The sequence below is a fragment of the Thermothielavioides terrestris genome, chromosome 4, assembly GCF_000226115.1.
Source record: "Thermothielavioides terrestris NRRL 8126 chromosome 4, complete sequence".
Lineage (NCBI taxonomy): Eukaryota > Fungi > Ascomycota > Sordariomycetes > Sordariales > Chaetomiaceae > Thermothielavioides > Thermothielavioides terrestris.
This window is the reverse complement of record NC_016460.1, coordinates 1-255,902: the sequence shown is the minus strand read 5'-3', so window position 1 is coordinate 255,902 and position 255,902 is coordinate 1. Positions and strand designations below refer to the sequence as shown.

General features: G+C 57.2%; 72 protein-coding genes and 3 non-coding genes across 75 annotated transcripts; 39 read left to right on the top strand and 36 right to left on the bottom strand.

Annotated features, from left to right (window-relative positions):
• Nucleotides 1-9,368: 9,368 nt before the first annotated feature.
• On the bottom strand, nt 9,369-9,608 carry THITE_2030099 (uncharacterized protein; the record flags this gene model as incomplete). The annotated part of the gene is made up of 2 exons (XM_003654938.1): nt 9,369-9,417; nt 9,454-9,608. Coding segments are annotated over 2 exons (204 nt in total), but the record flags the coding sequence as incomplete, so codon positions are not given.
• Nucleotides 9,609-20,788: 11,180 nt separating this feature from the next.
• THITE_2118240 (uncharacterized protein) lies at nt 20,789-21,756 on the top strand. Its single transcript, XM_003654937.1, has 2 exons — nt 20,789-21,287; nt 21,334-21,756. The coding sequence occupies exon 2, from the start codon at nt 21,334-21,336 to the stop codon at nt 21,568-21,570; it is 237 nt and encodes a 78-aa protein (XP_003654985.1). The 5' UTR covers nt 20,789-21,287; the 3' UTR covers nt 21,571-21,756.
• A 5,829-nt stretch (nt 21,757-27,585) lies between these two features.
• THITE_2053533 (uncharacterized protein) lies at nt 27,586-27,837 on the top strand (the record flags this gene model as incomplete). Its single annotated transcript, XM_003654936.1, has 1 exon — nt 27,586-27,837. A coding segment is annotated over one exon (252 nt), but the record flags the coding sequence as incomplete, so codon positions are not given.
• A 24,888-nt stretch (nt 27,838-52,725) lies between these two features.
• Nucleotides 52,726-54,641, bottom strand: THITE_2118237 (uncharacterized protein). The gene has a single exon (XM_003654935.1). It carries the CDS (start codon nt 54,558-54,560, stop codon nt 52,959-52,961), a length of 1,602 nt encoding a protein of 533 aa, XP_003654983.1. The 5' UTR covers nt 54,561-54,641; the 3' UTR covers nt 52,726-52,958.
• Nucleotides 54,642-55,615: 974 nt separating this feature from the next.
• THITE_2118236 (uncharacterized protein) lies at nt 55,616-57,535 on the top strand. Its single transcript, XM_003654934.1, has 2 exons — nt 55,616-56,351; nt 56,417-57,535. Exons 1-2 carry the CDS (start codon nt 55,830-55,832, stop codon nt 57,392-57,394), a joined length of 1,500 nt encoding a protein of 499 aa, XP_003654982.1. The 5' UTR covers nt 55,616-55,829; the 3' UTR covers nt 57,395-57,535.
• A 695-nt stretch (nt 57,536-58,230) lies between these two features.
• On the top strand, nt 58,231-59,256 carry THITE_2118234 (uncharacterized protein). The gene is made up of 3 exons (XM_003654933.1): nt 58,231-58,574; nt 58,637-58,996; nt 59,065-59,256. The coding sequence occupies exons 1-3, from the start codon at nt 58,428-58,430 to the stop codon at nt 59,122-59,124; spliced, it is 567 nt and encodes a 188-aa protein (XP_003654981.1). The 5' UTR covers nt 58,231-58,427; the 3' UTR covers nt 59,125-59,256.
• Nucleotides 59,257-60,412: 1,156 nt separating this feature from the next.
• On the bottom strand, nt 60,413-63,288 carry THITE_2118232 (carbohydrate-binding module family 21 protein). Its single transcript, XM_003654932.1, has 2 exons — nt 61,257-63,288; nt 60,413-61,140 (listed from the first exon to the last, which is right to left on the bottom strand). The coding sequence occupies exons 1-2, from the start codon at nt 63,141-63,143 to the stop codon at nt 60,676-60,678; spliced, it is 2,352 nt and encodes a 783-aa protein (XP_003654980.1). The 5' UTR covers nt 63,144-63,288; the 3' UTR covers nt 60,413-60,675.
• Nucleotides 63,289-77,145: 13,857 nt separating this feature from the next.
• On the bottom strand, nt 77,146-77,662 carry THITE_2170804 (uncharacterized protein). Its single transcript, XM_003654931.1, has one exon. The coding sequence runs from the start codon at nt 77,626-77,628 to the stop codon at nt 77,293-77,295; it is 336 nt and encodes a 111-aa protein (XP_003654979.1). The 5' UTR covers nt 77,629-77,662; the 3' UTR covers nt 77,146-77,292.
• A 290-nt stretch (nt 77,663-77,952) lies between these two features.
• Nucleotides 77,953-80,922, bottom strand: THITE_2118226 (uncharacterized protein). Its single transcript, XM_003654930.1, has 4 exons — nt 80,636-80,922; nt 80,338-80,549; nt 79,964-80,256; nt 77,953-79,899 (listed from the first exon to the last, which is right to left on the bottom strand). Exons 1-4 carry the CDS (start codon nt 80,690-80,692, stop codon nt 77,993-77,995), a joined length of 2,469 nt encoding a protein of 822 aa, XP_003654978.1. The 5' UTR covers nt 80,693-80,922; the 3' UTR covers nt 77,953-77,992.
• A 1,821-nt stretch (nt 80,923-82,743) lies between these two features.
• Nucleotides 82,744-83,373, top strand: THITE_113395 (uncharacterized protein; the record flags this gene model as incomplete). The annotated part of the gene is made up of 1 exon (XM_003654929.1): nt 82,744-83,373. One exon carries the CDS (start codon nt 82,744-82,746, stop codon nt 83,371-83,373), a length of 630 nt encoding a protein of 209 aa, XP_003654977.1.
• A 459-nt stretch (nt 83,374-83,832) lies between these two features.
• Nucleotides 83,833-85,660, bottom strand: THITE_2053903 (uncharacterized protein; the record flags this gene model as incomplete). The annotated part of the gene is made up of 4 exons (XM_003654928.1): nt 83,833-84,397; nt 84,452-84,876; nt 84,942-85,272; nt 85,377-85,660. The coding sequence occupies 4 exons, from the start codon at nt 85,658-85,660 to the stop codon at nt 83,833-83,835; spliced, it is 1,605 nt and encodes a 534-aa protein (XP_003654976.1).
• A 1,309-nt stretch (nt 85,661-86,969) lies between these two features.
• Nucleotides 86,970-88,811, bottom strand: THITE_2067856 (glycosyltransferase family 1 protein). The gene is made up of 3 exons (XM_003654927.1): nt 88,213-88,811; nt 87,416-88,117; nt 86,970-87,362 (listed from the first exon to the last, which is right to left on the bottom strand). The coding sequence occupies exons 1-3, from the start codon at nt 88,758-88,760 to the stop codon at nt 87,083-87,085; spliced, it is 1,530 nt and encodes a 509-aa protein (XP_003654975.1). The 5' UTR covers nt 88,761-88,811; the 3' UTR covers nt 86,970-87,082.
• Nucleotides 88,812-91,348: 2,537 nt separating this feature from the next.
• On the top strand, nt 91,349-92,566 carry THITE_2130362 (uncharacterized protein; the record flags this gene model as incomplete). Its single annotated transcript, XM_003654926.1, has 1 exon — nt 91,349-92,566. The coding sequence occupies one exon, from the start codon at nt 91,349-91,351 to the stop codon at nt 92,564-92,566; it is 1,218 nt and encodes a 405-aa protein (XP_003654974.1).
• A 1,124-nt stretch (nt 92,567-93,690) lies between these two features.
• THITE_2118224 (uncharacterized protein) lies at nt 93,691-97,926 on the top strand. Its single transcript, XM_003654925.1, has one exon. The coding sequence runs from the start codon at nt 93,968-93,970 to the stop codon at nt 97,766-97,768; it is 3,801 nt and encodes a 1,266-aa protein (XP_003654973.1). The 5' UTR covers nt 93,691-93,967; the 3' UTR covers nt 97,769-97,926.
• Nucleotides 97,926-101,438, bottom strand: THITE_2118223 (uncharacterized protein). Its single transcript, XM_003654924.1, has 2 exons — nt 101,119-101,438; nt 97,926-101,057 (listed from the first exon to the last, which is right to left on the bottom strand). The coding sequence occupies exons 1-2, from the start codon at nt 101,301-101,303 to the stop codon at nt 98,084-98,086; spliced, it is 3,159 nt and encodes a 1,052-aa protein (XP_003654972.1). The 5' UTR covers nt 101,304-101,438; the 3' UTR covers nt 97,926-98,083.
• A 1,429-nt stretch (nt 101,439-102,867) lies between these two features.
• On the top strand, nt 102,868-107,868 carry THITE_2028472 (uncharacterized protein; the record flags this gene model as incomplete). The annotated part of the gene is made up of 2 exons (XM_003654923.1): nt 102,868-103,959; nt 104,020-107,868. Coding segments are annotated over 2 exons (4,941 nt in total), but the record flags the coding sequence as incomplete, so codon positions are not given.
• A 1,002-nt stretch (nt 107,869-108,870) lies between these two features.
• THITE_2026979 (uncharacterized protein) lies at nt 108,871-109,623 on the top strand (the record flags this gene model as incomplete). The annotated part of the gene is made up of 1 exon (XM_003654922.1): nt 108,871-109,623. A coding segment is annotated over one exon (753 nt), but the record flags the coding sequence as incomplete, so codon positions are not given.
• A 678-nt stretch (nt 109,624-110,301) lies between these two features.
• On the bottom strand, nt 110,302-112,229 carry THITE_43045 (uncharacterized protein; the record flags this gene model as incomplete). Its single annotated transcript, XM_003654921.1, has 4 exons — nt 110,302-110,965; nt 111,019-111,100; nt 111,166-111,885; nt 111,938-112,229. 4 exons carry the CDS (start codon nt 112,227-112,229, stop codon nt 110,302-110,304), a joined length of 1,758 nt encoding a protein of 585 aa, XP_003654969.1.
• Nucleotides 112,230-113,125: 896 nt separating this feature from the next.
• On the bottom strand, nt 113,126-115,685 carry THITE_2118216 (uncharacterized protein). The gene is made up of 3 exons (XM_003654920.1): nt 115,047-115,685; nt 113,360-114,981; nt 113,126-113,303 (listed from the first exon to the last, which is right to left on the bottom strand). The coding sequence occupies exons 1-3, from the start codon at nt 115,329-115,331 to the stop codon at nt 113,297-113,299; spliced, it is 1,914 nt and encodes a 637-aa protein (XP_003654968.1). The 5' UTR covers nt 115,332-115,685; the 3' UTR covers nt 113,126-113,296.
• Nucleotides 115,686-115,844: 159 nt separating this feature from the next.
• On the bottom strand, nt 115,845-118,091 carry THITE_2118215 (uncharacterized protein). The gene is made up of 2 exons (XM_003654919.1): nt 117,737-118,091; nt 115,845-117,683 (listed from the first exon to the last, which is right to left on the bottom strand). The coding sequence occupies exons 1-2, from the start codon at nt 117,880-117,882 to the stop codon at nt 115,910-115,912; spliced, it is 1,920 nt and encodes a 639-aa protein (XP_003654967.1). The 5' UTR covers nt 117,883-118,091; the 3' UTR covers nt 115,845-115,909.
• Nucleotides 118,092-118,833: 742 nt separating this feature from the next.
• Nucleotides 118,834-120,335, top strand: THITE_2118210 (uncharacterized protein). Its single transcript, XM_003654918.1, has 4 exons — nt 118,834-118,899; nt 119,072-119,776; nt 119,839-120,119; nt 120,208-120,335. The coding sequence occupies exons 2-4, from the start codon at nt 119,366-119,368 to the stop codon at nt 120,209-120,211; spliced, it is 696 nt and encodes a 231-aa protein (XP_003654966.1). The 5' UTR covers nt 118,834-118,899; nt 119,072-119,365; the 3' UTR covers nt 120,212-120,335.
• Nucleotides 120,336-121,237: 902 nt separating this feature from the next.
• THITE_2090138 (uncharacterized protein) lies at nt 121,238-121,567 on the top strand (the record flags this gene model as incomplete). The annotated part of the gene is made up of 2 exons (XM_003654917.1): nt 121,238-121,393; nt 121,469-121,567. 2 exons carry the CDS (start codon nt 121,238-121,240, stop codon nt 121,565-121,567), a joined length of 255 nt encoding a protein of 84 aa, XP_003654965.1.
• Nucleotides 121,568-122,444: 877 nt separating this feature from the next.
• Nucleotides 122,445-123,779, bottom strand: THITE_2118209 (uncharacterized protein). Its single transcript, XM_003654916.1, has 3 exons — nt 123,127-123,779; nt 122,830-123,066; nt 122,445-122,763 (listed from the first exon to the last, which is right to left on the bottom strand). Exons 1-3 carry the CDS (start codon nt 123,446-123,448, stop codon nt 122,540-122,542), a joined length of 783 nt encoding a protein of 260 aa, XP_003654964.1. The 5' UTR covers nt 123,449-123,779; the 3' UTR covers nt 122,445-122,539.
• Nucleotides 123,780-124,953: 1,174 nt separating this feature from the next.
• THITE_2118206 (uncharacterized protein) lies at nt 124,954-128,095 on the bottom strand. Its single transcript, XM_003654915.1, has 3 exons — nt 127,878-128,095; nt 127,473-127,823; nt 124,954-127,388 (listed from the first exon to the last, which is right to left on the bottom strand). Exons 1-3 carry the CDS (start codon nt 127,995-127,997, stop codon nt 125,160-125,162), a joined length of 2,700 nt encoding a protein of 899 aa, XP_003654963.1. The 5' UTR covers nt 127,998-128,095; the 3' UTR covers nt 124,954-125,159.
• Nucleotides 128,096-130,015: 1,920 nt separating this feature from the next.
• THITE_2118204 (uncharacterized protein) lies at nt 130,016-130,880 on the top strand. The gene is made up of 2 exons (XM_003654914.1): nt 130,016-130,117; nt 130,188-130,880. The coding sequence occupies exon 2, from the start codon at nt 130,203-130,205 to the stop codon at nt 130,716-130,718; it is 516 nt and encodes a 171-aa protein (XP_003654962.1). The 5' UTR covers nt 130,016-130,117; nt 130,188-130,202; the 3' UTR covers nt 130,719-130,880.
• Nucleotides 130,881-131,618: 738 nt separating this feature from the next.
• On the top strand, nt 131,619-132,816 carry THITE_2118203 (uncharacterized protein). Its single transcript, XM_003654913.1, has 3 exons — nt 131,619-132,402; nt 132,473-132,554; nt 132,618-132,816. The coding sequence occupies exons 1-3, from the start codon at nt 131,880-131,882 to the stop codon at nt 132,718-132,720; spliced, it is 708 nt and encodes a 235-aa protein (XP_003654961.1). The 5' UTR covers nt 131,619-131,879; the 3' UTR covers nt 132,721-132,816.
• On the top strand, nt 132,796-133,585 carry THITE_2118202 (uncharacterized protein). Its single transcript, XM_003654912.1, has one exon. It carries the CDS (start codon nt 132,840-132,842, stop codon nt 133,350-133,352), a length of 513 nt encoding a protein of 170 aa, XP_003654960.1. The 5' UTR covers nt 132,796-132,839; the 3' UTR covers nt 133,353-133,585.
• A 280-nt stretch (nt 133,586-133,865) lies between these two features.
• THITE_2090132 (uncharacterized protein) lies at nt 133,866-135,781 on the top strand (the record flags this gene model as incomplete). The annotated part of the gene is made up of 2 exons (XM_003654911.1): nt 133,866-134,182; nt 134,254-135,781. 2 exons carry the CDS (start codon nt 133,866-133,868, stop codon nt 135,779-135,781), a joined length of 1,845 nt encoding a protein of 614 aa, XP_003654959.1.
• Nucleotides 135,782-135,912: 131 nt separating this feature from the next.
• On the bottom strand, nt 135,913-137,274 carry THITE_2118200 (uncharacterized protein). Its single transcript, XM_003654910.1, has 3 exons — nt 136,975-137,274; nt 136,678-136,906; nt 135,913-136,609 (listed from the first exon to the last, which is right to left on the bottom strand). Exons 1-3 carry the CDS (start codon nt 137,177-137,179, stop codon nt 135,961-135,963), a joined length of 1,083 nt encoding a protein of 360 aa, XP_003654958.1. The 5' UTR covers nt 137,180-137,274; the 3' UTR covers nt 135,913-135,960.
• Nucleotides 137,275-137,779: 505 nt separating this feature from the next.
• Nucleotides 137,780-138,706, bottom strand: THITE_2118199 (uncharacterized protein). The gene has a single exon (XM_003654909.1). The coding sequence runs from the start codon at nt 138,605-138,607 to the stop codon at nt 138,086-138,088; it is 522 nt and encodes a 173-aa protein (XP_003654957.1). The 5' UTR covers nt 138,608-138,706; the 3' UTR covers nt 137,780-138,085.
• A 1-nt stretch (nt 138,707) lies between these two features.
• Nucleotides 138,708-139,623, top strand: THITE_2118198 (uncharacterized protein). Its single transcript, XM_003654908.1, has one exon. The coding sequence runs from the start codon at nt 138,973-138,975 to the stop codon at nt 139,510-139,512; it is 540 nt and encodes a 179-aa protein (XP_003654956.1). The 5' UTR covers nt 138,708-138,972; the 3' UTR covers nt 139,513-139,623.
• A 110-nt stretch (nt 139,624-139,733) lies between these two features.
• Nucleotides 139,734-140,106, bottom strand: THITE_155268 (uncharacterized protein; the record flags this gene model as incomplete). Its single annotated transcript, XM_003654907.1, has 2 exons — nt 139,734-139,889; nt 139,978-140,106. The coding sequence occupies 2 exons, from the start codon at nt 140,104-140,106 to the stop codon at nt 139,734-139,736; spliced, it is 285 nt and encodes a 94-aa protein (XP_003654955.1).
• A 349-nt stretch (nt 140,107-140,455) lies between these two features.
• THITE_2118196 (40S ribosomal protein S7) lies at nt 140,456-141,819 on the top strand. The gene is made up of 3 exons (XM_003654906.1): nt 140,456-140,731; nt 141,003-141,085; nt 141,154-141,819. Exons 1-3 carry the CDS (start codon nt 140,570-140,572, stop codon nt 141,518-141,520), a joined length of 612 nt encoding a protein of 203 aa, XP_003654954.1. The 5' UTR covers nt 140,456-140,569; the 3' UTR covers nt 141,521-141,819.
• Nucleotides 141,820-143,145: 1,326 nt separating this feature from the next.
• THITE_2145727 (uncharacterized protein) lies at nt 143,146-144,893 on the top strand (the record flags this gene model as incomplete). The annotated part of the gene is made up of 4 exons (XM_003654905.1): nt 143,146-143,657; nt 143,855-143,981; nt 144,038-144,577; nt 144,642-144,893. The coding sequence occupies 4 exons, from the start codon at nt 143,146-143,148 to the stop codon at nt 144,891-144,893; spliced, it is 1,431 nt and encodes a 476-aa protein (XP_003654953.1).
• Nucleotides 144,894-147,251: 2,358 nt separating this feature from the next.
• Nucleotides 147,252-150,775, top strand: THITE_43019 (uncharacterized protein; the record flags this gene model as incomplete). The annotated part of the gene is made up of 5 exons (XM_003654904.1): nt 147,252-147,611; nt 147,677-149,341; nt 149,540-149,740; nt 149,873-150,505; nt 150,623-150,775. The coding sequence occupies 5 exons, from the start codon at nt 147,252-147,254 to the stop codon at nt 150,773-150,775; spliced, it is 3,012 nt and encodes a 1,003-aa protein (XP_003654952.1).
• Nucleotides 150,776-150,995: 220 nt separating this feature from the next.
• On the bottom strand, nt 150,996-151,719 carry THITE_2118193 (uncharacterized protein). The gene has a single exon (XM_003654903.1). It carries the CDS (start codon nt 151,650-151,652, stop codon nt 151,344-151,346), a length of 309 nt encoding a protein of 102 aa, XP_003654951.1. The 5' UTR covers nt 151,653-151,719; the 3' UTR covers nt 150,996-151,343.
• A 417-nt stretch (nt 151,720-152,136) lies between these two features.
• On the bottom strand, nt 152,137-154,707 carry THITE_2118191 (uncharacterized protein). The gene has a single exon (XM_003654902.1). The coding sequence runs from the start codon at nt 154,349-154,351 to the stop codon at nt 152,198-152,200; it is 2,154 nt and encodes a 717-aa protein (XP_003654950.1). The 5' UTR covers nt 154,352-154,707; the 3' UTR covers nt 152,137-152,197.
• Nucleotides 154,708-155,506: 799 nt separating this feature from the next.
• Nucleotides 155,507-157,704, bottom strand: THITE_2118189 (uncharacterized protein). The gene is made up of 3 exons (XM_003654901.1): nt 157,203-157,704; nt 156,923-157,130; nt 155,507-156,869 (listed from the first exon to the last, which is right to left on the bottom strand). The coding sequence occupies exons 2-3, from the start codon at nt 157,115-157,117 to the stop codon at nt 155,622-155,624; spliced, it is 1,443 nt and encodes a 480-aa protein (XP_003654949.1). The 5' UTR covers nt 157,118-157,130; nt 157,203-157,704; the 3' UTR covers nt 155,507-155,621.
• A 1,410-nt stretch (nt 157,705-159,114) lies between these two features.
• On the top strand, nt 159,115-160,815 carry THITE_2079469 (uncharacterized protein; the record flags this gene model as incomplete). Its single annotated transcript, XM_003654900.1, has 6 exons — nt 159,115-159,291; nt 159,358-159,592; nt 159,646-159,798; nt 159,862-159,979; nt 160,052-160,147; nt 160,203-160,815. The coding sequence occupies 6 exons, from the start codon at nt 159,115-159,117 to the stop codon at nt 160,621-160,623; spliced, it is 1,200 nt and encodes a 399-aa protein (XP_003654948.1). The 3' UTR covers nt 160,624-160,815.
• Nucleotides 160,816-161,227: 412 nt separating this feature from the next.
• THITE_2151119 (uncharacterized protein) lies at nt 161,228-162,506 on the top strand (the record flags this gene model as incomplete). Its single annotated transcript, XM_003654899.1, has 3 exons — nt 161,228-161,246; nt 161,324-161,916; nt 161,992-162,506. 3 exons carry the CDS (start codon nt 161,228-161,230, stop codon nt 162,385-162,387), a joined length of 1,008 nt encoding a protein of 335 aa, XP_003654947.1. The 3' UTR covers nt 162,388-162,506.
• A 378-nt stretch (nt 162,507-162,884) lies between these two features.
• THITE_155259 (uncharacterized protein) lies at nt 162,885-164,222 on the top strand (the record flags this gene model as incomplete). Its single annotated transcript, XM_003654898.1, has 1 exon — nt 162,885-164,222. One exon carries the CDS (start codon nt 162,885-162,887, stop codon nt 164,220-164,222), a length of 1,338 nt encoding a protein of 445 aa, XP_003654946.1.
• Nucleotides 164,223-165,175: 953 nt separating this feature from the next.
• Nucleotides 165,176-168,796, bottom strand: THITE_2170790 (uncharacterized protein). Its single transcript, XM_003654897.1, has 5 exons — nt 168,086-168,796; nt 167,945-168,022; nt 167,350-167,847; nt 166,977-167,283; nt 165,176-165,202 (listed from the first exon to the last, which is right to left on the bottom strand). Exons 1-4 carry the CDS (start codon nt 168,622-168,624, stop codon nt 167,247-167,249), a joined length of 1,152 nt encoding a protein of 383 aa, XP_003654945.1. The 5' UTR covers nt 168,625-168,796; the 3' UTR covers nt 165,176-165,202; nt 166,977-167,246.
• Nucleotides 166,661-166,740, bottom strand: THITE_t108. The gene has a single exon. It is a non-coding gene; the product is annotated as a tRNA-Asp (tRNA).
• Nucleotides 168,797-169,035: 239 nt separating the features above from the next.
• Nucleotides 169,036-169,114, bottom strand: THITE_t107. The gene has a single exon. It is a non-coding gene; the product is annotated as a tRNA-Asp (tRNA).
• A 507-nt stretch (nt 169,115-169,621) lies between these two features.
• THITE_2118175 (uncharacterized protein) lies at nt 169,622-171,025 on the bottom strand. Its single transcript, XM_003654896.1, has 4 exons — nt 170,824-171,025; nt 170,424-170,768; nt 170,082-170,369; nt 169,622-170,007 (listed from the first exon to the last, which is right to left on the bottom strand). The coding sequence occupies exons 1-4, from the start codon at nt 170,924-170,926 to the stop codon at nt 169,685-169,687; spliced, it is 1,059 nt and encodes a 352-aa protein (XP_003654944.1). The 5' UTR covers nt 170,927-171,025; the 3' UTR covers nt 169,622-169,684.
• THITE_2118168 (uncharacterized protein) lies at nt 171,026-174,277 on the bottom strand. The gene is made up of 9 exons (XM_003654895.1): nt 173,902-174,277; nt 173,517-173,762; nt 173,203-173,434; nt 172,849-173,136; nt 172,597-172,794; nt 172,494-172,541; nt 171,526-172,437; nt 171,348-171,463; nt 171,026-171,286 (listed from the first exon to the last, which is right to left on the bottom strand). The coding sequence occupies exons 1-9, from the start codon at nt 173,990-173,992 to the stop codon at nt 171,186-171,188; spliced, it is 2,232 nt and encodes a 743-aa protein (XP_003654943.1). The 5' UTR covers nt 173,993-174,277; the 3' UTR covers nt 171,026-171,185.
• A 754-nt stretch (nt 174,278-175,031) lies between these two features.
• On the top strand, nt 175,032-179,647 carry THITE_2079458 (uncharacterized protein). Its single transcript, XM_003654894.1, has 2 exons — nt 175,032-176,381; nt 176,440-179,647. Exons 1-2 carry the CDS (start codon nt 175,262-175,264, stop codon nt 179,439-179,441), a joined length of 4,122 nt encoding a protein of 1,373 aa, XP_003654942.1. The 5' UTR covers nt 175,032-175,261; the 3' UTR covers nt 179,442-179,647.
• A 698-nt stretch (nt 179,648-180,345) lies between these two features.
• THITE_2118157 (uncharacterized protein) lies at nt 180,346-182,058 on the top strand. The gene is made up of 4 exons (XM_003654893.1): nt 180,346-180,772; nt 180,945-181,012; nt 181,068-181,444; nt 181,535-182,058. Exons 2-4 carry the CDS (start codon nt 181,007-181,009, stop codon nt 181,776-181,778), a joined length of 627 nt encoding a protein of 208 aa, XP_003654941.1. The 5' UTR covers nt 180,346-180,772; nt 180,945-181,006; the 3' UTR covers nt 181,779-182,058.
• Nucleotides 182,059-182,167: 109 nt separating this feature from the next.
• THITE_t126 lies at nt 182,168-182,248 on the top strand. Its single transcript has one exon. It is a non-coding gene; the product is annotated as a tRNA-Pro (tRNA).
• A 484-nt stretch (nt 182,249-182,732) lies between these two features.
• Nucleotides 182,733-183,554, top strand: THITE_2130334 (uncharacterized protein; the record flags this gene model as incomplete). Its single annotated transcript, XM_003654892.1, has 1 exon — nt 182,733-183,554. The coding sequence occupies one exon, from the start codon at nt 182,733-182,735 to the stop codon at nt 183,552-183,554; it is 822 nt and encodes a 273-aa protein (XP_003654940.1).
• Nucleotides 183,555-183,768: 214 nt separating this feature from the next.
• THITE_2118155 (uncharacterized protein) lies at nt 183,769-184,804 on the bottom strand. The gene is made up of 2 exons (XM_003654891.1): nt 183,958-184,804; nt 183,769-183,885 (listed from the first exon to the last, which is right to left on the bottom strand). The coding sequence occupies exon 1, from the start codon at nt 184,704-184,706 to the stop codon at nt 184,014-184,016; it is 693 nt and encodes a 230-aa protein (XP_003654939.1). The 5' UTR covers nt 184,707-184,804; the 3' UTR covers nt 183,769-183,885; nt 183,958-184,013.
• Nucleotides 184,805-185,033: 229 nt separating this feature from the next.
• On the top strand, nt 185,034-185,378 carry THITE_113363 (uncharacterized protein; the record flags this gene model as incomplete). The annotated part of the gene is made up of 2 exons (XM_003654890.1): nt 185,034-185,161; nt 185,198-185,378. The coding sequence occupies 2 exons, from the start codon at nt 185,034-185,036 to the stop codon at nt 185,376-185,378; spliced, it is 309 nt and encodes a 102-aa protein (XP_003654938.1).
• Nucleotides 185,379-187,130: 1,752 nt separating this feature from the next.
• On the top strand, nt 187,131-188,666 carry THITE_2054408 (uncharacterized protein; the record flags this gene model as incomplete). Its single annotated transcript, XM_003654889.1, has 3 exons — nt 187,131-187,665; nt 187,744-188,315; nt 188,361-188,666. The coding sequence occupies 3 exons, from the start codon at nt 187,131-187,133 to the stop codon at nt 188,664-188,666; spliced, it is 1,413 nt and encodes a 470-aa protein (XP_003654937.1).
• Nucleotides 188,667-189,026: 360 nt separating this feature from the next.
• THITE_2145717 (uncharacterized protein) lies at nt 189,027-190,577 on the bottom strand (the record flags this gene model as incomplete). The annotated part of the gene is made up of 1 exon (XM_003654888.1): nt 189,027-190,577. The coding sequence occupies one exon, from the start codon at nt 190,575-190,577 to the stop codon at nt 189,027-189,029; it is 1,551 nt and encodes a 516-aa protein (XP_003654936.1).
• A 612-nt stretch (nt 190,578-191,189) lies between these two features.
• On the top strand, nt 191,190-192,743 carry THITE_2145716 (uncharacterized protein; the record flags this gene model as incomplete). Its single annotated transcript, XM_003654887.1, has 2 exons — nt 191,190-192,050; nt 192,117-192,743. The coding sequence occupies 2 exons, from the start codon at nt 191,190-191,192 to the stop codon at nt 192,741-192,743; spliced, it is 1,488 nt and encodes a 495-aa protein (XP_003654935.1).
• Nucleotides 192,744-193,466: 723 nt separating this feature from the next.
• Nucleotides 193,467-194,270, top strand: THITE_2029426 (uncharacterized protein; the record flags this gene model as incomplete). The annotated part of the gene is made up of 2 exons (XM_003654886.1): nt 193,467-193,880; nt 193,971-194,270. Coding segments are annotated over 2 exons (714 nt in total), but the record flags the coding sequence as incomplete, so codon positions are not given.
• Nucleotides 194,271-195,099: 829 nt separating this feature from the next.
• On the bottom strand, nt 195,100-203,191 carry THITE_2079455 (uncharacterized protein; the record flags this gene model as incomplete). Its single annotated transcript, XM_003654885.1, has 2 exons — nt 195,100-202,425; nt 202,505-203,191. 2 exons carry the CDS (start codon nt 203,189-203,191, stop codon nt 195,100-195,102), a joined length of 8,013 nt encoding a protein of 2,670 aa, XP_003654933.1.
• A 2,206-nt stretch (nt 203,192-205,397) lies between these two features.
• Nucleotides 205,398-207,376, bottom strand: THITE_23050 (uncharacterized protein; the record flags this gene model as incomplete). Its single annotated transcript, XM_003654884.1, has 3 exons — nt 205,398-205,781; nt 205,895-206,571; nt 207,163-207,376. Coding segments are annotated over 3 exons (1,275 nt in total), but the record flags the coding sequence as incomplete, so codon positions are not given.
• A 2,483-nt stretch (nt 207,377-209,859) lies between these two features.
• On the bottom strand, nt 209,860-211,500 carry THITE_2055098 (uncharacterized protein; the record flags this gene model as incomplete). The annotated part of the gene is made up of 4 exons (XM_003654883.1): nt 209,860-210,103; nt 210,182-210,932; nt 211,003-211,219; nt 211,297-211,500. The coding sequence occupies 4 exons, from the start codon at nt 211,498-211,500 to the stop codon at nt 209,860-209,862; spliced, it is 1,416 nt and encodes a 471-aa protein (XP_003654931.1).
• A 708-nt stretch (nt 211,501-212,208) lies between these two features.
• Nucleotides 212,209-213,657, bottom strand: THITE_2054210 (uncharacterized protein; the record flags this gene model as incomplete). The annotated part of the gene is made up of 1 exon (XM_003654882.1): nt 212,209-213,657. The coding sequence occupies one exon, from the start codon at nt 213,655-213,657 to the stop codon at nt 212,209-212,211; it is 1,449 nt and encodes a 482-aa protein (XP_003654930.1).
• Nucleotides 213,658-214,178: 521 nt separating this feature from the next.
• Nucleotides 214,179-216,048, bottom strand: THITE_113354 (uncharacterized protein; the record flags this gene model as incomplete). Its single annotated transcript, XM_003654881.1, has 5 exons — nt 214,179-214,360; nt 214,451-214,527; nt 214,624-215,668; nt 215,710-215,851; nt 215,941-216,048. 5 exons carry the CDS (start codon nt 216,046-216,048, stop codon nt 214,179-214,181), a joined length of 1,554 nt encoding a protein of 517 aa, XP_003654929.1.
• A 976-nt stretch (nt 216,049-217,024) lies between these two features.
• Nucleotides 217,025-218,006, bottom strand: THITE_2030466 (uncharacterized protein; the record flags this gene model as incomplete). The annotated part of the gene is made up of 2 exons (XM_003654880.1): nt 217,025-217,383; nt 217,556-218,006. Coding segments are annotated over 2 exons (810 nt in total), but the record flags the coding sequence as incomplete, so codon positions are not given.
• A 1,190-nt stretch (nt 218,007-219,196) lies between these two features.
• THITE_2053474 (uncharacterized protein) lies at nt 219,197-221,585 on the top strand (the record flags this gene model as incomplete). The annotated part of the gene is made up of 7 exons (XM_003654879.1): nt 219,197-219,421; nt 219,524-219,652; nt 219,839-220,013; nt 220,191-220,262; nt 220,327-220,830; nt 220,927-221,087; nt 221,154-221,585. 7 exons carry the CDS (start codon nt 219,197-219,199, stop codon nt 221,583-221,585), a joined length of 1,698 nt encoding a protein of 565 aa, XP_003654927.1.
• Nucleotides 221,586-222,362: 777 nt separating this feature from the next.
• Nucleotides 222,363-224,051, bottom strand: THITE_2090100 (uncharacterized protein; the record flags this gene model as incomplete). The annotated part of the gene is made up of 3 exons (XM_003654878.1): nt 222,363-222,654; nt 222,721-223,486; nt 223,589-224,051. The coding sequence occupies 3 exons, from the start codon at nt 224,049-224,051 to the stop codon at nt 222,363-222,365; spliced, it is 1,521 nt and encodes a 506-aa protein (XP_003654926.1).
• Nucleotides 224,052-224,603: 552 nt separating this feature from the next.
• THITE_2090099 (uncharacterized protein) lies at nt 224,604-225,617 on the top strand (the record flags this gene model as incomplete). Its single annotated transcript, XM_003654877.1, has 1 exon — nt 224,604-225,617. The coding sequence occupies one exon, from the start codon at nt 224,604-224,606 to the stop codon at nt 225,615-225,617; it is 1,014 nt and encodes a 337-aa protein (XP_003654925.1).
• A 940-nt stretch (nt 225,618-226,557) lies between these two features.
• On the top strand, nt 226,558-228,178 carry THITE_43393 (uncharacterized protein; the record flags this gene model as incomplete). Its single annotated transcript, XM_003654876.1, has 3 exons — nt 226,558-226,730; nt 226,772-227,255; nt 227,339-228,178. 3 exons carry the CDS (start codon nt 226,558-226,560, stop codon nt 228,176-228,178), a joined length of 1,497 nt encoding a protein of 498 aa, XP_003654924.1.
• Nucleotides 228,179-229,660: 1,482 nt separating this feature from the next.
• THITE_121411 (uncharacterized protein) lies at nt 229,661-230,866 on the bottom strand (the record flags this gene model as incomplete). The annotated part of the gene is made up of 3 exons (XM_003654875.1): nt 229,661-230,344; nt 230,403-230,790; nt 230,823-230,866. 3 exons carry the CDS (start codon nt 230,864-230,866, stop codon nt 229,661-229,663), a joined length of 1,116 nt encoding a protein of 371 aa, XP_003654923.1.
• Nucleotides 230,867-232,209: 1,343 nt separating this feature from the next.
• THITE_2118148 (glycoside hydrolase family 10 protein) lies at nt 232,210-234,290 on the bottom strand. The gene is made up of 3 exons (XM_003654874.1): nt 233,548-234,290; nt 232,850-233,485; nt 232,210-232,792 (listed from the first exon to the last, which is right to left on the bottom strand). The coding sequence occupies exons 1-3, from the start codon at nt 233,797-233,799 to the stop codon at nt 232,571-232,573; spliced, it is 1,110 nt and encodes a 369-aa protein (XP_003654922.1). The 5' UTR covers nt 233,800-234,290; the 3' UTR covers nt 232,210-232,570.
• An 892-nt stretch (nt 234,291-235,182) lies between these two features.
• THITE_2118147 (uncharacterized protein) lies at nt 235,183-236,462 on the top strand. Its single transcript, XM_003654873.1, has one exon. The coding sequence runs from the start codon at nt 235,518-235,520 to the stop codon at nt 236,445-236,447; it is 930 nt and encodes a 309-aa protein (XP_003654921.1). The 5' UTR covers nt 235,183-235,517; the 3' UTR covers nt 236,448-236,462.
• Nucleotides 236,463-237,787: 1,325 nt separating this feature from the next.
• On the top strand, nt 237,788-238,579 carry THITE_2118145 (uncharacterized protein). Its single transcript, XM_003654872.1, has 2 exons — nt 237,788-238,169; nt 238,226-238,579. Exons 1-2 carry the CDS (start codon nt 238,088-238,090, stop codon nt 238,570-238,572), a joined length of 429 nt encoding a protein of 142 aa, XP_003654920.1. The 5' UTR covers nt 237,788-238,087; the 3' UTR covers nt 238,573-238,579.
• Nucleotides 238,580-239,205: 626 nt separating this feature from the next.
• Nucleotides 239,206-241,065, top strand: THITE_2145703 (uncharacterized protein; the record flags this gene model as incomplete). Its single annotated transcript, XM_003654871.1, has 2 exons — nt 239,206-240,441; nt 241,036-241,065. The coding sequence occupies 2 exons, from the start codon at nt 239,206-239,208 to the stop codon at nt 241,063-241,065; spliced, it is 1,266 nt and encodes a 421-aa protein (XP_003654919.1).
• Nucleotides 241,066-241,129: 64 nt separating this feature from the next.
• Nucleotides 241,130-243,320, bottom strand: THITE_43844 (uncharacterized protein; the record flags this gene model as incomplete). Its single annotated transcript, XM_003654870.1, has 5 exons — nt 241,130-242,365; nt 242,427-242,891; nt 242,958-242,988; nt 243,064-243,221; nt 243,285-243,320. 5 exons carry the CDS (start codon nt 243,318-243,320, stop codon nt 241,130-241,132), a joined length of 1,926 nt encoding a protein of 641 aa, XP_003654918.1.
• A 788-nt stretch (nt 243,321-244,108) lies between these two features.
• Nucleotides 244,109-245,779, top strand: THITE_2090091 (uncharacterized protein; the record flags this gene model as incomplete). Its single annotated transcript, XM_003654869.1, has 1 exon — nt 244,109-245,779. The coding sequence occupies one exon, from the start codon at nt 244,109-244,111 to the stop codon at nt 245,777-245,779; it is 1,671 nt and encodes a 556-aa protein (XP_003654917.1).
• Nucleotides 245,780-246,788: 1,009 nt separating this feature from the next.
• Nucleotides 246,789-247,727, top strand: THITE_13940 (uncharacterized protein; the record flags this gene model as incomplete). The annotated part of the gene is made up of 3 exons (XM_003654868.1): nt 246,789-247,212; nt 247,296-247,526; nt 247,594-247,727. Coding segments are annotated over 3 exons (789 nt in total), but the record flags the coding sequence as incomplete, so codon positions are not given.
• A 2,045-nt stretch (nt 247,728-249,772) lies between these two features.
• Nucleotides 249,773-251,498, top strand: THITE_2145700 (uncharacterized protein; the record flags this gene model as incomplete). The annotated part of the gene is made up of 4 exons (XM_003654867.1): nt 249,773-250,000; nt 250,074-250,568; nt 250,644-251,320; nt 251,375-251,498. The coding sequence occupies 4 exons, from the start codon at nt 249,773-249,775 to the stop codon at nt 251,496-251,498; spliced, it is 1,524 nt and encodes a 507-aa protein (XP_003654915.1).
• Nucleotides 251,499-255,902: the final 4,404 nt, after the last annotated feature.

The window sequence follows — 255,902 nt, the reverse complement described above, 5'->3', positions numbered from 1 at the left end:
AGAAGCAGTTTATATTTGCCTACTGCTTGTTACGGACTGGGCTGTACCCGGGCTGGGTATATGGGGCTGCGCCTAGGATCCGCGGCGGCCCCGGGACGGATCCACGGCGGCCCTAGGACGGACCTGTGGCGGGCCCGCCTTGCGCCTAGAATAACGTTGGTCCGAACCCACTTCGCGAGCCCCTGAAAAAAACTCTACGCGTAGAGACCGTAGCCTATACTTCTCCTTTTTCCTTCCTTAAGGTAGTTGAATAGAACATTGTACGCTTGTCTATAAAATATTATAAGGCTAGTACGTTACAGTTCAACTACCTTCGTATCGATAGAGCATTCGCTACTTCTAGGCGTAGACGAGATAAGTACGCCCAACGTCTCGACGCTAGCACCGAGCGGACTAGATACTACTATAAACCACCCTGGCATCTTGTAGACTCTAGACCTAGATTAGGTTCGCAAGCACTTTCAGCACTTGTAGAAGACGATCGCTCGTTAGAATACAACTATCGAGGAACTTTATATAGCCTAGATTACTATAGTTTAGACTATAAACGCCCCTACGATAGTAAATGCCTAGGCTCTAACGACTAATACTGCGGCTCTGGCAACTCCCTAGACGTAGTGGAAGCGCCTCCCTATAGGACAACCTTTCGATAGTAAAAAGGAGCTCTTTACCACTTAGAGGGCTACGATAGTGTACATCTTAGTAGCGGACTAGGACTTTATCGAGGGTCCCTACGACTAGTAGGTATTTATTTAGGGGAACCTTAGCTAGGGGGTCTAGGCTAAGGTCGTAGCCTTCTATAAGTCGGGAGGACCTAGCTACAACTACGACCTAGGAGCGTTTCTTAAATATCTCGCAACAGTCTACGTAGACTTCTACGAACAGGTTATAGCCTTGACGGAGCTAGATATATTCCGCTAAAGAGACAATGAGCCGTTCTCCTCCTTCATTGTTCATTTCGAGGTAAAGCTATCGAAGGCTAGAGGGCTCAATTAGAGCAATAAAGTACGACTTATTAGACTATAACGATACTTCTCTCCGAAGTTGAAGTATATTACAATGGGATAGGGGGTTCTATAGAACGACTACGTTGTAGCCATTATAAGGTACTACGAGATTGCTACTAACCTAGAGGCCCTCTATCTAGAGGAACGACACTAGCGGTCTTAGGGTAAGCGACCTAGGCTTAACGTAGACGCGGAGAAGGATATAAATAGAGATATATCGATAACTAGGATCAATACAACCTACATTGTCCTAGCCTAGGGGGGAGCTAATAGAGGTCGTAGAGGAAAGTAGTAGCGGAATAGAGGAAAACGAGGTATAAACGTACTATAGGCGAAGTGGGTGAGCGACAAGGTATATATAGCGCGCTAATAGGCTAGAGCCTATATCCGTTGTAGACGCTAGGGCCACTTTATAGCCGTTTATCCCTTCGCTCTGGCCAAGAGACTAGCTCCTTAGGTCGACATTAATAAGTTGGAGGCCGAGGAATAGATAGAGGAGAATTCTCCCTCTAAAGAAGAGGAGGGAAAAGAGTAGCCCCTATACAAAGTCTTATACAAGGGCCAAAAGGACCTAGCCGCTTATAGAATAAGTTCATAGAGATTAGAGAGAAAATGGATAAGCCCTCCTTTCTTATCCCTATTTTTCTAAACTCCTCTAGTTTTATAAACGTGTAAGTAGATAGTGGGTACTAGAGCTATAGAGCTATTAGCGAGAAAGTATATTAGAGGTTAAAGATCGAGTAGATAAGCTTATCGACTCTCTATACCCTAGGTATTATAGTCAAGGGGGTGTAAATCACAAAGAAAATTATATATATCGCCTATGTTACAATAGACATTGATAGGTGGATCAGTGCCACTATATTCTATATAGTATTGGGGCTAGTCTACAACGTTATATTGGGGCTCCTCTAGATAAACTACTATAGGATCGTACTAGACCTAGCTAACGAGGTCCTTACTATCAATTCGTAAAGCGGCCTATAGGTATATAAATGCTCCTCGTAGTAGAAGGAAGCTAACGCCACCCTAATCATAGGCGCAATATTCGTAGGCTTGGCCTATAGGGTATAAAGGAAGAAGTCTAAAGGGGTATAAGACACGTTCCTCGTTATTAATATCTATAAGATAACTACTATACTAGGAGTGGCCGTCTTTTAGCCCAATGTCGACCTAGACCTAAAAGTCGCTCTGCCAAAGGAGCTATATAACTTCGTCAACCTCTTCGATAAAGAGAAGGCGAACGACCTTCCCCCCTATCGGAGGGAGGCCAACTATTATATCTGTCTTAAGACGAGCTTAGACAGAAAACCTCCTAAGCTCCTATAGGGACCTTTATATAATATGCTAAGGGACTATCTCCTAGAGATTCGGAAGTAGGTCGTAGACCTGTTAGATAAAGGATAGATCTAGGTAAGCTCCTTATTGGTAGTCGCCCTAGTCCTCTTTGCAAAGAAGCTAGGAGGAGGATAGAGGTTCTATATAGACTACCGAGCCTTAAACAAGATCACTAAGCAGGACTAGTACCTATTCCCCCTAATTAAGGAGACTCTTCGGTCCTTAGCTAGGGCCAAATAGCTTATAAAGCTAGATGTTAGAGCTATGTTCTATTATATTTGGATAGCTAAAGGGGATAAGCACCTTATAGCGTTTTGTATAAGGTTTAGACTATTCGAGTAGCTAATCTACCTCTTTAGGCTTATAGGTGCTTCTACAATGTTCTAGAGATATATTAACAACGCCCTTGGTCCAATGCTAGGAGACTATATAATAGTATACCTTGACGACGTCTTAGTATACTCGAGTAGGAGCCGAAAGGACTATATAAAGAAGGTATACGAGGTCCTCTGAAGACTAAGGGACACGAGCCTCAACCTAGACCTTAAGAAATATATATTCGTAGTGAAGGAAGTTAAGTACCTAGGGTATATTGTAGAGGCTAGGGTCTATGTCCGCCTTAACCCTAAGAAGATTAAAGCTATCTACGAGTAGGAGGTACCCTATAAAGTCCAAAGAGTATAGAGCTTCCTAGGATTCGCTAATTTCTATTGTAATTTTATCCTCAACTTCTTTGAGAAGGTAGCCCTATTAATACGCCTTACCTATAAGAACGTCCTTTTCCGTTAGGGCAAAGAGGAGTAGGACGCCTTCGATACACTTAAAGCTACGTTTATATCGGAGTCGATCTTCGCCTAATAGGATTCTAAGAGAGAGACGATCGTAGAAGTGGACTATTCTAGTATAGCACTTAGTAGATATTTGTCTTAGTAGGGAGAGAACAGGGTTCTTTACCCTATAGCCTACTACTCTACGAAGCTAAGCTCTATTAAGTACAACTATACTATCTATAACAAAGAGCTATTAGCTATTATCTTATATCTCAAGGCCTAGTTGGTGGAGCTTCGGAGTATAGTGGCCCCCTTCACTATCCTAACCGACTATAAGAACCTTAAGTACTTTACCTAGCTACGTCCAATTAGTGAACAGTAGGCCTAATAGGCGGAGACGCTCTCTTTGTTTAACTTTGAGCTAAAGTACTAGCTAGGATCCTAGACCTCGCGCCCTAATACACTCTCTTAGTACAAATAAGATAAGCCTGAAGATAGCTAGTATATCGCCTAGCTACTCCCTCCGATCAAAGTATACTAGACTAGCATATAGGAGGAGGCTAGGTTGCCTATAGGAGAGACGCTCTTTGAGGATAAGCAGCTTATAGCCCTATAGGACAAGGGTGTTATTAAAGATAAGTACTACGTTCACCGGCTCTAGGCTATTTACAACGGAGCTTGGAAGTTTCTAAAGGAGGCGAACGTAATATAAACCTAGATCGTAGACTACTCCCTCAACGTATAAGGCGCGCTCTAGTTCTATAGCCGTCTCTAGCTCCCTATATAGGAGCCCTTGACTACTATAATCATCTAATGGATCTATAACTCGGCTATATCGGGATACCTAGAGTATAATAGGCTATTCAAAATGCTTTAGAGAGATTACTACTAGGACTTTATATCGTCCAACGTAAAGCGGTTCATTAGGAACTACAACTAGTACTATCGGAGCAAGATCTCCTAATAGCTACGTCAAGGGCTTTTATAACCTCTACCTATCCTTAATCGCTTCTAGAAGCAGATCTCCATTGACTTTATAACCAACCTCCCTATAAGAGACGAGGGGGCGCCTAGTTACCTTATAGTGATTATCGACCGCTTCTCTAAATATATACAACTCGAGGCAATATACTCGATAAAAGCGGAAGAGTATACCTTTTAGTTCTATAACATATAGTAGCGCTTCTATAGGTTCCTAACTCAAATTATAACCGACTGTAGGTCGGATTGGTTAAATAGGTTCTAGACTATACTATATAAGGCGGTAGAGGTAGAGCAGCTCCTATCAACTTCTTACTACCCCTAGATAGATAGGGGAATAGAGTAGGTCAACTAAGAGGTATAGGCTATCCTCTAAATCTTCGTCTCCTTTACGTAATACGATTGGCCTAAACACCTCCTAGCCTACTAGTTTACACTCAACAACAAGGACTCGTCTATAACTAGGGTAAGCTCGAACTACCTCCTCTATAGGTTCGATATAAGCTCTATACAACTTATTACAATCTCAACGACGTCTATAGCGACCCTAGAGGGCTACGCTACTAGGTTCCTCCGCTATTTGAAGGAGGGAATAGAGTAGACCTAAGCAACTATCGTATATACGTAGTAGCGGTAGTAAACGAATATGAACCGCTTCTACCGCCTAGCTAAGAGGTTTAAGGTAGAGGACGAGGTATAGCTCTCTCTACGTAATATAAAGACGAACCGCCTTAATAAGAAACTCGATTAGCTAAATACCAAATACAAGGTAGTTGTAGTACCTATCCCTTTAACAGTAATACTCGATATACTAAGTGGTCTATACCTAACCTTCTATATCGATCTAGTTAAGCGAGTAGCCTCTGATCTGCTCCCTTTATAGAAAGTTATAGATAAGTGGCCAGACCCTATATAGGTTACGTCGGAGGAGGGTGTTCTTTAGTAGGAATATAGGGTAGAGGCGATCTTTAAAGCTTAGAACACTAGGGGGAGGGGAAACAACTACGATATATACGTCAAGTAGATAGATTACAATAAACCAATATAGGAGCCCCTAGAGAACTTCTTAGATACTACTATACTCGATAAGTTCGAATAGAAATAGGGAGACGCGTAATATAACGACGAGCTAGTGTCGAACCGGAGGAGGAAGGGAAAACGTAATATTCGTATATAGACTACCCTATAAGAAACGACAATGATAAAACGAATATAGCTCAGTAGCACTACTAGGTATATAGTCACCCTAATATATCTAGCTATAGCCTTATTACAAAAGAACAATAAGAAAAATACGAATATAGGGAGGCCCCGATATACCAACTAGGTCTCCTTCCTCAGATACAGATAGTCCTCCGGCCTTACCCTAGCGTTAATCCTATAGTACTATAGGATACCTAGGCACGAACTAAGGGGAGGCGGGGTCGGCGGCCAATGTATTACCTGCTCTAGGATCTCTGAGGTAGGGCGAGGGCGGATATCAAAGTTACTATAACTACTCTAGTCGATAGATTAGTTCAATAATAGGTCGAGGTATAGGATAAAGCGGGAGTAGGGCTATAGTAGGGGACGGAGCCGTCTCTAGCCCTACTCTATAGCCTCTTTGTCTTTAGATAGTACTATATCGCTAGCGGGTAGGTACTCGACACCCTTGTTAAACAACGAGAGTACCTCTATAATCGGCTATCTATTAGACCTATTGAGGGTCTAGGGTAGGGGATTAGTACGTTCCTAAGGGACGTGGACGAGGTTCTCGAGAGGAGAGGATAAACGGCGCTAGGGATATAGGACGAAGGGAATCAAGGCAATGTTACGCCTAGTGAAAGTCGTACCGTAGCTACCTCGTAGAGAGGGGCTAGACTATGGTAAGCTCAAAATATAGTCGACGAGACGGTTGTTAATGTTAACAACTATCGTAATAACGTTGATTAAATAGCGTATATTGCGCTAATAGGCTTCCTCATTGCTTATTAAGCAATAAGTTAGGTAGACGGCTAGCTAGGTAGAGCGGTCTAGGGAGGAGGTAGGCGGATTGTAGGGTACTAAAGCCCTATAGCGGCTTAGTATAGTAGGGGAGACGACTAGGGTCTAGGGGACAATGTAAGTCGAGGTCCGCTCAATGGTAAACGGAGGGAGCAATACCGGCTAAGCGGGAATACAATATATCTGTACATTATTAAAAACAGTCTAGAAAGACTATATCAACTTCTAGAATTTATATTTAAGAACCGTATAACGAGTAGGCTATAAGCTTATCTTCTTCTAGGCTAGGGTCTCGATAGCCTAGCCTATATCGTACACCTTAAGGATTTTCTTTAGACTAGACTAAAGGCGGGGGTTTATTACCTATAATACGAAGTCCTACTCGTATATAGTATAGGCCCTTCAACATTCCTTATAGGATTTACTACGACTAGGGGTATATTTGACCTTAGTGCTATTAAAAAGATGAGCAATATATTATATATAAAACTCTCCTTTGTCGAAGAGTAGTTCATTTTCTTTGTCGTCGAAGTCTCTTTCGATAATAAACCCGCTAATCGATAGCTTATCATTCTTCTAGCGATTATTTCAATTCTATAACGTTACGGTTAATAAGCAACTTAGGTCTATAGCGGAGTTGTCCTAGAAGCACTTACATTACAGTCTTCGTTATTATCGCCACTAGGACAATAGCCTATACTACCACCTCTAAGAGTAGCGGCAACGACTAACATTTTAGCGTTCTCGTATATAAACGTAGTAGACGAGTTTCAGAACTGTATCGCTATCGAAAGGAGGGACGAAGAGACTTTTACAAGAGCTAAGACGGTAATAAGCAGTGTGCTCGAAGGTATAGGCAAACGCAAGGTAGGAGCGTGAAAGAAAAGAAACGTATATAAGGCGGAACGGGGAGAACGATATCACTGTGCGAAAAGGGGGAAGAATGGATCGTAGAAGAGGAAGGGGAGGCGTACATTGGATATAGGAAGAAAATATAAGAAAGTTAAGTTGTATAGAAGGAGGGGTTTAAACGACAGTGGGCGAGGTTAGATCGTGTATAATTAGTAGGTATACCTAGTGTAACGTAGTTGCGATATACAAATATACGAAGCGAGGAAGGGCCAATTAGCGGCTTGCTAAGCGATATAAACAAACAACTCGAGCCTAGGCAATAAGACGGCTATAAGTAGCAAGGCCTTAATAGGCAACTATGCTGGACTACCCTAATGGCGAGGCAGGCATCGTGCAACTGGATAGCAGGTGCTAGCGTCTATTACGACTAGCGCTACGCTGGACCCGAACTACGCTCGATACGACGTTATATATACTCCAATTTAGCTACCCAACGGGGTGGGGGGGGTATATTATGGACTGGGCTATACCCGGGCTAGGTATATAGGGCTACGCCTAGGATCTGTGGCGGCCCTAGGACGGATCTGCGGCGGCCCTAGGACGGACCTATGGCGGGCCCGCCTCGCGCCTAGAATAACGTCGGTCCGAACCTACTTCGCGAGCCCCTGAAAAAAACTCTATGTATAGGGACTGTAGCCTGTACTTCTCCTTTTTCCTTCCTTAAGGTAGTTGAATAGAATATCGTGCGCTTGTCTATAGAACGCTACAAGGCTAGCACGTTACACTGCTATTGCTATATATATATAATAGCTATTTAGGTCTACTCTATTCCCTTCTTTAGATAGTGGAGGAACTTAGTAGCGTAGCCCTCTAAGGTCGCTATAGGCGTCGTTAGGATTGTAATAAGTTGTATAGGGCTTATATCAAACCTATAGAGGAGGTAGTTTAGGCTTACCTTAGTTATAGACAAGTCCCTATTATTAAGTGTAAACTAGTAGGCTAGAAGGTATTTAGGCTAGTTATACTATATAAAGGAGACGAAGATCTAGAGGATAGCCTATACCTTTTAGTTGACCTACTCTATTCTCCTATTCGTCTAAGGATAGTGAAAAGTCAATAGGAGCTACTCTACTCCTACCGCCTTATATAGTATAGTCTAGAACCTATTTAACTAGTCTAACCTATAGTCGGTTATAATTTGAGTTAGGAACCTATAGAAGCGCTACTATACGTTATAGAACTGAAGGATATACTCTTCCGCCCCTATCGAATATATCGCCTCGAGCTATATATACTTAGAGAGGCAGTTAGTAATTACTATAAAGTAGCTAGATGCCCCCTTGTCTCTAGTAGGGAAGTTGGTTATAAAATCAATAGAGATTTGCTTCTAAAAGCGATTAAAGATAGATAGAAGTTATAAAAGCCTTTGATATAGCTATTAGGAGATCTTACTCTAGCGGTACTGATTATAGTTCCTAATAAACTACTTTACATTAGACGATATAAGGTCCTAGTAGTAATCTCTCTAAAGTATTTTAAATAGTTTATTATACCCTAGGTATCCTAATATAGCTAAGTTATAGATTTACTAGATAATTATAGTAGTTAAGGGCTTCTATATAAAGAGCTAGAGATAGCTATAGAACTAGAGTACGCCTTATATATTAAAGGAGTAGTCTACAATCTAGGTCTATACTACGTTTACCTCCTTTAGAAACTTCTAAGCTCTGTTGTAAATAGCCTATAGCCAGTAAGCGTAGTGCTTATCTCCGATAATACCTTCGTCCTATAAAGCTATAAGCTGCTTATTCTTGAAGAGCGTCTCTTCTATAGGCAACTTAGTCTCCTTCTATATACTAGTCTAGTATACCTTGATTAGAGGGAATAGCTAGGTAATACGTTGGCTATCTTTAGGCTTATCCTATTTATACTAAGAGAGCGTATTAGGACGTAAGGCCTAGGATCCTAGTTGGTACTTTAGCTCGAAGTTGAATAGGGAGAGTATCTTTATCTATTAGGCCTATCGTTCATTGATTAGACGTAGTTAGGTAAAGTACTTAAGGTTCTTATAGTTGGTTAGGATAGTAAAGGGGGCTACTATACTCTAGAGCTCTATTAACTAGGCTTTAAGTTAAGAGATAATAGCTAGTAGCTCCTTATTATAGATAGTGTAGTTACATTTAATAGGACTTAGTTTTATAAAGTAGTAGACTATAGGGTAGAGAACCTTGTCCTCCTCCCGCTAAGATAAGTATTTGCTAAGCGCTATACTAGAATAGTTCGCTTCTACAACTATCTCTCTTTTAAGATCCTATTAAGCGAGGATCAGCTCCGATATAAACGTAGCCTTAAGTGTATCAAAGGCTTTCTATTCCTCTTTACCCTATTAGAATAGGACATTTTTATAGGTAAAGTATATTAGTAGGGCTATCTTCTTAGAGAAGTTAGGGATAAAGTTACAATAGAAATTAGTAAATCCTAGGAAGCTCTATACTCTTTGGACCTTACAGAGTACCTCCTACTTATAGATAGCCTTAATCTTCTTAGGGTTAAGGTGAATATAGACCTCTACTTCTACAATATACTCTAGATACTTAACTTCCTTTACTATAAATATATATTTCTTAAGGTCTAGGTTGAGGCCTATATCTCTTAGTCTTCGGAGGACTTTATATACCTTCCTTATATAGTCCTTTTAGCTCCTGCTCGAATATACTAAGACGTTATTAAAATATACTATTATATAGTCTCTTAGCGTTAGACTAAGGGCGTTGTTAATATATCTCTAGAACGTTATAGGAGTATTTATAAGCCTAAAGGGGTAGACTAGCTATTTAAATAGTCTAAACCTTATATAAAACGCTATAAGGTACTTGTCCTCTTTAGCTATCTAGATATAGTGAAACGTAGCCCTAACGTCTAGCTTTATAAGCTATTTAGCCCTAGCTAGGGACTAAAGAGTCTCTTTAATTAGGGGGAGTAGGTACTAGTCCTACTTAGTAATCTTATTTAGGGCTTAATAGTCTATATAGAACCTCTATCCTTCTTCTAGCTTCTTTGTAAAGAGGACTAGGGCGGCTACTAATAAAGAGTTTACCTAGATCTACCCTTTATCCAATAGGTCTATAATCTACTTCCGAATCTCTAGGAGGTAGTCCTTTAGTATATTATACAAAGGTCCCTATAGGAGCTTAGGAGGTTTCCTATCTAGGCCTATCTTAAGACGAATATAATAGTTGGCCTCCCTTTGATAAAGGGGTAGGCTATTCGTCTTCTCTTTATCAAAGAGGTCGGCGAAATTATATAGCTCCTCTAGCAAAGCGACCTTCGGGTCTAGGTTAGTATTAGGCTAGGAGATAGCCGCTCCTAGTATAGTAGTCATTTTGCGAATACTAGTGACAAGGAATATATCTTATACCCCTTTAAACTTCTTCCTTTATACTTTGTAGGCTAAGCCTACGAATACTATACTTATAACTAGGGTAGTATTAGTTTCCTTCTACTATAAGGAGTACTTGTATACTAGATTAGAGTGATAGACTACCTAGACATAGGGGGACCTAGTTTTTCTGCTTTTCTATTTGTCTTAGAGCGTTGTATTCATTGTTAGAGGGTCTAGCCCTCTGATCATATATATTTAAGTGGGCTAAGCCCATCTTCTTTATTATCAAGTAAGACATTAAGCAGTTGTCAATATACGTTCGTTGACACTATGTTGGTGGTCCTCCTTCTTCTAGGAAGGCTGTTAAGCCTCTCCTTTCGTTGTTCTACCTCTATCTAGACGGTAGGCATTCGAGCTGTTGAGCTTTGACCGTATTTTTATTGTCTTTTGTCTTTCTACTATATTCTACTAGACGTACCTAAGCTATGTGTCTTCCTCTTAGGAGATATCCTTCCTACTACTCGATATACACTATCTTCATCTATCTAGAGGTATACTACATTCCTTTAGGAACTATCTTATACGCCTAATCCTAGGTGTAGTAGGGTAGGTTGGTATAGAGGTTTTATACTATTTTAAATAGGGGTTTAATCGGGGAGGAGCTTAGCTCTATATCTAAATGGGATAGTATAGACTACGAAGTCTTCTAAGATCGTAGAACTATACGATACTATATTAATAGCTATATAACGACGATATAGCTAACTTGTTGAAGCTTCGGTATACCGATACCGATATCTCTAAGAGGTATAGAAACTTGTTGAGGCGTATACGTTCTAGGGGTCTATTGAGACTATATCCTAGGAGACCTTCCTTTGCCTAGATAGCATAAAGTATCAAAAAGATATCTTGTTATTTCTAATACTTCGAAGACCTATTGAGGCTTCGTTATCATTGACGTAGCGGTTGTAAAACGTTAACCTAATCGAAAGACGATAGTTCTATCCTTCTAAATAGAGATAGAGGTAGAATTTTTATCGATTATCATTTTCTTCTTTGGTCTAGCTGAACTAGTTATAAAAGCGGTTAAACGTAGTAGCTATTTACAAGCTTCTAAGCTTAGGACTATATCTTTATAACACTTAGCTCCTTCTAATAGTATATCTAGCACTGTTTTATATCGGATATAAGGTCTTAGTATAGACTTTTGCTTTTTTTCTTAAGAGCTATACTCTTACTACTATTATACTAGTTAGGTCTAGTATATTGGTTGCTAAAGGTATCTAGGTGATTTATAAAGAACCTATAGTTATCCTTTAGGGCGTTTAGACTATATATTTTAAAGGAACCTAGCTTCTTAAAAGGTTTTCTTCCTCTAGATAGACGTTAAAGGAGTTGATATTCCTATAAAAGTATATACATTAGTCTTTTTATAGTCTATCGATATAGTCGTTGCCTTTCTCGAAGACAATAGCTAAGCGACTAATGACTAGACTCTAGCGATATATATATACATTGTCTATAGAAGCTCTAGGAATTCTATCGACCTTTGTAATACTATTAATCTTGATATCAACCTTCGAAGGAGAGTCTAAAGACGTATCTGTCTTATAGCCTTTCTAAGGTATACTAAGCGAAGAAGACCTAGCTAAAGTGGTATAGATACCCTTTCTATCTTCGCTAGATACCTCTACTCCACCTATCTATATAGAGGCACTTATAATAATACCTTCTAGTCTCTTCGAAGTCAAAGCTTTAAAGAAGATAACTAAGTATATTTTTACTACTATATTTAGCGCGACCTTTCTAACCTTGGCGAAGGTCGGCCTTTAGGGCCGCTTCTCTAGTTAGAATGCTACACGTTGGATCAAGACCTTCGAAAAGATGTATAAAGCTTATTAGGTTACTAATGACAAGACTTGTATATACCTATTTGAGCTTTAGTATAATACTACAATCTAGCCTATTATTTGTTACTAGGAGAAAAAGGACTAAGAGACCTAGGTAGCTTTTAAAGCTAAGTTCCTAAAGCGTTAGAAGGGCAACGATTCTAAGTAGTATAGAGATAGAGGTTACTTTTATAATCTAATCAAAAAGAGATACTAGTTAGTCGGTAAAGTTATCTATAACTACTTCGAGTTAATCGACTATATATACGTTGTCGCCTTTACTAAAGTTCGTAAAGAGCTATAGTATATAATTGTTCTAACTATATAGTGTACACTTGATTAGCGGATCTAAGTAGCTCTTAAAGACCGTTGATATACTCTAAAGAAAGACAACAAAGACTCTATCTATATTGTAAAGTAGGTAGACTTCCTTAAGTTCGTTTAGAATGCTCTTTAGAAGAGTTTTAATATAGGAGACCTCTTTCTTAAGATCTATAAACGTAAGATCGATCTATAGAAGTACTATTCGCCTTTAGCTACGTCTATTGTCAAGACGACCCCTAAGTTATAGGAGTAGGAAGAGGAGGAGCTAAAGAAAGCTCTTATACCTATGTCCAACGATATTGACGATCTAGCTAATTAGCTCTAGCGTCTATATATCTAGAAGTAGAAGATCGCTAAGTAGTTCGAATAGAAGATCGAGGCTCTTCGTTTATATAGAATTGATCCTACTCCTAATAAGATTAAGGTTCTCTAAATATATTTCTAGTAGCGGAGCCGCTTATAGGAGAGACGTATTAGCTTCGTTGTTAGCCTATATATTGATAGTCGTCCTTTTGGCTATAGTAGACCTATAAGCTTTAGCTATTGCTACTATTGTAGTGACTCTAACTATATAGTCCTTGAGTATATAGAAGCTATAAAAGCTATAGCTATAGGTCTAATATATTATAAAGGTATAGACTACTGCCTTGGTAATAGGAGTAAGAAGGGCTATATATTAGCTAAGACGATTACCTTTACAAAGATAGATGTTGACAATGTATAAGAGGTTAGTAAAATCGGCTAGCTTATCTTTGTATATATAGCCTATTGCCTATAGTATAATAGCTATCCTATATACTAGGTATACTGTTGTAAGTACAAATGCCTAAATAGTTGCCTATTTAAATTAGATATATCCCTAGTACTAAACAAGTATTATCTTTAATAGCTTAAACTATATTAGGAGCCTACGACCGTCTAGACGACGATCAATTGTCTTATATACAAAGGGGAGCCTGAGCTTACCTCCGCCTTTTATTATATAGCATTTGATCAGTTGTTGTTTTATATAGTTCTGTTAGAGGGAGGTCGTATCTTAATTTAGAAGATTGTCCTATAGCCTACACTAAAGGCTAACGAATTTCGTCGATTGCCTCTTCCTCTCTCTGACTAGACTAAGGGGGAAGCTAAGGAGGAAGTGGACAAGGAAGTAGAGACTATACTTTAAGGTATATCGCCTACTAAACGTCGGTTCGCTAAAGATAAAAGGGAAGATAACTTCTAGATAGGCGGCACTCCTATACCTCTAGCGGAGCCTCCTTATATAACTATCTTTAAGAACCTAGCTATAGCGAATTATATAAAGAAAAAGGAGCTATAGTCTAAGCCGCCTATACCGAAGGTTGCTATATTGCCTCTATATATAAAGGATACGATCTATACTACAATAAAGGCGAAGACTAGTTTGACCTTTAATAACTTAGTCTATATCTCGCCTAAGTATAAGGACGCTTTGATCGTATATCTATAGAGCATTTCCATCAACGTCGAGGTTATTGACTATAAGGGGTCTAGTATTCCTAAGCCTAATAGATCGACTATTATATTAAAAGATATAGAGGTCTATATATAGGCTCTATATACTAATATAAATATATTTGACAACTCTTTCTCTAGTTAGACTAAGACGGTTCTAGTAATCTTTAGAGTTACTAAGGACGGTATATAGGGAATCTATATAGGAAGCCTCTAAGAGCATTAGATTTATAAGGGTCTATTTAGAGACGTTGACGATTATATCTGTACTTTGCTCTAGAAGTCTATCTCGACGCTTTTAGTCTTATAGTATATAGAACTCAGTATAATGATAAGAGTATAGTCTCTTCCTACTCTATATATCTAGTTTGAGAAGGGCTATTATAATAAGTATCTTGCTTTGATCGACTTTAGTTTAGAGTGCAACTATATTTTAATAAGTATTGTTGAGAAGTATATAATACTATATTAGCCTACTAAGGTTATTTCGAAGGGTCTTTATAGCTTAGTACCATTTATTAGGAAGACTTAGGTTACTCTATACCTAGGAGGAGTCGGTATTAACCTTCACTTCTTTATAACTAAGGACATTGCTAGTAGCTATAAAGTAATCTTTAGTATATTATTTATTAAAGATATCGCTCTAACCTTCGATTACTATAATAGTAACCTAATTACTACTAATCTAATTATAGAGGGGAAGATAGTCTAGGTATATATCGTCTCTAAGAAGATTGTCTAGTAGAATCGTTTATTATCTCTAATGTAACTATCTGTTTAAAAGCAATTTTAAAGATTGACGAAGAGTCTTAAAAGAATCTTTAACTAGATAGAGATAGAGGAGGGCGAGACTACTCTTAGTTTCCTCGACAATTGTATAGGTAAAACGGTTTTTTATTTTGTTTTATAGAAGTCCTATATATTACTTTTTAGCACTCTTTTTCACATTGTATATTCTTATTCGTTGTCTTCTCCGTCTAGATAGAGGAAGAAGGGTAAGATCAAATTGTTGCCCTATTTAAAAGGGAAGAGGGGGACCCTAATTGGAAACCCCTTTTCCAATAGAAGACTAAGGCGAGCGTTCTACTATAAGTTTAAGGAGGCTCTAAGGACGTTTATACTCTAGAAGAATGTCGTAAATAAGGTTTAGCCTATCGACTTAGTACCGTTGGATAGCTCTACGTTGAAGGGAGACCCGTTATAGCGAGAAAAGTGGCTTACGAAGGCCGAAGCTAAGATATAGTTCGAGAAGGACTAGGAAGACCTTATAGTCCTTTATTTCTTAGATCTTAAGCTAGGCTTAAGACTTATCGAGGAGCGCCTTTAAGAAATGCTTGCTACTATAGACGGTTTTCTTATTGAGCTAGAGAGAGAGATGTTTACTAAGATCTTATAGAACTAGGAGGCTACGCTTATATAGGATTTTACTAAGTATAGACGTATCTATAAAGACGTTGTTCTACCCTAGTATATTAGGACTATTTTATATAAGGCCTAGCAAAGTAAGTCGATCCTAATCCTAAAACTACTAATATAGAAGGTCGTTGATCTACTTAGAGAGAGGTAGATATAAGGAATTATTGAGTATAGCTATATAAGCTACTATAATAACTAGTTCCTAGTTTTAAAAAAGGACAATGGTTTATAGCTTATTAATAATATTTAAAAGGCTAATATTATAACGATCTACGATACTTTCGTTCTACTCCCTATAGAGGAATTTAGTAAAGACTTTAGGGGCTATAGACTAATATCCTTCCTAGATCTCTTCTTTAGATACAACTAGGTCAACCTCTATAAGTGTAGCTAGGATTTAACGACTTTTATAACGTTAATTAGGCTCTTCTATATATATATACTACTGATAGGAGGTATAAATTCTATTGCCTAGTTCTAGCGAGCTATAACAATGATCTTCGATAACCTTATCCCTAATATCTATTGTATCTACTTAGAAGATATCGCTATAAAAGGTCCTTAATCTAATTATATTAGCTATCTAGATAAAGGGGGACGTTGAGAATTTATTATTAAGTATCTTAAGAATATCGATATAGTGTTACTAAATGTAGAGCTAGTAGATACGACTATCGCTACTAAGAAATCGAAGTAGATATAACTAAAAGCAATCCTACTTAGTTATCTCTATATATTAAAGGGGTACCTTCCTAAGGAAGCGAAGGTAATTAAGATAAGGGAGTGGAAGACCTATTCTAACGTTAAGGAGGTATATACCTTCGTTGAAATAGTCGGATATTACCGGATTTAGATTAAAGGTTTTACAATTATTACGATTCCTTTGTATACTCTAATAAAGAAAGATATTAAATAGAATTAGAGGCCTTCTAAACAAAAGGCGATAGACGAGCTAAAGGAGAAAATTATTACTACTCTAGTTTTAGCGACACTTGTCTATAGTGATCTTTAGTTTAGTATAATCTTTTTAGTCTACGACGTTAGTATCCTTAGATAGGGTAGGGTACTCAAGTAGGTTAGCCCTAATAGCAAAAGACACTTATATTAGTTCAAAAGTAGTATCTAGTTAGAGGTAGAGAAGTAGTACAATGTTACAAAGAAGGAGTTAAAGGGGCTACTCTTCCTTCTAAAGCGTTTTCGTCGCTACCTCTTTAATATATATTTTATCGTAGAGACTGATACTCTAGTTCTAGTCTATTAGCTCAATGGTACTATAAGCGATGTCCTAGGTACTTTAATAATATACTAGATCACCTAGATCTATCTATTTAACTTCGAAGTTAAGTATATCCTAGGTCCTAAGAACGTTGTAGCTAACGTGTTGTCCTATAAACCTCCTAGGCCTTCTAACTATATAGAGAAGGAAGTAGAGGAGGACATCGACGATTAGGTCGACGCCTAGATCTTTGTTAACTATATAGACGAAGAGGTATCGTATTTAGAAGGGAAGCTAAAGCCTATTCGCCTTTAAGACAGTTATTCCTAGCGTTCCTAGGACATTGCTTACTTCTTATCGACAATAGAGACCTCGCTAGGCTATAGGCTATATTAGAAGCGACGTTAGCTTAAAAGGAAAGTAGTAAAGTACTTCGTTGAAGATCGTCACCTTTTCCTCTAGAGTATAAACCATTTATAGTGTTATAGGCGTATTGTTGACACCTCTAAAGAGAGATATTTAATCTTCGACCAGTGCTATAGCGAAGTTAGCTATTGTAGGAGAGAGGCGATATACCAATGAGTAACGAACTACTACTATTAGCGTAGTATATATAAAGATATAGTAGAGTGGATCTAAGCTTATACGCTATATTAGGCGTATAATGCCTAGAGGTTTAAGGAAGTGGTAAACTAGACTACGCCTTTGCCTTTCTCTTTTACCAAATAGCACCTCGATATCCAATATATACTATTTAGCTATAAGGAGAAGAAGTGTTTCTTCGTCGAGGTATACAACGATTTTATAGGATACGTCGAGGCTAAGATCTTATTGAACAAGTCCTCCAAGGCTATTAAGTCCTTTATTATATAGTATATCCTTTGTCGCTAGGGCTACCTCGTTATTGTAGTCGTCGATAGAGGCTCTAAGGTCAAAGGCGAAGTTAAGGAGATCCTCTATAAGCTATAGATTAGGAGAGTCATTATCTCGCTATACAATTTATATACGAATAGAGTAAATGAGGCTAGCTATATCCCAATTGCTACTTTACTTATAAAGATGACTGATAGTATAGGAAAAAGGTAGAGGGAGCTCCTTCTATATATCTTATATATAGATTATATAATCGTTAGGGGCTCTTATAGAATATCTCCCTTCTTTCTTATCTACAACTATAAGCCTATTAGTCTAGTTGAGTTTAATATTTCTATTTAGCGAATTCTTACCTAGGACTCTATCTATATCTAGATAGAGGGAGAAGATCCTATAAGACTTTATATAAAGCTTATTACCCTCTATACTTATATCCTTTAGGAAGCTAAGTATAACTATAAGATTACTATTAAATAGGTTGCTATAGCTTATAAAAAGCTAGCTAAACGCTATAATAAGGCCTATAAATATAAATTTTGTTTAGAAAACGTAGTAATATCTGTTAGCGACCTTATCTTCGTTTATAATAACGTTCAATAGCTAGATATAAGCTTAGTCTAGAAGCTAGAGTACCGTTGGTTTAGCCTATTCTATATTTAGATAATTAAAGACTAAGATATTTACTTCCTAGAGACTTTAGACAATATACTTATCTAGACGCTATATCCTCTAAATTATATAAAGAAGTTCTTTAAGCTAGATAACGTTTAGCTAAAAGTAGATAGTACGAACCTGTTCCTCTACTTAGAGGGGTATAGCGACGATAAACGTTGCTACAATGGTCATTACAATAATAGTCGCCTCGATAGAGGCTATCGCCTCAACAGTCGCTATAACGAAGTATAGAACAATAGGGGAGTTGATCCTAGCCCTAGCGCTAGCTAAGACTTAGCTACCTTAGCGCTTCGCGATAGGGAGATATATACTAGACACTTCTAAAGAGAACGTTGCCGCCTCGATAGTCGTTTAAGGCTCTACAAAGATAGCGAAGAGAGGTCTAGTACTGTTAAAGACAACTAGAATATTAGCGACTAGACTATAGGTTGTTAACCTTATCAACTAGCCGAGATTTCCGACAATAGTTAACTAGTTGGGCTTCCTTATAGTAGCGAACTATATAGCGCCTTAACTAGTTAATAGTACTGCCTTAGCGATCCTTATTACGTTTATAGCGATAGCCTATCGAGGGAGGAAATTGTACAAATAGTCGCTAAGGACATTGCAACTATAGTAGAGGAGGAGGTCCTCGAGAAGGAAACCCCTAGTCGTATCGTAGCGCCTTAGGTAGGCTAAACTCGTACTACTATGAAGGGGGTAAAGAAAAAGCAACCTCGTTAAAAGCTTATTATAGAAATCCTATATAGAAAACTACCTAGTTTTTAACATTAGCCCTCTAGATATATAAAGATATACGATTTAAGAAGGGGGGAGGTCTTAGAAGCTACTACCTTCGATAGTTTCGCTAGCGTTTTATTATATTTTCTTCCTAATACCCGTTGTTATATTAGCCTTCTACTTGTTAATAATGTCTCTATTAGCTATATCTTACTTAGTCTTCGTCTATCTATTGTTGTTCGTTTATTTTTATCCTTTAGGCCTTTATTCTTTTTTGCTAGTACCTAAGTTTTCTTTCTAAGGGGTAGCTTTACTCTTAGGGGCTTTATAGTCGTTTTTGCCTTTTCTTTTTCACTTTTGCCCTTTAGATAGATAGTTTCTATTGTATAGGACTAAGTTTCTTAGAGCTAAAGTCAAGGCTAAGAAAAATCTACAATTAGGATATATAGTCTCTTGATTTGCTATCTATAGGCTAAGCTCCTAGACTATGTCCTACCCTTTGCCTATCCCTATCCGTTTTCTCTATCCTTTAGTGATATAAGCTTTTACGATTAGCTTAGTACTATACTATTTGTTCCTTAATAGTAACCTCTAGTAGGATAAACTACTTTTAGCCTACCTTTTCTAGGCGTAGCTTTAGCCTAGGATTATTCTTTGGATTATATAGAAGATAGTTCTATAAGATTAAGTCCTAAGCTAGGTACTTCTGATTATTCCTATAGACGTAAGTCTAAGTATACTCCTTCTTTAACTAGATATAGTTGGTATATTTATTGTTAAAGAGAGGAGTAAAAGAAGTATAGCTATTAAAGGGCTAAGTTATATAGACGTCTCTATCTTTATTGAAAGAAGTTGTTGAACGTTAGTACGATAGTTCGTAGCTATAGCAAAGTACCTTATTGCTATAGGAGTATTAGTCTTCCTTTGCTTAGAGGGCGAATATGAAAGGGAAGTATAGCGTTTATTTACGACCTTATACTTAGATTAAAAGCGTTGACGCTTAGTTTAAACGTATAGTAAGATGATATATCTAACGTCTAAATAGTCTACTATTGTAATACTCTATAAACATTGGACAAAGGATTTAGGTATTATAGTACTACTCGACTATATCAACTAACTTATTGTCGATATAAACTAATCGCTATATCCTACGTTGATCTTATTAATTATTTAGTAGGACCTACTAGATATATAGCAATCTAATGTTCAATTAATAGATCTTAATTATACTATAGATAGCCTTATATTCAACTAAGATCGTAGTATACTCGTTAATATAGCTCTTATCTTTTAGTATTAGCAAATCCCTTATCTTACTTTAGACTACCTAGACGTACTTCTAAGCTACAAAGATCATTGTTTTCGATATTAGTAAGAGATCGATCTAGTAGTTTATAATCTTATATAGTAGTAGCCTCTAGTCGCTTACTTTATTAGTGATTTCCTATAATATATCGTAGGTACACTAGTTGCTTAGCATTATAGTTTCTAGGTTACAAATTTATATATAGAAGCTATATATAAATTTGAAAGGGAAGTAGAAGACCTAGCTAAGAACCCGATCCAACTAGAGAGAGGAGGGCATTAGAATGAAGTAGTAAGAAGGTTAGAAGAAGAAAATAATTCTAGGATAGTAAGGAGGAGAGAAAGGCCTTAAGAGTTTAGAGGGCGAATGCTCATTTCTAGTTAATTAGTAGACGCTACGAGCTTTATTTGTTTTTCTTTCGCCTAATTTAGGAAAGAGCTAAGTAGCCCTTTTGCCTTTAAAGGCTTACCTACCCCTTTTTTTTAATCCTTCTACTAGTTCGCTTACAATTAACTATTTCTTCTATTTCGCCTATTGTACCTTGATTTTTTCTTATAATCGTTTCAATTAGTCTAGATGTTACACGCAGTTGTGGGTCACCTGTGGCCACCTGTGGCCAACTGCGCAAGTGTGGGCCCACTGGGCCCACTGGGCTCCACAACAGCACTGGGCCCCGCAACAGTGCACAGGCCACTTTCTGCACAGGCCACCATACTCCTGTATTTAGGAGGGCACTTGCCCGCATCTCACACTCTTGCAATACATCGATCTTGCACTCCTCCAAAGCTCCGACTTGGTTTGAGTGCTCCGCTGCTTTAGCTGACGAGGCTAAGTAGCACACCACTTTGTTCGTGTAACAAGTGGTGCCCACTACTGGACTTGAACCTGTGGTGAACTATAAGACTCCTTTGTGAGGGAGCCAGTGTTTATCAACAGTGTGCCCGAGCAGTACCGCGTCATATGGCTTAGGCAACCACATGCGGGCGTAGGTGCCCCGAGTGCCCTGCCAGGAAGCACTTGTGGTTTTGCTTACTTAGGTGGTCTCCAAGTATTGCGAAGCCCTTGAGCTCCTGAGGGTAGCTGCCCAAAGAGCGTGACCTAACCTGGAGGTCGGTATCCAGGATGGCAATTGCGACCTTCAACACCTCGTCGCAACGGCTCGGCTCCCGAAGACCAACCGTCAATCGCGACCACTTTTTTCCAAAGACCTCGTCGCCCCGGCCCGGCTCCCATCCTTCCGACCGCTCTAACCTCCGACCGATCGATCGCTCCAATCAATCGCCCCGACCAGTCGCCCCAATCAAAGAACTCGACCGGCCAGTCGCCCCGATCAAGGCACCCGACAGGTGGATTGAATAGATTGAATGGTTGGATGGTTGAGGTGCAAGATACAATGGACTTGCAAGCTGAGGACAGCTTTTCTGTTTGTTTGTGGGGGGGGCAATTGTTATACGCAGTTGTGGGTCACCTGTGGCCACCTGTGGCCAACTGCGCAAGTGTGGGCCCACTGGGCCCACTGGGCTCCACAACAGCACTGGGCCCCGCAACAGTGCACAGGCCACTTTCTGCACAAGCCACCACACTCCTGTATTTAGGAGGGCACTTGCCCGCATCTCACACTCTTGCAATACATCGATCTTGCACTCCTCCAAAGCTCCGACTTGGTTTGAGTGCTCCGCTGCTTTAGCTGACGAGGCTAAGTAGCACACCACTTTGTTCGTGTAACACTAGATCTTTCTATCTAGAGAGCAACTTTTTTTATAAGCCAATTTTTCATATACTATTATAAGTATCGCTATAGGCCATTGTAGGATTCCTAATTTCGTAGAGCCTATATAGCCCTAGGCCAATATAACTACTAACCTAGGATAGAAATAGCCGTTTAGAGAGCTTAAGTTTTATATATCGTAAGGTTCGTAGAAGCTTGTTGGCAATAGCGATTAGGTGTAGTATTACGTCTCCCTTATATAGCAAAAGCTAGGCTTAAAGATGCTAAGCCACCTAGGTAAGACTAGCCCTAAACTTTTCCTATTTTCATAGACTCTAAAGAAGTATCTATAAGATATAATTAACCGACGACCCAACTAGATCCTAAGCCCTTAGCTTAGTATAAACCCTAAGATTATAAAGTACTTATTCTTAGACTAGCTAGAGGGAAAGTCCTTGATAAATCGGTTTTTCGATATCTATTTTGTAGATATAGGTATTTCGCTCTTCGATATAGAAAGTATATTACTCAATAAGGAATAGCTAGATTATAGGACGATCTTAGATATTATATAGTTTTTCTTTCACCTTTATAAAGATTGTCTTTAGATCTACCTATAGCCGGTCTTGGACTATGGTCCTACGCTAAAGGAGTTCCACCAGTCTGACTAGAGGGTTATTGCTAACAATTGCCGTTTCTAGGTTTTCCTTTGCTTCGTTAATAGAAGGCATTGGGTAGTTACAATCTTCGATTAAGTCGAAAGTCGGCTCTACTACTTCGACTCCTTGTTTAAGAGCTTAGAGATATACGTCAATATTTTATTAAAGGTCTAGATCGCCTTTCAGTCTATTTATAGGTTCCCTTAGACGTAGTTGTATAAGGAGGTCATTGTTCACTACCTTTAGCAAAGTTTAGAATAGGAGTATAGATAGTTCGCCCTTAAGTTTATATAGGCCTTTTTTTAAGAACTCTAGCCTCGCCTTCTAGATAGATAGACGTAGTTTAGGCTACCCTAGCTTCGGCTATATTAGGGAGATAGCGAGATAGTTATATAGTAGTATATATTGCACTTATAGTTAGGAACTTTGTTATATGCAACTATAGCAAGGGCACCTATAACCGTATCGTGGTTAGGGGTAACAAGCGTTCCCTTAAAAAAGGGAACCTCGCCTACAACCCCTTCGTAGAATAGTAGACTATATCAATATACTTTTGTAACATATACTAGTGTTCAAGAGTGCCACCTTATTAGCTAACGAGGCTAAGAGGCATTGATCTTTCTTACCCTTATACGTTTACCGCTAGATGGTTACCGAGCATTATCTGTGTATAATAAGTGGTGCCTATTAACGATTCGAACCTATTCGCTTCCTATTGAGGGGAGCTAAGTTCAGATCGGGAAATATTATAAGTTATACCTAGTAAATTGTATAGAGCAACGCCTAAGGCAGATAATACTCCTTTATAAAGGAGTAAGCTTCGGAGTATATAATCTATAACGAACTAGTTTACGACCTAGCTATCGTCATTCTAGTACTAAGCACTTATAAAAAGTCAAAAGCTAGACGGATTTAAGCTTTATAAACGCCAACGTCTATAAAGACGTATAGTAGACACTTAAGTTTATTAAAGACTTTGAGGTTACCTACAACGTCCAATAGGTAACTACTATCAATCCTTGAGAACTCTAATACCTAAAAGCTACAATATTACTCAAAGAGGCACTAGAAGAAGATGTCTATACCCAACGGTATACCGAAACATTGTATATCGTAGAGTATCCTCCCTCTTAGATACTCGACAATTATATTCTTTGTACCTACCTTATAACTATTAAGTGTAAAGTCTAAGTAGCTATTAACAAGAATCTTATCTTAGACCCTAGGATCAAAGATATTGCTTTAGAGACTAACGACTTAACCTAAGAAACGCTAAAGACTTTAGTATTAGAGGGTTAGGGATCGTTAGAGACCCCGAAGCCTTAGAGGACCAACGATTAGTAACTAGGACTAGCTATATCGTTAAAAACATCGGTAAGAACCGAATATAATTCGACTAAGAACTAGCTAACAACTTTACTAAGCCTAACCTTCTAAGAGCAACTAGAAACCTAGGATACACCAACTATTCCTTAATAGGGATATAAAACCTATACTATTAATAGCTATAATTTTAGTAGACGCTACTAAGGACTGCGAAGAGGATCGTAGAATCTACTACCTTAGAACTAACAACCTAAAGAGGAAGACTTATCATTTTCGATAGCTTAGCTGATTAGCGTTTTTAACTAGGTTCCCTAGCTACCGCTATAGATGCCTAGCTAACTATCCTAATACCTATTTAAGCTTCCTAGACTAGGTATAGTCATTTAGAACCTTGGAATAGAATATATAGACAGTTTGGTCGATTCTAGTATCTTCTTACTATTCTAAGAGATGCTAAGCCTACTATATAGACAAGTAGCTAAACCCTTTAGACAAGGAGCTAGACCCTTTAAACAAGTAGCTAGAGCTATAGATATCTAAGCTACTTTCGCTATATAGGACTTTCTTACCTAGATAGCTAGAATAATAGAGAACTTAAACGTTATAATCGAAAAGGCGAACAAGGCTATAGGTATAGAAGACTATTAGCCTAAAACCGAGGACGGAAGTACTACGTCTTTATAACCGTCTATATCTACATTGAAATAGAAGATTTAGGACATTAGTCTCTTCTAGCTAGATATAAAGAACGAAGCTAAGGAACTCTAGGACCTATAGTACAATAAATAGCAGCTGTACTATAGGGACGTTAACCTTTAGGTTAAATAGGTAAATTAGGTCATTAGATACTACCTAGTAAGAGAAGAGACCCTATATATAGAGATATAGACCCTACTTTGAAGATTAGTACTACAATAGTATAAGTAGTAGCTCTCTACTATAGAAAAGGCAGTACTGACTATATCTATAAAAGTATAGACTAAACGTTTAAAAAAGGAGTTTAGTATTAAGAGATACGAAGTAGAGAAATAGCTAAACGAAAACTAGTATACTATAAAGGACAACTATAAAGATAAGCTAGTCTAGAAATTCGCTATAGAATACTTCAAATATATATATATTTAGGAAGATACTACTAAAGAGCAATATCTAATACGCCTATATAACTACCTCTATCTAGAACTTTACTAGCTATACCTTGAACTAGATGTAACTATAGAGATAGGTACGTTCCTTAGTATTCTTAATACTAAAGTATATATCGTTAGAGACAAGCTTCGCTAAGACGTTGCCGAAGGCTATATCATTGGCTATAGTCCTATTGCCAACAACGTAGATATAGAGTATAACGATAAAAGACGAGGAAACGACTAGGAGGATAGTAGAACCTTCTAGATAAAAAGAGATAGAAAAGGACATTATAATCCTTAGAGAAGAGATAAGGATAAACCCTAGCGACTTAGAAACAATTAGTATAGAGATAGTAACTAAGTACAACTATTTAGTAACCGAAACTTCTATAGTACAACTAGATATAGAAGAGGATATCGACCGTTCAACGATTATAGAGGAGGACTTAGACTGTTCAACGGTTAGAGAAGAGGCGACAATAGCAACTAGGGAAGACCGCCTCGACCTCGACGACTCTAATAGATTTGGATATATATATATAAAAAGTAGTTCGAAGACGGTACCTTCTTATACTATAGCGAGATCATAGTGATAGGAGACGATAAAGACGCTAACCTTTATTGCGAAATGCTAGAGAAGACTAGCTATATTCTTATCGACGAATACGATACTAAAGCTAAGGATAAGGAATCGGAAGATAAAGAAGCCAATAGTTCTTATTACTTGTATTATACCTTTCGCTAGCCTAGACTAAGCTAGAACAAACTACTACGACAACTCCTATAGATTTAGCAATGTATTGCCTATAGCAAAGTCTTTACAATATATTATAAGCTTTTTAAATATATAGTCGACGATAACGACGAAGATAAGTATAAACCTATATAACCCTAAACAGATCACTAATATAACCTTAGTAACAACGAAGATAAGCTTAATAGTAAAGATATAAACTTTATATTGATCGAAGGACAGATCGTAGAAATATAGCTATATATACTGCTACTAAAAGCATTAGACAAGTAAGCTATATACCTTATAATCAATATTAGCGTAAACCTAGGTGAGCTAGGTACTAAGGTTTACTTTGATATAGGTAGCAATACCAACCTTGTCGATAAGGAGTTTATCTCCAAGTAGGCTAAGAACTTACGTTGGATTAATGTAAAGCTATACTTTGTCAAAGGCGTTGGAGCCTATACTAAAGTCAAGAAGTAAGTCGAGTTTAACTTCTATATCCGAGGAATCGTCTATAATACTAACGTAGACGGTTACTTTATTATAATAGCTAATGTCATTGAAGGTTTAGAAACGAAACTGTTGATTAGAACTAACTTTATACTCTATAATAGAGTAAAGATTAACCTTAATATATCTATCTATTACTTCTAGTCTATCTATAATATAAAGGTAAGGATATATATAGAACGGAAAAGAACAATCTAGAAGGTGAAAGCCGTAAACACTGTAATAGTTGTACCTATAGCGAAACACCTAATCAAGACTACGTTCAAGTATATAGATATCGATAACAATAATCTAAATAGCTAGAAACGTAAGCTCTACTTCGCTTTATACGTCGAAGGTATACTAGACACTGTCGTAGATATAAAAAATGTATACTAGGCCGTTATAAGGAATAATACCGCTCGCCCAATTACTATTGTCGAAGGATAGCGCATTAGATACCTTCTTTAATATAGCCTAGAGGAGGATATCTAAGCGATAATATAAAACCTTATATAATAGACCTAGGATAACGTTATAGACGATAAATATATATAGATAACGACGACTATATAACAAGAGCCTAGTAGTAAAGAACTGATAACGGAGACACTAACAGAAGATAAGTATAAGCCACCTACTAAGTAGAAGTTCTATATACCATCCTATAGTATCGAGAAACTAGACGACATCCTATATATTAAGTCAATAGCAAAGGTAAACGTCTATAGTAGGGATAAACGGTATACAAAAGAGATAAAGGCATTGCTAGACAAGTATAACGTCTTCTATAACCGTAGCATTATCCCTATACTAAAGGATTAGAAGATAAGAATTCTACTTATCAATAGATAGTAGAATCAGCTTAAGCTTATTTGAGTTTATCCGCTAAGTGCTAAAGACCAAGCGATCGTCGACGAAGAATACAACAAACTATATACATAAGGAAAGATGGACTTTATAGACTAGCCAACCCTTGTCGCTTACCTAGTCTTCGTAGTCTACTATACAGTTGCTAGAAAAACGAAAGGCAGAGCCGTAGTAGACCTCTAGCCCCTAAATACGTTGATAGTACTAGATATATACCTATTGTTCGACTAAGACGATATTATAAATATAATGATAGGCAATACGATCTTTATAGTATTCGATACCTCTAGATTCTTCTTCTAGCTTCTAGTCGTAGAAGAACACTATAACTGTATAGTGATTATCAGTCCTAAAGGTTTAGAATACTCGAACATTATACTAATAGGATTTAAAAACTCACTAGCTTTCATATAGCGCTTTATAGATTGTTTATTTTATAAGTATAAGCACTTTATATATATCTATATCGACAACATCATTATCGCTAGTAAGAATATAGAAAAGTACCTTAAGTACATTAAGACGGTTCTCGATATCCTCGACAAAGTATATATTTACATTTTAATAGAAAAATCCTTTGTAGCCTACTTGTCAATGAGACTACTTAGCTATATAGTCAATAGCGAAGGAGTAGCTAAGATAGACGATAGGATCGCCGTATTTAAGAAACTTAAGTTCCCTAACACCCTTAAGACCTTAGAGTAGTACTTTAGTATAGCTAGATAGTTATATAAGGGTATCCTATAGTATATAGCGAAAGCGTAGCCTTTATAGGACTATAAAACTAAGCTCTTTACCTAAGGGAAAGTGAGTGGAGACCTTCCTATCGCCAAATTGAAGAATACTAAGAAAGCATTTACTTTGAACACTAAATTCGAGTCTACACTAGCGGAACTAGAGTCCTTTAAATTGCTATAGGAACATCTATATAAATAGTACTTCCTATATTATTATTGTCTTAATAAACTACTATTTATTAAGCTCGATGTAAATGGCAAGGGATATAGAGTAATTGTCTTTCAACTCTATAGCGAATAGGATAGTACTAGTATCCTTGGCTAAGATATCCTAAGTAGCGAGATCTAGCCTATTATATTCTTATCCCACTTAACTTCCAACGTAGAAAGGAAGTATAGAAGTATAGAAGTAGAAGTCGCTACTATTATATAGGCAGTTAGGAAGCTTTGAAAAATAGTATAGTTAAACCAATACCCTATAAACATCTTAATAAACTATATAGCAACCAGAGGCATTGTAAAGTATACGTCTCTCACTACTATAGACCTTATAAAGGCCAACCTAAAGCTCGCCAACATTATAAACTAGCTATCCTAGTTCGACCTCAACATTTTCTATATACTAAAAAAGCTTAACGTTGTACTAGACGCCCTATTACGCTTACCGACCTTCGAAGAGGACGCCTCTAACGAAACCTAAGACGCTACTAACGAACTAAAGGACATTTAGTCTACTACCTAGATCAATACCGAAGAATACTATACTATAGACACTAGTACCTTCGAACTAGTTATTAATAACGAGTTTAAAGCTAAGCTAACTATAGCTTATCTTAACGACTGCTAGTACAATAAGATTATTAGAAGTCTCTACGATATAGAAGAACGAGCTAAGAAGATTGCTAAGTAGAGAGAATACGAAGAACGAGAAGAAGAGCTATAAAGAAAGTAGTACTGAAAGCTATAGCTTAGACCCTATAAACTAAAGGACAATCTCCTCTACTACGTCGACTATAAAGGAGCGAGGAAGCTTTATATCCCTAGTAGCTATATCAAGGACATTCTTACCGTTATATACGACAACATTTACTACTTTGGTATAGACAATATAATAATAAACCTCTCGGTATTTACATTTAACTAAAAACGCTAGATAGTATATAAATATATTTAGTACTACCCTATATATAGAGAGAACTAGACCTTGAGAGAACCAAAGCCTAGAGACCTTCAACTAATTTAGATATCGCTATAGCCTTTCTATACTATTACTATAGATTTTATCGTTAGTTTGCCCGCTATACCCTCCAAAGGGATATCGTAGTCAATGAAAAAGTACCTAATCCTCAACGCTATATATACTATTACCTATAAATTCAATAAGAAGAAGCTTCTTATAGCTAGAAACGACAAAATGTTAGTAGAGGAATAGGCCATTATAATCTTTAGAGCGTTGATATATATAGATTAGGGACTCCTAGTGTAAATCATTAGCGACTAAGACACTAAGTTTACCTCTAACCTATAGAAGGAAATCTTTTGTATCCTAGGCGTTAGCCTCCTTTTCTCAATAGCCTATTATCCCTAGATAGATAGTCAGTTAGAGAGGATAAACTAGACAATAGAAATCGCTATCTATATAGAAGCTATAGAAAAACTAAGAACGCTATAGCCTCTACTTCTCTCTACGTTATAGTACAACCTTAATAATATACTTATAGTCACTATTAGAAGATCGTTGAACGAGTTAGTATATAGCTTTAAACTATACTCTATCCTAGATATACTTTACTATAAGAAGGGTACTATTGCCTTCGCTAAAGCTATTAGTATCCTTAGACAATAGTATTAAGAGGAAGTAGTAGAACGGATTAATTATATAGGCACTATCACAAAGATACGTTATAACGATAAATATATACCTACTAAGTTCGAAGTAGAAAACACCGTTTACCTACGACTATATAATAGATACTATCTCCTAGGAAAGTCTAAACGAAAGTAGTCACTATAGTAGGTAGGACCATTTAAGATTATCTATAAAATCGATAGGAACGCCTATAAGTTTAACTTCCTAGCTAGTTAGAAAGTCTATCTTATAGTTTTAGTTTCCTAGTTATAGAAACTAGGTTAGGGGAAAGACCCCTTTGGCTATAACGTAGAGCCCCCTAGCCCTATAATCGTTAACGGAGACGAGTATTAGGAAATCGAAAGAATTGTACAACGACGTATTATCTAGAGGAACCGAAGACCTAAGGTCAAGTATCTAGTACAATAGAAAGGATTTACTGCTAAGGACGACTAGTGGATTCTATATATTTAGCTTATTAACGGTACTAAGGAACTTGTCGAGGAGTACGAAAAGGCGTACCCTATCGACTAGGAGAAGGAACACTATAATAAGGGTATCGCTACTAAGGAATAGGAGGAAGTGAAGGAGATTCCTCAATCCTAGAACCGAGTTGTCGTCGAGCTACTATAGAGGAAGGGCAACGACTATTGATAGCTATACTGTTATTGACTTTCCCTTTCCTTCTTTCTTGTTTCCCTCTCTTCCTTTCGTTCGCTTATACTTTCTTTATTAGAATACGTTTACTTTAGTATATCTATTACCGCTATACCGCTACTAGACGTATAAGCGCTATCCTCTATCTTATAGATCTCCTAGTTTTTCCTCTCCTTACCCTTTACTTAGATATTATCAACGCTTTTAGTTATAAAACCATAGTCATTCAGTTTATTAAGCACTTTGCTTATCCTAGTTTTCCTATATATAGATTTACTACTAACCTTGATCTATAAATAGTTAGGGAAAGCTATCCTATTGCTATAAAGGTATAGGGCTTCGAGCCTTAAGGGTATAATGTTCTATTCTTTAGCTATCGCTAAATAGCAACACTGTTCATTGGCTATAGGTACTATACTATTGTTTTTGTTTACTTCTAGAATAGCCCAACGTAGGCTACTACAATTTCCTTTCTCTTTATATATCAACCTCAACGTATCTATCTTCTTTAACAATTCCTTATCATAGTTATTTGTATTCGCTATATAATCGATCGTTAGACCTTCTTATTACTAAGCTATATATATTTATACGAGCTACTATTAGTTGGTATACACTTATACTATATTCGTAAATTAAGATAATCCGCTATATATTCTTGTAGTGCCTACGTCAACGATAGAGGCGACTATATAGTCGATTCTCTTAGCTCGCTAACATTATCGAGTAGTAAAGCACTTAAGTACAATTGTATCGACATTATAGAGGAAGACACCTAACTAGCCTTTGTTGCTTATAAGATGCCTCCCTATTGAATTGGGGTGATGGACTACCTGGACATGGGGGACCCAGTTTTTCTGTTTTTCTGTTTGTCTCAGAGCGTTGTATTCGTTGCTAAGGGAGGTCTAACCCTCTGGTTATATATATTTAAGTGGGCTAAGCCTATCTTCTTCATTATAAAGCAAGACATTAAGCAGTTGTCAATACACGTTCGTTGATACTACGCTAGTGGTCCCTCTTCTTTCAGGAAGGCTGTTGAGCCTCTCCTTCTATTGTTCTACCTCTGTCTAGACAATAGGCATTTGAGCTATTGAGCTCTAACTACATTCTTATTGTCCTTTCTTATATTTCCGCTATATTCCACTAGACGTATCTGAGCTACGTGTCTTCCTCTCGGAAGATAGCTTTCCTACTACTCGATATATACTATCTTCATCTGTCTAGAGGGACACTACATTCCTTTGGAAGCTGTTTTATACGCCTAGTTCTAGGTGTAGTAGGGCAGGTTGGTATAGAGGTTTTGTACTACTTTAAATAGGGGCTCAATTAGGGAGGAGCTTAGCTCTATATCTAAACGGGATAGTATAGACTACGAAGTTTTCTAAGATCGTAGAACTATACAATACTATATTGATAGCTATACAACGACGATATAGCCGACCTATTAAGGCTTTGGTATACTAATACTAGTATCTCTAGGAGGCGTAGAGGCCTGTTGAAGTGTATACGTTCTAGGGGTCTATTGAGACCTTGTCCTAGAAGACCTTCCTTTGCCTAGATGGTATAGGGTATCGAAAAGATATCTCGTTATCCTTAACACTTCGAAGACCTATTAAGGCTTCGTTATTATCGACGTAGCGGTCGTAAAACGCTAACCTAATCGAAAGACGATAGTCCTATCCTCTTAAATAGAGACAAGGGTAGAATTTTCATCGATCGTCATTTTCTTCTCTAGTCTAGCCGAACTAGTTATAAAAGCGGTTAAGCGTAGTAGCTACTTACGAGCTTCTAAGCTTAGGACTACACCTTTACGATACTTAGCTCCTTTTAATAGTATATCTAGCACTGTTTTATATCGGATATAAGGTCTTAGCGTAGACGTTTACTTTTCTTTTTAAAAGCTATACTCTTATTGCTATTACGCTAGTTGGGTTTAGTATATTAGTTGCTAGGGATGTCTAGGTGATCTACAAAGAACCTATAGTCATCCTTCGGGGCCTTTAGACTATATATTCCAAAGGAACCTAGCTACTTAAAAGGTTTTCTTCCTCTAGATAGACGTCGAAGGAGTCGACATTCCTATAGAAATATATATATCAATCTTTTTACAATCTATCGATATAGTCGTTGCCTTTCTCAAAGACGATAGCTAAACGCCTAATGACTAGACTCCAATGATATATACGTATACTATCTATAGAAGCTCTAGGAATTCTATCGACCTTTACAATACTATTAATCCTAACGCCAATCTCCGAAGGAGAGTCTAAGGACATATCTATCTTATAGCCTTTCTAAGGTATACTAAGCAAAGAAGACTTAGCCAAAGCGGTATAGACACCTCTTCCGTCTTCGCTAGATACTTCTACTTCGTCTATCTATACGGAGATACCTATAGTAACACCTTCTAGTTAATCCGAAGCCGAAGTTCTAAAGAAGATAGCTAAGTACATTCTTACTACTACGCTTAGTACGACTTTTCCAACTCTAGTAAAGGCTAGCCTTTAGGGCCGCTTCTCTAGTCAAAATGCTATACAATGGATCAAGACCTTTAAGGAGATATACAAGGCTTATTAGGTTACTAATGATAAGACCTATATATATCTGTTCGAGCTTTAGTACAATATTATAATCTAGCCTATTATCTATCACTAGGAGAAAAAGGACTAAGACACTTAGGCTACTTTCAAAGCTAAGTTCCTAAAGCGCTAGAAGGGCGACGATCCTAAATAGTATAGTGACGGAGGTTACCTTTATAATCTAATCGAAGGGAGATACTAGCTAGTCGGTAAGGTTATCTACAACTACTTCGAGTTAATTAACTATATATACACTGTCGCCCCTACCAAAGTTTGTAAAGAGCTATAGTATATAATTGTTCCAACGATATAGTATACACTTGATTAGTAGATCTAGGTAGCTCTTAAGGACCGTTGACGTACCCTAAAGAAGGACGATAAGGACTCTATCTATACTATAAAGTAGATAGACTTCCTTAAGTTCGTTTAGAATACTCTTTAGAAGGGTCTTAATGTAGGAGACCTCTTCCTTAAGACCTATAAACGTAAAATCGATCTATAAAAGTACTACTCGCCTCTAGCTATACCTACTATTAAGACGACTCCTAAGCTATAGAAGTAGGAAGAAGAGGAGCTAAAAAAAGCTCTTATACCTACGCCTAACGATATCGACGATCTAGCTAATTAGCTCTAGCGTCTACATATCTAGAAGTAGAAGATCGTTAAATAGTTCGAGTAGAAGATCGAGGCCCTCTATTTATATAGAATCGATCCTACTTTTAACGAGATTAAGGTTCTCTAGATATATTTCTAGTAATAGCAGAGTCGCTTATAGGAGAGATGTATTAACTTCGTTATTAGTCTATATATTAATAGTCGTCCCCCTAGCTATAGTAGACCTATAAGTTCTAGCTATTGCTACTACTATAGTGACTTTGACTATATAGTTCTCAAGTATATAGAGGCTATAAAAGCTATAGCTATAGGTCTAATATATCGCAAGGGTATAGATTACTACCTTGGTGATAGAAGTAAGAAGGGCTATATACTAGCTAAGACGATTACCTTTACAAAGGCGGATATTGATAGTATATAAGAGGTCGGCAAGATTGGCTAGCTTATTCTTATATATATAGCCTATTGCCTATAATATAATAGCTACCCTACGTACTAAGCGTACTATCGTAAATATAAGCACCTAAATAGTCGCCTATTCAAGCTAGACATATCCCTAGTACTAAATAAGTACTACCTCTAGTAGCCTAAGCTATATTAGAAGCCTACGACCGTCTAGACAACGATCAATCGTCTTATATACAAAGAGGAGCCTAAGCTCATCTCCGCCTTCTATTATATAGCGTCTAATTAGTTGTCGTTTTATATAGTCCTATTAGAGGGAGGTCGTATCTTAACTTAGAAGGTTGTTTTATAACCTACGCTAAAGGCTAACGAATTCCACCAACTACCTCTTCCTCTCTCTAGCTAGATCGAGGGGGAAGCCAAGGGGGAAGTCAAAGGGGAAGTGGACAAGGAAGCGAAGACTATACTTCAGGGTATACCGTCTACTAAGTGTTAGTTCGCTAAGGACGAAAGGGAAGACGATATTTAGATAGGCAATACTTCTTTACCTCTAGCGGAGCCTCCTTATATAACTATCCTCAAGAACCTAGCTATAGCGAATTATACGAAGAAAGAGGAGCTATAGTCTAAGCCGCCTATGCCGAAGGTTACTACATTGCCTCTATATATAAAGGATATAATCTATACTATAATAAAAGCGAAGACTAGTCTAACCTTTGACGACTTAGTCTATATCTTACCTAAGTATAAGGATACTCTAATCGTATACCTATAGAGCATTTCTACTAATGTCGAAGTCATCGACTATAAAGGGTCTAGTGTCCCTAAGCTTAACGGGCTAGCTACTATATTAAAAGATATAGGGGTCTACGTATAGGCTCTATATACTAATATAAATATACTTAGTGGCCTTTGCTCTAGCTAGACTAAGACAGTTCTAGTAATCTTTGAAGTTACTAAAGACAGTATATAGGGCATTTATATAGGAAGCCTCTAGGAGCACTAGATTCGTAAAGGTCCGCCTAAAGACGTTGACGATTATATCTATACCCTACTTTAGAAATCTGTCTTAATGCTTTTGGTCTTAGAGTATATAGAACTTAGTACAATAACAAAAGTATAGTCGTTGCCTACTCTATATATCTAGTTTAAGAAAGGTTATTATAATAAGTATCTCGCCTTAATCGACTCTAGTTTAAAGTGCAACTATATCTCAATGAATGTCGTTGAGAAATATATACTACTATACTAGCCTACTAAGGTCGTTTCGAAGGGTCTTTATAGCTCGGTACTATTCTTCGAGGAGACCTAGGTTGCTCTTTACCTAGGTGGAGTCGGTATCAACCTTCACTTCTTTATAACTAAGGACACCGCTAATAGATATAAAGCAATCCTTAGTATACTGTTTATTAAGGATATCGCTCTAACCTTCGATTACTACGATAGTAATCTAATTATTGCTAATTTGCTTATAGAAGGAAAGATAGTCCAAGTATATATCGTCTCTAAGAAGATTGTCTAGCGGAGTCGCCTACTATCTCTAATGTAACTAGCCGTTTAAGAACAATTCTAAGGATTGACAAAGAGTCCTAAAAGAATCTTTGACTAAGTAGAGATAGAGGAAGGCGAGACTGCCTTTAGTTTCTTCGACGATAATGTAGGTAAAGCGGTTTTTTATCTCGTTTTATAGAAGTCCTATATACTACTCTTTAGTACTCTTTTTTACATTGTATATTCTTATTCTTTATCTTCTTTATCTAGATAGACGGAGATCGAATTGTTGTCTTATTTAAAAGGGAAGAGAGGGACCCCCGTTGGAAGCCCCTTTTCTAACCGGAGGCTAAGGTAGGGATTCGAGTGCAAGGTCAGACGTACTTTAAAGACGTTTATACTCTAGAAGAATATCGTAAATAAGGTTCAACTAGTCGATTCGATGTTATTAGATAGCTCTACGCTAAAGGGAGACCTATTATAGTAAGAAAAGTAGTTTATAAAGGCTAAGGTAAAGATATAGTTTAAGAAGGAATAGGATAATCTCGTGGTCCCTCGTTTCTTAGATCTTAAGCTAGGCTCAAGGCTTACTAAGGAGCACTTTTAAACGATATTCGCTACTATAGACGGGTTCCTTAATAAGCTAGAAAAGGAGATATTCGCTAAGATCTTATAAAACTAAGAAGCTACGCTTATATAGGATTTTACTGAGTATAAGTATATCTATAAGGATATTATCTTGCCCTAATATATTAAGACTATCCTATATAAGGCCTAGTAGAGCAAGTCTATTCTAATTTTGAAACTACTAATATAGAAGGTCATTGATCTACTTAGAGAGAGGTAGATATATAGGATTATCGAGTATAGCTATACGAGCTATTGTAATAACTGGTTCCTCGTTCTTAAGAAGGACGGTGGATTATAGTTTATCAATGATGTTTAAAAGGCTAATGCTATAACGATCTACGACGCTTTCGTCCTACTTATTGTAGAGGAATTTAGTAAAGACTTTGGTAGCTATAAGCTAATGTCTCTCCTAGATCTCTTCTCTAGTTACAACTAGGTTAATTTCGATAAGCGGAGCTATAATTTAACGACCTTTTCGACGCTGATTAGTCTCTTCTATATATATATATTGCTAATAGGGGGTATAAATTCTATTGCCTAATTCTAGTAGGCTATAACAACGATCTTTAGTAACTTTATCCTAGATATTTATCGAGTCTACCTAGACGATATTGTAGTAAAAGGCCCTTAATCTGATTATAATGGCCATCTAGATAGAGGGGGATATTGTAAATTTGTTGTTAAATATCTTAAGAATATCGATATAGTATTACTAAATGTAGAGCTAGTAGGTACAACTATCGCTATAGTGAAGTCGAAGTAGGTATAGCCGAAAGCGGTCTTACTTAGTTATCTTTATATATTTAATAGGCGTCTTCCTAAAGAAGTAAAGGTGATTAAAATAAGGGAGTAGAAGACCTGTTCTAACGTTAAAGAGGTATATACCTTCGTTAGAATAGTCGGATACTACTAGATCTAGATCAAAGGCTTTACGATTATCGCAATTCCTCTTTATACTTTAATGAAGAAGGATACTAAGTAGACTTAGGGGCCTACTAAGTAGAAGGCAATAGACGAGCTAAAGAAGAAAATCACTACTACTCTAGTCTTTACGACGTTTATCTATAATGATCTATAGTATAGTATAATCTTCTTAGTTTACGACGCTAGTATCCTTGGCTAAGGAGGTATACTCAAGTAGGTCGGTCCTAATAGTAAGAGATATCTATATAGGTTTAAGAGTAGCATTTGGTCAAAGGTAGAGAAGCGGTATAATACTACGAAGAAGGAGCTAAGGGGGCTGCTCTTCCTTCTAAAGCGTTTTCACTACTACCTTTTTAATATATATTTCACTATAGAGACCGATACTCTTATTCTAGTCTATTAGCTCAATAGTGCTACGAGCGATATTCTAGGTACTCTTATAATACGTTAGATTACTTGGATCTACCTATTCGACTTCGAGGTCAAGTATATCCTAGGCCCTAAGAACGTTGTAGCTAATACGTTGTTCTATAAGCCGCCTAGGCCCTCTGACCATATAGAAAAGGAGTTGGAGGAGGATATCGACGACTAGGTCGATACCTAAATCTTTGTCAACTATATAGGCGAAGAGACTTCGTATCTAAAGGGGAGACTAGAACCTATCTACCTTTAGGATAGTTACTCCTAGCGCTCCTAGGACATTACCTACTTCCTATCGACAATAGAAGCTCCGTCTAGCTACAGTCTATACTAGAAGCGACGTCAACTTAAAAGGGAAGCGTTGAAATACTTTGTCGAAGATCGTTACCTTTTCCTCTAAAGTACGAATTATATATAGTGCTATAGGTACATTGTTGATACCCCTAAAGAGAGGCGTCTAATCTTCGACTAGTGCTATAGCGAGGTTAGCTATTATAGGAGAGAGGCGATATACTAATGAGTAATAAACTACTACTATTAGTGTAGAATATACAAAGATGTTGTAGAGTGGATTTAGGCTTATATACTATATCAAGTGTATAATGCCTAGAGGTTTAAGGAAGTAGTAAGTTAGATAGTGCTTCTGCCTTTTCCTTTTGCTAAATGGCACCTCGACATCCAATATATATCGTCTAGCTATAGGGAGAAGAAGTGTTTCCTTGTCGAGGCTTACAACGATCTTATAGGATACGTCGAGGCTAAGATCCTACTAAACAAGTCCTCTGAGGCTATTAAGTCCTTTATTATATAGTATATCCTTTGTCGCTAGGGCTACCCTATTATTATAGTTGTCGATAAAGGCTCTGAGTTCAAGGACGAAGTTAAAGAGATCCTCTATAAACTATAGATTAAGAGAGTCATTATCTCGCTATACAATTTATATATAAACGGAATAAATAAGGCTAGCTATATCCTAATTACTACCTTACTTACGAAGATGACTAATAGTATAGGAAAGAGGTAGAGAGAGCTCCTTCTATATATTTTATATATAGATCGTACAACTGTTAGAGGCTCTTATAGAATATCTCCCTTCTTTCTTACTTACAACTATAAGCCTATTAGTCTAGTCGAGTTTAATGTTCCTACTTAGCAAATTCTTACCTAGGACTCTGTCTATACCTAAATAGAGGGAAAGGATCCTACTAGACATTGTACGAAGCTTATTACCCTTTGTACTTATATCCTCTAGGAAGCTAAGTATAACTATAAGATTATTGTCGAACAGGTTACTATAGCTTATAAAAAGCTAGCTAAACACTATAATAAGGCCTATAAATGTAAATTTCGTCTAAAAAATATAGAGATATTTGTCGACGATCTCGTCCTTATCTATAATAATATTTGGTAACTAGATATAAGCTTAGTCTAGAAGCTAGAGTATCGTTAGTTCGGCCTATTCTATATTCGGATAATCAAAGACTAGGACACTTACTTCCTAGAGACTTTGGACGATATACCTATTTAGACACTATATCCTCTAAACTATATAAAGAAGTTCTTTAAGCTAGATAACGTCTAGCTAAAAGTAGACGATATAAACCTATTCCTTTGCTCAAAGGGGTATAGCGACAATGAGCACTGCTATAATAGTTACTATAGTGAAGTGTAGGATAGTAGGGGAGCTAATCCTAACCCTAGTGCTAGCTAAGGCTTAGCTATTTTAGCGTACTACGACGGCGAGATATACCAACTTGATAGTCGCTCAAGCTCTCGCTATAATAGGGAGACATATACTAGACACTTCTAAGGAGAATACTACTACCTCGATAGTCGTTTAAGGCTCTATAAAGATAGCAAAGGGGGGTCTAGCGCTATCGAAGATAACTAGAATATTAGCGACTAGACTATAGGTTGTTACCCCTATCAACCGGCTAAGAATTCCAATAGTAGCTAACTAGTTAGGCTTCCTCGTAGTAGCGAACTATATAACGCCTTAACTAGTCGACAGTATTGCTTTAGCAATCCTCATTGCGCTTATAGCGACGGCCTACCGAAGGAGGAAACTATATAAATAGTTGTAGAGGACACTACAATTATAGTAGAGGAAGAGGTCCTCGAGGAAGAAACCCCTAGTTGTACTACAACGCCTTAGGCTAGCTAGACTCGCTCGACTATAAAGGGGGTAAGGAAGGAGCAACCTCGTTAGGAGCTTATCGTCGAAATCCCCTATAAAAAGCTACTCGGTTTTTAATACTAGCCCTCTAGACGTACAAGGATATACGTTCTAGAAGGGGGGGAAGGCGTGGAAGCTACCGCCTCTAATAGTTTCATTGGCGTTTAGCTATGTTTCCTTCCTAATATCTATTGTTACATTGGCCTCCTACTCGCTAATAATATCTCTGTTAACTATATCTTACTTAGTCTTCGTCTATCTACTATCCTTCGTTTGTTTTTAGCTTTCGAGGCCTTATTCTTTTTCGCTAGTACCTAAGTTTTCCTCCTAGGGGGTGACTCTACTCTTAGGAGCTTTATAGTTATTTGTACCTTTTTCTTTTCACTTTTGCCCTCTAGATAGATAGTTTCTATTGTATAGGACTAAGTTTCTTAGAGCTAAAGCCAAGGCTAAGAAAAATCTACGATTAAGGTATATAGTCTCTTAATCTACTATCTATAGGCTAAGCTCCTAGACTATATCCCACCCTCTACCTATCCTTGTCCGTTGTCTCCGTCCTTTAGCGATATAAGCTCTTATAGTTAGCCTAGTACTACGCTATTTGCTCTCTAATAGCATCCTCTAGTGGGATAAACCACTTTTGGCCCACCTCTTCTAGGTATAGCTTTAGCCTAGGATCGTTCTTCGGATCGTATAGAAGGTAGCCCTATAAGATCAAGTCCTAAGCTAGGTACTTCTAATCGTTCCTATAGATGTAAGTCTAGGTACATTCCTTCTCCAACTAGATATAGTTAATATACTTGTTGGTAAAGAGAAGAGTAAAAGAAGTATAGCTGTTAAAGGGCTAAGTTACATAGACATCTTCGTCTTCGCTAAAAAGAGTTGTCGAACGTCGGTATAAAAGTTTGTAGCTTTAGTAAAGAACTTTGTTGCTATAGGAGTATCAGTTTTCCTCTGCCTAGAGGGTAAGTATAAAAGGGAAGTATAGTATTTACTTACAACCCTATACTTAGATCAAGAGAGCTGAAGCTCAGTTTAAACGTATAGTAAGATAATATATCCAACGTCTAAGTAGTCTACCATTATAATACTCTATAAACATTAGACGAAGAACCAAGGTATTACAGTGCCGTTCGATTACGTCAATTAGCCTATTATCGATATAAACCGATTACTATATCCTATACTGATTTTACTAATTGCTTAGTAAGACCTACTAGACGTATAGCAATCTAATGTTTAGTCGGAAGATCTTAATTATACTATAGATAGCCTTATATTCGACCAAGATTATAGTATATTCGTCAGTATAGCGCTTATCTTTTAGTATTAGCAGATCTCTTATCTTGCTTCGAACTACCTAGATATACTTCTAGGCTACGAAGATTGTTGTTTTTAGCACTAGCGAGAGATTAATCTAGCGGTTTATAATCCTATATAATAATAGCCTCTAGTTACTTACTTTATTGGTGATTTCCTATAATATATCGTAGATATACTAGCTACTTAGTATTATAGTTTCTAGGTTATAAATTCGTATATAGGAGCTATATATAAATTCGAAAAGGAAGTAGAAGACCCAACTACTAAGAACCTAATCTGCCTAGAGAGACAAGAGTACTAGAATAAAGTAGCGAAAAAGTTAGAAGAAGAAAATGCTTCTAGGATAGTAAGGAAGAGAGGAAGGCCTTAAGAAATTAGGGGGCGAACGCTTATTTCTAGCCAATTAGTAGGCGCTATAAGCCTTATCTATTTTCTTTTACCTAGTTTAGGAAAGAGCTAAGTAGCCCTCTTGCCTTCGAAGGCTTGCCTACCCCTTTTTCTTAATCCTCTCGCTAGCTCTCTTACGATTAACTATTTCTTTTGCCTCGCCTACTACGCCTTAGATTTTCTTGTAATTGCTTCAATTGGTCTAGATCTTTCTACCTAGAGAGCGACTTTTCTATTAAGCTAAATTTTTATATACTATCGCGAACATTGCTATAGGTCGTCGTAGGATTCCTAATTTCGTAGGGCCTATATAACCTCGGGCCGATGTGACTACCGCTCTAAGATGGAAGTAGCTGCTTAGAGAGCTTAAGTTTTATATACCACTAGGTTTGTAGAGGCTTATAGGAGATAGCGATTAAACGAGGCATTACACCTCCCTTATAGGGCAAGAGCTAGACTCAAAGATACTAAGTTACCCTAGGGAGACTAGTCCTAAGCTTTTTCTATTTCTATAGACTTCGAAGAAGTATTTATAAGATATAATCAACTAGCGGCCCAACTGGATTCAGAGCCCTCGGCTTAGTGTAAACCCTAAGATTATAAGCTACCTATTCCTAGGCTAGCTAGAAGGAAAGTATATAATAGATCGGTTTTTTAAAGTTAGTTTTATAGATATAGGTATTTCGCTCTTCGATATAGAAGGTATACTACTCGCTAAGGAATAGCTAAAGGGCTAGATAATCCTAGACGTTATATAGTTTTTCTTTCGTCTTTATAAGGACTGTCTCTAGTTCTACCTATAGCTCGTCTTAGATACTAGTCCTATACCAAAGGAGTTCTACCGGTCTAGCTAGAAGGTCATTGCTAACCGTTGTCGCTTCTAGGTCTTCCTTTACTTTGTTGATAAAAGGCATTAGGCTATTACGATCTTCGACCAAGTTATAGGCCAGCTTTACTACTTCGACTCTATACTTAAGAGTATAGAGATGTATATTGACATTTTATTAAAGGTCTAGATTGCTTTCTAGTCTGTCTATAGGTTCTTTTAGTTGTAGCTATATAAGGAGGTCATTATCTACTACCTTTAGTAAAGTTTAGAATAGAAGTGTAGATAGTTCGCCTTTGAGTTTATATAGGCCTTTCTTTAAGAGCTCTAGCCCCGCCTTCTAGACGGATAGATGTAGTTTAGGCTGCCCTAGCTTTAGCTATACTAGGGAGATAGCGAGATAGTTATATAGTAGTGTATATTGCACTTATAGTTAGGAGTTTATAGGAATGCTTTTAGTACTTTTAAGGATTGCCTACTCTACGCTAAAGGAATCCCTTCGTTATAATAGAACGAAAGAAAGATATATAAGCTCCCTCTAGACCTGTTATCTTTAACCTAAGAACCTATATAGCCTACGCTCTTAGAGTATAACGAAGATAAGGTGATCGAAGTCCTCTAAGCCGACGATATATTTACGCCTAATGCCTCTAAATTCGATAACTTGCCTATATGTCTCTACGACTACTTTAGTGATATAGAACTTAGGATCCTAGCTATATACTTAGTAGCGTTTAAAGAAGCCTAGCTCCCTAGCTAGAGCAAGGAAGGAGTAATTGCTACTATCTAAATTATTCTTATACCCTAGTTAAAGAAGGATATAGCGTACTAGATATACTATTGTAGGGTTGTAGGACTTTTATTAGATAGACAGTTTAGCGGTGTACTACCTTTACAAGACCCTATAGGCGACCTTAGATAATAGCTATAAGGTACATTTTTAGTACTTAGCGTTGTTCTACCCCTTTGACTAGAGGACTAGCCAGTTGCTTTAGGTCCATTAATAGTACTTATAGAGGATCTTAACAATATATCGACCTAGCGGGATATCGAAGCTAAGATTATAGAGATTACTATATTGTAAGCAACTACGATACAAAGGTTTATCGATGCCCCTATAGATAAAATAGACTATAAGCACCTTCTCGGCAATAACCTAGTTAAGAACCTTGGGGTATCGGTATAAGTAGCCCTTAAAAAAATAGTACTTAATCTCTACCTTTAAGAAGAGGAGACGCTCGTCTATACGTTTATAAGGAGGCTAGACTATCTTGAGATGCCTTATACTCTAGTATAGAAGTATCTTTAAGCGTAAGGATTATTTGTATTATCTAGCTAAATATCACCCTTAGTGTAGTATCGTAGTAAGCGCCTTCGCAAAGAGCTAGCAAAGCCTAGACGTCTACTTCGCCTACTATTATATAACCTATACGACTATGCCTTTGCCTATAAGTATAAGTATCTAGTATAGTAGTAAGGCTAGGATATATATATCAAGGAGATAGAGGAGTACAAAAGATAGTATAATCAACTACTATAGCTAGCTGGACCTTTGTAAGCCGAGAGAGCTATATATAGAGAGTAGCTTAAGGAGTAGCGACGATAAGAGGTATATATTAGAGAGCTTTTAAGGTACAAGCTTGCCTATAGGAGCGTATAGCAAGCTCGAAAGGGAAGTGTAAATTAGGGTGATAGACTACCTAGATATAGGGGACCTAGTTTTTCTGTTTTTCTATTTATCTTAGAGCATTGTATTCGTTGCTAAGGGAGGTCTAACCCTTTGGTTATATATATTTAAGTGGGCTAAGCCTATCTTCTTCATTATAAAGTAAGACATTAAACAGTTGTTAATATACGTTCGTTGATACTACGTTGGTAGTCCCTCTTCTTCTAGGAAGGCTATTAAGCCTCTCCTTCTATTGTTCTACCTCTATCTAGACGATAGGCATTTAAGCTGTTGAGCTCTGACTACATTCTTGTTGTCCTTTCTTGTGTTTCCGCTATATCCTACTAGACGTATCTGAGCTATGTATCTTCCTCTCGGAAGACAGCCTTCCCACTACTCGATACGCACTATCTTCATCTGTCCAGAGGGACACTGCATTCCTTTGGAAGCTGTCTTGCACGCCTGGTTCTAGGTGTGGTGGGGCAGGTTGGTGTAGAGGTTTTGCACTACTTCACTATATAAGAAAGACGCCTACTAAAGGCTACGCTACTAACACTTAGAAGAGGGAGAGCGCCTAACTTATAGCTAAATAAATAGGAGGAGCAAAGAAAATCGACAATACGCCCAACGTTCCTTTGTATACCCTAGGAGCTTCTACGTCCTACTAGGCTATTATTAAAGACGTTGATACTAGAACTACTTACAACAACGAAATAATAGCTATTAAAGAAGCTGATATAGCCAAAGTAATCTAAAATAGTTTAGAGACTACTTATAAAGAGCAATAGTAGAATATTACTATAGACCCTATTATAGTATCCAACAACGAATAGAAAGTCTATAAAGACTATAATAAAGCATTAGATAGCGATACTATATAAAAGCGCTTAGAAACTCTCTTGACTTATAAGTATATAGAAGAGGAGTAGCCGATATAATATATACTAGGGATCAAGTATCTAAAAACTAGCAACGTCTCCTCCGCTAATGTATAGCGTTAGGAAGTCTAGCAAGCTCTATATATCGCGTTAAAGGACAAGGCCGCTACAACTAACGACGACCTAGACATCTCCGACGACGATAGTGCCGATTATACTAGTAATAAGGAGGATATAGCGACCGAGCTATACTGTATCCCAAAGCTTTAGGAAACCTATATATTACATAGATACTCTTAGCGCTTAACTAGAGCTATAAACAAGTATATCGCTACTATAAGCGAAGCACTTGCTTATATATATATAGATTTTAGTTATAATAACGAATATATAGCTAAGCTAGCGATGTAATTTACTAGGTTCTACTATATAGTCCTAAAGAAGGATTTCGGTGACAAGCCTACTAGCTTTGTATATAACCTACGCGTTCGGAGGATTAAGGGTACGATCAAGAGAGCCCTTAAAGAGTTCTAAGAGATAGGTATAGTTATAGTAAGCTATATACCGACTACAATAGAAATCCTTACGTTGTATTATATCTCGCCTAAGGGCGAAGGTAACCTTTCTATAAATACGATATTAGTAGAGCTCGGACTAGCCTATTACAACAACGCCTAAGCTATAGACGTAGCGAACGGTGCTAGCTATATAGTCACTGTAAACGATAATACTATCAAATCTCTATAAATGGATATAAAAGCGGTATAAACGTTGACTAAGGATCTACTCTAATTCGCCTAGAAGTACCGAGTCTATATCAAAGAAGTCGAAAAAACTATAGTAGAATCAGCAAAGTTTATTAGTATATTAAAAGTAAATAGTAAAGCTAGTAACTTAGATCTTAGTAGTCTTACCTTCTAAGGCGACTTTAATAATATATACTATCATTAGATAGTAAAGATTAGCAACCTATAGCTAGTGTATAATAAGACTATAATAGATCTCTATGATAAGAATAACGCTTTTCTAGAGAAGATCGACCTCGCTACTCGAACAATAGTGAACTTATACAATAGCATTTATATAGGACCAGCATAGCGTATATAGGACGTTGAGCGCTACCTAGCGGCTATCGAGACCTAAGCCACTACGATAGACTTATCTACTATAAAGATAGCTATTACGAAATAAGCTAGAATATCTATTTAGACCGCTAACTACTATAAAGCGGTACCTAAGATCGCTTACACTATAACTACGACTATAGTATATACTATTAAAGCTATATAGTTGCCTATATAGAAGACGCTAAGCAAGATACCTATAGCCAAAGCTATACTATCGGTCGTACTAGCAATGCTAGCTAAAACGCTATAGAGTTAGTATAACGATAATACCTAATCGACGTTAGGAGCTAAAACTGTCGAGGTTATAGGCAATAAGCACTAAAGAAAAGTAATAATCGACGACAAGGCGTAGGAGACGCTAACACGTCCTCCTAAGAAAGTTAAGAAGATACTTGTATCCGTTAAATATAGAGTAGCTACGAAGACGTCGAAGGTAGCTAGGGACGACCTATACGCTAGCGATAGTACCGTCGACCTAGACAAGTAGAACAAATGAATAGGCAAATCGCAATAGAGGACCTTGCTATAGACTAGGATAACGGATATAGAAATCCTATATAGGGTATAATATAGATTAGTTTTCTTCCTTTCTATATACTCCTTTATCCTATATTGAGTTCTATAATAATAGCGAGGACACTATCTTTTTCTTCTTATCCTTAGGCACTTATTATATATAACTATAGCAAGGGCACCTATGACCGTACTACGGTCAAGGGTAACGAGCGTTCTCTTAAAAAAGGGAACCTCGCCTATAACCCCTTCGTAGAACAGCAGACTACATCAATATACTTTTATAATATATACTAGTGTTCAGGAGTGCCGCCTCATCAGCTAACGAGGCTAAGAGGCATTGATCTTTCTCACCCTCACACGTTTACTGCTAGATGGTCACCGAGTACCATCTACGTGTAACAAACTTATAGGCTAGCTCTTAGTACCTTCAAGGATTGCCTACTTCGCGCTAAGGTAGTCCCCTTACTGTTATAGGACAATAGCAAGATGTATAAGCTCCCTTTAGACCTACTATCTTCGACTAAAGAGCCTATATAGCCTATAGTCTCGGAGTACAATAAAGATAAGGTGATCGAAGTCCTCTAGGCCAACGACGTATTTACGTCCGATATTCCTAGACTCAATGATCTATCTATATATCTCTGTAACCACTTTAGCGATATAGAACTTAGGATCCTAGCTATATACTTAGTAGCATTTAGGGAAGCCTAGTTCCTTGACTAGAGTGAGAAAGGAGTAATCGCTGTCGTCTAAATTATCTTCGTGCCCTAGTCAAAGAAGGATATAGCCTACTAGGTATACTACTATAGGGTTATAGGACTCCTACTAGATGGATAGCTAAGCGGTGTACTACCTTTATAAAACCCTATAGACGACCTTGGACGATAGCTATAGAGTATATTTCTAGCACCTAGTACCGTTCCGCCCCTTTGACCAAAGGACTAGTAAGCTGCTTTAGGTCCACTAGTGGCATTTATAGAAGATCTTAATAATATATCAACTTAGCGAGATATTGAAGCTAAGATTATAGAGATTACTACGTTGTAAGCGACTATAATATAAAGGTTTATTAATACCTCTGTAGACAAGATGAACTAGGAGCGCCTCCTTAGTAGCGACCTAGTTAAGGACCTTAGGGCACTAGTATAGGCAGCCTTTAAGAAGATAGTACTCGATCCCTACCTTTAGGAAGAGGAGACGTTCATCTATATACTTATAAGGAGGCTAGACTACCTTAAGATGCCTTATACGTTGGTATAGAAGCATCTTTAGGTATATAGATCACCTACGTCATTTGGCTAGACATCACTTTCAGTATAGTACTATAGTAAGTGCCTTCGTAAGGAGCCTACGAAGCTTAGACGTCTACTTTGCCTACTACTATACAACCTACACGACTATACCTTCGTTTATAGGTATAAGTATCTGGTATAGTAGCAAGGCTAGGACGTATATATCAAGGAGATAGAGGAGTATGAAAGACAGTGGGATTAGCTACTATAGCCAACCGGACCTTTGTAAGCTAAGCGAACTATACGTAGGGAGTAGCTTAAGGAGTAGCGACGATAAGAAGTGCCTATTAAGAGAGCTTTTAAGGTACAAGCTTGCCTATAGGAGCGTATAGTAAGCTCGAAAGGGAAGTGTAGATTGGGGTAATAGACTACCTAGATATAGGGAGACCTAGTTTTTCTACTTTTCTATTTGTCTTAGAACGTTGTATTCATTGTTAAGGGGTCTAGCCCTCTAATTATATATATTTAAGTAGGCTAAGCCTATCTTCTTTATTATCAAATAAGATATTAAGCAGTTGTCAATATACGTTCGTTGATACTACGTTGGTGGTCCTCCTTCTTCTAGGAAGGCTATTGAGCCTCTTCTTTCGTTGTTCTACCTCTATCTAGACGATAGGTATTCGAACTGTTGAGCTCTGACTATATTCTTATTGTCTTTTGTCTTTCTACTATATTCTACTAGACGTACCTAAGCTACGTATCTTCCTTTTAGGAGACATCCTTCCTACTACTTGATACGTACTATCTTTATTCGTCTAGAGGTACACTGCATTCCTTTAGGAACTATCTTACGCGCCTAATCCTGGGTGTGGTGGGGTAGGTTGGTGTAGAGGTTTTACACTATTTCAATACCTATAGGCTACTTTATAAATTGATAGTAAAGACTTTGTTAGCTAGGTCTAGTATAATCCTATAGTAGTTTATCTAGAGGAGCCCTAATATAACGTTGTAGGCTAGTCCTAGGACTATATAGAATATAGCTATACTGATCTACCTATTAATGTCCATTGTAATATAGGCGATATATATAATTTTCTTTATAATTTATACCCCTTTAACTACAATACCTAGGGTATAGGGAGTCGATAGGCTTATCTACTCGATCTCTAACCTCTAATATACTCTCTCGCTAATAGCTTTATAGCTTTAGTATCTACTATCTACTTATATATTTATAAAACTAAAGGAGTTTAGGAAAATAGGGATAAGAAAGGAGGGCTTATCTATTCTCTCTCTAATCTCTATAAACTTGTTCTATAAGTAGCTAGGTCCTTTTAGCCCTTATATAAGACTTTATATAGGGGCTACTCTTTTCCCTCCTTCTCTTTAGAGGGGGAGTCCTCCTCTACCTATTCTTTAGCCTCCAACTTGTTGATATCGACTTAAGGAGCTAGTCTCTTAGCTAGGGCGAAGGGATAGGTAGCTACAAAGTAGCTTTAACGTCTATAACGGATATAGGCTCTAGCCTATTAGTACGCTATATATATTTCGTTGCTTATCTACTTTGCCTATAGTATATTTATACTTTGTTTTCCTCTATTCTACTATTACTTTCCTCTACAATCTCTATTAGCTCCCCCCTAGGCTAGGGCAATATAGGTCGTATTGATCTTAGTTATTAGTATATCTCTATCTATATCCTTCTCTATATCTACGTTAGGCCTAGGTCGCTTACCCTAGGACCATTAGTGTTGTTCCTCTAGGCGAAGGGCCTCTAGGTCGGTAGCGATCTTATACTATTTTATAATAGCTATAGTATAATCGTTCTATAGGACCCTCTATCCTACTATAATATACTTTAACTTTAGGGAGAGGTATCGTTGTAGTCTAATGAGTTGTACTTTATTGTTCTAATTAAGTTCTTTAGCCTTTAATAGCTTTACTTTAAAGCGAACAATGAAAGAGGAGAATAGCTTATTATCTCTTTAACGGAGTATATCTAGCTCTATTAAGGCTATAACTTACTTATAGAGGTCTATATAAACTATTGTAAAATACTTAAGAAACGCTTTTAGGTCGTAGTTGTAGCTAGGTCCTCCTAACTTATAGAAGGCTACGACCTTGGCCTAGACCCCCTAGCTAAGGTTCCTTTAAATAAACATCTATTGGTTGTAGAGACCTCTAATAAAGTCTTAGTCTACTACTAGGATATATACTATTATAGCCTTCTAGGCAGTAAAGAGCTCCTTTTTATCGTCGAAGGGTTGTCCTATAGGGAGGCGCTTCTACTATATCTAGGGAGCTACTAGAGCTATAGCGCTAGTCGTTGGAGCTAGGGCGTTAGCTACTATAGAGGCGTTTATAGTCTAAGCTATAGCAATCTAGGTTGTATAAAGTTCTTTAATAGTTATATTCTAATATATAATCGTCTCCTATAAAAGTTGGAAATATTTATAGACCTAATCTAGGTCTAGGATTTGTAGGACACCTAAGTTGTTTATAGTAGCGTCTAGTCCACTTAGTACTAGTGTCGAAACGCTTAGTGTACTACTCTTGTCTATGTCTAGAAGTAATAGCTACTCTATCTATATAAAGGTAGTTGAACTGTAATATACTAGCCTTATAGCGTTTATAGATAAGTGTACAATATTCTATTTAACTATCTTAATGAAGGAAAAAGGAGAAGTATAGGCTACGGTCCTTGTATATAGAGTTTTTTAGGGGCTCGCGAAGTAGGTTTGGACTAACGTTGTTCTAGGCGTAAGGCGGGCCCGCTATAGGTCCGTCCTAGGGCCACTATAGATCCTAGGCGTAGCCCTATATACCTAGCCTGGGTATAGCCCAGTCCGTAACATAGTGCTAGCGATGCTCGCGGTGCTAGCGATATAGCCACAATGCTATAGTGCTAGCGATGCCTGTAGTGCTAGCGATATAGCTATAATGCTACAGTGCTAGCGATATAGCTACAATGCTACGGTGCTAGCGATGCCTATAGTGCTAGCGATATAGCTATAATGCTGTAGTGCTAGCGATGCCTGCGGTGCTAGCGATATAGCTACAATGCTACGGTGCTAGCGATGCCTACGGTGCTAGCGATATAGCTACAATGCTGCGGTGCTAGCGATGCCCACGGTGCTAGCGATATAGCTACAATGCTACGGTGCTAGCGATGCCCACGGTGCTAGCGATATAGCTATGATGCCACAGTGCTAGCGATGCTCGCGGTGCTAGCGATATAGCTACAATGCTGTGGTGCTAGCGATGCCTACAGTGCTAGCGATATAGTTATGTTGCCTACGGTGCTAGCGATGCCCGCGGTGCTAGCGATATAGCTACAATGCTGTAGTGCTAGCGATGCCCGCAGTGCTAGCGATATAGCTACAATGCCACGGTGCTAGCGATGCTCGCAGTGCTAGCGATATAGCTATAATGCTATGGTGCTAGCGATGCCTACGTTGCTAGCGATATAGCTATAATGCTACAGTGCTAGCAATACAGTTATGATGCCTACAGTGCTAGCGATACAGTTATGTTGCCTACAGTGCTAGCGATATAGCTATGATGCCGCGGTGCTAGCGATGCCTGCGGTGCTAGCGATATAGCTACAATGCTATAGTGCTAGCGATGCCCACAGTGCTAGCGATACAGCTATAATGCTACGGTGCTAGCGATGTCTGCGGTGCTAGCGATACAGCTATGATGCTGCGGTGCTAGCGATATAGTTATAATGCCTACAGTGCTAGCGATACAGTTATGTTGCCTACGGTGCTAGCGATATAGCTACAATGCTATAGTGCTAGCGATGCCCACAGTGCTAGCGATATAGTTATAATGCCTGCGATGCCTACGATGCTTGCGATGCCCGCGATGCCCGCGATGCCTGCGATGCCCACGATGCCTACGATACCTACGGTGGCCGTAACACAGCTTCGATGCCGCAATGCCCACGATGCCCACAGTGCTAGCGATATAGCCACAATACTACGGTGCTAGCGATACCTACAGTGCTAGCGATATAGCTATGATGCCGCAGTGCTAGCGATACAGTTATAATGCCCACAGTGCTAGCGATATAGCCACAATGCTACAGTGCTAGCGATGCCCACGGTGCTAGCGATATAGCTATAATGCCGTAGTGCTAGCGATATAGTCATGATGCCCACAGTGCTAGCGATGCCCACGGTGCTAGCGATATAGTTATAATGCCTGCGATGCCCACGATGCCCGCGATGCCTACGATACCTACGGTGGCCGCAACATAGCTTCGATGCTGCAATGCCTACGATGCCCGCAGTGCTAGCGATATAGCCACAATACTGCGGTGCTAGCGATACTCGCAGTGCCAGCGATATAGCTATAATGCCACGGTGCTAGTGATGCCCACGATATAGGAAGAAAATGCTAAAAAAAGGAAGTATCCAAACAATACGCTATCATTAGGATATTGCCAAATACATCAAGAGCTTCGAATTTATGCCCAATACAGTAATTCAAGCGGTTCTATACCTATGTTGTAGTGGGCGTTGCTGTGGGCGTTGCTGTAGGCGTTGTTGTAGGCGTTGTTGTGGGCGTTGCTCGCCCGCGCAGTACGTGTAGCGCCTCCGACGTATACAACAGAGGAGATGCCTAAAAAGGAAGTATCAAAACATCAATAGGCACTCGAAAACACTAGAAAATGGCCATTTAGGCCGTTTTTTGCAGTATCTACAGCTTCAAATTCGAGGGCGATGGTTGCCCACTGTTGCCCACTGTTGGCTACTGTTGTTCAAATTAGGGTGTGTTGCAGGCACCTGGACCCACTTTCGCCTGGTGTTTGGAAGCGACAATGGGCCTTCGGCCCATCAAGCAGTAAACGCTGAGGTTGAAGCTGAGCTCCTCAAGTCCAGTGGGAACTTATCAGAGATGGAAGCTGTCGAATCATGATCCGAGGCCAGATGTCAAGGCAGCCCGGAGGGGAATCCAGGGAGAAAAGAGGCCATTGCGCGTGGTTGTTTTTCGTACTCTATCTGCAAGCCGCTGGAAGCACGCTGGTCTTACGCTGCAACTAGAATTCCCTCACGCTGTGACGCGGCAGCCATCTACCCAAGGTCCAGACGTCCCGCGGTACGCGGCCGACATGGGCGACCTGCGCGCACACAGCTCGACAGCACGCAGCCCGTCAGTGCTCTCTTTGGTCGTCACAGCAAGCCTGCCAGCCCGCTCCGACCTGCTCCTTGGAACGGCCACGGCCCGGGGTTCAGCCTTCGCACATGGCAGGCAAAACACGCCGCCAGCCGCGAACAATTCCGAGCAGTGTTCAGCTCTCATCATCCGGCGCTGCGCTGCCGTCGCTCCCATGCATGTAATGAAGAAAAGACAGTCCCGCATCCGTGCTGCTGGGGGGGCAGCTTATTTCTTCTTCCTAGCCGTCACCGCCACCAGCCGCTTCTTGACGGCCTTGGGCATCTTCTCCTTCCGCCGCTCCCGCTTCGCCTCCTTGACCGCCTGCTTGTGCAGCCGCTTCTCCTCCTTGTCCTCGTGCTTCTTGCCCCGCGGCCGGCCCTTCTTAAACCGGCTCTCGTCGGCCTCGCTGCTGTGTCCGCTGCTCAGCACGGCGCCGCCGTCTGAGCCGTCCTCGTCGGAGCTCTCGGCCTCCTCCTCCGCCTCCTCGCCGGCCGTCTTCCTGGTCACGGCCTGCGTCGCCAGCATGTGCTTGTACACCAGCTCGTCGACCGGCTTGTCGGCCTCCTTCTCAATGTCGTACACCTCGTCCAGCGTCTGCGGGATGAACTGGTTGCGGAAAACCTCGTTGTCCACCTCCAGCGCGGCCGCGGCCTCGTCTGTGTCCGCGACTGCCGGGCGGATCTCGTACAGGTGCTCGATAGCCTGCGACAGCGCCGGCTCGTCGGTGGGGCCCTCGGGCGCCGTGATGAAGTTGAAGATGGCCCGGTCCTGCAGCGTGTCAACGCCCTGCCGGCGGAAGAAGTCGCCCACGTTCTTGATGTCCATGCGCAGGAACTCGAGGGCGCGTGGGTGGTCGTGCTCAACCGACTGGGACACGTCGATGATGTACAGGCGCCCGTCGTGGTACAGGATGTTGTACTCGCTCAGGTCGGCGTGCACCAGGCTGCAGACCTGGTAGAGGCGGCGCATGATGCCGAGCAACTGGATGTAGAGACGCCGCCACTGGTCGTCGACGTCGTCGCCCTCGAGCCTCGCGTCCCGCAGGCGCGGATAGGCGTACCCCCGCTTGTCGCCCAGGAAGCCCATGACAAGCACGTTCAGCTTGAGCACCAGCGGGTCCGGGCAGGGGATGCCGGCGGCGTGCAGGCGGCGCAGGTTGCGGAACTCCTTCTCGGCCCAGATCTTGACCATCTTGCGGTTGTTGCCCTTGTCGATGCCCGCCTTGAAGCGGTGCTCTCCCGTGATGTACCGCTCGCGGTCCTTGAAGACGAGGATGGACGTCTTGTAGATCTTAATGGCGCGCTGCACCGGCGGGCCGCCGTCCTCGGGGTACAGGACGGCGTTGTACACGTTGGCCTCCTTGCCGGTGCTGACGGCGCCGTGGACCTCGCTGACGACACCGCGGTTGATCATCTGCAGCAGGATCATGCGGGTGCGCTGGTCGAGCACCAGCTCGGCCGTCGCGCGGTCGGCCTTGTCCTTCTCGCGGTCCTGGTCCTGCTTCACCGAGTCGAGGCGGATCTTGGCGGCGTGCTTGGACAGCTCGGCGATCTGGTCGTCGATGCTGGCGAACGTGTTCGCCGTGGGCTTCTGCCGGTTGGACCGCGGCGCACTGGCGGCGGCCGAGCCCTGGGCGCCGCCGCTGAGGCCGTGGAGCTGGCGCTGGCGGTTGTACGACTTGGTCAGATCGGCCGACGGGTTGTCCAGCAAGTCGTCGTCGAGCTCGTCGGCCGAGTTGAAGACCGACTCGAGGTCGCTGTCGTCGCCGTCGTCAAAGACAGGGTCCGACGGCCCCGGGCTCACGTCGGTTGGTTGAGTGGCGGCCATAATTGTGTGTGTTTCGTTGTGTGGCAGAAGCAAACGCTGTCGTCGTGTGTGAATGGCTTCTCGTTCTGCGAGTCTGCACAGCAGCTAGCGGCGAACGGACCGGTCGCAGTGTGAGGGCGTTGAAGCAGTCATCTTGTGAATTTTTGGTGGGGTCGTCTGTTTTTATCTTATCTGTCGCGGGGTAATTCCCAAGGCTGTGGTTTGGGAATTCAGGTTCTGGCAAGGCCAGAAGCACGTGTATTCCACTATACCGTGTAGATGAATATGACAATACCGAGCGTAAGGAGGTAACCGGTCGTGTTCGCGGAGCTCGCGTGATGGCAGGATTGGAAGTGAGCTTCGAAGGCATGCGGCGGACCGTGACTGCGTGGAACCCAAGGATCGGGGGCCGGACGGGCTGTCGGAGAAGCCTTGGCCACAGGGGTGCGGGTTGATATGATGCAGATGCAAGTCGACTGGTATATGCATTAGATGGTTGTTGATGCTTTATTTCCAGGAGTGTCCGGCGGGCTAGAACTAGTATCCGTCTGGCGACGATGGCTCTTCCCTAGGTCAAGCACTGCCGTCAAAACACAGACGGCGCAGGGGAGGTGAAGCAGGAAATGGTGGGAACCCAGAAGGCGCATGAAGGCGCGAAGGCATGAGGGAAACAACCTTGAGGGTCCATGACTCCAGTGTGCCTGCATCGTCAAGCACAGAACCGGGTTCACGGTTACCTTCAACAGCCTACCAACAGCATGGAGGCTACATTTTTGACGCCGACAGGGAGTTGGAGGTTCGAATTGGATTCTATATCGCCGGTGGCTGCTACTCCAAGGCTTCGAGTTGAAGGCGTCCTTGCTGTACGGGAAGTTGGACAAAGCTGCAAATGAAGCCGAAGATTGGCAGCCGACTCGCGATCGGCAGCCTGGCCAAGAGTGGTTAGCCTGGTGCACGCTGCAGGTACTCCGTACAGTGCGGTAACTATGACACCACGCACGGGCACTGTACATGGCTCCCGTCAACTGCCTTATCCATTCCCTCCACGCATTTGAATCCTCCCTTTCTGCACTTCCATCGTGCACTTCCATCCTGCACCTCCACTCCCCGGCATCTCAACTTGCCAACCTCATCAGTCGCAATGCCGTAAAGCGCCGGTTCAACGCCATCTACATCCCATCCCAACCTTTTTCAGCCATCCCGATGTCGACGGTGCACTGCGTGCAGCATCGTTAGTGCAGACACCGCACACCTCTCCCATCGCCGTCTTGTCTCGACCGTTCCCTAGCGATGGCCGCGCCTAGGTCAGGCCCGTCGTCCGGGCCGCGCTCCCGCCCAACCTCGTACCACGACCCGCCCGCTCCCGAGTTCGACGCCGACGATGTGCCCGTCGAGGTGCTGGTGCGGCACCTCCTCGCCGCCAAGCAGTCGCTCTCCTCGATGGCGCTCGTGCTGCGCGCCCACGACCTCGCCACCAACGCCCGCCAGATGCACGAGGAGTCGGTCATCCTGAGCGCCCAGACGGGTGCGCTGCGCCAGCTGATCGAGTACCAGGTGCGCCTACTGCGCAGGGTCCGCCGCGTCATGGGCCGCGCCTACGACTTCGGTCGCCGCGATTTCAAGCAGCTCATCCGCGCCCTGGACGCCGCGAACGGGAAGCTGGAGAAGACGATGCAAATGTTGCGGGACACCCATGTGGAGCGCATATTCCGTCCGCCTGGGGAAGAGGACAAGTCCCTGATGGACTTCGTCGACGAGAACAGCGTCGAGGCAATGCGCGACGCCCTGAAGGCCAGCATCGCCGAGCTGCAGGTGAGCCAACGGCCGGTGCTTTGTCGGGTCTGTGACTTCTTTTTTCGCTCACCGACGATGTGCAGGCTGCGCAGACATCCTTCGACGGCGACCTCCTCCGCTTCGACTACGATCTCCGCCTGCTCAACAAGACCATAGCCGCCGCGCCCGCGCCCGAGTCGCCGTCGTCCTCGGCCCCCTACCAGCCGATCCCGCACCTGCTCGCCTCCCTCGGCGACCACTCGCAGGCCATGGCGCAGCACCTGACCTCGCTCAACAACCACTTCGACATGTGCGTCAAAGCCGTCCGCGCGACCGAAGGCGGCGCCGCGCTCGCCCGCCGCCGCGCAGCCGAGTCGACCGACGACGGCGAGCCCGTGTCCATCTCGGGCGTCATCACCGAGCAGGAGTCGCACGTCGCCGGCCTCGAGCCGATGGACCCGCAGGAGCGGGCCGAGATCGTGCAGGTCGTGATGCAGGACGCGCTCGAGGTGGACGAGGTCGTGGCCGAGATCCAAGCGGTGCTGCAGCAGATGGAGCAGGAGTTCGGCCTGCTGAAAGAGCAGGCCGACCGGATCCGCGGCGCGTACCTGGCGACCGTCGCGGCCTTCCAGGTGCTGGAGGAGATCGGGTCCCGGCTGCACAGCTACGTCGCCGGCCAGCACGAGTTCGAGCAGCGCTGGGCGGACGAGAAGGAGGCCATTCTCCGGAAGCTCGGGGAGATGGACGAGATGAAGCGCTTCTACGAAGGGTACGCCAGCGCGTACGACAGCCTGCTGCTCGAGGCCGAGCGCCGCCGGGCGGTCGAGGACAAGATCTACAACACGCTGCGCAAGGCCAAGGAGAACGTGGACAACCTGGTGGAGGCCGACCGCAAGCAGCGCGAGCACTTCCGGCAGGAGGTGGGCGAGTTCCTGCCGACCGACCTGTGGGTGGGCATGGACGATCCGCCGAAGCGGTGGGAGCTGGTGCCGGTCAAGGAGGGGGCCGCGGAGGCGCAAGAGGAGCTGAGCACGCCGAAGGTGGCGACGCCAGCGGGCAAGGGTAAGGCACCGGTGCGGTAGGCACGGGGATGGGTGAGCAGCTCTCAGTATCGCTGGCGTTCTTGGAACGGGCTTTGGTGGCTTTGGTTTTGGCTTTGGCGTTGGCTTTGGTTTTGGTTTGGATTTCTGGGCATACCCCTGGGCTGGGCGGATGGTGCTGGGGACCTGTACTGTATTGCCTTGTATTCTGAAGATGTGTTACCTCGCGCTGCCCCATCTTGCCTGAAGTTTCGGGATCGTCCAAACGCCCGCGGTTCGTTCTGGAATGTGGGGCCGTCGGGTACCTCAACCGTGCCGCTGTGGATGAAACTGGATCCCTGCCAGCGTTTCACGCAACCTCAACTCATCAAGCAACCCGCAAGCTCCGCAGCACCCCATCGTCATTCCCCTCCCAAGCCAGTCCACTTCCAGCAGCATACCTATCTCACACGACCCCACCCTCTCCAGCTTTCTATCCTTCCACCCATCAGCAAAGACAACACCCTTTCCCCCCGCTCAAGGAAAGAAATAAAAAAAAAGGTAGAAAAAAAAAATGAAGTCCTGGACCGCAACCGCCCGCGGCCCCCCCACCCCGCAATCCCTCACCCTCGCCGCCTCCCTCCCGCTCCCGACCCTCCCGCCCAACTCCACCGCCCTCCTCCTGAAGATAACCCACGTGGCGCTCAACCCAGCCGACCTGGTCCTCCTGCGCGCCCTGCCGCCCTGGCTGCCCTTCCGCCGCGCCCCGCCCGTCCCGGGTATGGACTTCGCCGGCGTGGTCGTTGCCGTGGGCGATGGGGTCGGGGTCGGGGCTGGGGCTGGGGCTGCGCCGGGGCGGGGTGTGTCGTCGTCGTCGTCGTCGTTCGCGGTCGGCGATCGCGTCTGCGGCGCGCTCGGGCTGGCGGCTGTGTTGCGCGGGGAGGGCACGCTGGCGGAGTATGTGCTTGTTGAGAGCGCGTCGGTCGCGAAGATGCCCCTCAGGGAGGGGTGGGGGCTGAGGGAGGCGGTGGGCGTCTTGGGCGTTGCGGGGCAGACTGCGCTGTGTATGGTCCGGAGGGCGGGAGGCTGGGAGGGGATGGCTGGGTGGAGGGTGCTGGTTAATGGGGCCAGTGGCGGGGTGGGTTCGCTGGTGGTGCAGGCTTGCAAGGGGCTTGGGGCGGAGGTGTACGGGGTGTGCTCCGGGGGGAATTCGGAGTTGGTGATGGGTTTGGGGGCGGATGGGGTGAGTCTCGGCTGTGGTGAGGGAGGGGGGTCAGGGATGGATGCGGAGGCTGACGGAGGCAGGTCATTGACTACCGGATCCATGATCCGCTAGAGGAGCATCTGGCGCAGAAGTTCGGCGAGCAGCAGTTCGACGCGATCTTGGACTGCGCCGGCAGCCAAGCGCTCTTCTCGCACTCGCCGCGGTACCTCAAGCCGGAGGGCAAGTTCGTCTCCATCGTCGGCGGCTGGTCGCAGGGCGTGGTGCCCTTCGTCCGGAACAAGCTGCGTCCCCGCTTCCTCGGCGGCACGCCGCGCAGATACGACCTGTTCCTGCTGAGCTCGTCGGGCAGCATTGCGAAGGAGGTCGCGGGGTGGGTTGAGCAGGGGGTGATAAAGCAGGCTGTCATCGATTCGGAGTATCCCATGGAGCAAGCGGTTGAGGTATGCAATAACTCGCCCTGGGGCTTGTGCTTCGTGGAGAGCTAATAGTCATTTCCCAGGCATTTCAGAAGCTGGCGACCGGCAGGGCAAGGGGCAAGATCGTCATCAAGGTCGCCAGCACCGAGTAGGCGTCCAGGGCGAGCCAAGCGCGACAGGCATGCGTAGCCGGTCGAGGGTGTCTTCATTATCCAGGTCTTGAACATGTGGCTCTCACATATTCCGCCTTCCTGCGCACCAACCTCTGCATCTGAGATTGATCTAGACAGCAGACATCCTTGATCAGGGAACAGACGATGCCGTTGGGAAAAGGGCCGGCCGAGGGCATACCGGGCCAGCTTGTTGTTTCATTCGACGTTCTTTTTGGGGGTTGTGTTGCGCTCTGTTTCCATGTTTACCCACTCATGGCTGTGAGTGTGGCTTCGCTGGACTTAAGGTCTCGGCCGGGTTCCTCGGAGGGAAACGAGTTCATACGGACGGTTGCGTACGATTTCCTGATTTCACTGCCATACCGTGCATACGACGCTCGCAGGCGAATCTCGTCGACAGCTGTCGTGCCGGCTAAGACAACAACGGCGATGTCTCGCCCCAGTCGAGCCGGGGGATGGTCTGAGATGAGGCTCGAGAGATCGGCGTCACGCGCTGGTGAACAGATCGGCAGATGCGGGCTTGCGGCTCGGGAAATGCTGAATCGGGGCGGATGCAGATGACGGCCCTGCTGTCCAGCAACGCGGCCTTGCCATCCTCTGGCGCACCGGCGAGGAGTATGGGGTATATACCTGGGAGACAAGGTCTGCTTCCGATGACGAGCAGAACGCGGTTCACATTTTACATACGTTGATAAACGCTTTGGGCTCGAACGTGACCAGCACATACGATAACGACAGACACCAAGGATCTCGCACCTGCCCATAACCATGCTTGTATTGCTGTTCCCGAACGTATCATAGCATGCTGCTGCTAACACGATGTCCCAAGCTTTCCCGCCCACCACGGGGGTGCATCGCCCCGGCCCAATCCATGCCCGCCGAGCACCCGCTGACCACCATGTCATGTCGTCATGCTGCCACTCAACGCAGACTTCGTCCCGTAAGGTCCCAGTACAAAACGTCACATTGCAGAACCACCATACCGTCTCTGATGGCGCTTTCCTCATCCAGCCACGATGCGCGGTAAGAGACGTGATGACGTGCCAAAGCCGAGCAGAAAGACCGAGGAAAAAGAGAAATGAGAAACCGGAACGGAAGCCCTGATAATGCGCAGCCGGGAACCAGAACGCCTTTTGCCCATGAGACAAGCCAAGCCTGCATGCGAAACCAGGCCACAGAGCGAGGCCGGAGAAGAGAGAAAACGGTCAAACACTGCGACAGAAGAACCATAGCGCCGGAAGAAAACCCCAAGCAGAATGCTATACACCACCGTTTTCATGCTGTCGTACCGAAAATAGAAATTTCTCCCTTCCCCAAACGCCGAGCGTCACAGTGACCCTATGATCCGCAAACATGGCAGCAACGCCAAACTTAGAGGAGAGAGAAGATATTAGGCCGCCGCGGCTCGGTCCAGGACGGCATGAGACTGAGCCGAGAGCTGGTAAGAAAAGAGAATGGGGGCCGGGGCGCGCCACCGCGTCGGCGCGCGAGCCACTCCCCACTGGGCCGGGTCACTGCGCATGCGCCTCTGTCTTAACCCCTAATCGGCGCCGGAGCAAAAGTCTCGGGATTGTGAAACGGAAAACGGTCTTGCGCGCGCTGGTAGAGATACTCGCTCGGCGACGCGGACGTACCGACCACAGGGGCGAATCCCCCTGCTAGCGTGTGCGGCGGGCTAGCGGCGGAATGTGTGCGGGATGTGCCGGCCGGAGGACCGCCGCCCTGTTGCGGCGAGATGCTGTCGGCGGGCGACTTGGCGGGCGACTCCGCGGGCGAGCCGCCGATGGCCCTGGGGGTCGGCACGTGGGCGAAGTACGGGTTCAGATCCTGCGGATGCAGCGAGTGGTGCTGAGCGCCGCTCGACGAATGGTAGTAGTTGCCCATCTGAACCGGGCTGCCCTCGTGACTGGTCATGGTGCTGCTATCGTCGGCGCCATCAGACGGCCCCGCTTTCGACGATGCTCCCTTGGCTTGGGAGCCCTTTGACTTGGTGCTGAACTGCAATGGGTGTGTTAGCGAACCAGCGTCTGGGGCGGACCAGAGTGAAGCTTGCCTCCCATATGTTCCTGGGCGGCCACGGTGCGCTGCGCAAGTTGTGATCGGGGGGTACCTACAAAGCACCACTTGCTGATGATCTCGTCGTACGAGGCAGTGGCAATGCCCGTCCGTGGCGAGTCCGCCGGGGATTCGGCTGCCGGCCCGGCACCCGCAGATGCCGGCTTGACGGCAGGAAGCTGCTCGGTCTGAGCCTCTGGGCCTGCCTTGGCAGGAGTTGGAGAGTCCGCCTTCTTCCTCGACTTCATGTATAGGCCATCCGACTTCCCAGCCATCTCGTTCTTGGCGTTTTGGATGGCCCTACTCAACGAGTCCCCGAAGTCGTACCGCAGAGCAAACTGCCCGCTGGGGCCGGACAGCCCCTTCGCGAGGTTGTCGCTGGGGAGGTCCCCGGCGCTTCTCACGCCTTTCAGCCTGAGACCGGGGGCGCCCGACTCCTCCCCGAGATATTCGTGGATCGACCGGTTGAACGTCGGCCGCGGGCTGTCACCGAACTCATCGGCCGTGCTCGACACCTGCCTCGACTTCTGGCTCGTCGGAAGGCCCGGGCGGCGACTGCTCTTGGGCAGCCCAGTCAGCGGGCGGGAAGATGCGCCGACAACACCCATCTTGCCGTTCTGGGGGAGCATCTTCTTGCGGAAGTCAACCTGGAAGTTAGTGCCGTTGTTGTTGTCCCAGTACTCCTGCCCGTTCACGTTATACCGGATGCAGAAGAACAGCGTCTTGGACTCCAAGTTGGCCAGGTCCGATAGCTGGATGCTGAAGTTGAACCTGTCCTGGCCGTGGGGCGTGTCGACGGGGCGGATCTCGCAGACGTACTCGGCCGCCACTTCAGATGTTGTCTTCCAGTAATCTAGGGTGAACCGGCACACGACGTGTTTCTGGAACGCGAAATTGGCCACGGCGACAGACCCGACGAGCGACTTCTGGTCGCTCGAGAGCCAAACCCGCTCCAGGCGCACCGGCTGCGCCTTGCGCACTGGTGTCTCCAGGGGGAAGTTGCTCATGATGATCTCCCACTCGAACGGAGGAGTGCGCGCGGAGGGCCGCTCGTCGGCGGGGAACGGGTACTCGGCGTCGCTGTCGTAGTTGTCGACAGGCGACGACCCGGCGCTGACGGCGAGGGGCCTGTCCACCTGGAGGAAGTGCCGCACATGCTCGAGGTGCGAATCGAAGTGCACCGCCTTGGAGAAGGTGGGCGTCCCGGGCATACTAGACGGCCGCCGGCGGGATGCCGGGCGCAGCGCCGGCCGGACAAGCTCGCCGGACTTCTTCCGCACCATCTGCGGCTTCCGCAGCCTCTCCTCATCCGAGTCCTCCTCGGATCCCGTCGTGGAGCTGCTGGCGGATTTAGCGAGCGGGATGTGCGGCTCCGTCGCCGACCTCATGTGGGTGAATCGGCGGTGCCCGCCGGATGCGAGCTCGCCCAGCGAGCCCGTGCTGAAGCTGTGATGCATGCCGTCGTTGCCAGCGCCGGCTTGCGCCGGGTCGGCAGCCTCCTCAGGCCCTGCGGCGCCGCTGGAGGATTGACGCGACCGCGGCTGCGGGATCTGACTAATCGCACGTTGCAGCTCCTCGAGGTTCTCGATCTGCCGGCTGTGCGCCTCGGGCGGGTCGTCATCGTCACTAGCTGAGTCGGGCGGAGACATGATCGCCCCGTTCGGCATCCTGCGGTCGCCGGTGATTGGGGGTGGCGACTGCCGCACACTGCTGGCCGTCGCCATGCTCTTCAGGTCCTCCGACGTCGCCTCGGGCGACGGCTGGCTTGCGCGGGGTTGCGTGACCGACGGCGTTCGCCGGTGCCTCGTCAGGTACGAAGTCGACCGCGGCAGAGCAGGTCGCGAGCTGGTGTTGTGTGCTTGGTGGAACGATGGCCTCCGACTCTCGTCGGGCGATGGGGGACCCGACGAAGCCGGGGACCGGTTGGACGGGGGCGTGTACGGCATTTTGCACGCACTGACCTTTGCCCGAGCAGAGCTGGCTCCACAGACAGGACGATCGGGGAAGTGGGGTCTCGATGGAGAACGGGGACGGTTCTCTCAGAGACGGGTCATGGATGGCGGCACCAATGTCCCCAGGGCGATACTAGAAAGCGCTGCGGGGCGCAGACAAAGTCAAGCGTCAGCTTGGTGCCAGGTTTGGAGGGCCAGGCGGAGAAAGGACGGAAGCGGTGGAATCAAAGAAACCCAGCAGCACAGAACGGAAGGGGGGTTGGCGTGGGAAATTCCGGCATTGATTGTGTGGCCAACAATGCAAGCCGGAGCGTGTTATTACTCAGAACTGTGACCAACACCTACCTGCTGAATTGGATTGCTGAGTCGGACCGCGGATGCGACGAGAACCAACTGGGCAATATTCCAGCAACAAGTTTGGCTCTCGCAGATCCGGGACAGCACGCCAAAGGGCGCAGGCGCGGAGAATCTTAGGACTTTCCGTCGCTAGGACGAAGCGATGCACGGAAAGCCCGGCAGCCTGTCTTTCGGCTGCGCTCGTTGGCCGATCCGCTCGATCCGGCAGTCGGTCGCCGTCCCGGCGGCCGACGGTGTCGTCGTCGAGGGAGAGTTATCCGGGCGAGGCGTGAGGTCGACGGCAGCGACTCTCGCGAAGCTGTCCTGGGCTTGGCTGCCTTCTGTCAGCAGCCGCGTCCGGGACGAAGCTTGGACCTCGATAGGCTTGTCGGAAACACAACACGGCGTGCTTAACGGCGAGAGAAGGATGGGGCGGTTGCTCGACCGGAGAGCGGGACCGAGCCTGTTTTGAAGCGAGACGGACTCGCAAAAGGACCGGGGGGAGGGGTGTTCGTGGGTGGGGTGATGGCGACCTGGGCGCACCTTGCGTGTGCTGGTGGCGGCGAAGAGGCAATCTGCAATCCTGGTGGTGGTGGGGCAGCATGAAGGTAGGGGATGGGGAATGGAGATACAGACGTCGTGTACGGAATAGTGTAGTGTACGGATAGTGAGTGGAAGAGGCAAGCGTCGAAACGCCCGCTCCGGCGCAGGCAGGCAAAGATGCTGGATGAGGAGAGGCGTGAACCGATCGGAGTGTGGGTTCTGGATGAGCTGCATCCTGCATGCCGCACCATGCAAGGTTGGTGGGTCGTTTCTTGGCTGCTCCACCCTCGCTTTTTTTTTTCCCTGGCGGAGTGGGTCCGATGGCGAGGTGAGCCTTCGTCCTGCCTGCCACTGCTGAAGTTTGTGTATTCGCTACGCCCGCGCACTGTGCGAGCGACTCGCCGTGTCCGATAACCCCCAACTTCTTCAATTCGTCAATTCCAGAGCAGGCCGATGCCGGCAACTTTATACGCTATATACACTGACTACAGTATGCTTGGATTGAACGCTCAGATATTGTCGTCCTTCACGGGAAGATTCCCCGCTGCGATGGCAGCGCCGTGGTCGGCGTTAGTATTACGGAAACACTTCCAGTCGTCATCCCAACAACAAGAGCGCCCGAGCGTAACGTTCCGCTGTGAGCGCAGGAGACAGAGAGCTGCCACGGAAATATCTCTGCTTATCCGGACTGTTCACATCTGGTCTAACTAACATAGTATTTGCACAGCTGCGTCGAGCCACGTCTTCTGTCCTGCTGCTGCAGTCGGGATGCTCGTCTCCTCCTTGGCCTGCTGGCTGAGCAAGCAGCAATGACGTCGGTGGAATGACCGGTGTCGCAAGCCTTGATTGAAGCACTGACAAATTGACCGCCGCGAAACTAGCATACCACAGTCGCTTGCACCAGAGCTCCGGTCCCGGAAAGGGCAATTGGCCCAACGGCCTTGTGTTGACATTGATCCTGGAGAGAATTTGTCGCAAACGTCTCACCGTCTTGGTCCTTATTCAGCGTACCCAGGGCGCTAACGTTACCTCGTACATGCTGCGTAACCGCTGGCACTGGGAGTTTAAACTACCTCCTGGATCGCAGACAGCGCGGCGAGTGTGGGAAATACACTACGCTCTCGCCGCTATTTGTCATTCACCAATCCCTTATTACACCACAATATTATGCCACTGCATCAAATACTGCGTCGAACCTCTCTCGAAATGAACCCCATTCAAGCTGGGAGTGATCGCTGAGGTGATGCTGGGTGACATGGTTTGACAGATACCTATATTTTTAGCGGCTCTGCCAGTGCCGAAGTCCAATGTTGCCATTGGCCATTCAGCGGCGCGCCAGAAACACCAAACCATGCGCCGCCCCCTCGAGGTCTCGACCGCCGAGGCTTCCATGGACGACGAGGAGAACAATCCACGATAACGATTGTCTGTTTCGAGTCGCAAAGTATCCCAGGCACCTGCATCCATCTTGAAGCTTGCAAGACTCCATCGTCACAGAACTCCGGATTGCACAGACTGCTGAGAAGAGCACTGGATTTCGACTTCCAGCCCCTCACTGAACTACCAAAGGTCCTCCCTTGCACCATCTCTCCCCACGCTTTGACCTTTTTCGTGGGCTGCGCACACAGGAAGCCCCTCGCGCAGGGGGGCGCCCAAAAGAGGCCAGAACTTGCTGCTATCTCAGCGAACAATGATCGGACGCTGGGGCGAATCGCACTCCCTGCCGAATCTCGTTTGGCCAGTGCGCCTGGTCCGGTCGTCGTGCCATGCGTCTGGGTCGTTCCCCCAGGCCAGCTTCATCCATCCATTCCATTCCGCGAGACGCGCTCGAGTCCTGGAGTGGGCGGCGCCGACGAGCAGTCGCCGGATCCGACGAAACCTCTTCCTCAAGCAGTGTCCTTCCCTGGCTGGTATCACGAACTTAATCTTTCGTGGACGGATTAGTTGCACAGTAACGGATTCGTGAACGCAAGAATCTTAAGGTGCCGTGTTATCTTCTCAATCGCGCGCTTTGATTCGCCGGCCGCCCCCAGCAGTCTGCTCCTGGGTCGTTTCGGTTCCACAAGTGCCGCAAGTGGAGCTAGCGCCTCGCTCCGGCCAGGGGTGGGCTGCTGATTGGCATGGGACGGATCCCGGCTCCTTGGACCGCGCCCATGCCAAGCACAACGCCATCGCACGAGCCCGTCAGCACAAGTGAAAACCCAGGAAAGCGCCCACGAGTGTACTGCGTACTCTGTAAACGTGCAGTGCAGTGTCTGTCTTTCGACCGATGCCAGTTTGGTCGAAGGCGCGGGTGTCTCTTATTTCCGCGGGACCATTGACCGGAGCTGGCGAAGAGAAAGCCTTTCTCTTTTCGCTCGACGAAGCCAGCTCTTCACTGTTTGCTTTGTTGCTCTCGCCAGCCTACACTAGCGGAACCCAGGGCGGCAAACGCGAACAGTTTCTGAATCCGGTCTATAACGTGAACGAGTCACGTTAGTTGCGGGGACTTTGGGCTCACCCCCAATTTTGCGCCTTCTGGACGGACCCTCCGGAGGGACGATCGATCAGCAGGCTTTGCTTCCTCGTTGCGTTGCCTGTTCGGTTTCCCCAGTGCGGGGAAGCTGTCATGCAGAGAATGCAAGAGTCAAGGGAACATCCCCAGATTCGAGATCATGCTTGACACGCCGGGGTTTTGCGATGTCTCCATTCATCGCATGGAGTGGTCTCCAGCATCTGATGCATGGACCATCCACCGCTGTTCCTCGCACTGTGGCGGGGGACGCAACTTCGCGATCGCAAACCTTGCTGGGCTCTCTGTTCCTGTTTGATGTGTTTGCTGGATGGCACTCTCTGACCGTTTCCGCATCCAGATCCAAGAGCATTGGCGCCGCATTTCCAGGAATGCGGCACCGCGACACATGACCAGACTGCCGGCGGCGCAGGCTTGTTGGCTCTTCGCTTTTTGCGGATGGATCGTTTCAGCCTCCGAGGTGCCAGCCCACGGCAACTGCCTCAAGACCTCAATTCTGACGCCGCGGGCAGTGCGACGACGGTGGCGTAGTTATGTGCAATGGCCTCCTGTGGTAATGTCAACCCCCACGATGCTTGACAGCGGTGTGTCGGCGCTTTCCACACTGTTGCTCGCTTCTGCGATTGCAAAGCCATGGCGTCCCTCAGCCGCGAACTTACAATGGGGTGCCCAGCCTCAACTAAGTCATCGCGTGTGCATCCTCCATGCCTCACGTCGCTATCTCCGGGTTTGATGAGGGCTCGGTCTCTGGCTGGGCAAAAGCGAGACAAGCTTCCCCTGGGCGCGTGGGGCTTTGTCATGACTCGGCTCTGTCGCGGAGCACAAAATCCCCGGTGGCGCCGCCGACTATGGCTATCTTGTATCCGCACACTAGTGTACACTAGTGTCCGCATTCGCACTTCCGTAAAGTGCCCGGTTGAGATGTCAACTTATCACGGCGAGCATCAGCCCTCCGAAAATTGCCACAGATTGCACTCTCTGCGCGCAGCGATCGGCGCTCTTGTCCGCTCGTCGCCATTGGCCAATCAGTAGGCTTATCTCCGGCTCCTCTGCACGTGGGAGTTGGCGTGCTTGCCAACGGTCCCAACGCTCCGCAGTTCACCGATCGGCGTGCAGCCAGGCCGTTCTCCAGGCAGCCACCGCTCATTGCCGGGAGCCGTTCGTCCAATGCTGGACGCCCGCCCAGGACGGAACCTGCCACTCTCAACGACGAGTGGGTGTGCCCTTAAAAGCCACACACAGCGGACTCGACTCCTCACCGGTTTAGACAATTGCAACTTGTCGATGAAGGCTTGCATCATCCCCGTATCGATGACAAAGAGCCCCATGACCGGTGCAAGTCCAGGGACAAGGAATATTTCCTGCTTACGGTCGCGTCGTGCTGACCCCGGCAGCCGACGAAATAACACTAGCGTTCGGTGTGTACGCGACGCCGTTCTCCGCGGGGCGGCATCGTTCGGTGCTGCTGGCTGCTCGCTGTTTCTGCTCGATTGATCGAGTGCAGGATTGCGATTGCAGTCCAGCCAATCCGCGCCTGGCAGTCGGATGCGGCACCCAGGGGGACCCGACGTCGGAAGACGTCCGCGCCAGTGGAGCCTGTGCACCAGGGTTCACCGCAGGGCGGGTCCGTCGGTGGGAAGGTAGCACTGGGAAGGCTGGGCGCGCACGACCGCGCGCCCCAAGGCCAGGCACCTTGATCTTCGAAGCTCCTGAGTGGACTGCTGTGGTACGCGCCCATACAGCCGCAGAGCCCGGGGCTCGCCATCACCACGAGATCGGGTTTCTGTTCCTCGGAATCAGAGCTCTGATCGCGCGGAGTTGACGACTTGCTACATTGTCAAGACGGGAAGCGTCCCAGCGGGGGATGATCAGGGTTCTCGCCAACCCAAGGACGGTCGGCGATTGACATCGCAAGCCTCCCTCCCGCCCATGGAGCCTTCGACATAGGCAGATGGGTAGAAACAAGAACATGGGATTCTCCATCTTGGGGTGGGGAATCTCGCGATACCCATCGGGATGGTGGATGGTGAAACAATGCCCCGGCCGTCCGCTCCACTCCCTTTGCATCTACTAGTACGGATTATATAGATGCAACAATCTCCCATTCCACTAAGGTCGATGCAATGCATTGTCCCCTCTCTGCCCGCCAATTGTCGGCAGCGCTCCTGCCCTACAGCCCTGCGGCAACGCCTTGGTCGGGGTGCCACTCCACACGCGCTCTGGCCAGAACGGTACGAAGGTGCATGCGATGCAGCAGTTCTCTGCTCCGACTCCCCGCTAACTGGGGCGGCGATTCGCTAAGCCTGGCCAGGGCTCTACCAAGGTTTTGATGAAGGAGCACCCATTGAAATCCACGCTAGTGCACACCACGGCACTGAGGATGATGGGGGGATTCACCGGCTGCATCTCCAGAGGGAGCGGAGCTCTGGCAGCTCGACAGGTCTCGGCGCAGCCCCGACTGAGGAACGTCGCGACCTCACAGGTTCTCGTCTGGCTAGCTTTCACCATGAGCCAGCGCAAGCTCAGCAACTCACCAGCAAGCGGTAGCTGCCATCGCCGTCGCAGTGTCTCGGAGATACGACTGGTCTCGGAACCAGCGGAGCGCTCGAGTCGATGTCGCCCATCGTCGCAGGTCCGGCCCTCCCCTCCGGCGATCTCTCCTGCACTCCTGTGTATGGGGCGGCGTCTCGTGATGCCAAGCTGCCTTGATTCCGTGTTCCGGAACCTCCGGACCCAAATTCGTCCTGTATGTAGCGTACTGTGGTATGCATTGTACATAAGGTAGGTTGCTGAGCCAGGCTGAAAGCTTGGGACGGTGTGTGAGCAGGCGCGGGGTGAGGGTGGATGGTGTCCATCTCGAATCCGGTCTGGACCTGGTAATATCGTCCGGCTCACCTGCGTTATGACGTCACTGCTTGCGTCCTCCGCTCAGCGCAGCATCGCGTTCACTCACGTTCCTCATCAAAGGCATCGTTTTTCTAGGCAGTGCTCCCTCTGGAGTTTACAAAAGCTGCAATTTCACATACCTGAGTTGCCTTTGGCTTTATTGAGCCTGTACACTAGCGTAATGCGGTCAAGTTTTTGAGCTACTTTAGTTGTTGTTGAAGCTCCCCTCATTTAGTCTTGCTGGTCGTGGGGTTCGCCCAAGCCTCGATCCTGCGCACTGTGCTTGCTGCATAGGCCGTCCAAACTAGTATAACGTGAGTTATGGTGTTCATTGCCCTGACAGCAGCAGGCTAGATCAGATATTTCAACAAAGCCGACTCGGAAAAGCCTGCGCGGAAAAGCCTGCCGAAATCGCACAAGCAGCAATTGATGACCAACATCAGGCGAGCCGTCAAGGTGTGAGCTTGCGTAGCGTAAGTACACAGTATGACCCATCTGGCTCACATCAAACACCTCCGTGGGTGATCTCTCGCTTGCGATCGCCACCAATTCAGAGTTTGTCAGACGTGATGAGTCAAAGAATGATCTCTGCGCCCATCTCAGACAGAGAAAATTCTCTTCCTTCGCTTGGTTGCCGACTCTCACTTGGCATCCGCTCCTTGGTTCAGCTGCGATCCGACTGGGTGGCGCAACCGTTCGCAGCAGTCACAACCCTGTCACGCCACGGCAGGCGCTGGCTTGCAGGCGCCACGGAGCAGGTGATCTGCCGCCAATCACGTCGGTTGTAGGGTTCTGTCAAAATCGAGTTTGCTCGGGAGACCCGGGGTTCAGGGAAGGATGCAAACTTAGGTGATTCCCCTCAACTGTCTTGTAAGATAGTGTAGTGTCGCGTATGCATACTATACTACAGTTTTGGAGGAGAAATCGGCCAATGAGGCGCAGAGACCGCGAGATTTGCAACTGCAATGAGTTCCTAGTGCAGTCGTGTAAGTCGACCCAGAAACAGCGGTAAAGGTAACTGTTCCCAACGAAGCTCGTTCTGAGATCTCACTTCCCCTCTTCCCCTGTCCATGATGTGGGGCATGCCGGTGATTGACATGGGGCCAGACCATTCGAGTCCTCCGTCCTTTCTGAAACTTCGCCCACACCAACAAGCCAGTGCGCGCTCCGACACTCGCACACAGTCCGCTGCACGACAATCCCGCACCACGGGGAGGATGCCTGCCGATATCGTCCGCCGGTCATCAGCAACTCTGGGGTTTTTTTGGCACCCGCGGCGACAAGGCTCGACGCGAGCGGGACCTCATTGGGCCGGGCCGATCGTAGCACGGAGGCCCACGGTCCACGGCATCGGGTGCGGATCTGCGGGTGCCCGGCCGCGTTGCGGTTTGACATACACTACGGATCCGTACACCAAACAGCCCCTGGTTACGAAGTCGTACCCGGATCCGAAATCCGCAGGGACAGGTGTTGAGGGTTCCTGACGTGCCGAGATGGTGGTTCGGCGCCAGCTGAGGTCTACAGTCTGCGCACAGCTTTTGCAGTGTCACCTAGAGACGTGCCCCTCCGGCCGACTGTCAGGGCCGTGTCACCGCGGCGGGGCGTGATGAAGTGCACATTTGCGGCCGACGCGCTTAAGAGGGTCGACCAGCAACCACCACGGACACCCGGGTCCGAGCGACTCCCAGGTATGACTGCAGCCTCCGCTTGCACACCAGTTCCGCCCACGACCAGAAGGGCATGGAGGCAGAGAGAGACCCGGCGCATCTCTGCAGCCCAGGACACGTCATCGCACCTTGTTTACGATGCGTCCGCCGGGCGGGCAAATCGAGCGCTTTGAGTTCCGAGGTCCGTCATGGGATGACTCGAAGCTACGATGCTCTCCATCTTGACTCTCGTTCAGGAGGGGAATTGGCGGAAGATGCTGGACGAGTCTGACCACCTACTCTGGCCGGAAGCTTGGAGTGGTGTCGTTGCTGCCGTGTCTGCAGCACCGGTGAAGCTTCCAGGGCAGCAGGTGGTGGTGTTGTTATCGAGCTCTGAGGCGGACCCCGCAAAGTGGCTGCTGCTGAGGCACGTTGCACAACCGTTTGCGAGGCGCATTCTCCTCCTCCCTTGGCGGTTGCCGAGGTTTGGCACCAGCGTCTGGCGACCACCCGTCGAAAGCCGTGTGCTGCCGCTGTGTGGTGGCGGCAGGCAACAGGCAAATAAGCACGGTTCTTTTGGCAGAATGAGTGTTGAGTGTCTCCCCACCTCGAGTAGTTATTTCGCCCTGCATCGCGATGTCAACAATGGGCTGTGTCCGTACATGCGTAGTGTGCGCCAAGCGTTCGACATCGGGCCCAGTGGCCCACCGGGTTGCCCTGCCTCCCATGAAACAGCACCGCCCTACGGAAGGACAGGACGCTGCATTAGCTGCAGCATTCTCCTCCCCACCTCGTCGTCGTTGGTCGTGGGAAGGGAATTCCGCGGAACTCGGGGGGCAGCCTGCTAAACTTCGCAGCTTTTGGCAGCTTCCCTCGATCTCGATCATGGGAGCCTCACCCCTGTCGAGTCTCGCTCACTCACTACTGTGTAAATGCAGTGTCTGAACCAGAACCATGATACTGTGGAGGACGCCAAGTGCTGAACCACGGGGACGTCTGGGGCTAGACTGGGATGTGCATGCTGGAACCCAGACGCATGCATAGGCACTTGTGCCTCTGGAGCTCTGATTTGTCGAGCCCCCTCTCCTCTCCTGCGTGTCGGCACACCGAAAAAAATCGCCAATGCGGCAGCAGACGCATGCGGCAAGTCCAAGAGAACGGTTGAGCCTGGACGCCACCAGCAGCTAGGTGTTAACTCATGTTACCCAGCTGCCCACGAGAGGGGCTGGCGCCTCCTGGCAAATTTCGCACGCTTGCCGGTGGGCGATTCGGGTAAGGGGGCCCCCGAGCCAATGCCCAGCCGGCGTCGTCGGCAGCTAGTGGCGATATGGCGGCTGGTGGCGATTTGGTCAACAGAAAAAAATTTGAGCACCTTCACGGGCTACTGCGGCAATACGAGATGCATTCTGAACCACCAGAATTAGCAACTTCTTGGACCGTTGAAACCCGCCTGCTACCTTGGGGCCGCGCGGATGGCCGCCGGCAACCGAATTGTCGCAACCGGCGTGATGACTGCAGGTAATTCATAACTCGCTAAAAGTTCGCGATTCTCGGGCCCGCAAGCGGTTGTTGATCCCCGCCGATGTGCGGCGCCGAATCGGTTCTGGGCGGCGTCCAGCCCTAGGCTCACCCCAGTGGGTTGCGCCGAGGAGCCGGGTACGCTAGCGTTATCGCAGTCAGACAGGGGGGATGCCAGTCGAGTCATTAGGTAATCCAGCCCACCGAGCCCAGCAACCGCAGCCAGTGGAGTCTGTCCAGGGCGCACGGGGCGATGGCGAGACCATTGGTCATGGAATTTGACGTTTTATCGTGCCTGCATGATGATATTGTTCTTATTTCGTGCGGAGTACACTTAACATTTAGTGTACGCGCATGATCTGATCTGCATATTTGGCTCGTCCTCGAACCCCACCTCGTGAATGTATGTAAGTTCAAGGAGGGGCTCCACGGAGACGGACAGCATCAACAATCAGGGGTCGAGGGGCTGACTAAAGATTGGATTGATATAGGGGTGTAGCTAACCAATCTCGAAGCTGAAGCTGAGCTCGCCACTATTCGCCAATGGATCACATCACATCGCCCAATCTCCATTGACAGCGAGCTCGGCTTAAGCAAGCTTGGACTGCGAGGACCTTATCGGGTCGGATAGCGCTGAGCAACGCCGAGGGGCAGCGCCCCTATCAGCTCATTACCTATCAAAACCTCCGATTTAGGTCCCGCAGCGCTGCCCCCTTTATCTGCAGCCGGATCTGCCTGCCCCTCCCGACTCCGTCTTACGCCGCAATCTCGCTGTGGAGGGGGAGTGCAGCACTCAAGCAAGGTGCCGCTCCGTTCAATGGCTTTCGGGATTGCACTTTCACATGGCGTGATGCGCGCACGCCTCGGACGACGCGTCCTTCTCGAGTCACACTGAATGTATGCACGATTCCAGGATGCGACAACCTACCTGACCTACATACACTAAGGTATATTAGCTGAGCCAGCGAACGCAACGCAGCTCCCACCATCCCGTCTGCATGGTAAGAAAACCACCTACCGACTCAGGCAGCCCAGTCCCGACCAGGCACTGGTCTCGACTTCTACATACACGAGAGCGTGCAGTAGTGGACGAGCATGCACCGCCCCGGATGGAATTGCTCGTTTTCACTCCGCAAACCTCCGTAGGGAAGGGAGAAAATTACCTTGCCTAATTGGAGGGCGTCCTCGTCTGGTGCAGATGCAGATGCAGACAAATGCAGAATGCAGAGGCAGATGCAGATTGGCCTGCCTGCCTGTCTGCCTGTCTGCACGGCGTTGGCGCGGCGCGTCTGGCCAGTCGATGAGACGGCGTGGATGGTGTAGGCGATCTTCGTCTTCCGTCCGTCCGCTTACATACTGCATACTACTACGGCAGAAGGGCATTGCTGTGCTCCTACTGTTCATCAAGTTGACTCTGCCCTGTATCCGGGATGCGGCCCCCCCCCCCCGTATCGCTGGCCGTTGTCAGGTGTCTTCTGTACCACATCCGTCGTGCTACCCCGCCGTCCTCAGCCACTCTGTTGCAGCCACCCGGGCTGCGGCTCACCTCACCGGTGCCGTTGCCAAGGTATCATGGGCGGCATGCCGTGCGTTGCGTGCTGCAGCCGGTGAGGCGCGGTGGGATCTGCCGGCCACCTCTGATCTGCCCTTCTTCTTGGGCTTGCCTGCCAGGAATGTGCGCCAGCAGAGGTTGCTGGTGCCGTCGCCGCCATTCAATCCACCATCGTTCATGCCGGTGCCCGGCGTGCCACAGGCGGCAGCGGACCACGTGTTTCCGCTGCGTTCTCGGCCTGCCGGTGTCCTCGATCTGTGCTCCTGAGAATTGCCATCTCGCTTCCGATTGCCATCCGCTGGACACCAGGGGCTCCCTAAGGCTCGTGCCGGCGCCGGCGTGTGTCAAAGGGGTTCGTTCCGGCTGTGTTTCGGGCGGCCGCCGGCAGGCAGACCGCGAGCCATGTGGTGGTTTGTTCTCCAATGGAGACGCAATTCCAACTTTCTCCTTAGTGTTGTGGCACCCCACCTCCTGTCGCAGCCGCTCTCACCCCCCCTCCACGCCAGTGCCGTTAAACGGTCTCCCTGTCAATAGCGCGGCTAGTGCTGGCCACTAGCCGGCCATAGCTCTGAAATCGAGATGGACAGCTTCCCTCCACTCCTCTTCTAGTATGTAGTAGTCTCCACACCCCTTTATGGAGCCTCTCAGAAATCGACTCCTCATTTTCACCGGATGTGCCCCGAGACATGCGACGGCGGCATGTTGACCACGCTAGGAAGCCATCCCCGGCTCGGGGAGGAGGCCATCTGTATCCGTGGCTCTAGCCCCTCCCGGGACCAAGATGCGCATGCAAAGCATCAAAAGGGGTAAAGGGCATCGATGTTAGCTCCTGCTACCACCCGATCGACCAAGATCCAGAATCCAAGGGTCGGCGCGAGGCAGGGTTAACTAGCCAACGCCCAGACTGCCGGGATAAACATAGGATCTAGGCCTAAAGCCTGCAGTCCGATGCCCACCTGACCAGAAGCGCGCGCTTCATCTAATGATCGCTGAGCTACCTGAGCTACCATCCATCCAGTTTGCGGCAGCTCCCCTTACGAGACATGGCCGACGGATTTTTATCCTCTTTTCAACCACAGGCGCATGGAAATGAAACCGCCGCGAACACTCTCTCCGCCGCTGCTTTCAGCACACCAAGCCGGCCTGGCCAGTGGAGGAGGTCGAGGAACCTCTTCTCGGATTGCTGGTGTAACGGGGAGGTGGTTTGCAGAAGGGGGACCGGAGTCATGAAACGATCCAGCCAGCTAACGCCCGGGCGGGGCTCTTGTTGAAGGTGGGAAGCACAAGCCTTGACCGGTGGGTTTAGTCCCGACGCACATCATCACGGGCCGCCTGGCTTGTTTCGGGTATGGAGAGCGGGGCCGGCAGCATCAGACCACCTGCCTGGCCCGCCTCGGCGGATGGCGGCCGGCCGCTGGGGGCGTTGAGACGAAGGGAGTCGAGTCTGCCAAGTAAAAAGCCGGCCTTCTCTCGGCGTCTTGGACGTTGCAGAGCGAATCGCTCCGTGCACGAGACTCGGTCGATCTCAGCCAACAGCTCTCAGACGCTGCCCTCCCTTACCCACACCGGTCCCTGATCATATGACTTCGCTCATGCCCGAGGGTTGTCTTGCCGTTGGCCGTAGGCAATTGCTTGTCGGGCACTGTATGATCGAGTACCAGTGAGCATGCGCAGCTTCCGCGCTGTTGTCACAACCGCGCTGTTACTCTGCTCCTCTACGTTCACCAGGGAGTGCCCAACGTGGTACCAAGAATGGATTGCCTCCATGCACGGTTCTCGGGTGGCTGCCCTGGAGAGCTAGGTGCGTCTCTAGCGTCTGTCATGTACTCGTTTGAGAAGACGAGGCCCACTGCGTATATCACGATATGTTGCTGGGCTCGTGAAGCAGTCCGTCGGTATACAGAGACAGAAGTCGCTGAGGCAACTGTCAGAAAACGATGGGTATCAGATGCGGACCGAGTACCTCCATGTTGCCAAATCTGATCCCCCGCAGGTTGTGATATATGCTCACGATTTCAGCTTACACCCCTCCTGACGCCAGATGCCTCACCCGAGCACTTCGCAACCGATCATGTCTCGCTCTTGCTGCGTTGTGGGCGCCGAGTGTCCCTTACCTCGGTTACTCGAGGCCAGTTTCGCCTTGTTCTGCAGATAAGGTACCTATACATGTTTATTCCTGGAGCCAGCATCCCGACACCGTAGGTTCCCTTCCAACGGATTGCGTTAATGACCCCTGAGCACAAGCACAGCATGCCCGTTGTGATGCGGAGCCCAAGCGGCTGCTGTTGAGAGAACTCGCTGACCGTCCCGGCTTGCCATTGGATGGCGAAAATACGTTGTCCTCCTTTGTGGCAGCTTGCCTCCTTCATGCTGCAAGAGGCTATGGCATTCTGGCCACCGGAGTAAACATCGTCAACCCTAGGGCCAACCGTAGGTTGAACTATGGCGGCAGACGAGACCTTGCACTGCATATGTCAACATTAATCCGTAGACCATCGTCATCATGGCTAGTACGAGCGAGTCTCTGTATCCGACCTTGTTTGGAGTAGCAATATTCCAGTCGACTTCAAAGTGCACACAATACACCAAGTAAATGTTGCCAACGAAGCACGCTGAATCTTCTCCGGTTGCCTCGAACACTGCCAATCATGGCCCCTCTTGCGCAACCTTGCATGCATGTATCTGTCCAGAAGTTACCACATCAAGCTCAACCTCTAATCCGGCAGAAACTGCTGGATAGATCGAATTTCCGGAGATTGGCCAGTCAAATCATTGGTCTGGCCATGTCTGCATCCTCACCAAACAGCGCGGTCCCGGGCAGCATCGCGGGCCTTATTGAGTTTGTCAAGCGCGATTTTCCCTTCTACGCCAAATTCTGGGCAAGCCTAGAACGCGGAGACCTCGCCGCTAAGTCTCCCAGAAACCTTCCCGTCGTCGACACCATGCATCCTTCAGGGGATCATGGGGATCATGGGGATCATGCAACAACTCCCGAACGAGTGTCTAGCATAGACTGGGGAGCAACAACGCCTCCTCCTAGTGAGCTAGCATAAGATGATTAACTAGTTACTTCATACCTTACATACCCATGAGATTATCCAATAGCTTTCATCCATCCACCCACCCACCACGCCAATGAAAGCCCAGCCGCTAATAAACCACCCTTTCCTCGTGCAACGGCGACGCCTCCATGTCGCACTCGACCATCAGCCGGCGGCGGCGGCCCCTCTCGACGAGCCAGCAGCCGGCGTCGAACGCGGCGATGCCGGCCTGGCGCGAGTGCGCGACCTCCTGGCGGCTGACGCGGGCGTCGTCGCGCGGGATCCACAGCCGCGGCGCGGGCGCCCACATCTCGGGCGGCCAGTAGGCGCGCTTGGCGTAGTCGGGCGGCAGCGGCGCGTCGGCGGGCGCGGGGCCCGGGTTGACGCGCGGCTGCAGCGCGCGGAAGTCCTGGTAGATCTCCGGGTGCAGGAAGGTCAGCAGCATGTTGGGCTTGCGGGACGGGTCGGGCGTGAGGAAGTTCTTGATCTGCGTCAGGACGCGGGTCAGCGGGGATTCGGGGGAGGCCGACGACGGGGTCGGTTTCGGCTGCGGGGGCTCGGACGGGGCGTTGGTGCCGCGCCTGAGGGCGGATTTGAAAAGCGACTTCGTCAGCTGCACCAGCATGTATTTGAGGCTGCTGCTTCCTTCGATGCCGCGCAGCTGGATGTCGGGGTCAAGGTCGTGGACGGGCGGCGGCGCGTCCGCGTCGTCCGAGTCGTCGTCGTCTGACACGTTGTAGTAATCTGCAGCGAGGCCGCCCGCAGGTTCGGCTGGGGGATGGGCGGTGTCGTCCCCCGGCCTTTCATCCTCAGCGATGCGGCCGATATCCTTCTCCAAGGCCAGCGTGCGGGGAAGGCCGTATAGCAGGGGCGTGAGAGCTTCGTTGAGCGAGATATGTACGAGGGCGGAGAAGACGAAGAATATGACCATCAGCAGCAGCGGCCCGAATGCCGACTTCAAGGCGAAGAGGCCGATCAGGCAGATCTCGGCCATGTAGAGGCCCATCATGAGCTGCATCAAGGCGCGGGGGTAGAAGAGGCCCTTGGTGTCGAGGCTCGAGTCGTACACGTAGATCAACCCGTAGCGGTAGATGTAGCTGACGAAGAACATGCCGAGTCCGGCGAAGACAAGAACCAGGGGCGCTATGCAAGAATAGCTGATCGCTGTGGCAGCCGATTAGCGTTCGCGTGTCCGTGTCTGGGGGATGGCCTGACCCACCGATAACGCCCATGTTTGTAAAGCGAGGGAACTCGCTGCCCCAGTGGACGCGGGTTAGCTTGCGCCAGCGCTTAAACCGCCATCTCGGGTTGGCCGACGCCTTTGAGATGATCTCGTGCCGGACGAGATCGCCGAAGTTGGCGAGCCTGGCGGACCCGGCGGCAAGACACTGAATGAGGATGTAGGACAGGTAGAAATTGGACGCCTTGGGCAAGTTCTCAGACAGCAGGTCCTTCACCGAGAGCGGATCCTGCAGGATCTGCGACAGGGCGGCCGACGCGGCCGAGGTAAGCGTAGTGATGAGGAAGACCTGCACGACCTGGAAGGCGAAGTAGGCGTGCTGCACGAACAGCTCCACCTGGGCGTGCGAAGGCACGCCGGCAACCCTCGCGCAGCCCCTGAGCATCCAGGGGACGGCGGACATCAGCCACGACAGGGCCAGGGCGGGCAGCAGGCCCTGGACGATATTCAGGATGGGCGCGGGGAGCTTGACGACCCAGCTCAGAAAGAAGATGCTCTGGCTCAGCTCGTGGATGTTGGTGAGCATGCCGACGAAGGCGGCCGGGATGGACCAGAAGATGACGGCGGCGGCGATGACGCCCATCATGAAGAAGCGGCGCATGATGAGCTCCCACCACCGGATGCGCAGGGCGCTCCATACGATCTCGTCCGGCTGCAGGCCGATGTAGCGCGGCGACATGTGCAGCGGCAGATGGTGGGCCAGGGTCTGGAAGGCGGCCTGGGCGCTGGCCTGCGAGTCGAATTCGACAAAGGCCGCGTTCAGGGGCGACCCGTCGCCGGCGCGGTGCTTCCGCCGGAGCTTCCAGATCTCCCGGTTCAGCACCTTTAGCCGCGCCCTCGTCCATCGGATCGTGTCGACGCGGCGGCCAAAGTTCCTGAGGGGGCGGTGATGCGGCCGTGCTTCGGCGGGGATCCAGAGGGCCGCCACGGAGCCCCGAACATCCGGCAGCGAGGGATGGAGGCCGTACGGGTGCGTGTACTCGGGGTCCGCCGGCTTCTCCGGGGCCGGGCTATCCAGCACGGACAGCTGACGCTCGGCAAACTGGATGGCGGTGTCCGTTTGGGCGTGGCCCTTCTCTGCGTCGCCTGAAGAAGGCACCTCGGGCGATGCGGCTGGCGCCTGGTCGGGGTGGGAGTTGAGCGTCGAGGGAGCCGGGTGCTTCTTGACGTGCTTCTGCCGCGCTGCGTTGGCCAGTCTGATGAGTTTGACTTCGGCCTGCTGAAGCCGGTCGGCGGTTTCCTCGCGGTCCTCGACGAGGGCGCGCAGCGCGCTGGTGTCCCTGACGATCCAGAAGTTCTTTGCCGAGTCGCCGAACAGCTTCCGCAGCTTCGCCTCCTCCAGGTAGGGCTTTGGAATGCAGGTGAACAAGACGGTTCTCGAGGAGAGACGGCTCGAGTAGTTGGGCGACAGCAGATATGCCTGCCGGTGATTGACATAGTAGATGCATTCTCGGCACACCATGAACAGCACAAAGCCTGGCGGTAGAAAGGTGATCATGAGCTTCAGCACGGCGGCCGGCAGACGAACGGACGGACTGACCGAAGAAACACCAGGCAACGACAACGTGGGCGTAGAACCTGTCGGCTAGCTTGATGTTGCCGATGGTCAGCGAGTCGAGGGACGACAGGCCGCTGCCGCCGGTCCCGTTTACCGGCAGCAGGACGGGCCATACGATGATGCAGCCGGCAAGGCAAATGATGGACAGCACGCGCAGGAAGCGGAGGAAGAAGAAGCCGTCCAGCGAGCAGTTGTTGAGGATGTAGTCATCCTTGATGGCAAAGAAGGGCCTGATCCAGTTGAACCAGCCGCCCGGCAGCTCGGGGCTCGCGCTCCTGCACCATTGTCTCTCAGCATCAGCGCCGCGGAGAGAAATAGCAGCCACGGGGATGAGTCGGACACGGGCCGGTACTCACTCTGGCGCGCGCAGCGACGGCACGGTCCTCGGGGCGTAGACGCGGCGGCACCTGCGGCGCAGGACGATGAAGACGGCAAAGCAAGCGGCCGAGTAGACGACGACGGGGAGGAAGGTGAAGCCGAGGTTCCCCGACGGATTGAGGGTGGAGATGGTGCCGCTGTTGGTGCTGTCGTCGCGGCTGGAGCCGATCCTCGAGTCGTCACTCTGGTTCTGGAGGCGGAACCGGGTCAGCGGCAGCGCCAATGCGGCTCATGAAGGACAGTCCGGCCGGCGTTGGACAGTGGGGGCCGACATACGATGGACAGACCCCTCGTCCCCAGCGGCAGGTGAATGAGGCGGGCAGGCCCATCCATCGTCTCTCGCAGAAAATCACGACGCCGACACCAGATCTCTGCTGCGCGGCGGTTGCAACATGGTGCGCCGAGCGGTTTGGTTGGTGTTGCCCGACCGTTGAGCTCGGTGTCCGGCAAGAGCCAGGTTTCCGGTCTTCAGCAAGCCCAGCTCGATCGACGAGAGTCGGCGCCGCCGCGGATGGTGTGAGGAGGAAAAGGCCCACACCGCCCTGCCCCTGGACCCTTGGGCTGAGCTGGGGCGGGGCTTGGCGAGCCAGCGAACTGGAGTTGATGCATGTCTTGTTTTTTTTCAGCGACGCCCGGCTGCCAATCATTCACCGATTCGGAGGCCTTTGACAAGTTAGGTGTAGCGCAATCCACCGCGCAGCCTCTGACATCGCAAGAGGTCTTCTTGCACACAGTGGAGTCCTTCGAGAATTCCCACGTGGGGCCGCGGTCGGAACGGTGCAGCGGCGGAACAGCGGAACGGTTGTGGATAACAAAGCATGAGAGCGTTCACTCAACCCGTCGACTTACACGGGACACAAATGGCTTTGTTGCCTCGCGAATCTCGACCCGATGCGACTTTGGGCACGGTTCGGGTCGCACTTGAGGATCGGCCCAGGAATTCGCCGGCTCGGCACGGCAGGACCAAACAATGGGGCCAATGACAATGTGGATCACGTCACTGGTCACAGGGTCCAATGAGTGAAGAGGCAACACGAGGAAGGAAACCACGACGGGCAGTCGCCTCAAGGCAGCACTTGATTCAACGCTCAATCACGGAATCGAAAGCCAGAGAAAAAAAAAAAAAGAAAAAAAAAACAAAAAGAACTGAAGGTACACTTAGTATATATTTGCCTGCAGTCCTGCTGGCTGCGGGTCACCAAACTTTGATGATTTTGATCTCATCTCGCTGCTCCACCCTGCGGCGCAAGCGGGATCGATCAGCGCAGGGGATCTGGGCGGCAGCACGCTGGGAAAGTGGAGACGACTGGCGCCTTTTCGCGATCTTGGCAACAGAGATCATCCTCCCGGTCCGTTCCATTTTGCACTGCCTGAACCTCAACAGCACCGATACAGGCTCAACTTGCGTACAGGCGGGTCTGCTGCTTGAGGGCGATGGTAGTCTCCCAGAGCGCGCAGTCGCAGCGGCCTGCTCCGCCAACCGCATCCATATGGTCGCCGATGCCGCCGTTTATCTGATCTTTTTCAGATGCTACAGCAGACTTTTCACGACAAGGTGCTTCTAAGACCCACGCTATGGCTGGAGGGCATCCTTCCATCGTACCTTGCCTTCCAGCTCCTCCTTGGAACACCTTGCCGGCGACACGTCCGCGACCCACCTTCCGATCCGGCCCCGCCCTCTGCCGCACGGCCTTGGCATCCGATGCAGGTGATATGCCCCGCGGCGGACAATTGGCTGCCGCTGTCCATGATCATGCCCGCTCGCCTCTGGCTGATAGAGGAGATGGGTTCAGGCAAAACTGGTGTCGGTGGTGGGCGGCGGTTCCGTCCCAACTCTCGTCAGCTTTCTCGGCCAGGCCCCGAAGGCGCCCAGAAGGCTGCTGGTCGCTCTCTGCCGCCGGTGCGCGTCCCACCCCTTTTTCGCGTCAGGCGACGCTGCTGCCTCTCGATGGCATCTCCTGGGTCGTATCCAGGTATCACCAGGCGACCCCGTAGGCGGCTTAGCGCGCACTAAATGCCGTCCAACTGCATATCGCCGGCCAGTAGGATGCTGCTGTGACGCCTGCTGGTCATGCAAGGACGGCTGTGTTAGCCTAATGCCGAGCAGACGGCGGCGCAAATGGGTAAGGGTTCGTTCGGTGTTGCTCCGCGTGCCGGCCAGCGATAGGTCCGCCGAAGTGGCGTGCAGCAGAGACAAATAGGTTCGGCACGGGACGGAGCATGGTTGACGTAGGGCTCTCTTGTACGCGGCGTAGGACAAGCCATCGCGTTGCCAGCAAGCTATTATTCTATTGCTTCCCCTCTTCGTCCTTTCGCCCGTTATTACCATGGCATGACCCTACCCCTCCACTTTCAAGCCAGCGCTCGCTGGATCGCACTCCGCGATGGCAACCTGGCTGTCCGCCGCCGAACTCCAACCCCGCCAAACCCGCGTCGTCACTCAGACCATCACGCGCCCGTTCACCACCATCACCGCCGTCGTCACCCTTGGCGACGGGCCCACCACCAGCACTTCTCTCCTTCCAACCGCGACCAGCACTCCCGGACCCCCTTCAACCCCGGACCCCGCAACCGCGCTCTCCGCCGACGCTGACGCGCTTACGCCCTCCCAGCTGGGCGCCATCCTCGGCGCCGTCCTCGGCGTCGCCTTCGTCGTCCTGCTGGTATGCTGCATCCTGTCGCTGCAGCGGCGGCGGCGGCAGGCGCTGCGCGAGCAGGAGATGTACTACTACTACGGCGGCGGCGGCGAGGAAGAGGAGAGCGAGTACAGCGAGAGCGAGGTGGTGAGGCAGGAAAGGGTGCGGCGAACGCCGGCGTGGAACCGGCGTCACCCGCAGCCCCAGCCGGTGTACTCGTCGTGGGACCATGGCGCCCCTGGAGCGGCGGGCTTCGGCGGCGCCGGCAGCACGTGGACCACGGTGCCGCCGCCCGTGAGGTTCCCGCCTACGCCGCGGTATACGCCGTATCGGCAGACCAGGGAGAGGCAGATTCATGGCGTGCAGAGATATCCTTGAAGGACTGCGGAGTGACCGAGGGTTCCATTGCGATGTCGCTCGGGGGCTGTGCCAATAGACGAGGGAAATGAAGTGTGTCAGGTCAGCAAGGGGGTTGGTAGGTCAGGTCAACCACTGACTCTGCCTGGATCACGATGCATCCATCAATCTGCGTGCCCGTGGCATAACCAAGTTCGCGTGCCTGAGTCTACCTACCTCACCGCTTCCGCTTTTCCTCTCTCCGGGCATCCGGGTTCCCATTTCCAATTAGGTCTCCGTGTTTCCTCCCGCACCGATTTCTCGCCAGCCATTCGCCACCGGGCACAGCTTGGCAGTACCTAGTTCAAAACTTGGGCGGCATTATGGCGTCCTTCCATTATATTCACGCTGCGCGGGCAAAAGGCCTACTCGACGCGACTGGATCGAATCCTGCCCCATTGTAATTAGCGCCTCGCCCTCGCCTCTCCCCGTCACATCACCTCACAGCGGAATGCTGTCCGCCAGCGACAGATACACATCGCACCGCGCCTTCCTCCCGCCCTCCCACGTCACGCCCGAGCCGAGGCCGAACGCATTGCGCAGCCCGGGCTCCGCCATCTGCGTCACGGTGGGGCCCCAGTACAGCTGCGTCGTGTATGGCGTCCCGCCGGTTTCGTTGAGGTTGACAAACAGCGCCTCGGCGTAGATGTTGCTGGCGCGCTGCAGCTGGCCGTTGGCGTCCGGCGCGACCTGCACCACGGTGTCGCCGGCGGCGGCGGTGCCACGGCCGTCGGTCGCGAAATGCGGGCCCGCCGGGTCCGTCGGCGCCGAGTTGGGGTTGGCCGCCAGGATGGCGTCGATCTGCGCCGGCGACAGGTTGGGGAACTCGGAGCCCGACAGCCAGTTGACGAGGTCGGCCTCGGTGGTGATGTTGCGCGGCACGAAGAAGCTGCCCTCGTTGGCGTTGTGGCCCACTAGCACGCGCCGCCCGTTGACCCGCCCGGTCAGTAGCTGCTGGCTGGGGCGGTTCACGATGTAGCTGCCGTCCGTGACGGGCCAGAAGCCCCTGGAGAGGGATTGTGTCAGCGGTGCGACGCGCGGGGAAAACGCAGGCGCGTACCAGTAGCCATGCACGGCCGTCTGCGTGACGTTGGCGCTCGCCACTTGCAGAGTGAGCGTGTCCTTGCCGACGAGGCAGTCAAAGACGTCGCCACTACCAGGGCAGCCGGCGAACTTGGCGAAGGTGTAGTACCGCTTCGTCGGCAACGCGTCGTCGTAGTCGTACTGGAACGGCAGGTAGGGCGACGCGGCGATGCCCTGGCGGAACAGCAGGTCGCCCAGAGTGCCCTCGAGGGCGATGCCGTGGTACATGACGGAGCCGGCGCCGCCAGACTCGCCCGAGATGGTGACCCGGTCCGGATCGCCGCCAAACCGGCGCACGTGCGTCTTCACCCAGGCGAGCGCGAAGACCTGGTCCAGCATGCCGGCATTGACGACGCCGCGCTTCTTGACCTCGGCAGACGACAGCCAGCCGAACGCGCCGAGCTCGCTGCGAGTTAGCCTGCCAGGCTCGCGTACATATCTGGAATGGAAACCAAAGAGAGACTCACGCGGTACTGGATCGCGACGACGAGGAAGCTCTGGTTGTTGGCGTTGATGAAGTCGGCCATGTCCTGCCTGCCGTCGCCCAGGCCGTAGCCGCCCCCGTGAATCCAGACCAGCACGGGCAGCTCGACGGCCTGCGGTGGCGCGTAGACGTTCAGATACAGGCAGTCCTCATCGCCGGGAATGAAGCCGACCGGACCTGCCGATGAGGGCGGCGACTGGGGACAGACGGGGCCGAACGCACTGGCGTTGACGATCGGCGCATCGGGGTTGGGCGGCAGCATCTGGGGGGGCTGCCATCTTAGGTTGCCAGTGGGAGGGGCGGCGAAGGGGATCCTGCACGCCGGCTCATCCCGTAAGCGACCATGAGTCCATGGGAGTGAGCAAGCGAGTGAGGGAGTGGAAGAGGGAGGTGAGGGTGAGAGTGCAGGTGAGCAGACCCTTTCCAGTAGTTCAACCCCGTCGTCGCATTGTGGTAGCCGCGGTACTTGGCGTAGCCCAGGTCAACGACTAGCGGGTCGTCGTTGCTGCACGAACGAGAGCTTTCCACTTCGGCCTGCTGCTGCTGCATGAGCCCGGTGACATTGGCGATCAGGTCCGCGACGAACTGGGTCGCTAGGTCTGTGCTATCACTGGCGCCGGCGGCCGCGCCGGCGGCTAGCAGAGCGCATAGCACCAGCGTACTGGCGGGCACGAGGACGCTGATCCACCGCTTGGGAGCCATCGCGGGCGAGACTGCAGTTCGGGTATCTGTCACTTGCAAGACGGCACAGGGGAGCTGGCAGCTTAAGAAACGGCGGTGCTGCGGGTATTCCGCCCGGCAGAGTCACGGCAGCATCGATAAAAGGTCGCACCGCCAACCGGTAGAGAGCCACCATGTTACCGTCACAGTATGCTGCCCGGGAACCGGGATAGAAGTTGTACGACATGGCATTTACACGGGCCGGAATAATAGCCGGGCACTTGGGGAAGCTTCCGAACACAGTGAGTCCCGCACAGGGTGCTTCCGTTGTGGACTCTGTACAGCCCGCTCCAGGCCGTCGGGGTATTTTGCGAAGCTCTCAGCCCGGGTGTCTCGGGTGCTCTGGACCGCCCATGCCGTGTTGTGAGCGGCCGGGCACCGCCATTGGGCCGCATAACTCAGGGACAAGCAGGCCGGATTGTCTCTGAGCGGATAGCATGGATCAGACTTACACTAATGTACACTAGTACTGCTTGCAGTTCTACCGGGATGTGACTCGGAGATGCTGGCTAAAAACCAAGGGCCCGGCTAGTGCGCACCAACCAAGACGAATGTAACGGCATCCGCATGGAAGGCAAGGTGCGGGTGACAGCGCAAGCTATGTGCAAGGACGCAGATCCCCCGCCCGAAAGGGAGGGGATCTGCCTATTCGATGTCGACAACTCCGGGCGGCTAAGAGCCGTTGTCCGCGATGGACTCCGAGCCCGTGGATCTAGGACAACAGGCAGTTTGCACTTCAGCAACTACACGCACTGGTCGCCAAACCGAAAAATCTTCGCGTTGTCAAGTGGAACACAGGGAATCATCAGGACTATGCGATATTCATTCACTCAAAGGGGGAGTCACATCTCGGGCTTTGGATACTGCTGACTACCCCCTTCTACGCTCTATGGCTAACTGCCTCCGTAGAGCCGGCCGGGAAACCTGGCCTTGCCCCTGGCGCCCTAGACATGTGGCTTGAGCGGAATGGATGGCCAAATACCGGGAGGTGCCGATACCATTTCTCCCACGCGCCTCGGAGCCAAGGCGACACGCGAGCGACCCCTAACCAACCAGACGCCACCGACACTCAGGCTCCAAGCCACCAGCGCTGCCGTTTTGCGGAATCTCGCGGATTCGAAAACCCCCTGAGGGCTCTGAGGGGCCTTGGGTGTTAGTTTTCGACAAACCAGCAATCATTACCCACAGGTGCGGGAGACCACTCTCTGGGGTAAGCCGTTCTCGGGCTTCAGGGTCTCGAACACCTCGCCCCGGCACTGCATTCCCAGCGTCCACTTCCTGGGGCAGGGAGCAGCGGGATGTGAATGTCTGATTGCTTGGCTAAGAAAGTATTGGGAGTACCCAAAAGCTGGCGCGGCACCGTCTGCCGTCTATGTCTATGTCTATCCAAATTACACGCGCTCACTACGCCTTCCCGGCACCCGCCTCCTCCAGGACCGCCGCCGCCGCCACTGCGGCGCCGGGGCTCTTGGCACACAGCGCCGCGAGCTCCTGCACCCTCGCCCGCATGGCCGGCGCCTTGGGCCCCAGCACGACGTCAATGAGGATCGGGCCGAGCTCAAGCGCCGTGCACGCCGGCATGGTTTTCTGGTTGCCCCAGCGCCCGATGCCGAGCACCTCGGCCCGGCTGGCGAAGTCGTAGCAGTCCATCCAGGGGGGCAGAACCACCTGCGGGATGCCGGAGCTGCGCAGCACGTTAGCACGGTATCTGAATATCAGAAGTGTGGGTGGACATACGTCAGGGCGTCGTGGAACGAGTTGGCGCCGCCGTGGTTCACGGAGCACACGACGGTCCCCGACAGCAGCACCGCCGACGGCTGCGGCTTGACCCAGTCGACGATGCGCACCTGGTCGGCGGCCAGCGCCTGCGCCAGCACGCCGTGGACCTTGGACCCGGGGCCGATCCCCCAGGTAGCGCCGGCGGGCTTCATCAGCTTCCAGATAACCTGCAGCTTTCCCGGGATGCCGCCCACGGCCTTGTCTGCGCCGTCCGCCTCCTGCTTGGCCTCCGCAGCCTCGAGCAGCTGGCGCACGGCCTCGGCCATCTCGAGCGCCTCCGGCTCGGGCATCATGCGGTGGGTGCCGAGGCTGATGAACACGGTGGGCCCGCGCTTGAGCCAGGCGTCGAGCTCCGGGTCGACGTCGGCGACGGACGGCACGGGCCGGATGACGGGCCCGCAGGCGGTCAGGTGCTTGGGCACGACGACGGGGAAGTCGACCTCGGGCCGGTTGGCGACCAAGATGCGCAGGTCCGCCGGCGGGCGCAGGATGATGTCCTCGAACGTGACCAGCTCGGCGCCGCCCAGCTCGCGCTTGACCTGCGCGGCCACGGCGCGCACGGCGCCGTTCCTCAGCGAGTGGTAGATGGCGCAGAGCACGTAGATGATGTTGGCCGGGATGCACCGCAGCGGCACGGGGAATGGGAACCCGGAGCCCATCCTGGGGGGTTGTCATTAGGAAAATCGGCGGGCGGTTCGTGGGGTTCAGGGGAACCGGGGGGGGGGGGGGGGGGAGACGACTGGCGGGCGACTTACGCCGGGAGTTTCCAGAACACGCCGCCCCATGGCTGCGACACGGCCGAGAAGTCCTTGAGCGTGTTGGGCGAGAAGACGAGGTATTTCAGCCGGCGGTGGCGGCAGACCGTCAGCCCGGGCGAGAACAGCGAGTCGACGGCGATGATGTCGGGCTGGACCTCGTCGACGACGCGCGACAAGCTCTGGCAGATCTTCAAGAATTCGGACCCGCTCCAGGGCAGCAATAGGCGCGGCGTGAGCTTGAGCATCTCGAGCACGTTGAAGAAGGTCGGCGGCTTCACGATCGCCTCGCCGAGCTTGATGTCCGAGTCGATGTTCTCGGCAGCCTCGAGGAAGGCCGGGCCGTCGAGCTGGTGGAAGACCCACGGCTGCGCGCCGGGCGAGCTGCGCACCGAGTAGTCCGACGCGTTGGAGACATCGCCGGCGATGGGGCCGAACGAGGCGAAGTGGATCTGCACCGCGGCGTCGTGCGCCTGCAGCGCGTGGCCGAGGGCCAGGAACACGTTGGCCTGCCCGTACTCAGAGTTGACCGCCAGCAGGACCTTCATCTTGACTGTTGGCGTCGGCGGTGCTGTCTCTTCCAGGGGGCGAGGTCTGGGGGGCGAACGAGAGAGAGCAGAGGAGGAGCGGGAGCGGCAAGGCCACCTCCACTATTTGTTGTGCAGGAACAACGCGCTTGTTCCGGGAGTCAAAATCCTTCGACAAATCCGCGAGTCCATCACGATGGTACACTACACTAGAGACGCGCAACCCTGGCTCCAATGTGACGTAGTACACATATTCTTTGACGGGGGGCCTGGAACTGAGTCGCGCTGACTGGGATGATTCCTTCGCCCAACACGAGGGCGCGCTGGGGGCAATAATTGGGAATCAGTCTCCCACCATGACAATCAGCCAAATTAACTGCGTCGAGCCAACGAACGCTCCAGCATGCCGCCCACCCAGGGTGTGTTCGCACAGCACTTCGCTTACTCCAGTTAGTTAGCGTCTGACATAAGTGGGCGCGGAGACGATCATGATTCAATCACCGCTCGCATTTAAATACGAAGGACGGATTTCTCCGTACCGAAATCAATCGTGGGGCGAACAGTCGCTGCTCCCATTTGGCGTCGATAACTACCAGGTACATGCATGGAAAAAGGAAGCAGGATCGACTCCTTCGTCGCTTGGCGCAGGAAGCCCCTCAGCCTGTTTATACTACACGCGAGTTGATTTGGCCCCCCTTCTGTATCAGGGCGGCCGCGAATTTCAATCAAGGGGGATGTCAGAGTTCTGGACAGTACGGAGTATTGAGGACGGTACCATCATCCAGCCGCGTTTCATGATGCTGAAAGCCAAAGATCAAGCGAAGATTACATACCTGTCTATAAAAATATCCTCCACAGGTCACCCTTACAATTGCACAACCAGTTTCCGCCCACTGGCCCCCTTCTTCAGCTCTTCCAGCCCGCTCTGCAACCCGGCCAACCCGCCCTCATGTCAGAGCCGGAGGCTTGGTTCGGCCTATCCCGGCATCAGTACCGGGCCGGATCGCTGTATTCGGATCGACTAGCCCTGGATCCATATCTGGGAGCCCAACTGTCGCTCAATACCTAGGCACCCTCTCTTCTTTTGTGTCCTTTTTCGGGCAATACTGATGACACAGATCAACACCGCAATTGAACATTGCTGTTGAGTGCTTAGATCGCGATAGCCTCAATTGATCGCTTCCGCGCAGTCGCTCCAACAACGCGATCCTGAGGGAAGATGGTGAGGTGGGCATGCAGCTCCTTCCCGACGCCAAAGAGGCGCTCGATGGCGTCAGCACTCTGTTGGAGCGTCGTCGCGCCGGGCTGGGCTGCGGAAACACGTCGCAGCCGAGTCCCGCCCTCAGACGAATGCGCGGCAGAGAACAGTCGCCTGCCGGTGGGCAAGCCAGCGCTTCAATAGCTCAAGACGGCTGCAGGCCGAGTCCGCAAAGCTCGCGAAAAGGCGTGGCAGGAGGATGGCGGCCTGGCAGCCAGTGGGAGCCCGAGTTGCCCAACTGTTTCCTGGCCTCCCGAGTTACCTCGAGCTAGGCAGCAGGGATCGAGGGTTAGGGTGCACGATGTTCGACCCGACAGGTTTGCTTGGCCTCTTGACTGTTTCTATTCCTGCCGCGGAAGACAATCACTGGATCTCGTGGCCCTGGAGGCAGCTTTGACTCACTGAGCTGCTGGCGGAGGGCCACAGGGAAGCACGGCCTGCACCGTATTGCTTTGCTGCGTCACTCGAGGGCGAGTTGGAACTTGGCAGGCCGGATGCCATGCCAGCAAGAACGCCCACCACTGGTTAAAGCAAAGGGAGGCGGTTTGGCTCATGTCGGCCTCTCGAGGTACGATTTGCTCAGTTAGAGCGCGTGAGGTGGTTCAAATGGCGCAGCATCTGGAGCAGCGAGTGCGCCAGCGGATGCACTCCGGGGCGGGCGCTCAAAGCGAGAACTGCCGGTGTAAGCGCAAATTCTGGCCGCCGCTGGGATAACCAACCATTCCAGTGTCGTTGGAAATCTCAAATGACCACCCCGGGCCTTAAGAGATTCGCTGGCAGAATGCATCGGGGTGCCTCGTCGTTGATCAGATGACGGCGTCGCCAGTGCGGGTGCGACAGGGCCGGGAAGGCGCTTTCCAATTTCGCGGCAGGTCTGCCTAGCCCCAGGCAGAGAGGCTGCCACTGCCACCATCCACAACGGTTCCCATTTCCCAATTGGGCAGGGCCGTGACTCACAACCGTTGAGGCACCAATCGCGCCCGGACTCAACCCACCACCAGCGCAATTGAGTGCTCGCCCAAAGTACCCGGCTGGCCGGCCGGGCGTCTCGTCATGACTCCAACGCCGTCGCAGACGAGGCCAATGAGCAGGCCCGGCGCTTGACAGAATGCGCCCTCCGGTATAAGACAGGGCCCCGTTCCCCTCCTTCCAGCTGCTTCCCGAGCCTTCGGTCAGACGTTCTGCGCTATTCCGCGCGCTCGCATCACCGGCGAGTCCTCACTCACATGCGCTAGCAGCAGGCACACGCCACACACCGCAGCAAGCGTCACCGAGTCACCGAGACCGACCGAAAATCCAAGCAGAAGAGGCCAGATCAGCAACTTCCAATTTCTCTCATATTAGAGCCACCATGGGCCTTCTCCTCCGCGAGCCCTCCTCCCTCAACTCGCTCACATCCGGGGTCGCTCCCCCGGGCGGGACCTCAACCATCTCGGAATCAGACCCAGACCTAGACCTCGGCGCCACGGAGAAACCGTCCTGTCGCGGCGGCGGCCGACCCCTCCGCACCACCCACTCGCGCGGCACCAGCCATGGCGACAACACCGCCCAGGGGCTCAACCCGAGCCGATGCGCGCATACACCCCCCCGCCGCGCTCGCGCCGCCCGTCTCCGCCACGCGCGCCGCCCGAGCTACCCCTGGGCCGACGACGCCGCCGAGGGCCGGGCGCTGGCGCGCTCCGACGTCCCGCTGCCCGGCGACTGGGGCTGGGGGCGGGGCTGGGACGCGCAAGACAGGAGCTTCAGTATCAGCAGCAGTACCACCAGCAGCAGCAGCAGCAGCAGCAGAAGGAGTCGGAGCGCGTCGCTGTCGCCGCGGCGGCGGCCGCCGTCGCTGGAGCGGCAGGACGCGTTCCGCGACGAGCGGACGGCCAAGCGCAGGCGGGAGTCTGGCGCGGAGAGCGTGAGCGGGAATTTGGAGGGGGAGGAGACGGATCAGCGGTGTTTCGGCCGCTCGAGGGGGGAGCGGGATTACGAGGAGGAGCAGGAGGCGGCGGAGGTTGCGGAGCTTTACCGCTTGGGACTGCTGTACGACGACGAGCACGAGCGCGGCGAGGGGTTCTCGCTGGCGAGCATTGTCCGCCCGGAGCCCGTGTATTCGCTGCGCGTGAGGCCCGCCAGGAAGAAAGGCGGGCGGGACGCGGGGGCGGAGCAGAATTTTGCCCTCTCGGTGGATCTGGCGTTTTCGGCGTTTGGCGAGGACGAGACACTGGCTGGCTGGTTGCTCTCGGGTTCTGCTTACGAGCGGGTGGCGGCGGACGACCATTGGGCGCCCGACGCTTCCCCGAGAGACGCCGGCCGCAGTTCCCCCCGGCTGACCGTCATTTACGAACTGGCGGACGACGCCGTGTCTGCGGTGTCGGCCGACGATTTCCTTGAGTCTGTTTCTGTTTCGGAGCTTTCATCTTGCGGCGGGGAGGAGGAAAACGAATCTGCATGGGCAGTTCTGGAAGGGTGTAATGGGCTTAAGGAGGACGCCGCGACGGCAGGGGCAGCAGATCTGGTGGAAGGGGAGGCAGGCGACGGCGACGGCGACCCCTGGGTGGTGCTGGGCCGCGACGGCTCGTAGCAGGTCCGCCACAATGAGGTCCCCGACTGCCCTGGATCTCGGCTCTCTATGCAGCTGCGCGCTGCGATCGGACTGGCCCTCTTAACGGCCGGCACACAGGGTGGAAGCATGACGCTGCGGGGGAGATGACGGACAAGCTGTGTGCTCGTGGCTTCGGCTGCTGGAGCTCGCTTGGTCCTGGAAGCGGTGGGGGCTGCTGTACCAACATCTGTATCTGCTGGCATCTTTGGATGCCCGTGCTGGAGCGGGCGCTGCATTGCTGGAGCTATGGGTTTTGTATTCTTGCTATGGTTTTCTGCTTTTTATGTTTTTCTTGTTGTTACGAGATTACGATATTGCACATTCCATCAAACCTGTTGCTAGACTTACAGCTTCTGTTATGCTCAATCAATTCTAATGCTCACACCTTTCAAGTTGACAACTCGATGCTGGACGGACTGTTAGACCTAACCCTGAAACGCGGTGTTGGCGCCCAGTTGTCCTAGACACAGAGTCAATCGGCCCTCTGTGAGCTACTGCCTGCTTCTTGTGTCACTCTTCAGTTCAGAATATAAGTAGTGGACGTATTACCCGACGGTGGGTTGAAGATTGAATTGTGCCTTCATCGGAAGGACATCGATTAGGCTAACGTTACCGTTTCTGGCGCTGCCGAAGCAGCGCAACCACCTCGCGATTCTGTGTGTTCATTCAAAAGTCACTACCTTTCCCGGACGGGACGAGAGGTGGATGGAGACAAGCATGTCGCTCCGAGATGGTCTCAGGTGTTGTCTGCGTGTCTGTGCTCTCCCGTGGCAAACTTGCAACTAGCCGAGAACTCTCCGTTGCGGCGACAGAGCCACGAAACGCGGCTCTCTTGAAATATTCACCTACGGTAGCCGGCAACCTGCCTAACCCCGCCACCAGACCTCCGGCCGACCGTGCCGAAGGTTCCGTTCGCTGAATCGCCGGCCTGTGGGGCTACCCGGCCCCACCGAAGTTCGGGACTGCGGAGTGCTCCGTGCCCCGCAAGCGAAGGTAATCGGCAGATCGGGTTTCATCACGTGCGAGGCTGCGCCAAGGCGGCTTCAGGGGCCAGCGGCAGCAGCTGGCGATTGGCTGGCGCCCAGGCAGCAGCATTCTGCACCGGGGCCCGCACCACAGCCCAAATGCCGTGCACAGTTTGGGGCGCATCCGGTAGGCAGCGAGATAAACCGGCTCAGCATTGGCGCCTGTCCGTCATGAAGGATGATGGGCGGCTCGCTCCAGGACCAGACCTCAAAAGCTCCCGCGACAACGGCTACTTTTGCCCCCAGCTTCACCTGAACTGAGAATCGACTGCAAACAGCTCGCGTCGACCACACAGCGAGCCCCTCACTCACCCGCCCAGACATGTGCTGAAGCACCACACGCCAACCTCCAACAATGGACCCCCTCCCGATGGGCGGCGTGCAGCTGCCGGCGTTCCAGCGGCGGCTGAGCCGGCTGTACAATGACACCAAGAAGTCGTCCGACTTCGTCAAGGAGCCGGCGCGGCACGGCGAGGGCGACCCCGAGATCCGGTCGCTGCACCGCAAGCTGCGCATCCAGAAGGACCGCCTGGTCAGCTGGGGCCTGGAGTGGTCAGACCCGGCCCACGCCGCTGAGGTGCTGATCGACTCGTCGCTGTCGCGCGCCGGCCTGAGCGAGGTGGTCGGCAGCATCATGTCCACCATCAAGGACATCCTGGCCGAGGCGGAGCCGCTGTGGAACAGCTCGCGCGGGCTGGCCGGCGAGCGCGTGCCCGAGGAGCCGCCGCGGCCGGGCGAGAAGATCCGCATGGTCGTGTGGGACAAGGCCCGCTTCGAGGACCTGCTGCGCGACCTGACCACGTCCATCGACACGCTATACGACCTCTCGCGGACGCGGTCGTCGTACGCTCTATCGCCGCCGGCGGCGCGCGGCGCGGCGCGGCCGGCGCCCGCGGCCGAGGAGCTGCGCCCGTTCGAGTCGTCGCGCATCCAGGCGCCGCGGCAGGTCGACCCGGCGGCGCTGACGACCCTGCGGTCGATGCAGGCGGAGCCCATGACGGAGGGGGCCGAGCCGGAGCGCGCACGCGAGATCGTCTTCCTGAGCCGGCAGGCGCACGCCGAGCTGGCGCCGACGGCGGGCGCGCGGACGCCGCTGCTGCTCGAGTACGCCCCGTTCGACCCCATCTTCTCGGCCACAGGCATCGGCCCGCCCATGGAGCGCTTCGAGCGGCTGTCGACGGGCCTGCAGTCGGAGCCGCAGCGGTCGCCGGGCTCGTGGACCGGCCTGCCACGGCTGCTAGCCTACTACGAGGACATGGACCGGTCGCGCTTCGGACTCGTCTACCAGTTCCCGCGCACCTTCAACCCAGTCACGTTCGAGCACCTGACGCAGAACCCGCTGTACAACCTGTGCACGCTCGCCGACCTGCTGGCCCGCCCGGACTTCGAGCCCAAGCTGGAGGCCAAGTTCCGGCTGGCGGCGAACCTGGCCAACACCGTCTTCGACATGCACGACCGCGGCATCACGCACGGCAACCTTGTCGGCGAGAACATCTCGTTCTGCAACGCTGTCGGCACCGATCCCGAGATCAGCGGCATCACCCAGGGCGAGGTCGATATCCGCCGCCCGCTGCTCTCGTCCTTCGACCTGTTCTCGGACCCGCGGTCTCCCGACACGCCTCGCACCTACTCGCTGTACCGGCACCCGCTGGACCCGCGCAACAGCGCGCAGTCGCCGCTCGCCCACAACGCCGACTCCAAGACCTTCGACCTCTACTCGCTCGCCATGATCCTGCTGTCGGTCGGCCTCTGGACCAAGCTCGAGAACCTGGTGGCCGACCCGGAGTCGTCGACGCTTCCCGAGTCCGTGCTGGAGCAGCTGGCCATCCGCTGCGGCACGCTCTACATGAAGGCCGTGCAGACGTGCTGGAGCGCCGTCGACCAGGAGCTGACCGGCTCCCGCACGACCGAGGAGATCGTGTCGCGCGTGCAGTTCCGCACCAGCCGCTACCTCGAAGCCTGCTGCATCCTCGACGGCGTGAGTAATTTGGAAGACCGGCTGGGCGACGACCTCGGCGAGCCGCGGCCTGAGCCCGCGCAGCCGCGCGCGGCGGAACGCGCGGGGAGCCCGTCAGCTGGACCGTTGGTAAGACCGTCAGCAGAACCGTCAACAGGACCGTCAGCAGGACCGTCGGCTGGCCCGCCGGCTGACCCGTCAGGGGAGACGGCTGGGGCCCCCGCAGAGGAGACGCAGGTCCTGCGCCAAGGTGAGTCGGTCCGGCCCAGCCAGCGCAGTCCCGTGCTAACAGACACAGCTGCGCCGCAGCCCGCGCGGCGGTCCCGGATGCGCCTGTACCCGCACGTCCCTCTGCCGCCCGAGATGGTCGAGCGGTGGAACACGGTGTTCATGCCGCAGATCAACAGCGCGCTGCGGCAGTTCTACCGCCGGCACCCCGAGTCGGTCGAGATCTCGCTCGAGTCGATCGGCGAGTCGCCGCAGCGGACACGGCCGACCGTCCTGGTGGTGTGCACGTCCGTGGCCAAGGTCCGCGCGATCCTGAAGAAGCAGCTGGGCGGCCTGTTCGACGGCCCGGCGGGCCTCGCGCTCAAGGTCTGCCGGGGCCGCGTGCTGCGCTCGCGCGGGGACGGCGGCGGCCGCCCCGGCCACGACGAGGCGGTGGCCGCGAACCCAGACTACCAGGCGCGGCCGGCCAACGGCGCCAGCATCGGCGCGTGGATCGGCGACCGCCACCTGCCGCCGGTGAGCCTCGGCGGGCTCGTCGTGGTCGACGACCGGCCGTACGGCATGACGGTGCACCACATGCTCGACGACCCGGACCAGGCGCAGGCGCCGGCGCCGGCGGCGAAGGGCGGTGGCGCGCCGCAGCGCAGCATGGCGCGCGGCGGCGTGCCGGACCTCGCCGCGTGGTACGCCGAGCAGTACCAGCAGAGCGAGTCGGGCGAGAGCAGCAGCGGCGCCGAGGACTACGCCTGCGTGTTCTCCGACTCGGACTCGGACACGCTGTCTGAGTCGGCCGTCACAAGCGACTACTCGGACGAGGGGGAGGACGATGATGAGGAGGAGCAGCAGTACGCCGAGGAGGGCGACATCCCCGGCATCGAGCCCGGCTGCGGCGACGGCTACATCGTCACGCAGCCCGCGCTCGACGACGTCCCGGACGGCTTCTACCCGTCCGCCGAGACGCAGGACGAGGACCACCTGGACACGTGCGCCGTCGGCGAGGTGTACGCGTCGAGCGGGATCCGGCGGCGCACCGCGAACGGCCTGCTGCACGAGATCGACTGGGCCCTGTTCGAGTTCAGCGCGGACCGCGCCCCCGCCGGTAACTTCATCCCGCGGCCGTCCTCCAAGGCCCGCCGGCCGTCGTCCCGTGCGGCGGGCGAGCCTCCTGCAGATGAGCCAGGCGTGCGGCCGACCTCGGTCGCGCCGTCCGCCCGCCTGCCCGGGCTCGAGGTGCAGTGCATGGCGCGCACGAGCGGGCTGCAGACGGGGCTGATCCTGCCGGCCGTGGCGTCGGTCAAGATCTACGGGCGCGCGTCGCCGAGCCAGTTCTTCCAGGTGGCCGGGACGCCGCCGCCTGCGCCTCCCGCCGGCACCGCTGCCGCTGCCTCCGCCGTCCTGCCGATGGGCATCCCCGGGGACAGCGGCGCCTGGGTGGTCGAGCGCGCGCAGGGCGCCGTGTGCGGGCACATCCTGGCGTGGAGCGAGCGCAAGCGGGTGGCCTACATCTGCCCGATGGACGTGCTGCTGCTGGACATCGCCGAGACGCTCGGCGCGCGCGAGGTGCGCCTGCCGGGCGGCGACGCCGTCTTCTCCTTTTCCTCCTCCTCCTCCTCCTCCTCCTCCTCTGCGCTGCCGCCGGCGGTGCGCGACGATCGGCCGGCCCGCGCGCTGACGCAGCTGGCGAGCAGCAGGCTCTCGGCCGTGTCGGAGCTGGGCGGCGGGGGTGACGAGGAGGGCGACGACGAGGGCGACGATGCGCCGGCGCTGGTTGGGCTGCGGCGGTGCCAGTCCAGCCGCCGGTCGCAGCTGAGCCACCGCAGCTCGTACCGGGGGCGCCGCAGCGTGGCCGTGCCGGAGGACGATGATCTGTACGATGAGGCGGTGGAGGTCGAGCTGGCAGGGGGGCTGAAAGAGCTGCAGGTAAGGGGACAGGAGATACCGGTGGGCACGCGGAGGTGGGGGTTTGTTTGAGCGTGGATGCATTGGATTCATGGATACTACTGCTAGATAGGCTGGGCTCCTCTGGGAGGTTGATGGACCGCTGCGAGGTGTCTTGGACATTTCATTGGGCACCCGTGTAAATAGACATTGATTCAATACCGTACATAGCATAGCCAACGTTAAACGAACAGAACCGCCTAAGAGAGGGTATATATAGTAGTGATACAACAAAGGAGAGAGAATCCCAAATGCAATTTTGCTGCCGCCGTCCGTCCTCCGTTGTGTATCTCCGTCCACCCGTCCGATCCACCGTTCATTATCGTCAGCATGCCGGCATGCCTGCCCTCACAGCTCGTCCTTGGTCGCCGCGGTAGCACTGCTGGCGGCGCTGGCCACCCTGTCGCCGACGCTCTTGACCGCCTCGCCGGCCTGGCTCGCCGCCGACGTGCCGGCCGCGAACGCTGCGCTCAGCCGCGAGACGACGCTCTCGGAGAATGACGGCTCCCTGCCGACGAGCAGCTCCGACACGATGCTGCTCGCGGCCGCGTACTGCCGGGCCAGCTGCTCGGACACGGCGGGCTCGGCCGTCGGCAGGATGTGCGTCGTCGTCGTCGTCGTCGTTTTCGTGCCGTGCAGCTGCTCGGAGGCGACCCGGAGCGCGTGGTCGAGCCGGGAGCTGGCCGAGGCCATGGCCTGGCTGTAGGCGACCGTGACGGACGCGAGCAGCTGCTCGTGCACGGGGTTCGGCGTGCCGCGGATCTGCGCCGACACGACGGAGAGCGCACGAGAATACTGGTCGTTTGCGCGCGACATGGCTGCCGAGTAGACAGACTTGAGGTGCTCCTGCATCGACTCCATGGCGTCGGCGACGTCGTCGTCGAGGATCGGCTGGCGGCTGGGGACGGACTGCGCGGCGGCGCCAAACAGCGCCGGCTTCACGGAGGTGGTCGTGGATGCCTGGCCGGCACTCTCCTTGATGTCGTCTTCTTCCCGGTCTTCCGCAGCCTGGGTGTCCTCCCGGTCTTCCACAGCCTGGGTGTCCTCCACGGGCAGCTCGACCGGGCCGGCCTGGTCGCCAGTCTCGTCATCGGTCTGTTCCGTGACGTTGCCGACCGTTACAGGGGTCTCGAATATCATGCTGGAAGCGACGTTGGGGTTTGCATCAGAGGTAGGCTCGGCGACGCTGGACGGCTCATCAGCCCCCGCGGGGTCAGTCTCGAGTTCGGGCTCGCTGGTGGTCTCGGGGCTTGCAGCGTCGTCGCTCGCGCTCGTCTGCACGTCCTCGTGGTCCACGGAGGGCTCGGCAGCGGACTCGGACGGGGCGGCCGGGCTCTCCGGGGCGGGGGGGCTCTCCGGGTCGAGTGGAGCCGACTGCTCGCTAGCGCCAAGCATCACATCGGTGGCCCTGCTCACAGCCTCCGAGGCGAGGCTGGCGCCGCCCTCAACCGCCTCCGAGGCGAAACTGGCTGCTTCTGAGGCCAGGCTGGCGCCGTGTGCGATGCCGTCCGCGGCCGCGTCCGTCGCTCCGCCGGCCGTCTGTTCGACCGCCTCGGCAGCGCCCTCGACCGCCTGCTCAACCGCCTCGGCAGCGCCTTCGACGGCCTGCTCGACTGCCTCGGCAGCGCCTTCGACTGCCTGCCTCGCAGCCTCGGCGGCCTCGGCAGCCTGCTGCATCAGCGTGCTGTCGAACTCCGGGGAGGCGTCGCCGGCGGCCAGCTTCCAGGCGGCGACCTGCTTCAGGCGGGCGAGCTCCTTGGCGGTCGAGGCGGCCGCCTTCATGGCGGAGTCCTCAATGTCGGCGGCGGCGAGCTGGGCGGCCTCGAGGGTCGGGTGGGTGACGATGTGGGTCTCGAGGTCGGCCTTCCACTCGTCGAAGCGGCTCTTGAGCAGGTGGTACTTGGCCCAGTCCTTGTAGGTGACGCCGTCCATCCAGGCCCACTTCATGCCGATGCGCTGCAGCGCGAGGTCGCGGATGTTCTCGAGGATGGCGAAGTGCGTCTCGGCGGCCTTGGTGATGGCGGTGCGCAACTCGGCCTCGTAGCGCTCGCGCCACGTGCGCACGGCCTGCGCCTTCTCCTTGACGGCCAGGCCGGTGCGGCGCACCAGCAGGACAATCTGCTCCTGGGCGTCGTCGCGGGACGCGGCGCCGCGGTTGACGGTCCCGATGACGTCCAGGATGGCGCGGCGGAGCGTCACGAGCTGCGAGATGGACTCAACCTGCAGCTGCTCGAGCAGCGCCTGGCCCGTAACGCGCGCGTCGCGCCGCAGCATGCGCTTGGCGATCTCGTGCACGCGCTGGTCGATCTCGGCGGCACCCTCGTCGGCGGCCTTGGCGTAGCGCTCCTGCCAGTCCCGGAGGTCGGCGGCGACGGTCTCGCGCGCGCTGCGGCGCACCTCACTCTCCTGCTCGAGCTCGTCGGCCTCGGGCGGCGGCACGGGCTCCATGGTGGCGCGCGTCCGGCCGGCATGGGCCGTCGCGCTGCTGCTCTTTTCGCTGGCGGCCGCGGCGGGAGGCGGGGTGGCCGACGACGCAGCCGACGTGGCGGAGACCGACACCGCCGGCTTGGCGAAGGAGGACGCGGTCTCCGTCGACACGCTGGGCGCGGCGTCCGTCGATGGCGGCGGCGGCGGCTTCGGGACCGACTTCTTGCCGGTGTTGTGGCGGCCGAGCCGCTTGCTAATCTTGACGAGCTGGGGCTCGACGTTCTCGGTGTAGATGGCGCGCAGGCGCGGGCCGACGGTGCCGTCGAGGAAGGCGTAGGTCTTGTTCCAGGTCCAGGCGAACGCGGGCACGACGGTGCGGCCCGTGAAGGCGGCGGCGGCGCGGTAGCCGTCCCGCAGGCGTGGCTGGGCGTAGCGGTACGCGGGCAGCAGCAGCTCGTGGTAGGTCTGCAGCGCGTTGGTCCGCGCGATGTCGTAGTAGGGGCCAGCGGCGGCCGAGACGCGGCGGATGTGCGGGGCGAGGCGCTCGTCGTAGCGGGCGCGGGCGAGGCCGCGGTACTTGTCGACCTGCGGCTGCACGGACCGGTCCCACTGGGCGCGGCCGAGGGCCTGGACCTGCTGCAGGCGCGGGCCGCCGTGCTGCTTCGCGTAGTTCCAGCCGGGCGTGAGGATGCGCTGGTCGACGGCGTGGTAGTAGGGTCGCACCAGGTCGACGTAGGGCGCCGCGTACGCGTCGTAGTAGGGCTCGACGTGCGGGGCGACGGCGCGTTTCAGCTGCAAGTAGGGCTTGCAAATGCGGGGGCTCGCGTCGTCGCAGGCGTCGAGCGAGCCGGGGCACCGGAGGAGGATGGTCAGGATGGTGTACCAGGTGAGCAGTCTGCGGGGATCGTCAGCACGGCGCCACCAAGGGCAGCGCAGGGTGTCCGGGTCTGGCCTACCTAGCTGCGATGCTGAGGGTGCGGGCGAGCATCCCGGGCCCGCGGGGTCTCGCCGTCCGCCGGGGACGCAGGGCGCGGCCATTCAAGGACGACTTGGCGGCGCCGTTGATGCCGTTGATGACATGGGTGCCGTGGGTGCCGTGGTTGTTGTCGGCGGCCTGGGCCACCGCGCTCGAGTCGTCCATGACGCGGAGTACGTCAGCACCAGGCTGAGAACCGCTGCAGGAGGCAGCTCTGCTCCGCTGGATGCTGTGCGCTGCGGGGATCGAGCAGTCGGTTGTCGTTGTCGTGCGATGGCGGCGGGAGGTGGGCGGCGGGCTGGCCAGAAGAACGGCGTTGGCTGGTCGATCGGCTAAAAAAGAAAGAAGCTTGGACAGCTGGCGTAAACTTTAATCGCTGCGTTATCAAGGGATGGGCCCGGCGCTTGGTGCTTAACTATCCGTTACGGCCAGCAAATGAAAAAAAGAGAAAAAGAAAAAACAAAATACGAAACTCGGAACAAGGTGCCGGTCCCAGGAGGCACGACCTTCCGCAAGCACTGGCGCAGTTTCGAGGCCTTTTGTCGGCTGGTGCTCGAGCATGGAGCTGTCAATTCGATCAAGCAGATCGCGACCTTGTTGGCCGGCTTGGTTTTGACGGGTTTGAATGCAGTGGAGACGCAGCCCACGGACGTCATCTGGCAGCGCCCAGGGCCCCACGCACCATTCGCACCAGGCACCAACCCAGCACCAACCCAGCACCAACCCAATCGGGGGTCGCTGGTCGCTCCTTGCTGTTGCTTGATGTTAACTTTGGAACCTTCTCTCGTTCGCTCCCTGCTGTTGTTTCCCCCATCTAACCCCGAGCTTTGCCCCTTCCTGTGTATTCCAAGTAAGTGGCAGGATGCTGCGCGCGCTCGCTGACAGGAGGTTCGAGAAACCCCCGGGCCGGACCCGACACGTTTCAAAACGGCAGGCGTTGGTTTGGATCTATGTACCATTACGGATAGGACTGCAACATTATCTCGTGTCTCTCAGGAATCCGCACCGTCAAGTTTGCAGGTTGGCAGTGCCAGTGCTCCGTACTGTGGAAGCTGCCCGGCTGTTTCGCGTGCGTTTTTCCCAGCACCGGCGTCAGACGCTGCTCAGCTCGTTATCCCGCCTGCTTGACACACATCTGGCAGGCTGCCTTACCTACAGTTTGCTGTGCCATCGCAAGATCTTGATTTGGCACCGAGCATTCAGTTCTGGGAGCTTGCGAGAACCCTGTCGACCGTTTCCCGGCACTGTGCACTGTGCGTCATTGCACCCTGTGAGGTATGCCTCTTTTCGGCAGAGGGCACGTGCGCTAACACCATCCACTAAACTTCCATTAGCGGCGTGGTGGTCTAGCCCTTTCATCACTCATCACTGCACATCACGAGTCTGCCAAACGCCAGCTCACCCCAACGACGGCATTCCACTCGCACACTCGCACTTGCGACAAGGCCGCCGCCTCTCCTGCGCAGATACCGCCATCGAACTGCCTGCTCACTTCGAAACCAATCCCGATTACCCCGAATCTACGACCCCACGTCCCATCCGCTCACGCAGCACTTGCCCGGGCACGCCGCAGCCGCGATTCATCGCCGACTCCGACGCCCTGCGATGACGCCGTAGACCGAGGTCCAGAGCACACACGAATCCAACATCGGATGGCGTGATCCGTGAGCCCTCCGCCGCATCACAGCCCGCCATGGCCGGCCTCCAACCCGACCCATTTCCCCCCCACGACCCCGTCCGGTTTCCCAACACGCGGCGCCGCGCCTCCGGAACCGTCCCCCCAGACACGATGCCTCCCGCCGCCGACCCCGACACGTGCCGCATCTGCCGCGGCGAGGGCTCGCCCGACGAGCCGCTCTTCTTCCCGTGCCGGTGCAGCGGCAGCATCAAGTACGTGCACCAGGACTGCCTGATGGAGTGGCTCTCGCACTCGCAGAAGAAGCACTGCGAGCTGTGCAAGACCCCCTTCCGCTTCACCAAGCTGTACGACCCGGACATGCCCAAGACCCTGCCCGCCCACGTCTTCGTCCGCCACACGGCCCGCTACCTGCTCCGCAACCTGGTCGTGTGGCTGCGCGCCGCCCTCGTCGCCAGCGTCTGGCTCGGCTGGCTGCCCTACCTCATGCGCGCCGTCTGGTCCTTCCTGTTCTGGATCGCCGACGAGGGCCTCGGCGGCCGCCCGGCCCTCCTCGCCCTGCACGGCGCCGCCGAGACCCTCGACGCCCTGGCCCCCCCGGCCGGCACCGGCGCCTGCCCCTCCAGCCCGCTCTTCGCCGCGAGCACCACCGTCGCCGGCATCGGCGGCGTCCTCGACAGCCTGCCGCCCGAGTCGGCCCGCATCGTCCGCAGCCTGTACGGCATCAACCTGACCTCGAACGACCCCATCTACGCCGCCGTCCTGCAGCTGCTGTTCGGCAGCGTCGGCCTGGCCGAAAAGCCCATCTCCACCGCCGCCGCCATTGCCGCGAACGCCACCGCAGTCCTCGCCCACCTGCCGTCCTCCAACGCGACGGCCCGGCAGTCGCTGCTGAGCGACGTCGGCTTCCTCCGCAACCTCACGCGCCACGACTCGGTCAACCGCGTCGTCATCGCCACGCTCGAGGGCCAGATCATCACCGTGCTCGTCATCGTCTGCTTCATCCTGATCATCCTCGTTCGAGACTACGTCGTGCAGCAGCAGCCCGAGATCAACATGCGCGCCGCGTTCGCCGCCATCGACAACCCGCCGCCAGCCGCCCCCGCGCAGGACGGGCCGGGCCAAGATGCGGGCGCGGCCGAGGCGGGTGTCGCGGAGGAAGCCGCTGGCGGCCTGGATCACGACGTCGACGACGCGGCGAGCGGGCCCGCCGAGGACCGGGGCTCGCCTGCTCTGCCTGACCAGCCTGAGGACGACAACGCCGCCGCGGAGCCGTCCGCGAGACCGCGCCCGACTACCGACCCCGACATCGCGGACCCCGACCTCGCGGCAACCGCGCCAACGCACGACTTGGATAGGGCAACGGTGCACGAGTACCTCGCCATTTACCGCGAGGCGGACGGCGACCCGGAGCGCATCCTGAAGATCGCCCGCGAACGACGCCTCGAGGTGAAGCTGGACTACTGGGTGCGCCTAACGCTGTCGATGACAGACCTCCGGCGGGACGGCGAACTTCCCAACGGCAGCGAGGCCGGGCCCTCGAGCGCGGCTGCAGAACCAAACACGGCATCCGGCGGCTGGGCAGACGTGTCCACCGACGCCGGGCACGGAGAGGGCACCTCCAAAGGGAAATCCATCGCGGAGGTTGGAGAGCCCGCGGCGCACCCCGCACCCAGCCCTCCGCGGCCGAGAGCGAACACCGACGGTCCCCGACCTAGCAACGGCATCAACCCGCTGGCCAACAACAGCTGGTCCTTCACAGACCTGCCGCCCGAGCCCTTTCCGCCACCCGCGCCGCACCCCGAGACCGACCCGGAGTATCCAGGGCCGGATCCGGCGGCCTTCGCTTGGGACAGCGAGGCAGAGTCCGAGACGAGCAGCCTTCCCCATCCTCCCAGCCCGACCATGCCGCCCGGGGATTCTCCGCACGGGCCGGAACGCAACGAGCCGGACGGTGCGGGCGCCCAGCCCCCCGCCGAAGCGCCTCCCCGCCGCGAGCCGGCAGGCCTCGTAGACCGCGTCGCCGACTTCATGTGGGCCGAGGCCGACCGCATCCCGCCCGACGAGCTCGCGCCGATCAACTGGGTCGGCGACTTTGGCGAGGACGCGGCCGACGACGCCGGGCCGGAGGACGCCGGGGCCGACCAGGCGGACCGCGACCGCGACCGCGACGCCGCCGAGGCGCCGGGCCTGGACGCCGAGGCCGTCGAGGACGCCGAGGACCTCGAGGGCATCCTCGAGCTGCTGGGCATGCGCGGCCCCCTGGTCGGCCTGCTGCAGAACGCCATCTTCTGCGCCTTCCTCGTCTCCATCACCATCTTCCTCGGCGTCTTCGTCCCGTACAACCTCGGCCGGCTCGCCATCTGGGCCGTCGCGAACCCGCTGCGGCTCGCCCAGATGCTGTTCGGCGCCTTCCGCCTCGCCCAGGACTGCTGCGCCCTCGTGCTCGGCTTCGCCACATCCATGCTGTCCGAGGCCGTCCACGCGCTGTGCCGCGCGTTCCTGCCGGCCGCCGTCGCCGACCGCACGCGCGTCGTCGCCCGCGCGTCCTGGGAGATGGTCGGCCGCGCGGCCGCTAGGATCGCCGGCAGCGTCCTGACCGACCTGCCGAGCATCTCGTCGTCCGAGGTGCGCACCTTCTCGGTGCTCAGCCACGAGGCCCTGCTCACCATCAAGGGCCGCATCGCCCTGGCCGCCTCGACCCTGTGGGACGTGGCCGCCTTCGCGCTCGCCGGGGACTACTCGGCCGAGCGCCCCGAGGCGTTCGCCCGGATCGCCAACGCCTCGGCCGCCGCCTGGGCCGGCCTGAAGGCGCTACCGGCGGCCGCGCTCACGCCGAGCACCTGGGTCGTCAGCCCGAGCCCGCCTGAGCCGATGGCGGCGGCGGCTGCGGCGGGTGGGCAGGCGCTCGGCTCCTGGGGCGCCACGGACCGGATCTGGGCCGTCGTGGCGGGCTACACGGCAGTGACGGCGCTGGCGGCCCTGTACCTGCGCCGCGGCGCGCCACTCGCGACCGGCCGGGCGGCCCAGGAGTGGGAGGCGTCGCTGGTCGACGGGCTGCACCAGGCGAGCGGCGTCATGAAGGTGATGCTGATCATCAGCATCGAGATGCTCATCTTCCCGCTCTACTGCGGCGTGCTGCTCGACGTCGCGCTGCTGCCGCTGTTTGAGGGTGCCACGGTCAGCTCGCGGCTTCGCTTCGCCGCGTGCTACCCCGTCACGGCCATCTTCGTGCACTGGTTCGTCGGCACGGGCTACATGTTCCACTTCGCCCTCTTCGTGTCCATGTGCCGCAAGATCATGCGCCGGGGGGTGCTCTACTTCATCCGCGACCCAGACGACCCGGAGTTCCACCCGGTGCGCGACGTGCTCGAGCGCAACGTGACGACGCAGCTGCGTAAGATCCTGTTCTCGGCCCTGGTCTACGGCGCGCTCGTCATGGTGTGCCTGGGCGGCGTCGTCTGGGGCCTCGCGCTCGCCCTGCCGCGCGTGCTGCCGATCCGCTACTCGTCCAACGAGCCGGTGCTCGAGTTCCCCCTCGACCTGCTCTTCTACAACTTCCTGATGCCGCTGGCCGTCCGCTTCTTCCGCCCGGCCGACGGCCTGCACGCCATGTACACCTGGTGGTTCCGCCGCTGCGCCCGCGCGCTGCGCCTCACCTGGTTCCTCTTCGGCGAGCGCCGCATCGATGAGGAGGGCCGCCTCGTGCTGGCGCCCGACGCGCCCGACCGCGCCCTGCCGCCCTGGCGCCGCTGGTTCCTCGAGGTCGACGCCCGCGGCCGCGTCGTCGCGCGCGGCTGGCGCGCCGTCTTCGAGGGCGGCACGCGCGCCCCGACGGGCCGCGTCATCAAGGACAGCACGCTGCTGGCCAGGGTGCGCAAGGCGGACCTGGTCGAGTCCGGGCAACTCGTGCCGGACGGCCGGTTCGTGCGCACGCCGGCCTCGGACCAGGTCAAGATCCCCAAGGGCGCCAACGTCTTCCTGCCCGTCACCGAGGACAACGCGCGCGCCGACGGGCTGCCGGACCACGACGCCGCCGACATCTACTCGACCGCGCAGTACCAGCTCGTCTACGTGCCGCCCCACTTCCGCGTCCGCGTCTTCCTCTTCATCCTGTTCATCTGGGTGTTTGCGGCCGTCTCGGGCGTCGCCATCACCATCGTGCCGCTGGTCTTTGGCCGCTGGCTGTTCCGGCGGCTGCTCCCGGCCCACATCCGCACTAATGACGTCTACGCCTTCAGCATCGGCATCCACGTGCTCGGCGCGGCCGCCTATGCGCTCTTCCGCGCCCCGGCCATCTACCAGGCCGCCAGGGCGCGGGCAGCGGCGGCGGTCGCGGCGGTCGCGGCGGCCACATTCCCTACCCAGGCCGTCCTGCGCGCCGCGCGCGTCGTCTACACCTACTTCTTCACCCTCGTCGTCTTCCCGCTGCTGCTGGCGTCGCTGATGGAGCTTTACACGTTGGTGCCGCTGCACGAGCTGATGTATAGCGCGCTGCTGCGGCCCGAGGCGGCCCGGTCGCTCGCCTCCTCCGGCTCCGGGGATGCCGGCCCCGCCGGGACGCTGAATCCCGTGCACACGGTGCGCGTCGTCCAGGCCTGGATGGTCGGCCTGCTGTACCTGCGGCTCGGCCTGCGCGTCACCAACACGTGGTTCGAGGGCTCGCACGTGTCCAACGCGGCCCGCGCCGTGCTGCGCCGCGGCTGGCTCGATCCGGACGCGTCTATCCTCACGCGCGCGTTCATCGTGCCGGGCCTCGCGGTCTGGCTGGCCGCCGTGGCGGTGCCCCTGCTGCTCGCCCGGTCGCTCGCGGCCTACGGCGTCGTCGACGGGCTCGTCGCCCAGCTCGGCGGGCCCCTGGCCGGCGCCGTGCCGGAGCGGGCGTTGCGTGACGCGTGCCTGGTGCTGCTGTACCGGCTCAGCTTCCCGCTGACGGCTGCCCTGGTGGGCGCCGGCATCGCGCTGTGGGCCTTCGTCGGCGTCGTCCAGCGTTGGAAGGCGCGCATCCGCGACGAGGCGTACCTGATCGGCGAGCGGCTCCACAATTATGCCGGCACGACGGGCGGGCCGCGGCCGCGGGGCGCGTGGCGAGGCGCGGCGAGGATATGACGTTATGGAGCGCTGGACGGACTACAGACTATAAAATGGAACCAGCGATTTTCTTTTTGCTTTGCTAGTAGATATGTCCAGGCCTCGGCGCCGGGAGATCGCATCCGGGTGGAGAGTGAGACATTGGGTGGATGAAGCGACACTGCTGTACAGGTATTACATGCATCGATAGACTAATGAAAGTCATGATTGCAACTAGGGCTGGTCCTATGAAGTGCGACAGTTGATATCTGAAGCCCTATCTCTAAGCGGCGTCGGCCCGACGCAGCTTGAGTCAGGCGTGGGTAGCTGCTCCTTATCTAGGTCCTCCGTGCGCCAACTGAGTTTGCGTCGTCCACACGTCCAGCCTCGTTGGGAGGCGGAGTTTGATAAAGCGCCGCTGTGAAGTCTGACTCGGTGCTGCGGACTCCCTCGCCTTGGCGCTCTATTGACCGCGTTGTGTCCGGCGGCCACTCTGTGCGTCTCGCCACTGCCACGCCCGGTGAAACGCGGCGTGAGAGCGCCTCCGTGTTGTGTCCGTCCGGACCAGGCGCCGACGGACGTGCCTCGATGCTCCGGGTCTGGCTTATAGACGCCGGCGATGGCCTCGTCCGCCTGTCCTCCCTTGAGCTCTAGCGGCTGGCTGCTCGACTCTGGTCGTCCTCATCGCTCTCTTCGCCCAGACTATCCTCTGTGGCTTGCCAGCTCTTATAGCTGTACGATACCATGTCCTCGCCGCAGCAGGCCAGCTCCGAGTCGACTGCCCAGCCCGGAACCCGCCCACCGATCAGCCCCCTGACCAGCCGTCCACTTGATGGCCCCGGCCCGACACAGATCCCCGGGCAGCCCTCCCCCCGCCCGTCCACCGACCGCGCCAGCCACCTGGACGACCTCGAGAAGAGCCTGCCCATCGACACCATCCCGTCGCTGAGCCTGAATCCCCCGCCGCCCGCCGCAGCCAAGCCCCATGGCGAGGTGGCATGCACCGAAGCGGCCGGCGACGAGCAGCCCGCGCGGCCCCGGCTGCCGCTGCGGCGGCGGCTCGCGCACTTCACCTGGGCGTGGTACACGCTGACCATGTCGACGGGCGGGCTGGCGCTGCTGATCGACGCGCAGCCGCACCAGTTCCCCGGCCTGCGGCAGATCGGGCTGGCCGTGTACGCGCTCATCGCGGCGCTGTTCGCGCTGGTCACGTCCGCGCTGGCCGCCCGCTTCGCCCTCTTCCCCGGCCTGCTCGCCGCCTCGCTCGCGCACCCGCGCGAGGGCTTCTTCTTCCCGACCGCGTTCCTCTCGCTGGCCACGCTGATCACGTCGACGCAGCGGTACTGCGTGCGCGCCGACGACGCGGACCCGGAGGCGCCCGGCGCGCTGCTGTGGGCGATCCGCGCGGCCTTCTGGGCGTACGTGGCGCTGGCGACCGGCGTGGCCGTCGGCCAGTACAGCTACGTGTTCGCGGCGCACCGCCTCGGGCTGCAGGCCATGATGCCGACCTGGATCCTGCCCATCTTCCCCATCATGCTGTCGGGCACCATCGCGAGCGTCGTGTCCGAGACGCAGCCCGCGGCGGCGCGCGTGTCCATCGTCGTGGCCGGCCTGACCTGCCAGGGGCTCGGGCTGGCCGTCGCCTCCATGATGTGCGCGCACACGGTCGGCCGCCTGATGCAGTCGGGCCTGCCGCACCGCGAGCACCGCCCGGGCCTGTTCGTGTGCGTCGGCCCGCCCGCCTTCACCGCGCTGGCCCTCATCGGGCTCGCGCTCGGCACGGTCTTTCGAAGCGAGGGCGTGCTGTGGTTCGCCACCGCCATGTCGGTGCTGTTGGCTCTGGCCTACTGCTTCGTCCTGTACCACCACGTGCGCGCCGTCGTTTTTGCAGGACATCATGTACCCGGGGCGGGACGAGGACGTGGAGGACCAGTAGCAGGAGGCATCAGATAGCTATATGTAGATGACCTTTATAGATTATTGTTACATTTCAAATGTTGACATAGTAATTGTCGTTATATTTTAAATTAAGGCATCGTCCTTGGTGATCCTCGTTATAATCCTGGATAAACTTCCTGGTCTCCGCTGGCGGCCTCCGGCGGGACGTCCCACCCGATCTCTCCTGTACCATGACGCCGCTGGCCAGGCGATGCGCACCTGTGCTTGGGCCCTTTTCCCTTGCCGTCCCCAATCGCTGATCCATGAAGCTCGATGATAGGTGACACGACGTTCAACGGCGAGCGTGCACGTCGGGAATGCGAGACAACCTTGGAAGACTGGGCGAGGTAAAAGTTACGGCCTTGCTCACGGCCTGCATTCGCTGCTGTGGCATTGCTCCTACCTAGGCGATCTACGCAGCCTAAAGAATCTAGTATCTATCCTGCAAATCCAACTCTCTGATAACGCCACGCCCGGCACAAGCTCGCCACGCCCACGCGCTCATCAGCATGTGCCACCTCAGTCGAAAATCCAGGCCCCCGGCACGCGCGCCATCATGGCGGCCACCTTGCTGACGACACGCCCCCACGTGCCCGCTTCGAGATCGCCGTCCTCGGCGCTGTCGGACTGCGGCGTGAGCACGCTGCTCGGGCTGTCGTCGGCGGCGAGCTCGGCCCAGAGCCGCTCCTTGATCTCGGCGTTGTCGGCGTCGGCGTCGGCGCCCAGGTCGCCGAACACGCGCGAGCCGAGGTCCGGCTGGAACTGGGTGAGGTCGAGGTCGGCGTCGGCGCCGGGCGGGTCGCGCGCGGCGTCGTACATCTCGCGCATGCGGTCGATGCGGTCGGGCGAGCGCGGCACCGCGTCGAAGGGGAAGCGCGCCGGCTTGGCGATCAGCAGCGGCGTGTAGTCGTTCCAGTGCACGGGGATCTCGGTGCCCGTGACCGGGTCGCGCTTCTTGCGGATGGTGAAGGCCCACGCGAGCCCGCCCATGGTCAGGAACAGGTCCTGCTCCACCACGGGGATGCCCTGGCACGTGCGCCGCCCGAAGCCGAACTGCGAGAAGCCGCTGAGGTTGGGGTGCTGCGTCAGCGGCTCGCGGTACGTCGGGTACGCCGGGTCGAGCCAGCGCGCCGGGTTGAACGTCTCCGCGTCCGGGTACATTGTCTCGTCGCGCGTGATGCCCCTGCGGCGGTCCGTCAGCGGTCATGGCCCCCCCTCCTGCGAGCGCTTACTTACCATTCCAGTGCGTGGATCGTGGCGCCGGCGGGGATGAAGTAGCCGTTGTAGACGTCATCCTGCTCGACGGCGTGGGGGATTCCTGCGTTAACGCGGTCAGCGGGCGAGCGAGCGTTGCCGTAACGGCGGAGACGCGGCCTAACTCACCGGTCGGCACCGGCGGCCGCCACCGGATCACCTCCTTGACGACGGCGCGCAGCAGCGGCAGCCGCTCGCGGTCCTCCCACTGCGGGCAGCGGTCGCCGAGCTCCTCGTCGAGCTGGTCCTGCAGCGCCTTCTGCCACTCCGGGTAGTGGCACATGGCCAGCAGGTAGCTCTGGATCGGGCTGCCGATGGTCAGCGCGCCGGCGATGGCCATCAGGCCGACGACGTGCATGGCCTCGTCCTGGTCGCCCCACCGCGCGCGCTCGCGCGTGTCGGCGCTGCTCTTGGTCTCGAGGAACGTGCGGATGAAGCTCGGGCGGGCGCTGCCGGCGACCAGGCGCTGGGCGACGAAGCCAACGTTGGCGTGGAACAGCCTGTCCTCGAGTGCGTGCCGGGCCCGCTCCTTCTTCTTCCACGGGCTCAGCGCGGCCGGCAGGTGGCGCAGGAAGCTGACGACGTTGGGCAGCGCGCCCGACGGGCTGATGGTCTCGAGCAGGCCGAAGGTCGTGTGCCGCAGCACCTGTGCCGGCCGCGGCGTGCCCCAGCTCAGCCGCGACACGGTCCGGCTGGTGAACTGCTCGATCCACTCGAGGTAGTTGCCCGGGTCGCGGTACATATGGTACAGGAAGCGGTCGCGCTCGTGGGTCGGGTACGAGTACAGCGACGCCATAGCGCTGACGTGCATCAGGTGGTTGCACAGCTTGCGCTGGCGCTTCCAGGTTTCTGGCCGTTGTGAGCGTGTCTCTCGCGCGGTCAGCGAGGGCCAGCCACTTACCGGTGCGCCCGAGCAGGGCGAGGTAGTCGCCGCTGGTGCGGTTGTCGGGCAGGTTCGGGATCAGCGGCCGGTCCGAGTAGATGGCGCCCCGCTTGGACAGGAGCTCGCGGGCGATCGCCTCGGACGAGATCCAGACGTGCACGGTGCCGAAGATCTCCATGCGGTAGATCGGGCCGTACTTCTTGCTCCATTCGTAGAACTTGAGCCACGACGCGTTGACCGGCACGTCGTGCACGCGGCCGATGAGGGGCAGGCCTGAGACATGGTCAGCCGGCCGCTCGAGGCCGGGCATCACGAAGCGGGCGCTCACCTCGAGGCCCCGGCAGCCGCCGGGCCCCCCGCGGCATCCGGCGCCACTCGAGAAACCGGGGCAGCACCAGGACTGCTAGGCAGGCAGCGACCAGTGCGACAAACATCTTGACAGCAAGCGGTACAAGAAAGCGTGAGATTACGTGAGCGCTAGGATGGATAGTTTGGGCGCCAGGGAAGACCGCTAGAAGCGGCGGGTGTCCTACGAGAAGAGGGCTGGGATGGGCTGAGCTCTCAGCGCTTGCTCGGTCCACCCAGCGAGGTTCACCCAGCCCGGTTTATACGGCCAGGCATTTTGCGTGACATATGAATGGCTTCATCGAAGGGGCGGTGCAATATCTCAGTCCAGCCCGTGAGAATGAGCGGCTCTCGACGTGACCGTAGGCGCACGTGCCGTCCTGCCTACACTGGCGGCCACCACGATAGGGGGCAGTCTGTCTGCCCGCAACCCCCAAGACCAAGCACTCTATCCGGCGCAGGTTTGGGTAGTTCTGGGCCGCACCGAATCGAGCCGATGAACCGGCCCGCCGTGATGCAGTCGGGAACCAACAACGAGCGATGCGCCAGTGCCAGCAGGACAGCGGCAGGCAGATGCAGTCCTGCCTGGGGCCAGCGAATGCGAGATCTAGCACCGGTCAGCTGGCGACGGACACGGCTTGCAGTCGTCACCTTGTCTGGGGGAGCCAAAATCCCACGAAAACAGAACTGAATCTGGACGCATGTGTGACGATAGGGGCTGTCAACGCAGTTGACGGATGGATTCCCACCACGCGAAAAGCCAGGGACCAGCAAAAAGTCACAAGCGGTGGAGGGAGGAGAAAGAAAAGGAGAAAGAGAAGATAACAGCTATCAGTGATGACAACTTGACGCACGAGGGCTCCGGCCAAAGTTTCAGGACGGAGACAGCCTACACGAGCCATCAACTGTCCGCTTCGAGATTCGACTCACGTGCGGAGGACCAGGCTGTGTGGAGGGAGCGGGAGCGAGCATGGCCTAACCGGCCGTCTATTATACGCTGTCTATCACCGCGTTCGCCATAGCTATCCGCGTTCACATCCTGCGAAATGTCAGCATGGCGAGCGCGGCGGACGGAACAAGACAGATATGACTCACCGCTCGACGGGGTTCAAGCCCAACAGGCGCATGCCGTTGCCCAGCACGGTGTGGGCGGCGTCGTACAGGGCCATGCGGGCCTTCATCAGCTCGCGCTCGGAGCCGACGACCTGCAGGTGGTCGTAGCTGCTGCTGAGCGCGTGGGTCATGCGGAACAGGTAGGTCAGCACGGTGGTGGGCTCGAGCGTGCGCAGCGTGTTCTGCACCGTGTCGGGCCACTGGGCGAGCAGGCGGACGATGTTGACGGCGTGCGGCTCGGTCAGCAGCGACAGGTCGGCGGCGGCGAGGTCGTCGTCGGAGAGGCCGGCGCGGCGGCGGATGGACGAGACGCGGGCGTGGGCGTACTGCAGGTACGGCCCCGTGTCGCCCTCGAAGGAGGTCATGGCGTCCATGTTGAAGGTGTAGTTGTTGATGCGCTTGCCCGACATGTCCTGCACCATGACGCTGCTGATGCCGAGCGTGTCGGCGGTGGCGGCGGGGTCCTCGACCTGGGCGTACTTGGTCTCGTTGCGGCGCATGGTCTCGTGCATCTTGTCGGCGACGTCGCGCAGGATGTCGTCGAGGAACTTGACGGTGCCGCGGCGCGTGCTCATGCCCAGCACGAGGCCGAAGTTGACGTGCTGGCACTTGGCCGCGATGTCCTGGTGGCCGAGCAGCTCGATGATCTTGAAGAGCTGCTTGAGGTGCAGATCCTGGGCCGACGCGACCACGTAGATCATGTGGTCGAACTGGTACTTGTCGTGGCGGGCGAGCAGCTCGCTGATGTCGCGCGTCAAGTATAGCGCGGTGCCGTCGCGCTTGCGCACGATGGGCTTTTCGAGCCGCTTGCCCTCCTTGCCGGGCACGAGGGCCTGGAAGTCGACGATCAGGGCGCCCTTGTCCTCGCGGCAGATGCCCTTGGCCTCCATCTGCTCGACGATGCGGTGCATGGCCTCCTCCGACACCTGGCTCTCGCCGCTGTACTCGTCGAAGCGGATGTTGAGGCGCTCGTACGTCTCGCGGTAGCGTGCGATGCTCAGGTCGCGGAAGCGGCGCCACTGCGCCAGCGCGGCCGGGTCGCGGTCCGTCATCTTGCGGAAGTAGCGGCGGGCCTGCTCGTCGAGGCTGTCGGCCTCGAGCTGGGCCACGTCCTCGCCGGCCTGCCGGCGCTGCTCGATCTGCTCCTTCTCGGCCGTCATCTCGGCGTTGATGCGCACGTACAGCTGGAACAGGTGGTTGATGGGGTCGCGGGTCAGCGCCTCCTCGTCGCCGTAGCGCTCGAACGCCAGCGCCAGCAGGCCGTACTGCTTGCCCCAGTCGCCCAGGTAGTTGATGCGCACGACGTCCCAGCCGGCGAGCTCATACAGGTTCGCCAGGAAGCCACCGATGATGGTGCTGCGCAGGTGGCCCGCGTGGAACGGCTTGGCGATGTTGGGCGAGCTGAACTCGACGACGATGCGCTTGCGGCCCTTGGCGGGGTCGGCGGGGTCGCGCAGGCCGTGGAACGAGCAGCGGCCGTAGTCGGCGCCCTGGTGGCGGATGATGGGGATCACGCCCTGCACGATCGGGCCGGCGCGGACGTAGAAGGCCATGAAGTAGTTGACGGCGGTCGGCTTCTCGAACAACGGGTCATCGGCGGGGAACTGCGTCACAGGGTCAGCGGGCGGGGAGGGGGGCACAGCATGACGGGCGCCGGCGGGCTGCGCACCTGTGCGGCCCACTCCTGGACCAGCTCGTCGGGCCTGCGACCCTTGATGCGCAGCGCGGGGGCGGCCAGCATCAGGTCGCCCTTGTCAAGGCTCTGGGTCCACGAAAGCGCGGGGTAGATGATCTTGTGGTCGACGCCGGTGATGCGGGCGAGCACGTCGGAGAGGTGGGCGCGGTACAGGTCGAACGGGTTCGTCTCGGGGTGGCAGTTGGGGTACCTCTCGGCGAGGGCGCCGAGGCTCAGGCCGTCGACCCGCTGCGCGAGCCGCTCGATCGGCGAGGCCATGGTTGTGGCTGCGGTCGCGAACGTGCGGGTCGGGGGCGAGGAGCAGAAGTCGGGGTGCCGGCGGTGCTGGCGGTGCGGGACGGCCCGGCCGTGTATAGCAGCGGCAGCGGCAGTGGAACCGGAAAGGGCAGCGGGAAAGAGTCGCGGACGTCGAGTCCGGGAGAATGCTCTGCTGGTCAGAAACGGATATCGAAGAGAAGAGAAGGCGTGTGGGCTGGCGAGCGGGCAAAGCGTCATGGAGAGAGGGAGAAGCTCGCCCAGCAGGATTGGGTCACAATTCGGTTCTTTCAGCCGTCGCCGCCGTCGTGGGCCGTCGTTGACTCAGAGCCTTCCTTGCCCGCCAAAATTTCAAGGGCCTGCAGTTGGTTCCACGGCAGCACGGCAGCCAATGACGGGCGAGGGGCACACAGGGGCATGGCGGGGGCGGGGTAGGCTGCAGGCACCAACTCCCAAAGCAGTTAGCGTTGATCACCTCGCGAATCTGCCGTCCTGAGCCAGGTCCGATCCTGGGCGTCATTTCGTTGCATCAATCATCGATGTTGATACTGGCAAACAGCACGAAAACACAATCCATTGCATTAAAAGCTGTACTCCTCGACAAACAGGTGGATCCCCTGGGCGCCCGTGCCCTTGTGCACCGCCCGCTCGTCCGACAGCGCGGCCACGCAGTTCCTGACGCGCGCCGCCAGCGACGGCCCGCCGCAGACCACCACGCTCGTCTCCCCGCCCGTCGCCTCGACCGGCCCCCGGATGAACGCCTCCACGTCCGGCCGCACCGACGAGCGGAACGCGTGCGAGTCCGCGCTCGCCTGGCTGGACCGCCGCCGCGGAGTCGCCGCCTGCTCCACGTCCGACGCCAGGCCCCCTGCCGCCTTCTCGCCCGCCGCAAGGCCCGCCGCCTGCTTCTCGTCCGCCGCCAGCCCTTTCTCATCCGCCTGCTTATCCAGATTGGTCCCCGATGACGAGGCCGACCCGTCCACCGCATCGACCGTGGTCCCGCCCTGCCCCAAATCCCCAGCGGTCCCCGCGGCGCCCTGCGTGACCGCGACGTGCACGCTGAGCTCGATGCCGACGTCCCGAGCGCGCCCGATCAGCTCGTGCAGGCGCGACACGTAGAAGCCGATCTCCTCGCCCTGCTTCGCGGCGAGCAGGAAGTCGACGCGCTTGACGCAGCTCGTGCCGCGCGCCTGCAGCACGCTCTCCAGGATCGGCAGCGTGAACGAGGCGCCGGTCGACGCCGAGATCAGCACGACCGTCTCGTAGATGTCCCAGCGCGGCGGCGCCCCGTACGGCCCGGAGACGAAGACGGTGACGTGCTGCGTGCCTCCGGCCCTGACGGCGAAGTCGTGCAGCCGGCGGGAGAAGCCAGCGTGCTTGCGCACCACCAGCTGGATGCTGTTGCAGATGCACGTGTCAGGCAGCTGGTGCGCACACGCGATCGTGTAGGGGTGCGCCTCGGCCGGGCCGACCCGCGGCACCCAGAGGTACAGGTGCTGGCCGGCGCGCCACTTGAAGTGCACGTCCTTGATGGTCACGACCGTGACGGCGTCGCCGACCGCCGTGAGCTGCGCCTGGTGGCCGATGCGCCGCCCGCCTCGGCACTTGGACTTGTCCGGGAACAGCTTGACGTTCTGCCAGACGAGCAGGGCGGCGCGGCAGGCGCGATCGAAGCACAGCGCGGCGATGGCGAACCAGACGTTGTACCGCGCGCTGGCCGGCACGTGCACGTAGATCAGCCACAGGAAGACGACGGCGGCCACAAGGTGCTGCAGCACGAAGAACTCGTAGGCCAGCCGCCGGACGGGCGCCAGGCCCGAGATGAGCGTCCAGAGCAGCACGGCCCAGGCGCCAAAGCCGTACTTGACCATGGGCATCATCTTGAGCTCGTACTGGACGAAGTCGGTGCGCGCCCAGTCCGTGTAGAAGTGCCAGCCGTGCACCGTGGCGGTAACCAGCATGGTGCGGCCGACCCAGCGGTGCAGCCAGTTGAGCCGCTCGTGGCTCGTGCCGACGAGGAAGCCGAGCACGCTGCACTTGGAGGCCAGCAGGTACAGCAGCGGCACCTGCGTCACGGTGACCCAGGCGTTGCGGTAGCCGATGCGCTCCCAGTAGAAGACGTCGTGCACGACCACGTCGACCGACATCATGTAGACGATGACGACCCAGTAGACCAGCAGCGCGGCGACGCGGCCTAGCGGCGGCGGCGTCAGCCAGGAGAGCCCGCGCAGCGGGACGTAGAGCTGCGGGTGGCGGGCCTCGCGCACGACGGCGGTCAGCGTGGCCCACGCCTCGAGGAACGGGTCGGCGGGCTTCGTCGGGAACTCGACCGAGCTCGCAGCTTTGCGGCGCAGCCTGCGGGGGGGGTCAGCACGGCGTCTCACGCTCGTTGCGCCGGGGCAACGCACCGCCTGTGCGACTTGTAGAAGTTGACGGCCCGGACGGCGGCCAGGGCGCCCACGAACGCGGCGACCGTGTACCAGTAGCGGCGCGCCAGGTCCATGTTGACCGTCGAGAACATGTCTGAGTCCGAGTTCATGTCCATGTCGTCCATCGTTGCGGTTGCAGCCCTTCGAGGGCGGGGAAGGCGGGGAAGGCGGGGGGAGCGACGGGAGGTGAGGCTGTTCGCGTCTGCCGTGCCTCAGCGCGGAGTCGTGCGCAGTGTACGGGATATTACGGCAGGCGTGATGCTGCCGCCGTGGGCGTTGGAAGCCGATCAGTCGCCGCAAGCTGTTTGCCACCAGGCCGTCCTCTGGAGCATCGCAGAAACTCCTGCGAACGCAGACGGCGGGGTGTGGACTGCGGATGGACGGTTCTACGGAAGGATAGCGCACCCCGCGAGCTGTCCCGGGTCTGCTGCGCGTTGACGGTCTACACTGTAGAGGTTTGAACGGCTGCTAATAGGGCGGATAAAGAAGCGCGAGCGGTAAGTGCGTCGTGATATACGGCATGGAATATACGCCGGGGGGTGAATGTTGGGCCCGCAGCGTTGGAGCGTCATGTCATCTTGCCATCCGCCATCCGCCATCCGACCGTGTCACCCCACCGCTGTCGCACAGGCCACGGTGACCACGGGCAGAAGTAACGTCCGCCCGGTCTCGAATGTGCGCCGACCTGCCATCGCCGTGAGCCGCGTGCGAGCATGTCCGAGGCGCGAGCAGGTTGAGGGTTGTGACTGGCCGCCGAGAACCAGGAGTTCGGTCAGAGCGGGCAACAATTTGCTCAAACCCGCTCGCGCGCAGGAACGATCCCGGATGCGGCTAGCGCTGCGCGGGTTCAGGGTTCTCGCCAGGGCTGGCCGTGACGCTCGATCCCACGAGCACGTTTGGACTTTTCACTAGACTTTGAGCTCTGGCGCAGGAGGCAGCAACCCGAAACGCCAGACTCGAGTCGCTGGACCTGGCCGAGGACGGCCCAGTACAGACAATCTCAGCTGTAGATGTAGGGCACGCTGTTGAAGGCGCCTCGCGATCCCATCAATCTGCGAAGCCGTTGCAGTCCGAGGGGCAAAAAGCTTAGCCCACAGCGCATGGGATGGTGGGGGTGCGGCGGGGCGCAAGTGCCTTCTGTGGTAAGTAATCCGTACAGTTGCAGGGGCTGGGGGGTGACAAACGAAACGCACGCCGGTTCCGAGGAGGCGGGCCCACCGGCTGCCGGTGACCCGTCACAACCTGCTCAGTTTCGGTTGCAGCAACACGGCGTTGGCCCTGGTCGTGCTCACCAAGGTGGCTGGAGCGGTTTAGGTTGGGCATCTCGCACGACAGCAGGGCCTTCCCCAAAGTTCCCCGCCGCTGCCATCCGGAGGTGCCCCTCAACAGCAAGCGGGCAAGGACCACCCGGGCAGCTCCGCTGAAGCTTATAAGTCGTGGCTCCCGCGCCGGATCGCTCGATTTCGCCCGGAACCACATCAGCCCCGATAGGTAGCTCCCGCTCCCACCTCACACAGCCCCTTCTACACTAGACTCTGACGACTCAACCACCGGACTAAACACCTCCACGCCATCACAGTCACCCCCCACGCGTCCGCTGCCTCCACCATGGCGCCGCTCCGCTCGCTCGCCGCTGCGGCGCTGCTGTTCCTCGCAACGCACGCCCACTTCATCCTCAACTTGCCGCCCTCGCTCGAGGGCGGCAACATGCAGGAGAGCCTCGAGCCCAATGCGCCGTGCGGCGGCGGCGCGCCGGATCTCGCGTCGAACACGGCGACCGACTTCCACGTCGACGGCGATGCCATCTCCGTGCAGCTGGGCCACCCGCAGGCCAATTTTCTATTCCGTGCCACGCTCGACTCGCACGCCGCCGGCAACTGGACCCAGCTGTTCCCGATCGTGCAGCAAACCACGCGCGGCAACTTCTGCGAGCCCGTCGTCACCGCCCCGAAGGACTGGGCCGGCAAGAAGGGCTTCATCGGCGTGGTGTGCGACGGGCCCGACGGGCTCCTGTTCCAGGTGCGTGCCTGCGGTGCGCGCAGCCCGCTTCCGCTTCCGTTGCTAACTCTGTCTCGCCCTAGTGCGCCGCCGTCAACTTCGTCACCGGCACCAACACGGCCGCCGGCTCGGCCTGCACCAACGGCACCGGAGTCACCGCGGCCTTCGTCGCCGACAAGTCCCTCAGCGGCCTCGTGGGCGCGGGCGCTTCGAACTCGAGCGGCAGCACGAGCTCGCCGACCTCGCCGAGCCCGGCGGCCACCTCGTCCAGCCTCGCGGCGCCCTCGTTGCTGCGGGGCAGCGGACTGCCAGTCGCCAGTGTCGCGGTTACGGCGGTGATGTTCCTAGTGGGAGTGGCGCTGCTGTAAGCTAGGATGCGGAATCCGGCATGTAATATATTGCTAGTCATTGTGGGCGGTGCTGATCCGTGTCCGTTTCTGCCATGCGACCAGCTGAGTGAGGCGTTTCCTAAGACCAGCTGAGCCTCTGCCGGGTATCGTGCTGCACAGGACGGGAAACGGATGTCTGCGGATTGAGCAGCGTCAGGAGGAACCACTGGGCTACTGAGGCTCCCTTCCCGTTGTGGAATCTGCCTGCCGATGGCCTTTGGCCCCCTGGGTCACGGTGAACTGGCGGGTCACTGCCGTGTATTCCGCTGGGTTTGCGTTTGTTTGATTGTCCCGATTGAAGCAGGCTTGGGAAATTCAACGCACTACCAGAAACCTAGAAGCGAAGGGCATGAATAAGTTCTGGCGAGGCAAATCAACAGCAAGTGTCCCAAACGCCTCGAGCCATTCAGTACAAGTCTACGGATGTATGCGCATGGCCCGATTACCCCTCCAAACTGACTACCTTACCTATACCAGGTCCTGCAGGGCCCGCTTAGAGTGTCGGGGCCTTCACTCAGGCACTCACTCCTCTGCGCTCACCACGCATAAGGTACATTGGACCCATGGTCGGGTGGGAATCGTAGCTCACTCCCAATTCCCAAAGTCAACGGGGCGAGAAACATCACAGCCCAGTCTCAAAACCCCATTTTCACACTTACCTCTAGTCACCTTAGGCAGTGAACCAGGATGGACACATACCTTCTCCCTGCACAGCAGCCCGCAGCCCTCCGCTGTCTCGGCCGAGGTGCTTGACCACGATCTTTACCACTGGTCCGCGCAATCCGCAACGTCTTTTCGACCGAGCTGACCGAGGTCACGCTCACTCGCTCAGCTTTTCACTGGCTTGCCTCTTGTTCAGACAGTTTTTGGTATGCGCGGCCAACGTGTTCGCGCTGGCCACCCGCTCCTCGGCCCTGCCAGCCTGTGTGACGGGGCAATGGACAGAGCCAGAAGATTCCGCGATTTCATCGACCCAGCCATTTTTCGTTTCGCCTCGCCGGTGCGTACCGGGCCGCGTCCACTTTCTGTCATTGAGTGCTGAGCATGTAATTAATTACCTATGTACATGCCGCCCGGCTCCTGCGAATTCACCATGCGCCTTGTCGAGCTCGTGGCTGTACCGATACACCAGATCGGTGTGCTTCTGTTTCTGTCAGCTTCTAAGATCCTCAGCGAGGACGAGATTCGCGCCGTTGTCTCCTTTGAGAAGGAGGGACCTCAATGGGAAACTCTGGACGATGGCCGGCTGGTCCCTCGAGGACTCGAGTACATACTGCCGCACCCGACGCTGTTTTACCATGTCGATTACATGGACTGAGACCAGTACCTGCATGTCTCGCCGACGTGGCCGGATACTGGGCCGAAGACCGTGTTCTCGGAAGTGTCGTGGTGTTTGGCCCAGGAGAGTCCGGAGCTGAGTTGAGTCGGGGATCCAGATAGTGCCGCAACATTTCCTTCCACTCCGCCGGGAAGCGCACAACCTTTCGCTTCTGGGGGCTTCTACCTGCCCAGCTCGAGGACCTGGTCGGATTTTTTTTGGTCTGTCGGGACCACCCGAGGCCAGCGCCATTCCCCATCGAGCCGTCCAGTGCGAACCGTCAGCGCCATGACCCGTGGGATGCGATGGCCTTGCGTCACATAACTATTCCGAGAACCATGGCACCGCAAGATCCCGTCCAGGAAGTTGGACAGTGGCGGATCAATCTCTACGGGCTGAAGGACCTGAGCCTGATGTACATCCACATGGAGAGACAAGTTGGGATGCTCCTGGGGGAGATGAACCATTCCGGTAGGTGAGCAAATGGAGCATGAATTCGAGGACGTAGCTGTATTCGTGGCCGTTCCACTCGGGTGAGAAGAGTGTGGACAAAATCGTAACTGGGCTTTCACCTCTCACTTCAGCATGACGGTCAGCCGCGCAAGCCGGGGGGTGTGGCGTCACTGAAGCACCCACGTTCATTGAAATCAGACCGGCTCCTCTCTTACTGAACACCCATCGCCATCCTCGGCTGCTCGAGCGCGGGAACAAACTAGACTTATATCAGCCGCAAGGTGATTGACGCGTGTGCTTAACCGCCCACAGAACACACCTGACGAAGAGCCTGCGAGGCGAAAGACCGCTGAAGCGCCCGGAAACATCACATTCGAACAACCCAGTGCACCATCGTAGCGCGGGCGTAGCCGGCTGAAGAACCTCAAGGGCATCACATCAGATTCAAAGACAATTCACCGCGACACACCGCGACAGGAAGCCTCTGCATGCCACATAACATCGTGACGTTTTCAATTACACATTAACTAGATACGACGAAGTGTCGACAACCCCCTTCGCAACCACCCCGTGAGGCCCCGGCGGGCGCGGCCAGCGTCCCAGAACTACCAGACAGGGCCCACTTTAGTGCACGAGCTTGAGGACGGGGGCAAGCAGACCGGCGATGCTGCCGCAGGTGTTGTTGATGACGTCGACGGAGGCCGAGATCTTGACCACGATGTCGTGCAGGTCAACGTTGGCGGTCACGGCAGCCACGACGGCCAGAGCGAACTTGACGACGACGCTGGCGATCGCGTTGATCACGTCGAGGCAGGCGTGGAGGTGCACGCCGATGACGACGAGGATGTCTGAGACGGTCAGGTCAGAGTCCAATCTTATTTTCTCCGTTTTGCGGTGCAACGGGGAGCACATACCAGCCTTGATCGCGACGAGACCCTTCAGGCAGACCTCGACCTCGGCGAGCAGGGCCTGGATCTCGGCGACGAGCTTGAGCACAACCTCGAGATCAGCGGCAACCAGGACAGCGGCATCGATGGCGAGCCCCTTGAGCTTGGCCTCGGCGTCGACCAGGACCTTGAGGTCGGCCTCCAGGTCCACGAGCACCTTAACGAGCGCATCGACGTCGATGTCGGCCTTGGCGATGATGTCGGCTGCGGTCGGTGATGTCAGCAGGGTTGAATATCAATTCTGACCGGGAGATGGGCTCTTACCAATCAGGCCCAGCTCAGCCTTGACCTTGGCCTCGACGTCGACGACGACCTCGACGAGGGCCCCCACGACGACCGAGACGGAGTCGCCGCCGCCAGGGGCGCCCGTGATCTGGCCGGGCGGGCTGCTGAGCGTCGTGCACGGCGTGGGCAGGCTGATGGGCGGGATGCTGGCAGACGGCACGCTCACGGTCGGCAGGCTGACGGGAGGGAGCGACGGGGAGCCGGAGCCCTCGCAGGGGCACGGCTCGCTGCGGCTGTCAACCGGGGCGGCAACGGCGGAGCCGGCGGCGAGCACGGCGAGAGCGGCGCTGAAGAACTTCATCGTGGCGGTGAGAGTGGGAGGGTGAAAAGTGATTGACTGAGCAACAAAACAACAGGTGAAAGGAAGTACTGAGCTGAAAGAGCGACTGGGATGCGACCCGATTAGGAATTAGTTATTGTTACTGAAGCTGAGCACTGGAGTGATGGTCCAAGGAAGCAGACAGCTGCTTGCTCGGGATGTCTCGCCACTTTAATACCCGCGGCCATCACGGTTCTCTCGCCCTGTGCCCCCTCGAGGACCCAGCCTGCAGGAGTCAGCCGCCGTCCCTGGCCGGTCCCGAAATCATCCCATCTCCACGACCCCCGGCGAGTCCCAGGGGCGGAAGCTTCCCGCTGAATCGCCGACAGCGCCTCCCACGGCCCGTCCAGGATGCTTTCGCTGTTCTCGGCATGGTGTTGCGCGCGGATCCCAATAGCCTCTGCCAAGCGGCCCAGACTGGTCGTGATCGCCCGTCCTGCGGCTCGATCAGGCAGCGCTGTCGAGGCGCCACTGCACGCCGGCGCACTGTGAGGTGACAGCTCGCCGCCGGTCGTGCATTTCATCTGCTCATACACGAGCGCACATATTGTAGTGAAGTCTACATACGAGAAGCCCGCGTCATGCCGCCATCCGAGCGCCAGTTTGTCTGGTAATCACCTCTCTCATTTCAGCTGCTCCCGCGGCTCCCGCAAGAGGCAGCGGCTGGGGCAAAAAGCATGCCGGCAGTCATTAGCTCGACCCACTTTCGAGAAGGCTGTTGGAGTGCGACGTGGTGACAGGCCAAGCAGCCCTGCCAGCGGTGGAGCTCCCGCGCTAACTAACGTAAGGGGAGATGCCGGCGCCGATCTTCCCATGGAAGCCCTGGCCCGCCAGTGTGGCTGCGAGACGAAGGCAACTTCCGCCGTCACAGTCATCGTGCGGCGGTCCTGCAGTGCAACGCGGCGACCGTTGGGCTTCGCCGCACGGCCCCGGCAGTGCGTCCGGGGAAGCTTTGCCCTAACCGGTAACTATTGGGATCAGCGCTACTCTAGTTCCGTATGTGGTGGATTGAACGTGCGGATTAGTGTAGTATACACGTCGTGTCCTGCAGGAACCGCCAGATGCAGTCTCCCCCAAACCGCCATGGCCAGTTCTCCAGGGGCGCACCAACACATCACCTCGCACAGTGCCCCTTGCATGCGGCTGACCAAACAAGAAGCAAACGACTGCTCCTTCAGCTGGGGAGGCAGTCAGTCGCCAAGCCCAAGGGCGTCCGGCGGTGTGTCGGGATCTGCAATAAATATGTTAATCCCAACAGCTTTCTCCTCCGTGTCATTTGCCAGTTTGCGACGGCCTCCAAACGAACTCCACTGTGCAGTTGGTGTATCTGTCCCTTAGGACCGGCGGCAGAAGCAAACGCACAAAATAGTGAGCAGCCCAAGCCTCCCAACAGCTCGGTTGCTGTGCCCAACGGCGCAGAGGAAGCGTCGATCCCTCCCCAGGCGCGCCAGCGAAGGAACAAATTGGCCGCCCCTTTTCCCTCCATCCCTCATTTCACGCAAAGTTGATCGAAAGCGGATGCGCACCAGGGATGCAAAATTCGGACCTCGTAAACCACTCAAGCAAGTGTATTAGGCTCTATCGTCGCTCATCAAACGCACGCCACCCAATCTCCCCGTCCGGCCCCTGAGCTCACATGTTGCCCGATGTTGTGCACTGTGCATGTACAGTAACCGGCCCCACGGGCTCCAGCTCACCGCCCGCGCCTGCTCTTGCTCCTGCTCCTGGCCAGCTTCGCCGGCGCCGGCGCGTATTTGATGCGGAACTGGACCGTCTCGGCCGCGTCGTACTCGCTGCCGTCCTTGGCGTCGCCAAAAATGCGCAGCGCCTTGACCGCGAGCTTGTAGGCGCCCGGCGGCGCGTAGGAGCCGTCGTCGAGCTTGCCGTCCCACGAGTACTCGAGCTGGCCGCGCGGGTTCCACCAGGACGGCAGGCCGTCGGGCTGGCCGAGCGTGCGCGTGCCGAAGACGACGGTCGCGTTGCGCGCCGCCGTCGAGCAGTTGCCCGTCGGCACGACGTCGACGCGCACGAGCGCCGAGCCCATGGTCAGCGAGACCACCAGCTTGGGCTGCTGCGTTGTGTTCTGGTACGCCGTGTCGTTGGCGAAGCCCGGCGGCGGCAGCAGGAACGTCGTGTCGGCGCGAACCGGCGTGTTGTTGTTGTCGCTCGCGCGGCTGAGGAACGTGTTGCCCGCGTCGAGCACGACGGCCGAGTGCAAGCTGCCGGCGACACCCAGGTACGGCAGCGACAGCGCCGAGCCGTCCGAGCCGTTGATGGCGACGTAGCCCGAGTAGACGGGCAGCCGTTTGGTGTCGACGCCCTTGGGCGCGGCCGCCGTGACCTGTATGACCTGGCGGTGGCCCGCGGGCAGCGTGAAGGTGCTGGGCTCGATCGCGAGCGTCGCGAAGTCGCCCGTCAGCTCGTTGGGGAACGACGCAGGCACGATGGTGGTGTCGTTGGCGAACGTGTAGGCCGTGGCCGCGCCGACGTTGCTCAGCGTGTACGTGACCGGCTTGCTGCCCGTGTTGGAGAGGCTGAAGTTCTGCACCGGGTTGAAGTTGTCCGTGTCGTTGAACGACAGGCTCGACACGCTGAGCAGCGTGGTCGCCTGCGCGGCGTCCCAGGCCTGGATCAGGCCGGCGCCCTGCTGCGGCACGGGCGCGAGGTACGGCAGCGACTTGCCGGACAGCCGGAACAGGTTCGGGTGCGCCGTCGACGAGAGCAGGTTCTCGAGCGTGCGCGGGTCCTTGGTGCCGCGCGCGTCCATCAGCAGCGCGTAGACGGCGGCGGCCAGCGGGCACGCCATCGAGGTGCCCGACAGGACGGCGTACGAGCCGAGCGCTCGCGGGAACGTCGACAGGACCGAGCCGCCGGGCGTCGCGAACTGCGGCTTCACCTCGACCTCGAACGTCGGGCCCCAGCTGGTGTAGTCGCTCAGGAAGCCGGCGGTGGCCGTGTCGTTGAAGTACTCGAGGAACACGCCGGCCGTCGCCGGGTCCGGCATGCTGACGACGACCTCGGACCCGGCCTGCAGCGCGGAGATCCAGGCCTCGCCCTGGTCGGCCGTGACCATGGCGGTGGCCTCGATGCCGTCGACCTGCGCCGACACGGCGCTGGCCCCGACCACGTTGTTGTAGAAGATGACGTACTTAGCGCCCTTGGCCGCCGCGTTGGTCGCCTTCTGCACGAACGTGCACGTGCCGCGGCGCACCAGAACGATGTGGCCCGACAGGTCCGGCGTCGAGTCCGGGTACGGGTCGCACCCGTTGGCCGGGTCGGTCGTGTTAAAGCTGACGGCCCACAGCGGCAGGCTGATGTTGTTCCAGGCGGCCGGCTCGCCGGCGGCATAGCCGAAGGACGACGCGGCGCTGCCGTTGACCGTGTACGAGGCGCGGGTGAGCAGCGCCGGCGTGACGCTGTTATCAACCGACGCGATCGCGGTGACGTGGCGGCCGTCGGCCGCGGTCGAGGCGAAAAAGACGCCGGCGTCGCCGTCGTTGCCGGCCGACACCGTGCAGGGCACGCCGCTCTCGACGATGCGCGACACGACGGCGGCCCAGGGGTCCTCGCTCCAGCCGGAGGAGCCGCCGATGGAGGCGGTGATGATGTCGCTGCCGTCCTCGTACGCCATGTTGTAGGCGGCGATCAGGATGTCGTTGCCGACGTCGCCGCTGCAGCCGAAGACGCGGTACGAGCCCAGGGTGACGTCCGCGGCGGCGCCGACGATGCCGTACGGGTTGTTGGTCTGCGCGGCGATGATGCCGGCGACGTGCGTGCCGTGGCCGTTGCAGGTGTCGAGCGGGTCCGGGTCCGGCTTGGGCGTGTTTTCGCCGGTGAAGTCGTCGCCGACCAGGTCGGTGCCGTACGAGACCAGGCAGCCCGGGCCGAAGCAGCCGCCCAGCGCGGGGTGCAGGTAGTCGGTCTGCGCGTCGCGCCGTCAGTGACACGTCAGCCGGAACGCCGGCCGGGACGCCGAGCCGCGCGGCGCGCCCCCCGAGACACTTACGCCGGTATCAATCACGGCGATCTTGATGCCCTTGCCGGTGATCCCCGCGTCCCTAAACTTGTTGACCTGAGTCATCAGGTGCGTGGAGAAGGTGTCGCTGTCCGCCTGCCGCTTGGCGACGCTCTCGGCGGCGGCGTGGCCCGTCGAGTGCACCACGTGTCTCGGCACCGGATACCGGCGCACGGGGTACACCTTCTTGACCTGCGGCAGCTTGGCCACCTCGGCGGCCGTCTGCTCGGCATTCTTAGTGTCCGTGAACTGGACCGAGGCGCCCTTGAACAGCTTGAAGCGCAGGTCCTTGCGGAGCGAGGCCTTGCCCCCAAGCTCCTGGGCAACGAACGCATGCGTATCCTGCGGGAGTTAGCATGCAGCAAGGGGTGGCGGACCGCGGCCGGGGGCGCGCACCTGATCCTCGGCATATTCGATGATGTACGCGCCCGGGACGATGGCGGGCGGGTTGGGTGCGACAGCTCCTGCGAGGGTCGTGGCCGCCAGCAGGGCGGCAACCAGATCTAACCGGACCATAGCGAGTGGCTCACGCGCCGGCGAACCGGGCGATCGGCGATCAGGGAGAGGTAGGCAAGGGAAAAACGAGTGACTGGGACCTGACCGGCTGGGCAGCGGGCGAGCGAAGGAATGGCACTCGGCGCTGCAGACAACAGACCGTATTTCGGCCCAGACCGAGCGCGTGGTGGCCGGGCGGGCGCCATGGCCGCAGGTATATGTAGGTATGTCTTCTGTACGCAGCAGGGAGGGGGGACGTGACGTGCTTGCCCGCGGGTATTGTCTTGCTGCCCGCGCGCCGGAACGTCAGGGGCGACGTTGCGGCCGAATTTACCCAAAATGCTTATCGCCAGCGCAATGCCTCCCTCATTGGCGGCGAGGCAGCAGATTGGCCCGCGGCGGGCTTGCTCGACAAGGCAGGTCGGTCACGTCGCAGCCGTTGGCATGCGACCCTTCTCGCGTGCCATCTTGGCCAAAGCGGCGTTAATTTGTGCGACCTGTCTGGCGGACGGTCCTGAGCACCTGGCCGATCCGAATTAGGCTGAGCTTGGCGCCAAGTCGGCCCCTGATTTGGTGCCCCCCCCGCGGCGTGCCATGGCACACCGAGACGGCAGCAGTTGACGCGGGGTCCCGTGTGTCCGGCGTTTGGCTTGGATCGATAACACAATCGACTCTGCCCTCAGTCTCGGCACAGACGCGCTGCCACGCCGTTTCGGGCAACTGCATCGCGCCGTGAGCCTTGGCTGGCGGGGAGCGGAAATGGCGTCAAGGAGGCTCGTCATGCAAAATCGTTCCTGGCCCGGAAGGAGGGAGATTGCCCCAGCCGTCGATGTTGCCTATCAACGTGCAGTTCCTGCAGCACGAGATGGGTAGACGTTAAAGAGGTCCCGCCAAGACTAATTTCGGCCAATTGTCGGCAATGTTTTTACAACGTCAGTACCCCGCCAAGACCGCCAAGGGGTTTGCACTATCGCCAAGGGTTAGTTCGCCGGGGGTGCGGGGGGCGGCGCCAGCCCCCCGCTGGTTAGGGTGAGGGTTATGGTTAGGGTGAGGGTCAAGGTTAGGGTGCGGGTTAACTTCGTTTTCTTTTCTTTCGATTTGGTTGAGGTTTCGCAAAGCTGTTGCTACGAGTCTTTGCGATTCTTCGCTGTTGATGTTGCTTGAAGTCGTCGTGGCCTTGGCGATTTGTAAATACTTGTAAGCGGTAGGTTCCGAAATTAGTCTTGGCGGGACCTCTTTAACGACGACCACGAGATGTCACCTTCCCGGCTGAGATGCCCCGCATTGCGCGGCCCCTGGTCGTGCTCAACACCTGCCCGTGCATTCTTGACCGAGTGCTCAAGACTAACTGACAGGAACTCTTCAAGCATCACTGTAGTTTTCGTAAGTATCGCAGCATCCTGGGCGTGGACCGGGCTTGACAGCTCGCACCAGTGGCTCGAGAGATGGGCCGTGCACGGCGGTCGCTCGGCACTGGGAGCCGTCAGCCAGCAGGACGGGCGCAGATCTGCCGAGGCGAGTGTCTGGATATATGCAGGCCGCCGGGAGTAAATTATCGCGCTGCCGCTGCCGTCACCGTGTAAACTGTACTCCGTACCGCAACCTCTCTGGAACGCATTTTCGCTAGCGGGCGGAAGTCACCGCATGTTGGCCGAGGCGCTCGCACAAAGCAGGCGAGCGGATCACAGCTGGGCGGTTGGGGTTTCGTGCTTGCGTCGATGAGGTTGAGTTAGTTAGTTACCGCCATGCTCGAGCCGTCGTCCAATGAACATAGTAATGCCTGTAACGGAAACGGTAACGGTAACGGTAATTGGTGAATCGACTCCCATGGCATTCGCTCATGGAGTCGTGGATTCGACAACGAAGTCATGCCTGCGCCCTGTCGCTGTGCCGTGAGCCATTGTTGGCAAATCGGGAGACCCAGCATCCCACGCACGGCTCACAATGGGCATGCCAAGACCGGCCAGGCAGCAGGTGGGCTTCCCCGGAAAGTGGCACCGCCGGACCAATCAGCAGCCGCGCAATGGTCAGGCCGCGTCTTCAATTCGGCTGGACGCGGATCCGTCGCTCCAACCTTGGAAGGCTGCATTCATCCCAGATTTGCTGCTTTTCGAGCTGAGCAGCATTGCCGGTCGAACGAGGTAAGCGCTCGCGTGGCGCACCGCCAGATCCCCGACCCATGCGCTGACTGACTCGGCGCTCCGACAATAGCAAGCACTCGCCGCCATGATCTGCCGAGCCTGCCTGCGCGCCCGCTGGGCCCTCGCGGCCAATGCTAATCCCGCGCAGCGATTCCTGCATCTGTCCGCCCCGAGCCGATCGCTCTCGGTAGCCGCGACAAGTCAATTCCGGTCCGCTCGGGCTGCGTGTCTGCCCCGCCAGCTCCCGCCGCACCATGCTTCCACACCAGCCGCCCGGCAGCTCTCGAGCTCGGCGGCCCGGCCGTCCGCCTCGGCGCAGCCAAGCGAGGCGGCCCCGGCGCCCGCAGACGCGCTGGAAAAGCCGAGCTTCCTCTCCGAAGGCGAGTCGCAGGTCTGGGACCGGCTGGCGGCCGAATTTGCGCCCACGCAGCTCGTGGTGCAGGACATCTCGGGCGGCTGCGGGTCCATGTACGGCATCGAGATCAGCTCCGAGAAGTTCCGCGGCTTGACCGTGCTGAAGCAGCAGCGGCTCGTCAACGCCGCGCTCGGCGACCTCATGAAGGACTGGCACGGCGTGCAGCTCAAGACGAGGGTTCCGTGAGGGAGGTGGTGGCGCCTACATTTTCAGAGAATTGGCAATAGTCTGGAGTCTCCGATTGTTTTGAGCTTCCCTGCCGTCGAAGCTCACAGCCACCGGCCTTTAATGCTCTATCCACCAAATCGCAGCATCTCCACTTGCCTTGGCACGCGTCTCATTCCTTGCTACTGCGACCAGCGCGTTGTCCTCGCCAGCGCTGCATCGTGATACATACTGTGGCTGGTGCGACCCCAACCGCCCCGGATTTGCCATGGCGTCCCACCCCACCGGTTAGCTGTGCCACAGGTGGTCTCATCGGTGGTGGCGTTCCCCGCACCGCCTTGGGTGCCACAACCCCGGTCTCGCGGTGTGCGGGGCCGCTCGTCACCGGAAGCCCCTGTGTCCGGCCCGGCGACGGGCCTCGAATCGGCGTGTTTCGTTCTTGCCTTACGGAGCCGCATCCGAGCCCCATCCCATTGTTCCGTGAATCTTGCTGTCTGGCCGTTGCGGCCTCGCGAGGCCCTGCATAGACCTTTCGGCAAAGGTGTAGTCCGGGCTGGATACGCAATTCCCAAGGTCACATTCTGCCTCCACTGTCCCAAGAGGGTCAGCGTCGCATCCGCGCAACGTTTAGCCTCGGGAACTTTTGGCCCGCCTGGCGAATGGCCTTGAGTGGTCAGACCACTCCGACGGTTCCGTACAGGTAGTGTAAAGTTCCTGCAATAACTAGTGTCTTTCGTCGCTGGTTTGCCACCGACCAGCCAGCTGCTTCACTGACTAGCGGAGCCACGGCGTGGCGATGCCAGGATGCGCGGCTGTCCGGCATTCCAATGCGGAGGCCGGCATGTGGCGCGCCAACGCACGTTTTGGCAGCGACGGTCGGATCCGCCTTCGTGCAGAGGACCTTTGGCGAGGGGGGAGGGGAGGGGGTGGCGCGTATCAGCCCCGGATCGTAACGGGCAATACGAAACCACGGGGCTGCTCCGAAACATTGGTAAAGCCCGTTTGGAATGTTGGGGCAAACACGCGGCCCCGCAGCGGTCCGGGAGCAGGGCACTTTCGGTTCCAGGGGTCAAGGATGTCAGTGGGCCGCCCCCGACGCATATAGTGGAGTGTAGTCCCATCTCCCTTTCGCCTGACACTTGCTGGCTGTTCTGCACGGGACAACCACACCTCGCTTCCGCCATGTCGCAGCCCGAAGCCACCGGCCGCCGCCGGCGCTCGCCGCCCGCCTCGCCGTCGAGCCGCGACGCCAAGCAGAAGACGACGGGACCCGATGCCGCCGCCGCCGCCGCCCCCCGCTCACCACCCGGCTGGTCCCACACGCCGACGACGCCGACGCTCCTGTGGCTCGCCGTCTCGCTGCCGCTGGTCCTCTGGGACTCGGGCTACATCCTGCTGCGGCCGCACTCGATGCCCGGCGGGGCGCTGCACCGCCCGCTGTGGGTGCCGTACGCGCTGTACGGCGAGGTCGACCACATGTACGGCTTCAAGCAGTGGCACCTGCGCAACGGCTTCGCGGCCGCGCAGAGCCTCATGAACCTGGCCGAGACGGCGCTGTACGTCGCCTACCTGTGGCTGTGGCACCGCCACGGCCGCGTCGTCGTCCCCGGGCGCCGCCGGGCCGTGGCCGGCAGGGCCGGCGCGCTGGCGCTGCTGCTCGGGTTCAGCGCCGCGGTCATGACCGTCAGCAAGACGGTGCTGTACGGTGAGTGCTTGCCGGCGGGCGGCGCCGCCCTGGCCACTCGCGCGTTGGAGAGAGGCTGACCGGCGCAAAGGGCTGAACGAGTTTTGCTCCGGCTTCGACAACGTCGGCCACAACCTGCCGTGGACGCTGGTCTTCCTGTACATCATTCCAAAGTGGGTGTTCCTGTGCTTCCAGCTCCGGGCCCGGTTCGGATGCTAACTTCGTCCGTCTGCCAGCGGCGCGTGGATTGTTGTGCCCCTGGTATTCATGGTGTACAGCATGGGAGCGGAGATCATCGCTGGGTTGGCTGGGGCGTCGGCGCCTCCGTCCAGTACATAGAGGCCCTATAATCAAGCCGGGAGGATTTGCACATGATACTGTCAAGTGACGTTGCTTGTGCGCGTTCCGATGCCTAGGCTCAGGGTAACATTTGCGTGCGTCATGCTACCATCGTGTTCATGATGTCGCTGCCAGGGCTGTTCTCCGCAAGGCCAGCCCTCTGCTCATGGACGCAAATCTCTGGTGCACCAAATGCACACAATGGTGACCGTCGTCTGCCGCGGCTTCCGAGTGTCGGTGTCCGCTCTCGACCTCTTTCCGAGCCCAACGGCGTGGAGGGCACGGCTGGCTTCCCCCGGGTTTGCCGACTGGGTCTGGCGAGCCTCACGCATGTCCAGGACACTGCTTACTCCGTACGGTCTAAGGAAAGAGATCGGCGGCAAGGGAGGTCTGGAAGAAACGCCTGGTGTTTGTGGGCCACCGCGCGGACGGCTCTCTCCGTGCCGGAAGTTCCGACTTTCGCGCGGTCAAACCTGGCCCAGGAGCTGCCAGACACACTCTCCTTGGGCTTCGCAGAGCTTGGATCAAACAGATCCCTGCCGGTTTCCGGCCGCCGCGATCTTTGCGAGTTGTACGTCTTGCCTGCCGATACAGGGGATATTCCTTTGATGTGCTGTTCATTCTCGAGGTAAAGCAAACCCATCCGGGCGAACGAGAAGCTCGAATAATCCGACCTGCGTTGCGACATGCGGCGTGGCCTATTCTCAGTACGATAACCGACAGACTATCTCAGGGACGTTCATGGAAGCCCAGATGCCTCTCCCCCGGACTTCAATTTAAAGGAGGCCGTTTTGTACACAAGCCAGCGGGGCATTGATCGAGGCACGGCGCGTCGACTATAATTTAGCATTGTTGAAGTTACAGATATAGGATCCTAAGTCGGCTCAATGTTCAAGTGGCTCTCTTTAGGAAGAATGAATGAAACATAGAATAAGCAATGGAGGGAGGGAGAGCGGGATGAAGAAATGAAAGAAACGAAGATGCAGTGCGAGGTCAAACCGTGGACCCCACAATCAGGGTTAGGGTCAGCATTGACTGGCTAACTGGCGCGTCGAGCAAACGCGTCAACCGCAAGTATCCTGCCCCTCCGTGCCCGCCCTCCACCGTCTTGCCGAGCGCCCGCACCACGCAATGCAGGACCCGCAATGGCCGCGCTGACCCCCTACACGTACATACGGTGTCCGTGCTCCGACGTGTCGGCACCCGGGCGGCCGCTAGACGGCAGCTCGCCGATGGCGGCGGCGGCCGACGACAACGGCGCCGGCGACGACGACGACCGCACCTTCGACCCGCGCGCCCCGCGGTCCAACTACAGCCTCTACCCGCTCGAGTACCTGCTGTACTGCGAGGACTGCCACCAGATCCGCTGCCCGCGCTGCGTCGCCGAGGAGATCGTCTCGTACTACTGTCCCAACTGCCTGTTCGAGGTGCCCAGCAGCAACCTCAAGAGCGAGGGCAACAGGTCGGCCGCACGCTTCTCCTTCTCTCTTCTTTGGCCGCTGCGACCAGCTGACATTTCACCGTCTACCCCAGATGCACCCGCAGCTGCTTTCAGTGCCCGGTCTGCCTCGGCCCGCTCGCCGTGACGAGCCTCGAGACGAAGCCCGACCCCAGCCTGCTGGCGGCCCCCGACAACGCGGCTGCGCCGCATGCCGGCCCGTACGCGCTGACCTGCTCCTACTGCCACTGGACCTCGGCCGAGGTCGGCATCCAGTTCGAGAAGCCGAACGGCATCCACGCCCAGCTGGCGAAGCTGCGCAACGGCGGCGCCACGCGGCTGACGGCCAAGGAACGGAAGGAGCGGCGTAAGGACCCGGCCTACCGAACTCAGGCTGCCGCGGCACCGGCGCCGGCAACAGCAGGGGGCGAAGAAGGAGGACCGAGCAGCAGCGCCGAGGTCCTGGACCTGGAGACCCAGTTCGCAAACCTGAAGGCCTTCTACCAGGGCCAGCTCGCCGACCCGAACTCGGCCGACAGCGGGCTCGCCGCGCTGAGCGACCTCGGCTTCTCGTCGCCGACCTCGCTCTCGCGCATCATGAGCATCTACACCGGCGGCGGCTGGCAGGATAAGAAGGCCAAGTCGCGGGTGGGCGCCATGCGCGAGGCGCTCGAGCCCGACGAGGGCCTGCAGCCGGCCCGCCTGGATGAGTCGGCCGCCATCGACAGGCTGCGGTCCGAAGGCCACGGCGCCACCGCGTCGGCCGCCCAACTGCGCGACCAGCCGCCGAACCTCGGCGAGGCGCACCTGCACGGCCGCGCCCGCTTCGCGTCGGAGCTGCGCCCGATCCCCTACCTGCTGCGCACCAAGCGCTCCAAGCGCTGCCCGGTCTGCCGCCACATCATCAGCAAGCCCGAGGCCAAGGTGCAGACCACGCGCTTCCGCATCCGCCTCGTGGCCGGCAGCTACATCCCGAGCATCGCCGTGCGCCCGCTGCCGCTTTCCTCCTCCTCCTCCTCCGGCAGCGGCGGCTCCGCCTCGGGGCCCGCCGTAGTGCCGGGCGCGCTGCTCGAGCCGCTGCGGCCGGCGCACTACCTGCTGACGTTCAAGAACCCCATCTTCGAGCCGGTGCGCGTCACGCTGGGCGCGCCGGCCCGCACGCCGGGCCGCTTCGCCAGCAAGGTGACGGTGCTGTGCCCGGAGTTCGAGATCGACGCCAACACAGACGTGTGGGACGAGGCGCTCAAGGAGAGCGGCGAGCGCGACCGCGACAAGGACAGGCGGCGGCGCCGCGGCGAGGAGGGCGGCGGCCAGAGCAGCAGCAACAACCCCCACCACAGCCAGCTGGAGGTCGGCAAGATCTGGGAGCGCGGGCGCAACTGGGTCAGCATCGTCGTCGAGGTCGTGCCGGCGTCGCTGCGGCTCGCGCCTGGCGACCCGCCCCTGCGCGAGGACGAGGATGTGCTGGAGATACCCATGTTCGTGCGCGTCGAGTGGGAGGGCGAGGCCGGCGGCGACGACGTCGGCGCGGCGGCGGGCAGAGATGCCGCCAAGGAGGCGAGGGAGAAGCGCGAGCTGGCCTACTGGTGTGTTCTCGGGCTCGGCAGGATCAAGCAGACGTGAAGGGTGAGGGGAGGAGGATTCAAGCAGACGTGAGGAGGGTGCAACTTTCCTACAAAGACATGCGAGATACCCGTAGCTTCTAGACATGGCAATTTTTTTCAAGACCGGTGCTGATACACTACAGTACAAACATTGTGTCACCACCATCGTGCAACCACCCCTTCCCTTCCCACCGCACTTCACGCCCCGAACTGGTCCTCGTAGTTGGTTAGGCAGAAACGGTACCGGACGTCGTTCTTGTGCAGCCGCGTCATGACGGTGGCCAGGTTCTCGGCGCTGATGGGCACCTCCTCGACCCAGGTGCGGATGCCCTTGTCGGCGGCCAGCTGCAGCATGGCGAGGGTCTCGCGGCGGCTGCCGAGGTGGGAGCTGCCGAAGAAGCAGCCGTTGCCGAGGAAGGTCTGGTTGCGGACCTTGATGCCGTCGCCCTCGGGCAGGCCGACGTTGACCCAGCGGGCGTGCACGTCGAGCAGGCTCAGGTAGGCGTCGAGGTCGAAGCCGTCGAAGCTGTTGGCCGTGTTGACGATCAGGTCGAAGGTCATGACGTGCGGCGCGTTCCAGTCGCGGTCCGACGTCGCCAGGAACCCGTCCGCGCCCAGCTTGCGCGCGTCCGCCTCCTTGGCGTGCGACCGGCTGATCACCCAGACCTCGGCCCCCAGCGCCTTGGCGAACAGCACGCCCAGGTGCCCGATGCCGCCGAGGCCCACGATGCCCACCTTCTTGCCGGGCCCGCAGCCGTTGCGCACCAGCGGCGAGTACGCCGTCAGGCCGGCGCAGAGCATCGGCGCCGCCGCGGTGCTGGGCAGCGCATCGGGGATTGGGAAGACCCTACGGGGGGAGGAACGATTGTCAGCTGCTGCTGCGCGGTGCTTAATTAGGGTGGTGGTAGCACGCACCAGTGTTCGTGCGTCCGCACGTGCGACGAGTAGCCGCCCTGCGAGACGATGCCCGTGTCGGGCCAGACGGCGCCGTACGTGTCGAGCTGCTTGCGGCAGTACGTCTCGTTGTCGTTGTTGCACTGCCGGCAGTTCAGGCACGAGTAGCTCTGCGCGCCGACGCCCACGCGCTGGCCCGGCTTGATCAGCGTCACCTTCGGTCCCACGCGGACGGCCCGCCCGACGATCTCTGCGTCTCGTCAGCATTTCCCCCGGGGAAGAGAGAGAGAGAAGGGATATCCGCGGGACCGGCCCTACCGTGCCCGACCGCGAGGGGGTAGTGCTGCTTGCCCCAGCCGCCGCTGATGGTGTGGACGTCGCTAGCGCACACACCGCAGCACTCGATCTTGATGTCGACGTCGTAGTCGCCGAACGGCTTGGGCTGGAACTCGTTCTTGTGGAACTCCAGCCACGTCTCGGGCCCGTGGACCTGGAAACCGGTGAACTTCTCGGGGACGGACATGGCGGCGGACGGACAGGGAAAGCGGGCCAAGTTGCTTGCAGTCAGCGGAAGCGGGAATCACGATCGCAAGCTTTCCTCCGAAGCAGGAAGACGGGGTACGCCCCGCCGTTTTAAGAGTTCCCAAAGCCTGGGAGGGGCAGGAGACGACCCCACTCCAGGCTGAGCGACTCCACGTGGAGCATCAGCGATATTATCCAGTACATAACGAGCGGCACAATTGGCAGAGCGTTCCAGCCAGCGGGTTTAAGCCGCGAGGAGGACTGAGAGCCCGCGATGGGCCCCTCCAACGCGCCGACCCCGCCGTGCCCCGCCAGGCCAACCCAGGTGCTTCGAGCTTGTGGGCCGGGCGGACGACCGCAGCCGGTTTTCCCACAAATCAGAGGACTCCCCATGCTGCGACGGGGCCGGGGAGGGGACGGCAGACAAGGAAGTGAAGAGCCCCACGATGCGATGTCGGTCACTGGCTAGCAGCGGCTGGGTAGCTTGAGGAGGACGAGCTTTTCATCAATCAGGGGCTTGACTGGGCGAGGGGGGCGTTGTACGAATTAAGGTAGGTTCGACATATTAGTTGCTGGGTCAGGGGGAATCGAGGTCTGAGCAAAAGCAGCGCAAGGCTTCGTGGATTTCTTGCCCTGCGGTCTGGTCGCCGGCGACCGGTGCTCGAGCAGACGAGCAGGTGCTGGAAAGGAAGTCTTGGAGACGGCGCCCCGCCTGAGAGCTGGGAGCTTCATAACTAGGGCAGGCTTGAGGCAGCCATAGGTGCGTCTTGCCTTTCAGAAACATGGCCCAGCCATAGCACGATCAACACCGGACTGCCATAACGAAAGCAAGTGCCATCCATGCGGCCCCGTGCTCGGTGCTGCTGTTCGGGGCCGCCACCGCAGCCTCCTCGGCCCCTCCCCGTGTTCAGGCAGCTTTCGTGACCTTCTTCCTTGCGCCAAACCCGACCCCCGCCAGGAAGGCAGCCCTCATGGACGCGCCCAGATAGACGAAGCCAACATTGCCCCAGTCGATGGCATTCCACTCGGAGACGCGCCAGTAGATCTGCGGCCCCAGCGCGCGGACGGTGTAGAGATGGCCAAAGTCGGCGACCAGCAGGCAGAAGAGCAGGGTCCTCCAGACGCGGAGGTCCGCGGTCGACCGCAGGACGAGCGCCTCGCTGAGCGCAAAGGCGAGGTAGAGATTGGCAAGCTGCGACATGGCGATGGAGGTGCCGAGCGGGACGGGCGAGGGCGCCGAGGCCGCGTGCGTGAGGTCGAGGTAGGTGCGCTGGTCGAAGAAGGCGTAGTACGCGCCCGCGAGCGTCGCGATCGGCTCGACGAGCAGGAAGAAGAGCCGGTACGGCAGGGGCAGCACGAACCCGGCCACCGCGGTTGCGCTTGCGCTTGCGGACGCGCCAGAGGCTGCCGCTTGCCTGGAGCTGGCCATTTGTCGGGGGAGCGAGCGAGACGAACGATCTCGAGTGAAGGTGCACGGATCCGTACAGTGCAAGAAGCGTCAATCCTGGCGAGGCTGACAGAACACAGAATTTTTACCTCAGTAGAGGTGCGGGGCCACGCCTTCCCGCGCCAACCTCCAGGCAACAACGGGCTTCCCGTCCCTCTTGCGAATTGCAGCCGGGTAAACGTCGCTTACTGTGTGCTTCAGGAACATGGTGCCAAAACCCAACATCTGCGACGATTTTTTATTCTCAAGCATCTCATCCCATCACTTCCGATTTGCACACTCCACAAGGAGAATAAGCCATCTGCGTCCCGTATTCTCAATCACGGCTGGCAATTGGGACTCCCGCCATGGCCGAGTCTCGCTTTGAGTCGGAGCAGTACATGTCCGAGGCATTCGTCGAGAGTGCAGGCGCAGTTCTGTTCCGTCTCTCTTCCCGGGAGGTCTGCGTGCTTCACATCCTGAAGCGTGGCGAGTATGTGCTGGCCAAGGGACGGCGAAATTGCGGAGAGCCTCGCCACCTGACCGCCCTGCGCGAGGTCACCGAAGAGACCGGCTTTGCCTGCCGGCTCCTTCCCGTGAACATGCACACTCGAGCCCCGCCGGCGGTGGAACCCGAGCAGTTAGACGACCGGGCACGTTTTTACACCGGTATTTGCGAGCCTTTCACCTTGCAAATCCGCCGCCTTGGTGAAGGTCAAATCAAGCTCATTTGGTGGTTTGTCGCTGCTGTGGACGAGGAAACGCCACCCAAGGAATCGCCCGAGAAGGACAGATACGCGGTGGAATTCCTCAGCTACACGGAAGTTCTGGACAAGTTGACGTTCCAGATGGATCGCGAGATGGTCAAGAAAGCCATTGAACTGGTGGAGAACACATACCCGGGGTGAAACGGATGTGGTGGAACGCTCTCGCTGGTCACGCTTGATCATGGATTCCTTCCAACGCATCGGAATGCAGTGGGTAAAGGCGGGCCTGGCCCCAAGCACGTGGGCGTCGTCGGTCAAGCTTGGCGCATCGAAGGCGTGGTCGCGTAGGTAGCGCGTGGGCGATGACCACGCCGACGGCAAAGATGATCAGCTTCTCGGTGGGGGTGAAGTAGAAGATAGCCCTAGCAGAGCGCCTTTGGATGACCACGCCCACTGGTCTCCTGCGAGAGTAGCTCGTTAAGCCGCTGGGAAGCTTCGTCGGGCGCCTCCCCATCGTCGGTCTCCGAGGTCTTGTCCTTGTCGTTGCCGCCGTCACCGTCAGCCGGCCCAATGACATTCTGACCGAAGAGCTCATCCAGAGAGCCATGCTTTGGCTTCTTTCGCTCGCCGTCCACAAGCTCGGCAGGCCGCACCCCAGGATAACACAGGATCACGTAACAGCCGTGCAGCTAGATACGCTGCAAGCTCGGTAGAGAAGATGCCGGTGCCATATGTCAGGTTGAAGATCAGGATGGCCTGTGGCTCGTCGACGCAGGCAACCGGCTTGCCATCCATGTTGGGCGGTCGGAGACCAGACGAAGGAAGACATACTCGGTCCACACAATCTATATTCTATTGCGCTCCGCTAGTGAAGGGCTGCTAGTCGCTCTCCTTTCTATAGCACTGTCCAAGTAATCCTAGAGGAGCGCACTGATGCTTTCCTAGTTCACCCAGAGAAGCTGAACTGTTTTGTGCCAGTAAAGGGCGAGAAAGAGAGGAAGGGGGTTCTAGGGTTAGGGGAGAAGGAGTGGCTTCCAGCCACTTCCTTGGAGTGGGGCGCTTGCCGCTTGGCAACTGCACCCAGCCGTTCTGACGCCCGACACCGCCTGCCGCTTTCGCCGCGGCCCACCGAAAAATGCAGCCCCAGGGCTGCAAACCCTACCCTCCAATTCCGTTTTGCCTTTTCCCGCAGTCGATTGACCTCTGTTCATCCGCCCGCGAAGACCATCCAACCCGGCATCAATCGACAAGCGCCACCATGAGCTCGCCGTCTCTCAACAAGATCGCGGCCAACAGCCCGAGCCGCCAGAACCCGTCGGAGCTGGAGCAGGCCATCGCCGGCGCGCTCTACGACCTCGAGACCAACACGGCCGACCTCAAGGTCGCCCTCCGCCCGCTGCAGTTCGTCTCGGCCCGTGAGGTGAGAACGCGCCCGTGAAGCAACCGCCCGCCCTCGGCGTCCGCGAACCGCACCCCGGCATCCTGTTCCCCCGACTCGGCGAGCGCCGGCCGTCGCCGCGCCTCGGGCGTCGTCGCAGCGTTGGCAGATTGATCGCACATGGGGCACGGCGGGCCTCGCGCCCGGCCGCCATAACGTCAAAATACCATACAAGCGCGCGGAATAGGACGGGAGCGGTCCAAGGATTGCATAGTCATCCTGGAGCTCGCATGCTGACTTGGATCTGGCACAGATCGAAGTCGGCCACGGCAAGAAGGCAATTGTCATCTTTGTCCCCGTCCCTGCGCTGCAGGGCTTCCACCGGGTTCAGCAGCGGTGAGTGCTCCGCCCCCCACGCCCGCGGGCGATTCGTGCCCGGCCGACATGCTGACCCCCGCCCGCAGCCTGACCCGCGAGCTCGAGAAGAAGTTCTCGGACCGCCACGTGCTGATCCTGGCTTCTCGCCGCATCCTCCCGCGCCCCAAGCGGTCCAGCCGCTCGCGCAACACGCTCAAGCAGAAGCGCCCCCGCTCGCGCACGCTCACGGCCGTGCACGATGCCATCCTGACCGACCTCGTCTACCCGGTCGAGATTGTCGGCAAGCGCCTGCGCACCAAGGAGGACGGCTCCAAGACGCTCAAGGTCATCCTCGACGAGAAGGAGCGCGGCGGCGTCGACTACCGGCTCGACACGTACTCGGAGGTCTACCGCCGCCTTACCGGCCGCGGCGTCGTCTTCGAGTTCCCCCAGACCAGCTCCATCGACTATTAGGCGCTCACGGGGGAGGAGGTGGAGGAGCAGTTGCTTGTTTGTGGGCTGGCGCACCGAGGATCAGATTTGGGTTTGGCATTCGGGTAGGGGTCTGATGCGATGCATGCACGGGCAACCAAAAGGGACGGCGTTCCGTAGCTTGTTGGGAATGCAAGCTTGATCTTCCATTACCACCACCACGCCCCGCAATACAAGCTCCTCTGCGTACTTTCCGTGGCCCGATACAGGTGTCTGTTTTCATTACTGCCTTTTCTGCTACTGGTGATTCTGCGCACGCTTATCTTCACAAGTGAATCTCGTTGCTGGGATGATGTTTCTCTCGGGTCCAGTCCAGACCTCGGCGTCGTCGCGCGGCCGCTCTCTCCAGCGGCCCTCTCGAAGCACCCTCGCCCAGGGCGACCGCGTCGTCCTCGCCGACGCCAAAAACCACCGCGAGGCGTCGCGGATCCTCAGCTTGGCGCGACCGGGCGTTCCTTCTCGGGATGGTCCTGGAACACTCAGGATTGCGTTGGCCGCCGATTGCGCAGTCATGCGAGGGCCGAATCTCGCTGATGAAGGGCGAGCGGTGCGTTACGAGTACGTTACGAGTTGAGTAGGATGGCGATCCGCAGCCGCCGTGGTCCCTCGTGCGTCGGGGTCATGGTGAATGGTCCGGTGGACGCGGCTTTCGTTTGTTGGGTCTGTCACTGTGAAGGGGGCTTGCGGTTGGCTTTATATGCACACTTACAGGGGCTGGGGTGTCCTGTCTGGAAGGGAGACCGATGGGGCCACTCTGAGACAGATGATATCATTGGGGACGAGGCACGATGGGCCGCCGCTGGCTGGTTGCGAGACTTTGCGAGTTCCTGTGTGCTCAGACGTTACGCTACAGGAACTAGTGTATACAGGGGCCAACACTACGTAAGAAGCAGGTTTGGCAACGTTCATCCTCCGGTCAAGCTCAGGACGCTTCGCGCTTCCTCGCTCTGAGGCGACTCTCATTTCAGGTGGTTGAAGGCTCAGGGCGAGACTCCTACGGTGACCGGCAGTGCATCCCGTTGGCCGGGGAGCCTCTCTGTCCAGCAGCTGGCCGCGTTGGCCTGAGTGGGCGTGCAGTTGGCGGTCTATGCTGACGGCCCTACCTGGGCGGTGATGGTTCTTGCGAGGAGCTCTGTGTCATATGGTTTAGTATGCATCCAAGGCCAGGCAGGAGAATGAACCCGCTCCGGGGGATCTTGTCCTTTGGCAGCGGCGAACGCTGGGTAGCATTAGGGCTGAAAACTCTCTGGACTACGTGGAAGCTGACCCCCGGGAGCGTATCATGGCAGCGGAAGCTGTGCAGAAAGGATGCAATCTCACGGTTGTTGGGGGCCAAACCAGCCACTGGCGCTTGACGCCTGTGCTTCCGCCATCTCGACCACGCGGCTTCCCCGGAGGATTCAGGCATGACAATCCTCTGGCCACGGGGGGAGAAGGGAGCCCCCCTTATATTCGGAGGCAGCCGCTGCCGTGAGCGCGCGGGCAGCCAGCATTCTCCTCCGAAGACACCAGCGGCACGGGGACGAGTGTCAGACAATTGCCGTGGACGCTGCAGGGAAACCTCAAAGTCCCCTGGGTTCATCAGCCTCTTCTTCCTGCTCTCTGCGATGCCCGGCACCGACGCACCGGCCGAGTCCGAAAAGCCCGCGGCGGCGGGCACATCGTCAACAAGCGCGGCGGCGCCTGCGGACGCCGCCCGGCCGAAGCGGCGGCCCGCGCGGTTCTGGATGGTCATCGTGGCGCTCAGCCTGCTCGCCTTCATCACGTCCCTCGACGCCATGATCCTGTTCACGGCGCTGCCGACCATCACGGCCAAGCTCGACGGCTCGGCCGTGTACGTGTGGATCGCCAACTGCTTCGTGTTCGCGGCGACGGCGGTGCAGCCGCTGGTCGGGCAGCTGGCCGACATCCTTGGCCGCAAGGTGCCGACGGTCGTGTGCGTCGCGCTCTTCACCCTCGGCAGCGGCATCGCCGGCGGCGCGGCGAACCCGGCCATGTTCATTGCGGGGCGGTCCATCCAGGGCATCGGCGCGGGCGGCATCTACTTGCTTATCGATATTATCGCCTGCGACCTGGTGCTGCTGCGGGACCGCGGCAAGTGGCTTGGGATCATCAACTAGTGGGCCGGCGTGGCCGCTGCGCTGGGGCCGGTCCTCGGCGGCGTCCTTGGCGAGCACAGCTGGCGGTGGATCTTCTACCTCAAGTGAGTGTCCCCCAAGCCGGTTGGATGCCCTGGCACCTGGTGCTGACGCAAACGTAGCCATCACATCTGTGGTATCGCCTTCGCGACATCGAGCTGTTTATGCACGTCCATAGCGGCGACCTGGCCTCTAGTATCGCGTCGCTCGACGTTGTCGGCAATCTCATCTTCATCCCGAGTATCATCGCGGCGCTCATCGGCCTAGTAACCGGCGGCGTCGTACACCCGTGGTCGTCGTTCCGCGTGGCCTGCCGATCGTGCTCGGCGCTGTGGGCTGGCTGTGCTTCCACCTGTACGAGCACTTCATCGCTCGCAACCCGGGGGTGCCCTCGCGCCTGTTCGGCAACCGCACGTCGGCGGGCGGCTACGTGCTGATGTTCCTGTCGTCGGTGCTGATGCAGACGGCGGGCTACTTCCTGCCCGTCTACTTCCAGGCCGTCCTCGGCACCACCGTGATGGACTCGGGCGTCTACTTCCTGCCGTTCGCCATCGGCACGCTGTTCGCCGCCGCCGTCGGAGGCGTCCTCATGAGCCACCTCGGCGTCTACCGCCCGATCCACGTGGCCGCGTTCGCCCTGAGCGCCGTCGGCTTCGGCCTGTTCACGCTCCTCGGCCCGGACACGCCCAAGGTCGCGTGGGCCTGGTACGAGCTGGTCACGGTCATCGGGCTGGGCCCCACCATCTCCACAGTGCTCCCGGCCATCCTCGCCGGCCTCCCGCAGTCCGACGTGGCCGCCGCGACGGCCGTGTTCTCCTTCATCAAGACCTTCGGCTTCGTATGGGGCGTGTCGATCCCGTCCATCATCTTCAATGGCGTGGTCGACGACAGCGTGCCGGCCGTCTCGGCTGCCGACCTGCGGAGCCAGCTGGCCGGCGGCGGCGCCTACGCGCTGGGCCAGCCAGGCGCACGGCCTGGCCCCGACCGTGAACTTTGCCATGTGGAGCGAGGTGGTGCAGGTGTACGTGGCGGGTTTGAAGGCTGTCTGGTGGTGGGGCGTGGCGCTCAGCATCCTAGGGGTGTTTGCCGTGGCCATCGAGGACCACCTGCCGCTGTCGACCGAGCTGGAGACGGAGTACGGGCTGCGGGAAGGCGGGGCGGGAGCAGCGGACAAGGACAGGCCGGCAGCCGTAGAGACTGGATCCGCCAGCACGTAGTTCGACGCGTGGACGCCTGCTGAGGTAGTCTTCGCGAAGCTGCAGCACGAGTGGTGATCGTCCATTGCCCATCGGTGTTGTGAGAGGTGCCCCGCCTAATCGACTCGTCTATGAACGGCGGACCGGAAGCCATTGCTGCCGCGGCTGGGTCACCTTGTGGGTTCCGCAGGCCCCGGTCTGGCGTTGGATGATCCGTCGCACTGCAGCCTGTGTGTCCGATCTTGTGTTCTGCGCCCGTAGGGTTGCACCCGACTCGAGCACAACCTGATGCTTCTGAACGAGACAACTTCTGTCGGGCGGTAGGTCAAGAAATAAAACACGGCAAAACGCCGCCGGGCGCCGGTTTCGCGCGTGAGGCCGGCTGCAGAGAGCCGGGGCCGAATGGGCCACGGGGGAGAAGAGCAGCAAGACGACGAACCCCAAACCCCATTTACCCCACAGCCGACGTCGCAGCACTGCAGAAGCCCGGGACCCTGATCGCCATGACCAGACCCTTCACGCATCGCCAATGACCCAATCCACGAACCACTCGAACGCCGGAAACCGGTTCACTAGGTAAAGTGGGCTTCGGGGAGCGGCGGCGGTTCGCCACCCTGCACTTGGACGGGATGGGCGGGTCGAGCACCGTGGCCGGAGCCAATGGATGGCAGCCCTGATATTCACTGCCGCGCCGGGACCCGCTGGCTGGCCGTAGCGGTGCGAGAAAGCTGATGGAGGCGACGGGGAGGGGCCCTTCGGAGGGTTGCCTCGCGACCGGCAGCCGACGACTAATATCTCGGGCGGTCCGGTGCGCGCACTTCTCACGCAGTGAATATATGCAGTTAGCAGGAAAGTTGGTGTGCGAGAAGGAAATGTGCTGTTCGCGTGTGCGTGTTCATGTGCGGTTGAATGACTACAGGATCGCAGGCGGCCTGCCCAGGTGCTCGGCCACCCTTTGCCGGCACCGCGTGAGAGTAAATGCGCATGAGATGAAGCACGGAACGATTAGCAAAACGCGATCGAGTCAGCAATGGCTGGTGTTGGGAGGGAGACGGGCGTGCCTCAAGCAGGCCGCAAGGTGCCGGTGGGAGGGTGGGGCTGCATTCCGGTGTGCTGCTGTGGGTGGGGCTGTGGGGCTTCGGGGGCGTCGACTGGTGCCTGTGGGCCTCCTGTGGCCTCCTGTGGCTTCTGCGGCATTGAAGCGTTCGCCGCCTCGCTCTGCTTGATTGGAAGTCGCTTGCTGAGTTCGATTGCCGCACTCGATGCGTCCATGGGTGTCTGTTCCGTCTTGGTTCTGTTCTTTCCACGTTGCAGCCGCCGGCAGCGGACGACTGGACCCTGGCGCGCCCCACCGATTTTGGCTGACCGACATGGGTGCTGCCTGTCGCGGACAGTGCAACTCCCACGAGTCTCCATAATCGACCGAGTATTCGAAACGGCTGCATCGCCACGATGGGCGGGAGCGAGAGGCGCTTGGCGACAAGAGCACGACATGGAAAGGTGCTGTGGCTGGGCGGCTCTGGTGCGGGCTGCGCGGGGTCACACCGGGCCTGCAACCTGAGCGGTTCGCATGCGCTTCCGCCTTGGCCGGGCCCTCGACGTCCTAGACGGGGGTGCCGCAGCTGCGCCTATCCGGCTTCAGCTAGTTAGGGCGAGGCTGCCTGCTTGGCTGGCTGCTGCTGGCTTACAACCATGTATGTGTATGCGTGCAAGCGGTAGGTAGGGAGCCTATCCGGGTGGCGGTCGTATAAAAGTGTTCGCAGCAGCCAGCCCGGCCTCGTGGGAATCAGCACCACCGCCTTTTCGTCCGAACCACCTCAGTCCCTCCCCTCCCCGCCGCCGTCACCGACACCGACACCGATCACCGATCACCGATCACCGAAACCGACGCCAGCACTGACCCGATCCGTCCGTGCTCTTTACACTGTGAGTGCCGCCACCCGGTTCCTGCGTTTCGTCCCAGCCCGCCCCGTCCCTCGCAGCACCGTCTCTCCGGTCAGGCACAGGAGCAGCCGATCATTTCTGGAACCCCAGGTTTCCGCCACCGCTCAAACCCCGATCTCGGGTGCAGGGCGAGCCCCGGCGGACCGCTCCCCGTCTGAGGCCCCGATCTTTGTCGCCTTTCTTTGTCGGGGCGAGCCCAGGCACCGCTTTGCTCACGCTGTCCGCAGAATAAATAGCCTGTGCTCCGAGACCCGGGCTCGGCTCTGCCTGTCTGCTTTTCTTTTCCGTTCACCGACACCTCTGAGCCGCTCGCTCCGTTCTCTCACCCCAGAGTTCCCCCGACGGTCGCTGGGCATCCCTCACCGCCCCTCTCCCCGGACTTGCACCCTCGTTTGGCACCGAGTGCCTCTGCCGGAGCCCCCGCCGCTGCCCACCATGCACGGCTACTCGTCGTCGTCAGACTCGGAAGACGACTATCCCTACACCAAGCCCAAGAGCGTCGCGCCCGCGACCACCACGACGAACGATGCCAACAAGAAGAAGAAGAAGCGAAAGCTGCCGCCGCAGCAGACCATCAACCGCATCTGGAAGCGCTTCAGCAACAAGCGGTTCGCCAAGGCCCTCGCCGTGCTGCCCTTCGACCCCGTGCTGCCGCCGACCATCTCGGACCGCTCCAACGAGCTGCTGAGCGCCGGCTACGAGCGCGCCGCCGAGGAGTGCCGCCGCAAGGTCCGAAAGATCATCCAGGAGTGCCGCCGCGTGAACACGCGGTACCGCGACCCGGGCTGGGACATTGTACGTGCCGCCCACACCCCTCCCAGCGGGTTTATACTTCCACGGCTGCTAACCAACCATGCCAGGACTGGGACCTCAAGATGGGCAAGGGCCACTGCCTCAACAGCCTCGGCCGCACCAAGTTCGACCTGAGCATGTCGACCATGATGAACCCGAGCGCAATCGTGCCCAAAGCGGTCAAGCGCGTCCACGAGATCTTCGAGAAGCCGACCTTCATGGCCAACGTCAGCGGCTCCGACGTCAAGCAGGGCAGCCTCGGCGACTGCTGGCTGATGGCCAGCCTGTCCGGCCTCGCCAACGTCAAGGACGGCATCCGGCGCATCTGCGTCGAGTACGACACCCGCATCGGCATCTACGGCTTCGTCTTCTACCGCGACGGCGAGTGGATCTACTCCATCATCGACGACAAGCTGTACCTCAAGTCGCCCTGCTGGGACTCGCCCAGCATGCAGCGCGACCTGCTGCAGCAGATCGACCGCGAGGACGTCGAGCGCGTCTACCGCCAGACCTACCAGACCGGCTCCAAGGCGCTCTTCTTCGCCCAGTGCAAGGACCAGAACGAGACCTGGGTGCCGCTCATCGAGAAGGCCTACGCCAAGGCCCACGGCGACTACGCCTCGCTGGCCGGCGGCTGGATCGGCGAGGGCCTCGAGGACCTCTCGGGCGGCGTCACCACGGAGCTGCTCGCCTCCGACATCCTTGACCTCGACGGCTTCTGGGAAAACGAGCTGAGCAAGGTGAACGAGGAGTTCCTGTTCGGCTGCAGCACCGGCCTGCTCGATGGCGGCTACGGCGACCGCGACGGCATCGAGGAGGGCCACGCCTACGTCGTCATGGAGGCGCGCACGCTGCGCAACGGCACCCGCCTCGTCAAGCTGCGCAACCCCTGGGGCAAGACCAAGAAGGGCATCTGGGAGGGCGCCTGGTCCGACGGGTCCAAGGAGTGGACCACCGAGGTGCAGGAGGAGCTCGGCCACCAGTTCGGCAGCGACTCGGTCTTCTGGATCTCGTACGAGGACCTGCTGCGCAAGTACCAGCACTTCGACCGCACCCGCCTCTTCCGCGACCCGGACTGGCGCTGCTGCCAGCGCTGGATCGGCGTCGACGTGCCCTGGAAGCCGCAGTACCACGAGAAATTCCACATCAAGCTGACCCGCGAGACCCCCCTCGTGCTCGTGCTGAGCCAGCTCGACAACCGCTACTTCAAGGGCCTGCACGGCCAGTACTCGTTCCGCCTGCAGTTCCGCCTGCACGAGCAGGACCGCCCGGACCCGGAGGACTACATCGTGCGCAGCCACGGCAACTACCTGATGGACCGCTCCGTCTCCATCGAGCTGCCCAGCATGCTGCCCGGCACCTACAGCGTCTTCATCAGCGTCGCCGGCGAGCGCAACCCGGACGCGCCCAGCGTCGAGGAGGTCGTCAAGCGCGAGTGCAAGAAGCGCACCGAGAACGAGAAGCTCGCCCAGGTCGGCTACGCCTACGACCTCGCCCACAGCAAGGCCGCCGCCCACCTCGAGGCCGTCAAGAAGGCGCGCAAGCGGGCCGACCAGAAGAAGGCCAGCGAGGCCCGCGTCGCCGAGCGCCACCGCCTGTGGGAGAAGCGCCACCTCAACCGCCAGATCACCAAGAAGCAGGGCCGCAAGAACAACCAGAAGCTCGAGGCCAAGCAGGCCGCCCGCGAGGAGAAGCGCCGCCAGGCCGAGGGGCTCAAGCCCAAGGACCAGGGCGTGCAGACCGAGCCGATCGAGATGCCGGCCGACAAGCCGGCCGACAAGCCAACAGACAGCAAGCCGGCGGACAGCAAGCCGGCGGACAGCAAGCCGGAGGACAGCAAACCATCTGAGGCGACGCCGAAGGGCGATGACGGGCAAGCCGAGAAGCCGGCCGAAGAGAAGAATAATGACGCCGACGAGGCCAAGAGCGAGCAAGCCCCGGCCGAGGCGCAGTCCAAGGAAGAGCCCCCGCAGGACGCCGACAAGGACGCCAGCAAGGACGCCGACAAGGACGCCGACAAGGACGCCGACAAGGACGCCGACAAGGACGCCGACAAGGACGCCGACGCTGACGACTCGTCGCCCGACGCCACGCCGATCCCCACGCCAGCCGAGACACCCACGATGGAGAAGGTCGAGCAGCTGGCCGGAAACGACGGGCAGGCTGAGAAGCCGGCCGACAAGGACGGGTCGAAGGACGCTGCCGCCGAGGACCCCGAAAAGGCCGAGGCCAAGTCCAAGTCCGAGGGCAAGACTGAGGACAAGACTGAGGAAAAGACTGAGGGCAAGACTGAAGACAAGACTGAAGACAAGACTGAGGACAAGACTGAGGACAAGCCGGCGGAGAAGACCGCGGACGCGTCCTCGGCCGGCTCCGAGTCCTCCGGCAGCCCCAGCCCCACGCCCAAGAGCGGCTCGTCAGCCACGGCCCCGTCCGACGGCAAGGACAAGGTGCCGGTGCCGCCCGCCGACGCCGCCAAGGTGTCCGGCCCGCCGCCGCCGCCGCCCGCCAAGTCGTCGCCTTCGCCACCGCCGCCGGCGAAGAAACCGCCGAACATGTACGTCACGTCGGACGGCGAGTCGAGCGCGTCGCCGATCGAGGACTGGGAGGAGCTGTACAGCAGCGACGACTTCTCGCGCAAGCCGCGCATGGCGGCGTCGGCGGCGTCCAACACGGCGGCGGCGAGCAAGTACCGCGACGACACCGAGGACGAGAACGAGCCGGACCCGTGGAACGCCATCTGCGTGGTCGGGCTGCGCGTCTACTCCAAGGACGAGGGCCTCGAGCTGCGCGTCGTCATGGAGGGCGGCGAGCTCCTGGAGGGCGGCATGGGCGAGAAGGGCGGCGTCGACCTCGACAACGCGCAGGCCAACGCCGGCGGCGCGCGGACCGCGCGCGTCGAGAAGAAGGACGACGAGCCCGCCGCCGCCGACGCCGACGCCGAGGCGTACGAGGGCGACAGCGAGGTCGACAAGAAGAAGAAGGCGGCCGGGGGCGCCAGGAAGGGCAAGAAGAAGGAGGGCGGCAAGAGCAGCGGCGGCGAGACCGACCGGGAGACAGATAAGGACAAGGCCGGCGACGGGCTGGCGCCGTACCCGGTCATCGTGCAAAAGGGTAAGGGCGACGAGGAGTACGAGACCGCGCTCGAGTCGCAGCGCGAGTCTTGATGAGCATTTTTTTTTTTTTCTTTGGAATACCCGACACGACACATATAATTGCATCTAGAATGCTTGCCGCTAGGATAGAGGCACGAGCGGCGCTGGGAGGAGTTTAGATCTGTGTCTTGGTTGCTCTCTGCTTGCTTGATGTACGAAGACAATCTGCTCGGTTGCGCTACATATGCTGGGTTGGGCAAGGTGTTTACGGATATGGCATGGCGGGCGTTGGTGCGTTGATACTCCCCGTTCAGTATTTAGATCAATGACAGTTCCGATCCGCAGATGGCAGTACGCGGTGTGCTGGTGAAAACTCGAACGCAAGTGCTCCAACCCTTCCCTCCCAACGCCATGTACCCATCCGGGCGCCCACCCATCCGTGCCGTGTCGTGTCCATGTGGTTCCGAGCGAACTCAGTTCGCCTTCTTCTTTCCAGCCCCGGCGCCGCTCGCGCCCACCGGCTCGCGCCCCTGCTGCTGCTGCGGCTGCTGGACGAAGCGCGCGTATGCGTAGTAGCCGGCCGCGGCGATGACGCCCAGCACGACGACGTTGCCTGCCGCGGCGCGTCAGTGTTCGCTAATCACATAATCAAGGATGGAAGAAGAAAAAAAAAAAAAAGGAAAACGACGCTATGTAATGACTTCCGAAAAGAAAAAAGGGGACGGGGAGGGGAGGGGGGTGCGGTCTCACCAGTGACAAACCGGCCCACCCCGCCGACCAGATCGACCACGCCGCGGACGAGGTCGTTGGCCAAGGCGAAGAAGCCGGCGAGCAAGCCGAACAGGTCGGCGACGAAGGAGTGCACCAGCGCGTAGGCGGTGCCGAACACCGAGGACAGCAGCTCGCCGAGCGAGTGCGCGAGGTCGGTCAGGACGGTCGTGACGGCCATTGTTGGTTTTCTTAACTTTCTTTTTCTTTCCTTTCTTCAGGAAAGCGAGAATAGGGTGGTGGCTGATGGTGGTATGCGGCGGGTGTGCTGGTCTGTTACCTTGATAATCGACGGGGCTGGTGCAAGAAGGGGTGGTGATGTAAGTGAGGGATGGGAGATGGGTGTGGTGGCATGACGTCAACGCGGCGGTGACGGTGGGATCGACAAGATGGCGCACGAACGGCTCGAACAATGTGCGGCGCAAGGCTACGCCGGATTGGGGCAGACCTTGAAATTGACGGCCATGACGCAGGACCCTCGAGGCTGCATCAGAATGGGTGGCGATGACGTCGTGGTCTGTCCGGCGTCTCACGTCCCAGGCCCGCACATAGCACAGCAACGCCCAGCCCGTGAAAACGGGTATCTCATTTACGATTACTACTAGTAAACAGAGATGTCTGCTCAGATCAGCTTTGCCCGGTCGAACGTGTCAGAACCAGCCCGGCCCGGGGCTCCGGGCCGGCCCACCGAGATTAGGATCCACCAGCTTGATGCCCAAATGCCGCCTAAGACTGGGCTCCTGGAGAGCCTCTCTCCCACAACACAACATCTTCAACACCACGATTGATCCCAGTTATGTGCATTGCCTGCATCGTGATAGCTTCATCTTCCTGAGCCTGCGCAGCGGTTCCAACAGAACGGTCCACTTCCTTCCCCTTGCCCTTTGGTGACCCGGGGGCTGCCGGCGCCGCCTCCGGCTCTGACGCCGGGGCAGGCTCCGGGCCCGTGGCCTCGACTTCCGCTTGCGCCTGCCCCTCAGCTTGCCCCTCAGCCTGCCCCTGCTGCGCGTCCGACAGCTCAGACATGATGGCCGAACCGCGGTCGGACGCCGCCGGAAGCTGAGGGGCCTCAATTGGCGCCTGCCTGTTCGCAGCCGCGCCATCCTCCTGCTTCTCCTGGATGACCGGCAGGGCGCCCCGCGGCGGCGCGACCGGCGTCCCGGGGCCGTTGCGGGCCTGCGCAGCCACCGCACTGCTCTCCGCTGTCCCGGCCGCCGGCGTGCCGCTATCCGGGGCCCCCTCTGGGTCGCCGGCCTGGGCGGCGCTGGTCCGGGCCCGGAGGAGGCGCACGCAGATGACCACGCCAGCGACGGCGGCAATTAGAAACAGGACGCCGAGCGAGACGCCAAGGCCGATGGCGACCTGCTGCCAGTGCTCCAGCGCGTCGGAGGTGCTGTTCGAGCCTGACCGCGACCCGGAGCTGGAGCCGGACCCGGACCCGGAGCCAGAACCGCTGTTGGTCGCGGACTGGCAATAGGTGCTGGCGCAGAAGACGGTGGCGGACGGGGCGGTGGCGCCGTAGCTCTCAAACGCCACGACGGTGGGCGACGGCGCGCCTGAGCCGGACGGGAACCTAACCGGTGCGACGGCGATCTCCAGGTTGACCAGGTCGAAAACGGCGTAGGTGCGCCGCAGCAGCGAGCTGCCCAGGTTGTACAAGGCGGGCGAGCTGATATAGGAAGAGCTGCTGCTGTCGCCCGAGGAGAGCTGCTGGATGCCGAACAGACACAGATTGGAGGCATTCCCCAGCGAGTAGGCCACGCTGTAGAAGGCGGCGGTCGGGACGACGAGGTCGGCCGTCTCGAAGCGCAGCTGCGGCCCGCCAGAGCCGCCGAGCTCCAGGACGAACTGGGCCGGGCTGGTCTTGCCGGCGTCGCACGGGATCGTGTAGAGGTCCATCGTCTCGTTGAACGTGGCGCCGGCCATGGAGGCGACGGCGTCGGCCACCGTGTTGGGCAGGTACGACAAGATCTCGGCCGGCCCTATGACCACGTCGATGGGGAAATCGTTGGTCCGCACGGGCGGCATGGCGACGCCGGAGCCGCTGGTGCCGTTGAGGGCGGTGACGGTCGCGCCGAAGGCGGCCACGGACGACTCGTAGAACTGGTAGGACTCGTCGGCTGGCAGGCGCACCAGGTCGCCGTCGAAGCGCGCCTGGTCGACGGCGCCGAACAGCAGGCCGCCGGACGTGCCCTGGGCGTCGTCGAGCCAGATACTGTAGGCTGGGGTGGCGATCTTGCCGGACGAGACCAGGCGGTCCATGAAGTTGGCGTACTGGCCGGCCTCGTCGCCACTGTAGCTCGAGTAGCCGCTCGACAGGTTGCGCCCGAGGCCCAGCACGCCCAGCCAGCGGGTGGCGGAGTCGACCAGGCCCATGGGGTAGTCGTCGAGCTCGATCCCGGCGACGACCAGCGTGTCGGTGAAGTTGCTGCCGTCGGCGGAGGCGCCGTCGAGGGACTCTGCCCCGAAGGTGCTGTAGCGGCGGTTCGCGGGTAGGTAGGTCGACGAGCGCGTCTTGTTGAAGCTGCCCCAGTTGCAGCGCGACGCGGGCACGTCGGTAGCATGGCTGTAGCGGGCGTAGTACCACTCGGGCGAGCACTCGACCGTGTTGGCGTCGGGCACCCACGTGTCGCCGGCCGAGGGCGAGATGACCAGCGACAGGTTCTGCGGCGGCGTGCCGACCGACACGTCGGCGAGGAACGCATATTCGGACGACACGAGGCCGACCTGCTCCGACGCGGCGCGCGGAGAGAGCCCGGGGGCGGCGGCGACGCCGCCGTGCCGGACGAAGGGGAGGAGCACGTGCTGGGCGGCGGCAGTGGCGGCGAATAAAGTTGATGTTAAGGCTGCCCTCATCCGCAAGCGACCGTGGGGCGCCATGTCGCACACAGGGTGCGGGAAAGTGAGCGTGGGGGAGGGAGAGACCAAAAAAAGACCGGACGCCGGTGCTAACTCGGCATGGTGCTGGAACTCAGTGATATCGTGTTGAAAGGAAAGCGAACGACGGCGGAAATGCAGACAGACGAGCGGAGGCCGAGGCACACAAGAAACATCGAGGGACCTTTTTGTGCTATTTTTTCGCCGCCCCCTGCTGCCTGGACGGGTTGCTCCTGCCAAGACACAACGGTCGCCAGGCCGGGCCCTGTGATTGGCAGCGCCGCGGGCGAGACCCAGTGGGGAAGGGGTCCAGGCAAGCCAGATCTGGCAATTTTGGGCACAGGAGAACTGGAAAAACAAAGATATATCCATCGTACGCAACGGACAGGGCAAATAGAAGCAGGAACTGGAACTCGACCTGTTGCAGCACAGTTTCCCTCTCTTTGTCTCATCGTTTCTCGACCGTTCGCTTCTCTCTGCTCAAGCTAATTTGCGCCCCGCCTGGACCATGGATGCCTGCCGCCAAGAATGCTGGGAACTTGTGCGCGCCCAGGCTAATAATCCACAATCACAGCGAGGCCGTATCGAGCAGGTGCCCGTGTGGTTCAACGATTGACAGCACGCACCACGGGATGCTCGACAAAATTGACGAGCCGAACTCAGCGACGGCACAGAGTGCCCGTCCTGTGCCACCACCAGCAATTCTTCCAAAAAAGACCCCGGGATCCGCATGGAAATGGTCCCATCTTTGCCGTGAGCACTGCTGAGACGTTTGATTGTTTGCCGCGCGTTGGCGGATTGCTGGCGACGAGATTCTGGCTGGGCAGTCCCAACTGGCCATCCATCACACCTCGACTTTCGGCCAGCCGGCATCTGAGCCGGGAACCGCCTGCGACGCCAGCCTATCTGGACGGACAACGGGGACGGCTGCTTCCTCCCGGCTGGTGCCTGACTCAGGACCAGGCCGTGACCCGGCAAGCGCTGGCAGCTTATGCTTGCCAGGTGTGCCTTGGGAGCGGCGGCGAGGCTTTCCGGGGATGCCATGGAGTCTCAGGAGCTTGAAGGCGCGTCATTCGTTAGGCCTGCATGCACATGTACAGCCGCTTATGGCGGTCTAGGTGTGGTATGATTAAAAGTCTAAGATGCTGCGCTATTTACAGTCTAAGTTGGACATGGAACGGATAGCAAACTAGAAGAAGCAAAGATCTATAGACATTGTGCTGCCGCCGACGGCACGCACGAAGCTAGAGAACAGGCAGTGGCCCCGCGCCCCTCACAGGCCCGCGATCACCTTAGGCAGCAGCACCTTGTTGAACTCCCACAGGACGGTCGAGAAGCCGGCCGAGAAGGCGGCGCCCGTGTACCACGTGTTGTGGCGGCCCTGCAGGGAGTACAGGTCCTGGATGAAGCCAGCGCGCAGCTGGTCAGCCGTGACGCGGGCGTGCATGCGCGCGTGGTTGGCGAAGATGGAGAAGCTGAGGCTGCCGTTGGACTGCGGCAGCGTGCCGGCCTCGATCATGGTGTCGATGGACTGCCCGATCAGCGCCTGCATCTCGGCGGCCGTGTAGTCCTCAGTGCCGACGGCGGTGAACTCGAACAGGTCCACGGTGCCGCCGAGGTAGTCGATGCGCCCGACCTGCGGCGCGACGGGGAACACGGTGTAGTTGTACGACCCGGGCGCCGGCGACCGGTTCGAGTAGGCGTTGAGTGTCTGCAGCGACGGGTGGCGCAGGATGCCCGCGTAGACGGTCGAGTACTGGAACCGGCCGAGCACGGTGCTCTCGGTGCGGTCGAGCGAGAACGGCGCCATGTTGTCGTCCGTCGGCTCGATGGCGATGAGCAGCCGCTTGGCGTTGATGCACGTCACCTTGCCGTCGGCGCCCTGGACGCGCAGCGAGATGGCCTGGCTGTTGTTGCCGTCGCGGCGCGTGGCCGAGACGACGGTGCTCGAGTACAGCACGTCGTCGCCCAGGAAGTTGGCGACGCTCTCGTACAGGTCGTACAGGCGGCCCGACGCCGGCACGGCGGCCGCGCCGGTGCCCAGCAGCGCCTTGACCATGGGGATGCCCGACGCCTGCATCACAAACAGCGTCGGGACGTGCATGGTGTCGGCGAGGCCCTGCGCGGTCGAGTCCCAGATCTGCGGCACGGCGGCCGACAGGTTGTACTTGTCGGCGAAGTCGCCGAAGTTCATCAGCAGGTCCTCGGGGATGGCGTCCGGCTCGGGGAAGTTGAAGAAGCCCGGCAGCACCATGTCCTCGTACTTCTCGAGCACGTCCAGGTACCGCTGCAGCGCCGCGTACATGTCGGCGCTCGCGGGCGCCGTGTAGTTGGCGACTGGCTTGCCCGTCTTGTAGTCGATGTACTGGTTGGCGTTCGGGGTGAACGCCATGGACCCGCTAGTCGACACGTTCATGCGCGCCGGGAACGCGAACGCGTCCTTGTACTCCATCCAGGCCTGCACGCCCACGTTGATCACCTTGCCCGTGGCCGGGTCTACGTAGTAGTTGGTGTGGCCGCCCTGGGGCGGCGTCAGCAGCACGGAACGGAGCAGTCGGCGGCGGGGGAACTCACGAGCTGGCTGGCCTTCTCGACGACGACGACGCTGTGGCCAGCATCGCGCAACCATACGGCGGCATGAGCGCCCGACGCACCGCCGCCGATGATGGCGACATCGCGGGAGATGTTCTTGCTGCAGCTGCTGCACGGGGAGGTGCTGGCCGCCGCCGCGGTGGCCGCGAGACAGCCGAGGCTCACGCCGGCGCGCATGATGTGATGCATCCTTCAGCACGTGTCAGGTCGGCGGAGGAATGCTGATCGCCACGAGAGCTGCACGTTCCTGCATGCGACGCACTCGGCCGGGCGGGCGGCACCTGGAGACTTTAACCTCGCAGCCACGCGGCTGCCGGGGGCAAGAAAACTGCCGACGGGGTAGCGGGATGGCAGGCTGCCACGCGGCCTGCGAGGACGACGACCAAATAGCGCAGTTCGGACGCCGGGGGTTCGAGGCCCCTTCTTCGTCCAAAAACCCGGTTGCCGTGCTGACCGGAGATTGCAGCCATCCATAAGGTGAAAGGTTCATGCTGGGCAGGGGAGTTCAGACGCGTGTGTTCCGACTCCTGCCCTCCGCCAAGATGCTCCACCTTGGCTCTGGCCCTTGGAGCGCTCTCCTACTAGTGCACTTCGCGATACCACCTCATGTTCATGAAAGGAAAGAGTGGGCACCGCACCTGGCGAAGGATGCGAAAGAGGGGCAGCCCATAACTTCGATGGGGCCCTGGAGCCTGCCATGGATTCTGGAGCCCGCCCTGGCGCCTGGAGCCCGCCAAGCCTCGCACATCTTCCTCCGCGATCGATCGGCAATCGGAGCGTATCATGATCGGCGGCTGGGCGTGCGGACGAGGCGATTTGACTGCGTGAAGTATGCGGAGAACCCAGCAGCGTTGTGCGACCGTATGTATAACGCAGTCTTTCAGTGAGGTGGCCGGATAATTAAAGGTGACGGTCCAGTGGCAGGCCCAAATCGCGGCCAGGGGGCTCCGGGTCGCACATGAAGGGGGGTGCTGGGAGTAGTAGTGTTTACACAACAACACAGGGGGTGGGGCTTGTGCGCGATCCGGAAAGTTCGGCACCGGAACACGAATGATAAGCGCTGCCCTGTTGTGGATCGGATCCAGATGCCATGTGCGTCCCCTGACTGGTCTTTTCACGCTGACTACCGATCCTCGGCATGCCGGCTGACTACTGGTCCTCGGCATGCCGGCGGCACAGCGAACCACGGCCGCAGTCGCTTTGCCCGCAGCACCACACCAGGCCTGCGTTCTCTCAGCGGATGGAGGGAGGCACCGCAAGACATTTCGAACATTTCAAACAGGAAGGTCGCTGGAGTCGACGTCCACTGCATGGACCATTGCCCTGGTTTGGCTGGGTTTGCGTCCGCAGGTACCTAGTGTAGTTAAGTCGATGGAGCCGGTGGGGCCTGAATTGGCCGCGGATCATGCCATTCGTGCAAGGATAACCTTTCCAGTCTGTTCCACTGATTGGGTTCATCTTGCGCAGCAATGCGTCGGGGAGCAGAATCTCCCTCTCGAATTGGGTTTGGCAGCCGCCTCGACGGCTCGGACGACGGCCGCAGGACAGAGAAGGGGGAGAGGGCTTGTTGAAGGTGCAACTCAGGCACAGTGACGCCGACGCCGAGCGGAAACGGCGGCTTTCTGGATGACTGTTGGTCAGCTACTGTGGTAGTTGATGGCCTCGGTTACCGAGACGGCCCACGATCGGGTGTCGTCGCCCGGTCTAACTATCCGTACCGCCGTCGATAGTTCCCTCAGGCCCCTGTTGGCTTGCGTTCGCATGCCCCAGGCAGGGGGCTGCCATGAGCTCCTCTCCCATGTTCCAGGTTCACACAACAGCGCCCGCCGCCCCCAGGCAAGGGGCTGCCATACGCTCCTTTCAGTTCTGGCAGAACAGCGCCCCGCCGCGCTAACTAGGATCCATTGCCTGAGCGTTGTCACAGTGCCGTTCACCGAAGGGTGAGGAGGTGCCACTAGTGTCGTGCGTGTACTGCGTAGACAATGCGGCCACAAGCAGCGCAGCAGCAGGCGGTTCCTTGCTGGCTGCGCGCGGCGACGAACTCTCGCCCTCCATACCGCTCTGCTCTTAAACTGCGCCGGACCCACCGCCAAGGCATGGCTCTCGAGTGCCAGTTCTGAGTCGAGGAGTGATGCTGTGACCGCTCTTCCCCCGTGCGACTGCCAAGCGACGCGATGAGCACCGCCGAGTACCCGCCCGCGTACCTCAACGCGAACAACGCCGGTCGGATCGTGGGCGTCGTCGGCGTGTTTTGCTTCCTCGCCATCACCTTCGTGTCGCTGCGAATCTACGTCCGGGTGTTCATGGTCCGGGCCTTCGGCGTCGACGATGCGCTGATCATCCTGGCCTGCGTAAGTCTGCGCTTTTTTTTTTCGTGCGTCGGTCGTCGAACGGTTGCTGACCCGGAGGGGACGCAGGCGCTCGCGCTCATGTCGTGGATCTGCCTGGTGCTCCAGATCCCCTACGGCCTGGGCCGCCACGCGGTCGTAATACCGGTGGAAAACCGCATCAAGTTCGAGCGTATCACATTCTGGAAGACGGTCTTCTCGGACGGCTTCGCACTGGGGTTGCTGCGCATCTCCATGGCGATCAGCCTGCTCCGGCTCAAGAAGGACCTGCGGTGGTATCGCTGGTCGCTTTTCGCCGTGATGGGTATGTTCCGCCACCGTTTGAATTTCGGGGCCGGGTGCTGATCGCTGCCGCAGTCTTTGTCGTGCTGTACTCGATCCAGGCCATCACCTGGCTGTTCGTCTACTGCACGCCGTACTCGGGCTGGTGGGAGTTCCAGTGGATGAACCCGTTCGATCCGCGGTGCAAGTCGTTCACCGTGTTCGTCGACCTCGTGTACTGGAACGTCTGTGAGTGGATCGTGACTTTCTCCAGGAGTTCTGGCGAGCCGTGCTGACGCCCGAGCGACGCAGCCTGCAACATTTTCACCGACGTGCTGCTGGGCGCCCTGCCGGTCCCCATCATCTGGAACCTCAAGATGAAGCTGCGGGTGCGGCTGTACGTGATCGGCATCCTCAATCTCGGGTACCTGTACGTTTCCCTCTGGAGTTTCGCACTGCTGCCGGTACGGCTGCTGACAACCGGCGCGACGCCGCCCTGCAGCGCGGTCCTGATGGGCATTCTCAAGGCCGTGTTCATGCTCACGACCGGCGGCGACCCGGACGCCATCTTCAATTACTGGGTGCATTTTTGGGAGAAGTGAGTGAAACAGCGACGGCGACGGGCGGGTGCATTCGAACTGACCTCCCGCAAGCCTGCAGCTCGACATCGGCATCATCGCGGCCTGCGCGTCGTTCCTCAAGCCGCTCGTCGGGCGCCTGCTCAAGATCAACAGCTCGGCCGGCTACTCGCACCCCACGAGCGGACGCTACTACCACCGGGGCGGGCGCACGCCCATGGGCGGCGAGACGATCGGCAGCAAGTACGCCAACCGGCGGCAGGCCGACCGGAGCCACGCGGACGAGTTCGAGCTGCACACCAAGACCGAGCACGAGGTGGTCACCCGGGTGCAAGCGGCCGGGTCGCCAGCGGGCTCGCAGGAGCGCGTATCGGCCGAAGCCGTCGACGTGCTGCCGAGCGACACCAACAGCGAGGAGATCATCCTGCAGAAGCCGGGGGCGGCGCACGGCATCGTGATATCGCGGGACGTCAAGGTGCAGTACAGCAGTAAATAATGCAGGGTCATGGCTCGAGGCCAGGGCTCGGCGTTCTGCGGACGGGGTGGAGAGTGCTGTACATAGAGTGTAGATCGGGGAGGAGGGCGTTTGCATGGAAATAGAGTTCGAAGAGACGCTGCGATGGGATTGAGCGGCTGCTGCCGCCACGAAATGAATGATTTAATGCTAGGTAGTTGCTTGCTAGCCACGCGTCGCACCTTCCACCACACAAGGTCCAGGCAGCCATCACCGGGCAGAGGCGATAACCAAGGCACCTCACCCTCCTGCTTGACATGGAAGTAACTTCCATTGAGATGAGCAATCCCCTCTCCAACACACCGTCGACAGCTGACTTGCAGCTCTGGTCCTTGCCCTACACACTCCCTCCCTAGGTACCCGACACTATTGAACGTTGCTGGGTCGGGCCGCGTTACGCTCGTGCTGCGAGTGGGTCGCGCGGCACGGCACCAGGGGTTGGAGGGGGTGAGCTAGGCGGGGTGCCTGAACCGAACAAGGTTCGGCAACCCCACCAAGCGCATGGCGCTGCTGTGGCCCAAACTCGGACTCGACATCGCTCGCTGGAACCACCGAACGACCTGAACTATATCTTGGAGGCGGCGCGATGCAGTCCGGCATCTCAGGTGGGTGCTTTTTTTTTTTTTTTTCGCGGCCGCCGCTGGCTGCCGTTGCTTTGACTGACGCAGCTGTGTGGGCGCAGCCTCGCAGGAGCTGGTCTCCCAGTTCAACGAGCTGCTCGGCTCGGACCGGCACTTCGGCCTCCTGGCCACCATCGCGTCCGAGCAGCTGCAGCCGCTGCGCCTGCTCACGCCCGCCTCGCCTGGCGCCTCCTTCGCGTCCAACGTCGCGTCGCTGCTGCAGCCGCACGTCAAGCCCAACGAGGCACTCTACGTCATCCTGCGGCGCCATGCCACCGCGCCCGCTCTGGTGGCCGTGACCTACGTGCCCGACACGGCCCCCGTGCGCCAGAAGATGCTGTTCGCGTCGACCCGCCTGACCCTCGTGCGCGAGCTCGGCAGCGAGCACTTCCGCGAGACCTACTTCGCCACCACCCCCGAGGAGCTCAGCCCCGCCGGCTTCGAGAAGCACGACGCCCACAACGCGCTCGACGCCCCGCTCACCGAGGAAGAGCGCAGCCTGGGCGACGTGCGCCGCGCCGAGCAGGAGGCCGGCGCCGGCACCGCCAAGCGCGAGATCCACCTGAGCACCCACATGGCCACCTCCGTCGCTGAGGACGCGCTGGCCGCGCTGAAGGAGCTGGCTGCCGGGGACGGCAGGTCGCTGGTCATGCTGGTGAGGTCGCCTCCGGCCGCTGCGCCCAGCCACCTTATCTCGCCCAGCACCGCTTGCTGACGATCGTGACCCCAGAAAATCAACCCCGACTCCGAGTCGATCGAGCTCGTGCCAGATCAGGCGGCGCCGTCGTCCATCCCGGAGCTGGTGCAGGCCATCTCGCCGGCCGAGCCGCGCTTCACCTTCTACCGCTTCGCGCACACGCACGCCGGTAGCGAGACCAGCCCGCTGCTGTTCTTCTACACGTGCCCGAGCAGCTTCAGCACCAAGGCCATCAAGTTCCGCATGATGTACCCACTGATGAAGCGCGCCGTGCTCAGCGTTGCCGAGAAGGAGGCAGGCCTGCGGCCGGAGAAGAAGTTCGAGGTTGAGGAACCGAGCGAGATCACGGAGAAGGCCGTCCTGGAGGAGCTGCACCCCCAGGCCGAAGTGAAGAAGGGCTTCAACCGGCCGAAGCGCCCGGGGCGCTGATGACGCATCGAAGGCGAGCTGCCGGCCGAAAAAAAACATCTTTGCTGGCACGTGAGATGGAGGTTTTTGGGCAGTTAGCATCTGGCTCCTCGAGATTTACTTGCGCCCATCGCCTGCAGTAACGCGCGCCCCGCCCCCTGATGCTTCGCTAGTGTTTGCCCGTGCATCCCGCCGAACTTGTGATGCTTTGGCCCTCATGCATGCTTCGGCGCTGTGCATGCTGGGGCCTTCGCGCATGTGTCGCGTCCCCGACATATGCTTCATTCGCAAGCATGTGTCCGCCCCTGGACACATGAGTTTCCCCATCGCTGGTAGAGGATAAATACCGTAGTACATGTGTCCGCCCCCGGACGCATGTAAAAGCCCAGTCTTGCCTCGAATCCAGAGTGCTCAACACCACGCTCTTCCCGTCCAACACCGCCTAGTGCGCTTCCGACGCCATCTCTGCGCTTTCCACCACGCTTTAGTCCCTGTTTGGACCCGTTCTCCTGCCAAACATGCCTCACGCTTCCCAGCCAGAGCCTATGTTTGGCCTTCTTTTCCAAGACGCGCCGCATGACCACCTCCTCGTCCGCTTTTTCGGCTCCGGCGCGTCTTGCCAGACCTCGCTCGTCTGCCCCGTCGGTGGTGGCCCCGTTCGCGTCCGGAAGGCCCTCAAGTCCACCGCCATCGCCACGGGTTCCCTCAACGAGAGCGCCGAGGTCCAGTTCGACCGCGACGTCGCCGTGGCCCGCCAACTCCACGCCCGCGCCGCCGCCACCGGCTACCGGTTGCTCGTCCCCAAGCTCCTCGGGGAGTACCCGCCGCTCCCGGGCCAGCCGCAGCGGGGGAAGCAGCGACGGGGGTCGTCACACCCGCCGACGGCGCCGCGCTCGTCCTACTGGACCCTCTGCAACGGCGGCACGCTCTTCGGCTTGGACATGGCTTGCGTCCGGGCCGGCGTCTCCCTCCCGCGCGGGCTGGTCCTGCACTTTCTGCAGCAGGTGCTCGAGACGCTCGAGTTCATGCACGCGGACCCCGTCGCGCCCGTCTTCCACCGCGACCTGCACCCCGAGAACGCGCTGCTGCACTTCGCGCCCGGCCGGCTCCTCCCGGACCTCTACATCATCGACTTCGGCCGGGCCGGGACGCGCGCCGCCCCCACTGCAGCAGCGGCTGCAGCCGCAACCACCGAAGACGACGACGACGACGACGACCGCCAACGGCGCTGCTGCTGCACCCGCGCCCGCTGCGACTGCAAGGCCTGGGATGTCTCGCGCCTGCTGCACGACGACCTCCTGTCGCTGCTGCGTTGCCCAGACCACCGCCACCCCCGGCCCGACATCGACACCGACACCGGCAGCGAGAGCGACACCGACACCGACACCGACGCGGCGGCGGGATCCTGCCCGCTGTGCCGGGCCCGGCGGATGCTACAGGCCGCCGACCGCGCGTACTGGGCGATCGTGGCCGAAGACGAAGCAGCGGCCGCCGCGGGGGGGCACGGGCGCGGGCGAGCGCAGCAGCACCGCAAGCGGCAGCTGGCCGTGCCCACGCTGCAGCCCATCATCGGCTTCCTGCGGCGCGAGGTGGCGCACGAGCTGGAGCGGGTCGCGACGGCGGCCGAGTTCGCCGACTTCCGGCGGCGGGTGCTGGTGCCGGTGCGCAAGGCGGCGCTGGCGCTGGAGGCGGCGGCGCCGCGCGTGGCGGCCACGGCGGGCGAGCTGGTCGCCGCCTGCGAGGGCGTGCCGGGCCCGTGGAGCGTCGTCGCGCTCGATGTCGACGCGGATGGGTGCGCTGTGGACGACCCGAGGGTCGTGCCGGCCGGGCCGCGGCGCAGCGAGGAGGAACTGTGATGGCCGCGAGCAGCGCCCGGGGATGCTTTTCGATGCGAGGGAAGACTTTGAAGATCCGGTCCCAGGTCATCTCCTTCTCAAGGTCCATCGGTATGGAAAAACTCCGGGTTTGCGCGCTGTCGCTGCAGCTATCAGTACTATATATACTTACGACGCCGACATGATAGCCTAGGACTACGTGGCTCCGAATCGTTGAAGTCAAACCTACCTAGGCAGTAGCGGCATAATTGTCACTGAGTGTGGTGGTTACAGTCGAAGATAAATGAGGTAAACACATTGGCAAATAGCACGGAACCAATAACTTCAATTGCGTTGCCACCGTTGTGCACGGCCTTTGAAATAAGATACGCGGTGTCAAAGACCTTGCTTGTGTGCGCACACTGGCATGAGGAGAACGGTGTGCCTAGAATGGAACATTAGTTTGATGGAAGCGAAGCTTCAATGACGATGCCTTTCGAATGTGTACTGTGTACACAGAGGAAGCGAGGAAGGAGGCTTCGGTTCATTTACCAGGCAAATCCTCCAGAGTTTTCGTTGTTTCGATTGGATGCCACAGCTATGCCGTGTCTTAGCGGTGGAGATGTCCCCAGTCTTTTCTCCATCTTTTCTCTATCTTTCCCCCTTTTGGCTATGTCTCCTCACAGTGTTAATCCTAAATCGATATAGAATGGTGATATCTAGGTACTCACTTCGTTGTTGGCTTGCGGGAGATGTAGGATCATCAACGGCTGCTTGACGTATCTCGAAAATACAGTGTGGTGGGCGTCTGTCGAGGGCGGTGTTGACGTCATGGTGGTGTGGCGGTGTGGCTTAGCCACTGTAAGCCGGTTCGACCACTGCGAGCCAGTTCGACCACTGCGAGCCGGTTCGACCACCGCGAGCCGGTTCGACCACCGCGAGCCGGTTCGGCCACCCGGGTTAGTGGTTAGGGTTCGGGTTAACGGTTAGGGTTAGGTTTTTTTTTTTTTTTTTTTTTTTTTTTTTTTTTTTTTTTTTTTTTTCCTCTCTCCTAGCTATCTAGCTCAGGTGGTCGTCGACTACAGTAGGCTGCGGGTGGCGATCGCATCACTTGACCCTTTCAAGCTTCGCTTCACCACTTACTGTGGCGCGGCACAGTCAAGGGTCTTGTATCGGACTGCTGTTAGTACTGGAGGTTGTAGATAGTTGCCAATTCACATGGAGATATAGAATCCAACTTTATATGATTTGGTGCCTATAATCCGAGTTCAAGGACACTGATGTACAAGAGCCGGTCTAGTGAATAAGGACCTTAAGATGTATACCGAGGTTGTTGCCTTTGTCGCCTAGACCGCAGAGAATTGAGCCAGAAGCAGCAGACAGTACTAGAGCGTTGCTAAATGCCCGACAAAATGCTATCGTCAGCTTGGCCTTGGGAAACGGCAGCAAACCTCTTTTTTTTTTTTTTTTTTTTTTTTTTTTTTTTTTTTTTTTTTTTTTGGTTGGTTGGTTAGCAAGCCTCTCTAGACTTTGGGACAATCCATTGCAAGTGCAAGGGTTCTCTAGCAGCGTTTTCTACCTGCCTTGGCTGTGTGCGTCTTGCCGACGCTGGGCGGCCCGAACATAAGGATGATGATGCCCCATGCTGCAGTGGCTCGATTAATGCTTGATCTTACCGTGTCCGCCACCGCCAGTCTCGAGCTTGTCCTTCTTGGGCACGAAGTTGTCAATCGCTTCTTGCAACTTCGTTTTGCAGTCGACAAACTCCTAGGCCAGCTCTTTCTCGCCACCAGGGAGCAAGAGGTTGTCGAACACCTTGTTGTTCCACACGGCGTCTTCCAGCTTGTCGATCAGGAACCGGCCTGGCGTCGGATCAGTTATGCTGGTCAGCTCACGGTCTGAGATGCGCTTAGCCCATTGATGCCTCTTAAGGTCGAACCCGATCAGCCACGGGGTGGTGAACAGACAGTGGCCGTCCAACAGCGTCGTCAGGTCCTCGGTCCAATTACTAGGCGTATCTAGCTTGGCCACAGCAACTCTCTCTTTCTCAGCCTAGCCATCCTCCCCCTCGGATGACGAGTCGCCAATAGGATCGTCGTCCCTGGCTGGTGTCATCCTCCTGCTCACCCCTTCCTCGAGCGGCAGCATCCAGCTCTGGGAGTCGGGCGTTGGCCGCGGTCCATGAAGCATCTGGACTGGGCATCCGAGCGGCTGCGGATGCTGGGCTGCAATGCACGATGCACGATCATGGCTCAGAGTGCTGGCAAATCTAAGCAGAGAAGAGTGGTACCGCTGCCTGGCGGCCCTGGCTTACCTGGCGTTGTGGAGACTGGAAGTTTTACAGGTCGCCGGGCCAACGTCTCCTGTCCGCCAACCAACGACATGTACTATGTAGGCAGCAAGACGCAAAGGAAGCGCCGGGAAGATTTTGAAGGGCAGCAAGAATGGGGCAAAAAGCGAGGAGCCGGGGCTAAAAGAAACTCTCCCGCCGGGAATTGAACCCGGGTCTCGAGCGTTGCCGGTTGACAAGCTCACATACTGACCACTATACTACGGAAGACGCGCAGGTGTGGGCACCTGCTGTAGCACCTGGTTGGCCGGAAGCGAAAATCGGGGCTTATCAACGGGATTGAGGTGTTGCACTGGGTCGCTGAACCGCTTCAGCTTCAGGATAGATGGATGGCGAAGATTAAGGGCTAAAAGTAAGCAATATGGTATGATGATCCAGTTCCTTGGTTATGACCACAGTGCGACGCTTTTTGCGAGACGGGGCTCGCCCCCCTCAGGAACAATGGCTGGGGATATAGGTTTTGATTCACTCTACTCCAAGAACGAACCCACTCTACTCCAAAAAAGAACCCAAGCCGCCACCGAGAAGGCTCCGGTAATCGTCACTACCTCAATCACCAGTCGAACACCCGGGCATCAGATTCATACAACGGAGCGACCTACTCTTCGGCAGCGAGCCCGAGAAACCCAAGCAACACCGCCGCCCAAACCAAGTTTGACCCATTCCCTGGTGCCCAAACAACTCTCCATATTCCGACCCGGCCACGCATTCAGGCCTCAGCTGGTCGCCATCAACGCGATGTGCTTGAGCTCGCTGGAACCGCAACGTCAGCTTCAGCGCCATGGCGTGCCACCCAACACGAGGAGAGGGCCAACTCACTTCTGCACCTGCTCGCCCACCTTGAGCGGCGGGTACTCGACTTCGTCGCCCTCGTCCTTGCCGAGGCTGAGTTGCTCGGCCCGGACGCGGCGGGCCTGCTCGGCGAGCGCGGGGATCGGCGCGAGGTCGTAGTCGGACGACAGGTGCCAGAAGAAGGTCGACGAGATGCGGATGAGCGGGCGGTCCGGGAAGCGCGCGCGGCGGTCCTCGATCACCTCCAGGGTGCGCTCGTTGACGACGACCTCGTGGTAGCCGGCCTTGACGAGCCCGCCGGTGATGTGCTCGAGCTGTTTGCCCGCCTGCACGAGCAGGTAGTTGCCCGGCGGGATCTTGACGGGGATGCGCTTGCCCGTGTTGCGCGCCCAGATGTGCAGCCCCGGGTAGCGCGAGCGGCCGTGGATGGTCAGGAAGTTGAGGTCCGTGTGGAAGCCCGCCAGGATGATGTCCTTGGCGCCGTACTTGCGGAGGTCCGACGCCGTGGGCGCGAGGAGGTGCGGGCTGCGAGCAAGTGAGACGCGGTTCTCGCGCGGGGAGGAAGGGAAGGGTGTGTTTTGGGGGGGGGGGGGAGAGGGGAGTAGGGTGACAGCATAATTACCCGTATCGGCCTGCGTCCTTGAACGTGTCGGCCGGCAGGCCCAGCCCGACCGCGGCCATCTGCGTGAGCCCTTCGACGCTGCCATCTGGTTAGCCCCGCCGGCGTCATGCCGCGCTGGAAGGTCGGCGCCCGGCCACTCACGCGTTCTTCATCGCCGTCCCCCATTGGTTCATGACGGGCCCCCAGCGCTCGCGGATGTGCGGCGCCTCGGGCGTGATGTTGGGCGCGTTCAGGGCCGGGAACTGCGTCTCGTACGGCGGCGGCTCGACCATGCGCCAGAAGAAGCGGCACTTGGGGTCGGGGGCGTGGGCCGAGATGTCGAGCGGGCGCTCGGACGGGGCCAGGCGCTCGATGACGCGCAGGCACGGCTCGTCGACGGCGCACTTGGGCTTCTCGGTGTTCTCGAGCGTCACGCCGATCTGGTAGGCCAGCTCGGGTCGCTCGTCGCGCCGCAGGGCCTCCTCGGGCTGCGCGAAGTAGTCCTCGAGCAGGTCCAGGAACGTGTCGTTGTCGCGCTCCGACACGCGCGAGTCGTGCAGCACGAGAGCACCGTACGAGATGAGCGCTTGCGCCGCCCGGGCGCACTCCTCCTGCACCGCCGGCGAGTCGCGCGGCTGGTGCAGGAACACATCGAGGTCGATGATCGGGAGGTCCATCGAGAGCTCCTGCGTCGCCGCCATGTTGCCAGAGGGATGTGTTCGGAGTTGGAAAATGAAATGAATCCAGCAGCGAAAAGTTTATTTTCTCGTCGTGTCCCGTCAGTTGCTTCGACCACGGCAAGTCGCCCGATTTTTACTTGGCGATGGGTACCTACATCGGCTGTGGCCGCCCTATGAGGAAGGTCTGTTCACGAGCTGGAACCTCTGGAGGTGAGCAGGTTCGCTGTTCGCCGATGCCCGCGGCGGCTGGAGCTGGTGCTTTGGTGTCGACCCCACCCAAGTGACATGCCGATGACAGCCGCTTGACAACAAAACGGGCTCCCTTCGACCCTTCGACAGCGACCGGAGACCACGCCTGTCGTCACAGACAAGATTGTTGCAGCCTCCAAAGGAGCCAAAAGCGTTGACCTCGCGCAGACCGAGGCAAAAGGTCTCTCCCGCCGGGAATTGAACCCGGGTCTCGAGCGATGTCTATGACAAGCTCACATACTGACCACTATACTACGGAAGATGTGCAGGTGTGGGCACCTGCTGTAGTGACTGGGCGGGTTGCCTGTCGAGCACGGGTTTATGAAGGATGCTCGCAATCCAGGCTGTAGGCAACCTAAGACATTAAGCGGCATCGATGCGCGCCCTGCAGCTGCAAGACCAATGTACACCATCACAGCGCCTTCCGTCATGGCTTGGCGAGGACGAACTGGCCGGTCTGTGCGTCGTTTCAACGAGATGGCCAAAGGACTTCAACGGAGCACAGTGCGGGCGGTCTATGGCATTGGGAGCTGGGCAACCAGACGATATCATCCGTGTCTGTGTGCTCTGAGACCGTTGTCCAGTCAAATCACATCGGCCAAGAACGACATTGATCAAGGAACGGGCAGGGGTTTCTTGGATGCAGCGGTACAGAACATAGATGCTCGCTTCAGCGCATCTGGCCGCAATCTGGGAATGCCTGCAGCGACACCGCAGGCGCAGGAGAAACCGGTTTCCGGAGCCAGGAACGGCCGTCCGAAACCAAGGCGCGGCTCGTCCGCTGCGCTGAGACATGCATGTAATACACTGTTCCTGATACTACCTGGCGATGCTAGTAGCGATGGATGAACTGCAGCGCGTGCCGGACCCCAGCCCACGCCTCCTCGGCCGTCGCCAGGATCTGGTCCTCGGGCAGCCTGAACCCGCCCCTCGCTCGCGGCCCGGGCCGCAGCTCGATCGTGTAGGCGTAGTCGGCGCCGAGCACCTCGAACGCGTAGTCCACGCTGTCCCCCGTGGTGGCGTAGAGCAGCTCGCACGCCGCGCCCGCCTTGTACTCGGCGCCGTGGACCTTGCTCATCGCCTCGGCCAGCTCGCCTGCCAGCCACGCCGCCGCCGAGAAGCGCGGCAGCTTCTTGTCGCACGAGTACCCGTAAGCTGCGCGTGCCCACGTCAGTGCCAGCCAGAGAGAGAACGAGAGACGGAAAGGGGAAAGAGGGCTGCGACCGCACGGTGCATCACGAGCTGCCCGAACGAGTGCCAGTCGATGAACAACCGCAGCCCCTGCCGCTGCTTGATCGCCTGCAGCGCCGTGGCCAGCGCCATGGTCTCGGGCGCATCGAACGCCCGGTGCCCCCGGTACGTGGGGTGGCAGGGCCAAGCGGACGCGCCGCCGCCGGCTCCGTCGTCCCAGTGGACATCCCAGTTGCGGTTGAGGTCACGGCCGACGCAGGACGTGCCGTCCTGCCTCTGGCGGTTCTTGCGCCACATGCGGTGGGTGGTCTGGCTGTGCACGAAGCCTGGGCAGGTTGATTAGCATCTAGACGCGAAGGGGAAGACCGGACCGGACGCACCGTCCGGGTTGACGACCGGGAAGATGTAGAAGTCGAAACTGTCGAGCGCGTACCGGACGTCCTTGCTGACGCCGTAGGACGTGAGGAGGCGGCTCGCGATGTACTCGGTGACCATGGTGGTGATCCACTCCCGGGCGTGCGCGGTCCCGAAGAAGACGACGGCGGGCTTCTTTCGCGGGCCAGATTTGCCGAAGAGGTGAATGCCCCAGATGTTCCGCTTCTTAAACGACTTGCCCGCGGTGAATATCCTCGCGCGCGACCGGTGCTCCTCGGACAGGCGGCGAAGGTAGTCCACGTGGGCCCGGTAGTCGTGATACCTCTCGAACCAGGAAAGCGACTCGAGGGCTGGGGGGCGCTGTTGTTAGCTGGCTGGACAGACGGGACGGCAGGTCATGCCTACACTCATTTCCTGTCAATCCGTCGAGCGGGCTAGGGGCTGCTGAGAGAGACACAGGGATGAAGAGAAAGACGAGGATAGGGAGCAACTTCATGAGGAGCTTCATCGTAACTCGTGGTAGCTGAAGGTGATTGATACCACACGGCGAGACCAAGACCCTAACGGCTGACTTGCGCCTTCTACTACTCGTTGCGGAACTTCCGCTTTGGATGGAGGCGGCCGCATTGGGCGCCGGGCCGGACCTTCTCTGATTGCGACTGCAGCAAGACCAATTCAGAAGCTGCGGCGAACGGCCCCGCCCTTGGTCTCGCCGGCTACCTACTAGTGCAGCGAGATACGCGGAGCCTATATCCAAGCTAGGCATGTCAAAAATAGAACTGCTGCTGCGGAGGTTGCCCCGGCGGGGGATGGGCGAGGAAGTCAAAGTTCATCGAGTCCAGGCCGGTGTTGAACGGGTCGGGCGACTCTGGGAAGCGAGGTCAGCGTGGCGTCGCCATTGCCGACCGGGCGACCGTTAGGCTGCTTACCCCAAAAGATGAAATCGTACAGATCCATCGGCGACATGTAGCTGGCCGGATCGAAGCCGGCCACGTCGGGGAGCGGCTGCGGGCCCGTCCCGGGCGGCATTTGGGAGAAGGGGATGCTGCCTCGGGGTTAGCCTGCTTCGAGCTAGACGCGTCAAGCTAGATCGACAGGATGACCTACCCTGCCGCGAATGGGGCCACGGACCCGGCCGCCCCCTGCTGTTGGAGCTCGGCCATGGCGAGCGCGGCGTTCTGGTGCGGGTCCAGCGCGGCCGCCGCGGCGCGGGCGTCCTGACCGGCTGCCGGCCCGTTGGTGAGAAAGCCGGGCTGCAGAGGCGGCAGCGGCGTGCGCGTGCCCGAGGCCGGGCCCGAGATGCTGCCCTCCCGCTTGACGGGCGGCCCGACGACGGAGCCGTGGTCGTAGATGTTCTTGAGCGCCTCCAGGGCGCGCGACAGCGGCCCGGAGAGCTCGATGTCGAGGTCCGTCCGGCGGATGTGCGGCTGCGGCGACGTCTGCTCCTTCGCGGCGGTCGCCGACAACGCCGAGATGAGGTCGCCCTGCAGCTGACGCACCTCGGGATCCGCCTTCGTCTCGCCCAGGATGCCCAGCAGGACGGCGGACGACAGGCCGTGGTAGGTGAAGGCCCACGACCGGGTCGGGATGACGGAGAGCTGGTGCATCGCGAGGAACATGCGGACCGTCTCGGTCAGGTTCAGCTTGCACCGGTCCGCGAGGAACTTCTTCTGCGCCGCGTCCAGGCGGTTGCTGTCGCGCCGCATCAGCGCGGGCCGGCAGCAGACGGAGACGATGAACGACGTGTGGAGGCGGATGGCGAAGTGCTGCAGGCGGTCCAGCGCCGACTTGCACGTTTCCTTGCTGCGCAGCTGGACCAGCAGCCTGTCGCGGATGCTCTCGACCGCCTCGCAGTTCTGCAGGATCTGCGCGTACGTGCAGGTCGCGATCGCATCGGGGTTTAGCCTCTGCGATATGATCTGGCAGAGGTGATACATGGCTTCGAGGTATGCCCAGCCCTCGGTGTTGGCGGTCGGCGACAGCGGGATGGGGCAGCAAGGGATGTTGGTCATGGGGGAGCTGGGAGGCAGTCAGCATTGGGCCGCGGCACCCGGCGCACAGAGGGGGAGGGCTACCGATCGAACGACAGGGACGTGAGCGTATCGTGCCAGACGCATGTCCACCTGAGGCGAGTCAGCAGCCTGCCCGGACGTTGCTACTCGTTGTGGGGCGAGTCACCATAGCTTCCGCCGCGCCATCTCCTTCCTCGCCGCGTCAGGGGTCTGCCGGCCGTCGAGCGGCTGGGCTCGGTGCAGGCCGAGCGACTGGGCCAGGCGGCAAGTCAGACCCAGCAACGCCCACGAGGCCTCGGCCTTCATGTCGTTGAGCAGCACGAAGCTGGTCATCAGCAGCGCTTGGATGGAATCCAGGTTGGGCCTGGACCGTCAGCGGTGTCCAGTGCAGCCGCGGGTGGCAGACCCAATTACTTACCTGAGCAGGAAGTTCCCCAGCCGCAGGAAGTGGAACGAGATCTGAATGTACCGCTGCGAGTCCCGCGTCCGGACGTGGTACGGGGAGTCGTGGTACTGCGAGCCGACGGCCAGCACGGCGAAGAGGATGGACAGCCAAGACGCGGAGACGGGCTTGGTCGACTTGGTGGACGCCCGGGCGTTCTTGGCACGGTCTTCGAGGTAGACCATGAGCCGGGACTCGAGGTCGTCGATGTCGATGACGAAGCCCCAGAACGGCTGGGGGATCTCCTTGTAAGTCCGGAAGAGCCTGGCGGGAACGGTGAGCGGACAGGCGCTGCGAAATCAAACACGCGGGGCGGACTCGGGCACGCACTTCATGACCTCCCGGTCGGACGGCAGCTCGGACGCGATGTCCGAGGTCAGCCGGTCGAGATGGCGCGCCGACATCAGCGGGAAGGGGGCCGAGTTGTCGAGCCCGAGGAGGGAGCGCATGTCGGAGCGGATGCCGTGGGCCTCCTGGGGCTCGTTGGCGGCGGTCTGTTCTCGGAGCAGGGCCGGGATGCTGTTCTGGCCCACATAACGCGTGGTCTCGGTGTTGTCGGGGTCTGGGCGGCGTGTGAGCAGCGCGTGAGCAGCAGCGCGTCGAACGCAGACGGGAGACGCCGAGGGCGTGTGCGAGTCACTCACCGAACGCGCTGATGGCCTCGCGGTCCTCGTTGCTCTGGCTCCGGGCCTCCTGCTCGCCGGGCGACCGGGCCCGCTTCTTGCTCGCCCCGGAGGCCTGCTTGGAGGCGGCCGAGTTGCCCTTCGCAGCGGCGGATCTGTTCGGCTTGTAGGAGCACAACTGGGGGTGCTCCCTCTTGCAGCAATTCTCGCAGGGCGACTTATTGTCGCATTTCACCTTGCGCTGCCTGCAGGGCCAACACGCAGTACCTGTCACAGACATGGCATGAGCAAAGCACCGGCACGCACCGACAGGGGTGTCTTCGGCCCGAGGATGACGATGAAGACCGGAGAGCCGAGAATGGGGGACGAGCAGCCGGTGTGACTCTGACCGAGCTCCACCACCTACCGTAGCGCACCTTGCGGTGGGAGTGGATGATGCGGCTGGCCTCCTCGGGCGTGAGATCCTCGAGGCTGGGGCTCTCGTGCGTGTCCGACATTGGCGCGGGTGCGACAGGAAGTGCCCGCACGAGACGTGGAAGGGGAGGGTCGCTGCGGGCGGCGGCCGGTGGGCAGCGAGAAATCCGAGGGACGGCCGAGGGAGTCGCGGCAATCGGGACCCGTCCCGGTTGGAGACGCGCGACCTGGAAGGTGGGGATCGCGCGGACGGGCGCGCAGGGCTGCTCTGCAATTGACGCTGGGGATGCGGCTCTGGGGTGATGCAGACAGTGGGACGGCGGCAGAAGGCGGCGCTGGGGCAGCAGGGCCGGGTGTGAAATACCGACACAAATCCGAGGCGTTGTTCTGGAGAAAAAGAAGCCGAGCACTCAGATCCGGATCCCGCTCCAGCTGGTGGGGGGGTGCTCGGGATTGGCGGCAGCGCACAGACGGCTGGCCGAGATGGTGGGGGTGTGGGCGGGGGAGAACCCACCTTAAAATTACGTCAACTCCAGGTCGTTAGGTAGCTGTTAGTGGCTGCTGCCTGCCCCTGGTCCCCGAAGGCGCTGACTGAGCAACCAACCTGCTCCTCGATGCTTGCAACCTGCAGCTCAAAAGTATCAGGCTGCGCCAGAAGGGAAGCGTTTTCATCGCGCCCGGGACTGATAGCCCTCGCCCATGATATCGTCGACGGGACGGCTCGACGCTTGCACCAATTTGAACCCTGAAAAATGGATTCTGCGGGAAGATGCCCACTAGGTACTGGGCGCACGACACGCTTCCGATTCTGGAGAACTGGACCTCACGAGACAACCTCGAGACGAGACCGTGCCCAGTTCACGCGCGCTGGCGTCCAACCTACAACGCCAGCCCCATTGAGGCCTGCAGTCAGCCGCCCGCCGCACGCCGCCCGCAACCCCCCACATCTCCTCAGTTCCTCCGTCTGAACCGAGTCCTCCTCTGTGACCGCAGCCGCAGCCGCCGCTTGTTCGAGATGGGATGGTTGGCCTGTGCACGCTGCTCTGAGGCCCACCACCATCACGGCTTCGCGTGGGGGGGGGGGGGGGGGGGGGGGGCATCACCGCGGCTGGCGCCGCCATTCAAAGTTAACCTGCAATTTAACGTTAACTTAAGCTCCCGCGTTTCTGCAACAACCCGACCCGCCTGGCAGGGTCCCCGTTGCACACACATCGCGCATCACAAGCAATCAATGGCTCTCTAAAATTGCGGTTGCATACTGCCGTTGCTCGTACTTACCTCGCCTTGCTCCAGAAAACAAGTCGCGCCAGGAAGCGCCGGCAGGCGTCGGGAAGCGCTGTTAGGAAGCAGCGATGGGCAGCGCTGCCGGCTCGGCCTTCCTGGCGACGCCGAGCAGGACTGCCAGCGCCGTCGACAAGGTGATCCAGCAGCTGAACGACGACTACGGCTTGGGCCTCCGGATCCCCGACCCGGCCCTGTCGCCCTCGCGCCACAACCAGCTCGCCGAGCAGGACGAGCAGTACGCCCAGTGGCTGCGCATCTTCCGCGGCATCAAATTTCTCTATTACCAGCGCGGCGACAGCCTCGAGCAGGCCCTCGACAGCTTCTTCCTCGAGGCCAGGGCCGCCAGTCGGCGCTGGGTGCCCAAACCTCGCGCGGACCCCGGCACGCTGCCGTCACCGAGAAGCGCACCCAAGGCACAGACTCCAGACCAGCAATGGAACCTGCAGACCATCCTGGTCAGCGTGCTCGACCGATTTAAGGCACAGAGCAGGGCGCCCCCGCTCGCGCTGTCGGCAGTTAGCGGCCGAGCAGGCGCTCGTGGACCCCCGCAGCTCCCCGCTCCAGCCGAGGAGAGCGATCCGGGCTCCCTCCCGGAGTCGCCGGCGTCGACCGGATCGAAGCGGTCCTCGGATGGTGCCTTGGGCCTCGACGCCAAGCGGTGGAAGGGCCAGCCACCCGCGCGTAGTCCGTCCCCTACCCCGACGGTGCTCAGCAATGCGCTCGACAACGTGCCCAGCCGGCGCCGACTCGGCTTTCCCCCGATGGACTGGTCGCCCCAGCGGCAACGCTTAGATGCAGAGCGCAGCATATCCTCCGATACCTCCGGTAGCAGCAAGGTATCCAGTCTCTTCAGCCGCCTCGACAGCCAGCGCTCGACCCAGACGACGTCGGACGGGGAAGAGCGGGAGCAGAAACACGGCCCGACCGTCATCGTCTCTAGCCTCTCGCAGCAAGGCCTCTCGGCCGCGACGAACAATACCGTCCCGCCTCCCACACGCACCGCCCGCCCAGTCACAGGCGGCGCCTCGCGTGCACCCCCGCGGTCCTCCGCAGCCGGCACGCTTTACTCGGATCTTTCCCATGTCGCATGGGATGATTCCGTGGCCGAAATTCCTGGGAGTGGGAGAAACGAGGCGGATGCTCTACCCATCCACCCCGAGGTCTACGCGAGGCTGCAGAACATCTGGCGTAAGTGGTTCCCGCCCGGTCGGCTATGGCGCCGCCCCGTTTCCTGACAATGCCGCAGCCAAGTTCCCGCGCTGGCTCCACGCGGCGCCGCTCGCCCTGGCCTGGGAGCTCACACGGATCTGCCTCCACTGCAAGGTCGACCTCGAGGACCCCACCCTGCGATACGACCCCAGCTGGGCGACGTCAGACATGGCCGCCCTCTGGAGGAGCCTGACCCAGCTCGACGTGTTTCGGGGAAAGTCGTTTCCGGAGCGGCCGTCGGCCGAGGCGTTCGCCGCGGCCTTGACAGGAAACTTCGAGAGCCGCGGCAACACGGTCGTGTTGTCGGCCTCACTGGAATTCAACCCCAGCAAGACCGGCCCCCTGTTCCTCCTAGACATGAAGCCGCTGCGATTCGACGAGGGCTGCAGGCTGACCCGGCGCTTCGGTCCGGATCGCTTCCTCGAGGTTCTCGTTCCGTCTCCCACCGCGCTGAACGCGCCGTCCATACTCAAGGACGGAGGCGCGGCCCAGGTCATCCGCTGGCTGACCGAGAAACCGCACTCTCTGGTCGGCCGGCAGTGGCAGGCCTTCTACACCAAGGATGCGGGATACAGAAAGCCGGCCAGAGAGCTGCGCCTGGGGCCGGACGCCAAGGCCACCTTCAAGGAGAGGGTGCACTTCTTTGCCGAGCGTGGGCACGACTTCCGCCCAGCTCCTCTTCGCACGAGAGCCCAGCTGCCGCCCGAGTCTCCGTCCCGGCGGCGGACCGAGATCCGCGTGAGCGAGATGCTAGACTGGCTGCTCCAGCTGGAGCAAAATGAGTACCAGCCGCACCTAAAGCTCTTCTCGCGCATCCAGCTGGGCCTCAGCAAGACCTTCCCCACGGTGACGTTCGAGCCCAACCAGATCCGCCACCGCACCGACGATATCCTCTCGCCCGCCGGCAAGATCATGAATGACGGCATCGGGCGCATGTCCCGCAGCGTGGCCCGGAAGATCAGGGACGCACTCGGCCTGTCCGACATCCCGTCGGCCATCCAGGGCCGCATGGGCTCCGCGAAGGGCATGTGGCTGATGGATGTGGCCGATGCGGGCGACGACGACTGGATTGAGACGTACCCGTCGCAGCGCAAGTGGAAGTGCGACGACGCCGACGCCCTCCACCGGACGCTCGAGATCCGCAGCGTCTCGACCGAGCTGAAGCCGGCCGCACTCAACCTGCAGTTCCTGCCCGTGCTCGAAGACAGGGCCAAGGACAAGGCCCGCATGAGACGCGCCATCGCCGCCCGCCTGATGAACGACCTGAAGAAGCAGTTCGATAGCCAGAAGGCGGCCGTGGAGCGCCCGCTGCAGTTCCGTCAGTGGGTCAACGAGTGCACCAACTCACGGTCGGAGCGCGTCCGGCACGGCCAGGTGCCCTTCCTGGGTGGCCTCCCCGAGAACAAGGGCGAGGTGCTCAGCTTCCTGCTCAACAGCGGCTTCGACCGGCGGCAGAAGTACATCCAGGACCTGGCGTTCGACCTGCAGAAGCAGCGGTGCGAAGTGCTGCGGACTAAGCTCAACATCCACGTCGGCCGGTCCGCCTACATGTTCATGGTCGTCGATTTCTGGGGCGTCCTTGAGGAGAACGAGGTGCACGTCGGCTTCTCGTCCAAATTCCGCGACGACGTGGACGATACGACATACATGCTCCTGACGGACTGCGACGTCCTGGTCGCCCGGTCGCCCGCCCACTTCCCCAGCGACATCCAAAAGGTCCGGGCCGTCTTCAAGCCGCAGCTGCACGCGCTCAAGGACGTCATCGTGTTCCCCGCCAAGGGCGACATCCCGCTCGCCGACAAGCTGTCGGGCGGCGACTACGACGGCGATATGGCGTGGGTGTGCTGGGACCCGGACATCGTCGAGAACTTCACCAACGCCGATATGCCCAAGGAGCCGGACCTCTCGGCGTACCTGGGCAAGGACAAGACCACCTTCGGGGAGCTCGTCCGCGACACCGGGCGGACCGGCGCGGCGGCGCGGCACGAGGCCGTCTACGACATGATCAACAAGAGCTTCCAGTTTGCGATGCAGCCCAACTACCTGGGCATCTGCACCAACTACAAGGAGCGGGTGTGCTACCACAACAACAGCGTCAGCGACGGCGTCGCGCTCCTGCTCAGCACGCTCGTCGGCAAGCTGGTCGACCAAAGCAAGCAGGGCATTCTTTTCGACGCGGCAAGCTGGGACCGGCTGCGGCGGGAGCGCCTCGGCGGCCGCATGTCGGTCGAGGACCCGGCGTACAAGGGCGACGTCTGGGCCGGCGCAGGCGAGCCGCGCCACATCGTCGACTACCTCAAGTTCGCCGTGGCCAAGCCGACCATCGACCGCGAGCTCGAGGAGCTGCACAAGGTCATGCAGGCCAGCCGGCGGGCGGGCCCTGACGACGACGCGGCGGCGCACAGCTGGGACCCGGACCTGGCCGTCTACTTTGAGAACTTCAAGGCGCTGACGGCCGAGTCGCGCTCGCTCCGCGCCGTGCTCGAGGCGCTGCAGAACGCCCTCGGCGCGGTCGAGCACGAGTGGAAGGTGCTGATGAGCAAGGGCAGCTCGTCGTCCTTGACGTACCCGGAAAAGGTCCGGCAGCTGCACGCCAAGTGGTGCGCCATCGAGCCGCGTGCCGTCGGCCGCGCGGGCTCCAACCGGCTCGACGCTAAGACCGCCGCGCTGTTGGAGCAGCCGTTCCTGGCGGATCGCGGCGGCGCCGGCACCAGCTACTGGGCGCTGCTGCGCGCCAGCACGGCCTTCAAGGCGTATTACAAGACCAACCCCAAGTTTGTGTGGCAGATGGCCGGCGCGCAGCTCGCCTTCATCAAGGCGCAGATGAGCTCCCCCGGCGGCGGCGGCGGTGGCGGTAGCGATGGCATGCCGCTGCTGGTCACGCCGCTCATGTACGCGGGGCTGGCGCCCGACGGGCGGTTCGTCAAGCAGTACCTGGCGCGGCTGGAGTGTGACGGGTCCCAGTACCCCGACGACGATCTGGAGGGGGACGGCGAGGATGGCGGCGGCGGTGGCGGGCGGGGAGATGACGTTGATTGACGGCGGATTGCTTGGGTGGCTGGCGGTGCTTATTTCTTCTCCTTTTCGGTGGCTAAATCTTTTCATTTCCCGCCGGCAGGCGCCATTTTCATACGACGGAGCGCCGGGGTTAAGTCGGCAATTCTTTTGTGAAGCGGTCGGAGCGGCGGCTGATTGGTAACTAATGGGAGGCTTTTTGGGGGCCAAACGCCCCTTTTTCTTTCTGCGAACGTGCTTCGGCCTGCTCGGAGAGCTCGGGGTGTTGCCTTTTCACGGTGATGTTATTGTTCCCAGTCCATGCCAGAGTGTTGCCCTGTCTGAGTGAGGTTCTCAGACCGGTCTGAGCCACTTGTTTCGTCCCAGCGCCCTCGGGGCTACTTGACGGCGGAATACGGATTTGAGTTCACACCGACGGTACACTAGCTCGCGACAACGATCCAACCTTAAGTCGATCCTGTCGTCCAGGAGGAGCGTCACGTTTGGCCGAGACCCCTGCAACGCGCGCATCAATTCAACGGCGGCGTGACAGGGGACCGATTCCGCGAAATTGCTCACCAGGGCCGTTCCACGGACGCGGCGCCTACACTAGTGTAGTGTAGCGTCCCGGGTCCCCTGGAATACCGCGGAGCCCGCCAAGCCCGCGATGGTCTCATCTGCATTCCGTACTGAGACACATGCATACCGCTGATTCATCATCGAAGCAGCATGTTGGGTAGTTGCCTTTCAGGAGAGAGAGGAGGAGGACGGACTAACGTCAACGAGGAGCGCCAACGAGTGGAACGTCATTGAGCGAATCCCGCCGACTAGTATACATTACACAGTGCAATGTCAACGAGCAGCGCCAACCCCCGCGGCCCAAAGCTCGTTCGCTCCACGCGGGCTCCAGGGGATCATCGAGGCTAAGCGTCAGGGTGGAGATCCTTGCCACGCTGATTGGGGATTGGCAGGGGGAGCCCGGCCAGCCGCCGATGGCAATGAAACCCAAGGTGAACGCACACATGCCGAAACCATTCCCGCCGGCGCGTTGGGCTCGCTACACAGTATTGTGCCGAAGCTACATCTTCATCGTTTCCTCCACTGCCGCTGCCGCGGGAACGGGTCGACGGCGGCACGACGAGCTCGATGTTGCCGTCTGCGATGTGAGGGCCGAGCCCATCTCGACCACCCACCCGCCCATCATGTCGGCCACTCCCGACCCCGCCGTGTCCGCCCAGTCGGAGCAGCCGGCGGCGATTGCCCTCACGGTCCTCCTCCCCACGCTTGCCGCGGTGGCCGTCTCGCTGCGGCTGTACACGCGCAAGGTCATCCTCGAGCGGACCGGGCCCGACGACTGGCTGATTGTTGTCGCCTTGGTACGGCCCGTCCTGCGCGCCCTCCTGCGTTCCTCGCCCCGCCCTAGTCCACTCAGGCTCACACTTGCCCGCAGTTCCTGTCCATCAGCACGTCGATCGAGATCATCTTGGGTGCGTCTGATCTTCCGACCATCAGGAACGGGGCAAAAGCTGAGACTGCCTTTCTCCGCAGAAACCCACTTTGGCCTCGGGCGCCATCAGTGGACCGTGCCTCCCGATGCGATATTGAAGCAGATGAAGGTAAATATCTGCTCGACGTCTCCATCCGCCATCCACGGCCTGGCTGACCGCGCAGGCCCTCTACGCGTCTGTGATCACCTACAACCTGGCCAACAACGTCACCAAGATGTCGTTCCTGCTGCAGTACCGGCGCATCTTCGGCAGCAGCAGCCCGACGGCCGACTGCGTGTGCCGCTGGCTCTTCGTCTTCGTGCTGCTGTGGGCGGTCACGCAGGGGATCGTGCTCGGCCTGTGCTGCATCCCCGTCACGGCGTTCGCGCCCAGCATGGCCGACCGGTGCCTCGACACGCTCAAGGTGTGGTACTTCTCGTCGAGCCTGAACCTCGTCACCGACTTCGCCATCTTCGCCGTGCCGCTGCCCTGCCTGTACAACCTGACCATGCCCCGGCACCAGAAGATCCTCGTCGTGTCCATCTTCTCGCTGGGCTTTTTGTGAGTGGGCCCGCGTTCCCCCCCTCCCTACGTCGTGCTCTCTTTAATTTCATTCAATTTCTAACGCGGGGCGGTGGTGTGATGATCCAGCACATGCATCATCTCGGTCATCCGCTTCATCTACCTGCCCGTCACCACGAGCACCAAGGACCCGACCTGGGACAACGTCGAGCTGTCGCTGTGGTCCGCGGCCGAGCTCAACTGCGGCATCATCTGCGCGTCGCTGCAGACGCTGCGGCCGCTCCTGGCGCGCTGCATCCCCGGCCTGGCCTATTCCGGCCCCCACGGCTGGCGGGTGCGCACCATATCGGATGGGAATACTTCCGGTGGTTAGGTAGACTTCGGGGAGGGGGGGAAATAGCTTCGCGGTAGTTACAGCTAGGGTCACTAATAGATACCAATAATACCACGATGGGGTAGTCAACTCATTGATGGCTCGATATGTGGCAACTAGGGGTAGGAGTTGCACTGTGTTTCTTACGTGGATACGGATTACACGTTGTGGATGTAAGTGTGACGACTTCACTGAGAAAAACATACTGAGCTGTCTGAAAGGAGCAAGAGCGGGCCAGGGCGATTTTCGTGTAAGAGGACACCTACCTCCTTCAGCCAATCGTTCCGCAAAGCAACTCACCACCGCTGCGCTGTTGTCGTCCGATGTCTCTGGAGGTGAAGCGAATTGGCTGCTATACAGGGGCAATTATTTTGGAATGCGCCACTACAGGCCGTGTGGTGTAGTGGTAGCATACTTGCTTTGGGTTTACGTTCTGCAAGTGGTCCCAGGTTCAAGCCCTGGCTCGGCCCGATTTTTGCTTTTCGCCCCTTTCTCCTGTGTGTATGGATGGACCAACGTCGCCAACAACTCTCCTGCTCTTGGCCAGATCTCGGCGTCCTTTTGTCTGTGCGCTACAGAAGGATTCAACGGCAAAGCGGTTTACATTTACTGCTCGGGAGGATACCTGGGGTTCACCTACATGCTCGTCGGATTTCCGTAACGGGAATGCGAGGGATGCGCGCCAGCTGCGGGAAACTGCCGGCACGCCCTTGCAAGAACAAGCAGAGCGGAGAAGCTGCTGAAAGGCAAGCGTGGCGCCTTCGTTCGCCCGCCGGCCTCGGCTTGAGTCGGTTTCTCAAGGAATTTTCACTGCATAAAGCAGCAGGAGAGCCACGGCTGTTTGACTCTCCTGTATCTTGTTGCTCTTCTCTGCCCGCAGTGCCTGACTAACTTCGAGCCCCTTACGGACCCCCGACTCCCGACTCCCTTCCAGGCCTGAACCCGGCCGACACAATGGCCACTCCCATTCTCATCCCGCCCATCCCCGAGCTCGCGGCGCGCGCACAAGCCTTCAAAGCCCTCCACACGCCGGGCAACCCGCTCGTGCTCGCCAACGTCTACGACGGCGCGTCCGCCCGCATCGTGGCCTCGCTTCCGCAGTGCCGCGCGCTCGCCTCGGCAAGCTACGCGCTGGCCAAGGCCATCGGCACCGAGGACGGGCAGCTGACGCTGGAGCAGAACCTGGCGTTGCTGGCGCCCGTCGCGGCCGTGGCGCACGAGCGCGGCCTGCCGCTGACCGTCGACCTCCAGGACGGCTACGGCGACCGGCTCGAGGAGGCCGTCCGCCGCGCCGTCGCGGAGCTGGGCGCCGTGGGCGCCAACCTCGAGGACTCGCACCGCGAGGACGGGCGCATGATGGGCGAGGCGGAGGCCGTCGGCCGCGTGGCGCGCGCGCGGCTGGCGGCCGCCGACGCCGGCGTGCCCGACTTCGTGGTCAACGCGCGGTCGGATACGTTCCTGATGGGCGGCACGCTGGACGAGGCGATCCGGCGCGGGAAGAGTTATCTGGAGGCCGGCGCGACGACGGTGTTCGTGTTCTGGCCGTTCGACAGGGAGATGCTGGAGGAGGACGTCAAGCGCGTGGTGGACGCGCTGGGCGGCATGGTGAATATCCTGCCGAGGACGGCGTCGCAAGTGCAGACCAAGGCGCTGAGCACGGCGGACCTGGCGAGGCTCGGCGCCGCGAGGGTCAGCGTTGGCCCGCTGCTGTACCGGGCGGCGGCAGAGGCGCTGACGGCCAAGGCGAAGGAGGTGTTCGGCCCCCTTGGTGCTTAGAGACTCACGGGGGAACGGGAAGATTCTACCTTCGAGTTTGACTAGAGGAGCTCAAAATTCCGGCTATGTAAATATCAGTAGCGACATGCGTTGAGGGGCTAGCGTAGCTCTGGAAGCTGAAAGTTCAAAGCAAGACGCTTTTTTACACGCGCCGCAGCGCTTCCAGGTGCCGATCGCCCCCCGGAAAACGGCTTCAGGGTCAGAATACCAATCTGTCGACTGCGCCATATCATCATCGTTCTGTGGAGGGAGTGATTGGTCCGTGGCCCAGAGGGGTACAAATCCCAGGCTCCTACGGTGGCGGAATCTTGATCATTAAGCTCTATGTTACCTGTTAGGTCTTGGTGTTTAGCAGCTTAACGGAATGCAATGGAGTCGTAAGGAGTAGGAATGCCGGCCATACCGTCGAGGTCCCTGTCTCACCTCGTCCTGACGTAACGACCTGTGATCTCATCCCAGCTAGACGACCGGGCCGGTCCGTGTTCGGTAGTACACCAGCAGCAGACGGGGGACCGAAGCTTCGCTCTCCCGACCGCTGCGGCTGAACGGAAGACGTCGGGGCGGGGCGGCTGACTCGTCGAGGCACAGCGGCTGCAGGGCCCTGGAGCGGAACAACTTCCTGATGTTCTTGAAGTCCGCATCGCGGCAGGTGACCACGACACTTAGGCGCGCATTCGAGGGGCACGTGCCGACCATGCGAGGGCTGTAGGTAGGCCGGTTCTCGAAGTCGTCGAGGCGTAGGTACTTGTGAACCAGGGAACTGAGCTGCTCGGCGACGAAGCGGAACCTGTCCGCACACTGCAACGCGGTCCACGGGCCCCATTCGAATCGAGCCTTTGGGTAGATCAGCAGCTTCTTCTTGCTGCCAGGAACGGGCTGACTGTAGCTCCACACATCCTCAGGCGCACTGGTGGCGGAAGTCGAGGTTGCAGACTGGGGGGACGCCGCGTGTGATGAGTGCGCCTCGGTCTCCCTATCGGCGTCGCCACCAGGTTGATACTCGACGGTCTCGTGGTAAACCGAGACGACAGAGGACCCGCTTGAGCGCCGTGACGGACTCGGCACCTGAGCGGGCGGGGGCGAGGCTCGGGATGGACAGGTTGGGAAACAAGGAGCATCCGGAGGGTGGCGGGATGCCGACGCGGCGAGCATGCTTGCTACGGCCTATATTCGAGAAGACGGCTGAGCAGCAGAACACCGAGGACGAGCCAGCTGGGAAGCGTGCATAGCATGTGGGAGCCCGATGGGGTTCTTTCAGCCGACTGAAACTCAGCCCAAGAGCGCCGAGTTCTCCGCCGACACGCAGCCCGACGCCGCGAATCGGGCAATGATTGGTTGTATCCACCTGCACCCAACTCCGCTCCTTGCCCAGTCCTCCCATACACAATCACCGTCCCTGTGTCGTTGCTCAAGTCGTGACGCTCGCCCTTGTCTCGGTGCACGCTTCACGGTGCACGCGGTCCAACTCGCTGCGTCACGATGAGCGGCACCGAACGCGAGCGCATCTACATGCTGCTTGGCGACGCCGACGTGGCCGAGTACCGGTACTGGGGCGGGCGGCTGGCCGCACTGCACGCGTTTGTGCGCGAGCGCCCGCCGCGGAACAGGTTTGAGCGCTGAGTGGAGTGGCAGACGTCGGAAAGCAACGCGTTCGCCGTGGCGCTGGCCGCGCTACTCGTCTCGGTGGTCATCAGCATCCTGAGCCTGGCCCTCGGCTCCCTCCAGGCCTGGATCGCGTGGAATGCCTGGAGGGAACCGGTTCCTAGTAGTGATGATGCGACGACGGCTGCAGCCCTTCGCGAGGTGGTTGCGCTTCTTCGGTAGTAGCAGGGGCGGTAACGTTAATCTAGTCGTTGACCTCGTCGATGTCCTTGCAATGAAGTCACAACTCAATACAGCGTCAGGTATTACGCCCACAACCTATGACTTACAGAGGGCCGACCGACGCTGCGTCTAAGACAACTGGGAACCAATACCAACACCGTGTTTCGGGGGCTGGGTTTGGCAGTCTGTTCAGCTTAGAATTGTCGACTTGAATGGTGTGAGCATTAGAATTGATTTAGCGTGGCGGAAGCTGTAAATCAAGCAACGGGTTTGATAGAATGCGCAGTATCGTGACCTTGTAACAACTAGAGAAAAGAAACAGCAGAAAAGTCTAGCTAGACAAACCACAGCTCCAGCAATGTAGCGCCCGCTCCAGCACGGTATCCAAATCATGCCAGCAGATACAGATGTTGGTACAGCAGCCCCCACCACTTCGCGGACCAAGCGAGCTCCAGCAGCCGAAGCCACGAGGAAAATGCCAAGTTGAAGGAGAAAATTTCCAAGCTGAAAGGGACTGGCACGCGTATAACCGAGGAAAAGAAGCGACAGGCCGACGAGTTTGCCGCCGAGACTGGCGGAGGAGAGCAACCGCGGCGTGTCTTCGACCTCCGGAAGCTCTCGCTGGCAACCCGCTGCCCCGACCAGCCTCCGGCGAAGCGGGTTACGCTTCCCGAGATCCGTATTAGTTAGATGCATCCTGGCGAGACGGGTGATGGCCGGCACCCGCCTCGAGGCATAACGGACGATAACATTTGATATCTTGCGATATTGAACGAGTTCCAGTCTGCCCCCAAGCGAGAGTGCTATGCCTGTGTTTGATTACGTACCCATGTGCTATTCACAACTCACTTTGGATCCAACGGGACAGTTGAGGTCGATGTTGTGTTCGTAAATCGAAAAAGTCTATTGCTATCTAAGTCTACGGTGGCGAGGATGAGAACACCGGAGTCCCAGGTCTATTGCCTTGGCTATCTTGTATCTCGGCCTAACCAGGAAGGAATTACGGGCTTGTCTGCCGTGATGTGAAGAGGCTCGAAGAGTCCAAGGATACGTGGAGGGAAGATGCAACTGTGTTCAGTGATTTTCCAATGAAATACCAGTGTTCTCACTGCTCGAGCTCGCGAATGAGGCAACTGAAAAAGAGTTTGAGCGGATAGGCTTCGAAAGTTCCGGGACGTGCTATGCAAGAGCTCTTGCATGCGAGCCTGTTGTCTCTCAGTTTCAGAGGAGTTATTCCTGCCTTGCCCTGTAATACATGGCGCAGCCACGCGCCAATTTCAGGTGTTTGACTCTGGAAGCGAGGACCTTGATGAACTAAGAGGTGGCTACACTAGGTACACTGCTTAAGCTGTTCTTCGGCGTAAGGGCATTCAGGTTGGCATAAGACATTGCATTTTCCACTAATTCCGCGCAATAAGCTCCGCAGGCAGCGGCACAACCACCTTCACAACATTGCTCAATCCGCACCTCAACGGCAACATCGCGGTCCGATGTGAAACTCCGAAGACACCGTCACTTCCCTCCCCCACACAGTGTTTGCAAGAAATCGAACCACAATCGCGTGAGCAGCATGTCGAATAAGCCCGGTTAAGGATTGACCAAAATACGGATGACTGAGGTGGACTTTGGTTCAAGGCATAATAAGAGCAGAGCAGGTGGAGAAGACTGCTATTCAGATCAAAGCCCCCGTGCTCACGGCGTTCCCAGTCACCTAGATTCATCTCTGTACGCGCTGAAACAGCCCTGCCAATCATGACAGCGGATCACCCTTCGCAAGCCCGACCCGGGCGGCTCCAGGTGGCCGTCATCGGAGGAGGCATCGTTGGTCTCATTACGACCTTGGGGTTGCTGAAGCGCAACATTGCGGTCAAGGTATACGAGCAGTCGCGCGGCTTTCGAGAGATTGGCGCGGGCGTGGCCTTTACGGCCAATGCCATGCAGTGCATGGCGCTGCTGGACCCCCACATCGTCGACGCGGTCAACGCGGTTGCCACGCCCAATGGCGAGGACATGGACAAGCCCAACGACTACCTCCGCTGGCACGACGGGTACCACTGGGACCCGGAGCACCCCGAGACCTCGGACGACAAGCTGCTCTTCACGCTCTACTCGGGCTACAAGGGCTTCCAGGGCTGCCACCGCGCCCACCTGCTCGACGAGCTGGTGAAATATGTGCCATCGGGCGTGGTCGAGTTCCGGAAGCGCTTGACGAGCTACGAGGACAGGGGCCCCCAGGAGAGGTTGCTTCTGCGCTTTGAAGACGGCAGCACGGCCGAAGCCGACGCAGGTAAGTCCCGTCACTGTCCGGCTCACCTTTTTTTGTTTTCTTCTTTTCTTCTCTTTACTTCTGACTGATTGCCTGCAGTCATTGCTTGTGACGGAATCAAGTCCACGGTGCGCCGGATCCTTCTGGGCGCGGACAACCCGGCGTCGTACCCGCATTTCTCGCACAAGGTTGCGTACCGCGCGCTGGTGCCCATGGACCAGGCCGAGCCGCTGCTGGGCTCCTTCAAGGCTCGGAACCAGCACATGCACACGGGTCCCGGCGCGCACCTGCTCCACTTCCCCGTGGACGGCGGCAAGCTGCTCAACGTGGTGGCGTTTGCGACGGAGCCGGGCGACTGGCCGCTCGGCGGCACCAACACCGTCGGCAACATGACGGCGCCGGCGACGCGCGAGCAGGTGGCCGAGGTGTTCCGCGGGTGGGGGCCGACGGTGCGCAACATTGTGTCGCTGCTGCCCGCGGAGCTCGACCGCTGGGCCATCTTCGACACGTACGATCACCCAGCACCGACCTTCGTCGGGGGCCGCGTGTGCTTGGCCGGAGACGCGGCCCACGCGTCGTCGCCGCATCACGGCGCTGGCGCGGGCATTGGCGTTGAGGACGCCCTGGCGATCTGCACGCTGCTGGCGCGCGTCAAGGAGACGCTGCAGGCCGTCAGCGAGGGCGGCAACAAGACGGGCGACACGAAGACGGCGCAGGAAGAAGCCGTGCTCAAGGCTGGACTCATCGAGAAGGCGTTGCGCGTCTACGACAGGGTGAGACCCCCGCGCAGCCAGTGGCTTGTGCAGAGCAGCCGCGAGGTGTGCGACATCTACGAGTGGAACTATCCCTCTACGGGAACCGACTGGGACAAGTGCCTCGCCGAGATCACGGCGCGGTCGCACAAGCTGTGGTACTTTGACATTGCGGGCATGCTTGCGGAGCTGGACCGGGGTTATGAGAAGATGAAAAATCTCCAGCTCGCGCCGGAAGTAGCCAGTGATCACCACCCAAGTGCTGAGTAGTTTCGATGGATAGCTTAGTCTGAAAACGGGAGCGTCGTCTCCGGCAGTCCCGATATGTAGACTGATTAGCAATAGAATCTCTGGAAGTCATGATACTCATTGCAAGTCAAGGTACTGAGGTAGGTATGTATAGGAAGAGCCAGGTAACCTTAGTTTCATTACCAAAGAGACAAAAGCCGTCTCCGGATCAGGACCAACCAATGTATCCTGTCGCTGTATGCCCACCATATTGCCCACATCGCTCACACATACACAAAGTCTAGATACTCCCTATCAGGGCACCCACTAGACTCGATCACGCTTATACTTATCGTATAACAACGTCATAACGGATTTGAACTGCAATGAGCCGACAACCCCCTAGCTGAGATCAACACCCCCTTTCCCACCGGCCTCTCCTACTTGTACCTCCAGCGGCACACCCAATCCTTCCTGTAGCCCGGACTTAACACGCTCCAGCAGCTCCTGAGCAGCCGCGTCGTCGTGATACGCCTTGTTGTAATTGACCGACAGCGTCAGTTGCTGTCCAAATGTCCACACGTACAGCAACATCTGGCGCGTCATGATGGTGACGCCAAAGCGAAACGCCCGCACGCGGATCGCCGGGGCCGCCTGCCGCCCGGGTCCTTCTCCTCCTCCACCTCCGGTAGCGTAGTGGCCCCCGAGGTACGGCTCGAGGACGCCCAGGCTGCTCAGGGTCACGGCGCTGGGCGGCTTGGCCGGCGGGGGTCCGTCAAACAGCGCCGCGGCGTGGAGCCGCATGATGGGGCGCAGCGCCCGGACAAACTGAGGCGTGAACCACGCCGCGGACCGGTAGAAGGCCGTCAGCGAGCGCGCCTTCTCGCCAAACGTCTGCGCGCGTTCCACGGCGGGCGTCACCCCCGTGACGTAGACCCCGACGGCATGCTGCCGGCCGTTGGCGCTCTTGTTGTTTTCGTCGTTGTTGTTGGTGCTGCTGTGGCGGTACGGCGGCAGTAGCCGCGGCCGAAGGTTGACCGAGACCACGGCCGCGTACTTGTCGCTGTCGTGGCCCTCGTAGTCGCGCGAGAGCCCAAACACGGCCTCGGCCAGCGCGGCGTGTACGGCAGCTGTGACGGTGACCTCCTGGGCCCTGCACGCCGCGACGAGCGCCGCCGTGCTGGGACGGTCGAGGGTGATTTGGGACCGCGCCGAGGCTCCAGGGGGCGTCTTGGCGTCGCCGGCGTAGGGCAGGCCGCCCGCATGCACGGCGGTGCGGTGGTGCGCGGAGATGTAGTCGCGCGCGAAGGCCTCGGCGTCGGGGTCGTCGTCGCCGGTGTCAGGCGGCGCGCCGAGCGCGTCCTCGAGCGTGGGCGAAATGCGCTGCACATCCGGCACGCCCTCCCCACAAGCACCGGAGGTAGCAGAGGACAGGGACGGAGGAGGGGTGGTGTCGCCGCCGGCAGCCGCCAGGGCGAGGAAGCGGTCCATAAGCATGCACGCGCCCAGGCCGTCGACGCGCCAGTGGGAGATGAGCAGGAGCACTTGTTGCGTCGAGGGGAAGAAGTACATGCGGGGGACATCCCGAGCCGGGCAGGCGGCGAGGACGGCATCTGGGTCCTGGTCGGCCGCCGCGAGAACAAAGGTCTCGTCGGCCCATTCCTCAATCGACTGCGCGGTTGGGACCTGGTACGTTTTGGCCGTCAGTCCGTCGGGAAGCACGCCAAGGGCCGGGAACTCGTGTCTCAGAGCAATCCATGCGCCGCGCAGCACCGCGTCGACCGCCGTGGAGCTTCCCTGAGTATGTTCAGGAAACTCCAGTGTGCAGGCACAATAGAGGAGCCAGTGTTCGCGGCCAAGAGGGGCGAATGCTGTTGAAATCCTGCGATACACTTTCTCGACACCGCCAAGCTCCTTTCGAAACTTGCCGGGACCTGTTTCTACCCACTCCATCTCTTTTCACTTTCCCTATTTTTCTTCTCGTTTTCCTTTGTGCTTCTTCCTGGTCAGAGCCGGAGGAATAGCGGAAGCAACAGCATTGGGGATCATACGCAGGTAATCATCAACTTCGCGACTGTGACATGGGATGGCAAACTTGGAACCGACCAGATACGGGTCGACTTACTTACCTAGTCGCAGAGGATGTTTATATTTGGATCACTTTTCTTACCTCTTCCTTGTCATTTTTTGGGCTTCTCGCCACGCAGGTTCTCGGGTGGATAGGTCACCAGCGGTTGTGTGTGCGCATGAATTACCTTACTCCGATGTGAAAGTCCGGCAGCTCCAGCGACTGCAAATCTGCCAATCGCCCTCACACTCCGCCGGTAAGCGACTGGTACCTCTTACGACAAATACCGCCGTTGGTGTAACTGTGACTTTTATGTGCGCTCTAGGGATTGCTTCCACCGTCGCACGGATTCTGTTCACGAGATCAATGATCTAGGCGGCAGACTACATAGGCCCTGATGAGAGTCTTTTAAGCCAAGAAGTTTGAGTCCCGAGTGATCTCGCAACATTGCCGTCACTGCCCAATTTGACGACTGCCTACCCCTGACCTTTTGCACAATGGCTTGGGTTCAAGTGGCATCTTCCCCCGTGCGCTGGCAACGGCCTATCGGGGAAAACGAGCGCATGATTAAATGGTTGGGCGACCGCAGTCACTCCATGGGCCGAGAGCACTGGTCGGTCACGGCCATCGGCTCGTTCGCGTTGCGCTCGGATGCCAAGGACGAGACCGGCGGCAGCGTTACGCCATCGACGGCAGCGCTGCGCAGAGCATGGATGCTGTTGCGCTTCCAGCACCCCAGCATCGCAGCCACGGCAGGCGAGCACACAATCGACTACGTCGTCCCCGACAAGGCTATCCTCGAAAATTGGGTCGATGAGACTCTGCACATCGTTTCTGACACGGGCATCAGCGCCGAGGATGTGGTGGCGACGCTCAGGCCGAGCCCCTACACCGAGGGATATTTCCTCCCCCACACGCAGCAGTTTGTCCTGCACACGGCGCACTGGCGCACCGACGGTTACGGGATCCTGCACCTACTGAACGCCTTCTTCGATGCGCTCGCCTCCGTCCTGCCGGAAACGGCTGCGGACCCGGCCACGGCTCTCGCGTGGGGCGAGGAGCACACCCGCCTCGCGCCCGCCGTCGAAGAGCTCCTGGGCATCCCCGAGACACCGACCCCGGCCATCCGCGCCGCCGCGGCAGAGTGTCTCGCCACCACCGCCCTGGCCGCGGGCTCCGTGGGGCTCCCGTGGCGCCGCGAGGCCAAGCAGCCTGGGGGCACGCGTGGCGTCCGGCGCACCCTGGCCGAGCCCGCTACCAAGGCGGTCCTGGCGGCTTGCGAAGCCCGCGGTCTGCGGCTGCGCGCGGCCGTGCACGCCTCCCTTGCCGCCGCTAACTTCCTCGCGGCCGAGCGCAAGGCGCCACCGGCACCAGTAGCCACCGTGGGCGACGGGGCGGACGCGCCGTCGTTGGCTCAGCCGCAGCAGCAAGAGCAGTACTACACCTCCACAATGCGCTTCACCCTGCGCCCGTACATCCCCAGCCTGGCCCCCAATTCCCCGCGGCATGCCGCCGGGCTGTACACGGGCGGGTACTTTGCGCGGGTGTCTGACGCACAGACGTGGCAGGATCACGCGGCGCAGTACGAGGCGCTCTACGCGGCGGGCCTGAGCAGCGATTTCCTGATCGCGCGCCGGCAGTACGCCGCTGAGGCGCTCGAGCGGTTTCAAGCGCTAGCGGCGGCCACCGGTGCTGGTGCCGGGGCAGGCAAGGCCCCGCCGCCGCGCAGCGAGATTGATATATCGGCTGTCGACGACGCCGAGCAGCTGGTGGCGCCGGCGCGGCCCGTCACGAGCACGCACGGCAGCGAGCCGAGCACCGGTGGCGAAGGCGCCGACGGTGCAAATGGACACGTGCTGGAGGTGCTCGACCTGTCCCTTGGGGTGGAGTGTCTCGCCCAGGAGACATACTTGTTTCTCTGGACGTTCAGGGGGCGGATCGAGTTCCACTTCGTCTACAACGAGGCGTTTTACGACGCTGAGTACATGGCCGAGATGCTGCGTCTTGTGGAGAGTGTTTTGTTAAAGGAACTGCATGTGGATACGATGTAGCAGCCTAGGGGCGCGTAGCAGGTACCCAGAGAACTGGATGCAACCAGAGTAACCAAGTCCAGGGGACTGGCTCGGACCGAAGCCGATAGATTGAACTGCGCAGGGCTGGAGCTGTCATTGACCTCGTCCACTTGATTTCTAAGAATACCCGTCTGCTCGGTGCTAATCTGACTCTGGACTTTCGGCGGAACAAAACTCGTACTCCGAGTCTTTACCCCGAGCCAACCCCCCGGCGGCCTTTCTCCCATTTTTTTTCCCACTTCTCTTGGCGCCATTCTCGGAGGGACCAGAACCATACTTTCGTACAAGGCAGGTAACTTGAACTTTGATGTAATTGTCCGGCAGCAACCATTTCTTAGACCAAGCAGGCTTGTGTGGGTAAGAGGGGGGAGTGGGGGGTTTAAGGGGAGAGGGATCTGTTGTTGGGTGGTTCAGCTCACATGTACTCGGTCTGCTGTTTTACTTGATCATCTTACCTTAGGTATCCATTGCATTGCCATCTCCCGTGTTCCGGCTGCGACTGCGTCAGCGTCCCCCTTTTCTACGTACCCACCTACGCGCCTGTGCAAGCAGCCTTCCTACCGCGGTTCTCTCATCACACCGCCCACCATCCCTCTTCGGCGGTCACCACATTCATCAATGGTTCAGCAGACACAGGCAAGAGTACCTGGGCCGGCGCCAAGAACCAGGGATGCCGTCCCACACGGGCAGGCTCCCGATCCGACGCTGCACCTCCCGAGGATTCTCTGCCTCCACGGCGGCGGCACCAACGCACGCATCTTCCGCGCGCAGTGCCGCGTGCTCCGTGCGCGCCTGGCATCCTCGTTCCGTCTCGTCTTCGCCGACGCACCGTTTCCGAGCCGGCCCGGCCCAGACGTCGAGTCGGTCTATGCGGCTTGGGGGCCCTTCCGGAGCTGGCTGCCGCCCGCTCCCGGTGGCGGCGAAGGACCGGCGGCCTTTGTCGACGACATCGACACGGCCGCCGCCCAGCACATTGACCGATGCCTTGAGGCAGCCATGCGTGAGGACGACAAGGCCGGCGCCACGGGGCGGTGGGTCGGCCTGCTGGGGTTCAGCCAGGGAGCCAGGATGGCGGCGAGCCTGTTGTGGAGGAGGCAGCAGCAGGGCCAGAAACTAGTCCAGCGTCGACGGTCGCAAGGCCGGGAGTGGGACGGCTGGGCGGCAGAAACGAGCCGAGATGGGTTTGCGGACGGTTGGGTAGGGCAGACGACGACGGCGATGATGACCGACTTGCGTTTTGCCGTGCTGCTTGCGGGGCGAGGACCGTTAGTAGCCGTAGGGCCGGACATGAAACTCGAGGTGCCGGGCCTCTTGTGGCTGCCGACTATCCACGTCCACGGATTGCGGGATCCGGGACTTGCAATGCACAGGGAGCTTCTCTACCGGTGCTGCGGGAGCGGAAGCACTCGGCTCGTCGAGTGGGACGGCGACCATCGCGTGCCCATCAGGACCGGCGATGTCGAGGCGGTTGTGTCGGAGATCTTACATGTTGCGCAAGCGACAGGCGTCGCTGCGAGGGCCGAAGCAGCGAGAAGTTAGACAATAGATGTCGAGGAAAATGTGGTTGGTTAGGTTTGAGAGAATATCATGATTCCCTGCATTGTATGCATACCTTTGCTTCAGGAGCGCCTCCCTGGCTTACCTCAACCGGTATCACTTACTAGAGGAGCATCCCGAGAGACGGGAACCTTTTGCGCGAACAGCTCCGAGTTCTCTTGACAGATACAGAACCAGTGAAGCACCGGAAATTGCTTCATTGTGCTGTCGGAGTGTCAAATGCTTGAGATGGAACAGCGTTAAATGCATTGAAGTTTGAACAACGCTTGGTCGGGGGGAGCACCCTGTCAGAACCGGGACCATGATTCGGCCACGGCCCGGGCGGCAACCCGGGCCGGCATACCGAGATTAGGATCCACCAGGCCAGGCGCACAGCGGCCGCCCAACCTGCGCCCTCTCTTCTGCAATCTTCCCTCAATACACCACCTTCGACACCACTTGAACACATCTCCTGTTGAGCGCCCGCATCGTGACAGCTTTATCCAAGCTGATCCTGCGCAGTGGTTCCAACACATTGAACGCAACTTGGTTGGGGGGGGTAGCACCCAGGGTACCGCACCCGCGCTATTTGGTGTGAGGCTCTTGCTGAAAAACAGGAAGCGAGCCAGGCAGAATTTGATGACTAACCTACCTAGGTATTCCGTACATTCGCGCAATCTTCCAGGTTGTGATCTCCCACAGCACAGCCCTCCACACGTAACATTTACAGTGCAAACTCGGAAAACCTCTCCAGACCTGCCAACTCCTGAATCAATCAAACTGTGACCCCCCCAAAGACTCAACGATGTAAGAACCCAGTCTCCTTCCACCAATCGACGTATCTCTTCACCAGCTCCTCGCCAACCGGCCCCACGGCGCGCAGCGTGGGCGAGTGCTCGCAGGCGTTGCGCGTCTCGAGCAGCAGGCCGCCGCAGCTCATGCGCACAAAGTTGTCGTCCAGGAAGTCGATCAGCCGCGCCGCGGGATTGTCGTCGACGGCGCCCGGGAACCGCCGCACGCGCCGCACCCACTCGTCGAAGCCAATCACGTTCTGCGGCGGCACGCCCAGCTCCCGCCCCAGCACGGGCAGCAGCTGCTCCCACGGCTGCCGCACGGGGTTGTCGATGTGGTAGACCGGGTGCGGCCGCACGCTGGCGTCCAGCAGGAGCAGGTCCGCCACCGCGCCCGCCACGCGGTCCACCGGCGTCCAGCACACGTCCCCGCGCAGGGCCGGCAGCGCCCGGAGCGTCTGCGAGCTCTTGACCAGGAAGCTGAGGTGCTCCACGGGGTTCCAGTAGCCGCTGGTCGAGTTGCCCGCGATCTGGCCCGGCCGCACCACCATGGGCCGGAACCGCGCCGGATACCGGTGCAGCGTCTCGTCAAGCATGCGCTCGCACACCCACTTGGCCTGCGCGTAGCCGTTGGGGAGAAGATGGTGCGCCGCGGCGCGCACCTCGGGCGCGAAGCGGCCGTTGCCGTCGACCAGCGAGTAGTGGCCCATCACGGCGATGGACGAGATGAGCTGGAACGTGATGCTCGCCTCTTCGGGCCGGCAGCTCGCCGCGTCTCGCGCCAGGTCGATGAGGTTCCTCATGACGTGGAACTGCGCCTCGAGACCCGAGACGGGCCGCTTGCCCGTCATGGGCCACGCGTTGTGCACAATGTGGGTGACGCTCTGCACTAAGTCGCGGTACGCATCCGCGTCCAGACCCAGCTTCGGCTTTGCCGAGTCCACCACGACGACGCGGAGCTTGGCGGCGACGGTTTCGCGGCTGATCTGGATACCGCGCGAGGTGAATGCCTCAAGCTGTCTCTCTGTGGGCTCGGCCGTGGTGCTCCGGCGGTTCAGACAGTAGACGGTCTTGACGGTGGGGAGCGACGCGAGGTGGGCGACCAGATGCGCGCCCAAAGATCCGGTGGCGCCCGTGACGGCGACAACCACGCCGTCATCTCCCGCCGCGGCTGCGTCGCTGGCCGTCGGTGGCTCGAAGCCTTGCGTATACGTGCTCACATATGCGTCGAGCTGGAGCTTTTGCGCGTTGCTCAAGGTCTCCAGGGCGCGGCGCGGCGGCTCGAACGTCATCGGGGTGGGCTGCGTGGAGAAGCCGGGCTGCACCGAGGCCTGGGCGACGAAGACACGCTGGATTTCCGTCTCGGGCCTCCAGCCGTCGGTCCAGTCGATCCTGCCGTAGCCGGCGGCTTCCAGATCGGCCCGCCAGCGGGACTGGTGCGCGATGGCGTGGCGTCGCCCGTCGTCAAACAGCCACCAGCCCTCGAACAGGCCGAAGATCATATCGACCCAGCACAGCGGCTCCGTCATCTCGAGCATCATCAGGAAGCCGTCCGGGCGCAGGGCCTTGCGGATGTTGGTCACCGAGGTCGCGAGACTGCGCGTCGCGTGGATGGCGTTGCTCGCGACGACGATGTGCTGGGTCCCGAGCAGGTCCGCCGCCGGTTCCTTCTCGATGTCGTGCACGCGGAACTTCATGAACGGGTACTGCTTCGAGAACTTCTTGCGCGCGGCTGCCACGAAGGACGCCGACAGGTCGGTGAAGGTGTACTCGACCGGCACCCCGAGCCTGTCCAGGAGCGGGACCAGGCCCTTGGTGGTCCCGCCGGTGCCCGCCCCGAGCTCCATGACCTTCAGCGGACCCGGGAACGGCTTCTCGAGCTTGCCCACCAACCGCTCCAGGATGTGCTGCATCTGCACGTTGGCGAGTTTGTTCAGCAGGCTGTCCCCGTACAGACCCGTCACCAGCTCCCGGCCCTCGTCGGTGCCGAAGATCAGCTTGATGCCGTCCTGCTCGCCTCGCAGCACCTCAGCGAGCCGGCGGCCGGCGAAGTAGGTGAGCCGGTTGGCCCACTCGTGGTCTGGATATGCCGGGAGCAGCTCGGCGAGGATCGCTTCGCTGGACGTGGCGGGCGCCGCGACCGCGGTGCGGGTGATGACCCCCGTGGCGGGCGATACGTCGACGAGCCGGGCCTCGTGCTCCAGCACCTGGTACAGCCACTCGACGAGACGCGCATGCTCGGGCCGATGCTCGATGCGCTGCAGGATAGTGCCCGCCCGGGCCGATGCCAGCGGGCAGCCAAGTTGCTCAAACGCCTCGACGGCGAGGGCAACGCAGAGCTGTGTCTGCTTCGGCATCGCCGTGTTCATGTAGTCGGCGCAGCGGTAGTCGGCAATGAACTGGTCTGTCAGCTTCTTGACCTCCTCGAAAGCCTCAAAGACGGCTTCGGGGGGCAGGCGCAGCTCGCCGCTCGCTGCTTGGCCGCTAGCCAAGTTCAAGTCTGAAAGGGTCGGTTTCAGCTCTTTGTCTGCTTCGGCCGGAGGCGGTGTCGAGGCGCCGGTCGGCGTACTGAATTGCGTCTCGGCTCCGCTCTGAGAGACCGTGCTGTCGTCGCCGGCCCCGTCACCGAGCTCATCTGACTCCTGATCCTCCCCGGGCGTCAGGCCCAGGACGCCCGAGACATGGGCCACCAGCTCGCGGAACGTGGTGACCTGCGCCAGCTCGTCGCTCATCAGCGGCGTCTTGAAGACACCCTCCATCTCGCGTCCCAGCTCCATGCCCATGAGCGAGTCGATGCCGATGTCGGCCAGTCCGGCGTCGTCCTTGATCTCGCTTGGCTCCAGCCCGGAGATGTCGGCGAGAATGATGCGGATCTTGCCTGCCACATCTATTTCGGGCCGAGCGGCCTTCGTCTTCCCAGCGCTCTTATCCGCGGGAGCAGCCCCGAGCTCGCCAGTTCCCTTAGTTACATCGTCGGCGCTTGCAGTACCAACCGGGACAGCTGCTGCCGAGGTCCGATCCGCGACGCTGCTGTTTGCCCCCTCGCTCGACAGTCCGGGAGTGAGCCTGGCGAGCGTCTTGCTCATGGAGAGCTTGCTGACGCCGTGGTAGTTGATGCCGAGAATGGCCTCAACCAGGTTCCCATTGACGGCATCAAAAATAAACACGTCGCTGAGGAACAGCTTGCCGGCTTCCTTCTGGTGGCAGGCAAGCACATCCCACGTCTCGGGCCGGACGTAATCCGGACCCAGGACGGGCGAGCGCAGCCACTTCTCAAAGCCCGTCGCAATGTACATGTCGTCGGGGCTGCAGTCAGTCATGCAGTTCACCCAGATGCCGGCGACCTGGCTGAAGCAGTCGGACAGGTGCGTGTCCAGCCACGTCTTGCCCGCGTGCTTCTTGACCACGCGGCCGGCCGACTCCTGGCCCCTGCCCACGAGCCGCTGGAGCCCGCGGTACGGCTCGGCATAGTCGACCACGTCGGCGAAGGCGCGGTAGATGCTGCGGGCCCCGTGCATCACGTCGTCGGCGACCGCGGCCTCCAAGACGTTGGCGCAGTGCCGGTGGCCGCCGGTCAGCCGCTCGTAGCGCTTGAACTCGGCCCGCAGCTCGGTGTCGGCGCTGGCGGGCACGAACACGAGACGGCCGGTGACGTGCACCATGGCGGCGCCCTTGCTGGGGCTCGAGCTGCTGATCTTCCAGTCCCACGTGCGGCACGCCGCGTCGGCCGCGTCGAAGTCCAGCAGGACGGTCCGCGACTCGTCGATGCAGATCGGCGCCTGGTTGCGCACCTCGTGAATCTGGGGATGCATGTCGCCCCGCGCCGGGGACAGCTCGGGCCGCAGCCCGGTGAGCGCCTCGATGGCCATGTCCACGATTAGCGTGGCCGGGCAGATGGCCGCCGTCTTGGCGATGAGGTGCCCGGAGACGAGGTCCAGGTATTCGCGCGTCGCAGTGTTGATGCGGAAGCGTGCCGAGCGCTGGGCCTTGTCCTGGTATCCGACAAAGGAGAAGAGGCCCTGAGGGGTCTCCGGTTCGGCTTTGCCTGTGGCTGACTCGCTGCCCGGCAAGGCGCCACGGGGCGGCGCCTTCATCTCCAGCCAGTGGCGCGACTTCTCGAACTGGTACGGCGGCAGCAGGAGTGGTGCGTACTCGTACGTCTGTGTGCGGTGGTGAGGCCAGAAAGTCGTCCGCAGACCTTCCCTCCAGAGGCTGAGCGTGGCGTTGGTGAGCGAGGAGAGACCGTTACCGCCGTCGCTTGTAATGTTGACAGGCTGGAAGTGGCAGGCCTTGGGCGACTCCAGGGCGCGGCTCGCCATGTTTGTGATGGTGGAGTTGGAGCCCGCCTCGAGGAAGACGCAGGACGGGTATTGCTGAGCGAGGCGGCGAACTGCGTGGTTGAAGTAGACGGGCTTGCGCATGTGGTCCGCCACGTACCGGCCGGTGAGCTTGCCGGACGCGCGGACCTCGGTCGCCATCTCGAGCGGAATGCGTGGTTCGTGGAAGGTCAATTCTTCGCCGACCTCGATCAACTGCGGGATCAAGGGCTCGACCAGCGTGGAGTGGAAGGCGTTGGTGACGTTGAGTCGCTTGAACCGCACCCCGGAGAACTCGCCCCGCTTGTTCAGAGTCTCGGCCACGGCGTCAATCTCGGCGGCCGTGCCGGCCAGCGTGAAGCTCCGCGGCCCATTGAAGCAGGCGATGGTAGCTCCGGAGCCAGAAGCGGCCAAAAGGCTCTCGACAAGCTGCTGGTCGCCCTCGACAGCCATCATGGCGCCCTTTTCCGGGCCCCACGATTCACGGATCACGGCCGCGCGCCCAATCACCATCTTCAAGGCATCGCGCAGCGAAAGCACGCCCGAGATGCACAGGGCAACGAGCTCGCCAAAGCTGTGGCCCACAACGGCCACGGGTTCGACGCCGCAGTCCATCCAGCTGCGGGCGCACGCGTACTGCGTGGCGAACAGCATCGTCTGCAGCTTGACGGGATCACTGATCGGCTCCCGCTGGAAGATGCCCGGGAAGATGCTGCCGGCCTTGCCCAGAGCAACACACACGGCGTCGCACTCGTTCAGGTGGGCACGGAAGACCTTGCAGGCGTCGTACACGCCCCGGTCCAGACCCACAAAGGTGCTCACCTGTCCCCCGAAGCAGAGCACGACGGGACGGGGCGGGTTCTGTGACAAGGACACCAGCCCGCGGGTGTCCTGGCCCTTCTCAAAGGCGGCCATCTTTTCGACGACCTGCTCGACCGAGCTGGCGCCGAAGACAAACGACTTGTCCAGAGTAGGGTTGCCCTGCCGCGAGAGGTTGAAGGCGAGGTCTGGGAGCGACAGGCCGCCTTTGGGAGAGTTGCCGTCTCGTGCTGCTTGCCCTGCCAGATAGCGTCGAAGTCGCTCGCAGTAAGCCTTGAGCGCACGCTCGTCGTGACCGAATATGCGCAGCGGGTACTCGGCGCCTCGGCTGCCCGACGCTCCAGCTCCCGCCGCCGCGTTCGACTCTCGGGAGACCTGGGGGGCTTCGGTCACCACGGCGGATGCGTTGGATCCGGATGCGCCGTAGTTGTTGATCAAGGCCGCGTGAATGCCCCCGGCCTCGACGCGCCAAGGCGTCAGCTTTGTGACGATCTCTATGTGGTCGGCCGGCTTGGCCCCAATGGCCGGGTTGATCGTGTCGAAGCTGGCCTGCGGCGGGATCGTCTTGTGATGCAGCATCAGCAGCGTCTTGACGAGCGACACGGCTCCTGACGAACACTCAGTGTGCCCGACCAGGCCCTTGACCGAGCCGAGCGCAAGCGGAGCGGTCCCAGGCCGTACGTCGCCGCCCAAGACCGCCTTGATGCTGTGGTACTCGGCCGGGTCGCCCACCTGGGTTCCGGTGCCGTGGGCTTCGACGACGGTAATTTGCCTTGGCGACAGTCGTGCCTTGTTTACGACATCACGGAAAAGGTCAGCAAGCGACGGCGAGTTAGGCACAAACACGGGTGTGCAGTTCTGGTTCTGGTAGACGGCCGTGCTCGAGATGGTGCCCAGGATCTGGTCGCCGTCCTGGATGGCCTGGGACATCTTCTTGAGGAAAACGGCGGCGAAACCCTCGGCGCGGCAGTAGCCGTCTCCCTTGGCGTCGAACGGCTTGCACTGGCCCGTGGGGCTCAGGAAGCTGGCGGCGGCCAGGTTCTGGAACCACAGGCTGTTCGTCATGATGTTGGCACCGCCGGCGAGCGCAGCCGAGCACTCGCCACCCAGGATGGCGCGGCACGCCTGGTGCACAGCGACAAGGGACGAGCTGCAGGCGGAGTCGATGCACATGCTGGGGCCTTCCCAGCCAAAGTAGTGGCTGATCTTGCCGGCGATGAACGACTTGAGGTTTCCGATGGCCGTGTAGGCGTTGGGCTGGTAGCAGGCCGCGTTGTTCTCGTAGTCGGCGCTGCACACGCCCACAAAGCAGCCGATCTTCATATCGGCTGGCCGCGACGCGAAGTAGCCGGACTGCTCCAGCGCCTGGTATGCCACCTGCATCATGTGGCGTTGCTGCGGGTCGGTCGAGGCGATCTCGCGCGCCGACTTCTTGAAGAACTTGTGGTCGAAAGCGTCGTGATCGCGGATGAAGTTGCCGAACCACTTGCGCCCCGTGTCGGCCTCTCGCCAGACGTTGTCAAAGCTCAGCCTGTCCGCGGGAACCTCTTGGTGTTGCGACGAGCCGTGGCAGAGCAGGTCCCAGAACTCGTCCACATCGTCGGCCCCAGCAACCTTGATGGACATGCCTATGACGGCAATATCATCTTCCTTGCGGGCTGTTGGCCGGTCCGCGGCGGCCTCTCCGTGGCTGGCCGCCGAGGTCGCGCCTCGGCGCTGGGACTTTGTCTCTTCGGCCATGTACACGACGGCCACGCGGCCGCCGAGCTTGCGCATGGCCGAAGGCGGGATGCACCGCTCCGGTCCAAAGCAGATGATGCGCGAGCCGGCGCTGTCCGGGATGGACGCCGCCCACGCCGACTCAAACGAGCGATGCCATTCTGACCGCTCGACGAGGACGGCCCGCAGAGCGTGCGCATGAAGAGCCCCGCTGGTGAGGGGCGCGCTGGTGCCCGCATTTGACCACGCGGGATACACCAGCATGGACGCGTCCGGGAGGCGGAGGTCTGGGTGCGCATCGACGTGCTGGAGGAGATGGCCGAGAGCGTCGCGGTACCATTCGTTGTGGAACCGGCCGCGCAGACCAATCTCTTGGGCGACGATGGATGCGGCCCGCATCTCGCGCTGCACCTCGTCGGCGGTCTTTGCGGCCGTGGTGACGGTGGCCCTGTTCTCGTCGTACGCCACCGAGACATAGCTCTAAGTTGCAGCAAGACACGTTAGACAAGTCTCCACGAGCTTAATAGGGGGCGAAACAGTATGTAGCGCCGCTGCTTACCTCGGGGAACCGGTTCAGGATGCGCTCGAGAGCTTCCAATCCCGATCCCGAGGCCCACGACGTTGCTAACGCCCTGGCTGGTCCCGAGGAGTCCAGGACCCCTTGGGCGTCGACGATGCCCCCGACCAGCATGGCCAGCCGCACGGCTGTCTCGCCGTGCTCGCGAACAGCATCGCGGTCTTTGCCAGCGAGAGCCGCCACAAAGGCGCTAAACAGCCCCGTGCAGAAGCCCAGCACTGCCGGGTCCCGGTTAGCTTGCGGCTGCTGCTGCTGCAAATCCAGAAAGGCCATGTATTCTGTCAGATGGGCTATGACGACCAGTGGGCTCAGGACCAGGTTGGGCAGCGTGGCGTCGAATCCCGGCCAGAAGGCAGACTTCGTCTCGGACGACCCAGCGGGTGGCTCCGTTTGGAACCACTCGGCCAAAGCCGCCAGCATCTGCGTCGCATTTTCAATGACGGCATATTGGGGATACGCCGTCACGAACGTATTCCAGCAGTCTGGAAGCGAGCTGATAGTTGTGACAATCCATTCCTGGTCGGGCGTGCCCCGGACCTTGGAACGTATGTCGTGCAACACGTCAGCGTTGAGGGTGAGGAACTGCGGCCCGAAGAGGAGGAGCGAGTCCGTCCTAGCCTCGGCCCGGCGGCAAGCCGTGGTGAAGTCGGTGCTCTTGAGATTCGTCATGATTGGGAACGTGCCAGCCTAGACCAGAGAGGGATGATCGATCAGGAACGAAGCAGAGGGCCCAGCTCTCCACCGCGACGTGTTGGATGGTCTGATGACACGGGTAGGTACTTGTTGAAGAGTAAAGTGACGGGCTACCCCTTCAGAGAGGCTTGGATGATCGAGGGGAACGAATGCAGTGGCTCAACGCTGAGCGCAACGCGGAACTATCATACTTCCTCTCATTTGTATCATCTAGGTACCTATCTTAAGCACGGATGAAAGGAACAGCCCCCCGTCCCCTCTGGGGGCCTTTGACGCGGCTGCCTCCGCAACCCGCAACTTTAGGTCCGCCATTCCAAGCCGGCGTGGCCGGCCTCCATGGAGTTGAAGACCGCGTCGAGAATACATGAAGAAATTCCGAACAACTACTCGAACGGGCATACAAGAGTGCCGTTGTTCAATCAGGGCAAGGTAAAGGTACCTTCCATATTCAGATAGGAAGCGAGAAATCAGGGGCTGTTTTGGCCAGGGAGATACTACCCAATCTCCATGGCGATTCTACTTGAGCACGATACCGGTTTGCAACTTTGTTCGATGGCTGTGTCGCATTGCGTCAGAATGCGGCGCAGTAATCCGCCGACCGGTCAGCCGAAGAGGTCGTAGCCCGTCAGCCTCTGCAGATGAGATGAATGGACTTCCGACATCTTGCGAGTCAAGGTTGGATGGAGCAACAAGGAAGCGAGGCCGGAGTCACAGCTCGGAGTTTCTCGTCTTTTCCCTCGCTACACGCACCTGTCGGGAGAAGGTCCCCCGAGATAAGCCACAGCACACCGTTCATCATGCGGGATTTGCAGGAACGAATCGCAGAGGAAAAAAGATGTCAGTACGGAGTAAGGGGTGTGGTGAATTCAGGCGTTGTAAGTTATGGTACGGTATGCAGGTATGCATACCAAGGTCGTGGGCAGCCAAGGCCGGGGACTCTCCGTGGTAGCCTCATGCGATTTCAGGCCTAAACGAAATACACAATAACAAATCAATACCTAGACGTATCTGTAGTTTAGATTGCTATTCCATTCATCGTGATGCCATCGTTGTCAAGAAGTGTCATCATGTGCATTGCAGTAGTGGGACAACGACGGCAGAGAAGGCTGATTTGAGGAAGCAATACGAGATATTGAAACGTGGCATGCGGCGACATGCAGTGTGGTGACCAACTGAGGTAACAATCAGAGTTGGGAGCATGAGTTGCTTCTCCGCAGCAGGGCGCATTCCGCGGGAGGGAAATCGCGAGGTAAGGCATAGAGGTTGCTTCGCGTTGGTCACTACCGCCAACAGAGTTACTAGATGCATCATCGGGTCACCAACAGCATTTCCCATGTGGATATAGTTAATTAAGGTAGATTAGGCCAGGCGGAATGCCAGGCGGAATGCCAGGCTCCCGCAGTCCGAAAAGGTATCCTGTCCAAAAGTAGACATTCGGATGGCATTTATGTCTTTCACACCTTGTCTTACTTGTCAGCTGAAGCAAGAGCGGCTTGAACTCTATTTTTGTCCATGTTAGCCCAGCTCCAACCCCGCGGAGCTGAGACTTACACCTAAATAAACCGCCTCAGTTTCATGGCGTCGTTACCCAAACCGCCTGAAACCTTTCCCCCTTTATTTATCTCAACCCAAACCGCCGCCTACGCTTCCCAATGACTTCCCAATGTTGTCCTTGCCGAGCCCAACAAGCAAAAGCAATGCTCTAGTGGTTTGGAAAAACCCGGTCGGGCATGCTGGGGTCCTGCCCGTCTAGGCCGTACTGACAGAGATTGTTGGTAGGTCTTAGCTGATGGAGGACTTTGGTGATAGCGTCTAAGAGGTCACACAGGGACGGATCGTCGTGTACCAGCGACACCAGGGACGACCGGCACAAGCAGAGCGGTACGGGTGTGAACGGATGGATCTGAGCCGGGAAAGACCCAACGGTCGTTGTCAATGGAGCTGTGCGATGCATGCCGAATCCCAACAACAGGAAGGGGAGCGAGCGGGAACAAGACGCCGACAAAGAAAAAAAAAAAAAAAAAATGAGCGTCTCAAGGAGCGGACTCACCTTGAACTGGCTAAAATGGGCCACTTCCGCCATGACTTGGATCATGTCCTTCGCCGTGGCCGGGACTCGGTGTTGATAACTCGAGACGAGGTCGGCGTACTCGGCGGCATTGGGGGGAACGTAGCCGACGGCCTTGCACAGAGACAGCACGGTAGCCTGGGCAACCAGGTTGGTGAAGAGCAGCATCGGGTCGGACTTGACGGCGCCGGGCGCATATCGCTGCTGGAACAGGCGCATGCGGCTTGTGAGCAGCTCGTCCAGCCGGACCTGACGCTCGCGAAACGCGACGGCGACGGGACCGTGGAAATGCTCCAGCTTGGACCGTTGCTGGTGCGAGAGAGCCCGCCCCCACAAGGTGCAGAACACGATGCATTCGACCCAGGGGGACGACGGTGCCGAGAGCGCCCGGGGTTCCGCGTCCATGTCCGTGGTTTCCATGATCTCGGAAAGAAGCGGCATCACAACCGAGGTTGCGCTCTGGAACGCCGGCTCCGGGCAAGGCAGACGTGTCGAAATCTGCGGAACGCGGATCGGCCTCGTTAGTTCACTGAGGACCGGAGGAAGTAATTCCCCCCCTCTCCTTTTCCCCAAGAAAAACAAGGAACAGAGAAAAAGAACAGAAAACTAACCAGTTCGCCTAGCGTCAGGGGCAGGCCGCTCAGGGCGGACGCAAAGCGATCCAGGCAAAACGCCACCCAAAACGTGCGGCGCCGCTCCTCCCTCTCGATGCAAACGTCGACATCCGTGTCGCCGTTGTAGGGAGTAGTGAAGTCCAGGACGGCAGCATCATGGTCATCGCCGGCGTCCATCTCGCTCAGACGCAGCAGCTGGACGAGGCGGATGGCGCGGCCGACGCTGGCCCAGGCACGGCGGAAGGACGAGGGGAGCTGGACGAACTCGTAGACGGCGACGAGGATCCACGCCTGCGCCTGCGCAAGGAGGGACGCCTCGTCGTCGTTGTCGGTGGTGGCAGCGGTACCGGCGGTGGTGGGCCTCGCGTCGTCGAGTGCGTGCAGCAGGTCGAGGGTGCCGCGGTACAGCGAGTCGCGCAGGTGGTGGAACTGCGACGACATGGCCGAGGCCATGGTCCACATGGCGTACTGCAGGCATCGGTGCGAAGGCGTTGGCAGCGCGACCCTGGACCGCTGGAGGTAGCGGCGGTGGTGGATCGCGGGCACAAAGGCGTGGATGCGGTCGAAGTAGAGCTGGTCTCTTTTGCGATCCCATGTGTCAGCCTGGTGCTCCAAGGGGCTACCCCCGTGCAAAAAGCAGGTGCTCTCCCGCTGGGTGCCGGGGGGCCTGGAGGCTGGGGGATGCCACGCACAAATCTGCCCGCGTCAGAGGAGGGATCAGCTGGTCGGCCGGCATAGCGATTTCCGCCGGGGGGCTGACAAGGGTGGGGCAAGTCGGGTTGTGCGGCGCTGAGAACGGTATCGATGCGATTGAGGCTTCTATGTCGTCGAGGCCGACATCAATGGCACCGGGGATATCACCAGGGGTTGGCAGAGATGCCGCAATGTCGGCCATGAGCGAGTGAGGAGGAGGAGGGGAAGAAGGACGATGAGGAAGAAGAGAATGAAGAGCAGGCGGTAATCCTGCTCCCGATGCTGCTTGCGTTATCTGGGCGATAATAGGACGGATCGTTTGGGAATGCTCGGCCAAATGCCTGTGTTCCCAAGACAGGTCCTGGTCTTCATCAGCATCATCATCCGCTTCCTGGCCTGACCACGTTGCTGTGGCGAGACCATCAGATGGGAGGGGGAGCCCAATATGTCGCTCGATCGCCGCTGTCCGAGGCCTGAATCAGCTTTGGGCCTCTCTTCCGCAGTGTTGGGGGGAAGGGGGGAAAGTGGGGGAGAGGGGGGGAGCGGAGGGAGAGAGAGGAAGGTTTTCCCACGCCTACCTATTCTTGACCGCAGCGCTTTGAGATGGCCCTTCTTGGGACCGCGCTGTGGCGGAGTCGGGTCGACATTGCATTCCACACCGGCATCGAGGCAGCCGTTGCAAGGGGTTTGGCGATCACAGCGCAGTTTTCTCAGTCTGCACTGCTGGCACGCCGGCCCGGGGTTCTGGCGAGGCCGTTTTCTCATGCCCCTCCCGGATTGGTCCCCAGCATCTGCTGTCGATGCGTCTGGCATGGTCAGCACTTCGGCGCGTTGTGGCGAGCGGTTTCGGCCAAGGAGGGAATGGGAGCCGAAGCAGCACCCCTTGGTCAGGTGAGGAAAGAGATGCAGCGGTGGGCGTGGGCGGTGGCTCTTACCGGTTATCTGTGTTTGGGGAAGAAGGGCCTGCGATCCCACGGTGGCAGACTATATCTACAGGTAGGTAAGCAGCATAGGACCAGCCGGGCCCTTGATAACGCCGCATCCGCGCATATATACTACTCGCGGATGCGGCTCCCTGGCCCAGGTGCAGCGAAAGTTCCAGAGGCCAGCCTGGAAGTCTGACAGGGCACGAACGGCATTCCGGCAATGACAATCCTGGAATGGAAGGTCATTGGAGTCGGCATGGGCTGAGGGCATCAGCTTTCGAACAACGCCGTGAGCAGCTTATTTTTTTACTCGAGGTCAATGATCGGAGAAGGACAAATCGCCTTTCTTTGGGCCTTGCAAAGCGTGCGACAGGCTCGGCAAGGCAAGGTAGCGCCAAGGGCAATTAAGGTAAGGTTGATGAAACCGTGGCTTGACTGAAACATTACGAGGAATGTAGCGGATTTCCGGGCGACCAATCCAGTTTGCTGGAAGCCCAACCAGCCTCGAATACCCAAGGCCGGAAACCGAATCCGAAGAGGGGTCCACGTAATCTGTCCTGTAAGGTTTCGGCCCGTAAAGCTTGATAAAGCTTGACTTCCCTACCGCGTGCAAATCATCACTGCAGGCCACCACACTATCGGCGGTGGGGGTTAAACACCCCCCCTCCCCACGCCTTGGCGGGTGCGGGACGCTTATGCAGGTCGGGTACCATAAAGGGCTAGCCAAAGTAACGCTAGCTTCCGAGGATAAAACCGACGAAGCAAATAGCACAAGGGACTTGTAGTGTCGTCATTCCGGAAGAGTTACTGTGTAATCCGTGTTTGGAGGTACCTAGGTAGTTATGGAGTGTATGTACCTTCCCAGCTGCCTGCCGCCTGCCTAGCCTCCAGGCATGTCAACGGCAGTGATGTACCTACCTACCTACATGAGGCATGTGCCTGGTACTGTACCTAGGTACCTTGCACAGGATCGTCCACCTTCGCCAAGAGAGAATGACACTTGACGGGACAAATCGCCAGCCCTTGCTTACACTACCTCGCAGGCTTGAGGGGCAGCTTTCGAGCTTCCACATTGACATGCTCCGCTATACTACCTTCCGTGCTTTTACAGGGCAACGTTAGCGAGGCAGGGTTTCGCTCAAAAGGGCAAGGATCACCGCGGCCGCAGGCGCTGCCTAGCGGAGTTCATGGGCTATATGCAGGTGTACTGCCACGTAAGACGGACAGTATTTACGAGCTGCCAAGAGCACCACTCCGTCACATCCGTCGTATTGCATAAAAGCTTACTGTAGTCATATGTGGAGGCAAAAGCACATAGTGTATTTTATGTGGGTCCCGTATTGACAAGGCCCCCTGCGACCCCCCTCCTTCTGTCAGCAAAATGTCACTCAATTCCGCAAGTCCGGAATATTCTGGACAAGGGGGGCGGGGGGGGGGAGGTCGCAAAACTCATGACGAACGGAGGGTTGCGAATACTTGTGTAGTATCCCCTCTTTCCCTTCAGCCCTCGGAGAGGGAGAGGTGAATCGGCCGAGATCGGTGCCGTGCAGGACACTTATACCCGAGAACCACGACCAATGAATTTTGCACGAGAAGCTTGGTAAGTGCACACCGACCAAAGATCCTCCACAACATGCATACGGGATTTGTATAATTCCGAGTATAGGTACTATAGCGTGCCACAGGGGGTTGCCGAAATTGTCCTAGGGCTCGTCTCCTTGGCCAAGGACAGTCCGACTGACCGAAATATTTCCCCCGGGAGAAGAACGTACGTTGATCCCTCCTTCTATAAGTAACCTTCAACCTAAAATATTTCCTCTTGAAAATGATCCCTTCTCTTAAAGATGTTCTCTTACACTAAGGAATGTTCTCTCAATTACATTGTGCTTTAAGAGGTAGGAGAATTTCGTCTAGGCGACTCTTATAGCGAAGGTCTTGGAAAATTGAACATTCTCCTACGACTATGTGATCCAATTCGTGCTACAAGATGGTAGTGGAGACTATGTCGACAACCCCCCGTGGCGCGCTATGGTAGTTCCGACTTCCGAGTACAGCGTTAAAGGGCCTCACAAAGCAAAACCTCAAAACATAGAGGAGAGGTTGCTTGCAGCACGACATGTAAATGGACTGATTATATTAGTGTCAATGTCGACTGCTTGAGAACTAGGGAGCAGGCGACGCAAGTAACCTAGATACACAGTGCGGCGCAGAGAACTAAGGAACCTAGTTTGACATGCTGGTGCTGCAGTTGGCATCTAAAAGACTAAAACCACCATAAGTACGAAGCTGGTCGCAAGAGAGCGCCTTGCTTCGTGCTCTGGACGAGGACGACGCTACCTGACCTCAATTCATTGGAGCACCCTTTCCAAACAGGTTATCGGGATCCCATTTGGCCTTGAGCGCCCGGAGCTTGCGCAGGTGATCAGCCCCCCACCACGCGGCCGGGCCCTCGTCCCCGTGGTCGTAGTTGAGGTAGACGCGCCGGTTCGGATACCCGCTGGTGGCCTGAATCTTGTCGCGGATTTTCTCCGAGAAGCTCGTGACGGCATCGTCGAGCGCAGGGTTGGTGTAAATGTTCTCGAAAAGCCTTTGGCTTGTGTCAGCATGGCAAGAACCGCCGAAAGCTATTTCAAAGGATGAGAGAGAAAATCATAACTATACTGACAGGTAGGTTTTGATGTCTCTCCACGGATATGCCGTCTTGGCCACTGGTGTCTGGAGGGCCACTTCGTTGCTGTACCGCTGGTAAATGACCTTGCCGTTGTACTCGGGGTTGGCCTCGTAGAAGGCTACCATGTCGGCGAAAACGTCCTCCATGGTGGCGACGTCGGTGTGCTGAAGGCCAACTGTGTACTCGTTTTGGTAGTTGCCGTTGTCACACACGCCCTGGGAGAGCATGGTGTACACGCCGGGGGCCGTGGTATTGACGATTGTGGTCGAGACGGGGCCGAGGGCGCGCGCCTTGTCGAAGTGCGGCTGGGCCTCCTCGAGGGTACCAAAGTAGATGGCGACGTAGAGGACCATGGGCTCGTTGGTGGTCCGGTTGTAGCCCACCTCAGGGAACAGCGCGAGCGGGCGCGGCAGGTTGTTGTCGTAGGACTGGAGCAGCTCCCACACGGACCGGTTGGCCGCGGCCGGATAGACAAACTCGGCCAGAATGGCACTGCCATTTGCTGTCTGATCGAACACGCGGTAGGTCGCCGACGTGATGATGCCAAAGTTGGCTCCCGCGCCGCGGACCGCCCAGAAGAGATCCGGGTTCTCCGTCTCGGATGCGGTCACGACCTCGCCCGAGGCCGTGACCATGCGGACGGATTCCAGCGCATCAACCATGAGCCCGTGCAGGCCCTGCATGCTGCCAATGCCGCCTCCGATGGTGGCACCAACCATGCCGACGCACACGCTGTTGCCGGTCTCTGGTATTCGCCTTTCGTGTCAGTGATCTCCCCCCCCTCTGCACTGTCAGCAAAATGGGCGCACACTTACGAACTTCCTTCCCAGCTGCCCACAAGGGGCCGAACACGTCTCCAAACGATGTGGCCCCCCCAATGGTCAGCCGATTGTTGGCAGTGTCGATGGAGACCGACTTGAAGTTGCCGAGGTTGATGTTCAGCGCATTTTTGATCTTGCCATATTGCATGTTGGTGCCATGGCCGCTCGTCGTGGCGTGGAACGACACATTGTGTGCCTTGGCAATCTTGATCTGTTTTTCGGAAAGTGTGAGTGAGTCAACAATAGCAAAATCAAAATCAGTGAAAGCATGACTGTGCCAGCACTGACAATTGCCTGGAGGTCGGCCTCATTTGCCGGCTTGATCGCACCAAAGTACTGGGGCGGTTGCCAGCTCGACCATCGGGGCCCAACAACCGAAGAGAAATTGGCATCGGACGCTGAAGCGATCAGCGTGCCTGACGACACATGGGGTCCGAAGAGGGCCTCAAGGTTGATGTTGACGTTCGATGCGGCTGTGTGGGCTGCCGTCATGCCGAGCATGAACAGGCTGCCGGACAGGGGACGCATCTTGCCTTGCCGCAAAGTAAAACAAAGCCAGTTGCCTGTTTTGGTCCTGGTGAAGTGACAGGCAAGTATCGCATGTGACGTGTTGATTAATTTACAGGATGAACATGCAGGATGTCTGCGTGGCCTGCTTGACCGCCCTAGGTGGCTTTAAGGCAAAAACAAAACTAATAAAGACTCCCGTAGTGTAAACACAAAGAGAGCTCACAGCTCCTGTGAAAGGACTCAAAGTGAACAACAGCCCGAGTCCACCAATCAGGGCATAAGTTCCACAGCTTGGCAGACAAGCTCCGATTTTGGCTCGGGTTCCGGAACTCAACGGAAACCTCTTCCACGGAAGCAAGTCCGGGCGAGTAACTCCGGAGGATTGGAACCTCGTGTCATCACGGGCCATCCGCAACCCTACGTTGCAGTTTAGGGGTCGGAAGCGCATCGAACACCTTGGAACTTTAACCACACAATCATACACCAACCAGTGCACGTCAAATTGTCATGCCAGATCACCCTGCAACGGACATGTACGAAACCTTACCCCTGAACAAGCCACCCCTCCCTGGCCCCCTTGCCCCCTTCTCCCACCCCCCATCCACCCCCCGCCCCCTTTTTACCCCTGCGGGGGGGGGGGTGCAACCCAAACAACCAAGGTATACACGTCTTCCTCGTATACGCAGCACGTCAGCCAATGTACTCGACGTACTTGACCCACTCCGGGTCAGCACTCAACGCGTCAAACTCGGAATCCGTCAAGCACGCCACCGCATCGCAGTCGCCCCCGGGCGAGCCGGGGAAGAGGGCGAGCGTGCCGGGGAAGGGAATGCTGGGGGGCCTTCGGAGGAACTCGGGAGTGCCCAGGAGGGGGCCGAACGAGGGGAACGCCTCGCGCCACAGGCTGCGCGTCGAGGTGCAGCCGACGTCGACGCGCGCGTCGAAGGCGCCCGCGTACGTGATGGTCGACTTGTCCGGCTCGCGGGCCACGAACGTCGCGAAGCTGCGCAGGTGGTGCGCCGTGTTGGTCGCGTCCAGCCGCGCCCGCAGGTGCGCCGCGACGCCGCTCAGCGGCAGGCCCGTCACCTCCCCGAGCGTCAGCCAGGTCGAGACCGTGTGGATGACGTCCGCCATGTAGTCTGGCCCGAGCCCCACGAGCCGCCGCCCGTCGGCCTGCCGCGTGAACCGCGAAACGGTGGAGGCGGGCAGCGGGGCGCTGTCTCGGCTGGCCTGCCGCGCTGCGGTGACCCGCTGCCAGTAGAAGGCGCACAGCGCGTCGTCGGTCGAGATGAAAGGCACCGAGGGCGGCGGCGGCAGCGACACACCGCTTGTGCCGTTCGTGGTAGTTTGCTGCTGCGGCTGGGAGCCGGCGGAGGCGAGTTCTTTGAGTGCGGCCATGCTGGCGACGGTGAAGCGGAAGACGTGGTATCGCGCGGGCTCCTTGATGTTGCCAGTCAGCGGGGCGTCGGCCGTCACGGGAGGGCGCCTGTGGTGGCTGTGGTCGAGCATGGGCTCGTCGTCGCGCAGCAGCGGGACGGCATCTCGGCGGTCCTGGCAGGCCTGCGCGAGCACCGGCGCGGGGATGGACTCGCCGCGCATGGTCGCCGCCACGAGGCGGATGAAGCCCAGGTGGCCGCGGGCGTCGGCCATGTTGTGCGCGATGGCGAAATCCACCAGCACGCCGCCGCGGACAAAGGTTGCCTGCACGCGCACCACGTGCGCAGGGTGCTCGTCCGAGTCCACGTCGCACTTCACGGGGAAGCCCGGCACGGGCGTGCAGATTTTGCTGTCGATCTTGCCGAGGGCCGCCTTGGCCGCGCGGAACTCGGCATACGTGGGCACCGCGGGGTTGCCCGTGGCGTCTGCGACGTCGATGGCTGGCGACGGAAACGCGGTGGCCACGGGCCGGTAAACGCCTGAGCTGGTGGCCGTCTTTCCCACGTTGACCACCCGAGCCCCTAGCCAGGGAACCGCCTTCCGGACTTTGGTCACAGCGTCTGACAGCTCCTGGACGACTTTCTCGCGCGAGATTTGCTCGGAGAGAGGGAACAGGTACATCAGGTGCGAATAGACTTGCAACATTGGCAGTTGGCCAAGTGCGTTGTCTTGGTACCTGTCGAGATTCTGGTAGTCGTCCATCCTGGGCTTGTGTGTCTCTCAGCGCGTCGTGTTGACAGCAATCAGAGGTAAGCGAATCAAATCTGGGCAGCTAATGATGGAGGGAAACCTGGGAGCAAATCTTCAAAGATATGGAATGGTGTATATGTCTTGCATTTCGACGTGTGAATTGAATGACGATCACACCGGTGACGCCTCTGCTAGACTGTGTATGTACGTTAGAGCAGTGCGACAAATTAGCGGACTTTCTTTTCGGACTAGTGATTCAAGTGCCGGTGTATCCTTAAATAGGTCCCTTTTCTGCCGAGGTGAACAACATTCCAACCGGGCGCAAAGTCCTGGTCAGCCCACTGGGAGACCTTGAGTTATACCAAATACGAATCACATAGCTGATCATGGAGGGGGAAACCGAAAGCAGAAATGATGTCACGAACATGATATCAACTTTTTCTACCTCGTCAATGACTAGACCATAGGTCTTTTGCCGTAGGGTACCTACTCAATGCTCAAGGCACGATTATGAAACCGTTTTGAGCCACTTGTCATTCCTCCACCTCGATCAGGCAGCGATGACCCTTGGGCATCAGCAAGAAGTTGATCTCGGGCTGCATTTCCTCGTCCGTCATCCCCGCACGGTAAGAAAGTTTGGCCGACGGAAAGGCCCTGAAGAACATCGCAGAGCAGAGCCGCAGCTCCATCTTGGCGAGGTTGAGACCCAAGCAGTCTGTGGAAGGCGGTGCGTGTCGTCAGCGCATTAGACGTGAAAACACTGCAAAAAGGCGGGACGATGGAGTATCTTGAAATATAGACTTACTTCGAGGTCCAATGCCAAACGGCATCAAAGCGGCCTTGGCCTCCTTTGTGGGGTTCTCCCAACGGCTGGGATCGAATCTGCATACGCATTGACGTTAGTCGCCCGGGCGGGGTGTTCAAGAGATAGGGAAAGGAGGAAAAGAGAGAAGAGAAAATAGGGCCGACTCCACGTACACCAGGGGGTTGGGGAACGCCTCGGGGTCCTTATGGATGCTGTAGTTTTGGGTCGACACGACCGTGCCGCCCGGAATGCGGTATCCCAGCAGAGTGGTGCCCTGAGCCGGAGCAATCCGCGGCATGGCGCCCTGCGTGGCGCCCCAGACGCGCAGCGTCTCCTCGATGACACAGTTCAGGTAGGGGAGGTCGCGGACGTGGCGGTCTGTGAAGTCGTCGGGCAGGCCGCGGAGCTCCTCCAGTAGCTTCTTGCGGACCTGCTCGTCGCGGCTGACGGCGTAGATGAGGTATGTCAAGGTGACGGCCGTCGTGTCGGTGCCGGCCGTGATGTACGACTGCGACTCGACCGTGACATCCTCCTCCGACAGCCCCATGCCGGTCGTGCCGCCTTTGACCAGATGAGCAAAGAGCGTCCTCTTTACGGCGCTGGGATTGTGCTCCACCAGCTGCAGGTACTCGCGCATGCGCGCCTTGCTATACGCCACAACTCGCTGCCGGGACATGGCGACGTTGTGGAAGAAGGGGAATAGCCGCGGCGGCAGATACTTTGCCATGCTGATGACCCAGGGAAAGGCGCCGCGGAGAGGAAGCATGGCTCCCATCTCGGCGATGTCGGTGGCGTACTGCGTCTTCTTGCCGACCTCGAGCATGTGGAACGACTGGCCAAAACAGAGCTCACTGATGACGTCCATGGCGAAAAGCGTCCACCACTTGAGGACGTCGGTGTTGCCGTGTACTCTGAGGTCCTCGCCCATCTTGACCACGGCAAGCCGCGCCCGTTCCAGCACGGTCGGCTCCAGGTTCACCATGTTTGCTTCCGCAAAACAGGGGCCCAGCAGTCTCCGTCGCTGAGCGTGGAAGGCCGGGTCGATGGCGGAAAAGACGCTCCGGAGGGACTCCATGCCTTTCGCGACGAAGTAGAAATTCGGGTCTTTCAGGAAGCCGGACCGAGCCCCGTGGATCTCTCGAGCGCCGGCCGGGTCGCTGACGTCGACCTCGCGGGGGCCTACCCGAACGATGGGTCCTGAGTGTACTTGGTTGGTTCCTAATTCTTGCTGCAGCATACGACGATGGGCTAACACTCACCATACTTGGCGTGGAGCGCGTGCACGTAATGCGCCTTGGTCCCCTTGAGCAACCGCAGCCTAACAGGGAGATTCGTAAATCGCAAGAGGAAAGGGCCTGGAACCGATCTCAAGGGGTCGAATATGATGGCGCAGATGCTCCACTACACACGATCGAATCGATTAGCGACACAGTTCTTCTGTACGCTGTCGCAGCTCTCGTTCAGCCTGGAGCAATTCGGGTGTCACCCACGAGGACGAAAACCGCAATCAGGGCCCAGGCCAAGCCTGCCAGCTTCACACCGGCGATGGTGGACAGCAAGTCCGAATGGACAGCTTTCACACTGTCCAAGATCGCCATTTCCTCGACTCACTCACTGCTCGATGCCTTTTCCTTGCTGCTTGTGTACGCACGTGTGTCCACTCCTGACAACTGCGAAGATGAAGGCAGTGAAGACTTTAAAGACCGATTCTAGATCCACAAACGCAAAGGAAAGTAATTTGATTGGCGGTTATCGCAGTCCGAAGCCCAGTCCTTCAAGGGCAAATGCACTGCATGGAGGCCAAGTAATGTGCTTCGAGCATATGAGATTGAGTGCCCAACCGGCGTTAGCTTACTAAGCTCGGAGTTACTGCGAGGACTTTGTCCTCGGAGTGTCCCGACTGCTCACGTTGCAGAGTCGCTTCGATCTGGAGGTGGTGCCAGTGCCCAGAGCATCGGTCTCGGCGCATGGGAAAACCGGCAAGCCACTGCAATATCGCAGAATTGCAGGAGAACCGAGTGCAGGGAAGCTGGAGTTCACCGCTGCACGCCCATCTGCCATCTGGCCAGATTCGATTCACCGCCGCTGGCACGGTAAACTCGAGTGCCGCTGCGCCGGAAGGAGTTTGGATATTCAACTAGCCCAAATTATGGTATCGCGACTGGCGCCCTCACGCGGGTGATTTTTTTTCTTTCTTTCTTTCTTTCTTTTTTTTTTTTTTTTTTTTTTTTTTTTTTTTTTTTTTTTCTGAATTCAAGTGCTATATGAATATGTCGAATTATAGGAGAACTTGTGTATCTGCCTATCCACCCCAAAATAGTGTCAATGTGTCATCTGATAGTCGCTCTGATGTTGTCTGACTTTCTTCCATACAACCAGAACAGATACTCTCGAAGTTCAGGCTGTCACAGGGAACGCTTCATCACCATGCAGTCCAGGTAGCGGAACCCTTGCGTGTTGCATCTAAACTGCACCTTGCCATTTCTCCTACCCTCGCAACCGAGTTGCTCAGGATGCAGAGCCTCGCCGCGGTTTGAGGTCATATACCCCCCTCCCCTGATGAAGCACCCACTCAAAGACTCGGGTCGGGAGTAGCCACGATGCGTATTTGGCTGTACCCGCAACTCCTCCACGCCAGACTTGACCCTTCCGCCCCGAAATCACATCGCGCACGAGGTTTCGGGCCACCACATCGGCGCTCTCGTTGTTCTTTTGCAGCTCCCCGGCGCTCTGCTTGCCGATGATGGCCTCGACCGACTTGTAATGCGAGTCCGCCGGCAGCGCAAATGCCTTCCTGGCAGTACCATTCGCGTAGAAGTCTGTTGCAACTTCCCCGACCATGGCAGTAACAACGCGGACTCCCAGCGGCTCCAACTCGATGCGCAGCGTCTCGGACAGAAAGGTCATGGCGGCTTTGGACGAATTATACACGCCTGGTGGGTGAGGATTGCCATTCAGTTGGGGTTCAAGATATTAAGAACTGGCAGTGGGCAGCATGAGCGGTGTTGGGAAGGGGAAAGCGAGGGAAAAAAAAAAAAAAAAAAAAAAAAGAAAAGAAAAGAAAAGAAAAAAAGAAAAGAAAAGAAAAAGGAGAAGTAAGCGCACCTTGCCAAGCTAAGCGCACGGCCCCCGCGAGGCTCGAGATATTTAGCACGACACCCTTGGCGTCGAGCAGCAGCGGGGCGAAGGCCTGCGTGGCGGCCAACATGCCCCAAACATTCACCTCGTACAGCTTGCGGCCCTCGCTAATCGGGGTGTCGAGGAGGGGCAGGACGAACCCGACACCGGCATTGTTGACCAACACGTCGAGGCCGCGGCCCGACACGCGCTTCCGCGTTTCGGCTGCGCACGCGGCTACAGACTCGGCCGAAGTCACGTCGAGCTGGAGCACCTCGATCTGTGCGCTGTAACTGGTCAGGGAGGCTGCTTTGCGCGGGTCGCGAGCGGTTGCGAAAACGTGGTAGCCGGCGTCCGCGAAGGCCTTCGCGAGAGCGAATCCAAGACCGCCCTCGGAACAGCCCGTGATCAGGGCGGTTTTCCTGTGAGACTCCCCCATAGTTCGTCGTATTGCTTGAACGCGTGGGCAAGGCACTGGGAACGGCTCTGCAACGGGGTAGCCATTTTACGTTTCACTGGCTTCTTCTCTCTTGTTGGTATACATACGTTGGTATACGGAGTATATTTCGCGGTACGGAAGACAAGGCGCCTAGCCGACGACACCGGGGTCACAAAAGGAACAGACCAGGGTGTGTGCCGGAATGCCAGCCGGAGTGCCAGGCCGGGTGCTAGCCAGGGGCCCAGGGAGCGATACTACACAGTAGGTAGGGAGCCAGGGTGTTCTGCCACGGAGCCACAATAACTACTATATCGAGCAAACAACGAAGACTCTGGTGCCCCCCCCCCCCCCCCCCCCCCCCCGTGGTCAATGCACTTTTGCTACACTCCTACCTCCAGGGCGTCGTGCGAGCTCGCTGTGCACAGTAACAGCCAATCCACTGGCACAGTCAACCATCTCTCTGTCAAATACCGTCTGAACTGGGTAGGTTGAGCTCCTGGATATCCTCCTCTGGCCGGCACTCGATGGGAGCCATCCTGGATATTGCGTAGTAGGTATTTTTCCTCTAGAAAATGCGTGAAAGTGACTTCAAGATGGAACTCGAGTGTGCTCTGCTCCGTCAGCTGCACCAAACACTGCGATTTGCGACGCAGTTCTGTGAGATGCTCCGTGGAGTAACTAAAACTCCGAGCAGGACACGTGCAAACACAGCAGGAGAGGGGTACCTGACGAATCGCGTTATTGTGCACCAGTCTGGTTTACCTGGTTCGTACACCGCAGAGACCCTCGCTTCATTCCGCAGAAACGCTCGCTTCATTCCGCGGGTGCAGATCTGCAGGCAGTCTTACAGCCTATCAAAGAAGAGTCAATCTTCGGTTGTTGGCGCTGCGCCAAACGCTCCCGTGTTAGATTTGTCATCAGCCAACTCCCTGCACATGCATGGTCCGGTAGTTGCCCACACACTTTGAAATGCCGGCGTTGCCCAGCCTTGGCTTGCGGCTGTTCCCATCTTTTGCTTCTCACTACGGTATAGTTCAGGTTCGACAGGAACTATCTTTCTCACAGAGCTTGCCTCCCTTCCGGTGCAGCTCGCCTAGCATCCATTATCAAGATGTAAGCCTGGCCGCAACGCTTGTGAGCTGCAATTCTGCGATTCCCTTCCGCTGCGAACTATGCCGCCGGAGACGGACATGCGGAAGGATGCACCAGGGACTGTGGGCGCTAATCAGGTTAGGTCGAGCGATGAAGCGACCGTGAACGGGACGTCCGATGCCGAGAAGGCACCGGTGGCTGCGCCGCCTCCCAAGCCGGCCGGTGACGCCCAGCTCGTCACCGGCGTCAAGCTGTGGTTCATGTTGATTAGCATCTACCTGGCATGTTTCTTGATGGTTTTAGACACAACAGTCGTCAGCACGGTCAGTTCCCCCACCTCCCCCTTTCCCCCTCCATCCTCCCGTCCCAATCCTTCAAGCAATTCTTGGGCTGACAGTCTTGACTTACTATCCACCTTGATACAGGCCGTTCCTCAAATCACGGACGAATTCAACTCCCTCCATGATGTGGGCTGGTACGGCAGCGCCTACTATCTTGGCTGTGCCACCGTCGCACCCTTGACGGGCAAGATCTATCGCCATTTCAATCTCAAAGTTTGTCTCCCCTACTAAGTCGGCTTTCTTTCTTTTCTTTCTGCTTTTCTTTTTCTTTCTTTCTTTTCTTTCTAGTTCTTCTCTTTTTTTCTTCTTCTTTTCCTTTCTTTTCTTCTTTTTGTTTTTCCTGTTTTTTTCTGCTTTCCTCTTGGGTTGAATTCCATAGAGATTAACACAACAGCGCAGTGGTCATTTCTTGCTCTCTTTCTGGTGTTCGAGATCGGTTCCGCCCTTTGCGGAGCCGCTCAGTCGTCTCCCATGCTCATCGGCGGCAGGGCCGTCGCGGGCGTGGGTGCGGCTGGCCTCTTGAATGGCGCCATGACCATCGTGTCGTCCTCCGCGCCCCCTCCAAAGCGTCCCAGTATGTGTTCCCCCCTCATACAGCTTGACCTCGGCGTATCATTCTGATGTTGCTGTTGTCTGGCTGACGCATGATTGAAACAGTGCTCATTGGCATGATGATGGGAAGTGAGTGCCACGTAACACAGTTGATGTTCTGAGCCTTGATTTGCGGCAACGGAAACTGATGCTGGCCCAGTTGCTCAACTCGGTAATATTGCTGGACCACTCGTCGGCGGAGCGTTTACGACTGGCTACACCTGGAGATGGAGTAAGTTCAATTTCCGGAGCAGGAGGGACAGCTCAGTCGCATGCTGACGCCGATGCTCTTTGAGGCTTCTACATCAACCTTCCCCTCGGCGTCATTGTGGGGATCCCTCTGATCTTCCTGCGCATCGCCGAACAAGCCCCCAAGGATCCCTTTTTCAAAGTCATTTCCCGGCTGCACCACTACCTCGACCTCGTCGGCTTTGCGCTGTTTGCCGGCGCCGTCGCCCAGCTTCTGCTGGCCCTGCAGTTCGGCGGCAACCAGTTCGCCTGGAACTCGTCGCAAGTCATTGGTCTCTTTTGCGGGGCCGGCGTGACCGGGCTGGTCTGGCTGGCCTGGGACTGGCACAAGGGCGATGCGGCGCTGCTGCCCATCTCCATGCTCAAACGGCAGGCTGTGTGGACCAGCACGATCAACTACTCATTCCTCATGTCCACTCTCTTCGGAGCCTCTTACTTCCTGCCTATCTACTTCCAGGCCGTCAAGGGCGTCAATGCTGCGCTGAGTGGTGTCTATCTCTTGCCCACCATCATCTCTCAGCTTATCTCAACTGTCTTGTCTGGTAAACTACGTAAGTTTACGCTCTATTCTTTCTTCACTCGTCCTCCCTGGGCCTTCGCCCCAAGGTGCCCCTTGCACATTTCGTGAAGCTGACACGCACGTCCAGTCTCCAAGCTAGGCTACGTGCCGCCCTTTGCGATCTATGCCGCCACTCTTTCGGCCATTGGAAGCGGACTCTACTCTCTCTTCCAGCCTGACACGTCAACCGGAAAATGGATCGGCTTCCAGATCCTCACCGGCGCTGGCCGCGGTGCCGGGTTCCAAATGGTGGGTTGCTGTCTCGCCTTTTCCTGGCTCTTGCTCGCAGCTAGTTACTAACGACACCCGTTATAGCCGTTCATCGCCGTGCAGAATGCTGTCACCTTTGCCGAGCTGGCTACCGCGAACGCCTTCGTCGTGTGGGCGCAATACATTGGTCCGACCATCTTCCTCACGCTCTGCAACACGATCCTCCAGACCAGCTTGGAGTCCGAGCTGCCGGCGCATGCGCCGAACGCCAACGCCACCGCCATTATTGCCGCGGGCGCTACCAATTTCCGCGCCTTCGTGTCAGCTCAGGACCTTCCGGGCGTCTTGGTAGCCTATTCCAATTCAGTGGATCACGTCTTCTACCTCGTCGCCGCTGCCGGTGTTGTGGCCTGGCTTGCAGCCTGGGGTATGGGGTGGAACGATATTCGCAAAAAGAACCAGCCGCCACCCAAGCCCCAGGAACAGACTCAGCCTGCCGCGAAAGAAGGGGATGTTGAGGGAAAGGAGGACCCCTGATCACATACAAGGAAGCATCAGCGCAAGGATGCTGCCTCACGCCTATTTGGACGAGCAGAGTTCAATTCAGCGGCTCGGCGTTGGTCTCGGTAGGACACTGGATGCCATCTAATTGTGAGGCGGGGACGAGGTGGGAGAGGGCATGGGGGAGCAAGGACGCTGAGTGGCTCTGGGAGCTAAAACTTGAAGAACTTCGGCTTTTCCCTAAGAGGGGGCTTGACTTTCCAAGTGCTCGTAAAAATTCTCGTTATAGAATGTCATAGGCACTGGCTAAAATTGACTCACTAATTGGTCTGTTGGCTTCTGACCTGTCTGGAACGACAGCAACAATCGAACATTTCTATTCACTCAGAGCTTTGGCTTTGGGATAATCTCACGGCGAGGCTGAAAAGGGTGTTGCTACCATATCATCAATTTTGACCATAAGAAGTGCCTAGCTAAGGTAGGTACCTCGGATACAGGTATCGTGTGTTTCGCTTGGCATGTTTAAGTAACAGCCATTGCGGCGTCAGGTGTCCTGCGCGATCATCCCGTTGATAGGCAATCATGCATACATCACTCTTTTTGCCTCAACATCTCGCGTCATTCCGAACGTAGCGGGAGGTTGAAGTCCACATCTTGACTGTCGCACACAGGGTTGGCAACGCCTGGAGCTTTTAGAGTCCCGATGACGTGAATAGGAACACCAGCTAAACGAGATCAACCATCCTCTATAATACAAATTACTGCTCACCCTTTCCCTAGTTTCTTTTTTTTTTTTACTCAACGGTTATTCCTTTACAGATCCTCTTCGTCCAGAAAATCCATCATCACTGGCAGCGGCGTGAGCGGAATGGCATTGTAGAAACTAAAGCGCCCCTGAGGATCCCACTGCCGCTTCAGCCGGACAAGTCGCCTCAGCTTGCGCGCACCGTACCACACATCCGGGCCCTCATCGCCGTGCGCAAAGTTAACATAGACTCTGGGCGAGCCAAATCCGCTCACCGCTGTCATGTTGCGTCTGGCCGACCGCAGGAACGCGTCCACGGCCTCGTCGTGCGAGCGGTCCTCGTACTCGGATTCAAGTTGACTATGATCGGGCGTTAGCAATCTCACTTTTCTTTTGTTGGTGAAACCAGGCCAGAGGGGCTCATACATATGCATCTTTATATTCCGGTGCGGATAGGCGGTCTCCTCATCGGGCACTTCTAGAACGGCCGCGGTGGAGAATCGGTGAAGCACCATGGCCGTGATGACCTCTGGCCGCTCCCTGTTGAAACGTTGCAGCTCACCCAAGAACGCGGCCAAAGCCTCGGGATCCGTGCGGGTCACCCCGACGCTCCGCATATTGACGTGCTGGTTGCGCCCGCACGCTTTGGTGTCCTCGATGCCAAAGTACGACGTCGCGAAGACATCGGGCCAGGCCACGTCGAGGACCTCAGAGCGCAGTGGGCCGAGGGCCTCGAGACGGGCGAGATGCGGCGCAGCGGAGCTTGGAGTGCCGGCAAAGTTGACGTTGACGAGCAAGATGAGCTGGTCGTCAGTGGCATTGTACGCAGTGGCAATATTGAGCGCCATTTGCGGGGGCAAGTCGTCGTCCAGGGACGCCAAGTAGCCGAAGAAGGCTTCACTCTGGTTGCGGGTAAACAGGTAGTTGGCGTTGGTGACGTGCCCGCCGTTGACCGTCTGTGGGACCCGGAAGACGGCCGAGGTGACGATGCCGAAGTTGGCGCCCGCGCCAGTCAGACCCCAGAACAGGTCGGCGTTTTCAGTTCTCGAGGCCGTGATTACATCCCCCTTGGCCGTGACGAGTTGTACAGACTCCAGCAGGTCGATTAGGAGGCCCGTGTAGCCCTGGTTTGCGCTGACGCCGCCGCCGAGCGTGGCGCCAATGACTCCGACGCAATAGGCGGTGCCCAGGGCTGTTTAGACAAACACACCCGTGGAGAAAACGGTAAGCATGAGCACACAACGTGGAAATGGAGACAAACACGGGCAGCAATTCAGACGCGGGCTGGACGTACGAAACTGGTTCCCCGAAGCAAGCAGGGGCTCAATGAGGTCCGAGAAGCGCACGCCTCCGCCAACGGTAAGAAGCCGGGTCTGTGGGTCGAAATGGACGCTCTTGAAGCGTTGCAAGTCGACTTGGAGGCCGTCTTGCAGGTCCTCCATTTGGATCGACACGCCATGTCCGCCTCCCGTGGCAAGAAAGGGAATGTCGTTGGCGGCGGCAATCTTGACGACGTTGGCAACATCACTGACCGTGGCCGGCACTACTGTGCCGGCGTAGGAAGGGGGGGCATGGGTCGTCCAGCGCTGAGTTACATGATCGGTGTAGTTGCTGTCCGAGGGCAGATAGATGGCGGCACCGGCCGAGAGGTGCGGCCCAAACAGCTGTTTCAGGTCCCACGCTGGTTGCTTCGATGGGGTGGTTCCCGACAGTCCCAAGAGTGGGAGGACTTTCTGCCACACCGTGCCAGGCAGCATTGTCGCAAGAGACGGGCTGACCGGCTTGAAAGAATGATGATGTCTGGGGTTCTTTCCCAAGCCAGAGAAAGAGGTCGACACGGTCGCTGCTGTACATAATGGAAAGTAAAAGGCCTGTTTGTGTTATGCTGAGGAAGCTTATTTCCGAATATGGCATGTGGCGCCTAACTCCGGGCAGAAACTCCGAACTCGGGTTTCCGTAACGAGAACAATTACACAGAATCCGACGTTCCTTGCGGCATTGTCACCACTCGGATTTGCGCCGCAATTACCAGGCTTGTGAATAGCGGCCGTCAAGATGCCGGGACTGTGATGAATTGTTTGTGTTTTGGTGCCGACGAAAAAAATTGAGGCGCTTTTATGGGTTGAACCGCACTTCAACTCAAACAGGAACCTGAACTCTAGATCTTTAAACTCCTGGCAGCATTATTTTCCCTCTCTCCCATCTGCAAAACCGCTGAGCCTTTCCCAATCCTGCACCTCGAACACCGTTAGCCCTCTACCCTGACTAATACGGTATACCCCATCCAACATTTCGCCAACCTCTGTGCAATGGCTCCCTCCAACGTCGCTGCCTGGCTGCCCTCGCCCAGGGCCCGTCCGCTCAAAGTCGACAACGCCGAGTATCCGACCGTTGGAGACAACGAGATCGTCGTCAAGGTCTCTGCCGTTGCCCTCAACCCCATGGACTGGCTCATCCAGGTGCTCGGCGAGAATCTCTTTTCCTGGCTGCAGTACCCCTACATCGGCGGCACCGACGCGGCGGGCACCGTCGTCGAGGTGGGGCGGTCCGTGACCAAGTACAAGGTTGGCGACCGTGTCGTGGGTCTGGCCGCGGGCTTCACGCCTCGCGAGGGAGCCTTCCAGGACTACGTCGTCCTGCGCGCCAACGCGTCGGCGCCGATCCCCGACAACCTGAGTTTCGAGGACGCTGTCGTGCTGCCACTGGGGCTGTGCACGGCGTACTGTGGCCTCTACCAAAAGGACTATTTGGCGCTCGAGTACCCGCGCGTGGACCCCAAGCCCGCCGGCCGTACGGTGCTGATCTGGGCCGGCGCATCGAGCGTGGGTTCCAACGCCATCCAGCTGGCCGTCGCGTCGGGCTACGAGGTCTTCACCACGGCATCGCCCCAGAACTGGGACTACTGCAAGGCGCTCGGCGCGTCCCGCGTCTTTGACTACCGCAGCCCCACGGTCGTGCAGGACCTGGTGGACGCGTTCCAGGGCAAGACGTGCGCGGGCGGCTTTGCGATCCACCCGGGCTCGGAACAGCCCGTCTTTGAGGTGGTGGCGCGCAGCGAAGGCGCCAAGACGGTCGCCGTGGCCGGGCCCTTGCCCAAGGACATCCCCGCCGGCATCACCGCCAAGGGCATCTTCGCCGGCACCGAAGACGACGAGCTCCGCGGCAAGATCTGGAACGATTTCCTTCCCGAGGCGCTGGCACAGAGCAAGTACAAGTGCCAACCCGCCCCGCGCGTGGTCGGCCAGGGGTTGGACAAGATCCAGGAAGGCCTTGATCTGGGGGCCCAAGGCGTTTCGGCGCAGAAGTTAGTAGTCAAGCTTTGAAGGCCTCAGGAATGAGCATACTTTCTTTGGGTAATTGGCCTAGAAGGTTCATTTCCCCCTCAAAAGAAGCGATGTGCAATGTCTTGGAGACACACTGTGGATGGCGCCCACGTAGTTCAGCTTACCGCAAAACGAACAAAAAATGTGCCAGTTCTGCCATCTGCTTGCCTTGTAGCATTCGTTTGCGATTTGGAGTGTTCTCAGTACGCCAATCACACCATCAAGTTGGGATCCATGTGCCTCGCGAGCAATAAGCGACGGTCAGACTGGAGTATCATTGCTTCAGCGAGACGAGAAGATTGATGCTCGGACTGTGGCAAGCAGGGGGTCAAATGAACATCGGATAGGGGACCACCATTAAATTGCTGCATTCACTGCCACCAAACCCGCCAATAACTCTGCCCAAAAAAAAAAAAAAAAAGAAAAAAGAAAAAGAAAAAAGATCCCTTTATGGAAAACGTCGGTTCCAATACATCGCAGAACTGTCGGCATTGAACGTCTGCTGGAAATTGCCTGACAGTGTAGACGGTTACCGATCGCCAGGTAAATTATACCTCTGTTACGTGACCTTACCACCGGTTAGGGTTCCGTTGAGAAACTCCGACGCTAGTTTGATACATCGGGGACTCTGCGCATTGGATGACAATTCCTTGCTATATGTGGTGTAATCCGGTTGTAATCCGACGTCTTCGTACCGTCCTATGACAAAAAAAGGGTCTCCCCCTTATTTCAGGTTCGCATTATTTACAGCAGACCCGACCTTTTCTCATTTCGATGTTTTGGAGCATCACAACCGGCGACTTCCACTCCTTTGTCTTACACCAACCACCCATCCGATTCATTTCATTTCACGCGGCAACGGTGCCGCTAAGCCAGCTCTCACATTTCCCGGCCCGCAACCGCACGCGAAGGAGTCCTTCTTGCCTGTCGGCCGTGGAGAATGGAGCCCGATGAAAATTCACCCCTCTTGCCCGCCCGAGACCAGCACGACGATGACAGCGAGGACACGGCAGTGTCCTGGGACGGCGCCGATGATCCGCAGAACCCGGCCAACTGGGGAAGCGTCAAAATATGGGCTCACATTTTAGTCGTCTCCCTGTTGACATTCTTGATGTAAATACCTGCGTCCCCTCCGTCCAGGAATTTACTTCGAGAACCGGCGGGCTAACCAGGGGGTCCAGTCCGCTCGGCGCCACCATGATGGCCCCTGCCATCGACCAGGTGATGCATGACTTCGGCTCGGCGAGCCCGGTGCTCTCGTCGCTGGTGGTCTCCATCTACGTGCTCGGCTGGGGGGTGGGCCCGGTGCTGCTCGGGCCCTTGTCCGAGGTCTACGGCCGGCTGCCCGTGTACACGTGCTCCAACATAGGGTACGTCTTGGCAACCGCCGGCTGCGGCCTGTCGACCGCCATTGGCCCCTTTCTTGTACTCCGCTTTCTGGCCGGCGCGCTCGGCTCGACGCCCATGACCATCGGCGGCGGCACTATCTCGGACGTGGTGCCCGTCCACAGCCGCGGCGTGGCGCTGTCGCTGTACATGTTTGGACCCGTGCTGGGGCCGTGTGTCGGACCACTGGCAGGCGGCTACCTGACGGATGCGCTGGGTTGGCGGTCTGTTCTCTGGATTCTTGGCGGCGTGGTAAGAAGTCGAGTTCTTGCCGTCCTGTGTTTTCCTCCCATATGTCCGTTCTAGCTCCGCCGCTGACGACCCTCGCCTGCCAGTACGCATGCATGACGGTTGTCCAGGTACTTGTCATGCGAGAGACCTACCCCGCCGCGATCCTGGCGCAGAAGCGGAAACTGGCACAGCGCAAGACGGGTAGTGCTAGCACCCTTAGCAGTCGTGGCCTGACTCCGCAGTCCAAGGTCAACAAGAGCAGCAGCAGCTGGTCGGCCTCCCATGCGATCCTGGGTGCCGTATTGCGACCGGCGAAGTTGACGGTACAGTCGCCTGTCAGCACGCTGTCTTCACTCATATCGGCCTACGTCAACGGTCTCGTCTTCCTCATTCTCACGACGGCGCCTTTCGTCTTGCAGACCGAGTATGGGTTTACGCCGCACGATGTCGGCGTTGCCTTTTTCGGTTACGGTCTCGGAAACATTGCCGGCCTCGTCAGCTTCACGCTGACCTCGGACCGCATGACGGCGGGCCCGGAGTCCAGGCCAGAGCGCCGCCTCATCCCGGCCATCGTGGCGGCGCCCCTGATGGCGCTGGGCATGGTCTGGTTTGGGTGGGCGTCCGAGGCGCACGCGCACTGGGCTGTGCCCGTGGCCGGGTCCGCCGTTGTCGGTGCAGGAAACGTGCTCTTCTTCTCGGCCTGCGTGGGATACTTGATCGACGCCTTCACCGTCCACGCCGCTAGCGCTATTGCTGCTAACATGGTGATCCGAAGCATCGGCGGCGCACTGCTGCCGCTGGCTGGGCGCAGTCTCTACGAAGCACTGCGCTGGACTCGCGCGAGCTGCCTGCTCGCGTTTCCGTTGCTGCTGGCCACCGTGGTGCTCTTGTACATGTACACGCATGGCCATAAGATGCGGCAGCGGTACCCTGTGCGGTTGTGATTCAAGGCGCAGCAGGGAGCAAGGACGGACTTTCCTGCACCTCTTGTTGGGCCAGGTGGAAGGGGGAAAGGTGTTGGTTTAGGGGGGCAGCCAGACATTTGAAAGCCTTGACGTTTACGCGTTAAATGGGTGCTGAACCAGGCTCGTTTCACTGTACGGTGTTGCGACTGGCCAGGGCTGATAGACACGCTAAATCTTGTTTAGGTTCTGTTGGATATCGGGATGCTTCCCAAAGAAGCAGAAAAAATGTCAGCTGAGTCGATAGCAACCAATATTGGCCTGCGGTTGATATGCCTGCAGACGGAGCCTAAACCTGGGCGATGCTTGTGTTCTTATTGACACATAATGTCTGAGAATCCCATGTGCCAACGCATCCATTGTGAATTCAGCTTCGTATATAGGCGTCTTCCCACTCTCTTCGTCTGGGTCACTCAGAGATGGCGCCGCCGGCATTCTCGCTCCTTGCCAGCTTTCTCCTCCTCCACTCGTTCACTGCCACAGAGTCTAGGACTAAGGCCAACCCCCCAGGCTCGCCAGCGCCTGCAACTTCTGGGCCAGATCCGGCGGCCTCGGGATACAGTTCAGGGTCGCGCTCTCGGGCGTCACCATCCTCCACTGGGTACCGGCATTGCCAGAATGGTTGCCGTGTCAGCGCCTATTACGAACATTCCAGCGCCATCTTCACCTCGCCGGCCTCCGGAGCAGGGAACCTGGTGAGCTCGGCCAGGCAGCCGGCCGGATTGGATGCCTCTCAGGTGCCAGCCTTGTTTGACTAGACCATTGTAAACGCCGTGGGGGATACAAGCGAGACCGATCCCGTCCAGCTTTCAAGTTCTGGCTGAGGAGTCTACGGAAGGAGGCGGCATGGTGCTTCGAACATGATGAAAATGCCCGGTGGTCAACTGGACGGATAAGATGGTGATGGCAACCGCGGTGTATTGCTCCATAGGATCTCGAGGAGCAACACAAGGGAGAGCTGTTTTTGGACGACATCCATACATTCGTGACATCGCTGTTGGTTACGTTATTCAAGAGCGCATGACCGGAACCCGGCTTACCCCCATTGGCAGGTGAGCTGATCGAAGCTAGCACCTTGGCGCTTGCACAAAAGGGACGAAGGATCAGGAACACCATGCAGGGGTAATGGTACCGGGCTAACCTCGTCGACGCCAAGACGGATCTTCCGCAGCTTGGCAGCATGTTTCTCCGCTCATTCAGCGGGTGTCATGCATGTTCGCGACGCTAAATCAGCGGTGGCTGCTGGCATTACACGAGGGGTAGGGGTGAAGTATCTGCGTGCCGAGAATGTAGGCGCCCGGGGTCCGCCACCCACTCCGTCCAGCGTGTCCAGCGTCAAAGGACGAGCTGTTGCCTGCGCACCAGCATCGCTCACACGTGGTCTGCGCCGCACAGGAAACCTAGACTTGCCGATTACTAACGTACGCAGCATGGAGTGTACAGTACACGCCTCCACTGCCCGGCTCAGTCCTGCCGCCACCGGCTCCGGCGCCACTGAACCACGGCCGTTGGCACCATGGACACGGCGACGATCATGGCTGCGGCAATGCCCGCCGACGCGCGGAAGCCTGTCCGCTGGATCGGGTCGGGGAACCAGAACGGCCCGATGAAGCCCCAGGTCTGGCGCACAAAGTTGAAGAAGACGCCTACGCCGGCGGCGTCCTCGCGGTAGCAGTCGACCGCGTACGTCGTCATGACGGTCGTGACGATCTGGTTGCCGCCCGCCGCGATCGCCATGCCCACGTCGGGCGTGATGTTCCAGAAGGTGCCCGCGCGCTCGATCTGCACGAAGTAGACGACGACGCCGCAGATGGTCAGCAGGTGGCCCGGGTAGCCCAGCCACAGCCGGAACTCGGGCTGCGGCGAGCGGGCGGCCTTGTCCGCACCCTGGCCGTCGCTGCTGCTGCCGACCTTTGCGTGGCGGCGCCACATCCACCAGTCGCTCAGGAAGCCGCCGATCTGCTCGCCGAGCAGCGAGCCGACGATGATGCTGATGTTCTGCAGGCCGACCTGCTGCGGGTTGAGGCCGAAGTTCTCGGGGAACAGCTGGCCCGTCTCGACCGACATCATGATGTTGGCCCACAGGAAGACCATGGCGTAGCCGACCGCCGGGAGCAGGACGCAGGGGCGCGCGACGAAGGCTAGCGGCTGCACGAAGTCCCGGAGCCGTAGCGGCGTCGGATCGATACGGCAGAAGGAGAGCAACCCGGAGGGAGGCGGCCGCGGCGGCGCGGCGGAGGTAGAGCGTCTCGCGGCCGACCAGGAAGTAGAGCAGGAGCTGCACGCCGTTGGTCTGCGAGAAGATCCAGCGGTAGCCGACGCGCACGGCGACGAAGCCGAAGATGAAGGGCGCCATAGGCACGCCCAGCGTGACCATGGTGGTCCACACGCCCATGTAGCGGGCACGCTCTTTCTTGAAGAAGGTCTCGGCCACGACGGCGCTGCCGATGGCCGACGCGGGCGAGATGAAGAAGGCCGTGATGGCGCGGCACAGGCCCATGGTGCCGTACGACGGGCTCACGGCGCAGCCGACGTTGCCGACCAGGCTGCACACCAGCGAGACCAGGAACACGGGCCGCCGGTTTTTTAGGGCACTCGCACTGGGAGAAACTATCCACCTAGCAACCAACCCACCAAGCGACCAATTCCAGCCTTTCTCCCACTTTCCATGCTCCAGCTGTCTACGGAGCCTGTCTGTTGCCCCGAGCTAGGCCCGAGCATCAGCACCCGAGTATGCCCCAGCAACCAATCAAGAGAGACGGAGTAACACTCTTCCCGCGGCGATGTCGCCGATTAATAGTGTCGTCAGCCTGGATCTTGTCCACTCTTGAATGTGCTGCGTGTTCCTGGCGGCAGGCGGCGAGCCTGGTTTTGAAGTTCTCCCTGTTTGGTGCGGCCCCTGAACAGGCAAACCAGCCGTTGATTCCTGACTTCTGCTCACTAGGTTGGCATCGACTCGCAGGGCCGGAAACGTAATGTGCGAGGTGACGCTGAGCTGCCTCCAAGGGGAATATGTCGCGCCTAATTATTTCCGACCGCAACAGTCCACTCATGACGCGCGGGTCTCGCGAGATGCTCTTGATCACCCCCTTCCCGATGTTGCGCAGGTTCTGAAGCACGAAATGTAGTCGGTTGGAAAGGATGCCACAGAGCGGAGAAGAAAATGGCATGCCCGGACCGGCTAGGCAGCCTCTGGAACGGCCGGCGAAAGTCGTCGACCTACGCCATGCATTCCGGCTTTGCTATTTGCTAAAAGGGTTGGTCTCAAGCTCTCGGTGACGCCGGGGCTGCAGCTGGTCCCGGAGGCGTGCGCTTCTGGCAGTCGTATATGGCACTTGCTCTCTCGTATGGTAATGGCCTTTGCCACAAGGCCCCTCCTACAGCTGATTATTAGCGAGTTTGAAGTGCCAACACTGGCTGGTTGACGGCTTGGTGGCAGCACCATCATATGTGGCGCGGTCAGGATTCTGGAGTAAGGATGTGTGATCCTGGACTAAGACCAGGTCTTCGAGCTAGCATTCTAGCCCCGGTGCTGCCCTTCGCCTTCTCGACCCAGCCTCCAGGCTAGCTGGTATAGCCCGGTGATTTGCTGCACCAGGCCACCAGGGAATTCTCAATCCTGAGGGCTTCATTATTTCCAAACATTGGCTTCGGGCTTGACTTAGGGCGGCCGTGCTAATACAAGCTGCTCGAGAATGCCCACTTCCATAGTTAAGTCCGGGCTGGCTTTCCGCGTGAGATGAAGGGCTCGGCCTGCTGTTTGGGCGTCCCGGTATCCACGCCCAGCCCCAACGAAATCTGACCATCGTCGCCGACTGGCGCTAGCACCTACACTGCTGGGCAATGCAACCAACTTCGGCGAGATCTGCGCCACCACGGTAAACATGCCCGCCACTGCATGCTGCCGATTGCGAGCGGAAAGCGCTCGCTGACGGCTGGCAGACGCCCTCGGGCGTCCCGGACGCAGGCTGGAACGCAGGAAGGGAAAGAGCGCTGGCGTTCACGAAGTTGCACACGGCGGGACATCCATTAAGCGCCCCTGAGGAAACGCGTAGGCGCAATGAATTAAAGATTATTAAAGCGAAGCTTCAAGATGAGCTCCGGAAAGTGTTACATACACACAGTGTGTGCACTGACGGGCGAAGCTAAGCTTCGCTTCAGTTACTGGGCTTTTTCGACAGAGTTTTTCGAGGAGCGATTGGTCGAGAGGCTCAAATCATGTGACTTAGCGCGATTCTCACAGTGTCGATTTCTCTGTAAATTACCAGGGCGTAAAGCTTCGCTTCAGACTTACGGAGGCAGGGCAGACAGCCACCGTAGGGTATTTTTACTATGGACAAGAAGAGAAGCCACGGCTCTACTGCCTCGCCTTACTTAGGCGCTCCGCAGCTGGGCGCGCCGGGCCCGGCCGCGGGTGGTCTTGTTCGTCAGGGCCTCGGCGACGCCGTGGTACGCCGGGTGGGTGGTGAAGTTCTCGAACCACAGCAGCGGCGCGCCCTGGCCGGGGAAGGTGGCGGGGACCCAGCTGAAGGGGTCGTAGAAGTCCCAGATGGTGACGCCGATGCAGCCGCGGACCTGGACGCAGGCGCCGACGATCTAAGGGGTGGTCAGCTTGGAGCACAGAGGCACAGCGCGCACGCATTCGACACTCACGTTCTTGTAGGCGTCGTTCTGCTCGGCCAGGTTCGTCGCGTTGGCGGGCAGCGTCAGGCGGACGTCGAGCTCGGTCAGGGCGACCTCGACGCCGAGGCTGGAGAAGGACCGGATGGCGTCGATGTGCTGGTCGAGCGTCGGGTGGCTCTCGGCGACGAGGTGCGACTGCAGGCCGACGCCGTCGATGCGGATGCCAGCGGTCTTGAGCATCTTGACGATGTTCTGGGCGCCGGTGACCTTGGGGCCGGGATACTCGAGGTTGTAGTCGTTGTAGTACAGCTTGGCATGCGGGTCAATCTTGGAGGCAGTCTCAAAGGCCAGCTTGATGTACTCCTCGCCGAGCACCTGGTAGAAGATGGAGTCGCGGTAGGTGCCGTCCTCGTTGAGCGCCTCGTTAACGACGTCCCAGGCATAGCACTGGCCCTTCCAATGGCCGACCACGTGGGTGATGTGGTTGACGATGATCTGGCGCAGTTCAGCGGCGGTCCAGTTGGTCGCCGTGACCCAGTCGGGGAGCTGGCTGTGCCAGACGAGCGCGTGGCAGCGCAGCATGAAGCCGTTCTGCTTGGCGAGCGACGCCACGATCTCGCCCTCGGTGAAGTTGAACACGCCGCGCTCCGGCTCGGTGAAGACCCACTGCGGCGGTGTCAGCGTCATGAGGGGCGACTGGGGGGCCGGACACGGCCGGGGAGGCGCACCTTCATGCCGTTGGTGGGCGTCGTCATGTGGAACTCGCCCGACTTCCACATGATCTGGTCGTACTGCGGGTACACGGCCTCGTAGCCGGCGCGCTCGCGGAAGCCCGGCGAGTCGGTGGCCGAGCCGAAGTACTTGAGGCCGGCCTGCTTGGCGAGCGTGTTGAGGCCCTTCTTGCACGGCTTGCCCTTGTCCTTGCCCGCCAGCCCGAGGGGCAGCGAGGCGAGGAAGAGCAACGCGGAGGCGAGATGCATCGTGGAGGCAGCCGGAAACGAAACGAGCGGCAGGCGGTGATCACGGTGACAGGGTGCAGACGGGGTGCAGCGGTGCGGATCGGCGGGCGACGGGCAGCTCTATTTATCAGAGCCAGGCGGCGCGCGCAGGCCCGCGGTCCGCAATGCCATCATCCCCAGCAAATGCACCTGCATCGTGCCCACCACTGTTACCACAGCAGACCAGACCCGGATGTTGCTGTCGTCGCCAGTGCGACCTTGGTCCTGGCGGGATGCGACGCTGGCCCCGGCGACGCAGGGCTCGGGCCCTTGGCAAGTAACGTTATGCGGATGTTGCCCTACACATCGAGGCCGGGCCGCCGACCGGGCTGCTGGATGTTGGGTCCGAGCTGCTGGGCTCATTTCCCCTGCGGGAGCTAGCGCTGCTGCCATTCAGCCGATATGAGCAGCGCAGAGCGAGCCCGGGTAAAAGGGGACAGCACCGTTGGCGTGCTAATTCTGTCTGTGCACTGCAACGCATTCATCCGAGTGGACCGCAGAATGTCGGGCCGCAATGGCACGCTCCAGCTGCTGTCGCTGCGATATTGAGTAAGCCGTGTGCCAAATGTCCGGGTTGCTTCGCCGTGGCTCGAGATTGAGCTGCTGCCGGGCTGCGCGCTGCACCGTTGCGATTCTGACTTCGCGTCTAGACCCGTCAATGCGACAGGTACTAGCCCGACGGCCTCTCCACTGCACAATGCTGTTTATTTACAGACACAGTTTTGTGTGCATCCTCCTATCCCCTGTCAAGAAAACGGGGTCGCGGGCGGGGATGGAAGGATGGAAGTGCGGGGAAGCGCGCCCGAAGCTGGGGAAGCGGAATTCGCCGGGGCTACACTAGAAGCCCCTGAGACCACATTCCATTGCCCGTTGTAAATTAGCCGGCGCGGACAGCCAGCTAGCGTACACTAACTTGCTAGTTCGTGGAAAGCAGCGCATTGGCCAGGCAACCTGGAAGGCCTTCGCTCACTGCCGGAGCCCAAGGAGATTCGAGAAGGGGGCGATGGTGATGAGTGTGGAGATGATGGATTGGCGGACCGCCGTTTGCTCTTGCAGCCAGAGGGAATGCATGCATTTTGGCTGGGCAGGCGAGGGTTAGGGCTGGCCGCGTCGAATCGCTTGTCTCAGGGTGACATCATTATCACCGTGCTGCTCCTTGCTGCTCCGTTGATGTCGCCACATTATGGCGGAGCATGCATTCCCCAAAGCGTCGCGAGATCTCCAGGCGGCCGTGTTGGCCGTTGGCCAAGTGCTGTGCTAGTGTAGGAGGAGGTAGATACTGGTATCTCGTGGATGTTAGGGGGTCGAAATTCGATTTTGTTTTACGAGTTACGATCTTGGAACTGCCCCGCCGCCAACTGCCAACTGCCAAGCTCCTGCTGCCGACAGCTTGACGACAGCCCGGGCCAGACTGCAGACTTGCAGACTGCAGAGCGGCCGGCGACCTGCGCTTTGCGCCTTTTCTCTCGCCAAAGGCTCGCCAGCGTCGACTCGAGTCCATCAGCTATCAGCTATCACTTCACAGCGCAGCTCAAATCGGACATCGGCTGCTGGGCAGTCCCCATCACCGGCAACTGTCCCGGCGCCCATCGACCGGTTCCACTTTCGAACTTCCCAGTTCCCACCCCATCCCCCTCTCCCAAATCCCTGCCCGCCACGCACAATCTATCTGCACCCCTGCCCAGCCCAGCAGACTTGCCATGGCCCCGCGATACCTCGTGATCGCGCCACCCCACCCCACCCTCGGCGACACCAACACCGACGCCTATCTGCAGGCGGCGCTCGAGGACATCGTCACCAACTACCCGCCGCGCAGCCGGTATGCGCCCGAGGCGCTGCACGGCCTCTGGAGCGGGCCGACCGGCATGGCGTACCTGCTGCTGCAGGCGTCGTCGCTGCGGCCCGGCCTCACCGTCAGCGGCCGCCCAGCGGAGCACTGGGCCCGCGCCTACATCGCCGAAGGCTCGCGCGGCCACAACCTGCGCCTCGGCGCTCACGGCTGCGGTATCGGCGACGAGCGGCTGGCCTATGAGGCCGTGCGCTGCGCCGTGACCCGCGACCCGCGCGACGTGCGCCGGTTCGTCGACTCGGTCGGCCAGGTCATCGCCGTCGACGACTACCCGGACGAGATGCTCTACGGCCGCGCCGGCACTCTGTATCTGCTGCGCATGGCCCGCCACTGGGCCCCCGCCAGCAGCGAGCTCGTTGACCCGGCCATCGCCGAGATCTCCAACACCATCCTGAACCGCGGCCCGCGCTGGACCTGGCACGGCCGCCGCTATCTGGGCGCCGTGCACGGCGACATCGGCATCGTCACCCAGCTGGTCCTGACCTCGCCCTCGCTCGCCCCCCGCCTGCAGCCCGTCGTCGAGGCCCTGCTGGGCCTGCAGCTGCCCGACGGCAACTGGCCCAGCTCCGAGGAGAGCGGCGCCGCCGGCAAGGGGCTCGTGCAGTTCTGCCACGGCGCCCCCGGCTTCGTGCTGTCGCTGCTGGCCCTGCGCCCGCATTTCCCGGCCCTGCACGCCCGCATCGACGCCGCCGTCGGCAGGGCCAGGGAGTGCATCCGGACCCAGGGGCTGCTCCGGAAGGAACCGAGCCTGTGCCACGGCATCTTCGGCAACGCCCTGTAGGTGCCTGCCCATCCCCCGCGGGACCGCGCGTCGTCGTGAATGCATGCTGACGAAGCAGCAGGGCGCTGGCCGCCGGCCCGGAGCGGGACTCCTTCCTGGCCGTCGCCACCCCGGAGAGTGTTTCGCGCATGAAGAGCGCGGATCCGACCGTGTTCGAGCGCGCCGACTACGGGCGGTCGTACTCGACCACTTCCAGCTACGCCCCGTCTGCCGCCTGGGCGTGGCTGGTGGCACGGCAGGAGGAGCCCCGGATGCTGACCTACAACGACATCTAAGAGACTGACAGGCTAGACAGCGCTGGCGATTCGTGGGGGGCACTTGTTTAAGCAGCAGACTGCTCTATCTTCCATGCTCTTCTCCAGCGTTCAGCATTGGTTTCCATTCACCCCGCCGTGGGCGACAGCTGCGCCGGGTTGCGGCTAGCTCAGGGGATTGGCATCGCCCGCAGCACGACGTGAGAAGGTGGGCGAGGCTGAGTCCCGGCATCCTGCAGCGGAATAGTGAGGACTTCCATTCCCGGGTGAACCCTGTCTTCAGATTCTCGTCGCGTCGAACTTAGGCTCGGTATGTTGTCAATCTGTGCCCTCTTTCACCTGCCTCCAAGCCACACCTAGAGACGGATGGAGCGGGCAACCAGACTTGCTGTCGCTCCCTTAAGCGCGAGTCCTTGCTAGTGTCTGTTCGCACCTATCTTTAAAAGAAGGGATCATTTTTCAGAGAAAAATATTTCCGGAGGGATCAACATATTGCCTCTGACTAAGGAGACTACCTGGTATCTCGGCCACCCCCAATGGTGCGCTCTTGTAGCTCCGTTTGATGCCAAAGCCAAGAGGAAAACAGGGCTGTTGGGTGGCTTTGTCTCTTGAAGGAGTGATCCCTTAATGTCGGACTCAACCGGGGAATTAAGCTGGGTGATGGCTAGATGCATAGCCAGGAGACAACATGGCGAGGTATTACGGTCTTGGCAAATAGGCAATTCAAACAACTCCAACCCAGGGCCAGATTTGACTGACACAGGACCAATTTGCACTGAATTGCGTTGCACTAGATTGAATTGAGTCGAAGAGGTTGGAGTTGACCAGAGTCTTAGTGTCGGGTTGCGGAGGACTCGCTCGAGTTCGGCGCGCACTGTGCTGCCATCGATCTGTGGGACGACTCCAGGCCGGTGACAACTTGCCGATTAGCTCATCCGCACACGTGGACGCTCGCGCTTCGGCTGTCTCGTGGCCGAGGGCCGGGTTGGGGGCCAAGCGGGCGCAGATGGGAGTGGTGCTTACAAAGTTAGTGTACGACTCCACTCCTGTGCTACACTTTGGGGGCTGCAAGTGATGCGGTGTGGAGGCACAGTTCGCAGCTTGGCATAAGCGTTGCGCCACTACCTTCTTAGTGTACAGTTTGTTCAACACCCGGTGCGTGTAAGAGCTTGGCATATAGCTAACAGCCTGCCCGCCTTGACACTCCTCGTCTTCAAAAACCCTCCTCTGCGGTTGCTCTTTCATAGCGTGAGTCGTCACAACTTCTTTGTGCACTATCCGTCCGTACGCACGTTCTGGCCAACAGCCGCCAAGCCCCTCTGCGCTCCTCTCGAGTCTTCAGTGTCGTAACCGAAACCGACATCCGCCACTTCGCTCCCTTCGAGAATGGGCGCTCCCGTGATTCTGTGCGGCAGGACCGAGGCCATTGGCAGCGGCGTCATCGCCGATCTCAAACCCGAGTTCGACGGTCCGTGGCTTCCGCTTGCACGGCAGACGAAGCCAGAGCTGACAGAGGCCGCGCAGTGATCCATTTCATCATGAACCAGGAGGCCGGCGCCACCCAGATCCCGGCCATTCTCCGGGGCGAGCAGGAGGTGGAGACCCAGTCGGCGCTGGGCAGCCACGACTACTCGAAGAAGCCGGTGGCCGTCATTCTGGGCGGCGGCTACGACGACGCCGCTATCGAGGTCATGATGCGGGCCGCAGCCGGCATCCACCCCATTCCCTGGCTGCGGCCCGATCTGACCATTCCCGCTCCTGCCGTTAGCAGCCCCGGCTACGGGAAGGCGCTTGTCGAGCGCATCAAGGTGGTGCTGGCGCAGCTGGAGAAGGACGGCAAGATGCACGACGAGAAGGTTGTCCTGTACTGAGCCTGCCCGTACGCTAGTCTGCTGGAATCACCAACCCGGCTTCTGGGTCGCTGTCCGAGATCTTTTCTTTGCCAATGTCGCTCTGCTTACCGTGTTGGCCGGTTCTCATTACCGCAGACATGGTCATGTATCTGGTGCTATTCCCGTCTCCTGAAGTCCCGTAAGCCTAGACTCTGCAGCCCGACATCCCTCGATCCCAAAACCAAGTCTAAGCCTCAACTTCCCCGGGCCCTATGATTCCCCTGCCTTCGGCAAGCCCCTTGCACTGTACCCACTACACTGGTGTAGTACATATGTGCGTGAGCCGCATGAGTGCGTGCACCTGCAGCCGCTTGGCCCCCAAACCACTCGGACGATAGCCGAATGTGCTTCTTCCAGGCACACCCGACTGGTTGGGGGCCGGACCCGACATTCTAGCTCAGGGTATGTGATTCCGGAGCCGGAACCTTCGTTCCCGATCTTTAAAAGCCAACACCATGGAGATGCAGTTCGCTCCGATTTCCGAGAGCGTAATCCAAACTACCTACTTAAACACGTAGGTGACCTCTCTGCCGCCGCTGGCATTCTCCAGGCCCCTCGCCTGCACTTCCCCTTTCCCAATTAGAGTCTAGATAACAAGGTCTCCTCGACGTCATGTCTGCAGCCGCCGGGGGAGCCGCCCCCCGCAATGTCCTGATCGTCGGAGCTGGATTGGGCGGCTTGTGCCTCGCCCAAGGCCTTACGAAGCACGGTATCCGCTGTTCAGTCTTCGAGCGCGACGACACGCCCGACGCCCGCGCCCAGGGCTACAGGATCAAGATCTTTCCGGACTCGGTGCCCGACCTGCAGTACCTGATGCCGCCGGAGCTGTTCGCCGAGTTCGAGGCGCAAACGGCAGAGACCGTCATGACTGAGACGACCATCAACGCCATCGACGGACGGGTGCTTGCACGCCGTGCCCTGCGCGGCCCCAAGCCATGCAATGTCGACCGCGGATTCCTGAGGCGAGTGCTCCTGCGGGGCCTCGAGGACCGCATCCATTGGGGCAAGGAGGCGACGCGCTTCGAGATCAACGAGCGCAACGAGGATGGCCCGGTGACGGTGCATTTCGCCGACGGCACCTCCGCGTCCGGCACGCTGCTCGTCGGGGCCGACGGCGGGCGCTCGCGCATCCGCGCAAAGCATGTGCCGCACCACAAGCTCGTCGACCCGGAAGCCGTTTGCATCTACGGACGCACGCATCTGACGCCGGAGCTGCAGCGGCGCATCCATCCCCGGCTGCTGCGGGGATTTACCGTCGTGCGCGACGTGGCGCCCGTGGTCCAGCAGATCATCTTCAACTCGGAGCTGCCGGTCAGCATGTTCGTTGAGCGCATGCATTTCCCGCACCGCGGCGAGCCGGGACGCGAGGACCTGCCCGAGGACTACGTGTACTGGTCGATGCTGGCCCCGTCCAAGCTCCTGGGTCTTACCGAGCAGATGGTGGCCAGCACCTTTGCCTCCAGAACGGCCAAGGAGCTCGCTCTGATGCTGACGGAGGAGTGGGACGACTCGGCGAGATGCCTGGTCGAGCTCCAGGACGAGACGTTCGCGGCGTCGCTGCGCGTGATCTCGTCTACGCCGGATCTGTCCGAGTGGGCGAGCTCGCAGTTTGTGACGCTCGTCGGGGACGCCATCCACGTCATGTCGCCGGCCGGCGGCGTCGGCGCACCCACGGCAATCAAGGATGCCGTCGCGCTGGTGCAGGCGCTTGCGGGGTCGGACGGCGGCTCGCTGGCCAGCATCAAGGCCTATGAGGCGGCCACGCGAGAATCGGCTAGGCGCAGCATCGAGAGGAGCTTCCGCGGGGGGAAGGTTTTATACGGCCAGCCGCCACTTGAGCAGTGCAGAGTGTTAGAGGGTGCTTAGCGGCGTGTTCCTCGCAGTCTTTCAACTCCGAGTCAGCGGGTCTCAATCGACGTTGTGTGCTTTGGGCCATCCAGCTGCGCATTAAGCTGACCTCCACGACTGTCCGACTTCTCGGAAAAGCTGAGCGGCAACATGCAACGTATGTAGCAGAATACCTAGCATACAGCATGACTTAGTGCCAGGCAATCTAAAGCAATGATGGCCTCAAAAAAAGGGGCGCTATGGGCGCAACGCGGGATTGGCGATCAATCTCTGCTCGTCAAGATAGGTGCGTTTCGATACGAAGCCGGGTATTGACAGCGGTGCTATCGACGATACACGCACCTAAGGACGTGCTACAGGCATGCTACACTATTCGAAGCCAGGATGGCACAGCTGACCGGAAAAAAAAAAAAAAAAAGGAAAAAAGGAAAACGGGAGCACATGGTAGAACCCGGGGCTGGTGAGGTGGGCGGAGAACGTCAGCTAATTAAACCGCATCGCGACCAAGCCTTCACCATTGAGCCTCTTTTACAGCTTCAGGGAGCTATGAGCGCTCGTCAGTCGCCGAGGCGTTGCATCTGATGCTTTCAATAGCAGGTCGCTGGCGTGTTTGCCCCAACTTGACGCCTGTTCCTTCAATTCGCAGCTTGACGGCGGTAACGCCGCGAGCGAGGACGGGCCGAAGCCCCTATCCGGGATAGCCGAAGTTCGCCATCCATGAAGCAACAGTAGACAGATCTTGCTGATCCCACCCGGCAGGTCCCGAGCTCTCGAGCAACTGCTGCCAAAACGCCCAGTCCACGGTGGCATCCATGTCGTCGACCAGCGGCAGCGGATAGTCACCCTGGTTTTGCGGCACAGCAGCTGCCACCTCCACGTCACCCGTGGTCGACGGAGGAGGAGCAGGAGGATTCTCGACCTGCGCGAGGCTCGGCGCGCAGGCGAATGCCGGCTGCGGGGCGCCCCGTTCGGCCAACAGCTTGGCAATGCAAGGCGGTTCATGCGGCTGGTCGAGCGCTGCCGCCCGCGCGACCGCGCACCACCGGCTCCACGACTTCAGGGTCAGGTCCCCGAGGGCAGAGTACAGCGGGTCCGACGTGTCCGTGATGAAGCAGGGGTGCAGTTCGTAGACCTGGTTGATGACGTCCCAAGCAACGTCGACTATCGGGCCGGCAGCCCGTCCCGGAAGAGTGCTGACGAGCAAGACGAAGGTCTCGAAGGGGAAGAAGTTGGAGACGTGCCAGATGTAGCGTCGAAGCGACGGAGTGGAGTTGGCCAGGATGTCGAACTGGATGACCTTCAAGCTGTTCTCGAAGATGATGTGGAGCTGGTCACGGCCGAGGTCGGCATCTCGCTCGGGTTGATGGATGGGGTCGTAGACCGACAGCCTCAGCTGGCTGACGGCCGATTGTGCGAGGTAGGTGGTGAGGAGGTTCAGAGGCACGTTGGTATCTATTCCGCGCAGGTACTTCTCTTCCAGCTGGCACTCGAGCTCGTCGATCGACTTCATGAACTTGGTTTTGGACGACTCGCCGGGCGGGGTCGGCCCCAACAGCGAATCATTTTGGATCATCCAGGTGCCGATCTCGTAGCGGACGGAGCAGAACACCATGTCTGTGACGCTCGTCGAGGGTGGGGGAAGCGTGCCCATGGAGGGAACAAGATCGCTGTCGTTGATGTTGATGGGCTGCTTGATGTCGCGGAGCAGGTCGCCATCCGGCCTCATGGATGCCCCAGCGAGCTGGGCAGCACGCCCATCTAAGATGACAACCTGCCACCAGACGCGACGGCGCATCTCGGCCTCAAAGGGCGACAGCCCTTTCAGCGAGCTTTCACGGTGCAGGCCCATTCGCTGACCGATACGCGTCGCCAATCCCGTCAAAAGCCACAGGATCGAGTGGTCGCAGAGGTGGCGCAGGGCCAGCTGGGCAATGTTAGGTAGTTTGCCTTCACCAAGGGCGGCATGGCCTGGAAGAAGAGCTCACCAAGTACAGCACGAACGCTTGGAAGACTTCGAGGTCGGTCGACCGCAAGAAGTCTACCCTGTTCAGCGCTTCTTCGGTGGCGCGGCAGTATTTGTCGAGCAACTTCTCTTTGGTGTCGCCGAGGACTCTCCGGCAGTCATCATCGGGCATGGAGACGACAGCGAGAAGGTAGATGGCAAACATCAGTGCTTCCGTGGACCGGGCCATCGAGGAAGGCTCCGAGACCGCCCTGAGGATGGTCTCCTGCACCGAGGGCGCATGAAGCAGCTTGGTCAGGGGGTGCACGTTGCTGAGGAATGCCTGCCAAAGGTTGAAAGCCTGAACCGCCGAGGGGTGCAGGAGTGCCAGGTTGTCCAGTCTCTGCCGGCCGAAGAATAGCGCTGTTTCCGAAGACGAAGCATTATCCCGGCCGGAGCTGGCGGTCGACGCCGGGCTGCCGACGCTGGCGACATCATTTGTCTGGAGCTGTTGTGTCGAATGGTCGATGACGGTTAGCCGAGGGAGCGTGCAGGGGCGGCAGTGCCAGCTTACCTCGTTGCCCAAGGTGGTCCACAGTTTGTTGCTGGTAGGAGCGTGAGAAAATGGCCAAGAGACGGGAGCCGAGCCAGGGGCAGCGCGGAGCGGCACGGTGACTTACTCCTCCACGTAGCGGCGGCCGTCTCCGCTGACGATGACCAGGCCGCCCCCTGCGTCCGGGTTCGGCCGGGCCGGGGCGGCAGCAGAACGCCCCGCGCGCGAGCGGCCGTCCCCGGAACGGGGGGAGCGTGGGGGCGGCCGGACGCAGTCCTTGCCTGTCTTGATGCAGTAGGCGCACGGCGCCTGGCCGGTGCACCTGATCTTGCGGTGCTGGCACGGAACGCACGAATGGCCTCTCGTGATCCGGAATTCGTTCATCGCAGGGGGGCCGGGTCGTTAGAGGGCCGACGACGCGCAGCCGCTGTGGCACCGACGGTGCCGCGTCGCTGACCGAGGACGGGTTCGTGTGCGTGCGGGCCGGAAATAGCTTAGACCAACACAGAACGGTCCGGTGGCAGTTGCGGCGCGGTCGCGATGACTTACCTCATTTCGTGGCAGACTTGATCTGGCTTGGTCCGGCTAGATCTGGGTACGTGGAACCCTTTGTTGGTGCGGGCTGGGGCGCTCGGGCGATCGATGCGCAGCCTACTCCCGCTCAGCGTATGACGGGGATTGCTAAAGACCGAGCTACCAATGAGACGCTGGCCTTCCTCCCAGACGGTACCCACCGCGGGACCGCTCTCGCGGCGATCTCCCTCGCTTCGCGCCGCCAGAACGGATATGCCAAGACGTCGCTGCTGGCTGGGAGTCAGCGAGCGCCCAGCTCGTCCCATCAAACATTCCTTTCCCGTCTCTCCCGTCCACCATGACGATCAGCATGGGGCCAATGAACCCGGGGGCGCGGGACCGCGGTGGAGGTGGTGCAGGGCGCTGCAGTGGCCGGCGCCGCTCTCTCCTGCTCGGCCGGGACCGCATGATGGAGGCCCGCCACTCGACGCTCCCTCCCGGCAGCCTGCATGCCCGGCCATGCCCCACGCCGGGATAGCAATAAGAACCACAAACCCACCGCCGGGAGCTGTCTGCATGTTCAACTCCAAAGACCAACCCATATCGCCTTCCCTCTTCCCACATCGACTCTGCTGCGAGAAATTCGACGAATCCTAAGCATGGATGGGCACGAAATTAGCGAGAAGAAGGGACTCCCCGACCGGCCCGACCCGACCCAGAACACCTCCCACGACGAGCCTCGCGATGCGGTTCCTGACACGGCTCCGGACGCGCAGGCCAAGGAGAGCGGGAGCGGCGGCGGCCCTGAAGACGAGTCGCGGTACCCGCACGGCCTCCGGCTGGCCGTCATCATCTTATCCAACATGATCGCCATGTTTCTCGTGGCGCTAGACCGGACCATCATCGGGACCGCCGTGCCGCGCATCACCGACGACTTCCACGCCCTGCAGGACGTCGGCTGGTATGCGGGCGCCTACCTCATCACCAGCTGCGCCACCCAGCTCCTCTGGGGCCGCATCTTCACCTTCTACAGCACCCAGGCCGTCTACCTGAGCGCCATCTTCCTCTTCGAGGTCGGCTCGCTGATTTGCGGCGTAGCCCCCAACTCGATCGCCTTCATCTTCGGCCGCGCCATCGCCGGCGCCGGGTCCGCCGGCATCTACTCGGGCTCGACCATCCTCATCACCGAGGTCACGCCGCTGTCCAAGCGGGCCGGCTACGTCGGCATGATGGGCGCCGTCTTCGGCATCTCGTCCGTCATCGCCCCGCTCATCAGCGGCGCCTTCACCGACCGGGTCACCTGGCGCTGGTGTTTCTACCTCAACCTGCCCGTCGGCGGCGCTGCCGTGGCCGCCCTCGTCTTCATGTTCCCCAAGCGCCCGCCCAAGCAGCCCGTCCCGGCCGCGCAGCAGGTCCGACAGCTCGACCCGCTCGGTAACCTCGTCTTCCTGCCGTCCGTCGTCTGCCTGCTCCTGGCCCTCCAATGGGGCGGCTCCACGTACGCGTGGAACAGCGGGCGCATCATCGCCCTCCTCGTGCTCGCGGGCGTCCTCTTCATCACCTTCGTCGCCATCCAGGTCTGGCAGCAGGAGAACGCGACGGTCCCGCCCCGGCTTTTCCGCCAGCGCAACGTCTGGCTCGGCACTCTCTTCGCCGGCTGCATCGGCGCCGTCATGATCACCTTCCTCATCGCCCTGCCGATTTGGTTCCAGGGCATTCGCGGCACCGACGCCGTCGCGTCGGGTATCGACACCCTCCCGCTCGTTTTGTCGCTCGTCTTCGGCGCCATGGTCTCGGGCGGCTTCATCAACGGCGCCGGCTGGTTCAACCCTGTTTTCTTCTCCTCCGTCGTGTTCATGGCCGTCGGCGGCGGCCTGCTGACCACCCTGGACCTCGATACGGCCACGCGCACCTGGATCGGCTACCAGATCATCCTCGGGCTCGGCATCGGCCAGGGCATGCAGCTGGCCAGCCTGGCCGCGCAGGTCGTGCTGCAGCAGAAGGACGTGCCGCAGGGCGTGTCGCTCATGTTCTTCGCCCAGTCGCTCGGCGGCGCCGTCTTCGTCTGCATCGGCCAGTCCGTCTTCACCAATGCTCTGCAGAGCCGGCTCAGCAGCTTTGACGGCCTCGACGTCGCCCGGGTCGTCGCCACCGGCGCCACCGAGCTGCGCAGCGTCATCCCCGCCGACATCTTGCGCCCCGTGCTGGTCCAGTACAACGCGGCCCTGCGGAACTACTTCTACGTCGGCCTGTCAGCGGCGTGTTTTGCTGTCCTGCCGTCGCTCGGCGTCGAGTGGAAGAGCGTCAAGGACAAGGAGTTGGTGCATTGACGGGGCGGATACGTGAGGGCTCGGAGATGTTAGGGGGGGGTAGAGGTTGTAAGCTTCCGCTAGATACCATGTATTGAAATTAGCTGTATCCTAGAGCAGATAATAATTCCTAGCCTAGAACCGTCGCTATTGTTACGAGGATAATGTGCGGCCTGCGTGAACCCTTGTCCTGAGCGCTTACGTGGGTAGTGGTCCTTCTCTACTTCCCTCGTCAGTAGCATAATCTGATCTGTGACTTGAAGGTTCTGTCCTTCCATCGCGCAGCGTGGTGGCCCTGGTGGATAGCTGGAGGGCAACGCAGTAGCACGCCGACGACCTTCCAGACCTCGGGTTGATGCTGTCGGCGGTTGCAGCGGCCAGCTGAGGTTGCGAGGACGTGAACTCGCTCCCCGCGTCGACCCTGCGCTTTGCTCACTGCCTTGACTCTCTCCCAAGCTGCCACACCGAGACACTGGGATCGTGGGGGCTCTGCAGCTGGAGGGGCGAGGAGCCAGCCTGTCTCGTAGTGCGGACATGGAACTGACGTCTTGGATGGATGGAAAGTTCTGGTTCCGTGTTCCACGAGAACGCCAGCGGTTGCCGTCCACCCGCCGTACCACGCTCCTCGCCTCTTCAGCGAAGAAGACGTTGACGGCATTTTGGACGGGATCGCGGGTACGCACAGCTGGCCGTCGACAATCCCGATCATTTCCGGCTCGTCAGGCAACGTCGTCGAGGCGCTGACCTTCGGGAAACTCCTCCGCCGGGCCGTCCGAGGACATGCTCATCCTGCCGCCCGACCTGACCAGTGTCTCCCGCGCCATTGCGCGGCTCTTTGAAGGGCCAAATGCGCTCGCATCATGCACCCTCCTGACCATTGGAACGTCACTCGGCACTGGCATCCTCTCTTCTCTCGATGCCCGGTGCAAAGGCTGCTGCACCATCGACACGAGCATCGGCGACGCCATCCCGCGCACTGCCGCCGCCTCGCCGTCCCCCCCCCACTGGCCGGCCCCACGAGTCAAAAATCGCCATAATAGGCATGTCCGGCCGCTTCCCGGACGCGGCCGACCTCTCTGCCTTTTGGGACCTGCTCTACCGCGGGCTGGATGTGCATCGACAGGTCCCCGAGGAACGCTTCGACGCGCGGCGGCACTACGACGCAACGGGGCGGCGTAAAAATACGAGCAAAGTGCTCAACGGGTGCTGGATTCGCGATCCCGGGCTGTTCGACGCGAGGTTCTTCAACATCTCTCCCAAGGAGGCCGAGCAGTCGGATCCGGGGCAACGGCTGGCGCTCGAGACGGTGTACGAGGCGCTCGATATGGCGGGCGCGGTGCCGGACCGGACGCCGAGCACACGGAGAGAGCGCGTGGGTGTGTTTTACGGCATGGCCAGCGACAACTGGAGGGAGGTGAATAGCGGGCAAAACGTGGACACGTTCTTCATCCCAGGTATGTCGCGCCCGGCACAGGGCCCTCTGCCCCTCTGCGCCTCCGGCTTGGATCCGGCGGCTGACCGGCGACATCGGCGAGAGCAGGCGGAAACAGGGCATTCACGCCCGGCCCACTAAATTACTACTTCAAGATCAGCGGACCGAGTGCTAGCATAGACACGGCCTGCTCCTCCAGCCTGGCGGCCATTCACATGGCTTGCAACTCGCTCTGGCGGAACGACTGTGACACCGCCATTGCCGGCGGCACCAACGTTATGACCAATCCCGACAATTTCGCGGGCCTGGACCGGGGCCACTTCCTGTCGAGAACAGGTAAGCCATACAGGGACGCGTTGGCGACCGCAGGCTGACGAAGTATCCCCAACAACCCGTCTGTTAGGCAACTGCAATACCTTTGATGACGGGGCCGATGGCTACTGTCGCGCCGACGGCGTGGGAACCGTGATCCTCAAACGGCTCGAAGACGCCCAGGCGGACAAGGATCCCATCCTAGGCGTCATCCTCGGCCGATTCTGCTCGATTCACCAGGGCCCATCGGGCTTGGGAAGTTGCCGCTTAGGCTGTACGACTTCCTCGACGCAGCGGGCGTGTTCGGTATGGATAATCCCCACAGCGACACCGGCGGCAGCACCAAGGTGCCCGAGTTGTTGCTCGTCCACTTCTTGGCCTTCGTGGAGGCGCTTGACCATTACGTTCCCGTGACGTGGGAAGAGTCGTTGCGAGAGAGAGGAGCAGTCGGACCCTCAGCGGCTTTACTGCCGCCAAGGACGTACTTGCTTTGGGCCGAGGACGGCGTGTGTAAGGAGGCTGGAGACCCGCGACCGGAATATCGCGACGACGACCCGAGGGAGATGCGGTGGCTGTTGGAGAACCGCACTGACTTCGGGCCCAATTCGTGGGATGTCCTTCTTGGCGCGCAAGGAGAACTGGTGATTGAGAGGATTGCCGAGGCTAATCACTTCACAATGCTAAAGAGGGGTAGGAACCCGAGTGCTGTCTCGGCTTTCCTGGGGTGAGCGTTTGCTTCGTAGTTAGTTGGACAAAACCGTGAAACGCACACGGTGTCATGGGCCGGATTCGAAGCTAACACGTGGGTTTTCCTAGCCGCATAAATCTCTCAGGTCATGCCGCGAGTGCAAGTTGAGCAGTCTCTTACGTTGACCTCCGTACCAACCACGAGAGGTAACTATCGGAACTTGCTAAACGGGCCAAAGAGCAGACAGACATTGGCTCTGCGTAGACCGAGCATCTATGCTCACAATCCAACAAAGTCGAAAACGGCAGCGAGTTCGTGTTTTTGGGCTGACGGAGAGCAGAGAGTTGTGCCCCGTCATCTGTCTCAACTTGGAACTCCCAAGCTTGGCTAAATACAAGTGAAGACGCGCAGGTAGTGTCAGAACCGGAGCCATGGACTCGGCCCAGCCCGGCGCCCCGGGCTGGAACCTACACCGAGATTAGGATCCACCAGGCTGGGCGCCCAACTACCGCCCAACCTGCGCCCTCTCTTCCACAGTCTGCCTAAATACAACCCGTTCAACACCACGTGTGCACATCCACTGTTGAGCGCCTGCATCGTGATAGCTCCATTCTGGCCGATCCCGCGCAGCGGTTCCAACAGGTACACCCCAAAGAGGGAGTCTTAACGATGTACTGCCCGCTTGTGGCATAGGACGAGATGATAGCAGGCATCATACCTAAACAAACATTATCAATGAGAAGCGGCGTCTCTCTTTTGATTCCTGCATGTGCATATACACTAGCGCATGTGGTGTTGAGGGTGGCGATTCGGCAGAGGAGGGAATGGGCCAGACCGTCCATATCAATAAGAAGTGCCACGCTCCTAGATGCCTGTTGGAAGATAAAATATCCGACGGTCACTACTACCCCGGAAGTTGGAAGCGAAGACTACAGTACAACACGTCGATGTGGACACTGTGCTAACCATTGGGGCTTCATCTGTCAGCATTGCTTCAAGCAAAAGAGCATTTGCAGAATCCGCTAAGCTTGGTTGGTTCCTTTGCTGCCTTACCTTTTACTATAACAGACACGACCAAGCGTGACAATGAGACACCATTTCTCTCGAAACAGCCCATTGCGCCCCCGGGCTACCCATCATTCCAGTGCCTTAGCATTTTGTAAGTCACATCGAAGCGAAGTGCCGTGGCCACCGTCCAACAGTGCCTTGTCCAGAGCACACCCGGGAAATCTGGTAACCCTGTCCAAGATGTCTTCTCCCACATCCCGGCGTGCAGCCCTGTCCGGTTTCCATTCCACCGATACCCCGCGTTCCACCTGCCCCTTACTGGTCTGAGAATGGAGACTGGTTGCCAAAAGCAGGTAGGCAAGCAACCCACTTTCGCCCCCGCCCCCGGATTCAAGGTACGGGGATAACTGACCAATATAGGGGTTTGGTCCGAGAAGCACAAGGGTGGTTATAAGTGTCGAAGAGTGCAGCTGCTCTTTTGCTTCACTTTTCTTCGGGAGCTACCGAACACTCCTGTTTCCCGATCTTGTCTTCTCTTTGTCTGGTTTGCTTTGTGGACGACCTTCTGCCCAACATGGACAAGCTGGACGCGCCGAATAACACAGCACAGCATGTCGAGGGACCGCCCACGGACCCCAGCGCTATCGAGGCATCGAAGCCCGAGGCATTCTACGTCGAAGACCGTGTCGCCCTTCTCACCGAAGAGCACCGTCAATATCTGCTGGCTCGCCATGGCACGCTGGATCTGGACCCTATCCCAGATATGAACGACGCGGACCCGTACAATTGGTCGGGCTGGAGAGTATGCGCTTTTCTGTTTGTTGGCCTGCCTCGATGATTGGCGAGTACCTAACATGATGTTGCTGTTGCAATAGAAAACCATCAACCTCACTCTCGTCGCTTTCCATGCTATGATGAGCACTTTTACCGCCGCGTCCATCATGTCAGCGTTCGTCGACATCTCGGCAGACTTGGGCGTGAGCCTGCAACGTACCAGCTACCTGGTCTCGCTGTTCATCGCCGTCCTTGGTGGAGCGCCCCTCTTCTGGCGACCGTTATGCAACCGCTTCGGACGCCGGCCCATATTCCTGTTGTCTGTGCTCTGCAGCTTGGTCGGAAACGTTGGGTGCGCCGAGAGCCACTCGTACGCTACGATGGGTCTGTGCCGGGCGATTACTGCCTTCTTTATCAGCCCGGCTGCCGCGATCGGCAGCGCTACCGTTGCCGAGACGTTCTTTAAGAAGGACCGCGCGCGGTGCATGGGATACTGGACCTTGATGGTGACCATTGGTGTCCCCATCGCGCCTTTCATCTTTGGCTTCGTTGCTATACGCGTTGGATACCGTTGGATCTACTGGATCCTCGCTATTGTGCGTTCCTTACTTCTTCCTACTTGCATTTGGTGTGGTCCACATTACTAACGCGAGACACTGGCGTCTTTACAGGTCAATGGCGTTCAATTCATCCTCTACCTCTTCTTCGGCGCCGAGTCCCTGTATATGCGTGGCGAGAGTGCTACACATGAGGTGACTAGCGTTAAGCAGAGCCTTTTCAAGTTCGGCCGCATCGACCCAACCCCGCTACGTCTGTGGGACTTCGTCCAACCCCTCAGCTATGCTGCAAAGCCCAGCGTCATGATTCCCGCTGCCGCCTATGCTATGATCTTCCTATGGGGCAGCGTCATGCTCACCATCGAGATGCCCCAGGTTTTCCCAGAGCAGTTCGGCTTGAATACGCAACAGGTCGGATTGAACTTTCTGGGTGTTGTGGTTGGGTCCATCCTAGGCGAGCAGATTGGTGGTTTCATTTCCGATCGCTGGATGTTGCTGCGGCAGAAGACATCAGGACAGTACCCGGCTCCCGAGTACCGTCTGTGGCTCAGCTACATTGGTCACGCTCTGACCATCTGTGGCGTTGTTGTCTTCTGTGTGCAGACCGGCAATGCTGGCAATAGCTGGAACATTACCCCCATTGTTGGTGCTGCAATTGCCGCCGCCGGGAACCAGATTGTCACCACTGTCAACGTCACCTATGCTGTTGACTGCTATCGCCCGGACGCCGCCAGTGTCGGCGTCTTCATCACCTTCGTTCGTCAGGTCTGGGGCTTCATTGGTCCCTTTTGGTATGACAGTCCCCCCCCACTCGATGGTCACTGATGTAAACTAACCCCCATCAGGTTCCCACAGATGTTTGAGAACGTGGGCTGGGCTGGCGGTGCTGGTATTGTTATTGCGCTGATCGCAGCTGTCGGTATCATTCCCACTATGGTATTGCAGTGGCGCGGAGCGAATTGGCATTGAGGGGATGTCGCTCCGAGGTTGGGGTTTTATCGCGACGGCGCCGGCTGCAGGGTTTTGATGAGGATTCATCGGGGCGGGCGAGGCATGGCGGGGTTCGCACAGTCACTCCGGCGCCGCGCCCGATGATTAGGGGGAGGACGACTCGAGTTCTTTTTCCCAAACTGCTAAAGAGTATCGCCTCAATTTGAATCATACCTAGTTATGGTCAAGCTAGAGTGGAATCACTTCAGGTCTGTCCCGCCAACTGAGCTTCGCGCCGTCTTCTTAGCCAAGACGTTGTATCTAAGCTCAGGAATGACTTTCTGGGCCTCGTGGTCGACTTTGAGCTGAGATTCCAAAGTGTACCTAACAGGAAAGGTGGTTTGATTCAGCTTTGGAAGGGCTGGCCTCTAGGTACAGCACATGCAGCTGCGCTTTCGCAGCCCGCTCTCCAAATCCCTACCCACAGATTTGAGTGGTTTCAAGCCTCCCCCACTGCCCCACTTTCTTATCTGCAGCTGTAAACTGCAAGGCAGGCTCAGTGAGGGGCTGCCCACAGATGCATCCCATCCTTTTAAAGCAAAGGGTTTAGCTGCTCTATTGCTCTCACAATCCTACACCGAAAAATCTTTCCCACCTTTCTGTAAATACCTTTGGCTAAGTATAATTTCGTTTACGCTGCCTTCTATGTTCCTCCTTTTTTTATATCATTTTATTCTATTTTCAAGTAAGCCTAGTAAGGTCAAAGATTCATTTTCAGCGCTATCCTTACTAGCTATGGAGGTCAAGCCGAATGATAGCGCTACCACTACACGACAACCTCATATTGAGGACAAAACACAAAGTGGGGCTGCAACGCCGACTACGGCCGACTTCGCGTAGCTAGACGATAGCGTAAGCGAGTCTAGTTCTAAGTCGACGCCAAGTTTCCGCATATATAGCGCTAGAAGCACGTTATATAGGTATATTCGACGAGTTCGCTCTCCGTCTTTGGGCGAATTAAACGTATACAACATTGACCTCGATAGCGACGAACTGTACTATCCCCAAAAGCCCATTCCACAGGAATGGACCCAACTAAGGACCGTTTTCGAGGACGGCACTACGACCAAGTTGATTGTTGCCTAGTCGATAGAGTATAGGGTGTCTAAGTCAGGGTTGGAAAGGATTGTTCTACTATCTCCCCTAAGACTCTCGCTCTCATCCTATTCCACTAGCTAAGAGAGGAAAATGCATTTCCAATGGCTATAAGTCTAAGTTTAAACGATTATAGTAACTTTGATCTACAAATAACTTTTAACCGCTAGCTAGATATATCTAGCCTACTTCGTCTTATAACGATCTCGAGCCTACTTTTTAGACATTGGAGGTAACTTATTAAGGTTCCCTATCTTAGGTAATCGATCTATATCAAATATCTAGATAGGCAAGCTGACCTACAAGATACAAAGCGGTTCGTTCTCAACTGCCTCTTTATCTTAATAAGGGTCTAAGCTACTGCCCTCTTGTTTCTTTGGAATATTATAAGAAAGAAGGTCAAAACTGTACGAAAACAACCTAGACCTAAGTAGGAGCGAATAGAGTCGGACATTCTATAAGACCGGTTCCTAGTTCTAGAAATAGGGCTAGTGCTCTTCCTCGGAGATATAGGGGAGGACCGCTTCTAAACTTAGACATTGCTAAGGACCATTTATAGATATAACGTTAGCGACGAGTATAAACTATCCTAAGTCGTATATAAGATAGCTATATATTACACACCAATAGTCCTTGGTAACTATCTAGCGGTAAACGTATAAGGGTAAGAAAGATAAATGCCTCTCAGCCTCATCAGCTAATAAGGCGACACTCCTAAACACTAGTATATATTACAAAAGTATATTAATATAGTCTATCTTCCTACAAAGGGGTTCCAAGTAAAGTTCCCCTTTTAAAGGAACGCTCGTCACCCCTAACTATAGTATAGTCATAGATAGCTTTACTACAATTACGTGTAACAAGTGCCTAAGGATAAAAAGAAAAGATAGGGTCCTCGCCATTATTATAGAACTTAATATAAAATAAATAAGTATATAGAAAAGAAAGGAAACTAATCTATATTATACCCTATATAGGTTTTTATATCTGTTATTTCGTCCTATAGCAAAGTTTTCTATTGTAATATATTTATTTATTTATTCTACTTATCGAGATCGACTATATTATCACTAATATAAAGGTCGTCTCTTCTAGCCTTAGATACCTTTATTGCTATTTTACATTTAGTAGAAGCAAGCGTCTTCTTAAGTTTTTTAGAAGGATATATCAACGTCTCCTATACCTTATCGTCAATAGTTACTTTATACTAATACTTAGTAGCAGTGACTTTAGCTATTTTAGCTTCTAACGTTGAATAGATACTTTTATTATACTAGCTTTACAATGTCTTAGCTAACGTTGTCGATACAACTAGCAACGTAGCTTTAACGACAAGTACCTTAGTAGACGTTCTCTAAGTAGGCGGCTATATAGTCTTAGTAGAGTATACAATCATTATAGTTATAGTATAGCTAACCTTAGGCGCTACCTCTTAGCGTCTAATAGTTTAGATAGCTATAGTAGCCTACTTTGCAACGTCTATCTTTATAACGGATAAATCTACTACAATAGTTCGAGACTCAATAGTTGAAAGGCGATGCTCAATATCCTATATACACTACACTAGCCCTATATAAACGTCGTTGTATATATTTACTACTATTCGAATAGTGGTATTAATCTCCTTTCGAAGTACGTTGTCTATATAACAGAGTTCTATTATAGTTTTATCGTAAGCCAATTGTATATCGCTAATTTTCCCTATCTAATAAAGGTATATATCGTCTAGGTTGCCCTAGAAGGTAAAGCTATTAAGGTCTACGTTACCAACTTTCCTATTTACGTCTAAGGTGCTAATATACTTTGCCGATTCTACTACAATTTTCTCGACTTCTTTAATGTAAGCTCGGTATTTCTAAGTAAACTATAGCAGATCCTTAATAAACACTTATATAGCTTTTATATCTACCTAAAGAGATTTAATTATATTATCGCTTATAGTAACTATATAGCTAGCACTGTTTACTATATCTATAGCTCTAGCGTTATTATAATATGCAAGCCTAAGCTCTTCTAATATTACGTTGATTATAGGGTTGCCCTCTCCTTTAGGTAAGATATATTGTAAAGCAAGGATCTTAATCGCTATTAGTATCTAGCTCGCAATAACTATACTAGTCTCCTAAAACTCTTTAAAGGCCTTTTTAATTATACCTTTAATTCTATAAATATATAAGTTATACGTAAAACTAACAAGTTTATTACTAAAGTCCTTTTTTAAGACTATACAATAGAATCTAACGAATTATATTATAAGTTTAGCTATATATTCCTCATTATAGCCAAAGTCTATATATACGTAAATAAGTACTTCGCTTATAGTTACAATATATTTATTCACAGCTTTTATAAAGTAACGAGAATATCTATAGGATATACAAGTCTCCTAGAGTTCTAAAATACAATATAGTTCAGTAGCTACGTCTTCTTCGTCGCTAGTGTACTTAGCTCTATCGTCGTTAGAGGCATCTTAATCGTTATTAGTTATAACGGCCTTATTCTTAGATATAATATATAGAACTTACTATACTTCCTTACACTATATATAGGCAGATATAACGTTACTAATATTAGGATACTAGATTCTAAGTATATATTAGAGAGGCTACTCTCCCTCTATATACTTATATGTAAAGAGAGCTTCCAAATGCTTTTACACTATATTACTGTTTAGCGCTTTATCATTGTCCTTAGCAACTTCGTACTCGTTGTTAGAGACTCCCATTGCCAAATAGTGCTTAGGGTTAGGCTAAAACTTGCAACAAAATTTATAAAAACCTCTAAAATACATTAAGCTATCTACAATCTATCTAGAGTTGAAGTCTGCTTTCTTATATCTATTTTTGTTAATTAGTTATAAATTTTTAAAGTTGAGGTGTTTAAGAAATTAAAGGAGGCTGCCAAGACTAGCGGCTCCACTTTTCCTATTAGCAATAACCCTTTTTAGCGAGGCTCCTAAAACAGCTCTACAATATATTAGCAATAACCCTTTTTTGATAAGTGCGACCTACAAAATGTTAGCAATAACCCTTTTTGGAATATATCACTGCTGTACTATAGTATAGTAGCACTAGGAATGTCAGCAATAACCTTTTTTAGAAGCGCTATACTTAGGGTTAGGGTTACTTAGGGTTAGGGTTAGGGTTAGGGTTAGGGTTAGGGTTAGGGTTAGGGTTAGGGTTAGGGTTAGGGTTAGGGTTAGGGTTAGGGTTAGGGTTAGGGTTAGGGTTAGGGTTAGGGTTAGGGTTAGGGTTAGGGTTAGGGTTAGGGTTAGGGTTAGGGTTAGGG

Excerpts from the sequence above, each read along its gene's own strand:
- THITE_2118240 (XM_003654937.1), top strand. The coding sequence starts at position 21,334 with ATGGCAATTGCGACCTTCAACACCTCGTCGCAACGGCTCGGCTCCCGA.
- THITE_2118223 (XM_003654924.1), bottom strand. The coding sequence starts at position 101,303 with ATGGACGACTCGAGCGCGGTGGCCCAGGCCGCCGACAACAACCACGGC. Across the intron at positions 101,058-101,118 it reads ACCCTCAGCATCGCAGCTAG|ACTGCTCACCTGGTACACCA; the intron begins GTAGGCCAGACC and ends CGATCCCCGCAG.
- THITE_2118199 (XM_003654909.1), bottom strand. The coding sequence starts at position 138,607 with ATGGCCAGCTCCAGGCAAGCGGCAGCCTCTGGCGCGTCCGCAAGCGCA.
- THITE_2118193 (XM_003654903.1), bottom strand. The coding sequence starts at position 151,652 with ATGGCCGTCACGACCGTCCTGACCGACCTCGCGCACTCGCTCGGCGAG.
- THITE_2118226 (XM_003654930.1), bottom strand. The coding sequence starts at position 80,692 with ATGGATGGGCCTGCCCGCCTCATTCACCTGCCGCTGGGGACGAGGGGT. Across the intron at positions 80,257-80,337 it reads CCGTCGCTGCGCGCGCCAGA|GAGCGCGAGCCCCGAGCTGC; the intron begins GTGAGTACCGGC and ends ACAATGGTGCAG. Across the intron at positions 79,900-79,963 it reads CGTTGCCTGGTGTTTCTTCG|GCTTTGTGCTGTTCATGGTG; the intron begins GTCAGTCCGTCC and ends TTCTACCGCCAG.
- THITE_2118155 (XM_003654891.1), bottom strand. The coding sequence starts at position 184,706 with ATGCTCGCCGCGTCGGCATCCCGCCACCCTCCGGATGCTCCTTGTTTC.
- THITE_2118234 (XM_003654933.1), top strand. The coding sequence starts at position 58,428 with ATGGCTGGGTGGAGGGTGCTGGTTAATGGGGCCAGTGGCGGGGTGGGT. Across the intron at positions 58,575-58,636 it reads TGGGTTTGGGGGCGGATGGG|GTCATTGACTACCGGATCCA; the intron begins GTGAGTCTCGGC and ends TGACGGAGGCAG. Across the intron at positions 58,997-59,064 it reads CCATGGAGCAAGCGGTTGAG|AAGCTGGCGACCGGCAGGGC; the intron begins GTATGCAATAAC and ends CAGGCATTTCAG.
- THITE_2170804 (XM_003654931.1), bottom strand. The coding sequence starts at position 77,628 with ATGCTGCTGACCTTCCTGCACCCGGAGATCTACCAGGACTTCCGCGCG.
- THITE_2118147 (XM_003654873.1), top strand. The coding sequence starts at position 235,518 with ATGGCCCCGCGATACCTCGTGATCGCGCCACCCCACCCCACCCTCGGC.
- THITE_2118189 (XM_003654901.1), bottom strand. The coding sequence starts at position 157,117 with ATGCGCGCCGGCGTGAGCCTCGGCTGTCTCGCGGCCACCGCGGCGGCG. Across the intron at positions 156,870-156,922 it reads TCGAGAAGGCCAGCCAGCTC|GGCGGCCACACCAACTACTA; the intron begins GTGAGTTCCCCC and ends ACGCCGCCCCAG.
- THITE_2118236 (XM_003654934.1), top strand. The coding sequence starts at position 55,830 with ATGGCCGCGCCTAGGTCAGGCCCGTCGTCCGGGCCGCGCTCCCGCCCA. Across the intron at positions 56,352-56,416 it reads CCAGCATCGCCGAGCTGCAG|GCTGCGCAGACATCCTTCGA; the intron begins GTGAGCCAACGG and ends GACGATGTGCAG.
- THITE_2118237 (XM_003654935.1), bottom strand. The coding sequence starts at position 54,560 with ATGGCCGCCACTCAACCAACCGACGTGAGCCCGGGGCCGTCGGACCCT.
- THITE_2118210 (XM_003654918.1), top strand. The coding sequence starts at position 119,366 with ATGGCGCCGCTCCGCTCGCTCGCCGCTGCGGCGCTGCTGTTCCTCGCA. Across the intron at positions 119,777-119,838 it reads CCGACGGGCTCCTGTTCCAG|TGCGCCGCCGTCAACTTCGT; the intron begins GTGCGTGCCTGC and ends GTCTCGCCCTAG.
- THITE_2118196 (XM_003654906.1), top strand. The coding sequence starts at position 140,570 with ATGAGCTCGCCGTCTCTCAACAAGATCGCGGCCAACAGCCCGAGCCGC. Across the intron at positions 140,732-141,002 it reads AGTTCGTCTCGGCCCGTGAG|ATCGAAGTCGGCCACGGCAA; the intron begins GTGAGAACGCGC and ends GATCTGGCACAG. Across the intron at positions 141,086-141,153 it reads TTCCACCGGGTTCAGCAGCG|CCTGACCCGCGAGCTCGAGA; the intron begins GTGAGTGCTCCG and ends CCCCGCCCGCAG.
- THITE_2118175 (XM_003654896.1), bottom strand. The coding sequence starts at position 170,926 with ATGAAGCTCCTCATGAAGTTGCTCCCTATCCTCGTCTTTCTCTTCATC. Across the intron at positions 170,769-170,823 it reads CGGATTGACAGGAAATGAGT|CCCTCGAGTCGCTTTCCTGG; the intron begins GTAGGCATGACC and ends AGCGCCCCCCAG. Across the intron at positions 170,370-170,423 it reads CCCGGTCGTCAACCCGGACG|GCTTCGTGCACAGCCAGACC; the intron begins GTGCGTCCGGTC and ends CAACCTGCCCAG.
- THITE_2170790 (XM_003654897.1), bottom strand. The coding sequence starts at position 168,624 with ATGGCGGCGACGCAGGAGCTCTCGATGGACCTCCCGATCATCGACCTC. Across the intron at positions 168,023-168,085 it reads GGGACGGCGATGAAGAACGC|CGTCGAAGGGCTCACGCAGA; the intron begins GTGAGTGGCCGG and ends ACCAGATGGCAG. Across the intron at positions 167,848-167,944 it reads AAGGACGCAGGCCGATACGG|CCCGCACCTCCTCGCGCCCA; the intron begins GTAATTATGCTG and ends ACTTGCTCGCAG.
- THITE_2118157 (XM_003654893.1), top strand. Across the intron at positions 181,445-181,534 it reads ATCTTCTCGCTGGGCTTTTT|CACATGCATCATCTCGGTCA; the intron begins GTGAGTGGGCCC and ends GTGATGATCCAG.
- THITE_2118145 (XM_003654872.1), top strand. The coding sequence starts at position 238,088 with ATGGGCGCTCCCGTGATTCTGTGCGGCAGGACCGAGGCCATTGGCAGC. Across the intron at positions 238,170-238,225 it reads TCTCAAACCCGAGTTCGACG|TGATCCATTTCATCATGAAC; the intron begins GTCCGTGGCTTC and ends GAGGCCGCGCAG.
- THITE_2118148 (XM_003654874.1), bottom strand. The coding sequence starts at position 233,799 with ATGCATCTCGCCTCCGCGTTGCTCTTCCTCGCCTCGCTGCCCCTCGGG. Across the intron at positions 233,486-233,547 it reads CGCCCACCAACGGCATGAAG|TGGGTCTTCACCGAGCCGGA; the intron begins GTGCGCCTCCCC and ends ACACCGCCGCAG. Across the intron at positions 232,793-232,849 it reads AGAACGACGCCTACAAGAAC|ATCGTCGGCGCCTGCGTCCA; the intron begins GTGAGTGTCGAA and ends ACCACCCCTTAG.
- THITE_2118203 (XM_003654913.1), top strand. The coding sequence starts at position 131,880 with ATGTCGCAGCCCGAAGCCACCGGCCGCCGCCGGCGCTCGCCGCCCGCC. Across the intron at positions 132,403-132,472 it reads CAGCAAGACGGTGCTGTACG|GGCTGAACGAGTTTTGCTCC; the intron begins GTGAGTGCTTGC and ends ACCGGCGCAAAG. Across the intron at positions 132,555-132,617 it reads TTCCTGTACATCATTCCAAA|CGGCGCGTGGATTGTTGTGC; the intron begins GTGGGTGTTCCT and ends TCCGTCTGCCAG.
- THITE_2118168 (XM_003654895.1), bottom strand. The coding sequence starts at position 173,992 with ATGTCGGACACGCACGAGAGCCCCAGCCTCGAGGATCTCACGCCCGAG. Across the intron at positions 173,435-173,516 it reads CGAGGCCATCAGCGCGTTCG|ACCCCGACAACACCGAGACC; the intron begins GTGAGTGACTCG and ends CACGCCGCCCAG. Across the intron at positions 172,438-172,493 it reads ACGTCCCTGTCGTTCGATCG|CTCCCCCATGACCAACATCC; the intron begins GTAGCCCTCCCC and ends ACTGCCTCCCAG.
- THITE_2118204 (XM_003654914.1), top strand. The coding sequence starts at position 130,203 with ATGATCTGCCGAGCCTGCCTGCGCGCCCGCTGGGCCCTCGCGGCCAAT.
- THITE_2118191 (XM_003654902.1), bottom strand. The coding sequence starts at position 154,351 with ATGGCGCCCCACGGTCGCTTGCGGATGAGGGCAGCCTTAACATCAACT.
- THITE_2079458 (XM_003654894.1), top strand. The coding sequence starts at position 175,262 with ATGGGCAGCGCTGCCGGCTCGGCCTTCCTGGCGACGCCGAGCAGGACT. Across the intron at positions 176,382-176,439 it reads GAGGCTGCAGAACATCTGGC|CCAAGTTCCCGCGCTGGCTC; the intron begins GTAAGTGGTTCC and ends ACAATGCCGCAG.
- THITE_2118215 (XM_003654919.1), bottom strand. The coding sequence starts at position 117,882 with ATGGACGACATGGACATGAACTCGGACTCAGACATGTTCTCGACGGTC. Across the intron at positions 117,684-117,736 it reads TTCTACAAGTCGCACAGGCG|GCTGCGCCGCAAAGCTGCGA; the intron begins GTGCGTTGCCCC and ends CCCCCCCCGCAG.
- THITE_2118224 (XM_003654925.1), top strand. The coding sequence starts at position 93,968 with ATGGACCCCCTCCCGATGGGCGGCGTGCAGCTGCCGGCGTTCCAGCGG.
- THITE_2118232 (XM_003654932.1), bottom strand. The coding sequence starts at position 63,143 with ATGCCGTACACGCCCCCGTCCAACCGGTCCCCGGCTTCGTCGGGTCCC. Across the intron at positions 61,141-61,256 it reads TCATCAGCAAGTGGTGCTTT|TTCAGCACCAAGTCAAAGGG; the intron begins GTAGGTACCCCC and ends CACCCATTGCAG.
- THITE_2118206 (XM_003654915.1), bottom strand. The coding sequence starts at position 127,997 with ATGGTCCGGTTAGATCTGGTTGCCGCCCTGCTGGCGGCCACGACCCTC. Across the intron at positions 127,824-127,877 it reads TCGAATATGCCGAGGATCAG|GATACGCATGCGTTCGTTGC; the intron begins GTGCGCGCCCCC and ends TAACTCCCGCAG. Across the intron at positions 127,389-127,472 it reads TCGCCGTGATTGATACCGGC|ACCGACTACCTGCACCCCGC; the intron begins GTAAGTGTCTCG and ends CGCGACGCGCAG.
- THITE_2118200 (XM_003654910.1), bottom strand. The coding sequence starts at position 137,179 with ATGTCCGTCCCCGAGAAGTTCACCGGTTTCCAGGTCCACGGGCCCGAG. Across the intron at positions 136,907-136,974 it reads CCCCCTCGCGGTCGGGCACG|AGATCGTCGGGCGGGCCGTC; the intron begins GTAGGGCCGGTC and ends GACGAGACGCAG. Across the intron at positions 136,610-136,677 it reads GTGCGGACGCACGAACACTG|GGTCTTCCCAATCCCCGATG; the intron begins GTGCGTGCTACC and ends CTCCCCCCGTAG.
- THITE_2118216 (XM_003654920.1), bottom strand. The coding sequence starts at position 115,331 with ATGGCCTCGCCGATCGAGCGGCTCGCGCAGCGGGTCGACGGCCTGAGC. Across the intron at positions 114,982-115,046 it reads TCCAGGAGTGGGCCGCACAG|TTCCCCGCCGATGACCCGTT; the intron begins GTGCGCAGCCCG and ends CCTGTGACGCAG.
- THITE_2067856 (XM_003654927.1), bottom strand. The coding sequence starts at position 88,760 with ATGAAGGTCCTGCTGGCGGTCAACTCTGAGTACGGGCAGGCCAACGTG. Across the intron at positions 88,118-88,212 it reads GTGTTCTGGAAACTCCCGGC|GATGGGCTCCGGGTTCCCAT; the intron begins GTAAGTCGCCCG and ends ACAACCCCCCAG. Across the intron at positions 87,363-87,415 it reads TCGTTCCACGACGCCCTGAC|CTCCGGCATCCCGCAGGTGG; the intron begins GTATGTCCACCC and ends CGTGCTGCGCAG.
- THITE_2118198 (XM_003654908.1), top strand. The coding sequence starts at position 138,973 with ATGGCCGAGTCTCGCTTTGAGTCGGAGCAGTACATGTCCGAGGCATTC.
- THITE_2118209 (XM_003654916.1), bottom strand. The coding sequence starts at position 123,448 with ATGAAGTTCTTCAGCGCCGCTCTCGCCGTGCTCGCCGCCGGCTCCGCC. Across the intron at positions 123,067-123,126 it reads GGCTGAGCTGGGCCTGATTG|CCGACATCATCGCCAAGGCC; the intron begins GTAAGAGCCCAT and ends CACCGACCGCAG. Across the intron at positions 122,764-122,829 it reads TCTCGTCGCGATCAAGGCTG|ACATCCTCGTCGTCATCGGC; the intron begins GTATGTGCTCCC and ends TGACCGTCTCAG.
- THITE_2118202 (XM_003654912.1), top strand. The coding sequence starts at position 132,840 with ATGATGTCGCTGCCAGGGCTGTTCTCCGCAAGGCCAGCCCTCTGCTCA.